Raw genomic sequence first — 288,358 nt, 5'->3', positions numbered from 1 at the left:
TGCTGAGTTTTTCCAGGTAATTCTGTTTTTGTTTTGGATTTCCAGCATCCATAGTTTTTTTGGTCTAACTCAGCAGCATCTGATCTGATTGGCTCAGCTGCCTTCTCAAGAATGCTTTCAGTAAATGAAGGATTGAGCTCATTCGGAAGTGAAACACTTTTAAAAGTTGCCGCTGTGCCCTGGAGGGCCAAAGAATCCATCACCTACCTAGAAATATGTATGTGGAAAAATGGCTGCTAGATTATTTTATATTATTATTGTTTCAAACCATTTCAGAGTGGAATCTGCACCAATTGTATCAGACAATCAAAGTCTGATGATGTGATGGACTGTTTTGACCAGATTTGGATCTAACCACAGGCCTTGTGAATGTAACTAGTTTGTGAAGCACTTTTTGATGAAGAGAGCGTTTTGTATATTTTCCATTATAATCTGTGCTGTCCAGCAATAATACACCCCTTCCCCAATCATTATTGTCAATAGGCATCCCTCAGCTACAGAAGCTGCATCACCATTTCAACATCCCCATATCTCATTTACAAATTTCTCACTGACATATCCAACCAGAACATAACTAATTCCTCCAGCCCTCCATATCAGAGGCACTAAACTGCTTCAGCCTTCACTTCCTCTACATTTCTCCTCCTCCCAAACTATCCTGCAGGCTATTTTTTTCATTCATTCACAGGATGTGGGCTTCGCTGGCTGGGCCAGCATTTATTGCCCATCCCTAATTGCCCTTGAGGAGGTGGTGGTGAGCTGCCTTCTTGAACCGCTGCAGTCCATGTGGTGTAGGTACACCCACACAGCTGTTACGGAGGGAGTTCCAGGATTTTGACCCAGCGACAATGAAGGAACAGCGATATATTTCCAAATCAGGATGGTGAGTGACTTGGAGGGGAACTTCCAGGTGGCGGTGTTCCCATGTGTTTGCCCTTCCCCCACCTCCAGTTTTCTGGAAAAGCTTTCAGTTTTTGACTCTTACTTTGGGTTTGATCTCATCTCAGTTTATTACCTCTCCAACATCTTTCAAAAGCCTCCTCTTTGACCATGAATCTGATCTCTCCTCTCGCACCTCTGCTCATGACCTGTCCATTTTTTTAAAGAACCTCACCTTGTTTTGCCTCAATGTGGGGACTGTCCTGTTGGACACAAGCACAATAAGACACGGGCTTTCAGAATCTTTATTAACAAGATACCTGCCAACCATTCCTTATCTAATGATAAACAAACAGCAAAGTGTGGACAGCTGTATTCATGGACCTAGTGACACAATGGACTCGGCCCCACAGCTCCTCTCAAAGTGAAACAAAATGGTTGAAACCACATTCAAAATACAGAGTATTTCAAAAATCACCCGGAACTTTCCTTCCTAAACATTTTCAGCCTATTCATAAGGAATTGATTAACTTCAAGTAAATCTTAAATTAGGAATACCTCTGGGATATGTGTTCCTGTCCCAAACTTAAATTGTTATGGGCAGTAAGTCACATTCTAACACTCATGTTCTCCCTGGGGCAGTAGATGTTTTGCTGTATTTGATGCCATTTTATCCTCTAACTGACCATATTCACAGGCAGAAAGCTGGTGTGTCTGGATCGGAGCTGGAGCTTTGAGGGAGCAAGGAGACTGCTCGCAGTAAACAGCTGTACAGAATTGTAGTCTTTTCCTTCTGTATTAACATCCCGATCTTAAATAGATAATGTGTGTGTGTGTGTGTGTGTGGGTGGGTGTCTGTGTTTATGTCCACCTGTGTGCTTATGTCTACTTGTGTCTATGGCTATGTGCGTGTGCCTGTCTGTGTTTATGTCCGGATGTGTCTCTGTGTCTATGTCGGGGTGTGTGTCTGGGTGTGTCTCTGCCAGTCTGTCTGGGTGTGTCTGTCCGTGTCTATGTCTGAGTGTGTGTCTGTCTGGGTGTGTCTCTCTACCTGACTGCCTGTGTCCATGTCCGGGTGTCTGTCTGTTTATATCTATGTGTTTTTCAGTGTTTGCATTTATCTTCCACACCCTTTCAATCCATTGGTGCCAAACTGATGGATAAATCTTTCAAAAACTGGAATTGCAGTTTAAGAACTCAAGATTTATTGCTAAATAATTCTCAGAACTCCATCGCTCTGCTGTGGAATGATTGTGTATTCAGTGCCGCTGTTGAATGCTCAGTATCGAAGTCATTTCCCGATCCTCCTAGACCTCAAATTAAGGGCTGACAGTTTTCGGCGTTTAACATAAAATATATTTCAAAATATTCTTTATTTCCGGCCAGACTGATCGACTGACCGCAACCAGCAATGTGTTCATTCAACGGGCAGTTTAATTCCAATTCACCTCCCACCCACCCCAAAGCCCGGGTTTATATTGTTCTATTTTATTTTTGTAAACATAATGAGGATTGTTTGTAAAAACATTAACTTGTTGTTCACCTTCAGCTGGGGTTTAGTCAATGAGTTTGTGTAAAAATTCTGATTAACATTTCTTTCAATGAATTGCAACATGCAAATGCAAAAATGCGGGAATCTCTGTTGTGGATTCGGGGAGAAATCGGTTTGTTTATCCGGGATGAACCGGTGAAATTGAGCAGCGGGGGGTTTAACCCCTTCCTTACCCGTGCTGCCCGAGAGGAGTAGGGGTCTTCGAAAAGTGCCCAGATTGTGGGTCGCCACTTCTTCCAGCAGTTGCCAGGAGCCGAGCGGCTGGAGTTCCCCTCCCCAAGACCCAGAATCCGGCTCGGCTCCGGCTCCAGCTCCGGATCCTCGTCCCTGTCGGCGCCGTTGTAGTTGCCATCGGGCGGCTCAAAGATGTCCAGCGCCTCCTCGGCCTCCCGGTGCTGCCGGTAGGACATCCAGCAACAAGGCTCCACGTCGGTCTCGTCCAGCCCCCAGAAAGCCAACTCTTCCTCGAACAGGGGTCCGCACACGTCAGCCGGGCAATGCAGCTTGCCCGTCCGGTAATAATTCAGGACATAGGCGAAAATCCCGGGGTGACGGTCGAAGAAGAACTGCCTGGACTTGGCATCGAAGTCCAAGTTCGCCTGGGCTCCGGGGTCTGTGAGCCATGCCAGCCGGGTCCCCGGCAGAGTCTGCAAGGTGCTCCTGTATGTCTCATGCCTGGTCCCACCGACGTTAATGGTGATTCTCTCGCTGTCCTCCCCCTTGCCCATCTCTTCTCTCAGACATGGTTTAGAAGGAGCTTTATTCCCTGACTTGCGTCCGCGGTAAGATGAGACACACACGGAGCTTATCATACGGCACCCTGGCTTCACTCACCCTGCAAATTTCCCCCACGGACGATGGGCTTTTCTCTTGTTCCTCTCTCTCTCTCTCTCTCTCTGTCTCTCCTGTTGTTGTACAAACCCGGATCAAGTTACCGGAGAAGGGACAGAGCAAGCAGGTGAAGTCAGAGCGAAGAAGTGTCTGCTCGGCTCAAACTGGCAGCGGTAAAGACCATCTAAACATCAAAACTCTTGCCCTGAGAGAGCCGCCAGACTGAAGGAGCATCGACTCTCAGAGCCTCCCCCTCCTTCCGTGACCACTTCCAACAACCTGTTCATTCCATCAAATCAGCCCCTGGACCGTCAGCAGCTGGAAAATGGCAGCTACGTACGGGAAAACCGATGCCTCTCGGTGCCCCCCCCACCCCCCGAAGGTTTGTTCTCAGACACAACAGCAATCCGTCCCAGAGATACGGATTTATCCGGCCCACAGGCGCTCTGATTCCAGTAACTATTTGCCACTTGAGCTGCAGGTTGCGGGAGGCGTTCTCAGTATTCGGAATATGAACCTGTTTCTGTTGTGTGGAAATCCGCTGGATGCACAAAGTGAGGATTTGAGGCCGAATCTTGGGCGAATTGGTTCCTGTGCTTGTTGGCTGACTCGCTCCAGCTACAGGTTTCAGGTGGACACAGTCCGGCCCTCGCCTCTCTCTCCCTCTCTCTCTCTGGCTCTTGGGTTTTTAATGGTCCGAGGTTACTGTCACCTGGGGAGGGGCTGAGTCTGGGAGTGGCTCTTGGAGGAGCAGACTCGGGTGGGTCAGTGCCTGTGGAGATGGGGTCTCTCTGCCGGCGGAAGGGAGACCTCGGCTGTCCACCCCGCCAAGGTCACGCTTAAAGAAAATCAAAATGCTTGAAATCTGAAATAAAAAAACAGAAAGTGCTGGAAAAGCCCAGCAGGTCCGGCAGCAGCAGCCTGTGGAGAGAGAAGCAGAGTTAATGTTTCAGGCCACTGACCTTTCATTTTAAATATTTTCCCCACAGGTCACGTTTCGCCAGGGGTGTGAGGCAATCGATAATCCTCAAACCAACATTAATCGATACATCGCCCATTGGCAGCTAATTTTTAACGATCAGGAACGAATATTATTTCACCTCCTGGACCAAGAGTAACTGTGAAGAAGCTCAAATAATTTCTCATCATTTTTCTTCGTGAGGTTTAATCTCTTTGGTTTAAAATAAATATTCTTGGATTGTCCAAGATGCAATTTTTAAAAATCTATTTTTTTAAATAAATTTCTCCTTTCTGCTGCCAGTGGCATCAACTGACTGGAATCCCAGCGAATGTAAACTAAATCCACAGCAGCTAATGTTATCCAGCATCAGTCAAAAACCCACAGGAGCCAACATGATCTCTTCTGTATAGTAATTCCCTCTCAATCACAACACCTCAGGCAATCTAGGATATTTTCCAGAGCCAGTCCCACCCATTTCAAACACATTGCATATAAGGACTGAAACCCTTGGATTTAACTCTATCTGAAAAATGTAGAATCAAAGCAAACATATTTATTGAAATGTTCCATAAACAGATTAATGGGAGGTCAAGAATTCAGGTTGCTTGTGTTCTGGAAAGGTGAATGCAGAGCTGAGTGAGTGTGCATCCTGATAATCTCAGTTTGAGTCCAGACAGTCTGAGTGTGAGTTTGGATGGTCTCAGTGTGATTCCAGACAGTCTGAGTCTGAATCCGGACAGTCAGATTGTGAAGAGGAGATAAGGAGGTCACGGTATATTAATGACTTGGATGAGGGAGGTGAATGTACTATCGCCAAGTTTGCGAATGACACAAAAATAGGTGGGAAGGCAAGTGGTGAGGATGACACAGAGTCTACAGAGGGATATAGACAGGTTAAGTGAGTGGGCAAAAATGTGAGAGATGGAATATAATGTGGGAAAGTGTGAGATTATTGGCAGGAAGAATAGAGGAGCTGAATATTAGTTAAATGGTGAAAGACTGAAGAAAGCTGCAGCACAGACTGATTTGGGAACTTTCATACTTGAATCCCAAAAAGCTATAGCGTACAAGTTCAGCAGGTAATAGGGAAATCAAATGGAATGTTGGCCTTTATTTCAAAAGGAATGGAGTATAAAAATAGGGAAGTCTTGCTAAAACTGTACAAGGCTGTAGTTAGACCATACCTAGAATATTGTGAACAGTTTTGGTCCCCTTATCTAAGGGAAGATATACTGACATTGGAGGCAGTCCAGAGGAGGTTCACTAGATTGATCCCGGGGATAGCAGGATTTTCTTATGAGGAGAAGTTGAGTAGGTTGGGCCTGTACTCATTGGAGTTTAGAAGAATGAGAGGCGACCTTATTGAAACATATAAGATTCTTAGGGGGCTTGACAGGGTTGATGCTGAAAGGTTGTTTCTCCTTGTGGGGGAGGCTAGGACCAGAGGGCATAATCTTAGAGTGAGAGGTTGCCCACTTAAAACAGAGATGGGGAGGAATTTCCTCTCAGTGGGTAGTTAATCTGTGGAATTCTTTACTACAGAGGGCTGTAGAGGCTGGGTCATTAAGTCTATTCAAGGACAGATTTTTTAATCAGTAAGGGAATTAAGAGTTATGGGGAAAAGGCAGGAAAGTGGAGTTGAGGATTATCAGATCAGCTGTGATCTTATTGAATGGTGGAGCAGACACGATGGGCCAAATGGCCTACTTCTGCTCCAATGTCTTATTGTCTTATTATAGATAGGTTGAGCGATTGGGCCAAAATCTGGCAGATGGAGTATAATGTGGGAAAATGTGAAGTTGTTCACTTTGGCAGAAAGAATAAAAAAGCTGAGTATTACTTAAATGAAGAACGACTGCAGAATTCTAAGCTGCAGAGGGACCAAGGTATTCTCATGCATGAGTCACAAAAAGTTAGTATGCAGGTACAGCAAATAATTAAGGAGGCTAATGGAATGTTATCCTTTATTACAAGAGGAATTGAACATGATATGCTTCAGTTATACAGGGCATTGGTGAGATCACATCTCGAATACTGTGTGCAGTTTTAGTCTCCTTATTTAAGGAAGGATGTTAATGCATTGGAGGCGGTTTAGAGGCGATTTATTAGATTGATATCTTGAATGAATGGGTTGTCTTATGAGAAAAGATTGGACAGACTGGGCTTATTTCCACTGGAGTTTACAAGAGTGAGGTGTGACTTAACTGAAATTTACAAGACCCTGAACAGCCTTGACAAGGTGGACGTAGAAAGGATGTTTCCTCTTGTGAGTGAGTCCAGAACTAGGCATTGCCTTTTTAGGACAGAGATAAGGAGAATTTTTTTCTCCCACAGGGTTGTGCGACTTTGGAATTCTCTGTCATAGAAGGTGGTGGAGGTGGGGCCACTGAATATTTTTAAGGCAGAGGTAAATAGTTTCTTATTAGGCAAGGGATCAAAAGTTATCGGGGGTAGATGGGAATGTGGAAATCGAAACACAAACAGATCAACCATGATCTTATTGAATGGCAGAGCAGGCTCGAGGGGCCAAGTGGCCTACTTCTGCTCTTATTTCTTATGTTCGTCTGTTCGAGCCTGGACAGTCTGAGTGTGATTCGGGACATTCTGATTGTGGTTCAGACGGTCTGCATGTGAGTCCGGACTGCCTGGGTGTGATTCCGGACAGTCTGATTGTGAATCTGAACAGCCTGAATGTGAGCTGAGACAGTTCAATGGCACCACCATCAGTGAATCCCCCACTATCAGCATCCTGGGGGTAACCATTGACCAGAGACTGAACTGGACTAGCCATATAAATACTATGGCTACAAGAGCAGGTCAGAGGACAGGAATCCTGTGATGTGTAACTCACCTCCTGACTCCCCAAAGCTGTCCACAATCTACAAAGAACAAGTCATGAGTGTGATGGAAAACTCTCCACTTGTCTGGATGAGCGCAGCTCCCACGACATCATCCTGGACAAAGCAACCCTGCTTGATTGACACCACATCCAAAAACATTCACTCCCTCCACTACTGATGCACAGTAGCAGCAGTGTGTACCATCTACAAGATGCACTGAGCAACTCACCAAGCCTCCTTCGACAGCACCTTCAAAACTCACGACCACTACCATCTAGAAGGACAAGTGCAGCAGATACATGGGAACACCACCACCTGGAAGTTCCCCTCCAAGTCACTCACCATCCTGAATTGGAAATTTATCACCGTTCCCTCACTGTCGCTGGGTCAAAACCCTGGAACTCCCTCCCTAACAGCACTGTGGGTGTACCTACACCACATGGACTGCAGCGGTTCAAGAAGGCAGCTCACCACCACCTTCTCAAGGGCAATTAGGGATGGGCAATAAATGCTGACCCAGCCAGCGCAGCCCACATCCCGTGAATGAATTTTAAAAAATCACTGAGCCCACTTTAATCAGGGTGGATTGTACCAATCAGCCTGCTTTACTCAGCGACACTATATTGTTCACAGCAGTGACACATCTGCTAGGAATTCTGGCAAAGATCACCCCACTGGCCCCTTCTCTCTCTCTCTCTCTCTCTCTCTCCCTCCCTCTCTCCCTGATGATATTGGGAAAGGTGCTGGATTGTAGCCTCTTCCCTTCCCCAAGGTCCCAAGGAAATTCTGGCACAGCCAAAGTCCAGCCAAGACCTGACATAAGCACCTGCTGCTCCTAAGCCAGTGTTTGAAGCATTGGTAAAGCTCTGTGATTATCCCCTGTTACCGTGGAAAGCTAACGATAGTCACAATGAAGGATCAAACATTGTAGACCTCTTGGATCCTGCTACTGGCTGCATCAACATTGGCAACAGGCCGTTAACATATAAAATCATGTTCCTTTCACACAACTCATTTTTAATACAGAGGGGAGGCTGGTCACAATTTATCAATTGCAATTTGCAAACCCAGTTGCATGATGAACTTCATCTGTCAAAGCCAATAATGGTTTATTTGATGAGGACAGAATGTGTGGGACAGTCTGTCAGCCTCGGTTACATGTGCAAGACCTTGAGCTTGTAAGTTCATGATATTGTCAGTTTCACTTTTCCTGAAAGTGATTAGAAGTCTGAAGTTCATAGCAGAGTCATAAGCAAGCTGGAATATGAAATGGCTGGCAGACAGGAAACCTGATCTTCAAACAATGAACAACTCACATTCTTATTAGTTCAACTTCACCCGTTAAACCTGAGAGAAGGTGCAAGGTAAATGTTGGGAACATTCTGAAAGTCTGGCAGAATCCGTGGCAAGAAAGCAGTTAATATATTAGGTCTGTGACACTTCATCAGAGTCACAGAATTGTTACAGCACAGAATGAGGCCATTTGGCCCATTATGTCTGCACTGGCTCTTCGCATTCTCCCACCTTCCCCCCATAACCCCTACATTCTCCTTTTTCAGATAACAGTCTAATTCTGTTTTGAATGGCTCGATTGAACCTGGCCTTGCCACGTTCTCAGGCAGTGCATTCCAGACCCCAACCACTCACTGCATGAATCTCAGAGTTGTTACGGTGTAGAAGGAGGCCATTCAGCCCATCATGTCTGCACCAGCTCTCTGAGCATTTTAACTTAGTGCCAACTTCCTGTCTTTTCCCCGTAATCCTGCACATTGTTTCTATTTAAATAATCATCCAATGCCCTCTTGAATGCCTCAATTGAACCTGCCTCCTCTACACTTCCAGGCAGTGCATTCCAATCTCTAACTACTCACTGTGTGCAAAAGCTTTTACTCACCTTGCATTTGATTCTTCTGCAGAACACTTTAAAACTGTGCCCACTGGGTCTCAATTCATTTACGAGCGAGAAAAGTTTCCCCCATCTACTCTGTCCAGACCATGATTTTGAAAAGTTCTATCAAGCCTCCTCTTAGCCTTCTCCTCTCCAAGGAAAACAGTCCCAACTTCTCCAGTCTCTCCTCATAACTGAAGTGTCTCATCTCTGGAACCATTCTTGTAAACCTCTTAAACCCTCCAATTTGTTCACATCCTTCCTATAGTGTGGCACTCAGAACTGTGCACAATACTCCAGCTGAGGTCTAACTAATGTCTAATATAAGTTCATCATAACCTCCCTGGTCTTGTATCCTATGACCCTATTAATGAAGCCTGGAATACTGTATGCTTTAGGAACAGCTCTCGGTACTTGTCCTGCCACCTTTAATGACTTATGTACCTATACACCCAGTTTCTCTGCTCCTGCACACCCTCTAGAACAGTATCCTTTATTTTATACTGTCTCTCCATATTTTTTGGACCAAAGTGTATTACCTCACTCTTCTCCTCATTGAACTTCATCTGCCACCTATCTGCCCACTCCGCCAATGTGTTGATAACCTTTTGAAGTTCTACACCGTCCTCCGCACAGCTTACAACTCTCCCAAGTTTTGTGTCATCCGCAAACTTTGAAATTGTTCCCTGCACACCAAAGATCTAGATTATTTCTATACATCAGGAAAAGCAAGGGTCTCAATACCAACCCCTGGGGAACTCCACTACAAACCATCTTCCAGCCTGAAAAATACCCATTAACCATTACTCTCTGTTTCCTATCCCTCAGCCAATTTTCTATCCACATTGTTGCTGTCCCTTTTATCCCTTGACCTATAACTTTCCTCATAATTCTGTTGTGTGGCGCTGTATCGAACGCCTTTTGGAAATCCATACCCACCATATCAATGACCTTGCCCTCATCAACCATTTCTGTTACCTCTTCAAAAACTCCAGCAAGTTAGTTAGACATGATTTTCCTTTAACAAATCAATGCAGACTCTTCTGAATCAATCCACATTTTTTCATATGACTATTAATTCTATTCCGAATAATAGTTTCAAGAAGTTTCCCCACCACTGAAGTTAAACTGACTGGTCTGTAATTGCAGGGTAGATCTTCACAACCTTTTTTGAACAAAGGTGTAATGTTTGCAATTCTCCAGTCCTCTGGCACCTCCCCTGAATCCAGGGAACATTGAAAGATTATTGCCAGTGCCTCTGCAATTTCCACTCCCACTTCCTTCAATATTCTATCTCATTCGGTCTTATCAACTTTAAGTACCGACAGCTTATCCAATACCTCCTCCTTATTAATTTTAAACCCTTCTAGTGACTGAGTTTTCTCCTCTGTCACCAAGGCCTGGGCAGCATTTGCCTCGTAGGTAAAGACAGATGCAAAGTATTCATTTAACACTTCAGCCATGCCTCTTGACTCTTATGTGTAAATACCCTTTTTGGTCTCTAATCGGCCCTACTCCTCCTTTTACCACTCTTTTACTATTGATGTGCTTATAGTATACTTATACTTTGGGATTTCCTTTTACGTTAGCTGCCAGTCTTTTTTCATAATCCCTCTTTGTTTCTTGTATTTGCTTTTTCACTTCCCTCCTGAACCTTGTATTCAGCTTGGTTCTCAATTGTATTTGCTACCTGACACCTGTCGTAAGCACACTTTTTCTTCTTTAACTTAATTTCTATCTCCTTTGTCATCCAGAGATCCCTGGATTTGTTTGTCCTATCCTTCCATTTTGAGGGAACATACCTTGACTGTACCCAAACCATCTCCTCTTTGAAGGTAGCCCATTGTTCAGCTACTGTTTTCCCATCAACCTTTGGTTCCAGTCTATCCGGTCCAGCTCTGTTCTTGCCCCATTGAAGTCTACTCTGTGCCAGTTGATTATTCTTACTCTGGACTGACCAATGTCATTTTCCACCATTATCCCAAGCCTGATGATACAATGATCACTGTCCCCTATATGTTCCCCCAATGACGCTTGTTCTACTTGGCCCATCTCATTCCCAGGAACCAGGTGTTGGACTGGACACATACTGCTGTAGGAAATTCTCCTGAACACAATCTAGCAACGCCTGTTCCTCACTGCCCCTTACACAACACTACCTCAGCCTATATACGGATAATTAAAGTCCCCCATTATAACTACACTATGATGTTTACACCTCTCTGTAATTTCCTTGCAGAGTTGTTCCTCTATATCCTTCCCACCAGCTGGAGGTCTATATACTACACCAAGCAATGTAATTGCACCCTTCTTATTTCTTAGCTCTAGCTAAACCGATTCTGTCCTTGAATCCTCTGACACATCCTCTTTCTCCAGTACTACAATACTCTCCCTAACTAAAAACACCACCTCTCCTCCTTTTTCCCTTTTCTATCTTTTTTGAACACCTTGTAACCAGGGATATTTAACACCCAGATCTGCCCTTCCTTAAGCTAAGTCTCCATTATCACCACATCATAATCCCACAAGGCAATCTGTGCCTGTAACTCTCCAATTATATTAACTATACTCTGTGCATTCACATACATGCAGCGTAACCCTGAATTAGACTTCGTTACTTGCTCCCTTACTCCAACCCCATCTATTAACTTACTATTCTCTTTTTTAGTGCTAGCTGCCTCTCTCAACATTCCATGCACCCTGGTATTATTTTCTAATAATCTCCCCTGGTTCCCACACCCCTGCTGAATTAGTTTAAACCCTCCCCAATAGCACTGGCAAAACGACCCGCAAGGAACTCAGTCCCAGCTCTGTTCAGATGCAACCCGTCCGGCTTGTACGGGTACCATCTCCCCAAGAACCAGTCCCAGTGTCCCAGGAATCTAAAGCCGTCCCTCCTGCACCATCTTTCCAGACATACATTCATCTGCCTTATTCTCTGATTTCTGTACTCACTTGCACATGGAACTGGGAGTAATCCAGAGATTACAACTTTAGAGGTCCTGCTTGCTAATTTTCTACCTAGCTCCCTAAATTGTGATTGCAGGACCACATCCCCCTTCCTACCTATGACATTAGTACCAATGTGGACCATGACCTGTGGTCTGTTCGCCCTCCTCCACAAGAATGTCCTGCAGCTATTCTGTGACAGCCTTGACCCTGGCACCAGGGAGGCAACAAACCACCCTGGAGTCACCTTGACGGCTACAGGAATGCCTGTCTGCTCCCCTAACTAAATAATCCCCTATCAGAACTGTCCTTCCGCTCTTCTTCCTCCCCTCCTGTACAGCTGGGCCACACATCATGCCATGTTTGTATCTTGCTGAACTCCAAGGTTCCATCGCCCTCACTGATATCCAGAATGGAAAACCGGTTAGTGAGTGTGGCCTCTGGGGACTCCTGCACTTCCTGCCAGTTTCTCTTGGACTGCCTGGCGGTCACCCATTCCCTATCTGCCTGCTTGCCCCTCACTTGCGGTGTGACCACCACACTGAACGTGCTATCCACCTCGTTCTCTGCCTCATGGATGCACCTCAGTGACTCCAGCCACTGCTCAAGCTCTGAAATGGGGAGCTCAAGCTTGTGCAGCCAGTGACACTTCCTGCACAAGGGCTCCTCTGGGTCAGGAGAAGTACGCACGGACATTCCTATGACTTTCCTGTGATGTCACTCACTTTTTTTTTCAAATCCGCCAAGCAACTCAGGAAGAGTCCGACTCCCCATCACCCCCAAGACGTGCCCCCACGCAGGTCCGATTCCCCTCGCCGCCAGCACCCCCCCACGCCCCCCCAAGAATGTGCTCCCACTCTCCTCGCACCCCGGAACGTGCTCCCATGCAGGTCCGACTCCCCTTGTCCCCCGAAATGTGCTTCCATGCAGGTCCGACTCCCCTATCCCCCCCCCCGGAATGTGCTTTCGGGCAGGTCCAACTCGCCAATGCGAGGGGTATGAGGTTGGGTGTCATTCCCTCAAAGACACGTGCCCCATGGAACCTAACGAAGATATTTGAGAGAGCTGGGCCAAGAGGGGATTCCATGGCAACATTTGGGCATACATGGTGTCATTAAAACTGAACTCAACTGCACAAGTTGCCTCTTGTACTGATTGACACAATGGCCGCAGGTCTAGATCTGAGAGTACATGGTTAGAGAGATTTGCTATGTGTTTAGTGGTGTCATTAATTGTGCTACCAAACCGTTTCCGCTTAAGTCAGTTTATGGTGTGGACATATTTCAAATGGGAACTGTTTATGGTGTGGTCATCTATTGAAGCAACACCATCAGAAACAGATCAAATGGAAAGAAAGCTGCAACATGCTTCTTTTTTCAGCAATAATGGTTATAATGATCAGCTGCCAATATCTCCTGTCCATTTTATTTAGGGACTCCCAAAGGGGAATTAGGCTAAATACCTCTCTTGTGCACCTAATACCAATTAAGTACCTCATTTGAAAGGGGCACCATTACCCCATTTAACAAAAGCAAGAAAAATACTTCAAAGGAAAGTTAATAACCACATGCTCCTTCTCTACCAAGCAGACGTAGCCATGTAAGAGAGGCAGTCAGCCACCCGCTGCCTGAACCTGTAAATGGCCATCTCAGCCAGGACCAAGAGAAGACCAACAAAGAGGTCCTCTGATCTGCGCCCGCCTCGCCACACCATGTGGCTAATGATCAGGAGCGCAGGGCTGAAGTGGAACCAGAAATTGAGGAGTAGCCCCTTCGGATAGGAATTTGGCTAAACAGATATAAGGGTCACTGAGAGGCTAATTGCAATTGGTGTTTGGAAGTTTCCCACAATGGGTAACCTCTGCTAGTAACAGAAAAAATAACAGCAGGAAATGACTGGTTTTCCTTGTCGTATGCTTGAAAAAAAGTTCTGTTGTGATTTGTTGGTGTTTTTGTACCTTACGTGACACCTGGGGCAGAATTTTGCCCGTGTCGGGTGGGCACGGCAGGAGGGCTCTGGAGCTGCCCACTGTTGGGGGCCCTATTGCAATTTCAAGCTGGCAGGCCAATTAAGGCCCACCCAGCGTGAAATGCACTGCAGCGCTCAGCGCTGCCTGTGTCAAGGTGGAGGGGGTGATGGGGGAGGGCAAGTGTGGAAGTGCACACAGGATAAGCTCCCTGAGGTACAGAGCTGCCTCAGGGAGATGAAGATTTTTGAAAATAAAAAAATCTTAAAAATATTAATAACATGTCATGTGACACATGAGCAGGGACCTGTTAGAAATTAGTTTGAAAATGTTTAATTATTTTTAAATGACTGATCGAAACCTCATTCCACTGTGGGTGAGGATTGGCAAAAAATCCAAAGGCCGCTGGGCCTTTTCGCCTGCCCACTAACCGCATGGTTGGAAGGGCAGAGAAAAATTTCATTTAATTAGACCTTTAATGCCCTTAATAGGCCTGTTAATTGTCAGCAGACACACTACCGACTCCTGCACGCGTCCACTGACCAAAATATCGTGCGAGTGCGTGATGATGTCAGGACGCTTGCCCAACATCATTGCACGCCATTTTACGCTTGTTCGGGTCGGGTGCACGTCTGCCCAGCAAGCGCAATATTCTGCCCCGGAGTCTGACATCTGGAGTGAGACACACGGGGCAGGAATTTTTGCTCGGCAAGTGGGCGCGCACCCGACATGCCTGAGCATAAAATAACGCACGGTGATGTCGGACGAGCGTCCTGACGTCATTGTGCACTGGCACTATTTTGGCCGGCAAGCACACGTGAGAGTCGGCGGAGCATCCACCGACAATTAGGAGGCCTGTTAAGGCCATTAATGTAGTAATTAACATGCACTCTTTTCCTGCCTGCCCAACGTTACAGTTGGCGGGTGGATGAATCGGTCAGGCAGCTTTTGGATTTTTGAAGAAACCTCATCCAAGGCCAAGATGAGGTTTCCGATATTAATTTAAAAAAAAAATGTTTTGGCAGAATTATTATAACCTATATGTTTAGATGAGTGAGTCTGATATGTGGACATTTTCTTTTACATTTTAAAATCTAGCCTCTAAGATTTGTGTCTGGTTGTCACAAATTACCCAAAAAGGGATGTCAAGCTTGTAAGTGATTTTGAAGTAGATTATTAAGAAGCAACAGTTTAAAAATGATGCATCAGCTAAATTGGCAAGAAAAACACACCATGCGAGGTTGGTTTACTGGTCCCAGAGGATGATCGGATGATGGGGCAGAATGATTGTTGATCTCTGTAGCTGGTGTTGGCAGCATTCTGCTCTGAGGTGTTAGGATGTTTTTTTTTAATTCATTCACAGGATTTGCTGGCTAAACCAGAATTTTAATTCCTAATTGCCCATGAGAAGGTGGTGGTGAGCTGCCTTCTTGAACTACCGCTGTCAATGGGGTGTAGGTACACCCACAGTGCTATTAGGAAAGGAGTTCCAGGATTTTGACCCAGCGACAGTGAAGGAACGGTGATATATTTCCAATTCAGGAAGCTAAGTGCCTTGGAGGGGAACTTCCAGGTGGTGGTGTTTCCATCTATCTGCTGCCGTTGTCCTTCTAGATGGTAGTGGTCATGGGTTTGCAAGGTGCTGTCTAAGGAGGCTCTCTCCCAGTCTTCCTCCAGTTGAAGACTCCCCTTCCATGCATCTGTTTTTTTACCTTATTTCTAGGAGCTGGTGGCTTACCCCATGTCAATCAGTTATCAATCCCAGATGACCAATGTCTGACGGACAGGTAGCCAAAATACAACCTTTTCCCCGTCCATCAGTTTGCCTCGAGGTCTCCTTTTGGCTTATTTCATGCTGGGTGCCATCTGTTAACTCACACTAGATACTTGCCTCGATAAGAAGGTACAAAACTCCATCTTCCCGACTCAGAAATGTCAACATGGAAGCCTTTATCAGGAAACCTCAACATGAGACCACTGAGAGCCATTCTCCTTGGTTATTGTCCTAGTTTACATCTTGATTACATGCTCTAGATAACATAATAAAGCAACTAGAATTAAGTGATCACCATCAACTTGATTGGCACTCCCCAGGTCATTTAATAATGTTCTTTATCCTTTTGCAGGAATACTGTTAATTCTAAGCTACTGAAATGTAAGTATATACAATTAAAGATCATGCATGGACTTAAAAGATTCTCAACTCTCCCTTCACGTCTATCTCTGGCTGCTAAGCAATGTTTTGTTTTGAGGGGGAAAGGCAACTAAACTTCAGCTTAAATTTCACAATTCTATGCCTGCTAATTCTATGCCTGCTAATTCTATAATATTCTAAAACTACCACTTCCCACACCCAACGTAGAATTAAGTCTAACGTCAGGATCACAAACCGCCTGAGAAAATTCAGTCCCTGGGGCCTGACCCCTGGGGTTTGAGGGACAATAGAAATATTTATATGAATATAATTATTACTATGATCCTTGGAGGGACCGATAACTTTTAAAAAGAGTTGCATTTCCCAAATGATCAATGGAAAGGACAAAATTTCATGTTGTAAGACTTTTATTGTAACAAAAAAAAAGATCAAACATTAATTAACAGGCAATTGATAGTGAAATAAGGAAAAGGTACTTTTATATTAATCCAATAGAGATACATGTTATTACCCCTTATGCAGTGCACTGCACTTCTGGTAGATGCGTTACATACGAACATATAAATTAGAAGCAGCAGTAGGCCACTCAGCCCCTCGAGCCTGCTCTGCCATTCAATATCATGGCTGATCTGAATGTAGCCTCAACCCCACATTCCTGTCTGGTCCAGATAACTTTTCACCCCCTTGTTAATCAAGAATCTACCTGTCTCTGCTTTAAAAATATTCAAAAACTCCACTGCCTTTTGAGGACAAGACTTCCAAATATTCACAACCCATAGAAAACATTTCTGCCCATCTTTGTTTTAAACAGTGACACCTAGTTCTAGATTCTCCCACAAGAGGAAACATCCTCTCCCCACCAACCCTGCCAAGACCCCTCAGAATCTTAAAGGTTTCAATTAAGTCACATCTTACCCTTAAGTTCCAGTGGATACGAGCATAACCTGTCCAGCCTTTCCTCATAAGACAACCCGCCCATTCCTGGTATTAGTCTAGTAAACATTCCCTGAACTGCTTCTAATGCATTTACATCTTTCTTTAAATAAAGAGACCAGGACTGTACACAATACTCCAGATGTGGTCTCACCAATGCCCTGTACAACTGAAACATAGCCTCCCTACTTTTGTATTCAATTTCCTTCACAATAAACAATAACATTCTATTAGCTTTCCTAATTACCTGCTGTACCTACATACTAACCTTTTGTGATTCATGCACTAGAACACTCAGATCCCTCTGAATCTCAGAGCTCTGCAATCTGTCATCATTTAGATAATAAGCTTCTTTTTTATTCTTCTGGCCAAGATGGACAATTTCACATTTTCCCACATTATACTCTATTTGCCAAATCTTTGCCCTCTCACTTAACCCATCTATGTCACTTTGTAGCCTCCTTACGTCCTCTTCACAATTTACTTTCCTACCTACCTTTGTCATCAGCAAATTTAACAACCATTCCTTTAGTCCCTGCATCCAAGTCACTTATATAAATTGTAAACATTTGAGGCCCCAGCATTGATCCCCGTGGCACACCACTCATCACATTCTGCCAACCAGAAAAAGGCCCATTTATGCCAACTCTCTGCTTCCTGTTAGCAAGCCAATCTCTTACCCATACCAATATGTTATCCTGACACCATGAGCTTTTATTTTCCACAGTAACCTTTCTGGCATCTTTTTAATGCCTACTGGAAATCTAAGTACAGCACATCTACCGGCTCCCCTTTATCCACAGCACATGTGACTCCTTCAAAGAACTCCAATAAATTGGTGAAATATGATTTTCCTTTCACAAAACCATATTAACTCTGCCTGATTGCATTGAATTTTTCTAAGTTCTTGCTGTAATATCTTTAATAATAGCTTCTAACATTTTCCCTATGACAGATGTTAAGCTACCTGGCCTATAGTTTCCTGCTTTGTCCCCCTCCCTTTTTGAATAAAGGAGTTACATTTGCTATTTCCCCATTCTAAATGGAACCTTCCACAAACTAGGGAATTTTGGAAAATTAAAACTAATCCATCAACTATCTCACTAGCTACTTCTTTCAAAGCCTTAGGATGAAGTCCATCCGGACATGGAGATTTGTCAGCCCGCAGCCCCAACAATTTGTTTAATGCCACTTCTCTGGTGATTGTAATTTCCACCCCCCCCCCACCCCCCACCACTGAGTTCCTCCCTCCCATTTCCCGATTTACAGCTATTTCCGGGATGTTACTTGTATCCCCTATAGTGAAGACAGAAGCAAAATACCTGATTAATTCATCTGCCATCTCTTTACTTTCCACTATCAATTCCCCAGATGGACTTTCTATAGGATCAACATTCACTGTTTTCTTTTTTCTTATTTAAATATTTATAGAAAGTCTATCCATCTTTATATTGCTAGCTAGCTTCCTCTCAATCTAATTTTCCCTCTTAATTAATCTTTTTGACGTTCTTTGCTGGTCCTTATATGCTTTCCAATCTGCTGACCTGCCACCTGCCTTTGCATAGTTATATGCTTTTTCTTTAAGTTTGCTACTGTCTTTAACTTTTTAAATTAACCATGGATGGTGGGCCCTCCCCTTGGAATTTTTCCTTTCTCATTAGAATGTATACATTCTGTGTATTCCGAAATATAAACTGGGCAAACCAAATTGGCAATAAAACTGTGGCGGATGAATTCCTGGGGCAGAATTTTCCTCTCGTCAGGCAGGTGTGCACCCGGCCCAAGCGAGTGTAAAATACTACGCGATGATGTAGGGCGAGCGTCCCGACGCCATCACGCACACTCGCGATATTTCGCTCGGAAGGTGCGTGTGAAAGGCGGCAGTGTGTCCGCCGACAATTGAGGCCTTTTAAGGCCCTTAATCAAATAATTAAATCTGATTTTGAGCTGCCCATCCAACCATTCAGTTGGGCAGGTGAAAAGGCCAAGCCGCCTTTGGATTTTTTTTTAAATGAAATCTTATCCACAGGCGGGATGATGTTTCCAACAGGAATTTAAAATAAAATAAAAATGTTGAAATCTCATTTGTAACATGTCTCTGCTCGAGTGAGAGTCACAGGAGGGGACGTAAAAAAATATTTGTAAAAGTCTTCAGCTCCCTGAGGCAGCTCTGTGCCTTCAGGGACCTTTCAGTGCACGCACCCACACAAAAGTCCATGCTTGCCCTCCTCCTACCCCACCCAGGCGATGCTCAGCATTACAGTGCGTGATTCACACTGGCTGGCTGTTAATTGGCCAGACAGCCTGAAATCGCGGTCAGAACCTGACCCTGGGTGGCAGTTGGTTCCACAGCCTTTCCTGGGCCTGCCCAGCAAGGTAAAAATGCTGCCCCTGGAGAGTGTATGAGATGGTTTTTTTAGACCAGTACATCGAGCAACCAACTAGGGAACAGGCTATCCTGGATTTGATTTTGTGCAATGAGAAGGGGTTAATTAATGTGTGGGGTCCTTTAGGGAATAGTGACCATATCATGATAGAATTCTTCCTTAGGTTGGAAAGTGAAGCAGTCCATTCCAAAACTAGAGTCCTAAATCTAAACAAAGGAAACTACAAAGTTACGAGGCTTGAGTGGGTTAAGATAGGGATGGCAGCTAGGGACGGGCAATAAATGCTGGCCCAGCCAGCGAAGCCCACATCCCGTGAATGAATATAAAAAAGAAATAGATTGGGGAACTTCATTCGATGGCATGACAGTGGATAAGCAATGGCTAATATTTAAGGAACAAATGTATGCTTTGCGACAGTTATATATTCCTTTCTGGCACAAAAATACAACAGGAAAAGTGGCCCAACCATGGCTAACAAAAGAAATTAAGGACAGTATTAGATCCAAATAGGAGCCATATAAAGTTGCTAGAAAAGTAGCAAGCCTGAGAATTGGGAACAGTTTAGAATTCAGCAAAGGAGGACTAAGATTGATTGAGGGGAAAAATAGGGTATGAGAGCAAACTTGCAAGGAACATAAAAGTGGACAGTAAAAGCTTCTGTTAGTAAGAAGAAAAAGATTTGTGAAGACAAATGTAGGTCCCATACAGTCTGAAACAGAAGAATTTATAATAGAAAACAAGGAAATGGCAGAGCAATGAAATACCTATTTTAGTTCTACCTTCACGGAGGAAGGCACAAATAACTTCCCAGAAATACTAGGGAACCAAGGGTCTTGTGAGGCAGAAGAATTGAAGGAAATTAGTAATACCAAAATAAAATGTGTTGGAGAAATTACTGGGACTGAAAGCTGATTAATCCCCAGGGTCTGATAATCTACATCCCAGGGTACTAAAGGAAATGGCCATAGAAATAGTGGATGCGTTGGTTGTCATCTTCCACAATTCTGTAGATTCTGGAACAGTCCTGGTAGATTTGAGGGTGGCAAATATAACCCCTCTATTTAAAAAAGGAGGGAGGGAGAAAACAGCAAATTACAGACCGGTTCACCTAACATCAGTAGTAGGGAAAATACTAGAGTTTGTTATAAAGGATGTGACAACAGGACTTAGAAAATATCAATGGGATTTGACAAAGTCAACGTGGATTTATGAAAGGGAAATCATGCTTGACAAACCTACTGTTTTTTTGAGGACATAACTAGCAGAATAGTTAAGGGAGAACCAGTGGATGTGATGTATTTGGATTTTCAGAAAGTTTTTGATAAAGCCCCATATAAGAGGTTAGTGTGTAAAATTAAAGCACAGGGGTTTGGGGTAATCTATTGGCATGGATTGAGAACTTGCAAGCAGACAGGAAACAGTAGGAATTATTGGGTCTTTTTCAGAATGGCAGGCATGACTACTGGGGTACTACAGGGATCAGTGCTTTGGGCCCCAGCTATTCACAATATATATCAATGATTTGGACAAGGGAACTGAATGTAATATTTCCAAATTTGCTGATGGCACAAAACTAGGCAGGAATGTCAACGGTGAGGAGGAAGTTAAGAGGCTTCAAGGCAATTTAGACAGGTTGAGTGAGTGGGCAAATACATGGCAGATGCAATATAACATGGATAAGTTTGAAATTATCCACTTTGGTAGGAAAACCAGAATGGCAGAGTATTATTTAAATGGTGATAGATTGAGAAATGTCGATGTACAAAGGGACCCAGGTGTCTTTGTACACCAGTCACTGAAAGCAAGCAGTTAAGAAGGCAAATAGTACGTTGGCCTTCATTGCGAGAGGACATGAGTACAGGAGCAAGGATGTCTCACTGCAGCTATACAGGGCTTGGTGAGACCACACCTGGAGTATTATGTGCAGTTTAGGTCCCCTTACCTAAGAAAGGATATCCTTGTCATAGAGGAAGTGCAACAAAGGTTCACCAGACTGATTCCTGGGATGGCAGGATTGTCTTATGAGGACGGATTGGGTTGACTAGGCTTGTGTTCGCTGGAGTTATGAGAGGGGATCTCACTGAAATGTATAAATTCTGACTGGGCTGGACAGACTGGATGCAGGGATGATGTTTCCTCTTGCTGGGGGTCTAGAACAAGAGGTCACAGTCTCAGGATATGGGGTAGGCCATTTAGGACTGAGATGAGGAGAAACTTCTTCACTCAGAGGATGGTGAAACTGTGGAATTCTCTACCACAGAAGGCTGTGGAGGCCAAGTAACTGAATATATTTAAAGAAGGAAATAGGTAGATTTCTAGACTCTAAAGGCATCAAGGGGCATGGAGAGAGAGCGGTAGCTCGGCAGTGAGATAGAGGGTCAGCCATGATTCTATTGAATGGTGGAACAGGCTCGAAGGGCCAAATGACCTGCTCCTGCTACTATTTTCTATGGACAGAATTTTACACCTCATGAGCAGGCGGGTGCCCAAACCGAACAGACGTGAAATAGTGTGAGATGACATCAGGCAGGTGTCTCAGTCCGCAGGCCATCGAGTGCATGTGGGTGTCAGAGCTGCAGCTGCCGATTAGGAGGCCACTTAAGGCCATTAAAAAAGGCAATTGTTCACGATTTTACATTACCCGTGCAATTTTGCGCTCATCGGGCAGGCAGCCCACTTTTTAAACGAAACCTCATCCAAGGACAGAATAAAAAGGGTCAGCAGCATTGCCAGTGAGAGTAGTGAGGAATTTAGGAGATAGTTTGCTGCTGGTTGCTTATTTGAACTTGGCACTTCATCTCTGTTCTGAGCTTCATTCGTAGCATTTCCAGGCTTCATTTCAGGGCCCATTCCAGGCACCAGACAGCCTTCTGTAACCCTGGTAATAGGGATTTTGCCCTCTGCTGGTAGCACTTCCTCTGGGGAGAAAGAGAGGGGTAGAAGGCCAGGAGTCCCAATACAGCTTCCGGGGAGGGTCCTGTGGGAGAAGAGGTGCAGGGCCAGCAGGAAGTCCAAGGTGGAAGAGGCCGCAGAACATGCCACTATCCTGCTGCCCACGTTTACAGGCAGTGATGCAGCTACCTTAATATGTCCGAGGTGCAATGCCGAAGGAGGCTCCGCCTCTCCAGGGAGAGAGTGACTTCCATATGTCAGATGAAACCTCTGACTGTGGATGGGCACCCCATTCCAGTGGCTCTGAGGTCAGTGACCCTCAACTTCTATGTCTCCGGCTCTTTCCAGGGCTCAGTGGGGGATCTTTGTGGAGTTTCCCCTCAATCAGCTGTCCACAATTGCGCCAAGCCGGTGACAGAAGCTCTGTGCAGGCGGATATTGACTTTCATTCATTTCCATACGGATGAGGACTGCCAGGCTGAACGAGCCAGAGGCTTTGCAGTGATTGCTGGGTACCCCCATATCCAGGGTGCAATCGACTGCACACATGTGGCCATCAAGGCACCAGCCAGGTGCCTTCGCGAACAGGAAGGGATTCCACTCCATGAACATGTAGATAGCTTGTGACCACATTCTGCAAGTCTGTGCAGGTACTCTGGCAGATCCCATGATGCTTACACCCTTGGACACTCCTGGGGGCCGAGGCTCTTCAGTACTCCAGCCCGGCTGGATGGATGACTGCTGGGTGACAAGGGCTCTGTTAAAAAGTTCGCTTATGATGCTTCTCCTTAGGAAGGGAGGGGGTTCCAGGATTTTGACCCAGCGACAGTGAAGGAGCAGCGATATATTTCCAAGCCAGGATGGTGAGTGACTTGGAGGGGAACTTCCAGGTGGTGGTGTTCCCATCTATCAGCTTCCCTTGTCCTTCTAGATGGTAGTGGTCGTGGGTTTAGATGGTACTGTCTAAGGAGCCTTGTTAAATTCCTGCAGTGCATCTTGTAGATGGTACACACTGCTGCAACTGTGCATCAGTGGTGGAGTGAGTGAATGTTTGAGGATATGGTGCCAATCAAACGAGCTTTGTCCTGGATGGTGTCAAGCCTCTTGAGTGTTGTGGGAACTGCAGTCATCCAGACAAGTAGGAGTATTCCATCACACTCCTGACTTGTGCCTTGTAGATGGTGGACAGGCTTTGGGGAGACAGGAGGTTAGTTACTCATCGCAGGATTCCTAGCCTCTGCCCAGCTCTTGTAGCCACAGTATTTATATGGCTAGTCCAGTTCAGTTTGTGGTCAATGGTAACCCCCAGGATGTTGATAGTGGAGGATTCACTGATGGTAATGCCATTGAACACCGAGGGGCGATGGTTAGATTCTATCTTGTTGGAGATGGTCATTGCCTGACACTTGTGTGGCATGAATGTTACATGTCACTTGTCAGCAGCAATATATTGTCCAGGTATTGCTGCATTTGGGCATGGACTGCTTCAGTATCTGAGGAGTCATGAATGGTGCTGAACATTATGCAATCAACGAACATCCTCACTTCTGACTTTATGATGGAAGGAAAGTCATCGATGAAGCAACTGAAAATGGTCGGGCCGAGAACACTACCCTGAGGAACTCGTGCAGTGATGTCCCAGAGCTGAGATGACTGACCTCCAACAACCACAACCACCTTCCTTTGTGCTTGGTATGACTCCAACCAGAGAATTTTCCCCGATGCCCATTGACTCCAGTTTTGCTAGGGCTCCTTGATGCCACACTCCGTCAAATGCTGCCTTGATGTCAAGGGCAGTCACACCCACCTCACTTCAGGAGTTCAGCTCTTTTGTCCCTGTTTGAACCAAGTCTGTAATGGGGTCAGGAGCTAAGGGGCCCTGGTGGAACTCAAAATGGGTGTCAGAGAGTAGGTTATTGCTAAGCAAGTGCCACTTGATAGCACTGTTGATGACCCCTCCCATTAGTTTACTGATGATTGAGAGCTGTATGATGGGGCTGTCATTGGCTAGGTTGGATTTGTCCTGCTTTGTGTGTTCAGGACATGGCTGGGCTATTGTCCACATAGCTGGGTAGATGCCAGATGTAACTGTACTGGAATAGCTTGGCTAGGGGCACAACAATTCTGGAGCTCAAGTCTTCAGATCTATTGCCAGAATATTGTCATGGCCCATAGCCTTTGCAGTATCCAGCCCCTTCAGCTGTTTCTTGCTATCATGTGGAGTGAATCAAATTGGCTGGAGATTGTGGTGCTGGGGACGTCCAGAGGAGGCCGAGATGGATCATCCACTCGGCACTTCTGGCTGAAGATTGTAGCAAATGCTTCAGCCTTATCTTTTGCACTGATGTGCTGGGCTCCCCCATCAATGAGGATGGGGATATTTGTGGAGCCTCCTCATCCAGTGAGTTGTTTAATTGTCCACCTCCATTCAAGACTGGATGTGGCAGGACTGCAGATCTGATCGGTTGGTTTATGGGTCGTTTAGTTCTGTCTATCACTTGCTGCTTATGCTGTTTGGCACACAAGTAGTCCTGTGTTTATAGCTTCATCAGATTGACACCTCATTTTTAGATATGCCAGGTATTGCTCCTGATATGCCCTCCTGCACTCTTCTTTTGCAACCATAGTCCACTCAGTGCCTGTACAATAAATTTGAGACACTCGTGTCCAACATTACATACTGATGTGCCCTGCACCAAAAAAATTAAAGCATGCTCGAGCCATTAAGACAAAAACAAAATTTATATAATTTTGATACTCACATCAAATGAACAGAACTATAGCTGGTGTTAATGGTCACACCAGTAAACATATTAACAGAACATGGCAGAACAGAAAAACCACCCATGAACATCTCTCATGCTCATGATGCCTGAAACTTACATTTGAGTGCTACGTCTTGGTTACCCCTCCACCCCACCCCGCTCACTGGCAGCGGCATTGGAGACAGCCTGCTGACTGTGCTGTCTAGTTGACCTTGATGACCTTGCCAGTCGTCCTCTGGACAGTGGAACCTGTACTGGCCCCACCTGGGAGTGGCCAGTGCCACAGCTGGCATCTGCCCAGTCACTGCAGATACCACGGTCACTGGCAGAGGGGTGGAAGAGCTGGGAGTGATTTGACCCTGTCTAAACTGCAGGAAAGAACTTAGCCTGTTTACACAGTACTTTTCAGTTACTGCCAATTACAGACTAGATTAGATTTTAGGAGGAAAATTTAAGAACAAAATTAACATTTAAAACTCCCCTCTCACCAAACTCCAAGTCTTCGCTCCAGTTAGCTCAGCTGCACTCCATTTGCCCTATAAGTTGCGGTATAAGAACAAATTAATTTTACTTTCACTCTCCAGTGGGCTCACATCTCCCTGCCGCACCAGAACACAATTTCCAGTGTCCTTTGAAAGTTCCTTCATTCAGCCTGAGTCTTCCAGGTTTGACTTCCACTAACAAGCCCACCTCAGTGATTCTTTGTTCCTTAAAACTCCAAACATCCATCTATTTTGTCCCTTCCTTTGGAACAGAAAACAAACTTTTAGCATCTTGCTTCCCCAGAGCAGTAGCTGCTTTGTTCCCCCAAATAGCAATGGTTGCTTTCTCTGTCTCACAAAGCACCTGAACTGCTGCAGAAAGATATGGAAACTATCACTTGATTTCAAAACGTTTCTGTTTGAGTTTCACACCCATGACAACCAGATCACGTTGACATATCTATGGGTTGTGCTGCCAGAATTCCCAATTTTACCTTATGTTTTAAAATGTCTCTTTTACCCTTAATTGTTTTGTAAAGTCCAGTGTTCATAACCTGATGAAAGAAGTCAGTTCCTTATTTCAGATCGATGTGTGATTTGATTTATGTGGTTTTGAGCAGATCTCCCTCCTTGGATTAACAAAATGAACTCCTATATTTGGTAACAAGAACATTGCATCCTGAAATACAATCTCAGTAGCTGACATTTTCTACATTACAACAGAGACTACACTTCAAAAGTATCCCATTGACTGTAATATGTTTTGAGGCTGATGATTGTGAAAGGTGTTTTATAAATCCAAGTCTTTCTTCATTTCCCCTTTTGAGATCTCTGCATTACTCCAATTTCAGCCTCTTGAGCAATCTCAATATTAATTGCCTTCAGCAACCCAAGGTCCAAAGTTCTGTAATTCCCTCTGTAAACATCTCTGCTTCTCCATCCCTCCCTCCTCCTTCAAGATGCTGATGTGTTGCAAATATTAGACCATTTTACGAAAGGAGATTATTATGGGCAGGATTTTTCAGATGGTGGTTTTCCCACCCTGCCACCTGAAGAGTTAGTGGGGAACACATCCCTGCCGACATTGGCTGCCCTACAGGGTATTAATTTGGATAAGGGGCAATCAGATTGGCCGTGGCTCTTGTGGTCCAGCAGTGCCTGGTTAGAGGGTGGCCACTGCTGGGGCTACAGCCAGTCTCCAAAAAGATGAGCTAATGGAGGCCGGACCGAATGTGAACCTGGTGTATTGAAGGGGCCTGGCTGTCAGTCCCCTGCGAGGGGAATGAGGGGGTTGGAGGGTTGGGTTTAAGGGGCTGGGGGGGTTATGACCTTAAGAGGGGTGCCTCTGATTGGCACAGGGGACCCCATAGGAAGAAATCGCCCCCCGCCTTGTCTGACACCAGCCTGTACAGCCAAAGCTCTTGGGCCACCTGCTTGATGTAGGCCTCTCTCTGTGGGTAAAATAGTGGCGAGGGTGCATTAAGGCACTTAAGTGGTCACTAATGGCCTCCGGCTCCCCCATAAAATGGACACAGGTCAGGGGTAGGCTTGCTGGCAGTGGGCAGGCCAAGAGCTATTTTTACCTTCAAGCCTGCTCGCGAGAGAGCATTGGATTCCACCCCATGTGTACCTAATGGATATTCTATTCCACGTGGTGCCCACTGGTCGCAGAATTCCTGAGGCCACCAGGGGGTTCCGCACGCACACTCTTTAGGGTCACCTGGATGCAGAGAAACCACGGAAAAGAGACAGGAAAACAGTGAACACTTGCCCCTGGACCTCAAATACTCCTAAGAACCCACTGTTGCTGACATTGTCAAACTTTCTGGAAGATTTTGAGTAATCTGAGTGGACACCTAGGGGAGTGCCTCCAGTCCAGGGGAGTTTCTAGGTCCCCCTCTGGATGAAGTCCTTCTGTGCCCCAATTCCTCCATTTATGACAGGGCTGAAAGCATCAAACCAGATTTAGAAATGTTCAGAGGTTCAGGCCACATCCTAGGTAAACCTCACATGGTTAACTAACTGTTACACCTGTGAGAACTGGGAACTGAAGCCCAATCCTTCCTAACTATGCTGTACAGATACACCAACAGGTCCACCATGGGGAAATCGATAAATCATAGAATAATAAGGCACAAAAAGTGACCATTCGGTGCATTGCGTCAGTGCCGGTCTAGCAAATGGCCCCACTCCCCTGTTCTTTCTCATAGCCTTGAAGTTGTTCCTTTTCAAGATTTATCCAATTCACTTTAAGTTCTTATTGAATCTGCTTCCACCAGGCAGCACATTCCAGATCATAACAATTTGCTGCATCATTTTTTTCATGTCACCTCTCCTGGTTCGTTTGTCAATCGTTTTCAACCTGTGTCTCCCTGGTTACCAACCCTCTTGTCACTGGAAATAGTTTTCCCTTATTTATTCTATCAAAACCTCTTAAAATTTGAACGCTTCAATTAAACCTCCTCCTAAAATTTTCTCTGCTCTAATGAGAACAATTCCAGCTCCTCCAGTCTATCCATATCACTGAAGTCCCTCATCTCTGGAACTATTCTGGTAAATCTCCTCTGCACAGTTTCCAAGACCTTAACATCCATCCTCAAGGGAGGTGCCAAGAATTGGATGCAATACTCCAGCTGAGAACCAACTAATGATTTATAAAGGTTTACAATAACTTTCTTACTTTTGTTCTCAATGTCTCTATTAATAAAGTCATTGTTCCTGCAACTTTCTCAACATGTACTGATATCTTTAAAGATTTTTGTGCTTAAACTCGCAGGTTTCTCAGTTCCTGAACCTTCTTTACATTTGTACCATTTAGTTTATTCTTCACACCAAAATGTATCACTGCATCCTTCTCTGCATTTAATTTCATCTGCCATGTAACTACACATTTCACCAGCCTGTTTATGTCCTCTTGAAGTATATTACTATTCCCATCATTGTTTCCTGTATTTCTGAGTTTCAAATAATCTGCAAACTTTGAAACTATGCCCTGTATACCCAAGTCCAGGTTATTAATATACATCAGGAAGAGCTGAATACCGATCTCTGAGAAACCACACTCTACACTTTGCTCCAGTCTGAAAAACAACTGTTCACTTACTGTTTCCTGTCCTTAATTAGTTTCATATCCACACAGACTCTGCTCCTTTAATTCCATGGCCTTTAATTTTGCCAACAGGTCTATTATGTGGCATTTTTTCAAACACCTTTTGAAATTCCATAAACACAACAACCACATTAGCTTCATCAACCCTCCCTCTTACTTCAAAGAATTCAATCATGTTAATCAAGTATGATTTACCTTTAACAAACCTGTACTTGCTTTCATTCATCAGCCCATATTTTTCCTAGTGCTAATTAATTTTGTCCCAGATTAACATTTCTGAAAGCTCCTCCACAGCAGGTGACTGGCCTATCATTGCTAGGTTTATCCCTCTTGTCCTTGTTATTCTGATGATTGAAGCAATTCTCCATTTTCCTCAGTTTGGAGATATGATTTAGCCATTTGATTAAAGTTGCATTTACACAACATCTCGTTTAACCCACTGAGAACTGAGGTTCGGAAGATTTCTCAATGTGGTGCATCAGTAATCGTTATTTCCATTCCACTGATGGAACTTCAAGCACAGAGTCTGCTTTAGATGGGCTGGGATCCTGTTCTCAGCTCCAGTTCCATGCTCACTAGCTCTTGCATAGTGTTAGCTGGAGGAAAGGACTGCTATTGGCAGCAAGGTTGCTTCATCACAGGCTTCTGATGTGATAAGGAGGAATACTGGAGGCACTAGAATCTAAACACTGCCTTTCATTTGAGTTCAAAATCACTCAGCGGCTAGGATGATTAATTGAGATGAATTAACTACATCCTTTGTCCTTCAGCTGCCTTGACCCTATCCTAGAGCTCCTAGTCTAAACACTAACATCTGTTGGCCCACCTAAACCTCCCAAAAATCAAACTTTGAAACTTTGTATTCCATCATCCTTCCCAGTCTTGACTTTCTTCCTCAGTGTCCTTTTCCTCACACCATCTTATACCAACACACCTTAGAACATCAAGAGTTGCCTAAAAATTAAATTGCTGTTCTTCATAAACCAAGCCGAATGACAGAAGTGGACACAGCATAGTTATGTTACTGTGCTAATAACCCAGAGAATGCAAGTTAAAATCCCACTGTGGGAGTCTGAGAATTTGAAATCAGTTTTTAAAATCTGGAAATAGAAACATGCTCCGGTAAAAATGACTTTGAAGTTGTTGGATTGCCAGAAAAACACAACTGTTTAACTGCAGTCAGTAAGGGAAGGAAACTAAAGTTAAAAACAAAACTGCGGATGCTAGAAATCCAAAACAAAAACAGAATTACCTGGAAAAACTCAGCAGGTCTGGCAGCATCGGCGGAGAAGAAAAGAGTTGACGTTTCGAGTCCTCATGAGGTCATGAGGACTCGAAATGTCAACTCTTTTCTTCTCCGCCGATGCTGCCAGACCTGCTGAGTTTTTCCAGGGAAGGAAACTGATCGTCCTTCTAGACCTGCTCTAGGTGTGACTCCAACCCTATATCAATGTTGTTGACTCTTATCTGTCTGCTGAAGGGAAACACAGTTAGGGGCAACAAAGGATGGGTAGGTAATAAAAAGAGTTGCATTTCTATATCCCCAACCCTTCACAGCCAACACACTTTTGAGGAGTAGTCACTGTTGCAAGGTGGCAAACATGGCAGTGAATTAGCACACAGCAAACTCCAAAAAATAGCAATGACATAATGGCCAGATAATTGTAGAGGGAATAATATTGGCCAGGACACCAGTGAAAACTCCCTTGCTCTTATTCAAAATAGTGTTATGAGATATTTTACATCCACCTGAGGGGAAAAATTGGGTTCAAAGCAAAATACTGCGGATGCTGGAAATCTAGATCAAAAACAAAAATACCTTGGAAAAACTCAGCAGGTCTGACAGCATCTGCGGAGAGGGATACAGTTGACTTTGAGTCCGTATGACCCTTCATCAGAACTAAAAAATATAGAAATGAGATGAAATATAAGCTGGTAGAGGGGGTGGGACAAATGGAGCTGGATAGGGGGCCAGTGATAGGTGGAGGCTAGGAAGAGACTGCCAAAGATGTCATAGACAAAAGGACAAAGGAGTGTTGACGGTGGTGATATTATCTAAAGGATGTGCTAATGGGGACATTAAGGGTAGCAAGCAGGACAAGCTTGCTATCGCTGGCCCCCTATCGAGCTCTACCTGTCCCACCCCCCTCTATCAGCTTATATTTCATCTCAGTTCTATATTTTTTTAGTTCTGATGAAGGGTTATACGGACTTGAAATATGCAGATGCCTCAGACCTGCTGAGTTTTTCCAGGACAAATTAGGTGTTGGTTTAATGTTTCATTTGAAACATGACACCTCTGGCAATGCAGTATTGTCAACCTGGATCATGTGCTCAAGTCTCTGGTGTAGAACCTGAGCCATGATTTTCTGATGCAAAAGCAAGAATGATACCCATTAAACCAAACTGACAATTAAAGGATGTAACACAAAAACCAGAATAGAGATCTGCAAGCAGGGGCTGAATGTAAGTTAAATTTTCAATGCAATAAGGTCTTTAGTGAGGACAGGGAAATAGAGAAAGGCAGAGGAGCAACATTACTAAGGGACAACATTAAGCAGGTGTAAGAAATGCTAAGAATAGAGATGAGGGAGTAATAGAAATGTCAATAGGATTCAAGCTGGTTGGTGAAGCCAAAGCCAAGACAGAACTTTTCCTTATAGAGAAAAGTTATCAGCTTGTTCAGTGGTACCATTCTCCTCTCAACCCAGTGCCCCAGCTGTCCCCTATTTATATGTGCTCAAAGTACTTAATTAAATAATGCCCATCACCTGTGTATTCTAAGAATATAATTAACAAACCATTAACAAGAAACACCCCAGGGTGAAATTGGACATGGGTGAGATGTAAATACATGAGCCTGATTTTGGGTTCTACTGAGTTCAGTGGGATTGAAAGTCAAGGGTGGGGTTGCTGGGAGGTGTGTTTGGAGGAGAATGTATAATGATTGATCGACTGACAATGTTCTACCCCTTTTGGGCAGAATTAAGAAACGGCACAGAATGAAAGATTCTGGTGCTAGTATCACCTGTTGCTGTTCAGGAATGTGCCATCCACTTTCAGATTATTATTTTATAGATTCAAAATAGTGGGCAAGAAATCAGTGGAATCAGGTGCAATAGGAACAAAATTTCCAATGCTGAACCATTGGGTCATATAGTATATTGTTGGAGCTGGAAGGCAGTGAAATGTAATGTGGCATTGTCAGTGAATGATGCTTTTGATGATGGATCAGAACCATCAATTCCAGGCTCCCTGTTGCTCTCCAGGATCATTACATGAATGTCTACTGCCATCTTATGGAGAGACTGGGACTTTCTGCAACACCAGTTTATGAGATTCCAATTCATGTTCCTATTAAATAAGACCATGGAGAGAGTGCTGAAATTTGACAGATGATCCTGGGGATCAGAGGCTTTAGTTATGAAGAGAGACTTGAGAAACTGGGGTAAGTGCCGTTAGAGAGAAGTAGATTGAGTGGAGATGTGGCAGAGATGGTATAAGGTCCATAGGAATAAATAGCCCTGATATTCCTGGGGAGGGTCGAAGGGGAAATAGGGAAGAGTTTTGGATGGAGAACACAAAAGTGAGAGAGACTGGGACATCCTGTTGGATTAATAACAGGAAATTGCTCAAAATTTTCAGCAGGATTCCTGCCAAACAGGCTGATTGCCTGTTAGCCAGCTTGTCAGACGGGGGGGGGGGGGGGGGGACTGAATTTGTTAGCTTAGCAATCAGCCTGATTGACAGCATGATTGATAAGCTGGCTGACAGGCCAGAAACCCTAGTGCATAAGACCACAGCTAAGAAGTAGAGCAGATAAGGAGGGTGAGGGAGGTTTGTAATTGTGGGCGGATTGGGTAGTTAAGTGGGGACCAGGTGATTTGTACTACTAAGATTAATATTAAAATGCTTCACTGATCTTAAACCAAGCGCTGTAGCTTTAAGGGTTCCTTTACTAGGCATGATGGGATTGTTGTGACACAGCAGATGATGTGTCCCGGGGATCAAATCCACGAGGGAAACTTGATCACGCGGTCACAAAGGTTTTGCAACTTGTATTTATTTCAAGATGCATCACCAAAATCCACCGAGGCATAGAAATGAAAAAAAGTAAAATATTTATTAACAAAAGAAAAGATTTCAAACACATACATGGGACTACAAATTACTACTACTATAAGGATTGTGGTCTGTTCAAACAATTGTTTCTGGCAAATTGCTTGCAACATGAACCTCAAAATACTGCAATGCTAACACCAGACCCAGAGTATCCTTTTCAATCATTGTATATTTCCTGTTGTACATTCAACCTTCATGAAAAGTACCCAATTGGTTTCTCAATTGCAGTTTCATCTTCTTGCAACAGGATGGCCCCAATGCCTATATCACCTGCAGCAATGGCCAACTCAAATTGCTTGGCATAATTGGGTACTGCCAAAACTGGTGTCATAGTTAATACAGTTTTCAAATTGTCAAATGCCTTCTGTCACTCCAGTGTCCATTAAAACTTCTTGTTCTTTAATATTTCAGTCAATGGAGCAACCACACTGCTAGAATTTGGTACAAATTTCAGGTAAAACTCACTCATGCCTAAAAATCTCAAAACTTCATTTTGTTGCAGGCACAGGGAAATCCACAATACTTTCATATCACTCAGGGCCACCTTACCATGTCCAATTGTATGGCCTAGCTATGTAATTTGTGCTTTTGCAAATTCACTTTTAGCGAAGTTCATCACCAAATTAGCTCCTTGTAGTTGATTAAATAATTCTTCCAGATATTGTAAATGCTCCGCCCATGTTTGATTGAAAACTATCAAGTTGTCAATATATACAGCACAATTGCTCACTCCTGCATTTACTTTGTCAGTCTTTGAAATGTTACGGATGCATTCTTCATACCAAATGGCATGACTTTAAACTGATATAGTCAATTTGGCATCACAATAAGCAGTATCTCCTTTGCATAATGGTACTTGCCAATATCCTCTCAGTAAGTCAATCTTTGTGATGAACTTTGATTGTCCCACTTTCTCAATGCAATCTTCCAACTATGGTATAGGATATGTCTCTATTTTTATTACTGCATTCACCTTTTGGTAGTCCACACAGTCTGTGTGTTCTTGTAACACCTCTGTTGAAAACACCTCTACAGGCTACTCAAATACCATAGACACATCTGTGGCCCAGCTATATCATTACCTAAAGTAAATTGAACATCTACAATGGCAATTTTCCCACTACTCCAACAATCACCTCATCTGTTTTCCACTTACTCTTTAAATTTACCTTCTACAATGGAATATATTTAACACCTCCATGAATCCCACTTATCACCTGTTCCTACAATACACACTCTGATCAACAAAAATCACTATCCCATAACATTAAGGATTGACTAGCCCCTGTATCTCAAAATTTTAATATCTTAACCTGCTTCACCCTGTGCACATGGAAAGACTTCCCCTTCACATAAAAAATCTTTAATCTTTTCTGCAACCCGCTCCTCAGAATTCCCTTGGGTAAATTATGAACACATTCCCAGTTCTTTACTGATACTTCCTGTTTTACCTATACACAAACCACTTTTTTCCTGTGCCTGAACCCACAGTACTTTCACTTTGAGCTTTTCTGCATCCCATTAATTGTAACAGATTTTCCCTGTAATTTTCAACACATTGACTTTGTGTGCCCAACTTTATTACAATGAAAACACTTCAGTTGCTGAGTGTCATTTCTACCTTCAGCACCTTCCTTTTTAGTCTGTGAAAAAACTTCCAGGGAATTTCTGCCTACTCCTTCTCTTCCCTGGCCTTCCTTTCACCTTCCCACTTTCTATCCCTCTCCGATTTAAAAGGATGATGAAAAAAGGTTTAGACCTATGAACTACCTCAATCATCAGCTATCTCTACTGCTTTTATTACCATTTTAATTCTGTTCCTCCACATGAGTTCTCCCTACCAAAGGAATTGAATCTTTAAATTCTTCCAAAAGAATTATTTCCCCAAGAGCTGCATATGTTGTCTCGACCTTTAATTCCCATATCCACTGGTAAAAATTATTTTGTTTTACTCTCTCAAACTCCATATAAGTTTCCCAGGCAGTTTCCTTATATCCCTAAATTTCTGCCTGTATGCATCAGGAACCATCTGCACTCAAAATAGCCTTTACCGCATCATAATCAACCAACACTTCTGACTGAAGCATAACCCTCCCCTACCCACTAATCTAGACTGCAAAAGCAATGTCCAATTTTCTTCTGGCCATTTCATCCATTTAGCTATCTTCTCAAATGAAATAAAGAACACCTCCACATCTCTTCCTTCAAATTTCAGAAAAGCCTGCACAAATTAAACAACTCCTCTGAGTTTTAGATTGAAGGTTTTTTTCATTATCAGAACCTTCCTCAGCACCTGATGAATCTTTTTTTTTTTTTTTAAAAGTCCAGCCTTTTAAGTTGGTACTCTGTCTCTTTCCTTCTCCCTCTCCTCCATTGATAACTGTTCCCCCTAGAGGTCAAGCTTTCACATTTCCATTTCTCTTTGAAATTCCCTCTTTCTCTTCGTCCTTTTCTCTGCTGCCTCTTGTTCAAGCATTTTCATTTCCATTGCCTGTTCAAATTCAAGATCCTTCATTTGTAACTGAAGTCTCACTATCTCCAGCTGTGACTCACGAGTGTCAGGTATCTCTTCCAACTTCAAATACTGTGCTATCACTTCAACTATTGGGTGGGTGGGGGGGGGGGGGGGGGGCTCTGCTTTCTTTGCCCCTACAGATAACCTTAACTTCACCTTATCAGCCAACTCTATTAATTTACTCTTAGATACTTTTTGTAACCCAGAGTTATATCATTCACTTCCAAAAATGTTTTAGCTATGGATTCAGCCATTGTTGCAGTCTCACCGCTTTAAAAATCCCTCACACCAACTCCTGAATTCAAAGTGCTTCTTATACTCGTAAGCTTAAGATTCACCAACTCCAAACCAATCAAGGAATTTCAAATATCCCACAAAGAGTCCCCAATTGGTTATGATGGGGCAGATGTGTGCCAGGCAGATCAAATCCACAAGGGGAACTTAATTGTGCTATCACAATGGTTTTGCAATTTGTACTTGTTTTAAGATGCGTGCACTGAATTCAGAAGTAATAAGTCCACCAAGACATTGAGATTGAAAAAAATTAAATATTTATTAACAAAAGAAAAGATTTCAAGCACATATATTGGACAACAAATTACTACTATAATATCTCCTACAATCCCTAATTAACCTGACTCCTAGTTACACCCCCTTTAAAAAAGGTCCACAAATAGATTTGAGATTTTAAACAGATCCAACAAATTAACACAATTCCCTGGACAGTGGAATTCCAAGTGGCTTTCTCCTCCAGCTTCAGCAGACAGCAAGCTTATGCACAAATACTGGAGGCTTCATTAAGGCTATTTCACACACTTGTTAGATCTCACAATACCTTCTCTGACACATAACCTCATTCTCCTTTATACACATTTCCCTCTTAATTTGCAAATTCTATTGTTTTATAAGCCTTTGAAACTGTATCTCCCTTATAACATAAAAACTTTCATGCTGTCACTGTATAATCAGTAACCCTTGGGAAAAATAAACATCCCTTAGCCAGACAAGCAAAGCTATCTGTAAACAACTTAAAATCCCTTTGAAATACCAATCCCCCTCATCTAAAAATGCAAATTTCCTTCACACCTTACAAGCTAAGCCAGTGTCCATGTTTAGTCATTAGCACACCAAGCTTCTCTTGATGAGTCAAAGCCTGCAGTTTGATTGGTTTAACTCAAAAGATTTCAAAGCCTGCAGTTTACCTAACTTCAAAAGTAATTGAATCACACAAAGTCCTAACTATACTCATCCCCATAAACCTACCTTACAATAAACCAGGAAAATATTAAGAAAATTATTATACCCTCATGACAGGGATACCTGACCAAAGGTGGCTCTGGGAATGTTGGCTCAGCAGCCAGCATTAACAGCCTTACAGTCTGTATAAACATACTATTCATTGCTAGACAGAGGAAAGAGATAAGGGGAACCAAGGGCCAGACAAGGAGGTTGAGTGACCATGGAAACTAGCAGACCCAAGGTTGAAAGTTAAGGATTAATGACTGTCCCAAAACATTGCCATGAAAGCAGGAAGGGCAGAACTACATAAATATGTACTGTAAACTCTGTCATTGTCAGTCTTTTTGGGTGACTGAGATTCTCTCTCCCCTGCAAATGCTCAAATAAAATCTTTGCTTGCTTGAAACCCTCAGAGTTGAGCGTGGTAATTTTTACCACATTTGCCATAGTCAGCAGGATCTTTGTGGCTCAGTCACCTGCACCAGATCAAACATTGATATCAGTGGACAGATGAGTAGTTTACATTACCACCCATTAGTTAGGGAGGTCAGCATTCTGGACAGAAATTTGGCAGACCAATTCAAGGATCCAAGCCAGAGAATGAGTCTGTGGGTGAACTAATTAGAGGTGGTGGGTTCTAGATCACAGTCCCTTGGAGGAACTACTGTTCTCAGGGTAAACCAGGTGAATTACTGAACAGCCATAAGGTATAATGGGAGAGAGCTGTTTCCCATAGGAGAGTAACTGCTACTCACAATAAGCAAATGTGGAAGGATTAATCCAGGCTGGTCTTTTACCTCAAGCTGGTTTACTTTCAGGACAGTTCCTAGTAACTTCCACACAAAGTGTTCCAGCTGTTCCTTTTTATTCTGTTTAGATGGGCCAATCAATACTCATCACTTGTTTAACTAGCAATTGTCTTTAAATAAGGTGATTTCCATGCAGTGTGATTACTTATAGATTGACAAATTCCCCTCTTCTATTAAATTAAAGCTTTGAAAAAATTAAAGAACATACTTTTTGAAACCAACAGAAGGAAAAATATCATATATTTCCACATCTAGAGATCCCACATTTCCTTCACCAAACAATTATAAAATTAAAGGAAAAATATAGGTTTTTTCACTTGATCGTTATAACAGAAGACACCCCTCTTCCAATGCAGGACATAGAAAGTAATGAGGCACCATGCACTTATACACACACACACTCTCTCTCAGCACAGTTAGGAGGAGCAGACGACAGCAGATACAAAGTGTCAGAGACCCCTTTTATCACTTTTTGGTTTAAAGTTGTAAGTTTCCTTTAAACATTGTTCTTGGTTTTACAGCTGACCTGAATTAGGGGCTGTGCCTGATTTACCCCAATTTTGTTAATTTGGTTTTATTGGTTTTAACGCGAAAGAGTTACAAAGTGTCAGAGAACAACTGTTTCCCCAGAAATTTTTTCAGGGCTGCAACCACTTGATCTCGGAGAGATTTCTCCCCCGGGAATTGAACCCCTGTGAGTACTGAAAGATGATCAACGTGGGAAATGCGAGCACAGTCCAGTAATTTAAATGCCAATACCGATTCCAGAATTTCAAGTTCAAATCTCTGTACTCTCCTGTACCATTTATCAAAATCCATGATATATTTTTCCATAGGACTGATCATCTGATTTTCGAAATGTGTCAAAAATTGCCTAAGCTTCATATGCTTCCAATAACTCATCCCTTTGTAAAACATCTCCAAAAACTAAAACAGAATGTCCTCTTCATGATCCAAATCATCCATTTTCAGCTCTGAAAATACGTTATTCCTTGGGCAGGATTTTCTGCCTGTTGGATGTGCAGAGTGGGAGCGGGCATAGGCGGGCACAGACCCAATCACGGGTGGCGATTGGGTCCATGCCGCCATTTTACGTGGGCGGGCCAATTAAGACCCGCTCAGCTCCAGAGGACAGCGGGAGTGGGTGGGCGGCAGTGGCCTGTTTTAAAAAGTTGCTGCAGCCTTTCAAAGGCTGTGAATCATGGGCAGCGGTGCTGGTGAGCAGGCCAGGCAGGAGGGTAGGGCAGGGGGTGCGAACTGTGCCCCTCATTTTTCTGATGATTTCTTTGCCGCTCTCCTCGAGGAGGTGGCAGCACAGCAGGAGGTCCTCATACCCCAGGATGGGAGGAGGAAGCCCCTCCACATGACCAAACGTGCCTGGGAGGAGGTGGCGGAGGTGGTGAGCTCCAGTGACGTGGTGCGGAGCACCTGGATCCAGTGTCACAAGGGCTTCAACAACCTGTTGCGCTCAAGAATGGAGTGTACCCTGTTGGCATTGGTCACTTAACTCAGCAAGTAGGCTTTCCCCCCTGGTGCCCCCCCACACCCCCAACCCCCCCCACCCCACCAACCAAGTCTGAGTGTAGTGACTGCATTGAATCATTGATGGCATGTGTCATTCGCTGGGTGGACCGGCAGATATTGTCCATGCCGAGGTCACCCTGAGAGGGTGGTGAAGAGATGGGCTTTATCCCCACAGCACGTGGTACACTGAGACCAACATTACTGTTCGGCAGGCAACCTGGAGGAGCTGCACCCAGGCGCAGTGCTGGAAATCCAGGACATGCCAAGTCAGGGTGATGACATGCAGGGGAGGGGAATTTCAAGGTGGCGGGACACTGATCGATCTGCTGCCCTCTGCGCTCCACGTGCTTGCACCTCCTTGCTGTGGAAGGTTAGACCATGTAGTGCCGAATGTGATGTCGGCAGCATTTGGCCAAAGGGGTCGGGGGAGGTGGTGGTGACAGGCCTAGCATCTTTGTGTGAGTGTTCGGCGGCAGTGGGGTGAGGAGACACTGGAGACCTGCAATGTCCCACTCTGGTTGGGGTGGGCCGTCCACGAAGAGAGTCCAGGTATAAGTAGCACTAAGCAATGCTCTTCTCTCATTCTCAAGAGCAGAATGCACATACTGCAGCCGAGCGGGTGAGGACTGGCTGTGGCCCAGCACAATTGGTGATTCCCAGCCGCTTCGAGCAGGAGGCCTAGATTTGGAGAGGCACCAAGCACCCAGGTCCACCGGTGTCAGTGAGGCTGGGGTGCCACGGGCAGATATGTGTGCCCAGCAGTGAGGTCACCATTGTTCACCCAAAAGCCATGGCAGTGCGGAATGTTCAGTGATTGAAGTTTGCAACATGGCTTGACCATTGCTTATGGAAGGATGAGTGCATAATGATGTGGGAAACAGGGGTGCACATTGACATTGTCTTCACATTAACTGATCCGATGTCCTTGTTCTTCCTTTCAGCATCCGTGGAGCAGGGCTGGGAGGAGGAGCAGCAGAGGCCCCCTCTCACACTTAAGGATCCTCAAGTCTCGGACTCACCAGCATCACATCACCTCTGCTGGGCAGGCACCAGCGTAGATACTAGCACCTCGGTGGGAATTAGAACATTGGCTAGTGTCCCGGGGCACCGTGGTGAGGGCACATTACAGTTGCTGGAGGAGCTGGCAGAGACAGAGAGTGCCCATGGCACCAGCACTCGGAGGACTGCAGGGGACCAGGCACATGCTCAGTCAGTACCTGATGATGTGCCTCTGGAGTCATCCATGACGCAGCAAATGCGGCCGGGTGTGCGGGAGCATCTGGTGGAGATACACGAGGCTATGCTTGGCTTGGTTTCCGTGGTGGAGGAGTCTATGTGGACTATCACCAAAGCAATGAGCCTCATGGGCGAGCGCCATGTGTCTTCCATGGAGAGAGTGGCGACTCTCATGGAAATGCTCCGCCAGGAGTCCAATCAGGGCTTCCTGGGGATGCACTCTGACCAGCAAGCTCTCACATTGGCATTGACCTCAGCTAATCATTGCCAATGTGGAGATAGTCTGGGCACCATTTCCCAGCTCGGTGCCCATCCAACCCCGGTAAGCAGGGAGGTCCGAAGCGAACTCACGTCAGCGCAGTAGCTGCCTGTCATCACTGTGGGCTCCTCTCAGGGCACTCCGATGAGGGCAGCTGCTCCTCTGCCCCTCTGCCAGTGACCATGGCATCCAGTGAGTCTGCGACGACTAGGGAGATGCCGGCTGTGGAACTGGAAGCTCCCTCTCAGGCGGGGCCAGCACAGGCTCCACAGGGTAAAGGACAACCGCCAAGGTAATCGAGGCCAACAGGACAGCAGAGTGAGCAGGCTGGCTCAGATCTCACTTCCAGCAAGGTGTCAGCACCAAGATGTAGCACCCTAAAACATAAACATAGGACATCTTAGGCACACCTCTGGTTTATCTCTGGCCCGTAATGATGTCTTTATGAGTTGGTATGATTTTTAACACCTTTGTCATTTTGTTTTCTTAAGTTCCTTTGGTTGTAACGTTAAATTCAGACATGTTACCATGGCTGAGGGTGCCTCTTTTCATCTGCAGGTGGGTGGTTTCCAAAAATGTTATGAGTGTTTTGTGGGACATTCAGCTTTATTACAAGGCCCTTAGTTAATTTTCCTAACCAAGCAGATCTTGCACTTAGATATCAAGTATGGAGCCTGCAGGCCAGGCTTGTCCTGGAGGTCCATATGCAGTGTGCTACCTGAAGGTTCATTGGATTAAAGCCTCCCGGGTGTCACTGCCTCCCTAGAGTATGCCCGAGTCAGTGTCTACCCCCTCAGCATTTCCCTGCGCACACTCATCCTCGAACTCACTGCTGGAATCATCATGTGCAGCTGCAGACACTGTGTCAACGTCTTCATCATCCACTGTGTCCCCCCTTTTCCAACGCAAGATTGTACAGAGTGCAGCATGCAATGACTATCACTGAAACATGATCTGGGGGGTTCTGGAGTGCACCCTTGAGCAGTTCAGGCTTCAGAAGAGCATCTTAAGAAGACCAGTGGCTCTCTCCACCACAGCCCTTGTGGTGCCCTGGCTCCTATTGTAGCGCTCCTCAGCTTCTGTTCTTGAATGGCGGAGAGGCGTCATGAGTCACCTTCTGAGGGGATAGCCCTTGTCACCCAGCAGCCATCCATCCAGCTGGACTGGAGCACTGAAGAGCCTCGGCACCTGGGAGTGTCTGAGGATGTAGGCATCGTGGGAGCTGCCTGGGTACCTTGCACAGACTTGTAGAATCTGCATCCTGTGATCACACACTATCTGCACGTTCATGGAGTGGAAGCCCTTCCTGTTGACGAAGGCTCCAGGCTCACCTGCTGGCACCTTGATGGCCACATGTGTGCAGTCTATAGCACCCTGGACGCGGGGGAAGCCAGCAATGGCCACGAAGCCTCTAGCTCTCTATGTCTGGCTTGCCTGGTCCCAGTGGAAGTGGATGAAGGTCAATGCATGCCCGAACAGAGCATCTGTAATCTGCTTGACACAAGTGTGGAAAGCTGATTGGAAGACACTGCAATGATCACTCACTGACCCCTGGAAGGAGCCAGAGGCATAGAAGTTGAGGCAGCTGTGACCTTTAGAGCCACTGGCATAGGGTGTCCACCCACACAGTTAGCGGAGATCTCAGACCCAATTATCTGACAGATATAGTTGACTGTCTCCCTTGAGAGACGGAGCCTCTTCGGCACTGCACCTCAGACATATTGAGGTAGCTTCTTCGCTGCCTGTATACCCTGGCAGCAGGATAGTGGCATCTTCTGCGGCCCCTTCCGCCTTGGTCCACCCCATGGCCCTGCGCCCCTTGTGCCTGCACCTGTCCTCCCAAAAGTGGCTCCCCTGGAGGCTGAATGTGCATTCCTGGCCTCCTCCCTCTTCTAGCCCTCCCTTCCTCCTCAGAGGAGAGTTCAGCTCCCATTCCCAAGCTAAGGGAAGGCTTCCATGAAACCTGCAGGCCCAGAAAAGATTCCTCACTGCAGAGTGCTGACCTGAAGGTTGTGAGTCCAGACCAAGCAGCGGGTATGCGTTTTGAAGTATTACAGAGTACTCAGGCAAGTATCAGTGACTTTGAAACATCAATATTTGACAGGCCACACCCGCAACCCCACTGAGCCCTCTGATCCCGCCCGTGGATGAAGTTTATACAAATGTGTCCTGCCCGCCTGCCCATTGTGCCCGTGCACTGACCCGAAGATTGTACATGCACTGAAAACTCATCGTTGATTGGCGCCTCAAGGGCCTTAAGTGGCCCATTAATTAATGGCAGGCATGCCTCAGAGAACATCGCCCGCCCACCTAAATAGCGTGATGGCGCACGGTGATGTTGGGACATTCACCTGAAGTCACTGCGCCTCATTTTATGCGTGGTTGTGCGGGGCCCGCCCCTGTACGCCAACCAGAAAATTCTGGCCCTTATCTTATATTTTGCTGGTAATGATTATACCAAAGCCATATCTTGCTTCTTTCAGGGTGTGGAAGTAACCTGGGTCCACATCTCAGCTGCAGCCTTCCATTGCTCACATGGTCCAGACTCAGACAAAAAATTGGTGGATAGTCGAAGCTTGTGATTTTTCACCGTCCTTCTGCCATTTTGTAACTTTAATGATCAGCAACAGAGGATAGAGACAAAAGCTTCAAAAACAGTAACCAATCGCAAAAGTGTAAAGTTCATCCTCTGCTACCATATTACTCACAAAAAGAGGTTGTGGTAAAAGAATTGGTTCAAGCTGGCTTATTTTCCAGCTCCTCAGTGCTACTGACTTCCAAGTGGCTTCCACACAAGTTTTCCAGCTGTATCTTTTTATTCTGTTTGGATGGGATAGTCAATGCCCATCACCTGTTTTTATTTTTTTGTTTGTGGAACATGAGCATCACTGGCTAGGCCAGCATTTATTGCCCCTCTCTAATTGCCCTTGTTCAGAGGGTATTTTTAAGAGTCAACCGCATTTCTATGGGTCTGGATTCACATGTAGGCCAGACCAGGTAAGGACAGCAGGTTTCCTTCCCTAAAGGACATTAGTGAACCAGATGGGCTTTTATGACAATCAACAATAGTTTCATGGTCAACATTAGACTTTTAAGTCCAGATATTTATTGAATTGAATTCCATCACCTGCCATGGTGGATTCAAACCCGGGTCCCCAGAGCATTACCCCTGGGCCTCTGAATTACCAGTCCAGTGACAATACCACTACATCACCACCTCCCCCTTAACTAACAAGTCTCTTTAACAGGGTTATTGCCATGCAGTGTGATTACTTATGCATTGACAGTAACAATAGTCAGACTATAAACATCAGCCAAGGACTCGGAGTGGGGACTCGGAGAGTCACTGAGTTCTTGGCAAACAAAAGCAAGAAGGTTTTAAGTAAAATGACTAATGAAGGTTGGAATTTGAGTGGGCCTTGGGACAACCAAAGATATGATGGGATAAGCAGCTGAAGGAAAGAGAGAAGGTGATAATGATTTTGTATGCCTGTTACCCTGAGATTTGTCGATTAGGACAGATAGAGGTTAAGAAGGTATTGGAAAACAAAATTTCAATCAAAATTTCAAGTGTCTACAAGTCACTGCACTGAAGCTTGGTTAACCTTTTATGTTCTCGTTCTGCAGTTGGTTTAAGTGGTTGTGTGTAAGTGAAAAAGAATGGATATTTAAGTCACAGAGTGAGAGAGGGAGCGAGAGAGAGACAGAGCAAGAGAGAGCTGTGAGTCACTTTGATTGTTTCTGTAGGTGAAAACCTCAAACATCCATTTTTTCTACCCACACTGCATAACGTTTTGTTTGGAGTATGTGAAAGCTTTATTGGGAGAATTTAACTTTTTCTTTAGCATTAAACAGCAATTTTATTTGAAGAAGGAAGAATCAAGATCACTTTTCCTTCCTTTTACAAGCATGTGCTTTTTTATTGTTTTGACTTAAGTTTTGGTTTGCTAAGACAGATGTCATACGAATAGAGAATGGAAAGTGTGTAATAAAGAATTTGTGTGGATCATGTGTGTGTGTGTGTGTCTATGAGCTTTAACATGTTTTCTTCCCTAAATTGTAATTTTGCAGCAGTGTCCCAGCATTTTGAGTTAAAAACCTCACAATGAGGATTATGAATTGGAACGTATAATTAAACAAACTAATCTTTTAAGTTATAAGGTTCAAGTTGAGATTTCTGGCCAAAAATCCCAACTCGAATATGTGTTGATAAACAGGTGAGACTTTTAATCAGCATATATATTCACACACTTGAGAATGGGGTACTTTTAATTTTGGTAGTGTAAATTGAAACTTGAAACCAAACAGTTTGAGGTCTGAAACAATGTGCACTGTATGATCAAATTGTTTAAAAAGAAGAGAATTGGACAAAAGAACCTAATGGCAAAAGAGTTTGGAATTTCCTTTTGAAACATTGGCGGGTAATTCCAAATGCTGAAGGAGACACATGTTCCAAAGTCTGAGGAAGTTATAGAAAAAATATCACCTGAATTTGAAACAAAGAAAAATAAGCACTTTAAAGGAGATAGCGGTCTATCCTTTGTTTGAAAAGGACTAGTTTTTGCACTGCCCCCTTTCAGACTAGCAGGAAGTTAACTAGTTCTGCCAGCAGCATGAGCTTTTAAGGTGCTGAATTAATCCATTCTACATCGAGAAGAATGGGCCTTTCTGCTTTTATCCCCTTCTACCAGCTTATATTTCATCTCATTTCTATTTTTTTTAGTTCTGATGAAGGGTCATACGGACTCGAAACGTCAACTGCATCCCTCTCCGCAGATGCTGTCAGACCTGCTGAGTTTTTCCAGGTACTTTTGTTTTTGTTCTAGATTTCCAGCATCCGCAGTATTTTGCTTTTATTTCTGCTTTTACTTACAGGTAACAGCAAATGTAACAAGCTTTCCAGCAGCTTCAAGATTCTTAGAAGTTATTTGTAGATTTTCAATGCCACAGCATCATCATGGTCTAAAGGCTTCACTTTAGTTTTTAAAACATAACTTAACCCATTCAGGCTAACTATTACCTTCAGCTTGTTACAATCCTAGCTGAGGTTACCGCTGGTCAAGCCTAATCCCAGAGTGGAACCTGACTTGATAGATCCTAACTTTTATTAGTTTTTGTAGAAACATGGAAGGTATCTACAGTACAGAATCACAGGAGTCAGCTGATGAACTTTTAACAAAATAATAAAATATTTATTAAACAAGATAAGATGAACTATATTACAACACTCCTTCACCCACAACTAAACCTTTACAGATATATACAGATTTGTAAAGATAACACAAGTCACAAAAAACTATCTTATACTTTAATGTACACAGTAAGTACAGAGTCCATGTAAACCTATGGCACTCTGTGGTCAGACACACCACACTCTGACCTCAGATGACAGATGCAGCCTCAAACAGATATTATGGATCTCTCCTCCAGGCCCCCCGATGCTTGTCACGCCATGAGCCAACCAGTCTCACTAAATTTCATCTTTCACATGAAGGTTTCCAATCTCCGCTCTCCAGGACCTCGCCTTGGAATCTTCTCCCAAACTGATGTTTTCTCTCAGACACCTTCCACAAGGCTTCACCTCCAGAGTTTGGAACATTCTTTCTGATGTTCTTCTTCCCTGGGTCACCACATGCATTCAAGCTGTCTTCCATGCACTCTCTCTCACCAACTCAGCCTTAACAGCACACCACTGCTTCAGATGCCCATAGCAAAAAATTACAGACTTTCAGTTGTCCCTTTGAACCTTCTTGCTTCTTGCAAGCTGTTCTCACTTTAAATCTGAAGCTTGGAGCCTTTCTCTCTGCCCTCACTCTTAACTTCATTTAACAGGTCCTTTTCCCAGGCTTCTGTCCTTCCTTTGATTACAAGCTCTTCTTCTGCTCTCCTGGATTTTTGAGGATTTTCCTCACTTGGGACCTTTTGTTCTTTTTGGAAATCTGCAGTTCCCTCTCCCAGTGTCCAGTCTCTCTAAAATCCTGACTTCAACTGAACTTAAAACTGCTGTTTCTTTAGTTGTATGTCTATGGGAGGAACCTGCCTATCTGGCTCCCCTGTTGCTAGGCAACAGCACTATTCTTTGCACCCTTGTGTGTTTATGTTTTCTTTATAGAGGTCATAAGAAATCATTTCTCATTAGAAATGCAAGGAGCCTTTTAAAGTGAAACAAAAACTTCATTTGACCTTTCTTAACACACAGATACAGAAATACAAGTCAAACTAAAACTCTCAGTCGAAAACTCATTCCTAATACCCACAAATACAAATATAACATACTTAAACTATTTCTATTTCCTAACAAGCTTGAGATGAACAGGCGATCTGACCAATGAACATCAGACTTTTTAAGACCACCATTTAAAACGACCAAGTCTGGGAATAATTATTTCTGAAATTGGAACTGATAGGAGAACTGGAATTGCTATTTCAAGGATTCAAAGGGAAACTTACCTGACTTTTACAGGGATAAACAAATTCTAACTTTCAAGAGAAAAGTGAATGGAAAAACAGTCCATGTAGTTTCTCAGTACCAAAAAAAATAGTTTACTTCTTGGAAGAAATATATTGAACACTAAGGAAACATTTGTAAATTGCTCAAGGTACATACCCCATAGACAAACTGACTTTTAAAACAATTAAGAGGATAATGGACAGAGGGTGTAAAAATTAAAGTAAAAGTACAAGAAATTTTGGGCTGAGACAATTGAACGGTAAGGAGAAATAATACTTAATAACAATTATCCACAAGATGGGTACAGGTAAAGGGAAAGCAGGGAAAGGATGGGTAGATATATTACTGACCATATTAATGTACCTGCAAGCTATGCCCAGTAGGAAGACTGGATTAACACCATATGAACTGATGACAGGCAGAGCGATGTGGCTCCCAGAGAGAACCACCATTGCAAGTCTAGATACTGAACCATTGAAAGATAGGGTAAGAAGGTACTTTATCGAGTTGTGCAGATAACTCTGCAGTAACAAGTAATTGAGGCCTGAGGTGAGACAGCAGCAAGAAGTAGCGAACCAGGAAAAAAGTGAGGGGGAGCAGCTCCCTAGGACGTGCCAGAAGTAAGGGATAAGGTAACGGTTAAGGGAGCGCCAGAATGCCCCAGGATTTTCCCTGCGATGGCAAAGACATTACCGGGTAATAATGACTAGTGACACATGTACATGTTTGGACATGGTTAGTCACAGGTGAAACCTTACAGCTCACAGTCTGTTTCTGTCAGCAGGAAAGCAACCAGCAGCTCGCTTAATTATCTTGTTTCAGAGAAATCCTCAGAGCAATGACATTCTGGAAGACAGCAGCAGCAGTAATCACCCTTTTAACAATAGCAGCAGCATAGGAGGCATCCAGCATGAACATCAATAAAGCCACCTGTCTGCATCTAGGACAGTACGTGCAGCAACTAAAAGAGAACAGATAAGGAAACTGAGCATTTGGATTTCTCATAGAATCACTACTGGTAGTCATTGTGTCATTCATGTTATATTATCAACAGGGGATAGTCTGATTCAAGTAGCACTGCCCAGAGCTGGCACCATGTTCCGCCTATCAAATCCATAGTCCTCTTGCAACAGCGCAGCGGCATCTTGAGTATTGAAACCCATGGGGTGTTTCAGCGTTTCTTGCCAGTGGCACATTGAATATAATTGAACCTACACCATCAGTACAGGTAATGTGATTGATGTGCAAAATTAGCTTACGGCCCGACTTCCAGGCTGGGTGTATATTACCTAGCATGCAAAGAAGCTTGGAATGATGATATTAATATCTTACTGGTTAAGGCAACTATGAACAACATGGCCGAAAGGACTCATCTGTCTCCGTTTGTCTGGGAGCCACGATTGGAGGGACAATATTGTCAGGAACAGTGTATAGATGCTGTTAATCGGCTTGGTTGGAGCGATACGAGATGCTTTAATTTGATAACTTGAGGGTATCAGAAACTTACTAAGTGCCCAGCTACCACGTCACCCCCAGTGGATGGGGTAATTAGAATTGGGAAACCTAAAATAATACTGCATGATGTTACTATGGTTACTCTAGAGGTAACTTACAATTTGACCCACCTCATCCTCACCTTTAGTAGCTGATTGTGATGGTCATGTTGTGTCCGCCAACTGAACCAAACAGAAGTTACGCTGCCTGACCCAGTATTATCAGACTGACATAGCCCCTAAGGTCCAGGGTATCCAGAAGGGAAGGAAGAAGTGGAACGTCTGAGGAGAGGTGGGGCTCTGTTCAGAAGCACTAATTCAACCCTGAATACACTGTAAATATCTGATATAAGTGATTATACCTCCTGGGTAGCCAAAGAGACTGGAGGAGGGCTGCGATTCACAGCCTAATAAACTGAATATGTACTTACGGCTATAAAGGCCAGGGGGGGATGGATTAATGGAAGGGTTAAAACTAATATTCCAGGCCATCATTAATATGACTGACTCACAGTCTAAGGGGAGGGCATGTGACATGTTGGTTCGGGACCTGATAGATAATGTAAGGTCAGATATTGAAGATATTAGATCTGGTACTGCGATTCAGCAGATACATCAGGCTGTGAAAAGACTGGACCTTATTAAAAAAGAAAGACAGGAACTGGTCCGTACATGACCTATAATGGAGGGAGTGGAATACACGATTAAGTTCCTGAGATTGTGACACAAGAACACGCCAACGGAACTTATTCAGGGGGATAACAATATGTAGCCCTCAGAGTGGAAAAGGATGTGTTGGTGCATCAGGTAACATCCTGGGATATATCGCTCCAGCTTCAAATGGTAGCTAACTGATGACAATGTGAGGTTGTTGTACTGAGTCACAGCATTACATCATTTTTTTTATTCATTCACACGATGTGGTCTTCACTGACTAGGCCAGCATTTATTGCCCATCCCTAATTACCCTTGAGAAGGTGGTGGTGAGCTGCCTTCTTGAACCGCTGCAGCCCATGTGGTGTAGGTACACCCACAGTGCTGTTAGGGAGGGAGTTCCAGGATTTTGACCCAGCGACAGTGAAGGAATGGTGATATATTTCCAAGTCAGGATGGTGAGTAACTTGGAAGAGAAAAATATATTTCACAAGAGTTGTTGAATAAATTCTGGGGCTGATTTTAACTCTGGAAGGGGATAGGAAGGGTATGGTTAGGATATTAAAAGAGACACCAGCACTGCAGCCTCCCAGCTTCACTTACAGTCCTGACTCTGTCTCCCACGGGCAATGGCTTGAGTGCCAGTCGGTGGGAGGTAAAACAAGTGGGAGTCAAATCACAATTGGAGATGCAGAGAAATAGTCCATGGAAGTTAAGAGTGATTGGGGGAGCAGGGGAGGTGGGCCAATGATTGGGGTCAGGGAATTTGGGGTAGGGTGAGAAGCTGCGAAATGGGCAGAAATCCACATTTCCCTTTAGGCCAGTCTGAAAACATTCATTCACATTCTGTGTGACAGCCTCTTATACTGTAAAAACACTGAACAGTGCATTTTAATGAGGCTCAGTCTGCAAATCCAAAGTTCTCACAAGGAATATGCTGCTCATATAAAGTGAGCCTTGAAGGTCAGGATGTCTCTGGGTTTTGAGGAAATTAACTGTTGGTGGTGAATTGCTGAATGCTTGCTATCTGGAGACAAAAACTGGAATATAGACATTTCTCTCTGTTTATTTTACAGTTGAAAGAAATGAATGAAAAGAGAGCATTCATCATCATCGTGGTCATATTTAAAAGATTTAAAAGATTATCATCGTGGTCATCAGCTGTCCTTTGATTTGAGGGTGACAAAGTCACAAGCTGCTGCCATGGGTCTTCATATAACTGAACAGGCTGATTCTCGACCCACAGAACTTTATGCACATGTGGCAGGATGTCCCAGGAGGTAGTGGGATCCAGAGTGCAGGATTTACTTATTTTCATTCATTCTCTTCCTCATTACTAAGACATTGTGACTCCTAGTGTGATGCAGCTTGATAGACATGTTGGCAGCATCTTGGACCAACTGGTAGCAAACTCCTCCCAGTCATTAATGTCAACTATTACAACACAGCCAATGGTAAAGGCTGAGTTGCTCAAATGCCAGAGGGAAACTTGAAACAACTGTCATAACCCATTTTTGCGATTTGTCTGTTTTGAGGTGTAGGCTTTGAATTCAGTGGTAATAAGACCACCGAGTCTCAAGAGGTTTTTTTTATAAAACTAAATTAAACATTTATTAATACAAGAAAGATTGTAAGCACATATATATGTCTACACAATTACTACTATAATAACTACAAAAATCCTCCAATTAATCTGACTCTCAGTTACATCCCTGTTAAGGTAACAGTAAAACACTTAGATTTAAAGAAACACCTGGCAGAGCACACCCTGGATTGTCGCATTCAAAATGCGTTTCTTTTAGCTCTGGGTCCTTGAAGACAGGCTTGAGGCTTAACAGGCTGGAGGATTCTCACACTTGATGGATCTTAAAATGCCTCTTCCTTACACACAATCTACTTTTTCCTTAAGACATATCTTTCTCTTTAAACGTAAATTTTCCATTGTATTATTAGGTTTTTAATTTTACCTCTTCTAACAATAGCATCCTTTGATCCCACCAATTTTATTAGTAATCTGAAAAAAAATAAACACATTGCTTGGCGTCTTCTAGCTAAGTGCAAGATTTCACCCACTCTTTTGAATGCTCTATTTAAAAATGCAAATTTCCCCCTTGATACCTATGTTTCTAAATTTCCCCATGTTTATCTAATTACCATTTCAAGCCTAATTCTTTCTATACATCAAAGCACCCAGACTAGCTGGCTTAAATCCAATTAAGACACACACACAGATACACAGACCACTAAACTCTATTTAAAAAAATAATTTACAATAACATTATAGACATTAATCTCTTCATGACAAAATACTACTGCGCTTCATGGAGAGCTTCAGAATGTCTTAGAAGCTTTTTCTTTATCCTGGAACTTTGGCTGTTTGAGATTTGAGAAAACAGGACCTGGCAGGGAGACACAGCATCCAGTCCATCGTAGTTGATTTTTCAGGAGGTTTGCTTGCGGAGTTGTCTTCAAGGACATTAGCATTTGTTCAATGGTCCTCCCATTGAATCCAGAGGATGCAGCAGAGGCATTGCTGATGGAAATTCTCTAGTGCACTTACATGTCACTGTTACACAGTCCAGGTCTCGCTGCAGTACGGGAAAGTGGTGACAATAACTGCTTTGTATGCTAGGACTAGTATGCTATCTAAGGGCCAGACCAACACAAAATTGGGGGATTTGGTGGAAAAGATTCTTAAGATCCATGATAGCTTCAGGATTAGATAAAAGACAGGAGCTGAACAAGTGAATACTTTACTTTATTCAGTAGGTCCGATAGCCAATGATATTATTGTGAGGCAAGGAATAAACAAATCCTCAGATAAATTTGATGAAATTCCAAAATCATTCAATACATATTTTAATCTAAGAAGAAACAAAATTTTATTGAGAGCAAAATTCAACAAATTCAACAAACATGTCCAACAGAATGGAGAAACGGTTAACTGTTTTATAAACAAATTATACAGATTGGCTAAAGATTGTGACCCCAGTGACCTTAAGTCAGAATTCATAAGGGACAGAATTGTTGTTGGAGTGGCTGATGATGCCCTTTCAGACTTTCTACAGGCCAAGGAAGATCTGACTCTAGAAAAGGCCATTCAAATAATCAAACTGTCTGAAATCCACCAACAGCATCAATCCATTGTACATAGTGAAAGTAAGCCATGGTACAGCCATGGTACAAATGTCCAATCATAAAGCAACAAAGGGATAGAGAGACTCCAGGCCAAGGAAGGCAATACCAAAACTGACCACAAGAGGGTAGGCGACCATGTCAGCGCTGTGGAGCCAAATGACCTCATAGGTGAGAGTAATGTCCAGCAATCTCAGTTTCAACTTCAAACACCTGGGACTCTTTGGAAAACTGTGCAAAGCTAAGACACCCAGATGGGCAAAGGATCCGAAGACAATCCATGAGATTGAGGTACCACACCAGGAAGAGACCCAACTGTTCTTCTTGGGTAAGATCAAAGATCCTGGATTCTTTTTCTGGAATGCAGACATCTCAGTAAACGGGCGCCTCACTAACTTCAAATTGGATACGGGAGCCAGTGTTACAGTCTTCTCAGACAAGGAACCATGGCTGATGAAACAACACCTACAACACAGCTGTAAAGAGCAGGCAACATCAAGCCCCCAGTTAAAGGTACATTGTAGGCCACGCTCCAATGACAAAAACAAATAAATACAGGAAACATTATTTGTACTCCACAATCAAGAATTTTACCTCTTAAGCAGAAAATTGATGAGGTTAACCACCATGGCACCAATGGTGTGGCACCAATTTTAAAAAAAGAAAGTTTTCCAAACTCTCCACTGGATTGGGGCGACTGAAGATGATATACAGAATTACATTAAGGGAGGATGCCAAGCCAATGTGCCTGCTCACACCACGGAAAATACTGCACCCGCTCATGAAGCAGGTGTACCAACAACTGAACAAGATGACTAAAAAGGGGACATCACTTAAATCGTTGACCTGAACAAAGACATAATCCAGAAGGTGGCAGTGCTTTGATCTAGGATGCCTCTATGTGATTTTGTATTTATCCTTCTGGTGGAAGATGGAAGAGGGTGCTTGCTATAATGTGGCTATGCTCAGCACACTTTCAGCAGGAGGACACCATTTACACTGGCTTTTTCCACTATGCTTTTTGCAATGGTTTCTCTCCAACAGAGTCACGGTCAACACTGCCTTAAAGTCTCTCAGATGGATGATCTTTTCTTTTTTTTTGTGGGTGACAGTGAGGACTACTTCAAGGTCAGAATAGAACTTTTCTTTAACACCTTCATTAGCCTCAAAGGTTGGTGCATGATGATTGTGGCATATTGGTTATAGCTGAGCTGTCGGAGAAGTGCAATTGAGGAGTCCTGAGAGTGCATCCAAGATCCTATTCCAGATGGCAAAACCAACTCCGTTGGCAGGAGGGTCGCTGTCAGCCTTTCCTTTCCAGTAGAAAGTGTATCTCCCACTTGTTCCTCCAGCTGCCTCTCCCCAGGAAGGCAGGTCTCACTGAGGGCGGTGACGTCAATCTTGATAGTTTACATGATATATTTGTAGTTCTTCTTTCTGGATGGTCGCTCTTGAGATTATCCATGAGCACTCTAACATTTAACCTGCAAAACTTAATGTTTCTTTCTTTGACCACAAAGATGGTGATCTCACAGGATGTGGTTCCCCAGCCAGGAGAAAGTAGGACAGGCTATTTTTAAGGCACCTTTTCCAGCCCCCTCCCCATTGGGTTGAGCAGAGTGTGTCCTGAAGAGGACTGCTCAGTCACAAAAGCCAAAGACACCTCAGTCCCAGTACAGGTGTCCAACGACCTTCATGTATCTGTAGCCTGTGTGCAGGTTCTTGACTAGGGACTCCCAGGTTCACAGACCTGCACACCCCATCACTAATTCTCCATCATCACAAGACTTGCCAAATGATTCTTGTAGAAGCTTATGTGCGACTTTGTTTAATGTGGGGATCTTGGGGTGCCATCATTATCCACACAATTTTGATGAGATGGGGGTCAGATTTTGGCGATGTGTTGAACCACAATGACCAGGCCTACCTTATTGCTTCGGCTACCTTCTGCCTTCACAGCAAGTGTGACATACAATCTTCCTTCAGCTGTTCTGCTGTTGAGTACTGCAATGACAGCCAACTTACCTTCTTGTCGAGAGCAAAGGTCGAGAGCTCCAAGGGCAGAATTTTACATCCCACGGGCAGGTGCATGCCCGACCCAATCAGGCACAAGATGCCGGGCAAGTGTCCTGACGTCTCTGCGCATTCGCGCGATATTTCGGTTAGCAGGCATGTGCGAGAGTCGGCAGCGTGCACACTGACAATTAAGAGGCTTATTAAGGCCTTTAAAGTGTTAATTAAAAGAGATTTCTCGCTGCCCGTCCAACGTTATGGTTGGCGAGTGGGCAAATTTACTTTTTTGAGGAAACCTCATCCACGGGCAGGATGAGATTTCCGACATTAATTTTTTAAAAATATTTTGACATAATTTTTATTATGTGTATGTTATGTGAGTGAGTCCTAGGTGGGGACATTTTTTTTTCAGATTTTCCAAATCTTTATTTTTGACTATAAAATTCTTCAGCTTGCTGAGGCAGCTCTCTGCCTTCAGGGAGATTTCAGTACACATGGCTCCCCCATGCCTGCGCAGACTGCAGCGCTCACCCTCTTCCTGCCCTCGCCCTGGCAGTGCTGAGCCTTCCAGCACGCGTTTCACACTGGCTGGTCGCTCATTAGCCAGCCAGTGTGCAATCGCGGTTGGCGGTGGACTGTATCCCAGACGCACCCGGGCCTGCCTGTCTGATGACCTGAAAATCCTGCCCCAACTCCCAACAGACCTCAGCGTTTCCGTGTATGTGCGGAGCAGGAGTGGGCTGTACATAGACAGTTCAGCACTTTTAAGTTCTTTGGGCCAGGCATCAGCCCGGCACGCCTGCGTTAAAGGGAAAACAGTGCGAAAACTTGGGTCATGTGACTGGGAGCAGAGCGCCATATTGAGGCAAATGCCTCTGACGGGACAGGGAGCAATCCCAAAGGAAAAGAGGACAGGGAGAGATCCCAAAGGAAAAGAGGACATGGGGAGGTCCCAAAAGACCCCCAGGCGGGGGACAGGGGCAGGAAAAGGTCCCAGTTAAGTTGAAAAGAGAAGAGCAGAGAAAGAGGCTCCAAGCAGGAAAAGGTTGCAGTTAACCCTTTATTTTTAAACAGGCTTTAAGTGAAGAGGGCTCAGGAGCAGTCCAGGTGATCAAAGAGTCTATGAAGATCCAAAATGGCAGCCAAAGGCTGGTGGGCCTCTGCAATGAAGGTCTCTCTTTCGAGCAGTAGTGTTCTGTTCAGCGCGGCTGAAGAGTTGAAGATGTGCTTGTGAGTCGATGTTTGAGTGCGGATTCAGGAGTCCAGCGAAATGGCATCTTGGGAGATGAGATTGAAACCCCGCAAGCTATACCGTTGTTGAGGCCATCTGAGTTGGAGCAACTTGTGGAGAGAATTCCAAGTCAAGGTCTTTGAAGTTGACGACTGGAATCCCTCATGAGAGAGACAGAGTTTCAATGAGATTGGCTGGCTGAGAGTGTTTACTGATGTCTGGATGAGTTGTTGAGAAATCCATGGGCTCTGTCTTGGTCACATCTGTCATTTATTGTGCAGTGTGGTGTGTTCGACCATAGTTTTCCTGTTAATTCACATATTAATACTGAATGTTTGAGTATAAGATAGATATTGCAAATTGTTTTATGTTTCTGACCCTGTATAGTAACATTTATTTTTGTTTGTTGTGGCATTATTCTCTTAGTGTCTTGAATCTCAAACTTTGTCCACTTTAAACAAAACATTATTGGTCCCTAACTAGATCTAACCACAAACCTGGGGGTCTCGCGTAGGATTACAACAGGACTTTGTGGACTGCACTTTGTCTGGCACCCACCATGCCCAAACCCCACGACCCCCTGCCCAGGAGGTGCCAAAAGGAAAAAGATAAGACACCAGTGTCAAACTGGCCTGACTGATCCAGCTAAGTGTTGACTCAGACCTTCTACCTAGGGAGCTCTGAGGACAATTTAGTCCCTTTGTAAGCTCCACTTTGACCAACAAGGAGTCAAGGGTTATGGGGCAGATGGAACAGGAATTGAGGCCACAGTCAAATCTTATCAAATGGCATATGACAAGGAGTAGGAGTAGGCCATTCAGCCCCTCGAGCCTGCTCCTCCATTTAATAAGATCATGGATGATCTGATAGTAACCTCAAATCTGCATCCCACCTACCCCCGATAACCTATCACCCCCTTGCTTATCAAGAATCTATCCACCTCTGCCTTAAAAATATTCAAAGCCTCTGCTTCCACCACGTTTTCAGGGATAGAGTTCCAAAAACTCACGGCCTTCAGAGTGAAAACATTTCATCTCATCTCTGTTTTAAATGGACGACCCCTTATTTTAAACAGTGACCCCTAGTTCCAGATTCTCCCACAGAGGAAACGTCCTCTCCACATCCACCCAGTCAAGACCTTTCAGGATCTTATATGTTTCAATGAGGTCGCCTCTTATTCTTCTAAACTCCAGTGGATACAAGCCTAGTCTGTCCAAGCTTTCCTCATAAGACAACCCACCCAGTCTGGTAAATCTCTGAATTGCTTCCAATGCATTTACATCCTTCCTTAAATAATGTGACCAATACTGTACACAATACTACAAATGTGGTCTCACCAATGCCCTGTACAACTGAAACATAACCTCCCTACTTTTGTATTCAATTCTCCTTGCAATAAATGATTACATTCTATTAGCTTTCCTAATTACTTGCTGTACTCACATACTAGCCTTTTGTGATTCATGCACTAGGCCACCCAGAACCCTCTGCACCTTAGAGCTCTCCAATCTCTCACCATTTAGATAATATGTTGCTCTTTTATTCTTCCTCTCAAAATGGACAATTTCACATTTTCCCACATTAAACTCCAGCTGCCAGATCTTTGCCCACTTGCTTAACATAACCTGTCTCACTGGCTTAAGGGGTTGAATGGCCTCCTCCTACTCCTGCTCCTAGTTCTTGTATTCATTTCATCAGGGATTCAGGGATTGGCCTGTGCCAACAGATGCAATCTGGCCTGCAAACCAACTCCACCACAGAATTGGCCTGCCCGTCACTCTGAGGGTGACCACAGCCCTAAACATTTGCCTCATTCCAAGCCACTTCATGGTGCATCAGCAATGCCAGTTAGTCATAGTGCACAGATGGTATGAAGCAGCTCACTGACGCATTGTTTGCAGATACTTTTCCATTATTTTGCCTTTAACAAACTGACAGCAGATCAAGGTGAACAAGGAAACTCCACATCAAAGGATAGTCACGGCCTGTTGGTATTAGTCCCCTGTGCACAATCCCATGAGCTTCATGAAGAACCATTGGTGGCTGTACCTTCAGCTCCCTGGGCTCTCAGCTCTGGAATTCCGTCCTTAAATCTTTCCACCTCTTTCTCGTCCTTTAAGATGTTCCTTAAAACCAACCTCTTTGACCGAGCTTTTGATCCCCTGCCTTAAAATGCTTGTATGCAGCTCAAACTATTTGTTCAGTAACATTCCTGTGAAGCACTTTGAGACATTTTACTAAATTAAAGTTGCTATGAAAATGCAAGTTGTTGTTGTTGGATAGTGACTAACTTCATGAGTATGCCATTGGCTTTGAAGCAACTTATGATGTCCTCAGGACGTGAAAGGTGCTGCAGAAATACACTTTCTTCTTCTGTTTCATCGGTAATATTTTCTCTCCAGTGTCTGAGCTAGGCGCTGGCACACCCTCCCCATTGCACCAAATCAATGACCGTGAGCACTTGTACTTTAATTTGTTGACACCTTATTCTGCACCATCACAAAGAAACTCGGTATGAAGTAAAAATAATGTGGTGGACATCACACCCAGATCCCACTAGGAAGCATGTGGGATGAGAATCTTCCAATATATATCCTAACGTCTATTTAGGTGCCGCTCCAGAAAGGGCGAGGAGGCTGTCAAGTGCTATTGGTGCCTCTTGGGGTCCTACACTCTTTGTACTGAAGCAAATACAGCCCAATCCATCCTGTGTCAATCACGAATCATGCACACATTCCATGCTGTTATCTTGCAGTACATTGATTTATTATGTGAAACCCTTCAAAAACCATGGAATAGCGAACTACTGGATTTTAAAAAATAAGGTCCATTGAGTTTACCTTCTATCACCCTGCTAGATGCATGATACAATGACAATGGAGTTGTTGATTAAACATACATTATATATCAAATTACTTTATCATAAATCCCAAAATATTAATTTATGAAAGAAGTCTGTCTAACACAATATTCATAAATGTGAAAAATAATGAGGATAGTAACAGAGGTGAAATGAGCAGACACATGGCAGATAAAATTTAATCAGGAAAGTTTGAAGTGATGCATTTTGTAAGGAAGAATAAAAATATGCAATATAAATTTTAAAGGAGATGCAGGATCAGAGAGATCTGAGACTGCACGAACAAAAATTAAGAAAATCACTTAAAAAGCATATGGGATCATCAATCTTATTAATAGGGGTCTAGAGTGCAAAAGCAAAGAGATTATGCTAAAATTTTGTAAAACATTGGCTAGGCCTCAGCTGGTGTATCGTGTCCAATTCTGAAGTGTCCACACTTCAAGAAGGATGCCAGAGCCTTTGAGAAGGTGGTGAGAAAATTTACTGCAACGGTACCAGGGATGAGGGACTTCGGTTAGTGAAGAGACTGGAGAAGCTGGGATGGTTCTTTTTAGAAAAGAGAAGCTTAAGGGGGGATTTGTTGAAATGCTTTGGTGGAGTAAATAGGGAAAAACTATTCCATTGGCAGAATGATCATAACCAGAGGACACAGGCTTAAATTGATTTGCAATAGAATCACAGGCAAGATTACAAAACCTGCCTCCCAGCATGCTATTATGGTGTGAAAGGCACTGCCTGAAAGGGTTGTGGAAGCAGGTCATTAGTAACAAGGTGAGATTAGAGAAATGAATGTGTGTCTCAAAGACTGTTCGTGGGGCACTGGCACCAATATTGGGGAAATCTGAACTGTTGGGATGGTCTACACCTGAACCCTGCTGGGGCAGGTATCCCCGCAGCCACCTAACAAGGGAAGTAGAGAGAGTTTTAAACTGAATAGTTGGTCAAGGGATCAAATTTGAGAAGATGTGGTAAACCAAAGAATAGAAACAGGAGAGAAATGTATTAATATAGGAAATGATAAACAGACTGTGACAGGAAGGGACAGAGAGTACAAATCTAAAAGTAAATCAGCAGTTAAGGTTAGATGCTACAAAAATAATAAAAGGACAAAACTAAAGGCACTGTATCAAAACACATATGGTGTTCAAAACAAAACAGATGAACTTATGGTGCAAATAGAAATAAATAAATACGATCTGACAGCTATTACAGAGACATGGCTACAGGATGGCATAGATTGGGACCTGACTATTGAAGGGTATGTGGCATTTAGGAAGGATAGGAATTTAGGAAAAGGTGGAGGGGTGGCTCTGTTAATTAATGATGGTATTAGCCCATTAAAGAGGGGCGACCTAAGTTCAGGAAAGCAGGATGTAGAAGTAGTTTGTGTTGAGATGAGGAATGATAAAGGCAAGAAGTCGCTTGTGGGAGCGGTGTACAGCCCCCCAATTGTAACTACACGGTAGAACAGAGTATAAAAGAAGTGATAATGGGAGCTTGCCAGAAAGGTACAGCAATAGTCATGGGGAATTTTAATCTACATATTGACTGTAAAAATCAGACGGGCAAAGGGAGCATAGGTAAGGAGTTCATAGAATGTTTTTGGGATAGTTTCTTAGAACGGCATGATCTGGAGCCAACCAGACAGCAGGCTATACTAGACCTGGTATTGAGCAGGATTAATTGGATTAATTGATAACTTCTGAGTGAAGGCACTCCTAGGTAGCAGCGATCATAATATGAGTGAATTTTATATTCATTTTGAGGGAGAAATGAATGCATCCAAAACTAGTATTTTAAACTTAAATAAGGGCGATTATGAGGGCATGAAAGCAGAGCTAGCTATAATGAACTGGCAAATGATGTTAAGGGATAGGTCAATAGAAGTTCAGTGGTAGACATTTAAAGGGGTACTTCAGAATACACAGAATATATACGTTCCAATGAGAAATAAAGCTTTCAAGGGGAGGGCCCACCATCCATGGTGAATTAAAAAAGGTAAAGACAGTACCAGTAAAGAGAAATTACGCAAAGGGTAGCAGGTCAGAAGTTTAGAAAGAATATAAAGAACAGCAAAGAATGACAAAAAGGTTAATAAGGCGGGAAAAATTAGAGTATGGGAGAAAGCCAGCTAGTAATATAAAGATAGATTGTAAGATAGATTGATTGATTGAGATAGATTGTATTTAAGATAGATTGTATTTAAATAAGAAAAGTTAACTAAGTGAGCATTGGTCCCATTGAGAGTGCATCTGGAGAATTGATAATGGAAAGTAGGTAGATGGCGGATGAATTAAACAGGTATTTTGCTTCAGACTTCACTTTGGAGGACATAAGTATCATCCTGGAAATAGCAGTAAATCAGGAAATGGGAGGGAGCGAGGAACCCGGTAAACCTACAGGGAAGTGGAGCAAATCGTTGGGGTTGAAGGTTAACAAATCGCCAGGGCTGGATGGACTTCATCCTAAGTTCTTGAAAGAAGTGGCTAGTGAGATAGTTTATGCACTGGTTTTAATTTTCCAAAATTCCCTAGTTTCAGGGAATGTTCCATTAGATTTGAAAATAGTAAATATAACTCCTTTATTCAAAAATGGAGGGAGACAGAAAGCAGGAACCTATAGGCCATTTAGCCTAACATCTGTCATAGGGAAAATGTTAGAAGCTATTATTAAATATGTTATCGCAGGGCACTTAGAAAAATTCAAGGCAATCAGGCAGAGTCAACATGGTTTTGTGAAAGGAAAATCATGTTTCACCAATTTATTGGAGTTCTTTGAAGGAGTCATATGCGCTGTGGATAAAGGGGAACCGGTGGATATACTGTAATTAGATTTCCAGTAGGCCTTTGATAAAGGCCATTGCAGAAAATAAAAGCTCATGGTGTAGGAGTAACATATTGGCATGGATAGAAGATTGCCTATCTAACAGGAAAAATAGAGTTGGCATAAATGAGTCTTTTTCCAGTTGGGAGGATGTAACGAGTGGTGTGCCACAGGGATCTGCTGGGGTCTCAGCTCTTTACAATTTATATAAATGACTTGGATGAAGAGACCGAAGGAATGGTAGCTAAGTTTGCTGATGGCACAAAGATAGCTAGGAATGTAAATTGTGAAGAGGACATAAGGAGGCTACAAAGTGACATAGATAGGTTAAGTGAGTGGGCAAAGATCTGGCAAACGAAGTATAATGTGGCTAAATATGAAATTGTTCATTTTGGCCGGAAGAAAAAGAAGCATATTATCGAAATGGTGAGAGATTGCAGAGCTCTGAGATTCAGAGGGATCTGAGTTTCCTGGTGCATGAATCACAAAAGGTTAGAATGCAGGTACAGCAGGTAATTAGTAAAGTTAATAGAATGTTATCATTTATTGCGAGGGGAACTGAATACAAAAGTAGGGAAGTTATGCTTCAGTTGTACAGGGCATTGGTGAGACCACATCTGGAGTATTGTGTACAGTCCTGGTCCCCTTATTTAATGAAAAATGTAAATGCGTTAGAAGCAGTTCAGAGAAAGTTTACTAGATTAATTCCAGGAATGGGCAGGTTATCTTATGAGGAAGGCTGGACAGACTAGGCTTGTATCCACTGGCATTTCAAAGAGTAAAAGGCAGCTTAATTGAAACCTTTAAGATCCTGAGGGTTCTTGACAGGGTGGATGTGGAGAGGATGTTTCCTCTTGTGGGATAATCTAGAACTGGGGTCACTGTTTAAAAATAAAGAGTCACTCATTTAAGACAGAGATGAGGAGAAATTATTTTCTCTCAGAGGGTCGTGAGTCTTTGGAACTGTCTTCCTCAAAAGATGGTGGAAGCAGAAATTTTGAATATTTTTAAGGCAGAAGTTAGATAGATTTTTGATTAAAAAAAGGGTGAAAAGTTATCAGAGATAGGCAGGAATGTGGGGTTGAGCTTACATTGAGATCAGCCATGATCTTATTGAAAGGTGGAGCAAGCTCGAGGGGCCGAGTGGCCTACTCCTGCTCCTAATTCATATGTTCATACAAACAAATGCACATACGTACAAACACACTTATAGAACCGTCCCCGAATCTAGTGAATTTTGGAAAATTAAAACCAATGCATCAAACAATTTCGCTAGCCAATTCTTTTAAGGTCCTGGGCAATGCTCTGGGGACCAGTGTTCGAATCCCACTACAGCAGGTGGTGGAACTTGAATTCAATGAAAATCTGGAAGTAAAAGTCTAATGATGATGTCAATTGTTGTAAAAACCCACCTGGTTCACTAATGCCTTTTATGGAAGGAAATCTGCAATCCTTACCTGGTCTGGCCTACTTGTGACTCCAGACTCACAGCAATGTACTTGACTTTTAAATGCCCTCTGAAATGGCCGAGTGAGCCACTCAGTTGTACCAAACCGCTACAAAGTCACAAAAAAGGAATGAAACTGGACGGACCGCCCGGCATCAGCCTAGGCACTGGAAACGACCCTGCAAAGTCCTCCTTACTAATATCTGGGGCCATGTGCCAAAATTGGAAGAGCTGTCCTACAGTCTAGTCAAGCAACAGCCTGACATAGTCATTCTCACGGAATCATGCCTGACAGATAATGTCCCAGACACCACCATGTCCCAGACACTAGAGCTATACCTTCAGTGCCCTACCATCCATTCTTAATTAGCACATTCGTTTAGATAATATCACCAACTTTAATTTTAACACCTATGTGTTCTATTGTACTATTGTCGTTGACATCTTTTGATGATCTGCTTCTATCACTGCTTGTTTGTCCCTACAACCACTCCCCCCCACCCCCCCCCTCCACCTCTTTGTCTCTCTATCTCTCCGCCCCCCACACACACACCTTAAACCAGCTTATATTTCAACTCTTTCTTGGACTCGAACGCAAGTTCTGTTGAAGGGTCATGAGGACTCGAAATGTCAACTCTTTTCTTCTCCGCCGATGCTGCCAGACCTGCTGAGTTTTTCCAGGTAATTCTGTTTTTGTTTTGGATTTCCAGCATCCGCAGGTTTTTTGTTTTTATCTCTGTGTTTAATTGACTGCCACTGCTCTTCAAGAAATGCCTACCTCCTTGAAGAAGTTCTGTTCCTCTCTGCGACAAGATTTCCGTATCTCTCTGTTGTCTTGCTCACCTTCTTTGCTTTCCATTTCCCTCCTAGTGTTTGACAAGGTGTTTACTAAAACCCGCTTTCACAGCCATATCTCCTTTCTCAGTGACTGTCTCCGTCTCCGACTTACCCCACGTGGATTTCAACTGAAATTCCACCCCTCATGTTTCGAACCCACCCAGGATTACAGGTATCTCCGGGACATAAAACGTTTCTCGGACTGCTGTTCCCGTCACATTCTGAAATCCACACTCAGTGCCATGCGCCGCCATATGAACACACTCGACCTCTCCCTCCAGCAGCACCGCCGTACCCTTTTTCAAAGCTGCGCGTGCCCCCAGTTTCACTTTATCCTTCGGCTCATCCGACGCCTCAACAAGAAACTTTTTCTCTTTCTCTCAAGTGCTAAGGAACGCAAGCTACAACAACTCATCGACACCAACACCCATCTAGGACCCCCCACCCCTGCCTGTTCCTCCGTCCCCACCCTTTCTTCCAATCCCAACCCCAGCCGTGTATTCACTATACCCCCTGACCTTCCCCTCTCCGATGCTGAACGTTCAGTGCTCAGCAAAGGACTTAGTTTCATACCCTTACGCCCTCACCTCAATGAATTTCGGGCTCGGCATGATACTGAACTCTTCTTCCGCCGTCTTCGTCTCCGGGCTCACTTCTTTGGGCAGGAGTCCTCTCCCAGTTCAACGGATCCTTTTACCCATCTCCAATATTCTCCCTCCACCTGGACCCCTCCCTCTGGATTCTTACCTTCTCTCGATCTTTTCATTGAGAACTGTTGGCGCGACATTAGTCGTCTCAATTTCTCTGCTCCTCTCACCCATTCTAACCTGTCTCTCTCTGAACTTACTGCACTCCATTCTCTCAGGTCCAACCCTGACATTGTCATCAAACCCGCTGACAAGGGTGGTGCTGTTGTTGTCTGGCGCACTGACCTCTACCTCGCGGAGGCTGAGCATCAACTCGCAGACACTTCCTCCTACCTCTCCCTGGACCATGACCCCACCACTGAACATCAAGCCATTGTTTCCAGGACTGTCAGTGACCTCATCTCCTCTGGGGATCTCCCTCCCACAGCTTCCAACCTGATAGTGGCCCAACCTCGGACAGCCCGCTTCTATCTCCTACCCAAAATCCACAAACAGAACTGCCCCGGTAGACCGATCGTCTCAGCTTGCTCCTGCCCCACAGAACTCATTTCTCGTTATCCTGACTCCCTTCCCTCTCCCCTTGTCCAGTCCCTTCCCACCTACATCCGTGATTCCTCTGACACCTTACGTCACATTAACAATTTCCAGTTCCCTGGCCCCAACCGCTTACTCTTCACCATGGACGTCCAATCCCTCTACACCTCCATCCCCCACCAGGATGGTCTGAGGGCCCTTAGCTTCTTCCTCGAACAGAGGCCCGAACAATCCCCATCCACCACTACTCTCCTCTGTCTGGCTGAACTTGTTCTCACGCTGAACAATTTCTCCTTCAACTCCTCTCACTTCCTCCAAATAAAAGGTGTGGCTATGGGTACCCGCATGGGCCCCAGATATGCCTGTCTCTTTATGGGGTATGTGGAACATTCCTTGTTGCAGTCCTACTCCGGCCCCCTTCCACAACTCTTTCTCCGGTACATCGATGATTACTTCGGTACCGCTTCATGCTCTCGTCAGGACTTGGAAAAATTTATTAATTTTGCTTCCAATCTCCACCCCTCCATCATTTTCACGTGGTCCATCTCTGACACTTCCCTTCCCTTCCTTGACCTCTCTGTCTCAATCTCTGGTGATAGACTGTCCACCAATATCCATTACAAACCCACCGACTCCCACAGCTATCTCAACTACAGCTCCTCACACCCTGCTTCCTGTAAGGACTCCATCCCATTCTCTCAGTTCCTTCGCCGCCGTCGCATCTGTTCCGATGATGCTACATTCAAAAACAGTTCCTCTGACATGTCCTCCTTCTTCCTTAACCGAGGTTTTCCACCCACAGTCGTTGACAGGGCCCTCAACCGTGTCCGGCCCATCTCCCGCGCATCCGCCCTCACGCCCTCTCCTCCCTCCCAGAAACATGATAGGGTCCCCCTTGTCCTCACTTATCACCCCACCAGCCTCCGCATTCAAAGGATCATCCTCCGCCATTTCCGCCAACTCCAGCATGATGCCACCACCAAACACATCTTCCCTTCACCCCCCTTATCGGCATTCCGTAGGGATCGCTCCCTCCGAGACACCCTGGTCCACTCCTCCATCACTCCCTACTCCTCAACCCCCTCCTATGGCACCACCCCATGCCCACGCAAAAAATGCAATACCTGCCCCTTCACTTCCTCTCTCCTCACCGTCCAAGGACCCAAACACTCCTTTCAAGTGAAGCAGCATTTCACTTGCATTTCCCCCAACTTAGTCTACTGCATCCGTTGCTCCCAATGTGGTCTCCTCTACATTGGAGAGACCAAACGTAAACTGGGCGACCGCTTTGCAGAACACCTGCGGTCTGTCCGCAAGAATGACCCAAACCTCCCTGTCGCTTGCCATTTCAACACTCCACCCTGCTCTCTTGCCCACATGTCTGTCCTTGGATTGCTGCATTGTTCCAGTGAAGCCCAACGCAAACTGGAGGAACAACACTTCATCTTCCGACTAGGGACTTTACAGCCTTCTGGACTGAATATTGAATTCAACAACTTTAGGTTGTAAGCTCCCTCCCCCATCCCCACCCCCTTTCTGTTTCCCCCTTCCCCTTTTTTTTTCCAATAAATTATAAAGATTTTCCTTTTCCCACCTATTTCCATTATATAAAAAAAAACCCCACTGGAGCTATACCTTCAGTGCCCTACCATCCATTCTTAATTAGCACATTCGTTTAGATAATATCACCAACTTTAATTTTAACACCTATGTGTTCTATTGTACTATTGTCGTTGACATCTTTTGATGATCTGCTTCTATCACTGCTTGTTTGTCCCTACAACCACACCCCCCCACCACCCCCCCCACCTCTTTGTCTCTCTATCTCTCTGCCCCCCACACACACACCTTAAACCAGCTTATATTTCAACTCTTTCTTGGACTCGAACGCAAGTTCTGTCGAAGGGTCATGAGGACTCGAAACGTCAACTCTTTTCTTCTCCGCCGATGCTGCCAGATCTGCTGAGTTTTTCCAGGTAATTCTGTTTTTGTTTTTACCACCATCATCATCCCTGGGTATGTCCTGTCCCACAGGCAGGACAGAGACAGCAGAGGTGACAGCACAGTGGTATACAGTCTGGAGGGAATTGCCCTGGGAGTCCTCAACATTGACTCCAGCGTCATGAAGTCTCATGGCATCAGGTCAAACATGGGCAAGGAAACCTCCTGCTGATTACCACGTACCACCCTCCCTCAGCTGATGAATCAGTGGTCCTCCATGTTGAACATGACTTGGAGGAAGCACTGAGGGTGGCAAGGGCACAGAATGTACTCTAGATAGGGGGACTTCAATGTCCATCAGCAAGAGTGGCTCGGTAGCACCACTACTGACCGAGCTCTAAATGACATAGCTGCTGGACTGGGTCTGCGGCAGGTGGTGAGAGAACCAACAAGAGGGAAAAACATACTTGACCTCATCCTCAGCAACCTGCCTGCCACAGATGCATCTGTCCCTGACAGTATCGGTAGGAGTGACCACCGCACAGACATTGTAGAGACTGAGTCACATTGAGGATACCCTCCATCGTGATTTGTTGCATTACTACCGTGCTAAATGCGATAGGTTTTTGAACAGATCAGGCAACCCAAGACTGGGCATTCATGAGGCACTGAGGGCCATCAGCAGCAGCAGAATTGTACTCAAACACAATCTCGGCCTCCTCCAGAGGTCCCCAGCATCAGAGCTGCCAGTCTCCAGCCAATTCGATTCACTCCATGGGATATCAAGAAACGGCTGAAGGCATGAGATACTGCAAAGGCTATGGGCCCTGACAATATTCCGGCAATAGACTGAAGACTTGTGCTCCAGAATTTGATGCGCCCTTAGTCAAGCTGTTCCAGTACAGCTACAACACTGGCATCTACCCAGCTATGTGGAAAATTGCCCAGGTATGTCGTGTAAACAAAAAGCAGGACAAATCCAACCTAATCAATTACCGCCCCATCAGTCTACTCTCAATCATCATTTGTAATGGAAGGGGTCATCAACAGTGCTATAAAGCAGCAATTGCTTAGCGATAACCTGCTCTCTGATGCCCAGTTTGGGTTCCACCAGGATCACTCAGCTCCTGACCTCGTTACGGCCTTGGTTCAAACATGGACAAAAGAGCTGAACTCCCAAGGTGAGGTAAGAGTGACTGCCCTTGACATCAAGGCAGCATTTGACCAAGTGTGGCATCAAGGAGCCCTAGCAAAGCTGGAGCCAATGGGAATCAGGGGGAAAATGCACTCCTGGTTGGAGCCATACCTAACACAAAGGAATATGGTTGTGGCTGTTGGAAGTCAGTCACCTCAGCTCCAGGACATCACTGCAGGAGTTCCTCAGGGTAGTGTCCTAGACCCAACTATCATCAACTGCTACATCAATGACCTTCCTTCCATCATAAGGTCAGAAGTGGGGATGTTTGCTGATGACTGCACAATGTTCAGCACCATTCACAACTCCTCAGATACTGCAGCAGTCCATATCCACATGCAGCACAACCTGGACAATATCCAGGCTTGAGCTGACAAGTGGCAAGTAACATTTGCACCACATAAGTGTCAGGCAATGACCATCTCCAGCAAGAGAGAATCTAACCATCGCCCCTTAATGTTTAATGGCATTGCCATCACTGACTCCCTCACTATCAATATCCTGGGGGTTACCATTGACCAGAAACTGAACTGGACTAGCCATATAAATACTGTAGCTACAAGAGCAGGCCAGAGGCTAGGAATCGCGAGATGAGTAACTCAACCCCTGACTCCCCAAAGCTTGTCCACCATCTATAAGGCACAAGTCAGGAGTATGATGGAATACTCCCCACTTGCCTGGATGAGTGCAGCTCTCACAACGCTGAAGAAACTGGACACTATCCAGGACAGAGCAGCCTGCTTGATTGGCACCACATCCACAAACATTCACTCCCTCCACCACTGATGCACATTAGCAGCAGTGTGTACCATCTACAAGATGCACTGCAGGAATTCACCAAGGCTCCTTAGACAGCATCTTCCAAACACATGACCACCACCACCTAGAAGGACAAGGGCAGCAGATAAATGGGAACATCACCACCTGGAGGTTCCCCTCCAAGTAACTCATCATCATGGCTTAGAAAGATATTGCTGTTCCTTCATTGTCGCTGGGTCAAAATCCTGGAACTCTCTTCCTAACAGCACTGCGGGTATACCTACACCACATGGACTGCAGCGGTTCAAAAAGGCAACTCACCACCATCTCCTCCAGGGCAACTATGGATGGGCAATAAACGCTGGCCAGCGAAGCCCACATCCTGTGATTGAATATAAAAGAAAAGTTCCATCAATTTGCCAAGAACCATTTCCCTGTTGATCCTAATTTTCTTGAGTCCTCTCCTCCCTTCCATTTCCTGATTTACAGCGATTTCTAGGATGCTACTCATATCCTCTATTGTGAAGACTGATGGCAAATACCTATTCAATTCGTATGCCATCCCCTTATTTTCTATTATTTATTTCCCAGACTAACTTTCTATAGGACCAATACTCACTCTGTTGACCATTTTCTTTTTTAAATATCTGTGGAGACTCTTACAATCTGTCTTGATATTTCTAGCTAGCTTTCTCTCGCACTGTAGTTTTTCCCCCCTCATTAATCTTTTTCTAATTTTTTGCTGTTCTTTACATTCTGTCGAAACTTCTGACCTGCTTCCCACCTTTGCGGAATTCTTTGCTTTTTCTTTAAATCTGATACTATCTTTCATATTTTGTTATCATTTTCATTTAACCACGGATAGTGGGTCTTCCCCTTAAAATTTTTCTGCTCTGTATATTCTGAAATATCCCCTTAAATGTGTGCCATTGCATTTCTATTGAGCTATCCCTTAACCTGAATTGCCAATTCCATTTTGCTAGCTTTCCTTTCTCATGCCCTCATTATTTCCCTTATTTAAATTTAAAACATTAGTGCTAGACCCATTTTTCTCTCCCTCAAACTGAATGTAAAATTCCATCATACCACAATTTGATTGAATTTTACAACCTGTATGAAAGTGAGAGGAGTGAGTCTAAGACTAGTATTTTAAATTTTAATAAGGGCAATTATGTGGGCCTGAAAGCTGAGCTAGCTGAAGTTAACTGGGATACTCAGCTAAGGGATAGATCAATAGAGAAGCAGTGGCAAATGTTTAAGGGGATTTTTCAGGAAGAGAGTGTATTCCTACTACAAAGAAAAATTCTAAAAGGAGGACCCACCATCTGTGGCTAACTAAAGAAGTTAAGGAAAGCATCATACTTAAGGATGAAACATATAACTGTGCAAAGATGAGTGGTAGGTCAGATGATTGGTCAGAATATGAAGAATGGTAGGGAATGACTAAAATGTTAATCGGGAGAAAGAAATTAGAGTATGAGACGAAGCTAGCTAAAAATGTAAAAATAGATAGCAAGAGTTTCTACAGGTGTTTAAACAGGGAAAGATTGGGTAAAGTGAGTGTTGGTCCTCTAGGCAGTGAGAATGGAGAGTTAATAGTAGATAATAAGGAAATGGCAGATTCAAAGCACAATATATTTTGCTTCTGTCTTTACTACAAAAAATATAAAAACATTCCAGTAATAACTGTAAATCAACAGCTGGAGGGGAGAGAGGCACTTGGTGAAATTACAATCACTAGGGAAGCAGCACTGAGCAAACTGATGGAGCCACGGGCTGACAAGTCTCCAGGTCCTGATGGGCATCAGCCTAGGGTCTTAAAAGAGGTGGCTAATGAGGTAGTAGATGTGTTGGTGTTAATTTTCCAAAATTTCCTAGATTCTGGAAAGGTTCCATTCAGAGTGGAAGGAGCAAATCTAACCCCTCTATTCAAGAAGGGAAAGAAGCGGAAAAAAGGAAATTATAGGTCAGTTTGTGTGATATCTGTTTTGGGGAAGGTGTTAGAGTCGATCATTAAAAAGGTTATAGTTGGGCACTTAGAAAACTCAAAAAGTAATTGGGAAGAGTCCGCATGGTTTTTTGAAAGGGAAATCATGTTTAACCAATTTATTGAAGTTCTTTGAAGGATTAATATGCGCTGCGGATAAAGGGGACCCTGTAGTGGTACTGTGCATATACTTCCAGAAATCATTTGATAAGGTGCCACATCAAAGGTTATTGCGGAAAATAAAAGCTCATTGTGTCGGGTGTGACATATCTGCCTGGATAGAGCATTGGCTGGCTGGCAGAAAAAAGAGTGCATAAATGGGTCATTGGCAGGATGTGACCAGTGGGGTCCTGCAGGGTCTGTTTTGGGGCCTCAACTTTTTACAATTTACACCAATGACTTAGATGAGGGGATTGAAGACATGGTAGCTTAATTTGCAGATTACACAAAGATAAGTAGGAAAGTATATTGTGAAGAAGACATAGGTGTTTGCAAACGGATATAGATAAATTGAGTGACTGGGCCAAAATCTGGCAGATGGTGTATAATGTGGGAAATGTGAAGTTGTTCACTTTGGTAGGAAGAATAAAAATGCAGAGTACTACTTAAATGGAGAATAACTGCAGAATTCAGAGGTGCAGAGGGATGTAGGTTATCTTGTGCATGAGTCACAAAAAGTTAGCATGCAGGCACAGCAAGTAATTAAGAAGACTAATGGAAAGCTATGATAAAAGCAAAATACTGCGGATGCTGGAAATCTAGATGAAAACAAAAATACCTGGAAAAACTCAGCAGGTCTGACACCATCTGCGGAGAAGAATACAGTTAACGTTTCGAGTCCGTATGACTCTTCATCAGAACTAAGGAGTATTCCTCTCCGCAGATGGTGTCAGACCTGCTGAGTTTTTCCAGGTATTTTTGTTTTTGTAATGGAATGCTATCCTTGATTACAAAAGGAATTGAACATAAAAGTAGGGATGTTATGCTTCAGTTATACAGGGCATTGGTGAGACCACATCTCGAATACTGTGAGCAGTTTGGTCTCCTTATTAAAGGAAGGACGTAAATGTGTTAGAGACAGTTCAGAGGAGGTTTACTAGATTGATACCTAGAATGAGCGGGTTGTCTTATGAGGAAAGGTTGGACAGTTTGAGCTTGTTTCCACTGGAGTTTAGAAGAGTGAGGAGTGACTTGATTGAAATATACAAGACCCTGAATGATTTTCATAAGGTGGACGTGGAAAGGATGTTTCCTCTTGTGAATGAGTCCAGAACTAGTGGGCACTGTTTTAAAATTAGGGGTCATTCTTTTAGGGCAGAGATGAGGAGAAATGTTTTCTCTCAAAGGGTTGTGTACCTTTGGAACTCTGCCTCAGAAAGTGGTGGAAGCGGAGTCACTGAATATTTTTAAGGCAGAGGTAGATGGATTCTAGTTAAGGTTATCGGGGGTAGATAGGAATGTAGAACTCAAAATACAAACAGATCAGCCATTATTAAATGATGAAAGAGGTTCGAGGGGCCGAATGGCCTACTTCTGCTCTTATGTTCGTATGTTCATATGTATGTATGATCACTGCTACCTTCACAAGGGGGCGCCTTCACAATGAGGTCATTAATTAATCCTTGAACACCAGGTCCAGTATAGCCTGCTCTCTGATGGTGCCAGAATGTACTGTTCTAAGAAACTATCCCAAAAACATTGTATGAATTGCTTATCTAGGCTACCTTTGTTCATCATTGTTGGAATTCCTCAGGGTAGTGCCCTTGGCCCAATCATCTTCAGCTGTTTCATCAATGACAATGACCTGCCCACCATCATAAGCTCAGAAGTTGAGATATTTGCAGACAATTGTACAATGTTCAGCACCATTAACAACTCATCAGATGCTTAAGCAGTCCATGTCCACATGCAGCAAGACCTGAACAATATCCAGGCTTGGGCTGACAAGTGACAAGTAACATTTGTGTCACACAAGTGTCAGGCAATGACCATCTGTAACAAGAGAGAATCTAACTATTGCCCCTTGATGTTCAATGGCATTGCCATCACTGAATCCCTCACCATCAACATCCTGGGGTTTACCATTGACCAGGAACTGAACCGGGATAGCCATATAAATACTGTGGCTACATGAGCAGGCCAGAGGCTGGAAATTCTGCGAAGCCTGCTTGATTCGCACCACATCCATCACCTTAAACAGTTGCTCCCTCCACTACCAATGCATAGTAGTAGCAGTGTGCACCATCCACAAGATGCACTACAGCAACTCACCAAGGCTCCTTTAACAGCACCTTACAAACCTGTGACCTCTACCGCCTAGAAGGACAAGGGCAGCAGACACATGGGACACCACCACCTGGAGGATCCCCTCCAAGTCACGCACCATCCTAACTTGGAAATATGTCACCGTTCCTTCACTGTCGCTGGGTCAAAATCCTGGCGCTCCCTTCCAACAGCCCGGTGGGTGTACCTACAGCCAGTGGCAGATTTACCCTGAAACATGCAGGAAAAATTTGACAAATGTCTGAACTTAATAAATGTTGTGAGTTGTGAAGCATTCCAGGCTTTCTGTATTCTCTGAACTTATCCTGTGTACTGTGCTCTAAATAAAGTTTTTTGAAGTTGTCTAGCAAAGAATTTTGCTTTGCCATTTTTTCGCTGTCTTTGCAATAACAACAGCAACTAAGGGAAATCGTCATTTGCCGATCAAAGTCTGTCTGTTTGACCAATTATCCAGTTGAACAAAAGCACTCTCCTCGCACTTTGCAACATTGCCTGTGATTTGGCACTAGAACACAATGCTTCAAAATCTCGTTTTTACAGAGCCTGATAAAAAGGCGCGATTAACTGCATTAAATTGGGTGGTCCATGGCCTACCCAGGCCCACCCATGGCTATGCTCCTGCTCTTTCAGACATTTTTAATCTGCCTAAAATCAAGATCAGCTTTTAGCAATAGTGAAGCTACAATACGAGTTTGGCAGTCAAAAACACAAGAATAGGAAGGTGAGGCAAGAAGACGAGGCTAAGCAAAAGGACATCTTGTCATCTTATTTTAAAACGCTTCAAGTATTGAATAGTGGATGCTCATCAAAAAGTATGGGTGAGAAAAGATCTGAATTTTCCGATCACGAATTGTGGGGATACCACAACGGCTGCAAAAATGGAACAAGTGGACTCTAAGTGACAATAGAACTACGGAGGTCTTAAATAGTTCCATTCTCTGAGGATGAAGGAAAATGAGAATTTGGTTGATCTTTTCGGAACCCACTAAGGCAGTCTGCTGTTATGTTTGCATATTATTCCCTGATCATAGTAAAGGAAAACAAACATCTGTCGAAAGGCAAAACGTTGCAAGAGATATCGATGGAACTTCCAAAGCTCATATTAATGCTATATGTAAGTTTGTTCAAACTTCTCAATTATCTGGAAGAATTGATTCTGTGTTACTGGCTCAGTTTGAAAAGGAGTGTTCTTATTGGAGGAAAATGCTGAGACATGTTGTTGCCACGGTCAAACTGTCTTCTTTGGGACTACCGCTAAGAGAACATGATGACTCATCATTGTTAAATCAAAAAGGTAATATTTAACCAGCCTTGAATATCTTAATGAATTTGACGATTTTCTCGAAGAGCACTTGAAAAGTTATCAGTATTGTGGCTCAAGGAAGACCAGCTTTTTACTGCACCAAACATGCGATGAATTTATCACTATAGTGGCTCAGAAACCAATTCACTGAAGTAAAGGATGCCAAATACTATTGCATAATTGTCAATTATCATTAATTTTCAGATAAATGACTGGCAGTGGTGAAGTTGTAGAGCAATTTCTTTGTTTTGTCCCACTAAAATCCCACACTCCTGAATGTCTAGAGACAACTGCTTTGGAAATCATTGCAAATTTAGGTTTGGACATCAAAAATTGTTGTGGGCAGACCTTTGACAATGCCACAAATCTGGCAGGAAAATATTCAGGTCTACAGGCAAGACTGAACAATGCAAACCCCTCTGCTTCATTAATATCATGTTCCAGTTGTTCCTTAAGTTGGGCGGGGGGGTGGTGGTGGTGGTGTGTGTGCAAAAATGAAGCTGTGCACAGGATCCCACTAACTCTAAATCTGCCACTGTCTACACCACATGGACTGCAGCAGTTCATAAAGGCAGCTCGCTGCTGCCTTCTTAAAGCAATTAGGGACGGGCACTAAATGCTCACCTAGCCAGCGATGCCCACGTCCCATGAAAGAATAAAGGAATAAAAAGGAACATTCAAAAGGTATTTGGATTAATAAGAACAGAAAGTGCTGGAAATTAAACTGAGCAGGTCTGGTAGCATCTGTGGAGAGAGAAACAGAGTTAGAATTTCGAGCCCAACATGACTCTTCCTTGCAACTTCTTCTTTGGATAAATAAGTATTTGATGAGGAAAGGTTTGCAGCTTTACGGAGGAGAGAGCAAGGGAATGGGAATAGTGTGGAATACTGTAATTCTTTCAGGGGGCCAGCAGAGCCAAAATGGGCTGAATGGCTTGACCTGCTGATGACATCATGAAGGGCGGGCCTTCTTTTTTGTTTGACGTGGGCAGCAGCCAATGGGAGGACAGCTTGTTGTGGACCAGCCAATGGGACGGGGAAAAGGGGCGGGGCGGGATGTCCGGATATTTGAATACTAACAGAGTTTCTGGCCTGGGATGCGGTGCTTTTTGGATGTAATTTTTGATTTCGACTTTTTTCCTTCAAAAATCAGTGCATTTCCCGACATTTCAATTAGTAAAAAAAAAATGCTTCGCTAAAACTCCACCAGGCGATTGGCCAAGAGCTGCCTCGCTGGGCCCAATCACAGCAAAGAGCTGCTTAAAAGAACCTAAAATTCTGTCATATTTCTTTATAAAACACTAAGGGCCGGTTTTAATTTCATAAATTAATGGATTTCCAGCCGATAATCCAAATTATTGGAAGGATTGGTGTGGAGTGTCACCCAAGTGTCAGTTGGGTGACAGCACCAACAGCCAATCGGAACGCGTAACCTGGAAAGCCCGACCAATCAACGTGAACCCCAAGGGCGGGGCTTGATACAAAATGGCGGCGACGAACCGAGAGGGTTTTCGGCGTCAGTAAAAATCTCCGGGAAAGAAACGGGGAAAAATCGATTAAAACCCGTCAAAGAAACAAATTAATCGGCAAATCGACGAAATCGATTAGGTAAAGTATCGATTAAAAAGCGCCGATTGTTTCGATTCTTTCCGCAAGGGGAAGGGAAATGAAGGAGCGTCAGTGAAGGAGTAGCGGCGACGAATCCGCGCAATCCACCCGGGTTTTATATGCACATATCATTTTAAAAGAAGCTTCATTCTTATTTTTCTATACAACCTGGATTAACTATTGCAACGGCGAAGGAATATGAAGGAGAAGGACGTGTCGCCCAAAGCTGGCGGAAAACGCGGGGAGGAAAGGCGAGGCGGCCATCACCAACAGCCCAGGAAAATGGGGAATAACCACAACAGCATCAACAGAAACAACAAAAACCATGGCAATGCCAAAAGGGCTCGCAATCTCAGTGGCAAAAGGACCAACAACAGAGATTATGATGTTTACCCTCCCAACCGGACTGCTAATAATTTGAGTCTTTCTTCTGCTTCCTCAAGGACAAGTAGGACTGAGAGACAGCCTGCTGAATACAAAACCCTGAAGATCAGCAATTTAGGTTCCCAGTTGAGTGACGGTGCCATTGAGGATGGGCTGTTCCACGAGTTTAAGAAGTTTGGGGATGTTAGCGTGAAAATTTCCAGGGATGGGGATGAAAGAGTGGCTTTAGTGAATTTCAGGCATTCTGAGGATGCCAAGGCTGCCAGGCATGCCAAGGGCAGGCTGGTACTGCATGATCGCCCTCTGAAAATTGAAACGGTTTATCCTCCTCCAAAAGGAAGAAGTTACTCCCCCGAGCTGGATGGGTATTCCGCACCAAGTGTTCAAGGCAACCGTCATAGGCAGAGATCTCTGTCTCCTGCAGGACTTGGTTACAGAGAGCACAGAACTCAGCAGCGCAGTTCTTTGGGGCGTCAGTTACCGCCACCACCACCACCACCTCCACCTCCCCAGAGAGATTTGGAAAGAGAGCGGGATTATGCCTTTTATGAAGGCCGAGCGCGAGCTGCTTATACACTCGACAGAACCACATTCAGAGAGGATGAAATCTTGCCAGAAGATGATAAAAGAGCTAATAGGACGTTGTTTATTGGTAACTTGGACCCTTCAGTTTCACAAAATGACCTTTTGCTTGCATTTGAAAGGTTTGGAGTAATCTTAGAGGTGGATATCAAAAGGCCACCTCGTGGGCAAGGAAATTCATATGGCTTCCTAAAATTTGAAAACTTGGACATGGCCCATCGAGCAAAGATTGCGATGTCAGGAAAAGTGATTGGAAGAAATCCTATCAAGATTGGATATGGGAAAGCAACCCCCACCACTCGATTGTGGGTTGGGGGATTGGGTGCTTGGGTTCCTGTAGCTGGTCTTGCAAGGGAATTTGATCGCTTTGGGACCATAAGGTCTATTGACTACAGAAAGGGTGACAATTGGGCTTATATTCAGTATGAAAGCTTGGATGCTGCACAAGCTGCGTGTACTCAGATGCGTGGCTTTCCCTTAGGTGGACCAGATCGGCGGCTAAGAGTTGATTTTGCTGATACAGAACATCGATATCCTCAACAATTTCTACAAGCCTTGCCTCTGCCTCATTTTGATTTGATTGGCGATGGCCTTCTTCCCCGTGGTGCAGAGTGTCTGAGGGGTAGGGAAAGGAATTCTCCTCCAATGCATTACAGAGAAAGGGACCTTTTTCCAGGCAATGACTGGCATGTCCTTTCTGTCCGGGAACGAAACCGGAATAGCCATGAACCATTTGATCAACTTGATCGTGAAGTCCGGGATAGCTGGTCTCTTGAACGTGGGCGTGACCATATTTTGCAAAATTGGGACCAAAGAAGAAAAAGGAGAGGCCCTCCAGACACACGGCCCACTGATTGTTCACCCAGTAACGACCGCTCCAGAAAACGGCGTTGTATTTCGCCAGATCGCAGCCCGGGTAATAGCAGCCGCGATGGTGGACGCCACAGTGACTCGGACCGTGATGCAAAGAATGAACGGTATTCACCTGGTAGGGATCGATGTAACAGCACAGAAAAAATTCCCTGTGGTAAACATGAGATCAAAACTATAAACTTAAATGAAAAGGATAAAGACCGCAAGCATAGAACTACAGAATGCGCAAGTCCCATGAGGAGCAAATCTAAATCTGACTCAAGCAATGCCAAAGCATCTGATAGCTTCCGGGAATATGAACGCAAGTTGAATGTAGCCTGGCATGGTATGCTGGTTCTGAAGAATAGTTCTTTCTCCACGAACATGCACTTCCTCGAGGGTGATCTCAGCGTTGCAACCAACTTATTAGTGGATGTCTCAACTGGTGGAAAAGTCGCACAGTTAAAAATCACTCAGCGCTTACGACTGGATCAGCCTAAATTGGATGAGGTAACAAGACGCATCAAGGCATCAGGCACTAATGGCTATTGTGTCCTGTTGGCAGTACCAGCATTGAACAGCATGGAAAATGCGGAAGGGATGTCCTCTTCTGTAGAGCAAGCCACTTCACCACAGAGACCACTGAGGAACTTGGTGTCCTATCTAAAACAAAAGCAGGCTGCTGGTGTCATCAGCCTGCCTGTTGGAGGAAGCAAAGAGAAGGACCACACTGGTGTGCTTCATGCTTTTCCTCCATGTGATTTTTCCCAACAGTATCTGCAAACCTCTGCTCGAGCCCTGGCCAAATCTGAAGAAGACTGTCTAGTTATAATAATTGTACGTGGTACAGCTTAGAATTGAAATTGAAATTGTACTGTATGTTGTGCTACCGGTGTGTATTGTGATGTGTACGGGATGCAAAGAGGGCAAAGTTCACCAAACTGTCAGATGCTTTAATCACATCATGTTCTGGGGGCCCTACCTTTCTATTTACACAAACACCAACAAAACGAAGCTGGCAGCCTTGCCTCCAGTAAAAGTAGATCTACCAATTGATAGTAAAGTATCATTGTTGTCTTATGAAATCTCCAACCTTCTCTCTTCCCCCAACCCCAGCTAGTGCCCTGCCTAACACCCATTTCAATCACAATAATACTAAACTGGGCATGTAGTTGTTAACACCTTTGGGCTAGGTAGGCCGCATATTTTATTTTTTTTTCCTTTTTTGTTATCCTTGTCTCCATGTCCTCAGTTTAAAAGATACTTTGAAACCACCACGTGTTATGAATACTTTTTCCTTTACTATTTTTCAAAAGAAAGTTCCGTACTACATTTCAATACACAAGCACTGTCACTTGATCATAAACCATGAACTGTACAGAGCTTGAATGCTTCATGCATTGTTTAAGGTAGTGCCTACCTGTTGGTGCTAGAAGCCAGTAGTTGATTATTTCTTCAAGTAGGATTCGTTACTGGAAACAGAGTCCTAAGGGTGATACTCCTTTTAATGTTATTGTCGAAGGGCAAAACAGCTGTTGAAAAATCCAGTTGTTTTCTAGTTATGTAAATAAGGTAACTGATACAGGTGAACAGACACCTTGAAAACTGTTTTATATAATGTGCTGTAAAGAGTTGTAGGCAGTTTTGTTTTGCACTTATTATCTTTTGGGCACCAGTAACACTCAAGCTAAGTTAAAACTGAGTAAGGTAATACTTTGTCTTTCCTGCCTGATGGTCCTGAAAACCTTTTTAATTGCTTGGATTTCAGTCCAAAATCTACAAAGTTGATTGATTAATCTTTGGCACACCCAAAGAGAATGGCTTAAGCTTTTAGAACCAGTGATCGGGGCAGTAAAGTCAATTTTTATGCCGTGCAAAAAAGCAACAAATTAATTATATATGTCAAGAATCTGGGGTTGAAAAGGACTCGTGAATGTTTTAAAAGGTGCCTGTGTACTTGTTCATTAGAGGGCTAACTTGTTAGTTGTGAGGAGGAGAGAAGAAACCAAAGGACAACAATGATTTGGGAAAATTCCCTGGTCATACCCAGGCTTCCTGCCCAATCCTAAAAAGTGTAGAGTCAAATTCGGCTGTTTGGTCCTCTGTAGTCAGTCTGTTGACACTTGCATGATGAGGTGTAACAGGGTGACTGGCCCATTGAACCAGCCCAGCAAGTGTCAGCACATTTAGGAAGCAGGGTGGATGGTAAATGATCAAAAATAGACCATTTGTCCTGTATAATAGCACAATGTCCTTTGTAATGATAGTGGTTACAGGTGCTAGACAGCCATGTAGGATGTTTTATATATTTTTTTTCCCAGCCGAGCAGTGTGTGTTATGAAATGATCTGGCCAGATTTAATTTGGGCCAATACCTTTAATTGGATGAAGTCTTTTGGAAAGGGGGGTGAAAAGCAAACTGAAGCTAGTGCTATGAAAGCAGTGTTTACTGGAGTCTGTAAGTACTACTGTTCATCATTTGGACAGAGTTTTAAGTAAAATTTGCACGAAAGATTCAGATTTCCTGTTTTTGATACTACACTATCCAATTGTACACTTTGACATTGTTGTTCTTCCTAAATGTAACCAATAGCTCTAAATGTGTGATCCCAGTCATGCAGACAACAGTAACAATTATTCAGTATATCAGTGCAAGATGGGGAAACTACTTGATTTGGAATGATCGTGAAGGAATGGGAAGTTCTGATTGAACAAGTACACAGGCATTAAATAAGTGGCAAAAGAAAAATACTTTCAATGAAAAATATGCAAGTGCACACTGACTGTTTCTAAAATACAAACTAAAAAGCAAAATCTGAACAAAATCAGAAAAGCTTAAACTCTCAGCTGGTCAGTCATTGTGAAGAGAACAATCACTGTTTTGGTCTGCCACAAATGCTGACTGATCTGCTGTGTGTTGTCACTTTTTCTGTTTCTTTTTTTGCTTATCTGTTGAATGAAAGTACTTCTCCCATCTCCAGCTCCTCTGAATTGTATTTGGGGCACTGAGAATCAGTACTGGCTTGCACAGGTTATGCATTTTTTTCCCAACAGAGTTAAATAGTAGTCTAGTTTTTTTTTCTTTGAGGAGTTTGTAGTGCTCAAGGCCATTGGGCTGGACACTCTCACTCTTTCACTGTATTAAAGATAAAATTGGCTTGCTTACCAGCATGATTAAGGTATCTAGCTCTCCCCATTCGTATGATTGCCTATTGTAGGACAGCCTGTGGTGACTTAACTCCTTAGTCGAGACAGCAGTTGGAATGTGGCAGTTTGCCTTTGTGCCCCTGCTCTAAGGAGAGTAAAAATTAGTGACCTTTTTGAATGCTAAAATAGTCACTTCTTGTGATGTGGGTGTCACTAACAAGATTGGAATTTATTGTCAATCCCTCATTGTGTTCGAAAAGACGGTGGTGGTGGTGGGCTGCATTCTTGACCTGCAGTTATGTGTACTGTGAAGGTAGTCACAAATTGCTGTACAGATATCTAGTGGGAACATTAATGGGCTGGGCTGTGATCCCTATGTAACTTGACGCTAGCGACAGAATGAGAAAACTCGTCACTAGAGTGAGGAAAGAGGGGGTGGGGGCTTTGAGGTGTTGCTGATAGTGTCAAATGAATTGTGTGCATGTGAGCATTTAGGAAAGGGAGGAGAGTTAGGGACAGGATGCTCCAAAGTATGACCCAAAATTACTTGATGTACCCTTATGCATATATATATATATATATATATATAGACATATGCAGGTGCTTGTGGAAACATTGTTTATATAAAGAAAGGTATCTTGCATATTGGAATGTAGCGCTGTTGGCATTAGGATGTACTGATCCATCAAATCATTTTACCTGCATTCTACTATAACTAGCCTTCGCTAATGCTAGTGCATGCTAGGGCCAAGTCAACAGAGTAAACGAGTTTCGACAAATAGAGATGTTAACATAGGAGGAAGACGTTTTGACACAAGAGGTGGTGATGGCAATTTTTTTCCCCTGTGTGTGCATTTGTACAAAGCTGTACATGTGCATGCTAAAACCAAAATGAGTACTTTCACTTTTTGAAATTTTGGGCCAAATAAGAAAGATTCATAAAACAAAGGAAGGTGGTTGCAACTGACCTGTATTGGTCTAATTAAATTGGCATAAACAATTTGTAAGGATACAAATCCAGTTAAAGCAAGTCTGTGTGCACTGTTGTTCTATACAATTTTAAGTTGTGAAATGCAAGCTTAAAAAATGCGCCAATGTTTTTGGTTTAATCACAATTTTGTTTTAGATAACTGGGAGTGGAGTGTAAAATGTGTGGAGCATTGATCTGGAGCACATGTCTGAACAGTTGGCATGTTGTCCCAGAGCTGGGTGTACAAAAGCTGCAGTTATTCTATAATTTAGATTATCTTCAATATTCTGAGAATAACAGTAACCTAAATTTCTTTGGACAAAAAAGAGCGTAGATGCAAAAGGATATTTGGGTGTTGGCTTTCTCATTATGTGGCACTAAAGCAGTTGTCTTGCTCTAACCATAGAACTTCTGTTATCAGTATAAGAATTCTGTGGTTTTCGTTAGAAATTAAAGGGAGATTTCTTAGGAGCACTTACACAAGATAAAAATCAGAATCCAGATGTAGGTTTAGTTTTAAAGTTTAGGTAGCCTCCTTACTCCTTTTGGCTAGTTTAGTCTAGAACCGCTCACCTGTACTCACGAGTCTGTGGCTCTAAAGGCCAGCAGGCAGCCCATCCCCAGAAATTGGCCATTGTCACCAGTTGAATGGAGGCTGAGGAATGGTCATTGGTACCCGATATTTTTGTCTTTTGTTTTATATGTTTTTCATCTCCCCTTCCCCTTGCCGGTTGAGATTGGGAAAGCTGTAGGCACTTCCACATGGTACCACTGAACAGCGGAGCATCTGTTTATTGTTGACTCTAAGATGCTGTAATAGTAGTTTTGAAGGACAGACCTGTGATCCGTAAGAGGCATTCTTCCCATTTAATTTTCTAGTCCGTGTGCTGCTGCCCTCTTGATTTGGTAGGAATTCTTGTAGCCTATACATAAATATTTTTTGAATTACTTGTAGACCTCCCATTGCCTCACTTCACGAGGGCAGGTCCTGGACACCATTGCTAATGTAAAATGCTATAATGCTTCTAATGTTCTATGTTCTGTTCTGTTCTCTTCTCATCCTTGGCAGCCAAGGTACATAATTATTTTGGTGCAGATATCCCCATCCCAAAAGAAGAAATGGTCTTAAATTTTTCAAACTGTAAATGACCCAGAGTGTTAGGAATCTACTGTAAATGAGGATTAAGAAGAGCTGCAAAGGATCTTAACCTTCAAGCAAGTCTTTAGACTTGCATCGGATAGCCTTGCTTAGGGACTGTTTAATATAGGACTTTTATCTTGAAGAAAAATATCAGCTTTTACAGTGTCTTTGACAACTACATCAAAAAATTTGTTTTAGAAACCTAGGGTCTTGGTGCCTTAGTAAGAAGCAGTTATTCAGTAGCATGCCAACTGAATTTCCTTAGAGCTAATTTTTTTTTGAGGCTATGTGTAAAATTACTGTATTCTTGTTAGTTATGTAGAAGAAACTGGTGTTGCATGTATTTTTTGTCTAATTTGATATTTCTTTCCTGCAAAAACCAAGTGACAGAATATTTGAATGGCAAAGCTGAGGAGGAGACTTCCTACTGGAATTTAGTACGAGCCGAAGACAATGTTTGTGTGAAGTAGAATGGCCTTTTGCAGGGGGAAAAGATTTCTGTTATTTTGTTTTTAAAGAGCTGGAATGGCAGCTTGAAAAAAATATATAAAAAGTTCCTGTATCTTCTAATGTGAAGCCAGGTCCTGTGTTTTGAGGGGAAAGATGATCTGCTGCTGTGTGCTGTTTATAGCTGATTTCTGGGGGAGAAAGGAAAAGCTATTCGGGCTCAACCAGCTGAATACGGGCTTTCACAGACACACGTGCGTTGAGCTGATTATGTTGTCAACCAAAATCAATAAAATGTGTTTTCTTTTGAGGAAAAAAACTGCGTTGGAGTAAGTTTGATGAATGAAGCAAAAAAACATGATCCCTTGTGTACGTTTGAGGCTTTTTGTTTCGGAAGGCCCCGTTATTTGAGGAGGAAACTTCAGCGTCACCGTTAACTTAACAGTGGCCTGCAAGAAACGAAATGGGGGGGAACATTCCCCACTCTGAAATGTTGAGAATTGACCGCTGACTGATCATCTTGATGCTGTTCTAATCGAAGATCCAGAATTGCTTGAAAGAGTTTATATAAAAAAAAGTTTTGATTTATTTTTGACCCGACAAATCTGTGAAGTGTTTGAAGAATGTGAATCCTTGAAAATAAGTCTCGATCTTGCTACCCATGACCAAACCAAAAAAAATCAAGGCGTTCCGTGCTTCCCCAAAGTAAAAATATTCAGCTTTCCTCGAACGTTGCCTAGAATTGTAAGGCAGTTCCCCCATATCCTGGAGCTTTAAAAGCGTGCCATTAATTTCGAGAGGAAGAAAAGGTACTATACACCTGATATTTCGTCAGGGCTAGCGGTTGGTTTAAACACACTTTCTTTACTATGTTACTGGTGCCTTATTTGATGGATCCGTTGTGGCTTGTAACAGTTTCACACCCCATGGATGTGCATGCCTTTCTTAGGTACCCAAACTTACTTATACCTGTATTGCCTCTCAACTCATCACAGTGAGCTTTCGACTCCAGTGTTTTGACCTAGGAGACCTTTTATATGTTTAAAAATGAATAGAATTGCCCAGTAACTAGCTGATAAGCTTGCACTGTTAACTAACAGAAGACGTCTGACCTGAATTTCCCTCGCAGCTACTTTGTAAAGGATGGGGGAGAAAGCACTCCTGCACTACAGCGTTTGCAAGACAACTTTTATCACCATTGGATGCTATGGATTTTCTGTCTACAAAGGTGTTTACACTGATTAATAATAATGTGTTTGCACCAAGGTAAGGTTTTTAAAGGAGGATTAAAATATTCAACAGTAATCTTGTAGAGTTAGGATGCTAACTTTTTGGTTTATGTTTTTTTTTATGTCTTAAATTACGTTGACGCAAACTGTCTCTGGAAAGATGTAGACATGAAACTTTAATGGTTTTTATGTTTTGCAGACACTGTTAGCTCTCAAGTGTCTGATAAAGTGCAGGTTCTTATGGTGATGTCAATCAGAAGGGTTGTTTTTTAGTAATGTATATTTTTAAAATTTTCTTTTTAAATTGCATGTCTGTCTTGATGTCCAACATGGTCCATATACCTTTATAGAATATGGTGTTTTCTGGCTGAGGCCACTTTGAGATGTATTGCAGTTGCAAGTTGCAACTTGTGTGTAAAGTTTAAGATCACGTAAAGAAACAGCGATGGAGTTGGTAAAGGGATGTGTGGAAATTGACAGACTAAAACTATTCATTCTCAAACTCCTATTGCCCAGAATATCCAATCCTGTCACGATTTCAACCTCAGCAGGTCTGACAGCTCAGCAAGCCTGTTTGACCACTAATAAAAGCAAAATGCTGCGGATGCTGGAAATCTGAAACAAAAACAAACTGCTTGAAAAACTCAGCAGTTCTAGCAACATCTGTGGAGAGAGAAGCAGAGTTAACGTTTCGCGTTTGTATGAAAACTGACTCGAAATGTTTATTCTGTTTCTCTCTCTCTCTCTCCACAGATGCTGCTAGATATGAGTTTTTCCAGCCTTTTCAGTTTTTGAGTTTGTGTGATCCTTCTGCAGAGCTCTGAAGAAGGGTCATACAAACTCGAAATGTTGGCTCTGTTACTCTCTCCATAGATGCTGTCAGACCTGCTGTGTTTTTTCCAGCATTTTCTGTTTTTATTTCAGGTTTCCAGCATCCACAGTGTTTTGCTTTTATTTTAACCATTTGTCTCCTTAGACTGGCATGCAACATTTTTATTTGTGGCACATCCTTTAATAGATGACCATACTCTCGCTCTATATTAGTGTTTAAGGTTATGTAAAAAATGCTAACAATCTGAAGACCATGAGTACCTAATATTTTTCATTTTGATACTCAAAAGTTGAACCTTTTATAAAATAGAAACTACTGGAAAGAGAACATTTAAGTGAAGGTCTAATCAGAAACTATAATCTGTCTTTTTCTAATCAGATGATGATCAACCTGCAGCTGTGTTTTCAGCATGTTGGCATTTGTTGTTTATAAAAAAAAATTAAATGCATTTGAAAACCTGGCATCTCATTCTGGAGTGACACTTTGGGCTCATTGGAGTTGATTAGATTCCTTCCTGTTACCAGATGTTTGGGGATGGTTGTCCTAACAGATTTTGTAAAAGTGTTTAATACTCTCATCCATTTCCAATGAAAGTACTTGTATTCAGGTTTTATGAGAGCACTGTACCTACAGAGCATGTGGACAGGCGAGGCTCTTGGAGTGGCTCTTGCAGTACCTTAAGTTGTATTGCTTAAACTTTGCATTGACTATGTTATCCTGCCTTATTACCAGATTCTCTGGATAATCTATCACATTGTGATTTGTTAAAGTTGTGGCCCTAGCCTATTAGCACGCTTCATGTTCCCTCACACCTGCACCCAACCCCCCCACTCCAGTCCCAGCACTCTGCTTACTCCCCCCATCCCTGATGCTCAAATCATTTGATTCCATTTCTAATTATTTTGGTTTCTCATCTTGCAATCTTGTAGTCTGGAAGTTTTGGAAATAGCTTTTATTGATGTGTAGTTTCCTTTAGTGGATAAATCCGAAATCTATTGGCTGTTGGTATTGGTAGCTTAAGAAATATTGTTAAATCAACATGATTTAAACTCTGTATTGCAGAGGCCCCATGGTACTTATTTGTGTGATCCACAAAGACCTCCACCCTTATTAATAATAGAATCTTATCACCAGTAACTTTTTTTTACATAAACCATGTTTTAAAACAAAAGGTTGAAAAGGTTTCTATATTTTTCTATTTCTGTTGGATTTTTTTTTCCGTTAAGTCATGATTGCTGCTGATATGGAGCTGGCTTGGAGTAGGACCTGACCTGGATCATTCAGTGTACATTTTTGAAATGGTGTAACTGCAGAAGCTCCTGAATTCCAATGTTTAATGACTCCTGACTCCAAAGCAGTTCTCCACACCCTCTGTGGTAGCCATTATTTCTGATGTACATAATTTTCATGACTTTTTTATGATAAAGGCAAGCAACCCTTTTCAGGCTGGAAGCTGTGGAAAGGTCTGGAATTTGCTGGGGGGGTCAGGGCGCCACTAAATTGCCTATCTCAAACAAAAGTAGGAAACAAGTCAAGGTTGAGTTGGCGAAGTGCAGTACAATATTCTTAAGTTCAGGCTGAGGCATGTTTGTGAACTGCACCAGGTGATCACTTTGCTCTTAACTTCACTGCTGGTCAGTGGAATGGGCTTGATCCTGGATCCCGTAACCATTTTAGCTGAAATAATTGAGTGGAGAGAGGTTGATACTTGCTCTGATCATTTTAATTAAGTTGGTTAATGTTTTGTAATGATTACTCTGATTAGCCTCCCAGGAGAATCTTATTCTGACTTGGAATATTTGGCATTAGTCTGCACTTGTTGTATTGTTCAACACTGGACCGTGACCAAACCGGAACAGAGCAAGCAAATGAGGCGCTATTATTGGTTTTGGTGCCATGGGAATGCAGTGTGGGAAGGAGGGATGGGGGATGGTGGCAAATCAGCTTGGCTGATGGGATGATAATTCTTGTTTGAAAAATCTAAGTATATGGAAGTCAGATGAGGATGGTTTTGTATAAATTGAATGCTGATCTAATTAGGTCGAGAAACTGGTCTGTAGCAGATGGTAACTAAAAGGTGAATTGATATTTGCCAAGATGGTGGTGAACCTGAACAGTTTCAGTAAGCATGCCATTTCTGTTTGTGATTCACCTCCCTTCACTGTTGGGTAGAGTAACTCTTCTGTACTACTGCCAACATTAATTTACAATCTCAAGCTTTATAATTTAAACTTTTTAAATTGGCCAGAGTTGGTGTTCTAAGCACCAGGCTTAACCACCAGTCTGAGTGTTTGCACTTGTTTTCAGTGCCCCATGTTAGAGTGCCTGTGGAGTCATGTATGTAGTAGCTCTCTTACTTTAGAATATATGATGTGAATCCCAGGCAAGAGCTAGTTTGGGTTTGATGCTCCTTAAACTTGTAAACCAGAATATCATGTGACTCCCAGGATAGTCAAAAGCGAATTACATTGACCTTCGCCTGTCTTTGCCCAGATATTCAACTGAACACAGGAACAGAGGAAGAAGCCACTTGTGTCAGTGAATTTATTCTGGCAAGGGATTGAATTGAGTGCTAAAAATGCTACTGACTTGATAAAATCGTCAAACCTATAGATCAGAAGAAGACAGATTTATTTGTGCTCTGTGCCATTAGTTGCCTTCATTTAGGGTACTACAGTTGATCTTGGTAGAGAGGGAAAAGAGAAGCATGGGACTTTTGCTCCTGATTGTTCAATGACTCCTGTTGGGAAGTATGAGTGTGAATGTTGGATGAGACCAAGATTGGGATCAGCAATTAAATGGCTGGCTGCAGTTCTTATTCCTGCCTTCTACTTGAAGATGGGTCAGGTAGGGAGCTGACCCTGTAGCATTGTATCCAGGCATTAATCAGTGCAGTGACTTTCATCTCTTTAAGCATTGTTGCTTAATCTACTTTTTGCTCTGTGGCACAACTGTATACCATCATAATGTGTGAAGCCTTTGTAAAGTCAACATCAAATCAAAATTTACACAAGAATGATAATTAATATGGTTCTGTGCTAATTGCACATTAGCCCCCTTGCATTAAAAAGTTCCAGAGAAACTGATTTGTAAAAGTTGAAACTGGAGAGTGTGCTGCAATGTTTTGTTTATTGAGGTTTATTACTTTTAATAGCTGTACTTACCTGAACCATCTGGAGAATAGTCACTAATTTTACCTGGACCATCCATTATTTGTAATTTTTGCCAGTAGTGTGCGTGTTTCTTTAAAACATGTGGATGTGGCTGGCATTCATTGCCCATTCCTGTGGCAGTAAATAGTGGCAAGTCACATTAAATATATGCAATATCCAAAAAAAATCATGTATCAGTTGTTTCCTGGGAATCTTAAATTACTTGCTTTACTGTTTCTGAGCAATTCTCTCTCCAACTTCTTTCGGTGACAATGTTATGTTACCCCACTGCCCTGCAACTCCATAACCTCTGGTTCACAATCAGTGGGATGGGAGATGTAATTTGATAAAACATGCACTTTGGTGTTAGTTATGGGTACTCTGAAAGATTGTTTAGTTTTTAAAGTGTGTCTTATGTAATCACATGAGTATTTAAAGTAAAGATATTTTCTTCCTTTTTCCTGCTATGAGCTCTGGGCAGGATGATTCCCTCAGCAAGAAACTTATTAATATCTGACTAAAACTTTCAATTGCTACATGAGTAACTGCAGGATGAATAATTCCCTCGCTGATCAAGGGAAAGGTGTTAGAGTTCTAGGTCTGCATTTACTCAAGAATATTCTAAATTGCTAACAGTTGGGACTGGGAAGGAGTGGTTACTGAGTTGGATATTCCTTTACTCCTCTCTGGCTATTTTTGGGCCTTTGCCAGTGCAGCTCAGAGCCTTTTGAGCAGGCTTGGGGTGCACTAGGGTGTCAGCCGTGGCTTAGTTGGGAGCATTTCTGCCTCTGACTCAGAAGTTGTGGATTCAGATCAGGCTCCAGAGACATGAGCTCTAAAATCTAAGCTGGCAGTCGAGTGCTGCACTGTTGGAGGTGCCATCTTTAGATGATGCATTAAACTGAGGTCCCTTCTGCCCCCTAGCGTTGAAGGTCCTATGGCCTTATTTCAAACAAAAGTAGAGTTATCCCAGTTTCCTGGCCAATATTTATCCCTCAATCAACATCACAAAAACAGATTATGTGGTCATTATTTAATTATTTGAGAGAGTTTGGTGTGAAAATTGACTGTGGTGTTTCCTACATTAAAACGAGTACTTCAGAGTACTCCAGTTGAAATAAGATCAGAAAATGCTAGACATGCTCAGCAGGTCTGGCAACGACTGTGGAAAGAGCAACAGAGTTAATGTTTCAGGTCAGTAAACTCAGTTTCTGATGAAAGCTAATTGACCTGAAATATTTAACTCTGTTTCTCTCTCTCCACTGACAATCCCAGACCTGCTAAGTATTTCAAAAGTACTTCATCAGCTGTATAAAGTGCTTCGGGACAGCCTGGAATCATAAAAGGCACTATATAAATTGAACTATTTCTTTCAGTTTCTTATCTCCCTTGATTATCGAGAATTACCTATTCCCATTGTAATACAACCATAATCAATTTAATAAGATATAAAATTGGGAGCGTGCTTCCATTGTTGCTGTTACTCCATGTGTTGATGCTTCAAAACATTGTATTGCCATGCTAATATATGGTGAAAAACTATCCCAAGTTTGCAGATGATACTGTTAAAAAGGCATAATAAGTTGTATAGTTGGAGGACAAAGTTATAAAGGGACATCGACAGATTAGTTGGGTAAAAACTGGCAGATGGACTTCATTTTCAGGAAGTATGAAGTCATCAACTTTGGAGCTGAGACAAATTAGAATGAAACCAGGGTTTAAAAAGTTAAATTGTGGATAATTTGTACAAAAGTGGCAAATGTTACCATAAATTTAGGAAACTGAATGCTGATTTAATTGAGATGTTTAAAAGTTTACAAGATTTTGATATACAGATCAATTATTTCCTCTGGTGGGGGAATCGAGAATGAGAAGGCACATCTTAAAATTAGGGCTAGACCATTCAGGAGTGAAACTAAAAAGCACTTTTTCATACAAAGGGTAATGAAAATCTGAAACTTGGTCACCCAGCGTCCATAGGCTCATAGAGAGACAGCATAGAGACTCAGTATATTTTTGTTTTAGTATAGGGTATTGAGGGATAAGGAGCAAGGCAAGAAAATGGGATTGAGGTACAGATCAGTCATGATCAAATTGAATAGCAGGCCATTCTCAAGGGACTGAATAGCTTCGATTTCCCTTGTGTGTATATGCGAATGATCTAGGTCTTGGTGTGCAGAGGACAATTTCAAAGTTTGCAGATGATATAAAACTTGGAAGCACTGTAAACTGAGAAGGACAGTGTAGAACTTCAAAAGGACATAGACAAGTTGGTGGAGTGGACAAATAGGTGGCGGATGAAGTTCGATGCGAAGAAGTCGAAGGTGATATATTTTGGTAGGAAGAGCATGGAGAGACAACATGAAATAAGGGGTACAATTCTTAAGGGGCTGCAGGAGCAGAGGGACCTGGGTATGTATGTGCATAGATCATTGAAGGTGGCAGGACAGATGGAGAGAGCAGTTAATAAAGCATACAGTATCCTGGGCTTTATTAATAGGGGCATAGAGTACAAGAGCAAGGAGGCTATACTGAGCTTCTATAAGACATAGTTAGACCTCAGCTGTAGTATTGTGGGTGCCACACTATAGGAAGGATGTGAACACATTGGAGAGAGTGCTGAAAAGGTTTACAAGAATGGTTCCAGGTTTGAGGAACTTCAATTATGAAGATAGATAGATTGGAGGGGTTGGGACTGTCCTCCTTGGGGAGAAGGTGGCTGAGAGGAGATTTGATAGAGATGCTCAAAATCATGAGGGAGCTGGACAGAATGGAAGGGGAGAAGCTGTTCCCGCCTGTAAAAGGATCATGAATGAGAGGGCACAGATTTAGTGCTTTGCGAAAGTGTTGTGAGAAAAAACTTTTTCACACAGCAAGTGGCTCGAGTCTGGGATGCATTGCCCGGAAGTGTGGTGGAGGCAGGTTCAATTGAAGCATTCAGAAGGGCATTGGATGATTATTTAAATAGAAACAAGGTGCAAGGGTCTGGGGACAAGGCAGGAGAATGGCACTGGGTCATAATGCTCATTTGCAGAGCTGGTGCAAACATGATGGGCTGAGTGGCCTCCTACGCTGTAACAGTTCTGTGGTTCTGTGTCATTTTTTTAATAGAAACTATGGAGCGAAGTGTCCATGTATGCCATTAAAATCTGGTGGCACAAAAAAATAACCAAAATGGCAAATACAGTGTTGGCTTTTATCTTAATGGAGTTAAAATTCAAAAATGTGAAAATGATTTTTCTATTGTAGAGAGCCTTGCTCTGACTGCACTTGGGTTACTGTATTCTGTTTCCAGCACTGATCTTGGGAGCAATATGTTAACTTTTGGAAGGGTCACAGTGTAGATTCACCAAAGGTTTTTTTTTCATGTGATGTGAGCTGTGGGCTTCCCTGGCTAGACCAGAATTTATTGGCTGCCCCTAATTACCCTCGAGAAGGTGACCATTGCAGTCCCTGTGGTATAGGTACACCCACCTTAGGGAGATCCAGGATTTTGAATCCGTGACAATGAAGGAACGGTGATATATTTCCAAGTCAGGATGGTATGTGGCTTGGAGGGGAACTTGCACATGGTGCTCCCATGCATCTGCTGCCCTTGGCCTTCCAGGTAGTAGAGGTCACTGATTTGGAAGGTGCTGTGGAAGGAGGCTTGATGAGTTGCTGCAGTGCATCTGTAGATGGAATATACTGCTGCCACTGTGTGTCGATGGTGAGGGGAGTGAACGTTGAAGGTGGTGGATGGGATGCCAGTCAAGCACTAAGATAGTAGATCCCTCCCGAATGGTGCCGAGCTGCTTGACTATTGTTAGAGCTGCATTCATCCAGGCAAGTGGAGAGTATGACACTAAGGTTTAGAGGATTAAACTTTGAGGGCAGGTAGAATAAACTTGGTTTTTATTTCCTTGTGTTCAGAAAATTGGGGGATTGTTTAATTGACATATTTAAAAAGATAGTAGAATTCAATAGGGTAAATGCAGAGAAACTAATTCCCCTGGAGAAGTAATCCAGAGCAAAGGTGCACAAATGTCGAAATTAAATCTAGACTTTTTAGGAGTGAAATCAGGAAGCATTGCTTCTCTCACACGTTTTTGGAAATCTAGAACCCTTTCACCCAAAAAGGCTGGATCAGTTGAAATTTTCAACATTTTTTGTTAGGTGAGTATATAGAGTGATATAGAGCAAAGGTGGGCAAATGGAATTGAAGGATAGAAAATTAGCCATGATCTGATTGAAGGAATGGAACAAACATGAGGGCCTGAAAGCCTACTCCTGTCCCAATAGTAGAAGTTGGGGGGGTAGTGGTGGCAGAGATTGACACTGACTTCATTTCTTGTTTGGGGCCTTGAGGCTCTATATACCACTTCAGCAGTCCCTTGGGATTGAGGATGACTTGCTTCCACTCCGGCTCAATGGGTTCTGAGATGGCTGATAAGTCCAATGCACGACCTGTACACTCAGTGCAGAGTAGGTGCTTGGAGGATCAGGTAGGTAAGTTGTTGGGAGCTCTCTGCCTCTGCCTGTTCCTGGCAAAGTCTTTTGATCTGTTTGGTGCCTTCCTGAATGAACCTACTCCATTTTGGTTGTTCACAAGCCAGGCACTCCCATGAGTCAATGGGAATACTTGACTTCTCAGATTTTTTTTTAAATTCATTCACAGGATGTGGGCTTCGCTGGCTGGGCCAGCATTTATTGCCCATCTCTAATTGCCTTTGAGAAGGTGGTGGTGAGCTGCCTTCTTGAACCGCTGAAGTCCATGTGGTGTAGGTACACCCACGGTGCTGTTAGGGAGGAGTTCTGGGATTTTGACTCAGCGACAGTGAAGGAATGGAGATATATTTCCAAGTCAGGATGGTGATTGGCTTAGTGAGCAACTTCCTGGTGGTGGTGTTCCCATGTGTCTGCTGCTCTTGTCATTCTAGATGGTCATGGGTTTTAAAGGTGCTGTCTAAGAAGCCTTAGTGAGTTGTACTGCATCTTGTAGATGGTACACACTGTTGCTATGGTGCGTCAGTGGTGGAGGGAGTGAATGAGCTGGCTGCTTTGTCCTGGATGATGTCAAGCTTCTTGAGTGTTATTGGAGCTACAATTATCCAGGCAAGTGGAGAATATTCCATCACACTCCTGACTTGTGCCTTGTTGACTTTGGACAGGCTTTGGGGAGTCAGGTGGTGAGTTACTCGCCGCAGAATTCCCAGCCTCTTACCTGCTCTTGTAGCCACAGCAAATATATGGCAAGTCCAGTTCACAACCATCTTCCTTTGTTCTAGGTATGAAATCAACCAAGTCAACCATTGGAGAGTTTTCCCCCGATTCCCATTGACACCAGTTTTGCTAGTGGTCCTTGATGCCACACTTGATTAAATGCTGCTTTGATATCAAGGGCAGTCGCTACCACCTCACTTCTGGAGTTCATCTCTTTTGCCCATGTTTGAGCCATTGAAGTCTGGAACTGAGTGGCCCTGGCAGAACCCAAACTGAGTGTCAGTGAGCAAGTACCACTTGATAGCACTGTTAATGACTCCTTTGATCACTTGGCTGATGATCAAGAGTACACTGATGGGGCGGTAATTGGTTGTGTTGGATTTGTCCTACTTTTTGTGTACACGACATACCTGGGTGATTTCCCACATTGCCAGGTAGATGCCAATGTTGTAGCTGTACTATAATAGCTTGAATAGGGGTATGGCAAGTTCTGGAGCACAAGCCTTCAGTACTACTGCTGGAATATTGTCAGGGCCCATAACCTTTGCAGAATACCTTCGGTCTGTCTGCAAGTATTACCCAGACCTCCCTGTCGCTTGCCATTTCAACACTCCACCCTGCTCTCATGCCCACATGTCCATCCTTGGCTTGCTGCATTGTTCCAGTGAAGCTCAACGCAAACTGGAGGAACAGCACCTCATCTTCCAACTAGGCACTTTACAGCCTTCTGGACTGAATATTGAGTTCAACAATTTTAGATCATGAACTCTCTCCTCCATCCCCACCCGCTTTCTGATTTTCCCCCTCTTTGTTTTTTTCCAATAATTTATATAGATTTTTCTTTTCCCACCTACTTCCATTATTTTTAAGTGTATTTCCATCCATTGTTTTATCTCTACCTTTTAGCCTATTTTGATCCCTTCCCCCCACCCCCACTAGGGCTGTCTGTACCTTGCTCGTCCTGCTTTCTACCCTTAATTAGCACATTCCTTTTGTCTGTGACATCTTTTGGTTATCTCCACCTATCACTGGCCCTCTATCCAGCTCTTCTTGTCCCACCACCACCTCAAACCGGATTACATTTCACCTCTCTTCTATTTTTACTTAGTTCTGTTGAAGGGTCATTTGGACTCGAAACGTTAACTGTGCTCCTATCCGCAGATGCTGCCAGACCTGCTGAGTTTTTCCAGGTATTTTTGTTTTTGTTTTGGATTTCCAGCATCCACAGTTTTTTGCTTTTGCTTTTGCCTTTGCAGTATTTAGTGCCTTCAGTCATTTCTTGATGTCATGCGGAGTGAATTGAATTGCTTCGAGACTGGCATCTGTGATGCTGGGGACCTCCGGAGGAGGCCGAGATAGATCATCCACACGGCACTTCTGGCTGAAGATTGTTGTGAATGCTTCAGCCTTGTTTTATGCACTGATGTGCTGGGCTCCTCCATCTTTGAGGATGGGGATATTTGTGGAGCATTCTCCCCCAGTGAGTTATTTAATTGTCCATCACCATTCACGACTGGATGTGGCAGGACTTGCAGAGCTTAATCTGATCCATTGGCTGTTTGGATCGCTTAGTTCAGACCATCTGTCACTTGCTGCCTATGATGTTTGGCACGCAAGTAGTCCTGTGTTATAGCTACACCAGGTTGACATCTCATTTTCAGGTACGCCTGGTGCTACTCCAGGCATGCCCTCCTCCATTTTTCATTGAACCAGGGTGGTAATGGTAGAGTTGGGGTATGCTGGACCATGAGGTTGCAGATTGTGCTTGAGTACAATTCTGCTGCTGATGGCCCACAGCGCCTCATGGTTGCCCAGTCTTGAGTTGCTACCTCTATTTGAAATCTATCCCATTTAGCATGGTAGTATTGCCAAGATGGAGGGTATCCTCAATGTGTGATGGGACTTTCTCTCCACAAGGACTGTGCGGTGGTCACTATTACCAATACTGTCATAGACAGATGGATCTGTGGCAGGCTTGTGAGGCTAAGTAAGTGTTTCCCTCACCACCTGCCGCAGGCCCAGTCTAGCAGTTATGTCCTTTAGGCCTTGGTCAGCTTGGTCTCTACTGATACTCCCGAGCCACTCGTGTGATGGACGTTGAAATGCCCCACCCAGAGTACATTCTGCACCCTTGCCACCCTCAGTGCTTCCCCCAAGTGCTGTTCAACATGAGCACTGATTCATCAGCTCAGGGAGGCCATTACTTGGTAATTAGCAGGAGGTTTCCTTGCCCATTTTTGTCCTGATGCCATGGCACTGAATGGGGTCCAGAGTCGATGTTGAGGACTCCCGGGGCAACTTCCTCCCGATTGTATACCACTGTGCAGCTACCTCTGCTACGTCTGTCCTGTTGATGCAACAGGACATACCTAAGTGTGGTGACGGTGGTGTCTGGGACATTGTAAGATTTGATTCTGTGAGTTTGACTAGTCTCTGAGACAAGTCTCCCAATTTTGGCCCTTTCCCCCAGATATTTCTATGGTGGACTTTGCAGCATTGACAGGGCTGAGTTTTCTTTTGTTGTTCCGATGCCGGGTTGCCAATCAGGTTTCATTTGTTTAAGACTTCGTAGTGGTTTGATGCAACTGGGTGGCTTGCTAAGCCATTTCAGAGGACAGTTAAGAGTCAACCACATTGCTGTTGGTCTGTAATTGCTTAGGCCAGACCAGGTAAAGGGCATTAGTGAACCAGTTGGTTTTTTTTCCAGCAATCGATAATGGCTTCATGGTCATCATTAAACTTTTAATCCCAGGTTTTTATTGAATTCAAACCCGGGTCCCCAGAGCATTACCCTGGGCTCTGGATTACTAATCCAGCAATAATACCACCACCTCCCCTTGCCCTCAGAGCATCCCTCAAAAACATTTCTTTTGACCTCTTAGGTGTCTCTTGCCACAACCGAGTTTTGAGTAGAGCTATATAACTCCTGCCAGCGCATTGTACGTTAATCAAATCTTGTTTTGAATTTTTAACTTGCTCTGGTTCTTTTGCCTGTGTGTTTTTTTTTTTGATATATTGATGTTTGTGGAGGCAGGAGTGAGTTTAGAGAGGGCCAGAGAGAAATCATGAAACAAAAACAGAAAACGCTGGAAAATCTCAGGTCTAGCAGTATCTGTGGAGAGAGAAACCGTTAATGTTTCAAATCCGTATGACCCTTCTTCAGAGCTAAAGCGAAGTGGAAATGTGATGAAATTTATACTGGTTAAGAGGGTGGAGCAGGTGAAGCTGGGTAGAAGGCCAGCAATAGGTGGGGACAAAGGAGAGATTGACAAAGATGTCATGAACTAAAGAACAAAGGGAGTGTTAATGGTAGTGGTAAGGGCTAAAACTGGTGCTGATGGTGGCGTAAAGGTAAGAAACCAGAAAGTGAAAATAGCAGAACAAGGGTAGCATTGTGTGAAAGAACAACAGGGAACAAGTAACACTTGGCCCTTTTGGGGATGGGGTGGGGGGAGGTGGCGGTGGTGAGGAAAAAAAGGATAAAAAATGGGATAGAAGGGTGGATGAAAAGGGATAAAATAATGAATAAATGACTAAAAATAAAAAAAAGTAGATAAAAAATAAAAATGAATGTAGAAAAAAGGGGTGAGGATGGAGGAGAGAGCTCATGGCCTGAAGTTGTTGAACTTGGAAGGCTGTAAGGTGTCTAATCGGAAGGTGAGATGTTGTTCCTCCAGTTTGCGTTGGGCTTCACTGGAACATTGCAGTAGGCCAAGGATGGACATGTGGGTATGAGAGCAGGGTGGTGTGTTGAAATGGCAAGTGACAGGGTGGTCTGGGTTATGCTTGCGGACAGACCAAAGGTGTTCCGCAAAGTGGTCACCCAGTCTGCGTTTGGTGACCATGAACTCTCTCCTCTATCCTCATCCCTTTTTTCTACATTCTTTGTTATTTTTTATCCACCTATTTTTATTTTTATTCATTTTATTAATTGTTTTATACCCTTTTTTAACCCCCCCCATCTCATTTTCTATCCTTTTTTTCTCCCCCCACTTGTTACTTGTTCCGTGTTATTCTTTCACACAATGCTTACTCCTGTCCTGCTATGATCACATTCTGCTTTCTTACCTTTACGCCACTATCAGCACCTTTTTTTAGCCCTTACCACTACCATTAACGCTCCCTTTGTCCTTTTGTTCATGACATCTTTGTCAATCCCTCCTTTGTCCCCACTTATCACTGGCCTTCTATCCAGCTTCACCTGCTCCACACTTCCACTTCTCTTTAGCCCTAAAGAAGGGTCATGTGGACTCGAAACACTAACTCTGTTTCTGTCTCCACAGATGCTGCTAGACCTACTGAGTTTTTCTAGCATTTTCTGTTTTTGTTTTAGATTTCCAGCATCTGCAGTATTTTTGCTTTTATCAGAGAGAAATCATTTTGTTTTGGGTTTAAAAAAAATGTAATTTTAAAAAGAAAACTAGTATTAGTACCTAATGAGCAGCCACATTTTGAGCAGATTAGAGATTAAACACGTTTATTTTCCCTGCTTTGATGTTTTTGACCAGTTTGTGACTTGTACCAGGAAGATGTCTGTTAAGCAAGTACACTTATTGACCCCAAACATCATTACATCTGGATAAGTAAACTCCACTGTGATATTTACCAGCTAAATGTTCCAAGATTAACAGATAAATTACCTTTTTAAATAACCTTTTTAAAGAGAAAAGCTGGTTGTGAGAGGAAGGCTGTCTCTCCATTTGATTTTAATCTTCTTCAATGATGCAGTTAAATGACTTAAAGCGGATACCCCTGATATTGTGTAGCAGCAAGGTCTGGCTGAAATGATGGACAAAGAGCTGATGCTTCATTCAGATAACCTAGAAAGGAGGAAAAGTAGAGTTAGTATCTGATTTAAGATATAAGTTTTCCATGTTTATGTCAAATGTTCACGTACTTGAGAAAAACGTCTTCAAAGGTTACAGCACAGAAGGAGGCAATTTGAGCTGATGTCTGTGTCAGATCTTTGCTGGAACATTCTAGAATTAATCCCACAGCCCTGACCTGTCCCTTACCCTGTGGAACATAGCTTTCTGCATTTGAACTTCTAAGCAAGAGACACCACATTCACAGAAATCAGCAGCCTTCATTCTGTAGGAGGTTGATATGTACATTCTCCTGGATCTGCAGTGCACTTGGTTCTAGCTGGGCCTGGTTAATGGTAAGTGATGCATCTGACCAAGAGAGACTAGGACTCCTCTGGCTGCAATTCTGCGATGTAAAATTGCCTTTGTGGAGCAGTCGATGCAGTCTGGCCAGAACCTGCTTCCTGTCTGATGGACTTAATGTCCATTTGCCCTGCAGTGCAAATGGGAAATTTGGATGGATTTTTTTTATCTACTGGCATTGCATGCTTGTTATCTCTGCAAACTATCTACTGGTTTTAGTTTCTAATTAGCTTTGTAGCATGAAACCAATCCCTTTTTTTTTCAGTTCTTGGGAAATGAATCAAGATGCAGAAAGCACCAAGTTTTAAAAGACTGGGTGTTGTTTAACCATTAGAGTCTTTGTCATTTACAGCACAGGATACCATGCTGGCTCCCTGCAGAACAAGGCAGTCTGTTCCAATGCCACTCTCCTTGTTCCAATGCCACTCTCCTGTTGCTCTGCAGGTTTATTTCCTTCAAGTGGCCATCCAGTTTCCTTTTGAAATCACTTGATTTATTCTGCTTCCACCATCCTTGTGATTTTTTTCTTTTCGCTCCAAGTTTGGTTTCGTATATAAAAAGAAATGAAGACAGAAGCATGCTCTGTAAGGTGAGGCGTTTTATGATTTTTGAGTCAAAAGAAAGAAAAAATGAATTAGTCCAGTTAGGAGTTGGTGTCATGGGTCTTAACACCTCAGTGATAGAGGGATATGGAATAGTGTCATGGATATATAGTTTAAAAAAAAAAGAAAATTCCAAGCACTGTAGTAGTATCAATTTACAATACACATTGGACAGGATTCATTTCTCAAAGAACAATAATCAACAGCAGTGAATTGGCATGGTTATAGATGATGAAATTATGATTATTGAAGAACTTGTTCGCTGTTGCTTTGTGCTTTCCTATTCCGATAAAAGGTTTAGCTGAAAATTCCTGTCTTAGGAGTGAACATTAATTTTTCCAGGCGGTGAAGGAGCTCTGGGTAGGTGGAATAGAGGGCAAGATCTGAAAATACATTTCCTATTCCTTTTGTAAACACGGATGTGTGATGGACAATGGCTACACTGACAGCTTCCTGATTGTCTCAGCACAGCAGGGTCAGCATTCACTGGTCTATTGTTAAAACCAGTAGGTCCAGTCTAACGAAAGGCTGCTGATTTGAAGTCCTAATGAGGCTCCTGTTAAATCTGTATTTCAATTTGCAAATCGATAAAGTAAAGTTGCATTTATATTTAGCAGCTGCTTGTCACCTTTCTGTCTAGATTTCTGCATATCTTTATAGCTGGCATACTTGAGCTTTTAATCTTTGTGGGCTGCCCAGTGTATACACTGGAATCTGTGGGTCTTGGGGTGGTGTTGGAGAGCATTACATCCAAAGTTTGAATTTATGCTTCTGTTACTTAGCATGTATTTCAACTTGCTGATACAATCAGATCTTGATGTCCTGATTTAGGAATTGTCTGCCAGTTGAAAAGCAGCATTAAATATATGCCTCCAGGGCCACAAAGTTTTAACAGGACAAGTCAGCAAGTAAGAAATGTACTCTGGTCAATGGAAGTAGGAGTTTGATTTATCCAAGAATTGACAATTTCTGGTTAAAATGGGAATCTTTGGCCTCTGTGACAAGGCACTTTTAAAACAATGGAACCTGAACTTAAATTCAGTTCAAATGGATATAACAAAATCATTTATTAGTAGGAGGGCATAAAAGTTTCATTTTGTGTAGGATGGGGTGGAGGGGTCATATAACAGTAACTTACTACAAATTCAGAGATTGATCCTATCACAATTCTTAGTTACAACTTCCTTGTAACTAAGAAATTTGATCAGCTTCAAATGATTTTAAATTGCTTTTAGACAGTTTAGCAGTAGGTTCTGTTAATTCTGCCCTTGGATGTATATATGTGTGTGTGTGTGTGATGTGTGGTGCTTTATCTAATTTTGTTGTATCTTCCCTCACTACCCCCACACCCTTCTAAGTACACTGGAAGTCATCCAGGAAGAAATTTTACAAACAAACCTCTTTTGTTCATAATTTATGATGAGGTAACAGAAGGTTGATGAAGATAATGCGGTTAAGCATATGGACTTTTAAAAGACGATTAATAAAGCATCACAAAATAGACTTGGGTGTGCAAATCCACGTGCAAATTTTGAAATGTGACACAAAACTCAGAATTATTGTGAACTGTGAGGAAGATAGTGATAAGAGGACCTAGACAGGTTGGTGGAATGGGCAGACACATGACAGATGAAATTAATGCAGAGAAATGTGAAGTGATTCATTTTGGTAGGAAGAATGAGGAGAGGCAATATAAAATAAATTAAAATGTACAATTCTAAAGAGGGTTCAGGAGCAGAGTGACCTGGGACACACATGTACAAATCATGAAGGAGGTAAAGCAAGTTTTAAAAAAAGTGTTTGAATAGGCATTTGAGATCTTGAATTTAGTATTAAAAAAATGGTAAGAAACTTGTAAGTTGTAATTGGCCCTTTGAACAACCCCCTCATCCCATGATGAGAGACTGAGCAAATTTGGTCTATTTTCTCTAGAGTTTAGAAGATTGAGAGGCAAATTTCATTGAAATGTACAAGATTCTGAAGGGGTTTGATAGGGTAGACGCTGAGAGATTGCTTCTGCTGGTTGGGGAATCTAAAACGCAGGGGGGCAGTTTCAGGATATTGGGCTGATTTATTTAGGACTGAGATGAGGGGAAATTTCTTCACTCAAAGGGTTGTGTATCTTTGGAATTCTCTGTCCCAGAGGGTTGTGGGTGCTCCATCATTGAATGCATTTAAGGCTGGGATAGACAGATTTTTGGTGTCTCAGGGAATCGAGGGATGTGGGGTATGGGCAGGGAAGTGGAGTTGAAGCCCGGATCAGCTGTGATATTGAATGTGGAACAAGCTCAATGGGTTATATGGCCTACTGCTGCTTCTATTTCTTGTGTTCTTGTGAACAGTTTCTCTTTATCCACTTTGTCTAAATCCCTCATGATTTTGAACACCTCTATTACATCTTCTCTCTGGGGCGATCAAGCTTAGCTTCTCCAATTTTGCCAGAGGGGTCTAGCACAAAAGGATATAGATTTAGGTAATTGGCAAAAGAACCAAAGGTGACATGAGAACTTCATAATGCAACGATTGATTAGGTTCTGGAATCTACTGCCCATGAGGATGGTGGAGGCAGATTCAATTACAACGTTCAAAAGAGAATTGGATAAACTCCTGATAAATGATTATTAAGATAAAAACTGCAGGGTTATGGGGATAGGGTAGTGGAGTGGGACTAGCTGACTTGCTCTTGCAGAGAGCTGACACGGACGTGACCAACTGAATTACTTGCTGTGCTGTAACCATTCTACCCTAGCTATTGACAATATATATATATGAATGACTTGGATGAGGGAACCAAATGTAATATTTCGAAGTTTGCTGATGACATGAAACTTGGGGAATGTGAGTGGTGAGGAGGAGGCTAAGAGGCTTCAAGGCGATTTAGACAAGTTGAGTGAGTGGCCAAATACATGGCAGATGCAGTATAACATGGATAAGTGTGAAGTTATCCACCTTGGTAGGAGAAACAGAATGACTATTATTTAAATGGTAATTGGGAAATGTACAAAGGGACCTGGGTGTCCTTGTACACCAATCACTGAAAGCAAGCATGCAGGTGCAGCAAGCAGTTAAGAAGGCAAATGGTATGTTGGCCTTCATTGTGAGAAGACTTGAGTACAGGAGCAAGGACGTCTTAACTGCAGCTATACAGGGCCCTGGTGAGACCGCACCTGGAGTATTGTGCGCAGTTTTGGTCTCATTACCTAAGAAAGGATATGCTTGCCATAGAGGGAGTGCAGCGAAAGTTCACCAGACTGATTCCTGGGATGGCAGGATTGTCGTGTGCGGAGAGATTGCGTCGACTAGGCCTGTATTCACCGGAGTTTAGAAGAATGAGAGGGGATCTCGTTGAAACGTATAAAATTCTGACGGGTGGACAGGCTGGATACAGGGATGACGTATTCTCTGGCTGGGGGGTCTAGAACAAGGGGCTACAGTCTCACGATATGGGGTAGTCCATTTAGGACTGAGATGAGGAGAAATGTCTTCACTCAGAGGGTGGTGAACCTGTGGAGTTCTCTACCACAGAAGGCTGTGGAGGCCAAGTCACTGAATATATTTAAGAAGGAAATGGACAGATTTCTAGACTCTAAAGGCGTCAAAAGGTATGGGGAGGGTGCGGGAATACGGCATTGAGATAGAGGATCAGCCATGATCATATTGAATGGCAGAGCAGGCTCGAAGGGCTGAATGGCCTATTCCTCCTATTTTCTATGTTTCTATGACTTTATGTTTCTGTTTCCTCTGTCCATGATGTGGGTTCATCTGGGGCTCCATGGATGCTGGGGGGCAGGCTCCTTGGTGCTGGGGGGCAGGCTCCTTGGTGCTGGGGGGCAGGCTCAATGGGTGCTGGCTGGTGTATGGGGGGGGAGAGAGGAGGGCTCCCATGGGTGCTGGCTGGTGTTGCGGCGAGGAGGGCCCCCATGGGTGCTGGATGGTGGAGGAAGGCTCTCATGGGGTGTCGGAGGTGGGGGAGGAGGGCTCCTATGGGGTACTCCCAAGGGGTGCTGGCTGGTGCTGGTGTTCAGACCGCTGAGTCTGGAAGGGGAGTGTTGGTAGGGTGCCTAAGCATTGCAAGAGTGATTGGGCAGCAATTGAGGGGGCAACTGGCTGACTATTGTTCATTGGCATGGTGACTTGAATTACTAATTGCGCCAGCACATTGCCGTGTAATTAATTGATTGTAGAGATGTGGGGGTCAAGTTGCTTCTTGTTTCCTCCAATATTATAGGATCCGTGCAGCTCAGTCTGCGCATTAAATCAGGAAATTTTAAACATAAATTATGCCCAATGCTACCTGAGTTTGTTTACACTGGTTTAAGATTAAATTTTCCCAAATTGAGCCCCACCTTTAAAATTAGACCCAACTCCATGTTAAATGTGCGATTCTGCCAATTGTGTTCTTTTAGGAAGGAAATTCAAATTGCATTCTCTTAATGCAAGGCACTAGGAAGCACATTTAAACGTTGTTGCATAAAAAATTACTTACTAAAAACAGTCTGGATTATACTCATGAAATTATTAGTTATTTTTAGCTGCAGGGCTGGACACCCATATTAAAAATGTGTTTTTGGAGATTAAACCCATTTTTAGCTTTAACAAAATTGCACCAGGTTACCACTCGAGAAATACTTCTAATGGAAAGAAAAAAAATAAATTATTCTTGTATTATGCTGCCTGTTTTGTGCTGGTTCAGTGAAGATTGTATATTTGCACTTATGCAAATAAATTTTAGGTTACTACTATCAGCGCAATTTAGATGTAATTTTCTGATTGCACCCAAAGTGGAAACACTATCTGTATTTTTTTTGTGAAAGGATTTTTTTCAATTTTATTGCTTCAAAATTAAACTTAAACTGTTCAAGAACAATTTGGTTAACTGGAAGAAATATCGTTTTGATGTATTTCATTCAGAACTTGCTATTTAACCTTCTTGAGGGCAATTAGGGATGGGCAATAAATGCTGGTCTAGCCAGTGATGCCCACATGCTGTAAATGAATGAAAAAAAAGATTAGATATGGTTTTCACTTTTAATCAGGAAGAGCAAATAAGAAGCTATTCCTTTGGTCCCCTTACTTGAGGAAGGATGTAATTGCATCGGAGGCAGTTCAGAGGAGGTTCACTAGATTGATTCCAGCAATGCGGAGCTTGTTTTATGATGCGAGATTGAGCAGTTTAGGCCCAAACTCCATAGAGTTTAAAAGGATGAGAGGAGATCTAATTGAGGTATATAAGATGCTAAAAGAGATAGACAAAGTAGACGTGGAGCAGATGTTTCCCCTTGTGGGGCATCCTGGAACAAGAGGCCATAGTTTTAGGCTAAGGGGTGTTAGATTTAAATCAGAGATGAGGGGGAATTACTTTTCTCAAAGGTTTGTGAATCTGTGCAATTCACTACCTCAGAGTGCAGTGGTTGCCAGGATGCTGAATAAATTTAAGGAGGAGATAGACAGATTTTTAATTAGTAACGAGTTGAAAGGTTATGGGGAGAGGGCAGAAAATTGGAGTTGAGGCGGAAATGAGATCAGCCATGATCGTATTGAATAGCGGGGCAGGCTCGAGGGGCTGAATTGCCTATTCCTGCTCCTAGTTCTTATGTTCTGCAAAAAGCTGCTCCTGTTTGGCTCCATGCCCCCATTGACTACACACTTGCCTTTACCTTTGCATTTATGATCAGTTGTTTCAATTAGTTAGGGTGATAGTCTGTTACTTTTGGAGCAGAGAGAGATGGGCTTGTATTAAACTTGTGAATTTGTACACCCTAAAATGAGGCAGCCCTCTCCTTAGGATCAAACATCATACCGAGGTCTTACCTAATGTTCTTTGGTGGATCAAAGAAACCTGATGCTCGTAGAAAGTATTTTTAAATTTGCAGGTGACTTTTGGCCGAGAACAAGTAGAGGAGATTGATTCCATGCTATCATCCTACCCTCCCTTTCTCAGTCTTGTCTACCCTTCTGAGACTGCTGCTGCTGCCTAGATCTGGAATTCTACCCCTAAAGCTCTCCATCTCTTCACTTCTCTCTCTTCCTTCAGGGACACTCCTTGAAATCTACTTCCTTTTTGTCACCTCTCCTAATAACCCCTTAGATGACTTGATGGCAAATTTTAATCACAGTGCTGGTTGATCATCCTTCTGTCTCCTCCTGACAGTCATCCATTCCTCTTCCAATCCCACTGTGTTTAAGCCTCTTGCCACCTCATCTTTCTATCTGGTTGTAAACCTGCCTCTTCTCTTTCTTGCTGGCAGATCCATCTCTATCACTGACCTCACCACATTTCCTCTCTCCATAACAGATGACCATACCATCTCTTCTTGGCTACTTTCTTGGATGCTTCCACAATTTTCACAGACCCCCTGATGTGTTGGTTCCTGATTTTGTCCTTACTCAGCATCTGCATCTTACTAGCTTGTTGTTGTTCTCATCTTGATGTTGCCCAAGCTTCTGCACCACATACTGAGGCTGGTGTCACAACTGTCTTGTAGCTGCTTCCTTTCAGTTTCAACGATACTTTAATTTTTCTATCACAAAACACTTCACTGAACTTTTTCCAGTTATTCCAAACGGAGCTAATCTGTTGCTTAATTTTAGTTTCTATGCTTCATCTTCCGCCACCGCTGACCCAGGCAATTGAAACTACAGTAAAATCTTTGTTATACATCATGCTTGGGGAATGGGTGGTGCTGGTTAATCAAAAATGCCAGTTAATGGGCCGTTCACTGTGAATGCAAGACAAGGTGTAGTACGTTTTTGTTCAGGCACAATAACCAAAGCAGACCAATAAGTTAATAAGTTCAATATAAAACCCAAGAACAACTTTGCAGATTAATAATAATAGCAATGGATTGTAAGTTTTTAAAGAATACATTGTCTAACACTGAAAATGATTGGTTTTTTAAAAAAAAATCGAGCTGTCAGAAATCCTGGTTATAGAGAATTCCAGTTGGTAGAGTGCCGGATAACAACCTTTACTGTACTTGCTTTCTCCAAGTCTCCACCCATAAATTTAACTCCTTCACTCTGAGCCTGTTCCCAAGGCTCAAACTAAGTGCATAATTTGGATCTTTGCTCTACTGATCTTCATACCGTAAAAAGGGCTACTATCACATTAAAATGTCTCAAAAGATGAACATTGTGTTTCTGACATGGGGATTGACGATTGTGATAACAGTACTGTTTGAGTTTGAAGGCAAGGTAACTCTTTTTAAAGAAGGGTTTGATAGCCATTTATACATGACTAGGATAGAACGAGCTTTGTGGGCTAATTGGACTTTGCTTTTATGTTTGCTAAAGAAAAGCCTTCTGATGTTTCTCTTTCCCTACTGCCCCAGCCCCACATGTGCTCCACATTTATTTTCTTTTATCATGTGTGTAGGCCTCTTGTGCTCAGTTTGTCTAACTTTTTTTTATCCCTGTATGACACTTGGAGTCTTGTCCTTTGAGTCTCTCTCCAATAGTTTGGAAAATGTGAATTTTTAGGAATAGGTTATTTGGATGGATTAGCTGTGTATTTTTGAAGTAAACAATTCTATTTTCTTATAATACCCTCAGTCCTTTCCTGCTCCAGGAACTCAAAATTTTCTCTTTAACCAATTTATACTGTTCACTTCAAGGTCCTCCTGGGTAATGTTTTCAATAATTTTATTTGTTGCATCAAATTATCACCATAGGCAAATGGAGCCTGTTCTGTATCACAAATGGCTGTATGTCACTGTTTCTGTAATTACCCTGTAAAAAGTGATGATTTCAGCTCTTGGAAACAGACCAAACAGTAATTCCTACATGATCAAAAGTTGGTTTACAACTAAACAAGTGGTGCAGAATTAAGCTTATTTTGCCAAATGTAATATTAAGTGAAGTAATGATTTTGTTTCCAGGAGCATAGTGGCAATAAATTGCTCTATTGTAGATAAAATGAATGAGAGCGGTTTCCACATTTCCTTTAACAAATTCTTCAGCTTTATTACTGCAGTAATAAATGCTCAGTGGAAATTGCTTTGTTGTAACAGAGCATTATAAATCGGAATAAAAACAATGCTGGAAGTACTCAGCTTGTCTGGCAGCATCTGTGGAGAGAGAAACTGAGTTAACGTTTCAGACCAAGGGCATTCAGAACTGAAGGAAGATGGAAATGTTATAGGTTTTGTGCAAGTGAAAGTGGGGGAAGGGAGATCAAAAGGGAAAGTCTATGATAGAGTGGAGGGCAGGTGAGGTTAAATGACACAAGATTTCAAGGTACAAATGGCAAAGGGTGTGGTAATAGTGTAGTAAAGAAAGAAACGATTTGTCCAGGATGGGTGCAAATGGCAGAATATTGAACAGCTGTGTCTGAAAGCAAAAACAATCAAAATGGGGGACAGAGTTTGTGGTCTGAAATTGTTGAACTCAATATTAAGTCCAGAAGGCTGTAAAGTGCCTAACTGAAAGATGAGGTGCTGCTCCTCAAGTTTGTGTTGAGCTTCATTGGAACACTGCAGCAGGCCTAGGATGGAGATGCCAGTGCAAGAGCAAGGAGAATTAAAATGACAGGCAACTGGAGTCACATGTGCAGAATGAGCGGAGTTGTTTTGCAAAGTGGTCACCCAATCTGCATTTGGTCTTCCCAGTGTAGAGGAGATTGCATTTTGATTAGTGAATACAGTTTACTACATTGGAATGTAGGGGGAAATGGTAGCATAGTGGTACTGTCACTATAGTGGTATTGTTACTGGACTGGTATTCCATAGACCCAGGGGAATGCTCTGGAGACCTGGGTTTGAATCCCACCATGGCAGATGGTGAAATTTGAATTCAATAAAAAAAATGGAATTAAAAGTCTGATGATGACCATGAAACCATTGTTGATTTAAAACCCAACTGGTTCACTTCCTTAGGGAAGGAAATCTGCTGTCTGGCCTACATGTGACTCCAGACCCACAGCAATGTGGTTGACTCTTAAAGCCCTCTGAACAAGGGCAATTAGGGATGCGAAATAAATGCTGACCTAGCCAGTGACGCTCAAATCCCACGAACTAATTTTTTAAAAAATTGCTCACTATTTAATTTAAGAAAGGCTTTCGTGATATTTTGATGCTTGTTTTACAATGACTCTTGAAGGAAGCCTTGTATAGCAATGAAAGATCCAAACAAGAAGGCAAACATTTCTTTTATCTGTGGTTATAATGATTTCACTTCCCCAATTAAAGGTGCAGTTCAGCAAGCGATTGACAAGACCTTCTGATAGCTTATTATCTTTCATGTGCAAATCTTTACTGTGAATTACTGACGGCTATTTGATGAGCCTGGCATTGCCAAAATGGATTCTCTGCTCATAGATATTCCAATTAACTAGTTTTAGGGCATCTTTTCTAGACCCTGGGTGAGCAGAGCTCAGACACAGCTACAAACAACAAACCAGCCTTCTGCCTTGATTAGAGTGAAGGGGTTAATTAGGAACCACCTTTTGTGTCAGGTTGTGATGAGAAGTTGCCAGATATCACAATCCTGTCCCGTCTCCACTAGCTTATAGCCAAAGAGGTTGAGAAAATTTGTCACCTTGGAGGGGACTGTGTTTGGTGTTTTGTTTTTGAGTGGGAGGAGTGTTGTACAGTAGGCCTCTTACTGTCTTGACGGGGCATTGCCTGGTTTCAATGACCAGGTGAGCCTGTGTAATTGACGACAATATCCTACTGCAACCTTTTGTCTGCCTTCACAGCTGATCCACTGTTGAAGGATTTTGTTGGTGATAGGACTTATTGACTGGCTGTCCTTGTTTGTCATGTTACATGGTGCTGTAATGAAGGTTTATGGGGATTTTGAATGATATAGAGGCACCACTCTCTACCTTACCTTGCCCTAAACACCTTGCTGCTGCGGTCCACAACTGCTCATTAATGAGGAGCGCTCTCGCTTATTTTGCAGCTAGCCTCCTATTCTGGAGGATGATCGGGCTCTTTGCCACCCACTGACATGGCTGGTGGCTGCAGCTTGCCCCAATAGACCTGATTTTTACATAATGCTGGAATGTTGCAGAATGGTGCTGGGAAGCTTCGGCTGTTTCCAAGTGTTAGTGTCTCTTATTATTTGCCTATCATTCCCACAGATAACCATCTTTGAGCCCCAGGGCTAACACAATGTCACCTTTGACCTTGGCCATTGTAGCATCTAATTTACTCATCAAACTTCCTGCTCCTCGTACCTCATTGGATCTCTTAATCCCATGCAAGATGACTTGGAGTAATCGTTATTTTTTAAATTCTCAGCGCAACATGCATCAAGATTGAGCAGTAGTTGACAATTTAGTACAAAGAAGTTGATTGGTGAGTAACAGGTAAGTTATTCTACTTATTCTAATTATAACAAATAGCTTTTAAAGTTACAGTATGGCAGGTCAGCTCAGCTTAGTGGAATGCACATCCTGTAGAATGTGGGAAGTTATGGACGCACCATGTGTTCGAGACGAACACCTCTGCATGCAGTGTTACTGGCTGTAGAAGCTTGAGGTCTGGGTTTCGAAACTTGAGTAGTGGCTGGAGTCACTGTGGTGCATCCACAAAGCTGAGGAATACATGGATAGCATGTTTAAGGTGGCAGTCACACCATAGATTAGGAGAAGCAGGCAGAGAGGGAATTGGTGACTGCCAGACAGCCTAAGGGAACCAGGCAGTTAGTGCAGGAGTTCCCAAATCGATCTAGCTAATCAGTTTTCAATTTTAGATACTGGTGAGGGCGATGAAGAGTGCAGCCAGATGCAAGTCTATAATACCATGGGTGGCTCAGGGTGGTGTTGCCGCCGCGCGCACCCCCCCTCCCCCCTGGTGCCAGGGTCAAGGATGTCACCGAGCAGCTGCAGGATATCCTTCTTGGGGAGGGTGAACAACCAGAGGTAGTGGTCCACATTGGTACCTTTGACTTAAGAAAAGGGATGAGGCCCTGAAAGCAGATTTTAGGGAGTTGGGTAGGAAATTTAAAAAGCAGGACCTCAAAAGCAGTAATCTCTGGATTACTCCCAGTGCCATGTGCTAGTGAACATATGAACAGGAGGATTGATCGATTGAACACGTGCCTGGAGAGTTGGTATAGGGGGGAGGGCCACAGATTTCTGTGGCATTGGAACTGGTTCTGGGGCAGGAGGAACCTGTACGAGATGGACTGGTTACGCCTTAACAGTTCGGGACTAATATCCTTGCAGAGCTAAGAAACAGCAAGGGGCAGCAAACATTGGTTGCAGTTGTTTATAGGCCACCAAACACTAGTAGTACCATGGGGCATGCTATTAATTGGGAGATTAGAGGAGCATGTAACATGGGTAATACAGTGATCATAGGTGACTTCAATCTGCATATAGACTGGGTAAACCTAATGAGCACTAATGCTGTGGAGAATGAGTTTCTGGAGTGTGTTAGGGATGGTTTTCCAAAGGGCTAATTAATATTCTTGTGTGTAAAAGAACCTTTTATGAGTGACCATACTTTAATAGAATTTTGCATTACGTGTGAAAGTGAGATAGTTCAAGCTGAAACCAGCATGTTAAATTTGAATGAAGGAAATTATGAAAGTATGAGGGGCAATTTGGCTTAGGTGGATTAGGAAAATATTTTAAAAGGTTTGACAGTACACAGGCAATTATACATTCCTCCAAGGCACAAAGCCCCCCCCACAAAAAAGTCAGTCAACTGTGGCAAACAAAGGAAGTTGAGAATTGTATAAGATTAAAAGAAAAGGCCTATAAAGTTGCCAGAAATAGTAGTAAACCTGAGGATTGGGAGAATTTTAATACAGCAAAGGAGGACCAAGAAACTGATGAAGGGAGAATAGAATATGAATGTAAAATAGCAAAAAACATAAAAACGGACTGTGAAAGCTTCTATAGGTACGTAAAACAGAAATGTTTGGTTAAGATAAATGTGGGTTCATTCAAGGCAGAGTCAGGAGAATGTATAATGGGGAATAGAAAAATGGCAGAGAAGCTCAATGATGACTCTGTCAGCCTTCACTGAGGAAGAAATAAAAAATCTCCCAGAATTAGAGACATGAGGGACTGGGGAGAATGTGGAATTGAAGGAAATTTGTATTAGTATGAAGGTTGTATTGGAGAAATTAATGGGACTGAAGGTTGATAAGTCCCTGGGACCTGATGACCTACATCCCAGAGTGTTGAAAGAGGTAGTTATGAAGATAGTGGATGCATTGATGATCATCTTCCAAAATTCTATAGATTCTGGAATGGTTCTTGCAGATTGGAAGGTAGCAAATGTCACCCCACTATTTAAGAAGGGAGGGCAAGAGAAAACTGTGAACTACAGACCTGTTAGTCTTACATCAGTAGAAGGGAAAATGCTGGAATCTATTCTCAAGGATGTGATAAATGGACACTTGGGTAATAATGATCTGATTTTGCATAATCAACATGGATTTATGAATGGGAAATTATGTTCGATGAACCTGTTGAAGTTTTTTGAGAATGTTACAAACAGAACTGATAATGGGGAGCTGGTGCATACTTGGATTTTTGGAAGGCATTTGATAAAGTACCCTACCTACAGGAGATTAATTAGCAAAACTAAAGCACTTGTGATAGGTAATATGCTGGCATGGGTTAAGGATTGGTTAACAGGCAGAAAACAGAGAGTAGGAATAAGTGGGTAATTCTTACGTTGGCAGGCCGTGACTAATGGGGTACTGCAAGGATCAGTACTTGGGCCCCGGCTTTTCACAATATATGTCAATGATTTGGATGTGGGGACTAAATGTGATATTTCTGAGCTTGCAGAGGACACGAAGCTGGGTGGGAATATGTGTTATGATGAAAATGCAAAGCGGCTTCAAGGGAATTTGGACAGACTTAGTGAACGTATGAATTAGGAACAGGAGTAGGCCATCAGCCCCTTGAGCCTGCTCACCATTCAGTAAAATGATGGCTTATCTGGTTATGCTGTCTACCCCTGATAAACTTTCACCCCCTTGTTTATCAAGAATCTATCTACTTCAGCTTTAAAAATATTCAAAGACTCTGCTTCCACTGCCTTTTGAGGAAGGGAATTCCAAGGACTCTCGACCTCTGAGAGAAAGAAATTCTCCTCAGCTGTCTAAAATGGGCAACCCCGTTATCTTTAAACAGTGACCCCCTAATTCTAGATTCTCCCACAAGAGGAAGCATGTAAATAAGTATGATCTGCTTCCTTCAAACTCATAGATGTTTACAGTACAGAAGGAGGCCATTCGGCCCATCATGTCCACACTGGTCAACAAAGATCTGACTACACTAATCCTATTTTGCAATGCTTGGCCCATAGCCCTAGAGGCTATGGCAACGCAAGAGAATATCTAACTACTTCTTAAACGTTACGAGAGTTTCTGACTCAACCACCCTTTCAGGCAGTAAGTTCCAGACTCCCTCCACTGGCTGAAAAAAATGTCTCCTCAATTCCCTGCTTAGTCTTCTGTCTCTTACCTTAAATCTATGCCTATTGGTTATTGATCCCTGTACTAATGGAAAAAATGCCTTCCTATCCACCATATCTATGCCCCACATAATCTTATATGCCACAATTAGGTCCCCTCTGCTCCAAGGAAAACACCCCAGTCTATCCAATCTTTACTCATAGCTCAGACCCTCCAGCCCAGGCAGCATCCTGGTAAATGTGCTCTGCACCCTCTCCATTGCAATCACATCCTCCTTATAATGTGGCGACCAGAACTGCATGCAATGCTCCAGTAGTGGCCTAACCAGTGTTTTATACAATTCCTGCTCCCTGCTCTTGTATTCTATGCCTTGGCTAATAAAGGCAAGTATCCCATATGCCTTCTTTAGCCACCTTATCTACCTGCCCTGCTACCTTCAGGGATCTGTGGACATGCACACCAACGTCCCTTTGATCTTCAGTACTTCCCAGGGTCCTACCATTCATAGTGTAATTCCTTGCCTTGTTAGCCTTCCCCAAATGCATGACCTCACACTTCTCTGGGTTGAATTCCATTTGCCACTGCTCTGCCCACCTGACCAGTCCATTGATATTCTCCTGCAGTTTATGGTATCCTCCTCACTATTTACCACCCTACCAATTTTCGTGTTATCTGCAAACTTCTTGAACATACCCCCTACATTTAAGTCCAGGTGATTTACGTACACCACAAACAGCAATGGCCCCAGCACCGAGCCCTTTGGAACCCCACTGGAAACAGACTTCCAGTCACAGAAACATCCCTCTACCATCACCATCCGCTTCCTGCCTTTCAGCCAATTTTGGATCTAGCATGCCATTTTGCCTCAGATCCCATGGGCTCTTACTTTCTTGACCAGTCTGCCATGAGGGACCTTATCAAAAGCCTTGCTAAAATCCATGCAGACCACATCAAATGCATTACCCTCATCAACACTCCTGGTTAACTCCTGAAAAAATTTGATCAAATTTGTCAAACACGACATTCCTGTAACAAATCCATGCTGACTATTCCTGATTAATCTGTGTCTCTCCAAGTGCAGATATAGTCTGTCCCCCAGAATTCTTTCTGGTAACTTCCCCGCCATTGAAGTTAGACTGACTGGCCTGTAATTTCCTGGTTTACCCCTTCCTTTTTTTAATAATGGGACAATGTTAGCAGTCCTCTGGCACCTCACCTGTGGCCAGAGAGGATTTGAAAATCACTGCCAGGACCCCTGATATCTCTTCCCTTGCATCCCTCAACAGCCTAGGATACATCTCATCCAGGCCTGTGGATTTATCCAGTTTTAAGGCTGTTAAACCTGCTAGTACCACCTCTCTCTCGCTCTATGTTAAATTTCTCTAATATTTCACAGTGCTCCAACCTGTCTATATCTGCATCATCCTTTTCCATTATGAAGACTGACACAAAGTATTCATTGAGAACTGCACCCACATTTTCCATGCCCACACACACATAACCTCTATGGTCCCTAATTGGCCCTACTCTTTCCCTAGTTATTCTCTTGCTTTTTACATATTTAAAAAAAACCCTTTGGGTTTTCCTTTATTCTACCCACCAATGCTTTCTCATGCACTCTCTTTGCATTCCTAATTTCCTTTTTTAAGATTCCCCCCCAGCACTTTTTATACTCCTCTAGGGACTCGGCCGTATTGATCCCTCAGTATCTGCCATAAGTTTCTTTTTTCCTCTTAATCCTAACCTTTATGTCTCTTGACATCCAGGGTTCTCCAGAGTTGGTCCTGCCCTTTGACTTTACGGGAACATATTTGCCCTGTACACTCTCTCTTTCCTCCTTGAATGCCTCCCACTGCTCTGACGCAGTTTTATCTGCAAGCAGCTGCTGCCAGTCCGCTTGGGCCAAATCATATCTCATCTTAGTAAAATCAGCCTTTCCCCAGTTTAGAACTTTTATTCCCAGTCCAACCTTAACCTTTTCCATAACTGCCTTAAATCTAACTGAACTATGGTCACTAACTTAAAAATACTCCCCTACTGATATGCTTTCCACCTGCCCGGGCTCGTTTCCGAATGTTAGGTCCAGAATTGCCCACTCCCTTGTTGGGCTTTCTACGTACTGGCTAAAAATTTTCTCCTGGATGCAACTTAAGAATTTGGCTCCCTCCCTACCTTGCACACTAAGACTGTCTGTTAATATTTGGGTAGTTAAAATCCCCTACTATTGCTTTCTTATTATTCTCACACTTTGCTGAAATTTGATTACATATTTGAACCTCTATCTCTCCCTGATTGTTTGGGGGCCTATAGTACACACTGAGCAGCATGTTTACTCGTTTTTTGCCTACCCGTATGGCCTGACTTGATGATCCTTCTAAGATATCACCCCTCCTCACTGCAATAATTGATTCCTTGATCAATATTGCGACCCCCACCCCCCTCTTCTGTCCCTCTCTCTATCTCGTTGGAATACCCTATAACCAGGAATGTTGGGCTGCCAATCCTTGCCTTTTAGCCAAGTCTCGGTCATAGCTATAGCATACTCCCACGTGACTATCTGTGCCCTCAGCTCCTCTGTCTTTTCCTCAGGCTCCTTGCATTAAAACATTCCATTTAGCCTTGCTAAATTCACTTCTTTCTTATCTAGCCAATGTTCCCTCTGCCTTCCAGACTCACCAGCGTTTTAACTTCTAATTCCATCTCAGTTTCTCTTCCCTCTGAACTACTTTTCAGGATCCCATCCCCCTGCCAATTTAGTTTAAATCCGCCCCGATAGCATTAGCAAACCTGTTGGTCCCGTTCGTGTTCAGATTCAACCTGTCTAACTTGTACAGGTCCCACCTACCCCAGGAATCTAAAGCCCTCCCTCCTGCACCATCTCTTCAGCCACGCATTACCAGCTCTTATCATTTTTTCCCTACACTCACTACTGCATGGCACCAGGAGTAATCCTGCGATTACTACCTTTTGAAATCCTGCTTTTCAATTTCCTACCTAACTCCCTAAAATCTGCTTGCAGGATCTCATTTCTCTTTCTTCCTATGTCATTGGTCCCAACATGGATCATGATCTCTGGCTGTTCACCCTCCCCCTACAGAAAGCTCTGTAGCCGTTCTGTGACTTCCTTGACCCTGGCAGCCGGGAGGCAACGTACCACCCTGGAGTCACGTCTATGGCTGCAGAAGCGCCTGTCTCCTCCCCTCACTAACAAATCCCCTATCACCATTGCCCTTTCACACACACCCCCCCGCCCGCCACCCCAGCAGCTGGACCACTCACAGTGTCATGGCCCTGGCTCTGGTTGGCTTCCACAGAGGAACCTTCACTCTCACCAGTTTCCAAGGCAGAAGAGTGGCTTGCGAGCGAGATGCACTCGGGGGGATTCCCTCACTACCTGCCTGGTCCCCTTCTGTCTGGCAGTCACCCATTCCCTCTCTGTTGCACTTCCTTAAGCTGCGGGGTGACCACACCCTGAAACGTGCTATCCACGAACCTCTCAGCCTCATGAATGCACCGCAGGGCCCTCACCTGCTGTTCAAGCTCCAAACCCCGGAGCTCGAGTTGCTCCAGTCAGAGGCACCTCCTGCACACATGGTCATCCAGACCGCCAGGAGAGTCTAGGGTTTCATGCATAGCGCAGGATGTGCAAATCACGGGACTGAGCTCCCCAGACATATCTTAACTAAATAGAATTTGAATCCTTGCTTTTATTTTACTCTTACTCTTACTTAAGTATAGACTAGATGCTCTAGATAGACTAGATCCTCAAGGTGTTGCTGACTGCCTGTCCCAGGGTCCTCCTCTTGCACTCTCCTTTCAATTACCCGTCATTACAGAGACATGTAAAATTCAATCATATTATGATCGCTGACATCTAGGACTGCCTTCACTATGAGATCATTAATTCATCCTGTATCATTGCACAATACCCAGGTCTGGCATAGCCTGTTCCCTGGTTGACTCAAAATGTTCTGTTCTAAGAAACTATCCCATAACACTATGAACTTCTCATCTAGGCAACTTCTTCCAATCTGATTTATCCATTCTGTATGTAGATTAAAATCCCCATGATTATTGCCATATCTTTTTGTGAAGCTTGTGTTATTTTTTCGTTCATACTCTGCTTACTATGTGGTTAGTGTTAGGAGGCCTGTACACCACTCCTACAAAGGACTTGCTTGCCTTTACAATTTCTCAATTTGTGCGCTTCCTTGTGCATGCCCCCCCACCCCCCCAACCCCTCCTCCCCACCAGTAACTCACCAAGGCTCCCTTCACATTATCTTCAAAAGCCTGATCTCTACCACCTTGAAAGATAAGGGCAGCAGATGCATGGGAACACCACCACCTGCAAGTTCTCCCCCACAAACCTAACACCATTCTAACTTGGAACTGTATTGCTGTTCCTTCACTGTCACTAGGTCAAAGTCCTGGAACTCCCTCCCTAGCAACACTGTGGGTGTACCTGCACCACGTGGACTTCAGTGGTTCAAGAAGGTGGCTCGCCACCAACTTCTCGAGGGCAATTAGGGGTTGGCAATAAAAATGTTGGTCTAGCCAAGGACACCCACATCCTGTGAAAGAATAAATAAAATTCCATTCCCTTGCAATAAATGACAATATTCCATTTGCCTTCCTAATCACTTGCATTACCTGCATATTAACTTTTGTGGTTCATGTAGCAGGGCACTCAGATCCCTCTGTATTGAAGAGTTCTGCAATCTCTCTCCATTAAAATAACATGTTGCTTATTCTTTCTGCCAAAGTGAACAAGTTTACATTTTCCCACATTATACCCCATCTCTCTCACACCCTCTCTTACTCTCGGCCTCTTTTTCTCTTGGCCCCCCTGTCTCCTCACCCCACTTCCCCTCTCTCTTGTTTTCTCGCCTTCTTGATCTCTTGTTTGCACCCTGGCCTCCCCACTCGCCCACCCTCTCCTCCCACCTCGTGTGTCTGCTAGATGGTACACACTGCTGCCACTATGGCCTGCTGGTGTAGAGAGTGTATGTTTGACCTAGTGGGTGGGGTGCCGACCGAGGGAGTTGGTTTGACCTGGATGATGTCGAGTTTCTTGTGTTTTTGGAACTGCACTCATCCAGGCAAGTGGGGAGTATTCCATCATGCTTTGACTTGTGCCCTGTAGATGGCGGACAGGCTATGGGGAGTTATGAGATGAATAACTTGCCACAGAATTCCCAGCCTCTGACCTGTTCTTGTATTTTAAAGGCAGGTCCAGTTCAGTTTCTGGTCAATGGTAAGCCCCAGGATGTTAACAGTGGGGGTTTCAGCAATGATAATGCTGTTGAATATGAAGGGGAGATGATTGGATTCTCTCTTGTTGTAGATGGCACCTGGAACTTGTGTGGTGCAGATGTTACTTGCTACTTATCAGTGCAAACCAGAATGTTGTCCAGGTCTTGTTGCATGTGAATGGTACCATTCACAACTCCTCAGATACTGGAGTAGTCCACTAACGTTGAATATAGAACTATTAGCCATTTGTTTGGCATAGGCAGATCAACTGTTTGTAAGTGTGTAAGGGAAGTATGTCATGCTATTGTTTCTCTCTTAAAGCCTCTGTATCTTAGGATGCCTTCTAACCAAGAATTTGAAATGATAGCTCAGATGTTCGGTTGAAAGTGGGATTTTCCCCAATGTGTTGGTGTCATTGATAGTTGCACATACCCATCAATGCCCCTCCACAATATCACAAAGATTACTACTCCAGTATCTGAGGAGTTGTGAATGGTACCAAACACACTGCAATCACCAGCAAACATCTCAACTTCTGAATTTATGAAGGCAGCTCATTGATGAAGCAGCTGAAGATGGTCAGGCCTACCCTGAAGAATGCCTGTTATGATGTCCTGAGGCTGAAATGATTGGCCGCCTCCAAATACAAACATCTTCCTTGTGATAGGTATGATTCCAGCCTTTGGAGAGTTTTCCCCCAATTCCCATTGTCTTTAATTTCACCAGGGCTCTTCGATGCCACACTTGTTTGAATGCTACCTTGACTTCAAGAGCAGTCACTTCCCTCACCTCACCTCACCTCAGGTATGCAACAGACTTCTGTCAACTGTCCTTGTGTTATTGGTGATGCTCCATTCCAGTAGCTGTGTCATCCAAGAGGATCTGGCTTGCTGTGTTTGCAGTGAAGGAAGGTTGAAGTTTGTGATAGAGATGGGTTACTAGGCATAAATCATCGGCTGTTACTGTAAACCTTGCTCCTTAACCTAATAATGTCTGTGTAACTCTCAATGGCCTAAGGAGAGGAGGAATCCACAGTTCTGTCAATCAGTAGCATGCAGTGACAAGCTATCGGTTTCCTCCAGGAGATAATTTTGTGACCTCAGCTTTGCTGCTTTGGGAAGATAAGGCCAAAGCTGGACAGTTACAAGCAGAAGGGAAGGTGAGTCATCCCTGAGTGCTTGGGTGCAAAGCAGAAGCCTCACATTGGCGCAGTAGGAGGTGCTGTCCTGATTTGTGGTCAAGATGTATTGTTGGAGCTATGGAAAATGGGATCCTTTCTACATCTAGGGTGTGCAGTATTTAATGCGTTAGTGTTTGTTATTGATGCTGCAAGTGAATGGAGGAGATTTTCATTTTTTGACCATCACCTCATTCATTTTTAATGAGCACAAAATAACCTTCCAAAAAGCAGGCAAGTTTTAGAGTCATAGAGGTCTACAGCACAGAAAAAGGCCCTTCGGCCCATCATGGTCTGCGCCGGTCAAACATGTACCTAACTATTCTAATCCCATTTTCCAGCACTAGGCCCATAGCCTTGTATGCCATGGCATTGCAAGTGCACATCCAAATATTTCTTAATTGTTATGAGGGTTTCTGCCTCTACCACTTTTTCAGGCAGTGAGTTCCAGATTCCCACCTCTGGGTGAAAAAATTCTTCCTCACATCCCCTCTAAATCCCCTGCCCCTTACCTTAAATCTATGCCCCCTGGTTATTGATCCTTCCACCAAGGGGAAAAGTTCCTTCTTGTCTACCCTATCTATGCCACTTATAATTTTATACACCCCAATCATGTCCCCTCTCAATCTCCTCTGCTCCAGGGAAAATAACCCCAATCTACCAATCTCTCCTCATAACTAAAACTCTCCAGCCCAGGCAACATCCTGGTAAATCTCCCTTGCACACTCTCTAGTGCAATCACATCCTTCCTATAATGTGGATTCCAGAACTGCACACAATTCTCTAGCTGTGGTCTAACCAGCATTTTATACAATTCCAGTATAACCTCCCAGCTGTTATATTCTATGCCTCGGCTAATAAAGGCAAGTATCCCATCTGCCTTCTTTACCACCTTATCTACCTGTCCTGCTACCTTATGGGATCGGTGGATATGCACACCAAGGTCCCTCTGATACTTGGTACTTGCCAGGATCCTACCATTCATCGTGTATTCCAAAGCCTTATTTGTCCTGTCCAAGTGCATCACCTCACACTTATCCAGATTAAATTCCATTTGCCACTGATCAGCCCATTTATATCCATCTAAGGCTATCCTCCTCACTATTTACCCCACCAACTTTCATGTCACCCTTGAACTTACTGATCAACCTTCCTACGTTCAAGTCTAAATCGTTTATATATACCACCAACAGCAAGGGACCCAACACCAATCCCTGTGGAGCCCCACTGGACACAGGCATCCAGTCACAAAAACACCCTACGACTATTACCCTCTGCTTCCTGCCACTCGGCCAATTCTGGATCCAATTTGCCAAATTGCCTTGGATCCCATGGGCTCTTACCTTTGTTATCAGTCCCCCATGTAGGACCTTAGCAAAAGCTCTGCTGAAGTCCAAGAAGTCTACATCAAATGCATTGCCCTCATCTACACACCTGGTCACCTCTTCAAAAAATTCAATCAAATTAGTCAGACATGCCCTCCCCTTAACAAAACCATGCTGACTGTCCTTGATTAATCCCTGCCTCTCCAAGTGTAGATTAATTCTGTCCCTCAGAATTGCTTCCAATAGTTTCCCCACCACTGATGTTAGACTGACTGGCCTGTAGTTCCCTGGTTTATGTCTTCCTCCCTTCTTGCATAACAGTACCATATTGCCTGTCCTCCGGTCCTCTGGCACCTCTCCTGTGGCCAGAGAGGTATTGAAAATTATTGCCAGCGCCCCTGCTATCTCCTCCCTTGCCTCATTCAACAGCTTGGGATACATTTCATCTAGGCCTGGAGATTTATCTACTCTTAAGCTGGCCAGACCACTTAGAACATCCTCCCTTTCTATGCTAATTTCTTTAATTATATCTCAGTCCTTCTGCCTGATTTCCATACCCATGTCCTCCCTCTCACTTGTGGACATCGACACAAAGTATTTGTTTGGAACCCTACCACAATTTCCGGCTCCACACACAAATTACCACTACGGTCCTTAATGGGCCCTACGCTTTTCCTAGTCATCCTCTTACTCTTAACGTACTTGTAAAATAACTTTGGATTTTCCTTTTATCCTACCTGTCGATGTTTTTTCATGCCCCCTTTTTGCTCTCTTAATTTCCTTTTTATGTTTTCCCCCCTACACATTCTATACTCCTCTAGGGCTACAGCTGTTTTGAGCCCTTGGTATCTGCCATAAGCCCCTCTTTTTCTCTTATTCAATCCTGTATATCCCTCGACATCCAGAGTTCCCTGGATTTGTAGGTCCCATCCTTTGTCTTTACTTTGGCCCTGTGTGTGCTATATTTTCCTTCTTGAATCTGTCCCATTGCTCTGACGCAGATTTACCTAAAGATAGTTGCTCCCTGTCCACTCTGGCCAAATCATATCTGATCTGATTAAAATTGGCCCTTCCCCCAATTTAGAACTCTGATTTCTGGCCCATCCTTGTCCTTTTCCATAACAGCCTTGAATTTAATGGAGTTATGATCACTATCTGCAGAATGCTCCCCCATTGAAACCTCTACCACTTGCCTGGCTTCATTTCCTAAAATTAAGTCCAGGACCGCCCCCACTCTTGTAGGACCTTTTACATACTGGTTTAAAAAGCTCCCCCGGATGCATTTTAAGAATTCCGCTCCCTCTAAACCTATCACACTATGACTAACCCAGTTAATGTTGGGGAAGTTGAAATCCCCACTATTACTACCCTATTATTTTTACACTCCTCTGAAATTTGCCTACACATCTGCTCTTCTATTTCTCTCTGACTGTTTGGGGGCCTGTAGTACACTCCCAGCAATGTGATTGCTCCTTTTTTGTTTATCAGTTGTACCCACATGGCTTCATTTGAGGAGCCTTCTAAGATGTCATCCCTCCTTACTGCTATAATTGATTCCTTGATCAATATTGTGATACCCCTTCCTCTTTTACCTCCTTCCCTGTCTCGTCTGAAGACCCTATATCCTGGAATATTGAGCTGCCAGTCCTGCGCCTCTTTCAACCATGTCTCTGTGACAACAATGACATCATACTTCCATGTGTTAATTTATGCCCTTAACTCACCTGCCTTATTTGTCAGACTCCTTGCATTAAAATAAATACCATCCAACCTTGCCAAGCTCCCTTGTTTATCATTTATAAGGCCTATAATTTCTATGCCTTCCAGACTCACTTGCTCTCTTCTAATTTTGGCTGTGCATCTTCCCCTGCTGAGCCTTCTCTCAGGATCCCACCCCCCTGCAAAATTAGTTTAAACTCTCCCCAACAGCACTAGCAAACCTCCCACAAGGATGTTGGTCCCATTCCTAAACACATCATCAGAATTCTGTGCTAATATGATTTCAGGATTGTTTATCAGAAACAAAGCTGCACATACATTTGTATATTCTTCTGTTCTTGTTCTTACAGATGCTTTCATTGATGTGTGGAAGGTGGAGGGCGTTACATTGTCGATGGGTTTCTATCTGTTAGATGATCCCACCCATTGCATGAACTAAACTTTTGAGGAATCAGCTGGAGTTATTGGTATGTGTTGATTTTTGTGTAGCCTTCAAACCCTTGGCTATAATGACATGATTGCCTGTACTCTTATTTGTTAACCACGCTTCTGCTGGTAAGTGATATTTGCATCCACCATGATTATTTTCAACTCCTTTTAAATTTACTTTAACCCTGCATGACCATCATCAAAATAAGTCATTGCAGCATTCACTCACATTCTCCTCCTTTCTCTCGCTCACGTTTTATCTCTCTCGTCCATATGCTCTAGCTCGCCATCTCCTCACAACCCTCCAATTTTTTTAAACCAGCTGCAACAACTTGCATCATTTAGCTCCTTTAGTGTAACAGATTGCGAAGGTGCTGCACAGGCAAATTAAAAAAAGCATGTAGAATTTAGGGAGATGGAAGGGTGACAAAAAGGTGTTTTTTTTTTTAAAGAGGATTTTAAAGGAGTTGGAATGGTTTAGGGAGGAAATTCCATAGCATGAGAGCTAGGTGGTTGAATACGCAGCCACCAGTGATTGGGTGAAGGAGTGAAGCAGATATGAACCTTGAGTCCAAGGACACAGTTCAGAGGAGAGGAAGAATTGAAGGGCTGGAAATAGTGTTAGAAATGGGAAAGTGGGGGTGGGGGTTGGGGGGGTGTGGGTGGGGTGGGGTGTGTGGGGGGGGTGGGGTGGGGGGGGGGTGTTGTGGGGGGTGGGTTGAGGCCTCAGAACGGTTGTACAAAATGAGAATTTGAGGTATTACGGGACTGAAACTCTCTGTCTGCCTGGAAGGCACAGTTTCAAAATTTGTGGATAATGCAAACGTGGAAGTATTATGAACAGAGTCGATAGTGATAATCTTCATGTGGACATAGGCTGGACAGATGTGGCAGATGAAATTTAATGCAGAGAAGTGTGAGGTGATTCATTTTGGGGGGAGGAATGGAGAAAGGCAATATTTTTTAAAAAGGTACAATTCTAAAGGGGGTGCAGGAGCTGAGAGACCTGGGAGTATATATGCACAAATCATTGTAGTTGGAAGGACAGGTTGAGAAAATGGTTAATAAAACATAATGGGTCATGGGCTTTATTAATAGGGGCATAGAATACAAAAGCAAGGAAGTTCTGTTAAACGTTTATTAAACACTGGTTCAGCATAAATGCTGGTGTGGACTCGTTAGGCTGCATGGCCTATTTCTGTGCTGCATATCCTACGTAATCCTATGTAAGCTGCCTTCTTGGCTTTGAGTCAGGGCATTGAGAGTCCAATTTCTGCTCGTTAATGTGTTGGTTTTCTATCTTCACAAAGACTAGTGAGAGTGGGAAGACCATTTGAGAACATAATTGTCAAGGCCATCTAGGCATGCTTTAGGTTAGAAAGGACTTGTATTTCTAGGGTGTCCCACACTAGGGTGGTCTGAGGACTCCGCTTCCTTCTTGAACAGAGGCCTGAACAATCCCCATCCACCACCACTCTCCTCTGCCTGGCTGAACTTGTTCTTTCACAGAACAATTTCTCCTTTAACTTGTCTCACTTCCTCCAAAGGAGAAGTGGGCCCCAGTTATGCCTGCCCTTTTGTGGGGTATGTGGAACATTCCTTGTTCCAGTCCCCCTCCCACAACTCTTCTTGCGGTACATTGATGATTCGGTGCCGCTTTATGCTCTCATCTGGACCTAGAAAAATTTATCAATTTTGCTTCCAATCACCTTCACATGGGCCATCTCTGACACTTCCCTTCCCTTCCTTGACCTCTCTGTCTCCATTTCTGGTGATATATGGTGTCCACCAATATTCATTACAAGCTCACCGACTCCCACAGCTACTTCGACTACAGCTCCTCACACCTAGCTTCCTGTAAGGACTCCATCCCATTCTCTCAGTCCCTCCGCCTCCATTGCATCTCTTCCAGTGATGTCACTTTCCAAAACGGCGCTTCTGACATGTCTTCCTTTTTCCTTAACTGAGGTTTCCCCCCGCCTGCTGTAGTTGACAGGGCCCTCAACCATGTCTGACCCATCTCCCACATCTCTGCCCTCACCCCTTCCCCTCCCTCCCAGAACCATGATAAGATCCCCCTTGTCCTCACTTTTCACCCCACCAGCCTCTGCATTCAAAGGATCACCCTCTGCCATTTTCGCCAACCATGATGCTGCCATCAAACACATCTACTCCTCACCCCCACTGTCAGCATTCCATAGGGACCGTTCCCTCTGTGACACCCTAGTCCACTCCTCCATCACCCCCAACTCCTCATCCCTTTCCCACGGCACCTACTCATCAATCGCAGAAGGAGCAACACCTGCCCATTTACCACCACCCTCCTCACCGTTTAAGGCCCCAAACACCCCTTTCAGATGAAGCAGCGCTTCACTAGCACCTCCTTCAATTTGGTCTACTGCATTCACTGCTCCCAATGCGGTCTCCTCTACATTGGGGAGGCTAAATGCAAACGCTTTGCGGACACCTTTGCTCAGTCTGCAAGCATGACCTAGACCATCCTATTGCTTGCCATTTCAACACACCATCCTGCTCTTATGCCCACATGTCTGCCCTTGGCCTGCTGCAATGGTCCAGTGAAGCTCAGCACAAACTGGAGGAACAGCATCTCACCTTCCGACTAGGCACTTTACAGCCTTCCGGACTTAACACTGAGTCAACAACTTCAGATCATGAACTCTCTTCTCTCTTGACTCCTTTTTTTAATCCAATTTTTCTTTCTTTATTTTTTCTATTTCTTTTATGTTTAATGATTTGTTCATTTCCTTTTATCCTTTTCCCCAAACTGCCCCTCCCCCCACAGTGCCATCTGTCACTTGTTTTTATGTTTTGCTTTCAGAGTGCTGACCCTTGTTCTGCTATTAACACATTCTGCTATCTTACCTATATGCCACTCCCAGCACCTTCATTACTCTTCGCCAGTACCATTAACACGCCCTTCGTCTTGTGTTCATGACACATATGTCAATCTCTCCTTAGAAGGTCACGGATAGGTGACAGCTGTCTTGTTCCACCTGCTCCACCCCCTCTTAAACAGTATAAAATCCATCATATTTCTACTTCTGTTCAGCTCTGAAGAAGTCACATGGACTCGAAACATTAATTCTGTTTCTCTGTCCACAGATGCTGCCAGACCTGCTGAGTTTTTCCAGCATTTTATGTTTTTATTTCACATTTCCAGTATCTGCAGTATTTTTCTTTTTATTGTATTGTATTCTAGGGTGCCTGGTCACACCTCTGGCCTGTCTAAAAGTGCCTCGTGCGGTAAATTTCTTTGGTATCATCAAACCAGGCAGCCATTTTGCACATGACAAATTCCCCAAGAGGCAATGAGATGAATGACCAATTAATCTTTGAAGAATGTACATCTGACAGTGAACCGTTCTCATTACTGCTGTGAGTTTGATTTGAATGCACAGTTCTGACTTGGAGTGCAACAAACTGAGCTAAACTAACAATTGTAGGTGGGGCTTGAGTGAGCAGTGTTTCAGAGGAAGAAATATCTACATTTGGAGATGGAGGACACTTGGGCCTGACAGCTCTTGCCTAGAATTAGACCAACGTTGACGTTATACTCATTATATTTAATCTTAATGGAAATCCTTGGACACTGATGGAGTTGGGTCCAAAACTATTTATGTACCGGCAGGAATTTTAAAAAATGGTTTTGGTTTTGCAGATACATTATTGAGTTGGAAGAAATTTTGACTCTTCCAGGATTTGAGTAGCAGAGTGAAGGAGAGAGTGTGATGGAACTCTGAGAACACAGGAACCTCCATACAGGTATGAGAGAAAAAAAAACATTTGAAGGGATGTGCTGAGTACATTACGGCAGATCAGAGTGCAGCCAAAGCTATTCAGTAGCTGTTGGCTCGCATAGCCCACATGTTCCATAGTCATTGGTCAGATGAAGGTAACTTGGTGGATTTAGTTGGACCATTGGCAGAATCTCACTTTTTTTTTCCATTTCTGCACTTACTGTCAGTCTAAAAGTGTTTCTTAAAAGTTTAGCAGCATCAGGGTAGTTATGCTCTATGTATGCAAACTATAAGATCATTAGACCTTAAGACATGGGAGCAGAAGTAGGCCATTCGGCCCATTGAACCTGCTCTGCCATTCAGAGAGATCATGGCTGATCTGATAATCCTCAACTCCACTTTCCTGCCTTTTCCCCATAACCCTTGATTCCCTTACTGATTTAAGAATCTGTCTATCTCAGCTTTGAATATACTTAACGACCCAGCCTCTACAGCCCTCTGCAGTAAAGAATTCCACAGATTCACTATCCTTTGGGAGAAGACTTGATGAGGCCCCTCAGTCCCATGTATATTTTATGCATTATGACACTAGTTGATTATGTCATCGCAATTACAATGCATGTGCAGTGACCTCTGTACATCTTTTCCTTCAATACAGGTATGCAGAGATTTGTCACACAGGTTAAAGGTAAATTTCCAGTACCCGCGGTTCCTGATCGCTCTGTTGGCACAACCAATATTATAAATACAACCATGTTGAAGGGGAACAAGCCTCAGTCCCTTCCTGAACTCTAGGGGTCATGCTGTAGACTATTTACTAGAGCATCAGAAATGAATCTGAACAGGCTTGAATAAGAAATGGGGAGCATTGAGCACGTTTTTGCGTAACCACAATATGTTCATGGACATTATTGGTGACAAATGACAAGGAAATAGAAAAGTCGAAAGGGTATTTTTTTTGAGGAGTCTGATAGCTGGCTTTGGAAAGGGTGCGGACAATGTTGGATGACTGTGATGGCAAGCATACATGTTACCAAGAGGGAAAGCTAAATTGTCTGGGTCTGATTTAAAAAAGGGCTGGGGAGCAGCTGGTGGGTGGAATGGGAAGGAAATAATAGTGTGATTAGGCTTGGTGTGAAGGGAGTCAAGTGGTAGAGTGGATAACCTCAGTATTTGAAAATTCAGTCTGATTTCTTCACATTTAGAAACGTCAAAAGTAAGGATGGAGGAGTGGAAAGAAAATGGATGAAGCGACGGTGGTTTAGAGGAGGAGTTTGTTGATTCTCCATCCCTTGCATGATCCTGGAATTATAGGCTTTGGCTGCAGGAAGAGGGACCATGCTGGGAGCTGGTTAGGCCAAATCTGACAGCCAAGCCAGTGTACAGCATGCACACACCACAGTCCATGCAAGTGGCTGTCCTTTGTAACAAAAGGAGATGGGAGATTGCTGGAGATATGATGGACATGAGAGAATTAGTTACAGACTAAGTTGACCAAGGAATAAAAACAGAAAATGCTGGAAATACTCAGCATATCTGATAGCATCTGTGAAGAGAGGAACAGAGTTAATGTTTCAGGTCAATGACCTTTTATCAGAACTGGGCCCAGTATGCTGATCTGTGCTGAGTATTTCCAGCATTTTCTCTTCTTGTTTTTAGATTTCCAGCACTGCAGTATTTTGCTTTTGCATCAGGTTGACCAAGGCATCTCTGTGAAATGAAAAGGTCAATAGTGAAAGAGTTGCAGGATTTTTCTAGAGGTAGGAGAAGAGGACTAGGTTGTGATAGGGGTTGCTTGAGGAACACAACAATTTGTACTTATGTAATGCCTTTAATGTAACACAACATCCCAAGGTACTGCACAGGGGCATTATAAAACAAAGTATGACAGTAAGCCATATAAGATACGAGGGTAGAAGATTAAGAGCTTGGTCAAAGCAGTAGGTTTTAAGGAGCATCTTTGAGGAAGAGAGAGAGGTTTAGGTAAAGGAATTCAAGCTTAGGGCCCAGGAAATTGAAGACATGGCTGCCAGTAGTAGAGTGATTAAAATTGGGATTCACAAGAAGCGAGAATTAGAGGAGCGCAGAGATCGGAGTTGTGGGGCTGGAGGAGATTACATCTATAGGGAGAGGTGAGGTTAAAGAAGGATTTGAAAACAAGATGAGAATTTTAAACTTGAGGCATTGCTTGACTTGCAAGCACAAGGGTGATAGGTGAACAAGACATGGTGTGGAAAGGACACAGGCAGCAGAGTTTTGAATGATGCCATATTTATGGAGAGTGAAAGATGGAGGAATGCATCAAAATAGTGTTGTGATATGGCAGGTGGTAATTGTTGAACTGACCAAATTTCAGAGGGAAAATTGGCCGACTTATCATAACTATTTGCAATTTGTATTTTTATTACGAGAAGGTTTGCGTATTGAAGTCAGAAGTAAAGATTGCACTACCACTTTTGGAGATTTTAAATATTAAATTAAAACATTTATTAAGAAAAGAAAGCTTAGACACACAAGACTACAGTTAAACAGTTAAATTTAATCTTACAGCATTTCTCCAAAAAATACTACTTAACTAGTCTCCCAAATAAACACTCGTACCCAAGCAACAGTCCAAATAGATCCTTTATTTATAAAATATCCAGTAATATTACCACAAGGCCCTCACTAGTGCTATAAGGGAGGTTTCACAGCTTCTCTCTTCCTCTCACTTGATAATGGAAACCAAGGCTTTTAACAAAACCTTGTCTCCTGGAACCAATAAGCACTTCTCTGGGGTGGCTAGAGGCTACTTTTCACAAGTCTGTCTTTGCACAGTCCACTTTTCAAGATTTCACATGGCCACTGCCCATACAGCTTTCAATCTTTCCTTAACTATATTTTCTCCCCTTTTAATCTTTAAATCCATTGTTCTAAACTTTCTTTGGAAGTTACCTTTCCCAGAATATAAAAATCTTTCATGTTGTCATTACGGCCAGCCCTTTTGGGAAAAATAAACTGAATAACTTTGCCTTATTTATTAATGATTTTTGCCAGTTGTAAACCTCCTGGTCATGTCTCTTTGAAATTCAAACCTCTCAACCTATCTACAAATACAAATGTTAACTCATCCATTTCCATTTTAAAATGCCTGCTTTTACACCTAGTCCCTTTGATTTAAACTTTGCAGTCTGACTGTCTTCAGTTTAATTAAATTAGACACACACACAGCCTCCATAAGCCTACTTCAGTATACCACAGTAATATTAAGAAAAATTGAAATTTCCTTTACAGTAGTCAAGTCTGGAGGTAACAGAAATAGGTGAGGGTTTCAGCAGCAGATGAGTCGAAGCAGGACAAAATGGGGTAATGATATGGAAGTGGAAGGTCAATAAATGAGAAATAGCTATATTCTGGAAGATGTAAACTTGTACCTGCCCTCAGAGAATGACTCCACACTTTTTATTACTGATTTTTAGCTGAGTGCAATTTGTAATAAAAGAGCCACAATCTTTGTATCAAAAGTCATTGCAACTAAAGCACCTGAAGCTGATGGAACCGGGCAAAAAATCTTTTTTGTGCAGTGGAAGATAGGACTTTTATTAAAAAAAACATGTGACCAGGAGACAGAATCATGGAGAAGCATAAAATTAGCCATGACCTTCTGCTTTTGTCAGTGATGTAACCTTTTGGCAACATTTACACAGGTTAAAAAACAATTTAACCGCTCTATAAATGAGCTGACCAAGAAAGTTACATTATTGGCATTGTGTGAATCTACCCCCTGTGAGTTACAGAGTCCGTATAGTACTGAGCTGGTCACCAGCTGTGTGTGTTTCAAACTCATTCTAGTCATAAAAATTCCCGGTTGCATGGTTGAATTCTTCTAGTTACATACGAACATTCGAATTAGGAGAAATTGGCCACTTGGCCCCTTGTGCCTGCTCCACCATTCACTAAGATCATGGCTGATCTGATTATAATCTGAACCCCACATTCCTGCCTACTCCAGATAGCCTTTCAGCCCCTTGTTAATCAAGAATCTATCCAGCTCTGCCTTAAAAAACACTGCTTCCACTGCCTGTTGAAGAAGAGTTCCAAAGACTCTCAACCTTCTGAAACATTTCTCCTCATCTCTGTCTTAAATGAGCAGCCCCTTATTTTTAAACAGTGACCACCCCCCCCCAGCTCTAGATTCCACCACAAGAGGAAACATCCTCTCCACATCCACCCTGTCAAACCCCTCGGGATCTTAAAGGTTTCAATTAAGTCATCTCTTACAGTTCAAAATTCCAGTGGGTACAAGCCTAACCTGTCTAGCCTTTTCTCATAAGACAACCTGCCTATTCCTGGTATTAGTCTAGTAAACCTTCTCTCAGCTGCTTCTAACGCATTTACATCTTTCTTTAAATAAGGAAACCAATACTGTACACAGTAGTCCAGATGTGTTCTCACCAATGCCCTGTACAACTGAAGCATAGCCTCTCTACTTTTGTAATCAATTCCCCTCACAATAAATGATAACATTCTATTAGCTCTCCTAATTACTTGCTGTACCTGCATACTAATCCTTTGTGAATTATGCACTAGGACACCCAGATCCATCTGAATCTGAGCTCTGCAATCTCCCACCATTTAGATAATTTTTTTTATTCTTCCCGCTAAAATTAACAATTTCACATTTTCCCACATGATACTCCTATTGCCAGATCTTTGCCCGCTCACTTAACCTACCTATGTCACTTTGTAGCCTCCGTACGTCCTCTTCACAATTTACTTTCCTACCTATCTTTGTGTTGTCAGCAAATTTAGCCACCATTCCTTTGGTCCCTTCATCCAAGTCATTATATAAATTGTAAACAGTTGACACCCCAGCCCTGACCCCTTAAGGTATTGTTGCAAACTTTTCATTATCAAAGATGATAGAACTAAAGTGGTAGAACCCAGATTTGGGCAAGCTGTGCTTAATAATTTTCTTTTAGGCACCAGTGTTACCTCTGAATTCTTTCCACTGTGGTCAGCAACACTGGCTAGGAGACCAGGGATACCTTAAACATGTGAAAGGCACAGAAATTGGCAGCACTTGTGGCACAAGTCTTTCACCACTTAGCTGTGCTCATTCGCTTGAAAAGCGTTTTAATTAGCTTGGCAATAAATTTTTTTATTCTTTCACGAGATGTGGGCGTCGCTAGCTATGCCAACATTCATAGGCTATCCCTAATTGCCTCTGAGAAGGCAGTGGTGAGTCACATTTTTGAATGACTTCAGCTCATGTGGTGTAGGTACACCCACAGTGCTACTAGGAGGAGTGTTCCAGGAATTTGACCCAGTGACAGTGAAGGAACAGCAATATAGTTCCAAGTCAGAATGGTGTGTGGCTTGGAGGGAAACTTGCAGGTGTTGGTGTTCCCATGCATCTGCAGTCCTTATCCTTCTAAATGGTAGAGGTTGCAGGTTTGGAAGGTGCTGTCGAATGAACCTTGGTGAGTTGCTGCCGTGCATCTTGTAGATGGTACACACTGCTGCCACTCAGCATCAGTGGTGGATGGGGTGCCAATCAAGCAGGCTGCTTTGTCCTGGATGGTGTTGAGCTGCACTTACCAAGCAAGTGGGGAGTATTTCATCACACTCCTGACTTGTGCATTGTAGATGGTGGACAGGCTTTGGGGAGTCAGGAGGTGAGTTAATCTCCACAGAATTCCCAATCTCTGACCTGCTCTTATAGCTGCAGTAATTATATAGCTAGTCCAGTTCAGTTTCTGGTCAATGGTAACCCCTAGGATGTTGATAGTGGGCGATTCAGTAATATCATTGAATGTCAAGGGGGGATGGTTAGATTCCCTCTTGTTGGAGATGGTCATTGCTTGGCATTTTTGTGGTGCGAATGTTACTTGCCACTTATCAGCCCAAGCTTGAATGTTGTCCGGGTCTTGCTGCATATGGACATGGACTATTTCAGTATCTCAGGAATTGCAAATGACACTAAACATTGTGCAATTAGCAGCGAAAATCCTTACTTCTTACCTTATGCTGGAGGGAAGGACGTTGATGAAGCAGCTGAAGATGGTTGGGCCTCAGACTGCATCCTAAGGAATTACTGCAGTGATGTCCTGGGACTGAGATGATTGACCTCCAACAGCCACAACCATCTTCCTTTGTGCCAGATATGACTCCAGCCAACTAAATGGAGAGTTTTCCCGCCTGATTCCCATTGAGGGGTTCGGTTTTGCTAGGGCTCCTTGATGCCACACTTGGTCAAATGCTGGCTTGATGTCAAGGGCAGTCACTCTCACCTCACCTCAGACCCTTGAAATGTATTTTGAATAGCTAGGGCTCAAGCACTGACCTTTGGTACCCCACTAGTCACTGCCTGCCATTCCGAAAAAGGCCCATTTATTCTCACACTCTCTGTTTCCTGTCTGCTAACCAATTCTCAATCCATGCCAGTATATTACCCTAAACCCCACGTGCTTTAATTTTGCACACTAACTCTTATGTAGGACTTTATCAAAAGCTTTCTGAAAATCTGAATACACCACATCCACTGGTTCTCTTTTATCTATTCTGCTAGTTACATCTGCAAATTCCTGTAGGTTTATCAAACATGATTTCCCTTGAATTTAATTTCATAACTTACCCTGATGAGGTTTGAATACCTTCCTGTGTTTGCCTGTACACTACTAGGTTGCCTGCGTCCATTTGGCTGCCATAGCTGCTGAGGGAATGGGCGGTGCAGTAAGCTTGCTGTTCATTTGGGTGGGACCATCTGCCTTTTCAGGTGTTTAAAGATAAGCCCCTTGGTGAGTATCATTGTTGGTGACTGAAATCCTGCCTGGGCCAATGTAGAGATCCTGAAGAGTTTCTGAATTCTTCTCTTCCTTTTTTACCTTCCATGAACAGAGACTTGTGACCCAGCTAAACCAAAGTGAAGTTAGAATTCCAAAGATATTTGCAAAGAATACCACCAAAGAGTAACTACTGACAAAATGACAGTTATGAAATCTTGGAAATAGCCAAGGAATCATTGCTGATGCCACAAAATACCTCCAAGTGTGCAGCTGTTGCAATCTATTCACTTGCTGTATTGAGTGCAATTTAATATCTTATTACAGGCTGGCTTTCAGCTGCTGTAAATATTTCAAATTTGTTTCTGTTTATTTGACATTTTAAAAATAATCCCCATGGGAAGTATTTTACATTATATATTGTAAAGCTTTTCTCGGAGATGGTAGGGCCCACCAGATTCTAAATATGACAAAAATCTAGTTGCAAAGATCTATCTAGTTTGTGTTGCACAGGAATGTTTGCTCAAACTTTTTTTTAGAAGTTTGATGAAGAAAATCCTGACCAAGTAGAATATTGAAAAGGATTAAAGAGGAGCCAATTCAGATAAATAGACCTAACCATGTCAATGTGAGTGATAACTCAGTATGAGAACATACCTTCAATCTATCCTGGGGCCTCCTTTTTGCGGAGGGCACCGTTCATGAAGTATTTGAACATATACTCCATTGTCCTCAGGCTTTATTTTGCAATCAGCTTTATTGAATGAATCAGAACCATAACATTTTGCCAATAACCCAGAACTGACACACTTCTCGTGAAAAGATGAATTTTATTAAATTTGTTTTATATACAATAAAATCTATAATGAACTTTTGCCATGGTTTTTAAAAGTATGGATCCATTGGGCAGAGAAGTACATATGGTTGATGGCTATTATTTTGGGGTAGATTTAATTGAAAATAAATGTTCTGCTTTTGAAACTGCCTCCAAGAAAGGGAGGAATTAGGTGTCATCGTCAATAATCTCAGTAATTGTTTGTAATGGATTTGTAGTTTGATATGTATGTTTATTCCAAAAATTATATTTTGTGGAGTTGGCTGTCATTGTATTAGAAAGGTCACCTATCAAATCTGGGACCCGAGTTTAAACCCAATCTTGGGATTGAAAGCCCTCTCATTCTGCTGGCTCTAAAGAATCAATGGGGAATGAGATTAGATTATTTCAATCTTTTGGTGATGGCATGACGTTGTCCCAAGCTGGTTTCTGTACCAGCGAAAGGACGGTTGCATCAGGAAATCCACACTGACTCAGTAGGGATGCTCATTTGAGTTCAGAGTGTAACTTATTGATGCTTTTTCTAGACTTCATTCCAAAGTTCTAATGCTGATCACACCCTATAGAAATTGCACATTGCTGAAAATTCTGTCATCCTTAACCTGTGCCACATGCCCCCTTGATCATGTCTACCTCCACTAGTTCCTAACCTCCCGTACGATGAACTCGATCTTTATCCTGATTGTCTACTTCCTCAATCCTAATCCAAGCAATAGGTCTTCCAATTTTGGCCTCCTTTGCATCCTTCACTGGTGACAGTTTTGACCAACTGAATTGTATTCCCTAAATCTCTCATGTGATGTTTTCTCCCTTTAAAAAAAGACGAACTGCCTTCCACCTGCTTGGTAACTGGAAGTACTGAAATATCTGTTATGGAAGATGTATACATGCAACTTTTCCAACTCTGCATCTAACTGTGTGGTAATTGACCTTGGAGCAATCAGTGCCACCTTTAGGTGCTTGAAATGTGGAGAAAAACTACTTTGAAGACATTGTAACAGCAGTGGCTAGCTGCAGTAGTTGGATCACAAGCAGACATGGTGAGTACAGTATGACTTGATTATAGATTCTGTGTCGGATGCAGTAAATGAATAAAAAAGGTACTTCCAAGAAAAAATTCATTCAAGGCAACTGTTTGGCATAGTGGATCCTCTGACAGTATCCCAGCCTTGATGCCTGACCTGGAAAACATTTTGCCAAAATTCAGCAGAGGGAGATGTTTTTAGTGCTGTGAACTGTGGTGTGAATATTTAAATTCTGGAGTAGTTAGCCAAAAAAAGCCCTCCTTCCCTAAGCAATGTTCCCTGGGACCATTTCTGTTGAAGATTCCTAATAATGGGCACCAGCTATAAAATGATTTTGTTTGTGGTGAGAAAACTGAGAGTCTGGCTCCCTGAAGTGAGGGGGGATGAGAGGGTGTCAATGCATTTTCCACTTGGCATAGTCTTGAACCTATTATACCTGATGTGGGGCTGAAGCACCTTTCAAATCAGGTAAACAGAGGGTTGTTGGGGTGGGGTGCATATTGGGAAATAGAAGTCCTTGCCTCTGGTTAGGAGGGCTGTTTGAAATGGGTTTATGGCTCAAATAAGCACCTCCTGAACACAGCACAAAACCAAAAGCAACTATGTTTTGACCCAAATTGGCAGCCTTACTTGGAGAAAGTATGACAGATGCGGGACATGAAATAATTGTATTGGTGCTGTTTGTTCTGAGACAGGTTGAAGGACAGTGTGAGTGTTGGAGATTCCCTGTTTGTAATCCAGGCACTTCCTGAACTTCATATCAACAATAAATGCAAAATGTTTAAATTTGTTCCAGTCTTAATATTGATCTTCCTACTTCTCTGCCCAAAAATATTCACAAATATAATTTTAAGTGGATTGCATTGAAATAAAAAAGTTCAATCTTTAAATCTCGACTCGTGCATATCTATAAAATAAGGTGACTCCTTCCCAGTGTATTAGCGATTACAAATCCATGTTGGGCAAATGACAGTCTCCTTTATACAGAGCTGATGTGCTCCAACTTCTCAGTCCTAACATCGGATGGGATAATAAGTTGCCCGTTCTGACACTCGGTTTTACAAGCCACGTTTGTTATTGTTTCCATCTTCACTGTCAGAGTCTCTGCTTGCTTTCTCGCCTTGTATCTACGTGCAGTGGGCTCCAGAAATAGAGAAACAGAAGACAGCAGGTAGCACACACCAGCCAGGTAGAAAGAACAGTCATACGTCTGTGTGTAGTCATATAGCCAACCTGCAAAATTTGCAAGAGATGTTCAGTTTAACAGGTTTATTTCACATTGCGTTATTTCAATGCTGTCATCACCAGTTTCCCATCTGCACTTAACAGAAACCGTCAACTAGTCCAAATCCCATTATGGAAAGGGCATTAAAGCTATGGAGTGCTACAGTGTAAATTCAATGGAATAGGAAACTGTATGAGGAGATGCTTTAGAAACTAAGTCAATTGCTACAAAGCCTGAAAAGTTTTACAAGTATAAAGAGCTTTGATGGACTTAATAGAAAAAAAAAACTTTCTTCTGCTTTGGATCAGTGGTAAGGTGGTCATCTATTTAAAATTGTCAGTTAGGATAGAGGAAGGAGAAAATTATTTATGCTGATTGATCTCAAAGAATAATGATTTGGAACAGGGTATGGTTAAGGCAAAGTGCAATACATCATTGTGGAGAAATTGAATTAGTCCTGTATTGATACAGGATTATGGAGAGCAAGCAAGGTGGCGGGATTAGTTTGGGAGTGATACAGGGCAATGGGAAAAGCATAGGGTAGTGGAATTTGAATTTGGATTGGAACAGGGCTATGGGAGGAGAGAGTGCAGAAGTAGGATTCATTTGGGATTGGGCCATGAGGAGACTGGAGAAACAGAATGAGTTTGTGATTGATACAGGGGCTGTGGGAGGCAGGTAGAACAACACTGAAGAAGCTGGACACTGTCCAGGACAAAGCCCACTTGATTAGCACATCCACAAACATTCACTCTCTCCACCACTGATGCACAGTAGCAGCAGTGTGTACCATCTACAAGATGCAATGCAGGAATTCACCAAGGCTCCTTAGACAGCACCTTCCAAACCCAATACCACCTAGAAGGACAAGGGCAGCAGATAGATGGGAACATCACCAGCTGGAAGTTCCCCTCCAAGTCACTCACCATCCTGACTTGGAAATATATCGCTGTTCCTTCATTGTCGCTGGGTCAAAATCCTGGAACTCCCTTCCTAACAGGTGGGTGTACCCATACCACATGGATTACAGCGGTTCAAGAAGGCAGCTTACCACCACCTTCTCAAGGGCAACTAGGGATGGACAATAAATGCTGGCCCAGCCAGTGAAGCCCACATCCCGTAAATGAATTTTAAAAAAAAGGTAGTGGCATTAGCTTTGGAGTGATACCACACACTGTGATGGTGCACTGTGACACAGGCAGTGCTGCCACCCACCCAGTTTGGTCATGTATTCAAATGAGCTGTTGCAGTAGGCACCAGAGGGCAGATGTTATGAATGAGCAAAGCTGAGCGAGACTTGGCCATTTAGATTTTTATTGGAAAATACCTGTTCCACAATGCTGCACCCTGAAAGCATACCATAAGACATAAAAGCAGAAATTAGGCCATTTGGCCCATCGAGTCTGCTCCACCATTCAATCATGGCTGATGAGTTTCTCAACCCCATTCTCCCGCCTTCTCCCCGTAACCTTTGATCCCCTTACCAATCAAGAACCTATCTATCTCGATCTTAAATACACTCAATGACTTGGCCTCCACAGCCTTTTGTGCCAATGAATTCCATAGATTCACCATTCTCTGGCTAAAGAAGTTTCTCCTCATCTCTGTTCTAAAAGGTCTTCCCTTTACTCTGAGGCTGTACCCTTGGGTCCTAGTCTCTCCTACTAATGGAAACATCTTCCCACGTCCACTCTATCCAGGCCTCTCAGTATTCTGTAAGTTTCAATTAGATCCCCCCTCATCCTTCTAAACTTCATCGAGTATAGACCCAGAGTCCTCAAATGTTCCTCATTTCATTCCTGGGATCATTCTCATGAACCTCCTCTGGACCCTCTCCAGGGCCAGCACATCCTTCCTGAGATACGGGGCCCAAAATTGCTCACAATATTCTAAATGTGGTCTGACTAGAGCCTTATAAAGCCTCAGCAGCACATCCCTGCTTTTATATTCTAGTCCTCGAAATAAATGCCAACATTGCATTTGCCTTCCTGACTACCAACTCAACCTGCAAATTAACCTTAAGAGAATCCTGGACTAGGACTCCAAAGTCCCTTTGCACTCCAGACTTCTGAATTCTCTCCCCACTTAGAAAATAGTCTGTGCCTCTTCTTCCTGCCAAAGTGCATGACCTCACACTTTCCCACGTATTCCATCTGCCACTTCTTTGCCCATTCTCCTAACCTGTTCAAATCCTTCGGCAGCCTCCCTGCCTCCTCAAAACTACCTGTCCCTCCACCTATCTTTGTATCATCTGCAAACTTAGCCAGGATGCCCTCAGTTCCTTCATCTAGATCATTAATGTATAAACTGAAAAGTTGTGGTCCCAACACTGAACCCTGCGGAACTCCACTAGTTACCGACTACCATCCTGAGAAGGACCCCCTTATCTCCACTCTCTGCCTCCTGCCAGACAGCCAATCTTCTATCCATGCTAGTACCTTGCCTCTAACACCATGGGCTCTTATCTTACTGAGCAGCCTCCTGTGCGGCACGTTGTCAGAGGCCTTCTGGAATTCCAAGTAGATAACATCCATTGGCTCTTCTTTGTCTAACCTACTCATTACCTCCTCAAAGAATTCTAACAGATTTGTCAGGCATGACCTCCTCTTGATGAAACCATGCTGACTTTGCCTGATTTTACCATGCACTTCTAAGTATTCTGAAATCTCATCCTTAGTAGTGGACCCTAAAATCTTACCAACAACTGAGGTCAGGCTAAGCGGCCTGTAATTTCCTGTCTTTTGCCTCACTCCTTTCTTAAACGGGGGGGTTACATTAGCAATTTTCCAGTCCTGACTCCAGTGATTCCTGAAAGATCGCCACTAACGCCTCCCCTATCTCTTCAGCTATCTTCTTTAGAACTCTGGGTTGTAATCCATCTGGTCCAGGTGATTTATCCACCTGCAGACATTTCAGTTTTCCTAGCACCTTCTCCTTGGTAATGGCCACCATACTCACCTCTGCCCCCCCGACTCTCTAGAACTTTGGGGATGTCACTCGTGTCTTCCACTGTGAAGACTGACGCAAATTACCTATTCAGTTCCTCCGCCATTTCTTTGTTTCCCACTACTACTTCTCCAGCGTCATTTTCAAGTGGCCCAATGTCCATTTTTGCCTCTCTCTTACCCTTTATATATCTAAAAAAAACTCTTGCAATCTTCTTTTATATTACTAGCCAGTAATATAAATATTACTCATATTTAATCTACTCCCTCCTTATTTCGTTTTTTAGTTGTCCTCTGTTGGTCTTTGTAGGCTTCCCAATCCCCTGGTTTCCCACTGCTCTTCGCCACATTGTATGCTTTGTCTTTAGCTTTTATGCTGTCCCTGACTTCCCTTGTCAGCCATGGTTGCCTCGTCCTCCCTTTAGTATGCTTCTTCTTCCTAGGCATGAATTTTTGCTGTGTCTCCCAAATTACTCCCAGAAACTCCTGCCATTGCTGTTCCACTGTCTTTCCTGCTAGGCTCATCTCCCAGTCAATTCTGGCCAGCTCCTCCCTCATGCCTCTGTAGTTGCCTTTATTCAACTGTAATACCGTTACACCTGATTCCAGCTTTTTCCTCTCAAATTTCAGGGTAAATTCTATCATATTATGGTCACTTCCTCCTAAGGGTTCCTTTACCTTAAGCTCCCTTATCAAATCTGCCTCATTACACATCACTAAATCTAGAATTGCCTGTTCCCTAGTAGGCTCCACCACAAGCTGCTCCAAAAAGCCATCTCGTAGACATACTTACTATAAAAGCAATCCTCAGACCATTCTCATTCATTCTCAGACTAAAACCCATTTTTGTTTTATTTACTATAGTGCTGTTGGGTGTAAAAGCATATTTATCATTCCATGCTTCAAAAATTTTAATCAGCAGCAGAAGAAAGGTTACAGTTCATGCTGTGATCCCATTTTCTGCCCAACCCCTGCACACACAACCCACCTCCTGTCTGATTTTAGACAAGACACTTAGAAACAAGAAATACTCCCCACACCATAGTTCTTATTGACACAGGACCTCAAAAAGCCCATGCACTTATCTGAAATCCTACAAACCCTACAGAAACACACACCACACCCTACAAACTGATGACAGCCTCCCATATCTCCTGGTTGACTGCAAACATCACCAGCTGCAAGCTGGTTAAAAAAAAAACTGAGTGTTGAAGCCCCAGGTTTCAATGGTCCATGGAAAATGTGGACAACCCTCAAAATGCATGAGAATGGTCCAAGGAAGATATTTCTACTTGCTCCCTAAGTGGAACATCGAGGAAAAGCTCAAATTGTGACTGTAGCAATTGGAGTATGACCATTACCTGTGTATTGAACTTCTTTCCTGAGAAATCCATTCCTGATGGCATCACAACCATTCAAACTGTGTTAGCTGAAGATCTTAAATGGATTGCTGACCTCAACGTCGAACTATAACTGCTTCCCAGCCATATGAATAAAATGTTCACGGGCTGATTAAAATAACCAGCACCAATTCTAAAGGGCAAATTACGTCAGGCAAATTTAATAATCCGATGAAATAATGATTCACTAATAAAGGAAATTCCATGGATTGCGCGTATGGATTTTTAAAAGGTTTTTGAGAAGGTACCATATTGGAGACTTGTTTGTATAAAATTAAGGCGTAATATTAAAAGTGGAGCAGCATAGTTAGGAAGTTGTTGAAGGATAGAAATCAGAGCTAATGGGTGTTTTTCAGATTGGAGGGATGAGCTGCAAAATTATTTTCAGAAGAACTACATTGGGAAAAGAGCCACAACGTCAACGTTTTCAGAAGACCCAAAAATAGAAAACGTAGTTCATTGGAGATACTGTTGGTGACAGAGACAGGTTAGGAGATCAGGCAGATGTATGTCAATTATCTGCATTAAATTTTATCTGACATCTTTGGGTGATATATGTGGGGAGGAAGAATAAGGAGAAGAAATGTTCCTTAAATGGAATAGCTGTAAAAGGAGGAGAGGAGCAGAACTACACAAATCTTTAAAAGTGGGAGGGAAGTTGTTAAAGCTGTAAAAAGCATAAAGGATCTCTGGTTTTATCAATACGTGTATAAAGTACAAGAGTAGAGAAGTAATGCTAAACCTGAACAAATGATTAGGGAGAGGTTGGAACTCTGTGTCCAATTTAGACAGTTTTATCTTTGTCTGTTAAATCGAAGTACCTGCCCAACTCCCTTTTTAAAATTATTGATGGAATCATCTTCCACCAGCTTTTCAAGATGGAGCCTTCTAGATTCTGACAACTTTTAAATACAGTTTAAAGTGAAATGTTGACACTAATAACAAGAAATAAAGATCCATACTTGCACCACTGGTGTGCCTTGTAGTAAGATTTATGTTGAATTTTAATCAAAAGCAAAATAAAAGTCTGAGCTCAAATCCTGATCCTATCCTCTGTCCATTTCTGGATTTACTGTAAGAAAAGAGTATCATCTGTGTTCAGAGACATACAGAAATTTCTTGAATTAGTGCCCATTCTGGGTAGATTTTCAAGCCCGGGTTTCATAGCATCAGATTTCTGTATTTGTGGACGGGTTATTTCTGTTGCTATAAATGTATTTTGCAATAGCAGCACGGTGTAACTTTCCATTCCCACTCATTCACATGTTAAGGCTGTGTGCTCCCAGGAATGCCAGACTCCCAACTAGAAATATCTTTAAATCACTGATTTAATGTATTTGACATAACTATCTCTCCTCCCTTGTGTTGCCTCTGGCCTTAATGATTAGAGGTTTGGATATAAAACCAGATCCTTTCAATAAAACTCTCAGACCAGTAGAGGGAGACAGAATGTCTCTCAACCCACACCAACCACAATTAGTATACATCTAATTTCTCTCTCTCTCTCACACACACACACACACACACACACATACACTCTCTTTCTACCCCCCTTCCTCCCCCAGGAAGAGTAAAATGATCACTCCCTGCCCCCAACTGACCTTTCATGTCTCCATTTCATCGTTACACCAAGGCTATAAGATATTATGCAATAGGCAGGAAATGTTGGCACTTTGGAAAATTTCGAACATAGGTTTAAAGCTGGGGCAAAAGTACGGTGGGATTACTGGGGCTTATATTTATGATCCGCAAACATCAAAACCAGGATATGATTTTTTTCATAAGATAAACAAATGAGGCTGTTCACCCCATCCAATGTCATCTCAATTCATCCAAGCTCATCCTAACTCCTCCAGACCCACCACCTCAGCCCCCCTAGCTGTTTCTCTTAGGGTTTATGTCTCCATTCCCACACCTGGGGAACAAACCAAGTGTTGAAATACTGCCCACAACATCAATTTATAATGCTGTGATTTTTAACACAAGCCATTTGACAGGACCAGGCTGTGTTGAGGAAGTGGGTTTGTGTTCAGTATCTGGATCAGGTTGAATTTAAGTTGGGATGGGGTTGGGTTTGGATCGGGTAAGGTTTGTGTATGGGATTGGGGAGAAAGCTTCCTATTGCACCCCCACTAGGCAGAGTGAAATCGTAGTAACTGTGAGCATGTGAAGGCAATGGGCCATTAGCCCCAAACATCTCTAGGACAACAGGTGATAAGATTCTAGAGAGAACTGACCACAATTTCACTAGAACTTGTTTCCCTGTGTAAAGAGTATTATTTAAAATGCTCTCATCAATCCACTAAGGACCTCTGAGTACTGATTCTGACCCATTTCTCTCTGATGTAGCACCTTCCTGATTATTTAAATTCCTATCGCTGGGATTTGGGATGTCCTGTGGAATGTTGAAATGCTCATTCACACACACACACTTCAGGCACTGCGGCTGAGATCCTGATTTGGGATGAGCGGTTACAGATTAGTTTTTGTGTTGTCTTTTTGTTAAATATGTTCAATTAGAGCAAGGGATAAAAAGATCACTCATTCTATCAAAGTCCGTCTCATTCAGATGCTAACTGTCCTATTTTATACTTGCTGCACTTCCTGTTCTAGTGTCCACTTGCCTGCCCAGTAGCCCTTTCCAAAGAATTCACATTCTTTGAGTACAGAAATTTCCTTTAAAATCCTTCTATCTTTTACTAGTTTAACTTTATAGCTTTCAGTATTTTATATTCCTCTGAGGGCTCCTTAACCATCTTTCTGCAGATTTTGAGTTTCCATACTCTTTACTCATAGCTTCATCCTAGGCTCAATTTAATTGTCCCCTCTGCATTCTGCTTTGTGTTTGCTGTGATGGGACCAGAGCTGAACACATTATCCAAAGTGTGTACAGGTTCAAGCAGTAGAGGTTTCTGACCCCTTCAATGTTGTGGATACACTGGGTGAGCAGGTCACCTATTCCTGAGGTCAATGCCTGCAACCCATTTCCAGCTTTTTTAATTTGATGATTAAAAGTTGGGAGGGACTGGGAATCTAATCGCGAAACCTGGTGACTTAGCAATTCTGTACTCGAGAGGAAAGCTAAGTGTAAAAGGAACCCCAATAACCAGAGACCGCTGAACCTTTTCTAAGTATAGTTGACCGCACAAGAGATCGTCGTGGTCACCAGACTACAAAAGGCATAAGGCTGAGAACGGCTAAATCATAAAAGTTACCTCTATAGACTGGTGTTTTATAATTACCTCATTATACTATATCAATAAACTGCAAGTTCACTGTCACTCCCAGGCCTCTTTATCCAAGGCCTCTGATCATTCAACTTCACTCATTGTAGTTTCCTAACACTGTGGTATGCTGTACAGTCAATTTAATTTGCAATTAGTAGGCCCAGTTTGGTTTCAATATCCAAGTCATTGGGTTTCCAAACCTCTTAATTTAAATAAAAATCTTTCATATGTAATTTTGGCCAAAGCTTTCTGAAAGAACAGATAAGCTATATCACCGGAAGTCCCACAATCCATTTTATTTGTAACATGCTATAATTTACTGGTGTAGAAGAAATACACCAGTTATTTTCCAGTTACAGGGCATACTTTGGCTGGGCTAGAATATGGTCTGCAAGCTGTAGGAGAACAAGGTCTCCTGTAACCGAAACCCAGCAGAAGTTGGCACCTTTAGAAAGGACAGAATTGACAATAATACAAGTCTCTGTGGGATGAAGACTAAACCGCAGCCTGTATTTACTTGGAACCACACCTCCCATTACCTTGAATCGGGGTGAGACTGGATTTGTCTCATGATGAATCATGGCTGTCAGCCAAACAGCCTTTACTGCATCTCCAATTACTTTATAACTAATGAACAAAGATGTTCAAAGAACATGAAAACTTCTAAGCAGAAATGTCCTGGACAGTGATCTTTAATTTCTGGAAAAGGGGTGAGTGGTGGGGGCGGGAGGGTGAGTGGGAGGTTGGGATAGAGTGGGACCCTATTAGTACACATTATTTTCATTTCCAAGAGATGGGCTGAATTACATCAGCACCAGTATGAAGGTCTAATTTTCTGTCTTTCAATTTCTCTAAAATGAGAGATGCACATTAATATTCGAGTCCCTGTCAGTATATAGGTCTCCAGCTCATTTATATTACATATTCTGTTTGTACAGAATGAGTGCTAGTCTGTTATCTTCTCTCATTGGCTCTGAGTCCAGTAACATTTGATGAGTTGTGTTCTATGCAGATCTGTTTATGGAAAAGTGTGGCTGACATCATGCTTACAGTTAGGCAATTATTTCACACACACGCACGTGTACCAACTGGGTTTTAGATCCCCAAGTAACTCATTCATGTAAACTCTTTTGAGAAATATTTGAAGATAATCGTTAACCTATTTCACATTAATTGCTGCTCTCCCAAGAGCATTAGCCCACACAGCATATCCCTCTGACTCAATGCGTTAGGTTATCGGGTTATCAACAAAAGGGAATGGTGAAGAAGGAGGTTCGTGGTCAGAAGAAAGATAGATTGGCAACTGATTTAAACACATGGAGTTGGATTAAGAATGAGGTGAAAGAAAATAGGTGACTATTAAAAGCAAAGTGAAAGAGTCTCACTCCAAATAAGTGAAAGTTGTTAGACTTGCTCTGCTTAGAGTCCCCTTCAATGTAATGTGTATCATGATTTATATGTCTCTCTCTGTCCCTGCTACAGTCTGATAGAGCTCAATAACTGTGAGACTAAGAGTCATTGTGTATGATACACGAGTAAGATTCCCAATGATTTGAGTTGCTGTGTGTAAGGAAATGAGTGACAGGGTAACCAGCTCTCTAACTCTATGCATTGACATAGTGACATTGTCACTGGACTGGTAATACAGAGACTCAGGCTAATGACCTGGGGACTTGGGTTTGAATCCCACCATGGCAGATAGTGAAATTTGAATTAAATAAAAATCTGAAATTAAAAGTCTGATGATGACCACAAAACCATTGCAGGTTGTTGTAAAAACCCACCTGGTTCACTAATATTCTTTAGGGAAGGAAATCCGCTGTCCTTACTTGGTCTGGCCTCTGTGACTTAAGACCCACAGCAATATGGTTGACTCTTAAACGCCCTCCAAACAAGGGCAATTAGAGATGGGCAGTAAATGCTGTCCTTGCCATTGATGCCCACAACACATGAATGAATTAAAAAAAAAACATAGATGCTTGATCAGTATTTAGAGAGAATGCCTTCTGGGTAAGCTGGTTTCCTACCACTATCTAATTTGAATAGGAGGATCTTCTCGTACCTGATGATGATCAGGTATAATATCAATGCAGACAGTTCCACTCTTAAAATAGCTTAAGTCCCTGAATGCTGAATGTTACTTTCAGTTAAGGAGACTGTGTTAGGGAACATTATATGTTGAGGAACGTTGATTATTGGGGAGCAACGCGCATGACCTTACCTGCTGCTGGAGGTCCTGTCAGGCAGCCAATCCCAGCAAAAAACATTGAAAACCCCATTGAACTTCGTACTTTTGTCACACCCACTAGGTCAACCTGTAGAACACAAAAATTTCTAAGAAAGCAAATTGGTACAAGCAGATCCAATTGCATATAATTGTCTACATGTGGCTTCAGACACTCAGTTGTAACAAACTGCTACAAAGCCACAAAAAAGGAATGAAACTGGACGGACCACCCAGGCATCGACCTAGGCAACGGAAACGACAACGGCAAACTCAGCCCAGTCGGCCCTGCAAAGTCCTCCTTACTAACATTTGGGAGCTAGTGCCAAAATTGGGAGAGCTGTCTCACAGACGAGTCAAGCAACAGCCTGACATATTATCTGTAAGGTATGATTCTGTGAGGATTAATGTCCCAGACACCATCCCTGGGTATGTTCTATCCCAACGGCAGGACAGACCCAGCAGAGGCGGTGGCACAGTAATATACAGTCGGGAGGGAGTTGCTCTGGAAGTCCTCAAAATCGACTCTGGACCCCATGAAGCCTCATGGCATCAGGAAAAACATGGGCAAAGAAACCTCCTGATTATCCACGTACTGCCCTCCCTCAGCTGATGAATCAGTGCTCCTCCATGTTAAACACCACTTGGAGGAATCACTCAGGGTGACTTCAATGTCCACCACCAAGAGTAGCTCAGTAGCACCACTATTGACCGAGCTGGCCGAGTCCTAAAGGACAAAGCTGCTAGACTGGGTCTGCAGCAGGTGGTGAGGGAACCAACAAGAGGGAAAAACACACTTGACCTCATCCTCACTAACCTACCTGCCACAGATGCATCGGTACATGACAGTATTGGTAGGAGTGACCACTGAACAGTAATTGTAGAGACGAAGTCCTGGCTTCACATTGAGGATACCCTCCATCGTGTTGTGTGGCACTACCATCGTGCTAAATGGGATAAATTTAGATCAGATCTAGCAACTCAAGACTGGGCATCCATGAGGCACTGTGGGCCATCAGCAGCAGCAGAATTGTACTTGAACACAATCTGTAATCTCATGGTCCAGCATATCTGGCATTATTTCATTACCATCAAGCCAGGGGATCAACCCTGGTTCAACGAAGAGTGCGGGAGGGCATGCCAGGAGCAGCAGCAGGCATATGTAAAAATGAGGTGTCAACCTGGTGAAGCTATAACACCCAGGACTAGCATACCAAACAGCATAAGCAGTAAGTGATGGACAGTGCTAAGCAATCCCACAACCAATGGATCAGATCTAAGCTCTGCAGTCCTGCCACATCCAGTCGTGAATGGAGGTGGGACAATTAAACAACTCACTGGAAGAGGAGGCTCCACAAATGTCCCCATACTCAATGATGCAGGAGCCCAGCACATCAGTGCAAAAGGTAAGACTGAAGCATTTGCTACAATCTTCAGCCAGAAGTGCTGAGTGGATGATCCATTTCGGTCTCCTCTGGAGGTCCCCAGCATCACTGATGCCAGTCTTCAGCCAATTTGATTCGCTCCACGTGATATCAAGAAACGGCTGAAGGCACTGGATACTGCAAAGGCTATGGGCCCTGACAATATTCCGGCAATAGTACTGAAGACTTGTGCTCCAGAACTTGCCGCGCCCCTAGCCAAGCTGTTCCATTGCAGCTACAACACTGGCGTCTACCCGGCTATGTGGAAAATTGCCCAGGTATGTCCTGTACACAAAATGCAGGACAAATCCAACCCAACCAATTACTGCCCCAACAGTCTGCTCTCCATCATCAGTAAAGTAATGGAAGGGGTCATCAACAGTGCTATCAAGCAGCACTTGCTTAGCAATAACCTGCTCAATGACACCCAGTTTAGGTTCTGCCAGGGCCATTCGGCTCCTCACTTCATTATGCATTGGTTCAAGCATGGACAAAAGAGCTGAACTCCCGAGGTGAGATGAGAGTGACTGCCCTTGACATCAAGGCAGCATTTGACAGAGTGTGGCATCAAGGAGCCCTAGCAAAATTGGAGTCAATGGGAATCAGGGAGAAAACTCTCCACTGGTTGGAGTCATACCTAGCACAAAGGAAGATGGTTGTGGTTGTTGGAGGTCAGTCATCTCAGCTCCAGGACATCACTGCAGGAGTTCCTCAGGCCAGTGTCCTCGGCCCAATCATCTTCAGCTGCTTCATCAATGACCTTCCTTCCATCATAAGGTCAGATGTGGGGGTGTTCGCTGATGATTGCACAATGTTCAGAACCATTTGTGACTCCTCAGATACTGAAGCAGTCTATGTCCAAATGCAGCAAGACCTGGACAATATCTGGTCTTGGACTGACAAGTGGCAAGTAACATTTGTGCCACACAAGTGTCAGGCAATGATCATCTCCAACAAGAGAGAATCTAACCATCACCCCTTGATGTTCATTGGCATTACCATTACTGAATCCCCCACTATCAACATCCTGGGAGGTTACCATTGACCAGAAACTGAACTGGACTCGCCATATAAAAAATATGGCTACAAGAGCAGGTCAGAGGCTAGAAATAGTGTGATGAGTAACACACCTCCTGACTCCCCCAAAGTCCACCATCTACAAGGCACAAGTCAGGAGTGTGATGGAATACTCCCAACTTGCCTGGATGAGCGCAGCTCCCACAACAGTCTGCTTGATTTGAACCACATCCACAAACATTCACTCTCTCCACCACTGAGGCACAGTAGCAGCAGTGTGTACCATCTACAGGATGTACTGTAGGAATTCATCAAGGATCCTTTGACAGCACCTTCCTAGTACCACCTAGAAGGACAAGGGCAGCAGATAGATAGGAATACCACCACCTAGAAGTTCCCCTCCAAGTCACTCACCATCCTGACTTGGAAATATATCGCCGTTCCTTCACTGTTGCTGGATCAAAATCCTGGAACTCTATTCCTAGTAGCACTGTGGGTGTACCTACACCACATGGACTTAAGTAGTTCAAGAAGGCAGCGCCTCACCACCTTCTTAAGGGCAACTATCGATGGGCAATAAATGCTGGCCTAGCCAGTGAAGCCCACATCCCATGAATAATTTTTTTAAAAAATCATTATTATCTGTCAATAATATGACTTCAGATTATTGAGTGAGCTAGCCTCATGAAGAGAGTTTCAGACAGAGGCTCCAACAGCTTCTGTGTAACTGATGTCACTGGAATGGGTCTGGAGGGAAGAGAATTTGAAATGGTGGATTTCCTCCCTGTGTAAAAGTCCTAATTCCTTCAACTCAGGGATACTTCTACTTCTAAGATTGCAGCATACAGATTGCACTATTACTGAAAAAATTGCTTCACATAAATAGGCTCACAGCAGGCCCACATGCCAACTTCTTAAACATTTGTTCGCAGATTCCGCAAAGCATCACTTCTAGGTGACATTTTATTTCAACAGATATTTAAGGGAACTGCCTTGAATGGAGAAATTGAACAGACACTGTGCAAGTATGAAGAAGAAAAGCTGGTGATTTACCAAGACAGGGAGCAGCAGAGCCATGTATCCACCACAGAACACAGCAAAGAATATGGCATATGTCATCAGCTGAGCATAGGTGGTTGCCAGTGGAGCCAACAGGTTGGAGAGGCCGCACAGAAGAAGATAAGCTTTGTGGTAGTGGTACTTGCTTGCATAGTTTTGGTCAGCTATCCATCCTGAAGCAAGTTGGGCCACAGTCTCGGTTATTCCTGAAAACACAGAGCACAGGAGCACTCTTACAACAACAACTTGCAATTACACTGTACTTTTATACAATAAAAATTTTGAAGCACTTCACATGAGGGTAGTAAGACACTGAACCAAAAAAGAGATAAGGAGGCTAAAAGCTAGGTCAAAGAGGTAGGTTTTAAGGATCATCTTAAAGGAGGAAAGTGGTGGAGTGCTTTATGAAGAGATAAACATTGGCCTTTTAGCAACTTTCGTATCATTGAATTTTGACTCAGTTTGTTTCCTGTCTGATTTTCTACCTCTGCTGAAGTTGCTGGTTTTCGCTGGGGTATGGGTTCCATGGGCACCACATTGTACCTCATCTCTGCCATCCAAAGCTCAACTGGTCGCACTTGCTTCTGAGACAGAACATTGTGGGTTCCAGTCCTGTTCAAGAGACTTGAGCACAAAATCCAGGCTGGCACTCCTTGTAAGGACAGCACTGAGAGGGTGCTGCACTGTTGCAAAAGCAGTACAAAGGAATGAGATGTTAAGCCAAAGCTACATCTGACCTCTTGGACAGATGTAAAGAAATTCTATGGCACTATTTCAAAGAAGAGAAAGGGAAGTGTCCTGGCCAACATTTATCCCTCAATCAACGTAATTATTTGTTGAAGCTTGCTGTGAGCAAATTGACTGTGACTACACTTCAAAACGACTTCATTGGGTGTAAAGCACTTTGGGATGCCCTGAGGTTGTGAAAAGCACTATCTAAATGCAAGCCATTTTTTTTCTTCTTTTTATCCAAATGACTGTTCTTCATTGTAAGCCCCAATGAGTCTTAAGAAACTATTCAACAATAACTTGTATTTATAAAGCACCTTGGAACTTAGCAAACCACTCAGAGAGCTTGACAAAGCAGTCACTCATTCACCAAGCTGTAATAAAGAGATGGTTACAAAGGGTGAGCTAAGGGGAGGTAAAATATATAATAGAGGAGGCTTTTGAAAGAGGAGAACTGTGTCAAGAGACAAGCTAAAAGAAGCAAATTCACACGTGTGCACTTTGACAACTGAAATTTCTTCCATAGGAACTGGAGGAGGGCATCTGCCCCTTCAGCCTGCTCCACCATTCATTAGATCCTGGTTAATGTGTACCTCCATCCCATTTATCCCCCTTTGCTTCATATCCCTCAATACCTGCACTCAATAAATATGATAGAAGGAAGTTTGAAGAGAGGGAATTGGGAGCAGGGAGATGGGAGAGAGGGAAAGGATGGAATGTGAAATTAGATTCTACTGCTGATTTCTTGGTGTAAATAAGGCTGTTTGCTTGGATTTAGCACTGAGCGTTTGAGCAGGTTAGAGCCTGTAAATTCTGGCGGTGGACCAAAGGTTAGTGAGTTCTTCTGGCTAGAGCGAGAGGACGGAAATGCATGAGTGCCAGATACAAAAGTATTCCAGCAATGAACCAAATTGTAAACAGCAGGGCACAAGTGAAGTCAAACTGGAGAGCAGAATGTAGTGAGGGAATTCATTACCTTTGAAAAGTACAAAGAGGAGAGGACAAGAATTATTCTGTGGGTGAGTGAGTGGATGCCTCAGCAGCCTGGCCCTGACCCTGCCCACATCAGGAAGGATCCAGGGTCTGTAGACTCAAGGCTTCCCAGTGAGGTGTGGAAATCTGGGTGAGGAAATAGAAAAAACAGACTTTTCCCCGTGACAGTTCTTCAATCTAAATAAATGTTGATCGCTGAGCACACCGCCTTCAAACCTTCTCTTTTCATCTTCTAAAGTACACATCAGCCACATAATGACAATCAGCAATGACAACTTATATTTACACATTGCCTTTAATATGTTAAAAAGTCCCAAAAGTCCAAAGGCGCTTCTTAAGAGAGTAATGAGATAAAGAATTGACACTGAGCCAAAGAGAGAGACACTAGGACATCTTGGCCGAGAGGAAGGTTTTAAAGAGTACCTTAAAAGAGGAGATAGAGGTCAAGAGACACAGGGTTTTAGGGAATTCCACAGCTTAGGGCCCATGCAGCTGAAGATAACAATGCCATGTCTCATCTTTTCCTAACAAAGGCTGATAAAAACAATCTTTTCCTAACAAAGGCTGATAAAAACAATCTTCTGATATCAGCTAAATGATCCCAGCTCTCACAGGTCTGCATGGCTCAGTACAGTCTACTAATATTTACTAACAGAGTCCATACCTGGCTTAAAACTAGGCAGCAACTAAAGCGATAAAACAACCTAAGAATTATATTGAAAAAACTCAGCAGGTCTGGCAGCATCGGCGGAGAAGAAAAGAGTTGACGTTTCGAGTCCTCATGACCCTTCGACAGAACTGTTCTGTCGAAGGGTCATGAGGACTCGAAACGTCAACTCTTTTCTTCTCCGCCGATGCTGCCAGACCTGCTGAGTTTTTCCAGGTAATTCTGTTTTTGTTTTGGATTTCCAGCATCCGCAGTTTTTTTGTTTTTATCTAAGAATTATATTGTCTTTTTTCCATTTGGGTCTTGTTTTATTGATTCATGGGATGTGAACATCGCTGAAAAGTCCAGCATTTATTGCCCACGCCTAATTGCATTTTAGAAGGTGATGGTCTTGATGGAGAGCCATTGCCTGGCACTTGTGACACGAATATTATTTGCCATTTATCAACTCAAACCTGAATCTTGTCCAGGTTTTGCTGCAATCTGATTGGAGTGCTTAAGTATCTGAGGAGTTGAGAACAGAACTGAACACAGTGCTATAAAGGCCAATAAGTCCCCTGGACCTGATGAGTTGCATCCTTGGATATTAAAGGAAGTAGCTGCAGAGACAGTGGATGCATTGTTGGTAATCTTCCAAGAATCCTTAGATTCCAGAAAAGTTCCAGAGGATTGGAAAACTGTCAATATAACACCTTTATTCAAAAAGGGAGGGAGACAGAAAACAGGTAACTATAGGCCAATTAGCTTAACATCCATCATTGTGCATAATATAATCAAGCAGAGTCAGCATGGCTTCATGAAGGGGAAATCATGCCTGACAAATTTATTACAATTCTTTGAGGAGGTAACTAGTAGGATAGATAAAGGGGAACCAGTAGATGTAATATATTTGGATTTCCAAAAGGCGTTCGATAAGGCACCGAATATAAGGCTACTTAATAAGATAAGAGCCCATGGTGTTGGGAGTAGTATATTAGCATGGACAGAGGATTGGCTAACTAATAAAAGACAGAGAGTTGGGATAAGGGGGGCATTTTCAGAATGGCATTTTCAGGATGGCAAGCTGTAACTAGTGGAGTGCGACAGGGATCAGTGCTGGGGCCACAATTATTTACGATATATATTAATGACTTGGATAAGGGGAGTGAATGTACTATTGCCAAGTTTGCAGATGACACAAAAATAGATGGGAAGGCAAGTGGTGAGGATAACACACACAGTCTATAAAGCGTTATAGACAGGTTAAGTGAGTGGGCAAAATCTGGGCAGATGGAATATAATATAGGAAAATGAGAGGTTATGCACTTTGGCAGGAAGAATAGGGAGCTGATTATTATTTAAATGGAGAAAGACTGCAGAAAGCTGCAGCACAGAGGGATTTGGGGGTCCTCATGCATGAATCACCAAAACCTAGCATACAAGTTCAGTGGGTAATAGGGAAGGCAAATGGAATGTTGGCCTTTATTTCAAAGGCAATGGAGTATAAAAATAAGGAAGTCTTGCTAAAGCTATACAAGGCACTTGTTAGGCCATACCTAGAATACTGTGAACAGTTTTGGTCCCTTATCTAAGGAGAGGTATACTGACATTGGAGGCAGCCCAGAGAAAGTTCTCTAAGTTGATCCTGGGTATGGAGGGATTTCCTATGAGGAGAGGTTGAGCCTGCACTCATTGGAGAGGCAACTTTATTGAAACATATAAGATTCTTAGGCGGCTTGATAGGGTAGATGCTGAGAGGTTGTTTCCCCTTATGGGAGAGTCCAGGACCAGAGGGCATAATCTCAGAGTAAGGGAACACCCATTTAAGGCAGAGATGAGAGTAGTGAATCTGTGGAATTTTTTATTGCTGAGGGTAGAGGCTGGGTCGTTAAGTATATTCAAGGCTGAGATAGACAGATTTTTAATCAGTAAGGGAATCAAGGGTTATGGGGAAAAGGCAGGAAAGTGGAGTTGAGGATTATCAGATCGGCCATGATGATCTCATTGAATGGCGGAGCAGACTCGGTGAATCAAATGGCCTACTTCTGCTCCTTCGTCTTATGGCCTTATGGTCACTCATTAGGGAACATTCCCACTTCTGACCTTATGATAGAGACAAGGTCATTGATGAAGCAGTTGGAGATGTTTGAGCCTAGGAGACCACCCTATGGAACTTCTGCATAGATGCCCTGGGCTGAGATAATTGACCTTCAACAACCACAATCATCATCCTTTGTGCTAAATATGACTCCAACCAGTTCGGAGTTTTCCCCCGATTCTCACTGACTTCAATTTTACTAGGGTTCCTTATTGCAACATAGATAGGGAGAAACTGTTCTCATTGGTGGAAGGTTCGCGAACCAGAGGGCACTGATTTAGGGAGGTTGACAAAAGAAGCAATGGTGTCAAGAGGAAAAACATTTTTACACAGTGAGTGGTTAAGATCTGTAATACACTGCCCGAGAGTGCGGTGGAAGAAGATTCAGTCATAGTTTTCAAAAGGCAATTGGCTCATTATCTGAAGAGAAAACACTGCAGGGCCTCGGGGGGTGGTGGGAGGGGGGGCGGGTGGTGGTGGGTGGGAAAGCATAAGAGTGGCACTAGGTGAATTGCTTTTGCAGAGGGCCAGCACAGACACAATGGCCTAAATAGCCTCCTTCAGTGCTGTAACCATTCTATTTTCAGTCTAATGCTATCTTGGTGCCAAGGATAGTCATTCTAACCTCATTTTTGGAATTCAGCTCTTGTCTATGTTTGGACCGAGGTTATGATGAGGTCTTAAGCCAAGTGACCCCAGGCAAAACCCAAACAGCATTGGTGATCAGATTATTTGTGAGTAAGTTCTGTTCCACCTGCTGAGTTTACAGCTGACCATTAAATACTTGTCAAAAGCCGTGCTGGAGCCTCAAACTCATCCTGGGGAACATGAAACAAATACACCATTTCCCCTTAATAAAAACAAAAAAACTGCGGATGCTGGAAATCCAAAACAAAAACAGAATTACCTGGAAAAACTCAGCAGGTCTAGCAGCATCTGTTGAAGGGTCATGAGGACTCGAAACATCAACTCTTTTCTTCTCCGCCGATGCTGCCAGACCTGCTGAGTTTTTCCAGGTAATTCTGTTTTTGTTTTACACCATTTCCCCTAGTTGTTACAGAAGAACATAAGAAGTAGGAGTAGGAGATGGTGATACAGCCCCTTGTGCCTGCTTCGCCATTTAATACGATCACTTCTAATCCTTGACCTCAACTCCACTTTCCCACCCAATCCCCATATCAATTGAATTCGCTTAGAGTCCAAAAATCTAGCAATCTCAGTCTTGAATATACTCAGTAACTGACCATAAACAGCTTTTGGTATAGAGAATCCAAAGATTCACAACCCTCTTAATGAAGAAATTTCTCCTCCTTCCAATCCTAAATCACAGTTTCCTTATCTTCAGACTGTACTCCTAGTTATAGACTCTCTAGCCAGCAGAAACAGCCTCTCTGCATCTACTCTGCCCCCTCAGATTCTTATTTGTTTCAATAAGATCACCGCTTATTCTTCTGAACGCCAGATAGTATAGTCCCATTTGACTCAATCCCTCCTCTTAGAACAACCTTTTCATCCCAGGAATGAATCTCATCAATTTTCTTTTTTTAAATAGAGAGGAACAATCAGTTTTTCTATTCTACCTAGCTCATGGGCAAACCTGTTAGGTCGGTGGGCAGGTGCGCACCTGACCAACTCGAGCGTGAAATAATGCACATTCACATCAGGCGAGCGTCCTGATGTCAATGCGCAGTTGTGCAATACTTCGGCCGGTGGGCGTGCGCCAGTCAGCAGTGGACCCGGTGACTATTAAAAGGCCTGTTGAGGCCATTAAAGAATCAGTTAAGTAAAATTTTTCGCTGCCCGTTCAACCTTATGGACAGTGGGCAGGTGAAAAGGCCAAGCGACCTTTGCAGTTTTTTGGAAACCTCATCTATGGGCAAGATGAGGTTTCCAAAAGCAAATAAAAATAAAATAAGTTTTAAAATTTAATTAATAACCTTTTTCCAGCTCATGTGACAGAGTCACACGAGGGGACATGCTGTATTATATTTTTCAAATTTTTTTTTTCAAAATCTTTTCACCTCCCTGAGGCAGCCCTGTGCCTCAGGGAGATTCTGAAGCGCACACTCGTGTGCATGCATGAAGTTTGCGCTTGGCCCGCTCACCCTTTCCACCCCCCCCACCCACCCACCCACCCTCCCCCCCACTGTGCCCCCCCCATCCCCCGTTTCACGCTGGGCCTGCCAGCGTAAAATCGCCTTCCAGCCTCGATTGCGGGCAGTGGTCAGCTTCCTAACTGCCCCCGTCCAGCCCCGCTTGACATGGGCTAAATTCTGCCCCATGCTTCCCCACATTATATTCAATCTGTCATTTTCTTGCCCACTCACTTAATGTATCTACATCTCATTGCAGTCTCTGGGCCCAATTTTGCCTCGGTGAATAATTTTGAGTGGGTTAAAACTTAGTCCTTTGCACCCTCCTCATGCTTACTTTCCTACCTAGCTTTGTATCATCAACAAACTTGGACAGATTACACCCAGTCCCTCATTGAAATCTTCATTATAGATTGTAAATAATTAATTAATGGCACGGACACGATTGGCCAAATGGTCTCCTGTGTTGTATTTTCCAACATGAATAGCCTCTTGTGTTGCACCTCCTGTAGTACAAGAAATCTTACAACTACATTACCACATTTAACCAAAATTAATCTGTGCCTCGATTTAGCCACATATTCTTACTGGATTTGGGTCAGCATTACTGACAGAGTGCTGCACTGTCATAAGGGTTTTACCAGGGGAGTGCTGCACTGTTGGTGTGGGCTGTGCCAAGGGAGTGCTGCACTGTCAGAGGTGCAGTCTTAAAAATAAAATGATAAACATAGGACCTGTCTGCTCTCAGAGTTGGGTGTTAAAGATCCCATGGCACAAGTTTGAAGATGACCAGGGGAGGTTTCCCTGCTCTCCTGGGCAGTATGCCTTACTGAAACAATGCTGCCAAAAACAGGTTACTTGGTCAATGATCTGCTGGTGGACCATTTTATTGAGTCTCTGTGGTAAAATGATTTGTGCAAAGCCCTTCCTGAGTACATGTAGCAAATGTTTCCTTACGTGAGAAACATGGTGATTTACATTTTTAAAAGAGTGCTTCATGACCTCAAAATGCCTCCCATCACACAGTGGCTTTGTGTCTTTGTCTGTGAGGTGGCTAGTAAGACATTGGCAGATTTGCTAGTCAAAGGTTGGAAAAAATTGGACCTAAACCCTTGGTCCTCTCATGCTGCAGCTCGCAGGACTGGAGTTGTTTGCTGTGCCATCCTGGCACAGAACAAGGCAGAGTTTTACAACAGGCAGTGTCTGTGGGGCACAGTCTGCCAGTTTGTGGCATAGAGATAGAGTCAGCTGTTATACCAGTACTAGCCTGGCTCTATGTGGGTAGAAATTCAAAAACTAACATGACACAAAGTTGAAAAGTCACAGTCACGATTTTACTTTCTTGCCAACAAATCTTTGTGCATGTACCGCAGGGGGGAGAGGGGGAGGGATCAGTAAAAGCTGCACTGCCAGCTTGAACGATCCCCAAGGAGTAAAGGTGTAGCTCGTAGTATCTGTGGCTTTGGTGCTGGTGAGACTGGGCAACTAAAGCTAGATTCTGCACAATTGCAAAGGGCTATTGTTATCAAAATATAAATCCTATAGCATGGCCTCACCTGGGTCAGTCTCAGCCTAGCCTGGGTCAGTCCTAACAAGGCTGTCAGTCTCAGTAAACTCTTGGCCTGGGTGATACAGTGTTAGAACCTGACTGGAATTGTGTGAGAAAAACAAAACTTGAAGATTTTAAGGGGAGGCAAGAAAATGAGTTGGAGAGTTATCCAACTTGAATTTGATCCAGTTAGAGAATCTTGGAGCAACAAAGTGACTGAGGGATAGAGAGTGAGAGAAGGTAATACAAAATCAGCTGGAGAAGCTTTCATTTTGCTAAGCAACCATATGAGAAGTAGAGCTGAGGCCAAGCCAGAAAAATGAATGGCTTCTTTTTACAAAGAACAGATTTTAAACTGCAGCATTTGAGCCTAAACAGATTTCACATAGGGAGAAATTCAGGCGTAAACACGCAGGAGAACAGAAGAGTCATTGTGAAAGCAGGATTGGGCCAGTTCCCTGGGCTGGTATTTTACGTCAGAGTATAACATGGAATGATCCAGCTTAACTCTAACCCCCTGTAGCAACTCAATCGCTTAGCCACAGACTCTGTTGAAACGCTGACCTGTGTTGTGTTGCCATGTGACTGCCATTCTTCTCAAGTGGGTGGACGGACAGTTAACTGCAGCACTCAGCGCAAACTGACTGTTATTATGCTAGGCACGTACACCATCAACAGGATAAAAGAAGAAGCAATCATAATGCAACTCACACCAAGCGCACATCCTGCCACCAGTCTGCCCAGAATGCCAGTTTGCCAGTTCACTTAATGATGCTAAACTCAGAATCTAAGCCCTGGCCATAATCTAGAACTCAACTAACAGACTCAAGCCCTCCCACTTGGTGCCTAGTGTAGGGATGAGTTAATGCAGGGGGCATGGAGCCTTTGCAAATATGGGGCTTGCAATAATACTCTGCAAACCAGAAAAAAAGCATATAGTTAGGTCAAAACATTCCATCATTTAAAAATAACATCAGTCAGGGTGAGGGTGAGTGAACAGATCATTACAATATAAATATTGACATGGTTCACATGTGTCTTAATGGATTGGGGCAGGGCGGGGTGAATGAGTGGTGTTCAGTGGCTATTAAGGGCCCTGAATGCTCGGTGTCCATTCCAGTGAGAATCAAACATAATAGTCACTCTTTTGGCATGGATGGCACACAGGTTGGTGTCCTCAAACAGGCCAAACAGATCAGTTCCAGCATAGATTGGGGTTGATTAAACCTTTCTCCACTCTGCTTCAGCCATGTACCTTATCACAACCACAACCTTAGAAGAGAATTTCACTAGTTCCCATAACCAGTATACCTGTGGCCTCTCGCTCTCGGATTGTACTTCAATCTCTTTACAAAGGCAATCCTATTCCACACACCCCTGGCACTGGGGAACCAGTTTGAAAATGAGGTTTGAATTGGCTACAACCATTGATTTAAAAAAAATAAAACATTTTGTCATGGAATGTGGGCATTGCTGGCAAGGCCAGCATTTGTTGCCCATCCGTAATTGCCTTTCAACTGAGTGACTTGCTAAGCCATTTCAGAGGCAATCACATTGCTGTGGTTCTGGAGTCACGTGGGCCACACTCAGTAAGGATGGCAGATTTCCTTCCCTACAGGGCATGTGTAAATCAGGTAGGTTTTTACAACAATCAGCGACAGTTGTCATGGTTACGGTTACCTAGACCAGTTTTATTACTGAATTCAAATTTCACCTGCTGCCGTAGTGGGATTTGAACCCATGTCCCCAGAGATTAGCCTGGATCTCTGGATTACTAATCCAGTGACAGTACTGTCAATGTATAAATAATCACACTGCATGGCAATCACCTTGTTAAAGACAATTGCTAGTTAAACAGGTGATGGGCATTGATTATCCCATCTAAACAGAGTAAAAAGATACAACTGGAACATTTTCTGTGGAAGCTACTTGGAAGTCTTGAAAATAAATCAGCTTGAACCACAAGACTGGCCTGGATTAATTCTTCCACCACAACCTCTTATTGTGAATAACATGGCAGCAGAGGATGAACTTTAAGCTTTGCTGATTGATTGCTGTATGTGAAGGTTTTTGTCTCAATCCTCTGAGGGAAAAGAAGTGTACTGTTGCTAACAATTTAAGTTACAGAATGGCGGAAGGACAGTGCAAAATCGCAAGCTTCGACTATCTACCAATTTTTTTCTGACTCTGAACCTTATCAGCAATGGAAGGCTGAAGTTGAAATGTGGACCGGGGTTACTTCCATACCCTGGAAGAAGCAAGGTATGGCTTTGGCGTTATCATTACCAGCCAAAAGTAAGATAAGGAGTAAAGTATTCTCGGAGTGGAAAGTGAATGATTTGGATCGTGAAGAGAAAAGGAACCTTCTGTTACAATTTTTGGATAAGTTTTACAATAAGGATGATTTATTGGAAGCGTATGAAGCTTGGACAATCTTTGAAACTGTTTAGGAAATCAGATGATCAGTTTATGGGAGAATATATCATGGATTTTGATAAATGGTACAGGAGACAACAGAAATTTGAACTTAAAATTCCGGAATCAGTATTGGCATTTAAATTACTGGACTGTGCTCACATTTCCCAAGTTGATCATCTTTCAGTACTAACGGGTTCAATTTCAGGGGAGAAATCTCTCCGAGATCAAATGGCTGCTGACCTGAAAACATTTCTAGGGAAACAGTTGTTCCCTGCCACTTATTTTTTTGGCAAATCTGTACAACTATGTTGTAAAACAAAGGGTAGAGGATTCAATGGTGGCTGAATTTGACAAAATATTAGATGAAGATTCCTACAAAGATGGGGTTAATGACAAGAGGTGTGAAAATTGTTGTAACCCTAGCCAATTTGAGAGTCAGGACAAAAAGTGTGTCTGGGACGGTGACCGTAGGCATTTAAACCCAAAAAATGCACGGGACGGGGAATAGTTAATCGGTGTTTTTGGTGTGATTCCCAATATCATTATGTGATGAACTGCCCACAGCGAAGGAATCATGCTTTTGAAGTGACCCATGAGACGGATTCTGAAACTGAAAATTATGGCGACTGCCATGATGGAATTGTATTGATCACTGAGAGTTTGAATCCAGTGATGAGTATTTTGATGGTAGATTCCTTCAACTGTACAGTTCTGGACAGTGATTGCACTTCTACGTTGTGTGACATGGACTGGCTTGACTGCTATCTGGAGTCTCTCGATGAGGCAGATCGGCGGAAGGTCAAGGAGTATGAAAGCTCTACCTGCTTCAGGTTCAGCAATACATTAACATCCTCCAAACAGGTGGTCCTCCCTTGTAAGATAGCAGGGATCAATCTGTTTATCAGTACTGATGTAGTTTCTAGCGAGATACCGCTATTGTTGAGTCGATCTGCAATGAAGAAGGCTCAGATGACGCTAGATATGAAGAATGATAGAGCAGTTGTCTTTGGAAAAAATGTGGATCTACATTTTACTCAGTCAGGCCATTACTGCTTGCCACTAAGGAAGCCAGAGATTTCTCGTCAAAAAGTTCGTGAAGTTTTGTTAACTGCTGAGAATAAGAATTTGGTGGACAAAAAGAAGATAATTTGGAAATTACATAGACAATTTGCAAATCTGGCACGACAGAAACTGAAGGCTCTACTTCGAGATGCGAGAGTGGTCGATAAAGGGTATGATGACCTTATTGAACAAATCATTGCTCAGTGTGAAATTTGCCTTAAATATCGTAAGACAACACTGCATTCAGTTGTGAACTTACTACTAGCCAGCGAGTTTAATTATGCAGTGGCAATGGACTTGAAAGTTTGGGACAAGGATAGGGTTTTTTTTTTTTACTACCCATCATAGATATGGCAACCAGATTTAGCCTATCCACTGTGATACATAGTAAAGACAAAAGGACCATTGTCATTAAGGTCATGGAGAAATGGGTAGGAACAGGATTAAGAACACTAACAAAGTTCCTCACAGATAATGGTGGGGAATTCACCAATGATGAATTTCGAGATATGTGCAAAAATTTAAACATCATAGTTATGCACACTGAGAGCCTGTTTAGTAATGGTCTTTGTGAAAGGTAATAGACAACATGTTACATAAAATATTGGCTAATCAACCAGATTGTAAATTGCAAACAGCACAAGCATGGGAGGTGCATGCAAAGAACTCTCTGCAAATGGTTAGAGGATACAATCCGTACCAGTTGGTGTACAGAAGAAACTGAAGTTGCCGTTGGTGTTACTGGATGCTCCCCCTGCTCTAGAAGGGCCTAGCTTTAGCTCCACCTTTTCTCATCTGAATGCTTTGCATGTGGGCAAAAAAGCTTTCATTAAAGCTGAGGTTTCGGATAAAATTCAGTGAGCCCTGCGGCATCACAAGACCATCAGGAATGTAGTTTAGACAAGGAGACAAGGAGACGTGGTATATTATAACAGGGAAGGCCGGCAAGAGTGGAAAGGACCTGGCAAGGTAATAGGGAGTGATGGGAAAGTAGTAATTGTACAACACAGCAATCAGACTGTTAGGGTACATTCTTCAAGGTTAATTGATACTAACTATACCTTTACAGGTTCTGAACAGAACGCGAGGAGGCACCATACACACTGGGTAATTATGAGGAGCAGATGATGGCAGATACAGTGTTGACTGACTATGAACAAAGTAATACTGAGGTATAGGACAATGCTATTCATCCAAAAGGGCAACTACACAAAGTAGGAACAAAGGTAACATACATGCCAGAAGGGGCCAGTGTGTGAAGGGGTGCCACTATCATTGGGAGAGCAGGAAAGGCCACTGGTAAATACAAACATTGGCTAAATGTGCAGGATTAAGGATAGGAGACAAGACCTATCAATTGGTAAACCAAGGTAAAGATGTGGAAACCCAGAAAGTGCAGTATCTGACGGTGGACCAGAAAGTGGTCGTGACCCTAGAGAAGCATCACAGACACGCAAATGGGGTTTTGCTCGCATGGGAGAACAATCATATAGTAGCATTCCAGAAAGGGAGAGGAATGTGAGTAGAGGCCATAGCTTAACAAGGAGGTCTAGAGAGCAAGCTGGCAATCTCAATCGAAGTAGAAGTCCTTAAGACCAAGAGATTCTAGTAGCTGCTAATAAATTGGAAAATAAGCTGATAAAGGAAGCCAAATGGAAATAGTTAGAAAGTTGGAAGGAATTTGGGGTATATTCTAAATACCTGACAGAGGTCAGCCAGCTTTATCTCACAAATGGATCTGTACAGAAAAGGTACTCCCAGATGGCACATATAAGGCCAAAGCGAGATTAGTAGCCCGAGGCTTTAAAGAGAGACTAAGAGATCAGGATGAGAGAGCGGACTCATCTTCTGCAGGGAAAGTGAGCTTGAAGATTTTTTTTTTTTAGCTATTTTGACATCCTATTCTTTGGAGTGCAAAAGGATTGATATAAAGGCTGCGTTTTTACAGGGGGAGAAGTTCCAAAGGGAATTTTTTTGAAACTACCCAAAGAAGCCGGGGATGTAGAAGGAATGCTATGGAAACTGAACAAGTGTTTTTATAGGTTGAATCATGCATCAAGAGTATGGTATTTTTACATGAGGTATGTCCTGTTGAAAACAGGTTGCATTTAGTTAAAGGCAGACCCCACGATGTTCTACTGGTACCACAGGGAGAAACTAGCTGGAATCATGCCTGGTGATTCTGTAGAATTTGAACAGTAGGTAATCAAAGATAAAGAAGGAGTTCCAGGTTGGAAGTCAGGTTTCAGGGGCTTTTAAATACATAGGTTTAGACATTAAGCAGAGCAAGTTAGAAATGACATTGAATCAACAATCTTGTCCAGAAAATGTTAATCATATTCCAATAACTCGGGTTAGATTCTCACAAAAAGAGGGTCCTGCTACCGAGGAAGAAACGGAACTATTGAGAAGTTTGATTGGGCAGTTGAACTGGTGCACTCAGACTAGGCCTGACGCTAGTTATGATGTATTGGAGGTGAGTCCCATGATGAAACATGCGACAGTTGAGCAAGTTCTGAGAGCAAATAAAACACTTAAAAAAAAAAATTAAATTCTGAGAGATGTGTGCTCAAGCTTCCAGCAATGGGTGATCCAGAAGATATGAGTTTGGTCATTTTTAGCAATGCTTCACATGCCAGTCTTCCAGACGGGTACTCTAGCACAGCAGGATTTATCATATTCTTGGTGGGGAAGAATGATAAATGGTGCCCGCTGGCCTGGGAGGCCAAGAAAATAAAAAGGGTGGTGAAAAGCACCTTAGCTGCTGAAACACTGGCCTTGGTAGAAGCATTAAATATGGGGGTTTACTTATCCAGTATACTGACAGAAATATTTTATAAGGGATAATGTGAGAAAAGTTTGCCCATAGAATGTTATGTTGATAATCAATCTCTTTTGGATAATGTTCATTCCACGAAAAGTGTTACTGAAAAAAGGCTAAAGATAGACCTAGCCAGCATAAAAGAAATGTTAGCGAGAAGAGAGATCCCTAAGATATAATGGTTTGACACAAGTCACCAGCTGTCAGTGTGTTTTACAAAAAGAAGTGCCTGCTCTAAGAAATTTTTAAATGTATTGGAAGAGGGGTGTCTTATGTTATAATGATGCAATGAAAAAAACTTTTGTTTTATAATTGTTTATACATATACGGGAACTACATAGATATGTAATTTAAAAAGAAAAGAGGGCAATCTGTCAGTGTATAAATGATCACACTGCCTGGCAATCACCTTGTTAAAGACAATTGCTAGTTAAACAGGTGATGGGCATTGATTATCCCATGTAAACAGAGTAAAAAGAAACAGCTGGAACACTGTGGAAGCTACTGAAAGTCAGTAGCACTGAGGAGTTGTCGTGAAAATAAGCCAGTTTGAAACAAAAGACCAGCCTGGATTAATTCTTCCACCACAACCTCTTAGGTGAACAACAATTATCACCATACTATCATCTTCCCCCTATGCATTTTAACAAGATACAGCCACTCTATGTTAACACACAGCATTCTCAACATTGAAAGTGTTTATTCTCAAGAGAATGTAAAAACTCATCTGGCTGAGACTTATTTCAGCACTGGAGGAAGACTTCCACATGAAGTTACGGACAAGTTTCGATGTTTAGCTCTCAAAGGCCAGTTTGCTAATCATCCTCCCGGAGATGAAAGATAAGTGTGCTAACCCCAGTCATTGGAATTTTGTTTTATTTGTAGAGTTAATTTTGACAATCTATTTTGCACTATTGGCTGTGAAGAGTGATTCAAGTCAATTCGTGGGATATCACCCATGTACAGGACTCTGTTAAGCAATTTCTGCTAGCTCAGAATGAAATCCAAGGAAACATGACTGAGGTCCCCAGTGAGCAAAGTGCCTTCATTATTGCATTCGAACTAGGAGTAGGACAATTGGCCCATCGAGCCTTCTCCCGCCATTCAGTAAGATCATGGCTAATCTGACTGTAGCCTCAACGCCACTTTCCTGCCTACCTCCTATACGCTTTGACTCCCTTATTGGTCAAGAATCTGTCTACCTCTGCCTTACAAACATTCAATGACCCTGCCTCTATTGCTCTTTGGGGGAGAGAGTTCCACAGACGCACAACCCTCTAACAGAAAAAAAAATTCTTCTCATCTCCATCTTAAATGGGAGATCTCTTATTTTTAAACTGTGTCCCCCAGCTCTGTTTTCAAGGAGAAAATTCCTCTTAGCATCCACCCTGTCAAGTCCCCTCAGGATCTTATGTTTCAATAGGTTCACCTCTCATTCTACTAAACTCCAATGGATACAGGCCCAGCCTGTGTAGCCTTTCCTCATAAGATAACACCCTCATCCAAGGAATCAGTAAATTGAACATAGTCTGAACTGCTAATGCAATTATGTCCTTCCTTAAACAAGGAAACCAAAACCGTACACAATACTCTAGATGTGGTCCCACCAATGCCCTGCACAATGTAACAAAACATCTGTACTTATATATTCCATTCCCCTTGCAAGAAACAACAACATTCTATTTGCCTTTCTAATCACTTGCTGTACCTGCATAATAACTTTTTGTGATTCATGTACCGGGGCACTCAGATCCCACTCTGTACTGCAGAGTTCTGCAATCTTTCTCTATTTAAATAACACGCTGCTTTTCTATTCTTCCTGGCAAGTGGACAAGTTCACATTTTCCCACATTATACTCCATCTGCCAAATTTTTGCCTACTCACTTAACCTATCTATATCTCTTTGCAGACTCATGTTCTCTTCAAAATACATTTGGTCCCTTAATCCAAGTCATTGATACAGATTGTAAATAGTTGAGGCTGCAATACTGATCCCTGTGAGGTGAGAGTGACTGCCCTTGACATCAAGGCTGCACTTGATTGACTGTGGCATGAAGGAGCCCTAGCTAAACTGGAGTCACTGGGAATCAGGAGAAAATTCACTACTGGTTGAAGTCCTACCTCGCACAAAGGAAGATGGTTGTGGTTGTTGGAGGTCAATCATCTCAATACCAGGACATCACTCCACAAGTTCCTCAGGGTAGTGTCCTAGGCCCAACCACCTTCAGCTGCTTCATCAATGACTTTCCTTCCATCATAAGATCAGAAGTGGGGAAAGTGGGGATGTTCGCTGATGACTGCACAAAGTTCGGCACTATTCACAACTCCTCAGATACTGAAGCAGTCCGTGTCCAAATGCAGCAAGACGTGTGGGAGAATGAGAGTTTGATGGGAGCGGACGCGCAGCTGATCGCCGCCTGCAATCGGCTGTGTGCCGCCATTTTATGTGGGCGGATCAATTAAGTCCCACCCAGTGTAACGTGCGCCCAGAAGCACTGTGTGCTCCCTGTGTGGACAGTGGGAGTAGGCTGAGTCAGGTCCTGCACTCTTTCACGCATGAAATCCCCCTGAGGTAAAGAGCTGCGTCAGGGAGATTAGTTTGATCTTTAAAAATTTTAATAAAGACAGAAAAAATGTAAGAAATGTCCCTTCATGTGACAGTGTCATATGAGTTGGGACATGTCAATGAACTTTATTGAAAAATTTTATTAAACTTTAAAAGTCTTCATGAAACCTCATCCCACCCATTGGATGAGGCTTCATGATAAATGCAAAGGCCGCCTGGGCTCTTCACCTGCCTGCCAAGCTTAAGGTTGGACAAGCAGCTCAGTTAAGTATTTTAATTGAAATTTAAATGGCCTTAATAGGCCTTTGGCAGGTGCGCAGCTGACTCTGATGCGCGGCCGCCAAACTGAATATCTGAATGACGCCCCGTGACGTTGGTACACACGCCCGACATCACCGCGTATCATTTTATGCGTTGGCAAGCAGGGCCCACCCCTGCTCACCAACCCGAAGCTTCTGCCCTTGGACAATACCCAGGCTTGGGCTGGTAAGTGGCAAGTAACATTTTTGCCATACAAGTGCCAGGCAATGACCATTTCCAACAAGAGCGAATCTAACCATCACCCCTTTACATTCAATGGCATCATCATCGCTAAATCCTCCACTATCAACATTCTGAGGGCTATCATTGACTAGAAACTGAACTGGACTGGCCAGATAAATACAGTGGCTACAAGGACAGGCCAAGGCTGGGAATCCTGCAGTGAGTAACTCACCTCCTGACTCCCCAAAGCCTGTCCACCATCTACAAAGACAAGTCAGGAGTGTAACGGAATTCTCTCCACTTGCCTGGATGAGCACAGCTCCAACAACACTCAAGAAGCTCGACACCATCCAGGACAAAGCAGCTTGATTGGTACCCCTTCCACAAACATTCACTCCCTCCACCACCAATGAATAATGGCAGCAGTATATACCATCTACAAGATGCATTGCAGATATTCACCAAGGCTCCTTAGGCAGCACCTTCGAAAACCACGACTGCGACCATCTAGAAGGACACAGACAACAGATACTTGGGATAACCGCCTCCTGAAAGTTCCCCTCCAATCCACTCACCATCCTGACTTGGAAATGTATCGCTGTCCCTTCACTGTCACTGGGTCAAAATCCTGCAACTGCCTTCCTAACAGCACTGTGGGTGTACCTACACCACATGGACTGCAGCGATTCAAGAAGGCAGCTCACCACCGCCTTCTCAAGGGCAATTAGGGCTGGACAATAAATGCTGGCCCAGCCATAAATGAATGAATAAAAAAATCAACTTATTACAACCTGCCAACCGGAAAATGACCCAGTTATGCCTACTGTTTCGTGTTAGCTAATCAATCCACTACACATGCTAATATGTTACCTGCTACACCATGAACTCTTATTTTGTGTAGTAACCTTTGATGTGGCCCCTTGTCGAGTGCCTTCCAGAAATCTAAGTGCACACTTCTACATGCTCGTTGCATGTTGCTAGTTACTTCCTTAAAGAACTCTAATAAATTAGCCAAATAATTTTCCTTTCGCAAAATCATGTTGACTCTGCAAGATTGTAGGATGTTCTAGATGCCCCGCCACAACCTCCTTAATAATAGACTCCAGCATTTTCCCTATGACAGATGATAAGCTAACTGGCTTGGAGTTTCCTGCTTTCTGTTTTCCTCCTTTCTCAAATAGAAGTTACATTCACTATTTTTCAATCTGATGGGGCCTTTCCAGAATCTAGGAATTTTTAGGAAAATTAAAACCAAGGCATCTATTATCTAAGCAGCCACCTCTTTTAAGACCCTGGGATGAAATCCGTTAGGACCTGGGATTTGTCAGCTTTTCGTTCTGATAATTTTCTCAGTACCCTTTCCTTGGTGATTGTAATTGTTTTTAAGTTCATCCCTCCCTTTTACCTCTTGATTCACAAATATTTCTGGAATGTTTTTATCTTCTACACTGAAGCCAAATGAATAATATCTGTTCAATTCATCTGCCATCTCCTTATTTTCCATTATTATTTCTACAGACTCATTTTCTAAAGGACCAATGTTCACCTTGATTACTCTTTCCTTTTTAAATATCTGTACAAACTCTTGCTATCTGTTCCAGCTAGCTTTCTCTCATACTCTAATTTCTCCCTCTTTATTCTTTTAGTCATTCCAATCATCTGACCTGCACTCATCTTTGCAAAATTATATGCTTTTTCTTTCAATTCATCACTATCTTTTAACTTCCTTCATTAGCCATGGACGGTGCATCCTTCCCTTAGGATCTTTCTTTCTCATTGTATCTTTACTGATTGTTATGAAATATCTTCTTAAATGTCTGCCACTGCATCTCTACTGACCCATCCCTAAACATTTTCCCTAGTTCACTAATTGAGGCCTATGGAATAGGAAGGTCAGTGTGCAATTGGATAAAAATAATTGGCTTGAAGACAGAAAGCAAAAGCCTTGGTGGCTGGTTGGTTTTCAGACTGGTAGACAGTGGTGTTTCTGATAGTCAGTGTTGGACCACATTTTTTTTTTCCTAGATTAAGTGAGTTAGATCTTGGAATACAGGGTAAAATTTCAAAATTTGTTGATGAAGCCAAACTTAGAGGAGTGGCAAACAGTGAAGATGATATAAATTGCTTGCAACAGGACATTGATAGGTTAGCAGAATGGGCAAATAAGTGGCAGAAGGAATTTAATACAGAGAAGTGATGGGTGATGTGTTTTGGCAGATGGAATGGGGAGAGGCAATATAAACAACGGGCATAATCACCCCAGAATTGCACTAAGTGCGGTAGTGGGCGCAATGGTGGGTTTTTATGCTGTACTGTCCCCTTCCCGCCTCATTATTTATGTAGTCAAGGGAAGCATGCCATTTTGTTGGAGGGCTACCTCTGATTTCCCCGTCACACTGTCACCTCACCGCTTCCTCACGCCAGGTGCCATATTTGAACTGCAACTGTGTGCACAGCACTCAATACTTGTAGCTCATGACTGCTCCAGTGAAGACATGGCTCTGAAAGGCAAGAAGAGTGCAGCCCACTGTTTTTCTGACATGTCCCTGGAACACTTTTTGGTCACTGTGGAGGGCCTCTACTCCCACTCTGGCTGGCTTGGGAGGCAGTGGTAGTGGTGGTCAGTGCCAACGCTGCACAATAAAAGTTCCTCATCCAGTGCAGAAAGAGGATGAATGATCTCATCTGTAATGCCAGGGTAAGTCAACCATTTCATCACTCTAAACTCACACACTCACAAGCCCATCACACATTCACTGGCATCTCACTCACATCCAGCTCAAGGGACATCACCACTCACTCTCTCACACCTCCATCTGGCCTCATCTCCTCTGGGACTGTCTCCTTAGCCCTCACCCTCTTGAGGTCAACTGCACAGATCAACTTGTGCCCCCTCACACACCCTGGGATACCCATTTCTATAGTACAGCCCTCGCCTTTCAGCCTCTTCCCTTGCCTGAGATCACTTCTCCTCCTCCTCCAAGCAAGCCCTACCTCTGCAGCCATTGAAAAACCACCTCAGCTTAGGCCTGGTCTGGCAAGTAGAGACCCGCCCATGAGCCCCCCTAAAAGTGGTGTGTTGCTGCCTGTGAAGCCTGGCACTGATGACTGTGAGTGCTGTCCGAGGCAAGGTAGGCAAACAAACCTCGAAGTCCCGAGCGAAGTGCAGTTCATCAGGTGCACGTTGCTCATGTTCCATTGTGAAACATGTCAGCGTGTACCCAAATGATCCAGCGTGGGGGAATGTGTCTGACAGGCAGGCACGATGATGAGGTGTAAATGCATTAAAATTATGTTCCCGACATTGGACGGCAGGAAATGTAGCCCAGGGCACAGTAAACGATTGCAAACTTGTTTCACGATCACATGAAACCTATTTTTGGCCTTCCTGCCATGTTGATAGCTCATGCCGCCAAGCACGCCCACTGCCAATGAGAGCCGGCGATTCCGTCCTATGGTACAATTATAAAGAATGTGTAAGAACAGAAGGACCTGGGAGTGTACGTTCATTGATCTTTGAAGGTGAGATCTTTGAAGACTTGAGAGAGTGGTTAGCAAAGCGTATAGTATCTTGGGTTTCAGAAATAAAGGCAAAAGAGTCCAAGTTGTTTTGGCAACATACACTTTTAGATGCATGTTGTAATTTGGAGCTATGGCTATTGATGGCAGATGTGACAGGTGCTCCAATTTCTTTCCATCAGATGGCTGACCAGGAATCTCTCCTGCTCTTACCATCTGCTCTGGTATATGTTGGAAGAATGTACAAATTGACATGTAAGCTGTTTGGGTCCTATCATGAATGCACCTTCCTCGGCCATCAAGTCTTGGAGTCAGACTTGAACCTGAAGCCTCAGGCTCAGAGGCAGGGACACTACCCACTGTGCCACAAGACCTCCCATGTACAGGGGCTATTTAGGATATTTAAGATTTTGGGTAAGAGATGCAGGGGGAATGTGAGGAAGAAATTTTTACACTGAGTGGTAATGACCTGGGATTCGTTGCTGATGAGTAGTGGATGCAGAAACAATCAATGGTTTCAAAAGGAAATGGGATGGGCTCTTGAAGGAAATAAACTTGCAGGGGGACAGGGACCAAGTCGCAGAGTGGGACTGATTGGATTGCTCCACAGGGAGCCAGGAGGGCTCGATGAGCTGAATGGACTTTCTGTGCCGTAAACAACTATGGCTCTAACGCATTCAGCACAGGCCACTATAGCCATTGGTACAGCAGTGTATTGGCAAATGGAAGTATTATACATTATTAAATGGAGAAAACATTTCCTCAATTCATAGCAGAATGTACTCTTCATTTCTTTCAAAAGTTTGAATGATGAAATATTGGTTGGATTAAGATGCCCATCCATCATAAGGAACTCCTTGGTGTCTTTAACATTACAATGCCCATGGAAGTGATCTGGGAGTATAATGAGTTGAGACTAGATTACACCAGGAATTTCTTTCCTGTTCAGGTTACAAGTCTGCAGCTACTATAGTCCATTCAGGATCATCCAAGGGCATACTCTGCCCTATCCTCACCAATTTATGACTTGGAATGGCATCTGGGAAGGGAAAACTGGCTGATTGGACGATTCTCTCACTCAGGGAGACTGTGTCTATTTCTAACTCCCCCGGAGATCAAGTGACAGAATGAAGCAAGAGCAAAACCTACTCCATTCAGCAGCCCAACATGGAGGAGTAAAATATAAAAAGAGAGCCAATTCTATACCCCCTTGCATAGGGATTGTGTTGTATTAAATCATACATGAAATTTCCTGCAAAGTAGACTCAGCTCCCTGTTAGAATTAAGGGATTATGGAATTGATCCCGAGAAGACATCATCAATTGAGATATAGTGTTCAGGTGGATTGAAACTTGGAGGTTGCAGCCTTCACTACTGACTTACCCACTATTGGTGGGAGATATGAAAATATTGTTTAAATTATGAGCAATGCCACACCTAGATTTCAGGTCAGCACTGAATAATCTTCTGAATATCACTCTGGTGGAATGTTTGTTGCACTTAGAGAGGTGACTCCTGCTGGAAAAAGTGTGCGGACACCCACAATTGATAGGATCAGGCTCAGGTGTGATGGTTACTCCTTCTCCCATCACAGTTGAAGCTGCTGATGCCCAAGTCCAGCTTTTACAAACTAGGTTACTGCTGCAATAAAGTATCGCCAATCTAAAATCTTGGCTTTAGTTTCTAGACACACACCATGAAAACAATGTTCAGATTGTTAAAGGTGACATTCCATTGGTCTTCATAACAAGAGAAGGTCTGTTAGGACAGCAAATCTAAAACAAAATGCAAACACTGGGATAAGATCCTTCAACCTGAGCTCACCTGCAACAGAAATGATGAAGGATGCATCCATGGCATCAATATCCAATGTCCTGGCCCTTGCTGATAGATGAAAGTAGGGAATGAAGTATGCTAACTGACTGAACACCACTGAGGATGTGTAAATACAAAAGAAAGGATCTCGTAACAGTGAGAAGTCGAGAAGCTTCTCCTTAGGAGGAAGGCTTTGCACTCCCTTGTTCCTGCTTGAAACCCCAACAGTCTCTTTATGAGTTGCTCTGAAAGTTATTTTGTCTAGAAAGGCTTTGCTATTGTGTGAGATTCTGGATTCTGTGTCCACTCGAGAGGCGTTGACGCTCAGATTCTCATCTCTCAGGATGCAGCTGTCATGATTCTTGGAAACGTCAAGGTGACCAATTGCTGCGTGAGTCACGGTGGGATTGGCAGTGATTAAACAGCCTTCCGAATGGTTCTCCATGATACCTTGTTTCATTGTTCCATTCTGAAATAGACTGCCAAGTGGGGTTTTGAGTGTTTTCATATTACAGGTTGATTGGGAGTATGTGGATTGGTGTTCACGGAGATAAATTGGCCTCAGGAGCATACTAGTAGCGATAAGATTCAACATAATGCCTCCCAAAATAAGCAAAGCACCTGTAGAGAAATAAAAAACACTTGTGTTAACAAACCATTCAGTCTTATTAGATCTCTGCATGGTTTCTTTGGAAAACATCCCAAAGTGCTTCACAGGAACATTATCAAACATAATTTTACATTGAGCCACATAAGGAAATATTAATTGACTGAAAGCTTGGTCAAAGAGGTGGCTTACAAAGTAGGAGAGAGAGGCAGAGAAGTTCAGGGAGGAAATTCCGGAGTTTAGGGCCCAGGTAGCTGAAGGCACAGTCACCAATGGTGGAGCGATTAAAATCAGGGATGCACAAAAGATCAGAATTAGTTAAGCACAGATACCTTAGAGGTTTGTGGCATTGGAGATTACAGAGGTAGGAGTGGGTCATAGTCATATATTTGAAAACAAGGATGAGAATTTTAAAATCAAGTTGTTGCTTAACCAGGAGACAATGTAAGTCAGCAATTACAAGAGTGATGGGTGATTGGGACTCAGTCCAAGCTAGCACATGAGCAAAGTTTTGGACGACCCCATTTTTACAAAGGGTACAACGTGGAAGACCGGCCAGGAGTGCATTAGAATAGTCAAGTCTGCAAGTAACAAAGACATGGATGAGGGTTTCAGCAGCAGATCAGCTGAGGCGGGGCAGAGTCAGACAATGTTGCAGAAATGGAAATAGGTGTTCTTGATGATGGAGTTCAGACTCAAATCGAAAATTGGGTGGCACAGCTCCGAAGAAGTCATATTCAACTCTAAATGTTAACTCCGTTTCGCTCTCCACAGATGCTGCCAGACCTGCTGAGTTTTTCCAGCCCTTTCTTTTTATTTGAGAATTGGGTGGCACAGTTCTGCTCTCCATATTATAAAAAGAACATGGAAACACTGGAGAAAGTGCAAAAAGGATTGACATAGATAGTACCAGAAGTGAGAGATTACAACTATCAGGAAAGATTGAAAAGCTTGGGCCTGTTCTCAAAAGGAAACTTAATGAGTAAATGAGACAAAAGGGAAAAGAAAGATATGCTGAAAGACTGAGATGAGGTAGATGGAATGGGAGGAAACTTGTGTGGAGTATAAGCACCAGCTATAGTTGGGCTGTTTCTGTTCTGTAAAATTCTGTGCTATCCTATATTATCTTTATCCAGAGTCTTATCTTTGAACCCCACCCTACCTTGCAATATCTTCCACATTGTAACCTTTAACATGGTAAAATGCTCCTTGAGACAGAGTGGGAGTTGGGTGAAGTACCCGAAACTGGTTACGGAAGTAAATTTTGAAAGTGGAAAGGTGAGCATCTGGGACGGGACTCTGGCATGCTTTTGTAGCTACAGTATTTATAAGGCTGGTCCAGTTGAATGTCTGGTCAATGTTAACCGCCACTCACCCCCCCACCGGATGTTGATGTTGGGGGATTTTGACGCAGCAGAGCAGTAACAATGGTATAGTTCCAAGTCAGGATGGTGGGTGGCTGGGAGGGGAACTTGCAGGTGGTGCTGTTCCCATGCACCTACAGCCCTGGTCCTTCTTCGTGAGAGAGGTGATGGGTTTGGGAGGTGCTGTCAAAGGAGCCTTAGTGAGGTGCTGCAGTACATGTTGTAGATTGTTCACACTACTGCCACTCACTGTACATTGGCAGTGGAGGGAGTGAATGTTGAAGGTGGTGGATGGGGTGGCAATCAAGTGAGCTGCTTTGTCCTGGATGGTGTCGAGCTTCTTGAGTGTTGCTGGAGCTGCACTCATTCAGGCAAGTGGAGAGTATTCCATCACACTCCTGACTTGTGTCTTGTAGATGGTGGCAGACTTTGCTTTTGTACCCTTTGTCCCTATTAATAAAGCCCTGAATACTGTATGTTTTATTAACTGCGCTCTCAATCTGTCCTGTCAACTTCATTGACATATACACTAGGTCTCTCAGCTCAGAGTTGTATCCTTTCTTTTATATTGTCTTTACATGTTCTTCCTACTAAAATGAATAACTTCACATTTCTTTGCATTGAACTTCATCTGCCACCCGTCCACCAATTCTTCTAAGGTCCTTTATAAGTTCTACACTATCCTCCCCACAGTTCACAATGTTTCCAAGTTTAATAGCATCTGCAAATTTTGAATTTGTGCCCTGTACACCAAGGTCTAGATCATTAATATATATCAGGAAGAGCAAGGGTCTAGGCACTGACCCCTGGGGAATTCCACTACACACATTACTCCTGCCTGAAAAATTAATCACTACTCTGTTTCCTGTCACTTGGCCAATTCCGTATCCATGTTGCTACTTTCCTCCTTGTTCTATGAGCTATAGCTTTGCTCACAAGTCTGTTGTGTGGCACTGTATCAAATGCCTTTTGGATGTCTACGTACACCACATCAAAGCATTGCCCTCATCAAACCTTTCTGTTACCTCTTCAAAAAACTCCAAGTTAGTTAAACATGTTATTCCCTTAACAATTCATGCTGGCTTTCCTGAATTAACCTGCATTTGTTCGTGTGACTATTAATTTTGTCCCAGAAGGTTTCCCACCACAGCAGTTAAACTGACTGGCCTGCAGTTGCTGGGCTTTCCTTTACAGTCTTTTTTAAATAATGGTGTTGCATTTGAAATTCTCCAGTCTTCTAGAACCACACCTGAGTCTAAGGAAGACTGGAAAATTATGGCCAGTGCCTCTGCAACTTCCACGCTCATTTCCCTCAGTATCCTTCATGCATCTCATCTGGTCCTGACAGGTTATCAAGTTGTAAGTATAGACAGCCTATCAAATTTGTCCTCCTTATTAATTTTAAATCCTTCTGGTGTATTAATTATCTCCTTTTTCACTGTGACTTATGCAGCATCTTCTTCCTTGGTAAAGACAGAGGCAAAGTATCCATTTAATACCTCAGCTATGCCCTCTGCCTCCATCTGTAAATCCTCTTTTTTGTCCCTAATCAGCTATATTCCTCCTTTTATCTTTTTACTATTTGTATGCCTATAGAAGAGTTTGAGATTCCCTTTTATGTTAGCTGCCAGTCTCATTTCATACTCCCACTTTGCTTCTCTTATTCATTTTATACTTCGCCTCTGAACCTTCTGTGTTCAATCTGGTTCTCCATTGCATTATCCACCTAACATCATAAGCACACTTTTTCCTCTTCACCTTAATTTCCATCTCTGTCATCCAGGGAGTTCTGGATTTGCTTACCTTACCTTTCCCTTTTGAGGGAATATACCTACTCTCTGCTTGAAATAGAAGGTAGCCCGTTGTTCAGCTACCGTTTTTCTTGTCAACCTTTGATTCCAATTTACTTGACCCAGATCCATGCTAACCCCTTTGAAGTTAGTCCCCTCCCTCTCTCACCGCCACCCCCCCTCCACCCCCCCACCCCTCCCCCCCAACCCCCCAAACCGGGTCACACAACCAACTGCATGATATTCCAGGATGGTCCCAGTCCCAAAACTGAATGGGTCCATCCGTATTTGCGTCAACCTGACACAGCCCAATAACGCCGTAGCCAGAGAGGTACACCCAATGTCCTCAGTGGATAAAAGCCTGACTAAACTCTCAAAGAGCAGAGTATTTTCAAAACTGGACACCAACAGCGGCTTTAGGCAATTTCCCTTAGACGAAGAGTCCAGGTTGCTGACCCCATTCGTTTTTCCCTTTGACAGATTCTGCTTCAATTGCCCGCCCTCTGGAATCATCTTTGCATGGAAATATTTCATCGTATAATATCAGCCATTTTGAAAGGCTTACAGGGTGTGTGATCTGCCATGTGGATGATGTTTTGGTTCTTGGCATAACAGTGGAGGAAGACTCACATGGTCTTATTTTGGCAGGGTGTGAGTATAATGGTGAATTGAGGGAATCTTAAATCCAAAGGCCTAAACAGGGAGATAGAAGCTATCGGTTCATCTGTTTTGTTTTGACTGATTCGTTCATTTAGGTATAAAGCCGTTAATTTTGATTTTTATTATTTTTGTAGTGTCTGACCTTATCTGCTGATTTACTCTTGGATTTGTACTCTCTGTGCCTTCCTGTGACATTCTGATTTTCACTTCCCATATTAGTTCCTTTCTCTGTTACCTTGTCTCTACTCTTTTGTTTACCACATCTTCCCAAATTTGATCCCTTGGCTCCCAAGATTTAGTTTAAAGCCCTCTCACATGTCTAGTTATGCAGCTCATTAGAACATCAGTCCCAGCAAGAGTCAGGCAGAGAATGTCCCAGTGGTACAGCCCCCACTTTCCCCAGTACAGGTGCCAGTGCCCCACAAACTGGAACCCACTTCTCCTACACCAATCTTTTAGCCACGTATTTATTCCTCTAATCTTATTTGCCTTTTCCAATTTGCACATGGTTTAGATAATAATCCAGAGATTATTACCTTTGAGGTCCTCCTTCTTAATTTGGTGCCTAGCTCCTCATACTGTCTAAGCAGAGCTCCTTCCTTGTCCTGCCTATGTCATTGGTATCTACATGGACCACAATAACTGGATCCTCCCACTCTCCAAGTTCCTCTTCAGTCCTGAGCAAATGTCCTGAGACCTGGCAGACAACATAGCCATCTCGACTCTCGCTCTTTTCTGCAGAGAACAGTGTCAACCCCCCTCACTATACTATCCCCTACTACCACCACACTCCTTTTGCTCCCTCCACTTGAATGGCTTCCTATACCATAGTGCAATGGTCAGTCAGTTTATTCACCTTGCAGACTCCATTCCCATCCAAACAAGTTGAGAAAACATCAATAACATGGCCCTCAACCATGTCCGGCCCATCCCCCACGTCTCTGCCCTCACACCTTCCTCTCCCTCCCAGAACCATGATAAGGTCTCCCTTGTCCTCACTTTTCACCCCACCAGCCTCCGCACTCAAAGGATCATCCTCCACCATTTCCACCAAATCCAGCATGATGCCACCACCACATCTTCCCTTCACCACTGTCAGCATTCCATAGGGACCATTTCCTCTGGGACACCTGGTCCACACCTCAACCCCCTCCCACGGCACCTTCTCATGCAATCGCAGAAGGTGCAACACCTACCCCTTTATTCCCCCGACTCCTCACTGCCCAAGGGCCCAAACACTCCTTTCAAGTGAAGCAGCGCTTCACTTGCACTTCCCTCAATTTGGTCTACTACATTCGCTGCTCCCAATGCAGTCTTTTCGACATGGGAGAGACCAAACGCAGACTGGGTGACCACTTTGTGGAACATCTTCAGTCTGTCCACAAGCATGACCCAGACCTTCCTGTCACTTGCCATTCCAACACACCACCCTGCTCTCATGCCCACGTGTCCATCCTTGGCCTGCTGCAATGTTCCAGTTAAGCTTAACGCAAACTGGAGGAACAGCACCTCATCTTCCGATTAGGCACTACACAGCCTTCTGGCCTTAACATTGAGTTCAACAATTTCAGATCATGAACTCTCTCCTCCATCCTCACCCCTTTTAGATCCCCTTTTTTCAAATATTTATTTTTTAAATTTTTATATATTTTTTTCCCACCTATTTCTATTATTATTTTTAAAATTTATTTCCATTCATTGTTTTATCCCCACCTTTCAGTCTTTTTTGATCTTTTCTCCCACACGTTTCCCTCCCCCCACCCCCACTAGGACCATCTGTCACTTGCTCATCCTGCTTTCTACTCTTAATGTCACCATTAGCCAGTATCACCACCAACAACATCACGTGGGCATGCGAGAAATTTCAGACTACATCATTGGCCTAAAGGTCACAACTGAAACAGACCATAAGCCACTGGTCTCATTGCTAGATGAGAAGGAGCTGGCAAAGATGCCCCCCAGAATGCAAAGATTCCGCCTATGCCTGATGAGGTTTGCCTACGAGATGGTATATGCCCAGGGAAACAAAACAAACAGCAGGCACACTTTTCAGGGCCACAGCGGAGCTTCCGTCAAAACAGGATGTCAATCTGATTGAGGACCTTGAAGCATGCTTGCAATTGACAAGGAGACACCTGCCAGTGATCGCAAATAAACTCCAATAGATTCGCCAAGAATAAATGTAAGATGAGAAGTGCGCCTGCATCCACGGTTACACAACAGAGACCAAGTGGTGGTGTCAGGAAAGCTTGGCTCAAACAACAAGAACACTTCACTGACATTGATGATTTCTTGGCTTACAATGAGTGGCTGTCATTTCAGTTTTCCTTTGGCCAGAGAACCTCCAAAAAATCCACCTGGACATCACCAAGTGCAGGGCATGGGCCCAATCCATGGTCTGGAGGCCAGGCATTTCCAGGGCAATTGAGGTCACGATATTGAACTGTCGGGCTTGTGCACTGCACCTGCAGGGCCAATTGGGAGCTCCTTATAGATTCAAATGTTTACAGCACAGAAGGAGGCCATTCGGCCCATCATTTTCACACCACTCAATAAGGGTCTGACTACACTAATCCCATTTTCCAGCGCTTGGCCCATAGTCCTGGAGGCTATGGCAACGCAAATGAATATCTAAATACTTCTTAAATGTTACAAGAATTTCTGACTCAACCGCCTTTTCAGGCAGTGAGTGCCAGACTCCCACCACCCTCTGGGTGAAAAGATTTCTCCTCAACTCCCCTCTGAGATTTAAGGTAAGAGGTAAAAGACTATGTCCCCTGGTTATTGACCTCTATACTAATGGAAAATATGCCTTCCTATCCACCCTATCTATGCCCCTCATAAGCTTATACACCTTTATCAGGTCCTCCCTCAACCTTCACTGCTCCAAGGAAAACAACCCCAGCCTATCAAATCTTTCCTCATAGCTCAGACCCTCCAGCCCAGGCAACATCCTGGTAAATCTCCTCTGCGCCCTCTCCAATGCAGTCACATCCTTCCTATAATGTGGTGACCAGAACTGCACACAGTACCCCAGCTGTGGCCTAACCAGCACAACCTCCTTGCTCTTGTATTCTTTGGCTCAGCTAATAAAGGCAAGTATCCCAAATGCCTTCTTAGCCACCTTATCTACCTGCGCTGCTACATTCAAGGATCTGTGGATATGCACACCAAGGTCCCTCTGATCTTAAGTACTTTCTAGGGCCCTATCATTCATAGTGTAATTCCTTGCCTTGTTAGCCCTCCCCAAGTGCATTACCTCACACTTTTCTGGGTTGAATTCCATTTGCCACTGCTCTGCCCACCTGACTAGTCCATTGATATCCTCCTGCAGTTTATGGTATCCTCCTCACTATTTACCATCGTACCAATTTTCGTGTCATCTGAGAACTTCTTGAGCATACCGCCTACATTTAAGTCTAAACCATTTATGTATACCACAAACAACAATGGCCATAGCACTGAGCCCTGTGGAACCACGCTGGAAACAGACTTCCAGTCACAGAAACATCCCTCTACCATCACCCTCTGCTTCCTACCTCTCAGCCAATTTTGGATCTAACGTGCCACTTTGCTTCAGGTCCCATGGGGTCTTACTTTCTTGACCAGTCTGCCACGAGGGACCTCACCAAAAGCCTTGCTAAAGTCCATGTAGACCATACCAAATGCATTACCCTCATCAATACTTCTGGTTACCTCCTGAAAAAATTCGATCAAATTTGTCAAACACAACCTTCCCTTAACAAATCCATGCTGACCATCCCTGATTAATCTGTGTCTCTCCAAGTGCAGATATATTCTGTCCCTCAGGATTCTTGCTAGTAACTTCCCCACCACCAAGGTTAGACTAACTGGTCTGTAATGTTCTGGTCTATCCCTTTTTTAACAATGGGACAACATTAGCAGTCCTCCAGTCCCCTGGCACCTCACCCGTGGCTAGAGAGGGTTTGAAAATTACTGCGAGGGCCCCTTATATCTCTTCCCTTGCCTCCCTCAACAGCCTAGGATACATCTCATCCAGACCTGCATATTTATCCACTTTTAAGGCCGCTAAACCCACTCGTACCTTTTCTCTTACGTTAATTTTCTCTAATATTTCACAGTCCTCCACCCTGATGTCCAAACCCGCGTTGTCCTTTTCCAATGTGAAGACTGATGCAAAGTATTCATGGAGGATTGTACCAATGTCTTCTGGGTCCACACACAGATTACCTCTGTGGTCCCTAATTGCCCCTAATCTTTCCCTAGTTATTCTTTTGCTCTTTATATATTTTTAAAAAAACCCTTAGGACTTTTCTTTATTCTACCCACAAATACTTTCTCATGCACTCTCTAAGCTTACCTAATTCCCTTTTTAAGTTCCCCCTGCACTTTTATACTCCTCTAGGGAGTCTGCTGTATTGAGCCCTTGGTATCTGCCATAAGCTTCTCTTTTTTTCTTAATCTTAAACTTTACGTCCCTTGACATCCAGGATTCTCTGGACTTGGTCCCCCACTTTGTCTTTATGGGAACATATTTGCTCTGTACACTTGCTATCTCCTCCTTGAATGCCTCCCACTGCTCTGACACAGTTTTATCTGCAAGTAGATGCTCCCAGTCCACTTGGGCCAAATCGTATCTCATCTTAGTAAAATTAGCCTTTCCCCAGTTAAGAACTTTTATTCCCAGCCCAACCTTATCCTTTTCCATAACTATCCTAAATCTAACTAAGTTATGGTCAATTTCTCCAAAATGCTCCCTTACTGAAATGCCTTCCACCTGCCCAGGCTCATTTCCAAATATTAGGTCCAAAGATGCCCCCTCCCTTCTACATCCTGGCTTAAAAAGCTTTCTGGGATGCAACTTATGAATTTTGCTCCGTCCCCACCTTGCACACTAAAACTATCCCAGTTATTCATACACAGTTCCCTACCAGGCTATGGGAGAGGCTGGGCATCAATTTATTTTCCTTCAACAGCAAATCATTTTTGATGGTGGTGGATTACTGTTCCAAATGGGTTGAAGTGAAGCAACTGTACACGACAACCATAGAGGCAGAATTTAAAGGACTGCAAGATGTTCGCAAGCCACAGAGTCCCGGATGAGATTGTGTCCAATAACAGCTCACAATTTTCAAATGAATACTTCACCCAATTTGCCATCACATTCAGCTTCCACCATTGTATGAGCTCTCCAAGATATCCACAGTCAAACTCGGAGGCAAATTAGGGCCCATGCTATTAAAGCCCTCAAAAAAATATGAAGACTTCCAAACATCACTGTTAACCCACAGATCCACCCTGTTACAATGTGACCTAGCCTCATCTGAACTCCTGATTGGGAGAAAATTCCGCACACAACTTCTGATCCTGCTAATGGGTTGGTAGTCAAGGATTCAGGACATCTAAGACAGAAAGCACTCCTACAGGCCGAAGCAGACCTCTGTCTACAACAAAAGGTACCAGACCAGAAACTTGCCACAACTATAAAAGGATGACAAGGTTTGAATTACAGACCTGTAGAGAGAGGGCATTATCATCCAGAAAGGCAATGACCAAGCCCAGTCAGACCTGTTTGGCACCCCCAGAGGGGACGGGCAGGAGAGGCAGGAGGAGCCTCCTCCACATCCCTCGAAGGGTCCTTACCGCTGTACAGTGGAGAGGAATTGAGGATAACACCCAGAAGCCAAAACAACCTCCGGTTCAACAAAGTATATCTGCATCAACAGAGCCTGCCATTCCCATGACAGCAATGCAAAGAAGATATGGAAGAGTTATAAGGCCTCCAGACCGCCTGACCCTATTAACTCAGAGAATTGAGGGGGTGGGGTCATAGTAATGATGTGATACATTGGGTGAACTGGGATAACTTGTAAATATTTGGATAAAGACACGGGTGGAGGTGTAGTATGAGTGTCCGGCACATAAAGACTCAACATGGGATTGAGTATAGTACCGCCCACACAGTGACATGTGAGAACACATGACCCACACCTAAGTGCCAGTGTAGAGTTGTACAAAGCCATGTGTAGCAGCAAGCATGGAGACAGCTCCTATCTTGGACCTTTACTGTACTTACACATATCATTTCTAGTAGTTAATAATTACTTACTGTTGAACTACCTAAGATTACAAATACCTTAATAAGATGCAGTAAACTACATCGTACACCTTACAACAAAGAAGAGCAAGAGAGACAGTGGGCCCCAAGGATATTGGATGTCACACTGGAGGAGATGGAAATGAGGAGAGATGTCCTATGCTCTTGGGGAAGGAGGTCTTCCAGGTACACTCAGAAGGCAGTGGGAATAGATGGCTATGGTGTTCATCCTCCTCCTGAGATTCCCACTGTCACAGAAGTCTATCTACAGTCAATTCGACTTATGACACGTGGCATCAAGAAATGGCTGAAGCGCACTGGATACAATAAAGGCTATGGGTTTCGACAATATCCCAGCTGTGGTGCTGAAGACCAGTGTTTCAAGCCCCACCTCTAGCCAAGCTATCCCAGCACAGCTACAGTAACACTGGCAACTACTCAATGTTACATAGCTAGATTGGAGAAGCTGCAGCTCATCTTGAAGAGAAGGTTGAGAGGAAATTTGATAGAGGTATTCAAAATCGTGAGGAGTCCGGACAGAATAGAAAGGGAGAAACTGTTCCCGTTGGTGGAAGAATCAAGAACCAAAGGACACAGATTTAAGGTGATTGGCAAAAGAAGCAGTGGCAACATGAGGAAAATCTTTTTTTACACAGCAAGTGATTAGGATCTGGAATCCACTGCCCGAGAGCGTGCTGAAGGCAGATTCAATTGAGGCCTTTAAAAAGGAGTTGGATAACTATCTGAAGAGGAAAGAATTGCAGAACTATGGGGATAAAACAGAGAAGCTGCTCTTTTGGAGAGCTGGTGCAGACATGATGGTTCAAGTGACCTCCTTCCGTGCTGTAATAATTCTCTGATCCTGATTCTGTCAAGGCCATGTGTCAAGCGCCTGAGGACCTGGATGCAGTGCTGCAAGAAGTTCAAATGACCTCACTTGAGTGGTCAAGGTCAGTGAATGCATCTTCAAATGCCATATTAGCAACTGCAACACTAGCCTAACATACTGGTCCATGCACAGACTCCTACTATTCATCTACCAACCATCTCTATTAATTGGGACTCATACATCGCATTCATTGCTTCACCTCACCTTCATACACTTGGTGCTGCCGCAAGCCTCAGAGCCATATCTCACAGCTTGCACACACTGCCAGCTATTCAACCATGACAGCCACAAGTCCCAAACATATTGTACTACACTCACTTAAGTGCTGTCTGAGGGCAGTGATGGGGCTGAATCAATTATATCAATTGTATCTCCATACCTAATCCTCCTTCACACTTCCCCACTTATCTCACACGGTCTTCTGATTTTTAAGCTGCAGTTGGTATAAGCTTGCACCTCTTACTTCACCCACTCCTCATCTAACCAGAACCTCTCTCCTTTCAGGTATCCTAGAACTGTAACCTGACCAAGGAGTGGAGGAACAGCAAGAAGACAGTGATGATGAAGAGGTATCATCACTCATTTCATTCTTACAGTCACCAGCTCAGACATTGACACTGTGCATTACTTATGAGTTCCCCAGAAGGCACACAAATTCTGCATCTATCAGACTTAGAAGAGTGCTTAAATAGGGCAGGCAACATGGCTGATGGATATGTAAATAAAAATGCTTGGTACATTGACAGGCCTGCTAGAAACCCTGCGGTCAATGTCAAGAAACATGGTGGAGTCTGGCACCAGTTTGGCACAGGGTTTGCAGAGAGTTTGGAGCCTATCATTTCCACCATGGAAGCGGTAGCCAACTCAGTTAGCACACTTGTAGACCAAACCATGTTGAGGCTAATGGGCAGACCAGGCATTAAAATATGAAAAATGAAAGTGCTGGAAAAAGCTCTGCAGATCTGGAAGCATCTGTGAAGAGAAACAAAATCAACATCCCTTGGAAACTAAGTCATATTGGACCTGAAACGTTAACTCTGTTTCTCTCTCCACAGATGCTGCCAGACCTGCTGAGTTTTTCCAGCACTTTCTGTTTTCATTTCAGATCTCCAGCATCCACAGAATTTTGCTATTATGTTAAAATAAAGTACTTGTTAATAAGGTAAACTATTGGGAAAAAACCAAGGTCATTCATGTTAAGATGAATGGAGTATGCCAGCTGGAAATTGTCAGTTGTTGGATGATATGAGGTTTCCATGATGATGGAAATACCTTCTCAGGGTAAGCTCCTTGAAAGGTTAATGAAGTGATAAATTCTGTCAGTCCACTGCATACGTGTACAACAGGGTGCTCCCAACATGTTTTTACCCAAATGTTCTCCTGAAGGTGCTGCCTCTTCTCTTCCATACACATCAGTCAATAAATTGCGACACCACGTAACTCAGCTGTGTACCATGGTGAGTAAAATTTCCACCAGTTTCCAATCTCCTGCCATAATCTCAGTAGAAACACCAGGGAAACGCTATAAATCATCATTAATGACATTTTTCTCTCCAATTTACCCGCAGGTTTTCTTTGCTAAAAACCTAATTTTCAAAGGTATAATAGAGTTTAATTTTTAGACATGAAGAGAATTATAACAAACATTGCTCACCTTGCCAGTCATATTCTACCAGCAGTAACTGTGTGAAAGGGGCGAGGGCAAACGTCAAGCCCATTCCTGATCGTGCAATGGCGTAGGCAGTCGCTAGTCTTTTTTTGAAGTACTTTGCATGCATCACAGTTGCTGCTTGATAGAGAAAAGCAAAGCCAATTCCTGCAAAAAATGTTCAAAGCTCAGTATTTGTGTTAACTTGTTTTCTCTGATCTCCCCAGTCACAGCTGAGAGAGAATATGAATGGCTTGTGTCAGGTGTCCAATAGCTGCTCTGAAACAGGCCACAGGGAATTGAGCAACAGTGGCTGTGGATTGAATCCTGTGCTCCGTCTGGTTTATTCACCCTATGGGGCCATCTCCTACAGAATAATGAGTCAGATCAGCAAACTTGTAAGTCAGGCATGTGTAAGCCTCCTAAATACGGGAATCCAACATATTCTCTCACATTTGCAGCTGAGCGGTTTTTGGAAATTTGGAAGAATTATTCTTCAATCATTGAACTTGTGTATCAAAATAGGAAAGTTCATTCATCACAATGAATAAAATCTCTACTGTGGTCATTGTTTCTGTAAATATTTCCACTTCTATTTCTCCCCCAGCTCTACTGATTCAGGCCTTTTAATCTTTAAATCACTTGTACATCCCAATAAAGTAAAACATTGTTTAATTTTAAAGATACTAATGCTTATATTATGAAGTTTCAACATCAGTTTTTTTTTAAAAATACATTCACGGGATGTGGGGATTATTGACAAGGCCAGCCTTGATTGCCCATATCTAGCTGTCCTCAACAAGGTGATGGTGAATCGCCTTCTTGAATACAACTGTGAGTATTGCTGAAAAGAGACATTTTTTAAAAATTCATTCAGGGGATGTGGGCATTGCTGTCTAGGCCAGCATTTATTGCCCATCCCTAATTGTCCCTGAAGAGGTGGTGGTGAGTGGCCTTTTCAAACTGCTGCAGTTTGCTGTTAGGGAGGGATTTTGACCCAATGACAGTGAAGGAATGGCGATATATTTACAAGTCAGGACGGTGAGTGGTTTGGAGGGGAACTTCCAGGTGGTAGTGTTCCCATTTATCTGCTGCCCTTGTCCTTCTGGATGGTAGTGGTTGTGGGTCTGGAAGGTGCTATCGAAGGAGTCTTGGTGAGTTTTTGCAGTGCATCTTGTAGATGGTACATACTGCTGCCACTGTTCGTTGGTGGTGGAGGGAATGAGTGTTTGTGGAAGGGGCGCCAATCAAGTGGGCTGCTTTGTCCTGGATGTTTTTGAGCTTCTTGAGTATTGATGGAGTTGCACTCATCCAGGCAAGTGGAGAGTTCCCCATCACACTCCTAACTTGTGCCTTGTGGTGGACAGGTTTTGGGGAGTCAGGAGGTGAGTTATTCACTGCAGGATTCCTAGCCTCTGACCTGCTCTTGTAGCCATAGTATTTATATGGCTGGCTCAGTTCAGTTTCTGGTCAATGGTAACCCCCAGGACGTTGACAATGGGGGATTCAGCGATTGTAATGCCATTGAATGTTTAGAGGCGATGGTTAGATCCTCTCTTGTTGGTGATGGTCACTGCCTCGCACTTGTGTGTCACAACTGCTACTTGCCACTTGTCAGCCTAAACCTGGGTATTGTCTAGGTCTCGCTGCATTTGGACATGGACTGCTTCAGTACCTGAGGAGTTGTGAATGGTGCTGAATATTGTGCGATTATCAATGAACATCTCCACGTGACCTTATGATGGAAGGAAGATCATTGATGAAGCAGCTGAAGATGGTTGGGCCTAGGACACTACCCTAAGGAACTCCTGCAGTGATATGCTGGAATGGAGATGATTGACCGCCAACAACCACAACCATCTTCCTTTGTGCTCAGTATGACTCCAACCAACGGAGAGTTTTCACCTTGATTCCCATTGACTCCAGTTTTGCTAGGGCTTCTTGATGCCATACTGAGCTTGATGTCAAGGGCAGTCACTCTCGCCTCACCTCTAGAGTTCAGCTCTTTTGTTCATGTTTGAACCAAGGCTGTAATGAGGTCAAGAGCTGAGTGACCCTGCCGGAACCCAAACTGAGAATTTGAAAAACCTTTTACTAGGGTCATGATTGATTGTGTAGGACCTCTCTCTGAGACTAAGAGTGGAAATCAGTACTTGCTGACAATAATGATGTGTCTACCAGGTTGTCTGAAACATTACAACAAAGAAAATTGTGAAGAGTTAACTAAAGTTCTTTTTACAAGATATGGGCCAGAATATTGGCGTTGACATGTGGGGGCAGGCCTGACACGTAAAATGACGCGAGACGACATCATGCGTGTGTCCCGACATCATTGCGCGTCATTTCGATATTGCATTCAGCGGGTGCACGGCGGAGGTGGTTGCGCACCCGCCGAACTCTCACAGGCCTATTAAGGCCATTAAGAAAGTAATTTACCTCCTTAACAACAGTGCCGGTCCAACCTTAAGGTTGGCAGGTAGGCGAAGAGCCCAAGTGGCCTTCGCGTTTTCCAGGAAACCTAATCCACAGGTGGGATGAGGTTTCCTGAAGGTTTTATAAAATTAATAATTTGGCAAACTTGACAAACATGTCCCAGCTCATGTGCCACTGTCACCATGAGGGGACAAGTTTAAATAATTTTAACTTAAATTTTTAAAAACTTTTAACATCTATTCAATCACCGTGAGGCAGGCCCTGGCTTCCCCTCCTCCCCCCGCCTGTACAGGTAGCGCTGAGCGCTATGGAACACATGGGCTGGCCTTAATTGGCCTGCCCGCGTAAAATGGCGCGCAGCCAATCGCGGGTGGTGATCAGCTCTGCACCCGCCTCCACCCGCTCCTACCCAGCCCACCTGACATAGGGAAACCATGGGATGATTCTTACCTAAGCAAAAATAATCAGATCAGGGTTCAAATTTTATGTCACAGCTGTTTAAGGAAGTAATGAACAATTTGGGGATAAAACAATTTAAGTCAACGGCTTATCATCTGAGCTACAAGGGGCTTTGGGAAGATGGCATCAAACTCTAAAAACTATGATGAGAATATACAGTCAGGATTATCCACAGGATTGGGATAAAGGAACTCCATTCTTGTTATTTGCTATTAGGGACGATCATAATGCATCGCCTGGTTTTAGTCCTTTCGAACTAGTTTATGGTCTTGAGGTAAGAAGACCACTGAAATTGATTTATTAGAAATTGGTGGGTCAAAACTCAGAAACTACTCTCCTGGATTACGTATCAAAATTCAGATAGAGATTGGACAGAGCGTGTGAGTTGGCTAGAGAACATTTAAAGATATCACAGCAAATGATGAAAGTGAAAGCAGACAGGAAAGCTACAGCTCGTAGTTTTGTTTCTGGAGAGGAAGTGCTATTTCTGTTACCAGTATTGGGTGATTCATTAAAGACAAGGTTTAGTGGGCTTTACAGGATTGAAAAGAAACTGAGTGAAGTAAATTATTTAAGAAATACTCCAGATAGAGAAAAAGCAGAGGTGTGGCTTGTAAGTATGCTTAAAAAGTACTTTGACAGGGAAGAAGACCAAAAGCAGGTGTTAGTGGTGATAGATAATGAGAAAGAAGTAGAAATACAGGATTCTGAAATTGATTTTCCTCTAAACAGATTGGATGATAGGGGGTACTTAAAAATTTAAATGTAATATTGAGTTACATTCCAGGCAAGTGTCAGAGTGATTTAGAAAAGCTATTGCGGTCACACAAAGATATTTGTGGAAATAAGCTGGGAAGGACAAATTTAGCTATACATGATGTGTCTGTAGAAGCTTCATCTTGCTAAGGCAACATACTTACAGATTAAATCCAGCAAAGTTATTACAAATACAGAAAAAAATTTGAATTCATGCTTCAAAATGATGTCATTGAGTCTAGTTGAAGTAACTGGACATTGCCAATTGTACTGCTACTGAAAGCAAATGGAACACAAAGCCAGTGTGTGGACTACAGGTGGGTGAATGTGGTGACACAAACGCATTCATATCCTATACCACAGTTGTAAGATGGTATTGAGAAAGTGGGACAATCAAGATTTATCACAAAGATTGACTTGCTACAAGGATATTGATGGCATCATTATCGGAGAGAGCAAAGGAGATATCAGCTTTTGTGATACCAGATGGGCTATATCAATTTAAAGTCATGCCATTTGGTATGAAGAATGCACCTGCAACATTTGAAAGACTGACGATCAAAGTAACCGAAGGTCTGAGCAATTGTGCCATTTATATTGACGATTTGAGAGTTTTCAGTCCTACACGGGAGGAGCATTTACAACATCTGGAAGAATTACTTACTCAATTACAAGGAGCTAATTTGATGATGAACTTTGGCTAAAAGTGAATTTGCAAAAGTGCAAGTTACATATCAAGGCCATGCCATCAGACATGGTAAGGTGGCTCCGAGAGATGTGAAAGTCAAGGCTATCATGAATTTGCCTACAACAAAACAAGAAGTTCTGAGATTTCTGAGCATGAGTGGGATTTATTGGAAATTTGTACCAAATTTTAGTAGTGTGGTTGCTCCACTGACTGAACTATTAAAAAAGAACAAGAAGCTTCAATGGACACAGGAGTGTCAGAAGTCATTTGACAGTTCGAAAACTATGTTAACTATGATACCAGTTTTGGCAGTACCCAATCACGCAAATCAATTTAAGTTGGCTGTTGACGCCAGTGTTATAGGCATTGGGGCTATACGTTTATAAGACAATGACACTGGAATTGAAAAACTGATAGGGTAATTTTCACAGAAGTTAAATGTACCACAGAGAAGATATTCAAAAATCGAAAAGGAGACTTTGGGTTTGGTGTTAGTGTTGCAGCATTTTGAAATTTATATGGCAAATAATTTGCCAGAAATGATTGTTTATACAGATCACAATCCTTTAAAGTTTCTGGACAAATGGCAATAATCTTTCAATGTTCCCTGGATTTGGGGGAGTTACCAGAGAATTGCAAACATTACGCCCTTGTTCAAAAAAGGTTGTAAAGATCTACCCTGCAATTACAGACCAGTCAGTTTAACACCGGTAGTGGGGAAACTTCTAGAAACAATTATTTGGGATAGAATTAATAGTCACATGGAAAAATTTGGATTGACAGGGAAGAGTCAACATGGATTTGTTAAAGGAAAATCATGTCTAACCAATTTGCTAGAGTTTTTTGAAGAGGCAACAGAGATGGTTGATGAGGGCAAGGCTATTGAAGTGGTGTATATGGACTTCCAAAAGGCATTTGATAGAGTACCACACAACAGAGTTGTGAGGATAGTTATAGATCATGGAATAAAAGGGACAGTAGCAACGTGGATACAAAATTGGCTGAAGGATGGGAAACAGGGTATTGGTTAATGGGTATTTTTCAGGCTGGAAGAAGGCTTGTAGTGGAGTTCCCTAGGGGTCAGTATTGGGACCTTTGCTGTTCCTGATGTATATAATTGATCTAGTTCTTGGTGTGCAGGGGACAATTTCAGAGTTCGTGGATGACATAAAACTTGGGAGAATTGTAAACTGTGAGGAGGACAGTGTAGAACTTCAAAAGGACATTGACACATTTGTGGAATGGGCAGATAGATGGCAGATGAAGTTCAACGTGGAGAAGTGTGAGGTGATACACTTTGTTACAAAGAACATGGAGAGACAGCATAAAATAAAGGATACTATCCTAAAGGGTGTGCAGGAGCAGAGAAACGTGGGTGTATATGTACGTAAATCATTGAAGGTGGCAGGACAGGTAGAGAGCTGTTTCCAAAGCATACAGTATTCTAGGTTTCATTACTAGGGGCATAGAGTAGAAGAGCAGGGAGGTTATGATGAACTTATATAAGAGACTGGTTAGACCTCGGCTGAGTATTGTGTACAGTTCTAGGAAGGATGTGAACACATTGGAGAGAGTGCAGATGAGCTTTATGAGAATAGTTCCAGGGATGAGACACTTCAGTTATGAGGAAAGATTGGAGAAGTTGGGACTGTTTTCCTTGGAGAGGAGAAGACTAGGAGAAGCCTTGATAGAAGTTTTCAAAATAATGAGGGGCCTGGACAGAGTAGATAGGGGGTAACTGTTCCCATTCGTAAACGAATCGAGAACCAGAGGGCACAGTTTTAAAGTGTTTTCCAAAAGGAGAAAATGCGAGGTGAGAAAAAAACTTTTTCACACAGCGAGTGATTAGGGTTTGGAATGCACTGCCTGGAAGCATGGCGGATGTAGGTTCAATTGAGGCATTCAAGAGGGCATTGGATGATTATCTAAATAGAAACAATGTACAAGGTTACGGGGAAAAGACAGGAGATCGATACTGAGTTAAAATGCTCACAGAGAGCCGGTGCAGACACGATGGGCTGAATGACCTCCTTCCACATCATAACAATTCTGTGATTCTGTAAAACTGAGACAGAAGTGCAAGGCTATTCAGATGGAGTTTATTACTGCAACCATTTAATCTACCGATTATACGTGTTGCTGGATGAGAAAATCTGATTATCAAGGGCTTAAAGCTTAAAGGGAAAATTGGACATTTAAAAACCTGGACTCTGAACTGGAATGATTTCTGTTGATGTGAAGAATTTGTATATATATTATGTTATTGCATGAGTCTGGTAATTTAATAGTGTAGGCATATAGACAAGTATAGAAGATAGTATAAGATGGGTTAATAGAAATGAAACCATCTTTTTAAATTATGGTGGTTCATTTTTTTAATAAGGAGGGGGCTGTCAGGGAGATATAATAATTCTCATAATGTTCTTGGAATTTATTGTAAAATAGAGTAATAGTGGGATAAGTGTGTGTCTGTGTGTGTGAGACTTAATTGGATTAAAGGCAGCTGGTCTGAAGGCTTTGATGTAAACATGGTAAACATGGGGGAAGTTTAGAATGAAAGGTGTAAAAGTACATTTGGGTTTTTAAATAAACCAGACTAGATTGTTTTCAAAAGAGGGGTGAAATGTGTCACCTAGCCAGGTGAAGTTTAGAAACGGTGGGCAGAATTTTGCCCTTGTTGGGTGGGCTCTGCAGGGGTGGTCAGGAAGCCAAACCTGCGATCGGGGCCGGATCGCAATTTTATGCTGGTGGGCCAACTAAGGCCCGCCCAGCATGAAACGTGAGAAGCAGAACTCATCACTGCCTGTGCAGGCGGGAGAGGAGGGCGAGCACGAACTTCACGCATGCGCGTGAGTGTGTGCTTGAAAATCTCCCCGAGGCACAGGGAGATGAACAATTTTCAAAAAAAAAATTTTAAAAACGTGATAAAACATGTTCCCTCATATAACTCTGACACATAAGCAGGGACATTTTATAAATGAATTGAAAAATGTTTTATTTTCTGTTGGAAACCTCTACCAACCTGTGGTTGAAGTTTCCTAAAAAGTGCAAAAGGTGCTTGGCATTTTCTCCTGCCTGTCAACCATAAGGACGGGCAGCGAAAAATTTAAGTTAATTATCTCTTTAATGGCCTTATTGGGCCTTCTAATTGTCGGTGGGTGCGTCCGCCGACCTAAACATCAAGCGACTATGCGTTGATGTCAGGAAGCTTTCCCGATGTCAATGCGCGTCATTTAACGCTCGAGGGGTTCGGGCACATGCCTGTCCAAGGTAAAACTTTTGCCAATGTGTTTACTTTTTCTAAAGATTACTGGTAAAAATCCGTGCTATGAGATGTTTTATCATCAGGAAGATAAAGTCCAAAAACATAGTGAAACAATGGGAATTTGCATTCAAAGGGGAAAATATGTATAAAGGAGTGAAGGCTGTGTGTAAGGGAAGGCATTTTAAGATCTGACAAGCATCTATGCCTCAAGCTGCTGTCTTCACAACTGCACGCAGAACTATAGCTGTGGCCTAGGCAGCGTTATTCGCACTTGGAACATTACCTCCCTGCTCCTATATTCTATTCCTTGGCTAATAAAGGCAAGTATGGCTTTTAATTTACTTAATTAATTGAATTTAAATTCCTCAGCTGCAATCGGGGAATTTTAACTCATTCTTCTGGACTACTAGTCTAGTTACACAACCAGTTCACTACCTTGGTTTGGAGCAATTGTGACCCAGAATAGCTGTGGAAACAAACACAGAACCAACCTTTTATGACAACAAAATGGCAAACTATACAAGATAGCTGGTGTGGAAAATTGAAACCTAGGAATGTTTGATGGGGACAACATAGAGGGAGCTTTACTCTGTATCCAAACGGTGTTGCATCTGCCCTCGAGTATTTGATGGTTACACCTGACATAAACATCCCTACTTGATGAACACAACATTTACAATAATAAGGAAAGGATTTGTGGTGATGACTGAGTATCACAGAATCACAGAATCTCAACAGCACAGAAGGAGGCCATTTGGCTCATTATGTCTGCACTGGCTCTCCAAATGAGCTTTATGACATAGTGCCATTGCCCTGCCTTTTCCTCGTATCCCTGTACCATGTTTCTATTCAAATATTCATCTAATGTCCTCTTGAGTGCCTCGATTGAACCTGCCTCCACCACACTTCCAGTGCATTCCAGACCCAAACTACTCATTGTGAAAAAGTTTTTTCTCATATCACATTTGCTTCTTTTGCAAATCATTTCAAATCTGTGCCCTCTCGTTTTTCATCCTTTTAATGAATGGGAATAGTTTCTCCCTATCTACTCTGTCCAGCCCCCTTATGACTTTGAACATCCCTATCAAATCTCCTCTCAACTGCCTTCCCTCCAGGGAGAACAGTCCCAGCCTTTCCAATCTATCCTCATAGCTGAAGTTTCTCATCCCTGGGACCATTCTTGTAAACCTCTTTTGCACTCTTTCCAATGTGTTCACATCCTCCCTATAATATGGTGCCCAGACCTGTACACAATATTCCAGCTGAGATCTGATGAGCGCCTTATATAAATTCAGCATAACCTCCTTGCTCTTTTACTGTATGCCCCTATTAATAAAACCCAGGATACTGTATGCTTTATTAACTGCTTTTTCCACCCGTCCTGCTACCGTCAATGATCTATGCACACATATAGCCAAGTTTTTCTGCTCCTGAACCCCCTTCAAAATTTCACCCCTTATTTGATATTGTCTGTCCATGTTCTTCCTACCAAAATGCATCACCTCACACCTCTCCGCATTGAACTTCATCTGCCACCTATCTGCCCACTCCACCAACTTGTCTATGTCCTCTTCAAGTTTCACATCATCCTCCTCGCAGTTCACAACACTCCCAAGTGTCATATCATCTGCAAACTTTGAAACCGTCCCCTGCACACCAAGATCTAGATCATTTATATATATCAGGAACAGCAAGGATCCCAATACCGACCCCTCGGGAACTCCACTACAAACCTTCCTCCAGCCAGAAAAATATCCTTTGACCATTACTCTCTGCTTCCTATTTTTCAGCTAATTTTGTATCTGCATTGCTACTGTCCTTTTTATTCCATGATCAATGATTTTTCTCACAAGTCAGTTGTGTGGTATTGTGTCCAATGCCTTTTCAAAGTCCACGCCCACCACATCAACAGCATTAATTTCATCAACCTTTTCTGTTACCTTTTCAAAAAACTCCAGCAATTTAGTTAAACACAATTTTCCCTTTAGAAATCCATGCTGGCTCTTCCTTATTAACCCATGTTTTTTCCATGTGACTACTAATTCAATCCCAAATAATTGTTTCTAGAATCTTGTCCGAAGTTAAACTGACTGGTCTGTAGTCGCTGGGCTTATTCTTAAAACCTTTTTTGAACAAGGGCTTAATGTTTGCAATTCTCCAGTCCTCTGGCACCACCCCTGAGTCTAGGGAAGATTATGGCCAGTGCTCCTGCAATTTCTACGCTCACTTCCTTCAGTATCCTTGAATGCATCTCATCCGGTCCCGGTGCCTTGTCAACTTTAAGTGCCAACAGCCTATTTAACACTTCCTGCTTATCAATTTTGAACCCTCCTAATGACAGAGTTTCCTTGTCTGGTCCCATGGCCTGGGTAGCATCTACCTCCTTGGTAAAGACTGATGCAAAATATTCATTTAATACCTCAGCCGTGGTCCCGTCGTCCATGTGTAAATTTTCCCCTTAATATTGTGAAAAAAAGACTTTTTTGTGGAAATTTTCATCTTGCACTCGTCAGGCCAACTCACAAGAAAATGCCAATGTCAGGGGAAACAAATTTATACTGTATGAGAAGAGAGGGTGCTGATTGGTTTGCCAATGGACTCTGATTGGTAGAGGCAATGCCATGGGGAATATACCAGGTGATAGTGACTGACAGTTAACTGCAAGCATTGTTTGAAATTTAAACCAGGCAACTTGACTCTGATTGATCAAGTCATTGTCCTGGGGAATGAACCAGTGAATGGCTGTCACTTATTTTGCTTAGCTGAAACAGACACAGTGTGTGTATATATTTTCTTCTGTCTGCAAAGAACAGGGCCCTGTAATATATGTAGCTTCCAGTACACACAAATGCACCATACTGTGAGCCTGACTGAATCTTAAATTGGTTGTCAGCATAATTCTTAGCACATTGAGCATTACTTAGAAAATGTCCAAACATGGAATCACATCTAATGTTGGACACTGTGTTTTGAGTTTTGCACGCACGGGCTGGTTAGGAAGGTCTGTATCTTACCCATTGTGAACAGCAGCTGGGACACGCTGATTGATATGACCCACCAGTCTTTGGGACAGTAGGCCTACATGCCTAGCGTCACACTGGCATTGAAACTCATATACCATCTTGTACATTTGTGTGATAAGCAGAATATCTTTTTGGCTTGACAGCAGCATCCTGTTAATGGCAAGTACCACTCATGTTGCTACTGCATGGTAACAGCATGAAACAGCTAGCTTCACCTATTCCTCAAATTTTTGAGATACTTTGCCCTTCCAGGGTAATCTGAGGTAGGCTGGGCACTTTTCAGGGCCAGAGGTGACAGCCTTAGTTCATGAGTTTGTGCAATATACAGCACAAAATGATCTGATCAGGGTAGCTAGGATGACTTCACTGGTCAATACACATGTTGGGATTCGTAGTTCCACTTGCTATAAGATTGGTTTTATTGGCAACATCATAAATAGGGCCTAAGCCATTTGCTCACCATGCAAGCTTGATGCTGAAATAGGCAGATCAAAGCCATCCTGTGAGATAATGGCTGCCCTGATCAGATCATTTTGCGTTGCATATCACACAAACTCATGAACAGGTCCAAGGCTGTCACTTTCAGCCCTGAATAGTACCCAATCGATCTCAGATTACCCTGGAAGGCCAAGGTATCTCAAAAATTTGAGCAACAGGTGAAGTTAGCTGTTTCACGCTGCTACTATGCAGTAGCAACACAAGTGGTATTCACCACTAACAGGATGCTGCCATCAAGCCAAAAAGATGTTCTGCCTATCACACAAATGAGTAATTTGGTATATGAATTTCAGTGCCAGTGTGATGCATATATGTAGTGTGATGCTAGGTATGTAGTCCGTATGTCCCAAAGACTGGCAGATTGATTCAAACAGCATGTCCCTTCCACTGTTCGCAACAGGCAAGGAAAAGACTGTACCCAACCAGCCCATGCTTGCCAAACTCAAAACACAGTGTCCAACATTAGATGCAATTCCATAGATAAAAACAAAAAAACTGCGGATGCTGGAAATTCAAAACAAAAACGGAATTACCTGGAAAAACTCAGCAGGTCTGGCAGCATCGGCGGAGAAGAAAAGAGTTGACGTTTCGAGTCCTCATGACCCTTCGAAAGAACTCAGTTCTGTCGAAGGGTCATGAGGACTCGAAACGTCAACTCTTTTCTTCTCCGCCGATGCTGCCAGACCTGCTGAGTTTTTCCAGGTAATTCTGTTTTTGTTTTAGATGCAGTTCCATGTTGGACAACATTTGCTAACTAATGCTCTGTGCTAAGGATTACGTTGACAACCAGTTTAAGATTGTCAGTTGGGCTCACAATGTGGTGCATTAGCGAGTACTTGAAGTTACATACATTAATACACAGGGCCCTGTTCTTTGCAGACAGAAAGAACATATATATATATTTCACCTGTTTGAGCCAAACAAAAAAAGTGACAGCCATTCACTGGCTCATTCCCCAGGGCAATGTCTTGACCAGAGTCAAGCTGCCTGATTTGAATTTCAAACAATACTTGGAAGTTAACTGCCAGTCACCATCAACTGGTGCATCCCCCAAGGCAACACCTCGAACTGAGGCCAACTGCCAACCAATCAGCATTCTCTTCTTATACAGGATAAATTTGTTGCTTCCCCTGATATTGGCATTTTCTTGTGAATTGTCCTGATGAATGCAAGACAAAAGCTTTGACAAAAATGTATTTTTTTTTTTCAACAATACTCAAGTTCTGTACTACCAAACGATTATCCCCTTAATAGCTTAAAAAATATCAAATCACCACATAACCTTCTAACTTTCAGGGATTACAACCCCCAGTTTGTGTCTTATCTCCTCCTATGTTAACCCTTGGAGACCAGGTATCATTCTGGTATATCTATACTACACTCCCTCCAAGGCCAATAAGGTATGGTGTCCAGAACTGCTCACAGTATTCCATCGTGGTTCAACCAGGGCTTTGTATAGCTGCAACTTAACTTTTACACTCTTATATACCAGCCCTCTAGGTAAAAGACCCAGGATTCATTTAACCTTTTGATTGCTTTCTATATTTGTTTATGATATTTTAATGATCTATGTAACAGGACCTCCAAGTCTCTTTGGATTTCCACTGTTTACAGTTTTTCACCGTTTATAAATTATTCTGATCTATCTTCTGTGGGTCCAAAGTGAATGACTACACTCTTGTCTACATTGAAATCCATTTGCCACAATTTTGTCATTCCACTTTATGAATATCTTTTTGAAATTATATGCTTCGATCTACTCTGCTTATAGTGCCACCTATTTTTGTGTTACCGACAAACTTAGATATGTGCCTTTCTATCCCATCATTTAAATCATTTATACATGCAGTGAATATCTGAGGCCCTAACACAAATCCCTGTGGGCATCACTCTTCATAGTTGGCCATTAAAGTACCTTACCCATTGTCCCTACTCTGTCTCCTGTCACTCCACCAATTCCTGAACCAAGTTAATGATTTGCCTTTAATTCCATGAGCTTCAACTTTAGCTAACAGTATCTTATGAGGAACTTTATCAAATGGCTCTGCAAGTCCATGTAAATATACATACTTATAAGACATTCCCCTGGCCACTACTTTAGTCAACACTTCAAAAATTAAATCAGGCTCGTCATCCTTAAAAATCCATCCTGGCTGTCTCTCATCAGCTGAAAATTTTCAGGTTTTTCAGTCACTTTATCCTTAATTAAGGACTCTAGTACTTTCCAGAAGACAGATGTTAGGCTAACTGGTTTATAAATCTCTGTTTTTGTTCACTTTTTAATGTCATTATTTTCTTCATTATTGTTATTGTGGTTAGGTTAATTTTGGTGAGTCCCTGTGTCTTATTCAGTCCGTTTTGTTTCCTTGGGATGTCAGGCATGCTATCCTTTTTCTCTACTAAATACTGTAGGATTGGAATCATTCAACATTTCCTCACTTTCATTTACAATATCACTATTATCAGTTTTCAAGGGGTTCACATTGCTCCTGACCACCCTCTTATTCCTCATAGTTTGATTTTGAAATCCCTTGCAAGTTTTACATACAAACTAGGAGCAGAAGTTGGTCACTCAGCCCTTCAAGCCTGCTCTGCCATTCAATAAGATCATGGCTGATCTGACTGTAACCTCCTGCTTACCCTGATAATCCTTCATCCCTTTGATCTTCATGAATCTATCTACCTCTGCCTTGAAAAAACTCAAAGACTCTGCTTCCACTGCCTTTTGAAGAAGGGAGTTCCAAAGATTCAGAGAAAATTTCTTCTCACCTCTCTTAAATGGGTGACCCCTTATTTTTAAACAGTGGCCACTAGTTCTAGATTCTCCCACAAGAAGAAACATTCTCTCCACATCCACCCTTTCAAGACCTCTCAGGTTCTTATATGTTTCAGTGAAGTTGCCTCTTAGTCTTCTAAACTTCAGCAGATGCAATACTGTACACAGTACTCCAGATCTGGTCTCACCAGTGTCCTGTACAACTGAATCATAACCTCACTACTTGTGTACTCTACTTCCTCTTTGTAGCCCTTACTTTCTGTTTTGTCATCTTTTGTTGCTCTTTGTATCTTTCTCTGAACCAGGATTTGTGCTATTTTTTGCAGTTTTGTATGCTTTTTCATTTAGTTTTATGTTGTCTCTTAGCACTTTAGTCATACGTGGCTGTTTTATTGGTAAGTAGAACTCTTGCTCCTTATGGGTATAAACTGGCTTTCTATTACATTAAATTATTTTTGGACACCTCCCACTGGCTTTTGTTGTTTTAATAAATTTGCCTAGTTTACTATGGACAGTCTCTGTCTTATCAGATTGAAGTCAACCTTACATCAAATCCCACTGTGGCCTTGCTCCTCCCTACCTCTAATCTCTTCTAGTCCACACCTTCTGCGGTCTCTGCGTACTCTAATTCTGGATTCTTGAGCATTCCCGATTTTAATTGCTCCAACATTGGTGGCCTTGTCTTCAGCTGCCTGGACCTTAAGGTCCAGAATTCCCTCCCTACACCTCTCTGCCTTTCTACCTCTCTTTCCTCTTTTAAGATGCTCCTTAAAACCTACTTCTTTGATTAAGCTTTTGGCCATCTGTCCTAATATTGCTTTGTGTGGTTCGGTGCCAAATTTTGCTTTATAACCCTCCTGTGAAGTGCCTTGGGACATTACTTTAAAGGTGCTATACAAGTACAAGTTGTTGTTTACGGTTTATCCAGGGCATTTTCTGGAAAGAGACTTCTTCTCATGGATTCAATAAGGTTGAGGTGTAAATGAAAACATTTATTTCTACAAATGGGTTTATTAATTTAAATTCCATAACAATATTGAGATTATTACTTGATTGTTTTGAATATTCAGCTACTGAAGAATCCCTGAAATTATGGAGTAGTCATTCTAAAACTTAATTAAGGTCATTGTATGTAGAGCACCTTTCAAAAGCAGAACTAACATTTCTTACCAACTACAGCACCAAGGGACACATAAAGGAAGAGGATACTGGTAGCCAGGATGCTAATAAGAAATCCACCGCTCACAAGGGCAGCCCCGAGAATTGAAGTCCATCGATCCCCTAGCTTTCCGCAGGTGATTGAAGCAATCGGACCTGAAGAAGGTAAATCTGATTAAACATTCAATATTTCTTTATTGTTTTAAAAATAAATATTTTTTTCTTCCATTTGGAAGAATTGGTCTAAAATGTAACCGAAAATGTGAAGTCCTGTGGTATACCTCATGTACTAACAGATTCTTCATGCTGTCAGTAAATGGAGGGAGAGAATGGATAGAAGGAAAGTTGAAAATTGGAAGTGGAGTTGAGAGAAAACTGAAACTTCAGTTAAAAGTAAAAACTTTTGGGAGGCTTTGAAAACCGGTAGGACAATGGCAGGGCATAGGGATTTGGGGAGGGAGTTTAGGGGGAATGGTGGATGATAACTGAAAGATTGGCTACTCAGATGAAGCAAAGCATGGTGAGAACAAGTAAATTAGTGTCAAGAGAAGACAGAATGCAAGTAGGGATATATGGTTACAGATCACTAAGGAATGTGGAGAGGGCATAAACGGTATTGAGGGTAAAGATCTAAAATCAAATTGCTACACTATCAGAGGTTAGGGTAACGGGTTCAGGCCTTTGTCAGGGTTGGGATGTGAGTTGTAGGACTTGAAATACAACTAGGAAAAATAAGAAAGTGGGGGAAGTTGATGAAGCTCAGGATGGAGGCATAGAATCATAGAATGGTTACAGCACAGAAGGAGGCCATTCCACCCGTCATATCTGTGATGGCTTTCTGCAAGAGCAACTCACTTAGTCCCACTCCTCTGGTTTTAGTAACAGAACCAACATGAGGAAGGAAATTCAGCTTAGAGGTCAAACAGCTCGCTCAGCTTCTAGATCTCTAGGCTTCATTTAAGGTGTCATTCAAGGACATTTTGCTGCATTCAGGACCTGGGATGGCAAAAGACAATCACACTATCTTTGAATTTTCCAAGATGGAGTTGGAAGAAATTTGGGCTCATCCTTGTCTGAATAATTGATAGGCAGTCAATGAATGTGGCAATAACCCTGGGATTGATAGAAAGTTAAAACTGGGATGTCATTCAACATGTGTGTGTAAACAAGAATCTTACTTCCTGGTGCTATCATCAATTTAAATCACAGAATCACAGAATTTTAATGACACAGGAGGCCATTCAGCCCATTGTGTCTGCACCAGCTCTCCAAATGACCGAGTGCCATTACCCTGCCTTTTCCCCGAACCCTCACACATTATTTGAATAGAAACAATCATCTAATTGAACCTGTCTCCACCACACATCCAGGCAGTGCATTCCATGGAGAAGAAGAATGAGGCACAATGGTGTGGGCAAAGAAGAGAACGTATTGGATAGATGTACAAGTAAATTCAGGGCTCTGTGTGCCAGGTGGAGTGTCATTCAACAGGAGCTTTGATCAGGGATAGTCCTACAACTTCAGAGAACCATTTCTCCAACATGGGTTGTCATTGTGAAAGGCTTCTCACTAGCAGTGCAAGATCACTGAATAAACCCTGTAATCTTTTTGGTGCAACAGTTAAGTTGGAACCAGGAGACCAAAGTTCATTATGAGAGATTGCCAAGGTTAGACTTTGTGGGATGAGTGGCTGATACTGTATTTAGGCATTGGAGAAGTTAAGAAGGATGAGAAGAGGGAATCATGAAATGGACCTGTGCAGGCTCTGTCTTCCTAGGCAATCCTTCCGGATAGGAGGATGACTTGCTTCCACTATGATTTAATGGATTCTGGGATGGCTGATAAGTCCAGTGAGTGATCTGCAGACTCTGCCACATACGGGGCAGATGATGCTTGGAGGGTTGGATAGAGGAGTTGTTTGGAGGTTTGTGCACTCTCTCCAACACCTCAACTTCACCTCTGCATGTCCTCAATGAAGTCTCTCAATGCTTTTGGTGCCTTCCCAAATGAACCTTCAGCCTTTTGGTTGGTCACAAGCCATGGACTCCTGTGAATTGGTTTTACCTCTTCAGGAATGCTTTTGGGAACATCCCTAAAGTGTTTGCACTGTCCTCCTGGGAGTCTCCTTGTGTGACCAAGTTCTGAGGAGAGCAGTTGTTTTAGGAATCTAGTTTCAGGCATATGGACAACATGCTGTGCCCACTGAAGCTAATTTTGAGGGATTAATGCCTGAACACTGGGCATCTTGGCTTGGGTGAGGAAGATGCTACTGAACCACCTTTCTTGCCACTGGACCAGACATAATCTTTACTGTCCGGCAAATTGAATAAATATGCAAGGAACCGCACCAACCACTGTACATGGCCACCTTTGACCTCACAAAAGCCTTTGATTCTGTCAAGCGCGAAGGCTTATAGAGTATTTCCCTCCAATTTGCTGCCATCAGAAACTTGTCCCCATCCTCTGCCTACTCCACAAAGCTGTGATCCTCATTAATGGAACCACCTAACTCAGTGAAGACTGTGTCATCGCACCAATCCTTTTTTCCATCATCCTTGCTGCAACAATGCTCACCTCCAGCAAATTACCCATTGGCGCAGAGGTAATTTATAGAACAGATGGGAAGCTATTCAACCTATGCTATTTTCAATCCAAAAAACAGCATTTAGAAATGCATCATATAATCAAGCAGGGTCAGCATGGCTTCATGAAGGGGAAATCATGCCTGACAAATTTATTAGAATTCTTCGAGGAGGTAACAAGCAGGATAGATAAAGAGAAACCAGTAGATGTAATATATTTGGATTTCCAAAAGGCATTCAATAAGGTACTACATATAAGGCTACTTAATAAGATGAGAGCCCATGATGTTGGTGGTAGTATATTAACATGGATAGAGGATTAGCTAGCTAATGGAAGACAGAGTGTTGGGATAAGGGGGGCATTTTCAGAATGGTAACCTGTAACTAGTGGAGTGCCACAGGGATCAGCGCTGGGGCCACAATGATTTACAATATATGTTAATGACTTGGTTGAGGGAAGTGAATGTACCATCGCCAAGTTTGTGGATGACACAGAAATAGGTGGGAAGGCAAGTGGTGAGGATGACACAAAAAGTTGACAGAGGGATATAGACAGGTTAAGTGAGTGGGCAAAAACTTGGAAGATGGAATATAATGTGGGAAAATGTGAGGTTATGCACTTTGCCAGAGAGAATAGAGGAGCTGAATATTATTTAAATTAAGAAAGACTTCAGAAAGCTGCAGCACAGAGGGATTTTGGAATCCTCATGAATGAATCACCAAAAGCTAGCATACAAGTTCAGCAGGCAATAGGGAAGGCAAATGAAATGTTGGCCTTTATTTCAAAGGGAATGGAATATAAAAATAGGGAAGTCTTGCTAAAACTATACAAGGCACTGGTTAGACCACACCTAGAGTACTGTGAATAGTTTTGGTCCCCTTATCTAAGGAAAGACATAATGGCACTGGAGGCAGTCCAGAGAAGGTTCACTTGGTTGATTCCGGGTATGGAGGAATTTTCTTATGAGGCAGGGTTGAGTAGGTTGGGCCTATACTCATTGAAGTTCAGAAGAATGAGAGGCGACCTTATTGAAACATATAAGATCTTTAGGGGGCTTAACAGATGCTGAGAGGTTGTTTCCCTTTGTGGGAAAGTCTAGGACCAGAGGGCATAATCTCAGAGTGAGGGGTCGCCCACTTAAGGCAGAGATGAGGAGGAATTTCTCCTCTCAGGTATGAATCTGTGGAATTCTTTATCATAGATGGCTATGGAGGCTGGGTCATTAAGTATATTCAAGGCGGAGATAGACAGATTTTTTAATCAGTAAGAGAATCAAGGGTTATAGGGAAAAGGCAGGAAGGTGGAGTTGAGGATTATCAGATCAGCCATGATCTCATTGAATGGCAGAGCAGACTCGATGGGCCAAGTGGCCTACTTCTGCTCCTACATCTTTTGGACTTATGGTCACTCCAACTTTAGTCATTGAGCTTCAGTCTGCAGATGATGCTTGTGTGCACTCACTCAGAAACTGAGCTCCAGGTCATTGTCAACTCCTCCGATGCAGGCTTTGTGTTGAGGGTGGGGCAACAGTTAATCACGAAGAGGATGGAATATGATTATTAGTCAATGATATTTTCCAATACTTTTGAAAGAAAGTGAAAGTCGGAAATCGGCTGATAAATGGAGAGGATGGAATTTAATAACAAAGTAGAGATAGCACTAAAGAATAGTAATGTTGGTGAGATGGGACTCAGGTGAAAGGCCATTGACCTGAAACATTAACTCTTTCCACAGATGCTGCCAGACTGGCTGAGTTTTTCCAGCTTTTTCTATTTTTATTATCCAAGATGAAGAAGTTGGGGAATCAGTGATGGGGTGGAAGGGATAAAAGCAGCAGGTGGTGAACTTCATAGACAAGATGGGTTTAGTGAGTTGTGGGAGAAAGTATGGGGAGAAAGTGTAGATTATGATCGAGTGGGATTTTGAGATGGTGTAGTGTGCTAGGTGGGGGGGCTGATGGAAGATTAGAGGGAACGACTTGAAGTTGAAGGGGCCAGGCAGGGTTTGAGAAAGTAGAGGCAGTTATACAGATGACTTTGATTCTTTGAACTCAAGAACAGAATAAATTTCTTCCATTCAACATTCAAAGTGACAAACGAGAATGTAGTGGAGGGGTATTAGAGGAAACAGTTGGTAAAGGAAAGCATGGAGTTGTTCCTGCTCACTGAGAATATCAGGTAAATTTAGATGAGGAAATGATCTGATGGTGAACAGCCAGCTATGTTACTTGCTCTGTGTTTGAGTTGAGCCAAGGAGAGGAAAGGTGAAGATGGTGAAGATCTTTTGCAAGATTCAGGTTCAGCGAGTTTCTCATCAAAGGATAAGAAGTCCTTCAGTTTTGACCTCATGGTTGCCAAGGAGCAGAAAAACTGACCTTCTCCTATTTTCTGCCAAACCAACTGAAAAATACTGGGATAAAAGCAAAATACTGTGGATGCTGGAAATCTGAAACAAAAACAGAAAATTCTGGAAAAATGCAGCAGGTCTAACAGCATCTGTGGAGAGAAAAAAAACAGTTAACATTTCGAGTCCGTATCAGTCTTCTTCAGAGCAGTCTCCGCCAAAAACTCCATGCCGACTCCATCTCTTTTCCCAGTAATTGTCCGAAATTAAATCAGATCATTCATGTCATATTTGACCTCATTTCTGCGCCAACATTAAAATTGTCTATTTCCACCCTCCATAACATTGCCTGACCACACCCCTGCCTCACCACATCTGCTGCTGAAAACCTCATTCATGCCTTTTTTCCTTCTAGACTTGAATATTCCAACACATTGATGGTCATCCTTCCAAATTCTACCATCAATAAACTCGAGTTAATTCAAATGCTGCTGCTGCTGTATCCTAACTTGCACCAAGGTCCATTCACCCACCATCTCTACGTTCACTTTAGTATTTTTGCTCCTGGTTAAGCAACATCTCAACTTTTAAGTTTTCATCCTTATTTTCAAATTTCTCTCTGCAGCTTCACCCACCTCTACAATCCTTCAAGGTCTTTGCACTCTTCCAATTTCTGGCCTTTTGTGCATCCCTAATTTTCATCACTCCACCATTGGGGGCCATGTCTTCAGCTGCATTGGCTCTGGAATTTTCTCTCTAAACATTTCCAACTCTCTTTCTTCCTTTAAGACACTCCTTAAAATCTACTTCCTTGACTGAGCTTTTGGCTGCCTGTCGTAATGTTGCCTTATGTGGCTCGGTGTCAAATTTTGTTTGGTAACACTTCTGTGAAGTGTCTTGGGACATTTTACTGCAATAAAGATACAAATTAATGTTGTTGGTGGTCAGGATGACTATTGCATGACCTACTGGTTGAACTAGTCAAACAATTCTTGGCCTTTAGTCAGTACCTTCCTAACAGGAGAACGACTGATGCCAAAACACAGAGTGGAGGAACGAACAATCTCAGTTACCACTGAGGGCAGTTTTAATTTAGAAACATGGAGCAAAGTCATATAGAATGTCTGCATTAACAAATAAACCTTACATCTTTTTTCATCCTAGTTAGAGATCCCAGTGTTAGTGTCAACATCAACATCCAGTAATTCTAGGTCAAAGCATAAGACAAGCAGATGTGGAGTGCAGCTTCCAGCTCAGGGGCACCATCTACTGTACCAGTCTGGCATTTTCTCATCACCTGCACCAGTAAGCTTCTTGGCCTGTTTCAGTAACTGTGCCAATGTGGTGCTGTAGACATAGAGATGGGATTCAGATGGCCCAAACTCATTTCATGAGCCACTCTTACAGACAGCAACAGAGGAGACCTCCATCCCAGCAACGTTATAGATTGCAACCCAGGTCAGTATCTAAACCCCGGTTTATAAAGGGTTGTGGTGACTGAGCTTTGCTGTTTTGAACTATGTAGTCTTCAAACCTCCTTGGTTTTGAGACCACCTTGTCATTTGTCAAAATGCACAGGAGCTCATAATGCTCTGTCCCAATGAAATTTTACAACATTGGTTAGTGGATAACCAAACAGTCAAAAGATAGTTTGGATAGGAAGACAAAATGGGTTGGTGGGTAAGTTTCATCTTGGGAGTAGCTAAAACTCAAAGGTTCAAATTTCAATCCAAATTCTATGGGGAAGGGGATGATCCCAGTCAGGCAGCAAAGGCTGAGAAAAGTCCCCCAGGAATTTCAATCCGATTGTTATTTAATGATGTCCACGGAAAGTGCATAAGGGCACATTGCTCCACAGCTTCAGCCCTCCTCAGTGACAGCTACGCTCAGCCAGAGCTCCCCTTCATCCTAGGGCTCACCCCTCAGCCCATGTGCCCCCCTTAGCCTAGCATTGCACGCCCCCGCCCTTCACACACATACTCTCTCTCTGCCTGGGCAACCCCTCTCACCCCAAGCTTGGGTCCCTTCTCAGTCTGAGTGCCTCACAGCCTGAATTCACCTCAGCTCATGCTCTTCTCAGCTTGCCCTTTTCCCCACTCAGTCTGAGTTCCCTTCAGCCGGAGCTCCATATTCAGACCCCTGGTATCAGTGAGCGATGGAGGGTAGCTCATCAAACTGAGTAGCTGAAAGTACAGCAACATCACAAGTGAATTGAGCCATGTGCTAACAGTTAAAAGGAGTGTGGGGTTAGGGATGGCAGGTGCCCAGTTTGTATTTGGCGTAGTCCTGTAGTCCCTTTCAGATCCTCGGATTATTCTGTTGATTGCCTGGTACAAGTGGCCAGAATGTGCCCAATGTAGGCCTTAACCATTGGTTCAACAGTCAACAAAGGGTCCCTGACTTTTGCATTTGCTCAGCCTCCTGCTTTACAGGCAAGTTTCCTCATTTACCATTTACACACCTGCCTGGACATGACACTAGCTGGGTCTTTGGATACCTTCACTTCATGGCCAGTTTCAACACTAGAGCCTCAAACAGGTAGGGGTTTAAAAATTGCCCCCCAGGTGAGAACTGGATTACTGTGAGGTTCGTCATAGTTGACTAGTTAGTTGTCAAACCCCATCCAACTTCAAGAGTAGCCAATTCAGTTTAGTGCCAAAGGGCTTGGACTTGTATCCCAGCATTAGTCAGCACCTTCAGGAAGTCAAGGGAAAACTGGGAGGACATAAAAGACAATAAAGGGGTGTCACTGTCAAAAACCCACACCCTTGACCACAGAATGCATTGGTTTGAGATTCATATCTCTCAGCCATCCTCCGAGCATGCCTAGTTACCTGCAGAGAGGCGGAGGCTGGACATTATGGACCCGACCCAGCTGATCTGCTCCGAAGACCCCCCAAACACGTCCTGGAAAGTGACGAAGAAAATCCCAAAGGTCTTCAGTGTTCCCATAACCAACACGTTCACCTGCAAATCAAGATCGAGGAATTACAGAACAGAAATCACCCAATTTGAAGGATGCAGTGATCCATCCCCAAGTGTCATGGAGAAACTCTGTAGCTTGGGTCTGCACAAGACCAGCCAAAGCCATGTCAGCTTCCTCCTGGGCTCCAGTTATTTCTGCTCAATCCTGAAAAGGCTCAAGATTTAAGACAGCCTCTTTCTGAGACAGTTCAACACTTTACAGATTGTATTTTACTTTCACCACCATCAAGACAGTTTCATAGATGATTTGGAAAACAGAATCAGTGGAATGAATTTGGAGAAATCCTTCAGGTTAAGCAAGCAATTTGTAGGGGGTGATTTTTGAATGTGAATCAGAGTGTGAGGAATGGTGATCCCAGAATCAAAGAATTGTTACAGCATAAAAAGAAACCATTCGGCCCAGCGTGTCTGCACCAGCTCTCTGTAGGGTAGTCTAGAGGAATTAGCTTAGAACCCAATTGAGTTCTAATCCTGTGCACCAATTGGTCTCGAATCTGGAGGCAAATGTCAAAGGTCCCTGGCAACACCTTAAAGGGCAGGGGTACTCGCATTGGCAGTGAAAACCAGCAGGTAACACAAGCAGAATCCACAGCCATCTGTAAGGCTGACATGAAAATGTCTCTCTAACCTTTAGAAAAGTAAAATACCTCAGATGCTGGAAATCTGAAACAAAAACAGAAGATGTTGGAAATTCTGAGCAGCATCTGTGGAGAGAGAAATAGAGTTAACGGGCCGAATTTTAATGATCAGATTTGCTTGCAGTGTGTCGGGAAGCTGGAAGTTCTAGCATCATGTTTCTATTTTTAACTCAGTCACATCGTTTGCACCTGACTTTCCGACTGATTAGACGGAGCGGGTGTGTTGACCACCCACATGAATCTGATTCCGTTCCAATACTTAAAGGGAACCTGTGAGGGTCAGGATTGAAGCATTATCAAAGTTTCATAACAGAGCCAGTGACTCGACACAGAGTGTGAATGTAGAAAGGCAACACCATGGTTCTCAGATTCATCCCTTGACATAATGCTGCAACTGTAAGGACCCAAGGGGGATTCTGTTCCCCAAGAGAGGAAGAAAATGCGAACAAGCAGGCATGAATGGAGGTGGCGAGGAGGTCAGCAGCAGGAGTGAGGTGCCCTGGTCCTGGATCCAGTGCCACATGAGATTCAATGACTTGATCAGAGCAGGAAAGGAGAGTAGCATTCCACAGTCAAGTACAGACCCCATGACTCTGCCTTCCCCAGCCTTATCCTGGACATCACTCCTCAGATCGGCAAACCTCGGTGTACCCATCCCTTTCTGTCGAGGCACATCTTCACATCCTCATCTGATCAGCAACTACTCATTCTCATCATAATGCCATGTATTACCCATTCCTCAAAGTGAGACACCACCAATATTGTCCCTCCATCCTCTCAAAGCATTCCATTTGTCACATTTACACATCACTTATTTCCCTCTTTGCAGGAGAAGAGAGCACAGAGCAGCAGGGAGAAGCAGAGAATTGGAGGTGGTCCAGACAATGACACAGGAAGTGGTGCTGGAGATAAACTGGCTCTCTACATGCCTGACATTGGCGATGGAGAGATGGGAGATCTCCCAGCTTCCTGGTGAAAGAATTAAATAGAGTCCACTTGCCAATCAATCAGCACTCTCTTCACACACAGTATAAATGGTTCTTTTCACCTATATTGGTATTCTTGTGAGGTAGCCTGATGAGTGCAAGACGAAAAGTTTCAACATGTCTTTTTTCAGCAATATTCAAATACAAACAGTCGCATGGCAGACAGCACTCACTGACATTGGCTTGATGTCAGCAGCCACTAAAATATAATGATCAACAGAATGATGACTTAAAACCCTCTAATCTCGCCAGTTCTAATTCATGTCTTTCATCAGTCCAACAGGCATCCCTCAGGAGGTGGTGCCAGAGGAGGTTACTCATTCTGAGGATGCGCCATCACATGATTCAGGATATCTCAGGCCTTTGTGCTGATGTCCACCTCTATGGAAAGATTGGCCAGCTGCATGGAGCATCAGATGCAGCAGGGAACAGAGTGCATGCTCGCCCTGGCCAGCAGCCTGCACAGTCTGCCAGCTTAAACAGGATGGAGAAAAAGCCTCGCCCTGGTCATTCAGAACCTCAATAAAGAGCAGCAACATTCTCTCCAGTTCCTGGCCAGCAGGGAAATGTGGGTGGGCCATGAGAGGGAAGATGGAGAATGTGCACCTGGTGCGGATTCTGCTCAAAGTGCTTCCACTCCTGACCCCTTCCACCCACTCACCCCTCAGTCAGAGCCTCACATGCCATCTCCTGCCCCGACAGCCAGGTCTGCCCGTAGCACAGGAATAGGTGGGGCAGTTTTTGCTGGGGCCCTCACAAACTCCAAAATCCAAAGGAAGTAGCCAAAAGCACCTGAGCAGTTGGAGTAGAATGTGCAACCTGCCTCTAGCTCAACTGAAGCCACAGGGGTTACACTCGTACTAGAAAAAAGATTTGTAGCTGCAGAAGGATATTCACTTGGGTGTTTAACACTGTGTAATGTTCTCACATTTCTGCTTATATGTGTATAACCCATAAACTTTATTTCAAAGGCCATTTGTCCAGCCTCCTCATTGTTCCCTGTTGACTGCCAAGAGGCCCCATTCCTCCTGAAGACTAGTAGAACAAGGGTTAAAGGTGAGCAATGAGTGTCAGTGAGAGGGATGGATTATTACTTGTGGAACTGCTTGGTGTTGTGTGGCCAGAGTGGATTCAAAATTGGTGGTGAGCTGCCTTCTTGAACTGCTGCAGTCCATGTGGTGTAGGTACACCCACAGTGCTGTTAGGAAAGGAGTTCCAGGATTTTGACCCAGTGACAATGAAGGAACGGCGATATATTTCCAAGTCAGGATGGTGAGTGACTTGAAGGAGAACTTCCAGGTGGTGGTGTTCCCATCTATCTGCTGCCCTTGTCCTTCTAAATGATAGTGGTCATGGCTTTGGAAGGTGCTAAGGAGCCTTGGTGAATTCCTGCAGTGCTTCTTGTAGATGGTACACACTGCTGCTACTGTGCATCGGTGGTGGAGGGAGTGAATGTTTTTGGATGTGGTGCCAATCAAGTGGCCTGCTTTGTCCTGCATGGTGTCAAGCTTCTTGAATGTTGTTGGAGCTGCATTCACTCAGGTAAGGGGAGAGTATTCCATCACACTCCTGACTTTTGCCTTGTAGATGGTGGACAAGGCTTTGGGGAGTCAGGAGGTGAGTTACTCACTGCAGGATTCCTAGCCTCTGACCTGCTCTTGTAGCCACATTATTTATATGACTGATCCAGTTCAATCTGTGGTCAATGGTAACCCCCAGGATGTTGATAATGGTGAGTTCAGCAATGATAGTGCCATTGAATGCCATGGGCCGATGGTTAGATTCTCTCTTGTTGGAGATGGTCATTGTCTGGCGCTCGTGTGGCTTGAATGTTACTTGCCATTTGTCAGTCCAAGCCTGGATATTGTCCAGGTCTTGCTGCATTTGGACATAAACTGCTTCAGTGTCTGAGGAATGGTGCTGGACATTGTGCAAGCATCAGCAAAGATCCCCACTTCTAACCTTATGATGGAAGGAAGATCATTGATGAAGTAGCTGAAGGTGGTTGGGTCTCGGACACTACCCTGAGGAACTCCTGCAATGATGTCCTGGAACTCGGATGATTGACCTCCAACAACCTCAACCATCTTCCTTTGTGCTAAGTATGACTCCAGCCAGCAGCGAGTTTCCCCCTGATTCCCATGGACTCCAGTTTTCCTAGGGCTCCTTGATGTTGCACTTGGTCAAATGTTGCCTTTATGTCAAGGGCGGTCACTCTTGTCTCACCTCTGGAGTTCAACTCTTTTGTCCATGTTGGAACCAAGCCTGTAATGAGGTCAGGAGCTGAGTGGTCCTGGCAGAACACAAACCAAGCATCAGTGAGTGCCATTTGATACCACTGCTGATGACCACTTCCATTACGTTACTGATGATCGAGAGTAGACTGATGGGGCAGTATTTGGCTGGGTTGGATTTGTCCTGCTTTTTGTGTACAGGACATGCCTGGGCAATTTTCCACATAGCCGGGCAGATGCCAATGTTGTAGCTGTACTGGAACAGCTTGGCTAGGGGTGCGGCAAGTTCTGGAGCACAAGTCTTCATTAATATTTTGCCAGAATATTGTCAGGGCCCATAGCCTTTGCAGTATTCTCATCAGCTCTTGTTTTTCGTTAACGCTCATTTTTCTTGCACGAAAGCTGATTCTCTACACTAATCAGATTTTCCCTCAGTTGCTCATTATCGGCATTAAGCTGTTCATATTTGGCCACTGTAATTTTCAGGAATTTAGCAACATCAGGATGATCCAGTGCCTGCTGCAACACAATCATTGCCATGTTACCATTTATGCTGGCCAAATCATTACTCAATATAAAATCAACCCCTTCATTAGGTAAACTAGAAACAATTGCCACAGTAACAGTTCCGCTTACTAAGTTACTTTGTAAATTGTCTTTACATAAGGGAACATGTTCATAAATCTCATTAATACCCCCTATTAATACTTTTTTCTTCAGCAAACCATCTGGAATACAAATTGTATCATCTGCTACCATCAATGACTAATCTGCGCCAGTGTCTTACTTGTTTTGTTGGAAGAGGAAAGGAATACTCCTCCCTTAGAGGCAAAACCTCTAGTAACCTGACTCACTTTAGCAGAAGTCAAGGTGAATTCCCTTGACTATCCTGAGCCATATCCCCCTTTCAGGTAGTCCTGAGGGAACAAATTTCACTTGTACTATTGCTATGGTTTAGACATCCATTTCCTGCTCTGATAGCCTTTTCTAAAGACTTATTAAGCATCCCTATTATTGCCACCGGTTTACTGTTCAGTTTCCAGCAATGGGCTTTGAGATGCCCTGTCTTATGGTAATAAAAGCATACTGGTTTCTTTCTAACACTTTTATCCTCTACACTATCGGTTCTCTTGTCTGGAACAACTTCTACCTTCTCCATGAAGATAGACTCTTTTCTATTCCTCCAACTTCCCTCTTGGTTTACAAATAGAGATCTACTGCCCACTGGCTGCCAATGTGACATATCATACCCATCTGCCACATTCACTGCTTTCCATACCTTAGAAATCTTACAATCTTCCCAAGTGTGACCTAACAGCTACTGGGATGCTATCTCAAAATTCTTGCACTATCATTCACTCCCTCACACTTTCAAAATTCTGCTCTAACTCAGTGATCGAAACCACCGTCCACAACGTTTCTTTCTCCCTAGCAAATTCTACAAATGTTTATCTAAGTATTTTCTATGAAATTTCAACTGATATGCTTCAGGGACAAGTTTGTAAGCATTAAGTACTGCAGTTTTAACTATCTCATAACCTGAAGATTGTTCCAAAAGACTAGAATACACATCCATATCCTTCATGACCAAGTCACTTTGAAAAATGAGAGTCCATGTGTCCTTTGGCCCCTCCAGCTTTGTAGCCACCTTTTCAAATGAGAAAATCTCTCGCAGCACTGTCTTCAGTGGATTTAGGCAATAGACGAAGACTCTTTTGTTATATCAAAGCTCGAATGGGACTAGATTTTTCATCTTTTGCCCTGTAACCCTAAGCTGTTCTCTAGCCAGTTCATGGTGTCCGACTTCTTCCTCTCTTTGAAACTCAAGGTTTTGTATTTCCATTTCTTTTGCTCTTTCTTTTTTTCCCAATTGGAGCTTTTTCATTTTTTCCATATCAAGCCACTTCATTTGCAACTCAGCTGAATTGATATCTGGATTAACCTTTCCTTCATCCAGTCCAAGATGCTGTGCTATTACCTCAAAGCCTGCTTCCTTAGCCCTTGCTTTTAATGCTAACTCTTCTGCTAATGATATTAACCTAGCCTTGGTTAATTGTTGCAAATCACTCTAGGATAAATCTTCCCTCTCCGGAAAGTCATAGGAATTGACAATTCCATTCTGCTTTTCAGTCAGTATAGTAAAATATGCCATTGAAATCTTATCACCCCTAACCTCAGCAAATACCAGCACTCGTATTTGTCTGTGGATTAGAAATCCCGCAAGAGCCCCCAATTTATGTTATGATGTTTGTCTGGCAACAAGTTGTTGATAATATCAGTTAGGGTTCAACAGTGTTTTGTTTAAAGCAGACAAAAGTTTGAGATTTAAGACACTTATTCAGTGAATAAAACTGCAAGATTCCACGGTTTTTAAACAATCAAAAGTAAACTTTACAAGATCAGAAAGATAAAATAATTTATAATGTCTATCTTATACTCTAACATTCATGATTAATATCAGGTACATGTGAATTAATAGGCAAACTGTGGTGAAACACACCATTCTGCACAATAAGTGACAGATACAACCAAAACTGAGTCAACCAATCTCATTGAAACCCCATCTCTCTCACGAGGGATTCTAACCTTCACCTTCAAAAATCGAACCTCGGAATTTTCTCCAAAAGTCACTCCAAATTGGATGGCATCAACAACCACCCTCCTCACAGGGTTTCAATCTCGCAACCTGAGATTCTGTTCCCTTGGATTCCCTGAGTATACACTGGGGCACTAACTCACAAGCACAACTTCAGACCTTCAGCAGCACACCAATGCTCCAAAGGGATACCTTCACCCCAACTGCTCGCAGCACGAGTCACCAACTTTTGCTGCCTTCTTGGATATCTAGGGCTTCTTCAGGGCCCTCTTCAATTACCAGGGCTTCCCTCAAGCCTTCTTCAATTAAAGTCTGCTACGCACAGCCCTTTCCCTATTTGGAGCCATTTTTTCTCTGCTCCTCTCTTTTTAATTGAACTGGGACATCTTCCTGTCTTTGTCCCCTCTCTGCAATTCTTCTTTAGAGACCTCTCCCTGTCCTCTCTTCCTTATCCCCTGTCTGGAACACTTCCTCTCAATGGCACTCTGTTCCTTGTCACCTGACCCAGCTTTTTCATGCCATTTCCTTATGCACAAGCATAATGGACCTAAAAAAAAAATAAAAATGCCACTCTGCACATGCGCAAAAACACCAAGGCCTGCTTGGAGTTGAAGTTCCCAACCTCTGCACTCTCCAATGGGGTAAGTTTGGGTTTCATAACAGTTATCAACAAACACTTAGGCCAGAACTTTCTGCTCATCCGCGACCTGAATGAGCATAAAATGATGTGCTATGGCGTTGGACGAGCGTCCTGACATCATCGCGCAATCGCGTGATATTTCGGTCGGCAGGCACGCAAGTTGGCAGTGTGTCCGCCAAATTAAAAGGCCTTTTAAGCCTATTAACAACCTAGTTGAATTAGATTTTTTGCTCAGGTGAAAAGGCCAAGTGGCCTTTGCATTTTTTGCGAAACCTCATCCATGGGCAGGATGAGGTTTCGATCCATCATTAAAAAAAAACATCTTCATACTAATTTCTAACATGTCAGCTTCCCGACCGCTCCTGTCCTCCCCCCGCCGAGGGCAAAATTCTGCCCTTAATGTTCAACCATCCTAGACTCAGAACCTCTTCGTGAGACCTACTTGACATACTACATATTTAAAGCCTTTCTTGCCTGTCAATTGCTCTCTGATAAACCCCACCCAGCACCACCCCCCCCACCCCACTGTCCCCTCACCTTGTTTTACTGAGTAATTTCAGGAAGCCTGGGAAACGTGTACTCAAGAGTTACAGTCAGAACTCTGGGTTAAAAATGTTGTTAATGATGATTTGACATATTTAAGTGGCAACCCTGTTTGTCCCACAGTGGTTTCCCATGCACTGAGAAATATGTTCAGCTTTAGAAGTTGGAAGTCTGCAGAATCCGGTCTGCTTCCTGACATGCCAGCAGTTTAGCTGTTCTAACCTGCCACTCAAAAAGAAACCCTCCCACCTTGGCAGGTTAGAATTCCCCACAACATTTCAGGTGGATGACCACTCATCAGAACTTTCTATCAGGACAGATGCTGCCTGAGCTGCTGAGTACTTCCATCAATTTATATGGTTATCCATCCAACAATCCTTTCTGCAGCTAAGGGTCCCATTAATTATTTGTCTACAAGGAAACCAGAGCTGTGCCATTCAGGAAGCTGGGAAAAGGTGTTGGAGTAACTCAGTTAAATAAAGAGGGCTTAGTACTGTAAGTACTTTAGTGACCTTAGTTCTAAAAATCAAGACATGGAATCAGTTTGGGTGGAACTAAGAAACAGCAAGGGGCAGAAACATTGGTGGGAGTTTGCACCAAACAGCAGTGATAATGTCAATCACAGAACAATTAGATGTGCATGTAACAAGGATAATACAGTAATCATGGGGGATTTCAATCTACATATGGACTGGGTAAACCTAATTAGTACTAATGTTGTGGGGATAAATTCTTGGCATGTAGGCAAGATGGTTTTCTAGAGCAGTACATCAAGGAACAAACTGGGAATGGGCTATTTTAGATCAGTATTGTGCCACGAAAAAGGGCTACTGTTTATGGTGCAGTCTTCCATTGAAGCACTATAGTAGCATAAACGGATCAAATTGAAAAATGAAACAAATTTGTGCACCTCAGACCAAGCACAATGTAGGGCATGATGTAAATTAGTAACCCTATTATCAATCTGTTCGATCTCCATCTCGCATAAATGCTCGCTCGAACATGGGAGTGTGTCTCACTTTAGCATTATCGATACGTTTGGAATTGAAAACTGACATAACCATGGGTTTAATCAAAAGAGGGCTAATTAATAATCTTGTTGTAAAGCTGCCTTAGGGAAGAGTTACCATAATTTGATAGGATTTTACATTAAGTTTGAAAGTGATGTAGTTCAATCAGAAACTAGGGTCTTAAATCTGAACATAGGAAACTATGAAGGTATATGGAGCAAATGGGCTATGGTGGATTAGGAAACTGCATTAAAAAGTATAATGGTTAACATTTAAATAACTAATACATAGTTTACAGCAAAAATACATTCCTTTAATGCACAAAGACTTAGCAAAGAAATGGTTCCAACCATGGCTTATGAAAGAAATCAAGGGTTGTATTAGATCAAAGGAAGAGGTGCCTGAAGTTGCCAAAAACAAATGGTAAGCCTGAGGATTGGGAGCATTTTAGAATTCTGCAAAGGGGAGCCAAGAAATAAGATTAAGAAAGAGAAAATAGAACATGAGTGTAAACTAGCAAGAAACATAAAAATGGACTGCAACACTTCTGTAGGTATGTAAAAGGGAAAAGATTAGCAAAAACATATGTGGGTCCACTACAAGCAGAGCCAGGAGAATTTACAACAGGGAACAAGGAAATGGCAAACTAAAGAAAACTTCCTGTCTGTCTTCACTGAGGAAAATACTAAAAACCTCCCAGAAATAATGGAGAATCAAGGGACCAGTGTAAACTGCAAGGAACTGCAAGAGATTAATATTAGTAAAAAAATGTACTGGAGAAATTAATGTGATTTGAAGTAGATAAATATCCCCTGGACCTGATGGACATCCCAGAGTGTTGAAAGAGGTGGCTGTAGGGATAGTAGATGCATAATTCTATGGACTCTGGAATGATTCCTGCAGATTGAAAGGTGGCAAATGTAACCCCACTATTTAAGAAAGGAGAGAGAGAGAAAACAGGGAACTAGAGACCTGTTAGCCTGACATCAGTCATAGGAAAAATGCTAGAATCTATAACAAAGGATGTGATAAAGGACATTTTGAAAATGATGGTAGGATTGGGCAAAGTCCAACTGTACCATTGTATCGCTGTTGTGTTTAACAAACCTATATGCAGAAAGCATGTTTAACAATCCTATTGAATCTTTTTGAGGATGTGGCTAGCAGGATAGATAAGGGGGAACCAGTGCATGTGGTATATTTAGATTTTCAGAAAGCTTTTGATAAGGTCCTACATGAGGTTAGTAAACAAAATTGGAGCACATGGGATTGGCGTAATATATTGGCATGGATTGATAACTGGTTAACGGACAGAAAACAGAGTAGGAATAAATGGGCCATTTTCAGGTTGGCAGGCTATGACTAGTGGGATACTGCAAGGATCAGTGCTTGGGCCTCAGCTATTCACAAATTATATTAATGATTTGGATGTGGGGATTAAATGTAATATTCCCAATTTGCAGATGACAGAAAACTAGGTGGAAGCAAGAGTTGTGAGGGGGATGCAAAGAGCTTTCAAGGGGGATTTGAAAAGCTAATGTAGGTGGAAGAAAACTAGCAGAATATAATGTGGAGAGTTGAGAGGTTATCTGCTTTTATAGGAAAAACAGAAATGCAGAGTGTTTATTAAATAGTGAGAGGCTTTGAAGTGTTGAACTTCAAAGGGACGTGGGTGTCCTTGTTCATGAGTAACTGAAAGCTAGCAGCAAGCAATTAAGAAGGTAATGGTTGGTCTTTATTACAAAAGAATTTGACTATAGGAGTAAAGATGTCTTACTGCAATTATAGAGTCTTGGTGAGAGCACACTTGGAGTATTGTGTACAGTTTTGGTCTCCTTACCTAAGGAAATATATACTTGCCTTGGAGAAAGTGCAATGAAGGTTCACCAAACTAATTCCTGGGATGGAGGGATTGTCCTATGTGGAAAGATTAAATAGACTGGGCCATTATTCTCTGGAGTTTAGAAGAATGAGAGGGGGTCTCATTCAAACATACAAAATACTTACAGGGCTCAACAGGGTAGATGCAGGAAGGATAGACAGATCCCCCTGGCTGGGGAGGGGGGGTGGTCTGGGGGGTGGTCTAGAACCAGGGGACACAGTCTCAGAATAAGGGCAGACCATTTAGGACCAAGATGAGGAGGAATTTCTTCACTCAGAGGAATTCTGTGCCCCAGAGGGCTCAGTTATTGATTATGTTCAAGACTGAGATTAACAGCTTTCTGCATATTAAAAACATCAAGGGTTACAGGGATAGTGCAGGAAAATGGTGTTGAAGTGGAAGATCAGCCATGAGCTCATTGAATGGCAGAGCAGGCTCGAAGACTTAAATGGCCTGCCCCTGCTCCCATTTCTTCTGTTTTTAGGTTAAAGTGAATAGGAGAAAATAGACACAACAGCGATACAATGGTACAAGCTATGAGGAGCTTAGGTAGAAAGGGGAAGGCAAAAAGAAGCACAGTGAGGGCAATCAAAGCAGTTAATAACATACGAGACACATTTGGGGACAATTTTAGTCCAATTGCCCCTCAGGAATCTGACGTGATCAGGTTCACCACTGACGGGGTTTACCCCCACCTGGTTTTACACTCAGTTAAAGTCAATGTAGAGTAATCCTAGCCCATGTGTAAAACCAATTTCCGCCCAATCCCCTGGAATTCCCACCTAGCAAGTTAGGTTGAAATTATTTGGACAGTATGATTGGCTAAAAGGGAATCAGCAGAAAGGGGTGCATTAAAACCAGAAGCCCTACACATGAATATTAAAATACATAGAGATTCACTCCTGATTAGTTATGAGTAAACCTCACTTGTTGTGTCACCCAATCCTGCCTCCCACCTACATTCTTTCTACAAGCTGTTCAAAGCTGGTCACCTGCCCTGTTTTTATAAACCTTCTCAAAACATTCCTCTGATTTCTCATCATGGCCTCTCCAATCTGTACCTCCTCTGCCCGTACTCTGTCTCCCTGTATTATTTTCCTCTTCCTCAAAGTGACACACATTGTGCAGACATAGATGAGTATTGAAATGCAGAATCATGAAGTGCAGGACAATTCAAACAAATAGCAAAAGATGATGAGTTGGATCACAAAATATTGATTGGATAACACCAAGAAAGGTTGTATTAATAAGAAATTTCTCATACCTGTTTGAATTTTAACAGGAATAATGATGAGATTCTCTCTTTTAAAAGGAATGCTGTTGATGAAACTCCATTCTTAAAAGGTGGTCATGAGTGAAATTTCCCTTATTGTAAGCAGTACCAAGGGGGAGATTCCTGTTTAAATAGGGTCCTGGGTTACTCTTCAAACTACAGTCCGCAACCTTGTTTGTATAAATGGCCCAGCACACACACTCAAGTGGACATTGCTTATGTACAATCCACAACAGTGATTGTCATCAAGCTATTCAACCATTTGAGCCCTCACAGTTGAGCTCAATTCCATCACTACCTGTAATCAAGCCTATAGGATTGGTTCCTGGCATCAGTCAGCACCTTCAGGACGGAATGGACAAAATAGTGGGGCAAATAGGGTCCCAGCAGCAAAAATGCTTTCTGAAGGCCTTAGACTTTGCAGCGCAGATCTATTTTCACCTGGATAGGAATCTGGGGAGTGGACCTCAGACCCCCCTTTTTACCCGTCTGATTTCAATTGTATTGAAGTGAAAATCGGTTGAACACTCATCTGCACTTGATCACTGCCTAATTCGTTATGGTGAAAACCTAGCCTCACGGATTTTATTGTCCACAGTGACTGCTGCAAGCTTGCAAACAGAACATCCACAGCTGGAACACACATGGAAATATCTGTTGCACATAAAAGGCAGATGCAGTTGTCAATGCCTCGGGCCTGGCTGTCAAACTGCTGGAAATAATTTGTAACATATTTCTTTTTCCAGACTGGGACTTTTTAAGAGTGGGCCAAATTCAGGAACACAAGACAAAGTCAACAGGAGTTCCCTGAACTAAACCACGGTGTTGCCAAAGCCCTGGCCAGTTTCCAGCTTCCCACAATATTTGGCATCCCTGTCCTATCCCACCTCCTTTGGCATCTACCTGTGCCTTAGTGACTTACTGTGGAAAAGGTTGATCACCCACCTGCCATCAGTTTGACAAGAGCCATGAATCTTAATTCAAACTTTTTAAATATGAAAAATGTAAAGGAGATCACCAAACAGCTTAAAAACTAAATAGAAGAGTAAGAAAAGTGAACTCGTGATTCGGAGACAGCAGGTTTGGGATTTTAATATGCTGCAGGTGAAAGGAATTCCACAGTTTAAAAGGTTTGGGAGGTAGAATTAGGATTAGGATAGTAAAATGCGTTCCAATTTCAATATTTAAAATTAAACGCTATATCTGTTAGGATTTTTCAATAGTTTGTTCATTTTAATTTAATCACTTTTTTAAAAAATAATGCATAAATAAATTACTGGTGCTGTGGACTGTATGCATCACTTTGAAAGTAGGTTTCTGATGTTGTTGATGATTTTTGGAAACACAGAAAAGGAAGGAATTGGAGCCTGTCTTAATTTTAAAACCCTGTGTATTAGAGGCAACAAAAGATTGTCCTTGAGTCACAGGAGCCATTTTAAGAAGGTACAAATTGCACTGAAGGACTTAAAAATACACCTCCTCACAGATTCAGAGGGTGACAGATAACAAATGTTGCAATGATGTAGATGCCAAAAGTAAAAACAAGTGTCCAGATTCGTTCAATATCTGTTTGGTGCATATCGAGTAAAGGTCCCGCTACACTGTCCCCGTCAAACACTCCCAGGACAGGTACAGCATGGGGTTAGATACAGAGAAAGGCTCTCTTATGTCCCCATGATCGATAGAGGGTATAACCGAGCACCCTGCCATTGCAACAATAACAACAACTTGTAATTAAATAGTCAGGTGTTCTAAGGTATTTCACAGGAGCACTATCAGACCAGTAATTGGCAACGAGCCAAAGGAGAAATTAGGACAGGTCAAAGAGATAGATTTTAATTAGCATCTCATGGGAGCAGAGAGAATTAGAGAGATGGAAAGGTTTAGTGAAGTAATTACAGAATTTTGGGTCCAAATAGATGAACGCACAGCCACCAATGGTGAGGTGAAGGAAGCTGGGAATGTTTAAGAAACTAAAATTGGAGAAGCACCGTAGCCATGGAGGATTGTAGGGCTGGAGAGGGTTTTAGAGATAGGGCAGGGTGAGGCCATTACGCAGTTTGAAAACCAGGATGTGAACTTTGAAATCAAGACATTGCCAGTCCAGGAGTCAATGCAGGTCAGTGAGTTGCAGGTGATGGATAGATGGGACTTGCTGCGAGTTAGGATATGGGCAGCAAAGTTTGGTTGAGCTGAAGTTTATGTAGGGTGGAAGATGGGAGGCCGGCCAGGACAGCAACAGAGTTAATGAATGAGGATTTCAGCAGATGATGGGCTGAGGCAATGATTTGAGGATATTAGCAATATGCAATACCAGGATTACAGCTCAGCCCTCATTTGCATTCTTGATCTGGTGCCAAAGTTTGGAAATCAAATCATCATCTTCTACTAGACCCCCTTTATGACCTTTGTCTATCTTTTTTCCTGTGGTTAACCTGCCACCTGACTGCATCTGGTCACATTTGGATCCATCACATTAGATGGGAAATTCCAGATATTTCAGTGAACTGTAGAGAGTTTGTGGAATGGTTTTAGTCTCCTGAGGAAGTAATGCCCTTGTATCTCTGTGAAAAAAACTCAACAAATATGTTTATCTTTTGTTTGCACAGCACAGGACACAGCTTCACAAATTCTGCTGAAACACATCACGATAACAGCACATCAGAAACAATACACAGTGGCTTCCACCAAGCAATTTTGGACTTGGCAAGTACGTTTCCATGGAGACTGTGTTCTTTTAATCAAAACCTGATGGTCTTTGGTGCCAATGATGCTCATTAATTTACGTTGCTGCTCTCTTACCACTGTGTAAAATTTCTCCCCACTGGAAACACAATCAACTTTCCTGCTGAGATGGTCAACAACAACTTATATTTATGTAGTGCTTTTAATGTAACAAAACATCCTAAACAGCTTCACAGAAGTGTTATAAAACAAAGTATGACACCAGGCCACATTAGGAGATAAAGGACAAAAGTTTGGTCAAAAAGGTAGGTTTTAGGGAATGTGTTAAAGGAGGAGAGAGAGGTGGAGAGGAAACTCCAGGGTTTAAGGCCCAGGCAGCTGAAGGCACAGCCACCAATGGTGGAGTGATTAAAATTGGGGATGCTGATCAGATGGTTTTAATCTTTGTGACGAAGAAGTTCATGAACTCCTCGCATTTATCATCAAGTCATTATTGCAGAGTAGGTGACCATTTGGCCCATTGTGTCCATGCCAACTCTCTGTAGAGCAATCCAGTCAGTCCCATTCCCTTCGGCCTATCCCATTAGACCTGCAAGTTTATTTCCCTCAAATGTCCATCCAGTTTCCTTTTGATCATTGATCATCTTCACTTCCACCACCCTAGTAGACAGTGAGTTCCAGGTCATTACCACTCGCTGTGTAAAAAAGTTCTTCCTCATATCACTCCTGTAGTTCTTGCCCAAACCCTTAAACCTGATCCTTGTACCATCACTAATGGGGACAATTTTTCCTTGGTTACCTTTATAAATCTGTAAAAATCTTGTACACTTCTTAAATCTCCCCTCAATTTCCTTTGCTCCAAGGAGAACAACCCCAGCTTTTCCAACCTAACCTTGTGGCTAAAATCCCCCATGCCTGGAACCATTCTGGGTAAACATCCTCTGCACCCACTCAAGGACCCTCACATCCTTTCTAAAGTGTGGTGACCAGAACTAGATGCAATACCCTAGCTGTGGCCTAGCCAGAGCATTTTCAAGTTAAACATAACTTCCCTGCTTTTGTACTCTATACCTCTATTTATGAAGGCCAAGATCCCACGTGCTTTACTAACGCTCTGCCAACATGTCCTGCCACCTTCAAAGAACGATGCATATGAACCCCAAGGTCCTTCAATCCTTGCATATTCTTTAGAATTGTGCCATTAAGTCTATATTGCCTCTCCATATCCCTTCTGCCAAAACACATCACCTCACACTTCTCTGTATTAAATTGTGTCTGCCTCTTCTGCTAGCCTATCTATGTACTGCTGCAGGCAATTGGTATCATTCTCACTGTTTGCTGCAAGTCCAAATTTGGCATTAAGAAATTTTAAAATTTTACTCCGAATTCCAATAACCAACTCATCTATGTATGTCAGAAAAAGCAGTGGTCCTAGCACTGACCCTTGGGAACACCACTGTCTACCATCCTCCAGTCTGAAAAACAACCATTTACTGTCACTTGCTGTTTTCTGTCCTTAGGCCAATTTTATCCAAACTGACTCTCATCATGTATTCCGTGAGCTTCAATTTTGTTAAGCAGCCTTTGTAAGTGGTACTTTGTCAAATGCTTTCTAAATCCATATAGAGAACATCCGCTGCATCCCCTTAATCAACCTTTGGCCAAACTGCAGACACTGCAATGCATCAGGGAGGGGGAAAATTACCTGGACATTTTATTCCAGGAGGCAGTCCCAACCCTTAGGCTAGGCAGAGCCTTAGAGTTGGTCAATGGTCAGGGACAGGAGGGTGTGACTGTTGGTCAAGTAGGTATGGGGAACCAGCATGAAGTGATGGTGGAGCCGTTTACTTAATGCAACAGGTGTGAGCTATTTGCTACTTGTGTGGAGGAGGACTGCAAAGTGAATGAGTGTACTGACCGTGGCACAATGGGAAAGGATGCCATTCATGTGGGTGGAGCAAAGACGAATGTGGTAGTGATAGGAGACAGTATAGTGAAGGGGATAGATACTGTTCTCTGCAACTGCGACTAGGAGTTCCGAAGGTTGTGTTTGTGACTAATGCCAGAGTTAAGGACATCTCCTCACAGCTAGAGGGGAACTTGGAGGGGAAGAATCCAGTTGGAATGGTCCATGTGGGAACCAACAATGTAGGTAGAACCAGGAATGGTGTTCTGCTAAGAGAATTTGAGAAGTTAGAGTCCAAATTAAAATACAGAACATCAAAGGCAATCATCTCTGAATTGTTACCAGAGCCATGTACCAATTGACGTAGGGTCAGATTAGAGAATTAAACACATGCCTCAAAGCGTGGTGTGGAAAGAAGACGTATCAATTCATGGGGCACTCAGGGAAGAGGGAGCTATTCCGTTGGGTTGGGCTCCACTTGAACTGGACTGGAGATTTAGAAATCCAGAGAGAAGGGTCAAGGTATTAGAACAGTCTACCAATGTGGGTAAAGGCAAGTAGAATGGCTCAGGAAGGGTTTAACTAAAAATGTACATTAGTGAATAAGGTCATTAAAGGAAATAGAAGTTAAAAAAATGAAATTAAAGATTCTTTATCTGAATGTACAAAGCATCTGCAATAAGGTAGAAGAATTAGTGGCACAAATAGAGGTAAATGATTTTTATTTAATCACCATTACAGAGACATGGTCCAGAAGCTCCACCATGGAGGGTTGCCCTGCGGTGGATACGGCAAGCCTTTCAAATGTCATTGACTTCAGCGGGACAAGAAAATCCCGCCAGTGGGAGTAGCCGGAAAATTCTGGACATGGTTACAAAGTGACCAAAGTTGGGAAATAAATATTCCAGGGTACACATTACTTCAGAAAGACAGACAGAATGGCAAAGGAAGTGGGGTAGCCCTGATAGTAAAGGATGACATAAAAACCATTAGTGAGAAAGGACCTGGTCTCTGAAGAACCTGAAGTGGAATCAGTATGGGTAGAAATTAGGAATAGCAAGAGTCAGAAAACACTGATGGGTGTAGTTTATTGTTCAACAGTAGTTGGGCAGAGCATTAACAAGAAATTATTGGAACTTGTAGCAAAGAAAATGTAATAATTGTCAGAGACTTTGATCTTCATATATACTGGGGTGATCAAATTGACAAGAATGGTCTAGAAAAATGAGTTTGTAGAATGTTTTTGTGACAGTTTCCTGAAGCAGTACATCGTAGAACCGAACAGGGATAATGCTAGTTTAGATCTAGTATTGTGAAATGAAGCAGGTTAAATTAGTTATGTCATAGTAATTGATCCACTGGGAAATTGTGATCATGATGCCATTGAATTTCATGTAATGTTTGAAAGTGACATATGCCAAATTACATAATTATGGAGGGGAAAATGGATAAGGTAAATAGGCTAAAAGGTATGGAGGTAAATGAACAGTGGGAAAGGTTTAAAGAAACAATTCAGAATGTTCAAAAAAAAATACATTCCATTGAAAATCAGAAACTCAGCAAGAAAGATCCATTCGTGTCTCACTCAGCAGGTTAAGGATAGTATTAGGTTAAAAGAAGAGGCTTACAATGTTGCAAAAAACAGTAGCAAGGAAAATAGAATGAGTAAACAAGCCATAAATATAAATACAGATTAGAGCTTTTATAAGTGTATAAAAAAGAGAGTAACTAAAGTAAATGTTGGTCCCTTCGAAGCAGTGACAAGGGAAATTATCATGGGGAACGAGGAAATAACAGAGGCGTTGAACAAATATTTTGTGTCTGTATTCCCAGTAGAAGACACAGGTTCCACACCAGAAACAGATGGTAACATAGGGATTAAAAAGAGTGAGGAAATTAATATCAGCAGAGATAAAGTATTGGAGAAACTTAAAGGACTAAAATCCAACAAATCACCGGGACCTGACAGCCTATACCCTAGGGCTCTAAAAGAGATAGCTGCAGAGATAGTGGATGTGCTAGCTATAATTTTCCAAATTCCTTAGATTCGGGAACAGTCCCATTAGATTGGAAGTTGGCAAATGTTACACCACTTTTTAAGAAAAGGAGGAGAGAAAACAATGAACTACAGGCCAGTTAGTCTAACATCAGTTATTGAGAAAATGCTGGAATCTATTAAGGGAAGTCTTAACAATGCACTTAAAGCAAGTCTAAGTGGTTTAACAAAAGGGAAATCCTGCTGACAAATTTAAAGTTTTTTGACAGATGTAACTAGTAGGGTAGATAAAGGGGACCAGTAGATGTGGTCTACCTGGATTTCTAAAAGGCATTCAATAAGTTGCCACAAAGGCAAGATAAGGGCTCATGGAATTCGGGTAATATATTAGCATGGTTAGAGGATTGTTTAATGGATAGAAAGCAAGGAGTGGACATAAACAGGGCTTTATCAAATTGGCAGGCAGTGAATAGTGATTTTTTTAAAAAAAAATAATTCATGAGCTTCCTTCTTGACCATGTTGTGTTGGTACACCTACAGTGCTTTCAGGGAGGGAGTTCCAGGATTTTGACCCAGCAACAGTGAAGGAATTGCGATATGTTTCCAAGTCAGGACGGTGAGTAACTTGAAGGGGAACCTCCAGGCTGGGGTGTTCCCATATGTCTACTGTCCTAGTCCTAGATGGTGGTGGTCATGGGTTTGGATGGCACTGTTGAAGGATCCTTGGTGAATTTCTGCAGTGCATCTTGTAAATGGTACATATTGCTGCTATAGTGCGTCTGTGGTGGAGGGGTTGAATATTTGTGGATGTCGTGTTGCGAGAATCAGTGCTGGGGTCTCGGTTATTTATAATCTATATTAATGACCTAGATGAAGAGACAGAGAGTAATGTATCTAAGTTTGCAGATGATACAAATTTAGGTGGAAAAACGCTGTGGGGATAAGACGGAGGTGCTGCTAAGAGATATAGACAGGTTAAGCGAGTGGACAGCAAGGTGAGAGATGAAGTATAACATAGGGGTGTGATGTTATTTACCTCGGCCATAAAATAAAAAAGCAGAGAAAAGGTGAGAAACTTGTAAGTGGTGTTCAAAGGGACTTGGGTGTGCTTCTACAAGGAACACAGAAAGTTAGCATGCAGATACAGCAAGCAATTAGGAAGGAAGATGGCATGTTGGCCTTTATTGCAAAGGATTGGAGTACAGGAATAAAGAAGTATTGCCACAGTTAAGAAAGAATATACTTGCATTGGATGAAAGAGTACTGCAAAGGTTCACTAAATTGGTTCACTTAACCTGTCTATATCTCTTAGCAGCACCTCTGTCTTACCCCCACAGCTTTTTTCCACCTAGATTTGTATCGTCTGGTCCTTGGGATGAGGGTGTTAACCTCTAATGAGAGGCTGAGTAAATTACATATGAATCAGGAATAGGAGTTGGCCACACAGCCCCTGCACCATTCAATACGATCATGGCTGATCAGATTGTAATCTCAACTCCACATTCCCACCTCCCCCTGATAACCCCTTGCTTATCAAGAATCTATCTACCTCTGCCTTAAAAATATTCAAAGACTCTGCTTCCACCACCTTTTGAGAAAGTGTTCCAAGAACTCACAACCCTCAGAAAAAAATTCTCCCCATCTCTGTCTTAAATGAGCGATCCCATATTTTTAAACAGTGACCCCCCTAGTTCTAGATTCTCCCACAAGAGGAAACATCCTTTCCTCATCCATCCTATCAACACCCCACAGAATCTTATATGTTTCAATCAAGTTGCCTCATACTTTTATGAATTCTAGCGGATACAAGACTAGCCTGTCCAACCTTTCCACATAAGAGGACCCTCCTGTTTCAAGTATTAGTCTAGTAAACCTTCTCTGATGTGCTTACAATGCATTTATATCCTTCCTTAAATAAGGAGACCAATACTGGACACAGTACTCCAATGCCCTGTATACCTGAAGCATAACCTCTCTGCTTTTGTATTTGATTCCACTCCTAATAAATGATAATATTCTATTGGCTTTCCTAATTACTTGCTGTACCTGCACATTAAACCTTTGCGATTCATGCACTAGGACGCCCAGACCCCTCTGCATGGCAGAGCTCTGCAATCTCTCACCATGTACATAATATGCTTCTTTTTTATTCTTTCTGCCAAAATGGACAATTTCACATTATCCCACATTATACTCCATTTGGCAGATCTTTGCCACTACCTTAACTTATTATATCCCTTTGTAGCCTCCTTATGCCCTCTTCACAACTTAAAATTGGGCTTTTTTTTTCAAGAAGATATAATAATGTTATTAGCAATTATTTTAAAATAGAAGTTTAGTGGGGTCTGTGTCTATGTATGTCTTAATTGGATTAAAGCCAACTAGACTGGGTGCTTTGATGTATAGTAGTTTTGAGGTGTTAATTAGGTAAACGTAAGGAGGGTAGAAGGTAAAGTGTAAATTTGCATTTGTTAAAAGAAACCATTCAAAACTGTGGATGAAATCTTACAGCTAGCTAGAAGATGTCAAGCAATGCTTTTTTTTCAGCTTACTAATAAAATTGGTAGTTTGAAAGGATGTTATTGTTTGAAGAGGTAAAGTTAAAAGCCTAGTGATACAATGGAAAATTTACGTTCAAAGAGAAAGATATATATAAAGGAGAAAGGAGGTTGGATGCAAGGTAGCGGCATTTTAAGATCCAACAAGTGTGAGAAACCTCCAGCCTGTAAGCCTCAAGTCTGTCTGCAAGGACCAGAGCTGAAAGAAACTCATTTTGAACGTGACTGCCCAGGTTGTGCTTTGCCAGGTGCCTGTTTAAATCTATGAGATTTACTGTTGCCTTAATGGGGGTGTAACTGAGAGTCAGATTAATTAGGGGATTTTTGTAGTTATTATAGTAGTAATTTTGTAGACATATGGATTTGTTTACAATTTCTCTTGTGTTAATAAATGTTTAATTTAGGTTTATAAAACCTCTTGAGACTTGGTGGTTTTATTATTACTGAATCCAAAGGCTATATCTTGAAACATACAAATTTCAAAATAAATGAGTTTTGACCATTGTTTCAAGTTTCCCCTCTGGGATTTGAACAATTCAGCCTTTAACATTGGCTGTGTCATAATAATATTCTCTGAAGTTTTGGAAGAATGAGAGGGTGCCTCATTGAAACCTACAAAATTCTGAAGGGGCTTGATAAGGTGGATGCCTGAACAGCCAGAACGCCATGGGCGCACAGTCTCAGGATAAGGGGCCAATTACTTCACTCAAAGGGTTAAGAATCTTTGGAATTCTTTACCCCAGAGGGTTGTGAATGCTGCACCGCTGAATACATTTAAGGCTGGGATAGACGGATTTTTGGTCTCTCAAGGAATTAAGGGATATAGGAGCAGGCAGAAAAATGGAGTTGAAGCCCAAGATCAGCCATGATCATATTAAATGACAGAGTAAGCTCAACGGGCCATGTGGTCTACTCCTGCTCCTATTTCTTGTGTTACTTCATCAAAAAATCCAATGACGTTAGTCAAACATGATCTGCCTTATACAAATCTATGCTGATTTTCCTTAATTAACTCAAACCTCTCCATGCACCTGTTAATTTTTTCCATGATTATTGTTCCTAAACCTTTACCCACCACTGATGTTAATCTGGAATGTCCTTGCACACTTTCTTGGACAGTGGTGTCATATTTGCCACTTTCCAATCCTCTGTTACCTCTTCAGTATCCAAGGAAGATTGGAAACTCTTCCAATATTTCAGAACCACTTTACTTATAGCCTGGGGTGTAAGCCATCCAGACCAGGTGACTTTTCCACTCTGCCTTTCCAGTACATCCTGTCTATCAATTTTCAACTCATCTATTTCCTCCAACATTTCCGCTTCTACCGATATTTTATCAGCATTCTAGAACACTAGCTATACCTTGTGTCTGTACATCAGCATATATCACCTTCTTTGCCCTAATAGGCCTCACCCTGCCTCTTTTTACCTTTTAAAAAATTCATTCACAGGATGTGGGCTTCGCTGGCTGAGCCAGGATTTATTGCCAATTCCTAGTTGCCTTGAGAAGGTGGTGGTGAGCTACCTTCTTGACCCGCTGCAGTCCATGTGGTGTAGGTACACCCACAGTGCTGTTAGGAAGGGAGTTCCAGGATTTTGACCCAGCAACAGTGAGGGAACGGCAATATATCTCCAAGCCAGGATGGTGAGTGACTTGGAGCGGAATTTCCAGGTGGTGGTGATCCTATGTATCTGCTGCACTTGTCCTTCTAGGTGGTAGTAGTTGTGGGTTTGGAAGATGCTGTCTAAGGAGCCTTGGTGAATTCCTGCAGTGCATCTTGTAGATGGTACACACTGCTGCTACAGTGCAATGGTAGTGGAGGGAGTGAATATTTGGGGATTTGGTGCCAACTGAGCAGACTGCTTTGTCGTGGATGGTGTCCAGCTTCTTCTGCATTGTAGGAGTTGTACTCATCCAGGCAAGTGAAGAGTATTCCATCACATTCCTGACTTGTGCCTTGTAAATGGTGGACAGGCTTTGGGGAGTCAGGAGGCGAGTTACTCGTCGCACAATTCCTAGCCTCTGACCTGCTCTTGTAGCCACAGTAATTATATAGCTAGTCCGGTTCAGTTTCTGGTCAATGGTAACCCCCCAGGATGTTGATAGTGGGGGATTCAATGATGGTAATGCCTTTGAACTTCAAGGGGTGATGGTTAGATTCTCTCTTGTTAGAGATGGTCATTGCCTGACACTTGTATGGCGCAAATGTTACTTGCCACTTGTCAGCCCAAGCCAATATATTGTCCAGGTCTTGCTGTATTTGGACATTGACTGCTTCAGTATCTGAGGAGTTGCAAATGGTGCTGAACATTGTGCAATCATCAGTGAATATCCCCACTTCTGACCTTATGATTCAAGGAAGGCCATTGATGAAGCAGCTGAAGATGGTTGTGCCGAGGACACTACCCTGAGGAACTCCTGCAGTGATGTCCTGAATCCGAGATGGCTGACCTCCAACAATCACAACCATATTCCTTTGTGTTAGGTATGACTCCAACCAGAGGAGAGTTGTCCCCCGACTCCCATGGACTCCAGTTTTGCTAGGGCTCTTTGATGCCACACTCGGTCAAGTGCTGCCTTGATGTCAAGGGCAGTCACTCTCACCTCACCTCAGGAGTTCAGCTCTTTTGGCCATGTTTGAATCAAGGTTGGAACAAGATCAGGAGCTGAGTGGCCCTGGCGGAACCCAAACTGGTTATTGCCAAACAAGTGCCGCTCGATAGCACCATTGATGATCTCTTCCATTACTTTACCAATGATCGAGAGTAGACCGACGAGGCGGTAATTGGCTGGGTTGGATTTGTCCTGCTTTTTGTGTACAGGACATACCTGGGCAATTTTCCCAGGTAGATGCCAGTGTTGTACCCGTACTGGAACAGCTTGGCTAGGCGTGCGGCCAGTCCTGGAGCACAAGTCTTCAGTACTATTGCTGGAATGTTGTCAGGGCCCATACCTTTTGCAGTATCTAGTGCCTTCAGCCATTTCTTGATATCATGTGGAGTGAATCAAATTGGCTGAAGACTGACATCTGTGATACTCGGGACCTCCGGAGGAGGTCAAGATGGATCGGCCATTTGGCACTTCTGGCTGAAGATTGTAGCAAATGCTCCAGCCTTATATTTTGCACTGATGTGCTGGGCTCCTCCATCATTGAGAATGGGAATATTTGTGGAGCCCCCTCCTCCAGTGAGTTGTTTAACTGTCCACCACTATTCACGACAGGATGTGGCAGGACTGCAGAGCTTAGATTTGATCTGTTGGTTGTGGGATCGTTTAGTTCTGTCTATCACTTGCTGCTTATGCTGTTTGACACACAAGTAGTCCTATTTTATAGCTTCACCAGGTTGACACCTCATTTTTAGGTATTCCTGGTGCTGCTCCTGGCATGCCCTCTTGCACTCTTCATTGAACCAGGGTTGATCCCCTGGCTTGATGGTAATGAAAGAGTGGGGGATATGCTGGGCCATGAGGTTACAGAATGCATTTGAATACAATTCTGCTGCTGCTGATGGCCCACAGTGCCTCATAGATGCCCAGTCTTGAGTTGCTTGATTTGTTCAAAATCTATTCAATTTTGCACGGTGGTAGTGCCACCCGACACAACGGAGAGTAACCTCAATGTGAAGGCGGGACTTCGTCTCCACAATGACTGTGCGGTGGTCTCTCCTACTGATACTGTCATGGACAGATCCATCTGCAGCAGGCAGGTTGGCGAAGATGAGGTCAAGTATGTTTTTCCCTCTTGTTGGTTCCCAGTCTAGCAGCTATGTCATTTAGGGCTCGGTCAGTCGTGGTGCTACCAAGCCACTCTTGGTGATGGACATTGAAGTCCCCTACCCAGAGAACATTCTGTGCCACCCTCAGTGCTTCCTCCAAGTGGTGTTCAACATGGAGGAGCACTGATTCATCAGCAGAGGGAGGGTGATACGTGGCAATCAGCAGGAGGTTTCCTTGCCTGTGTTTGACTTGATGCCAAGAGGCTTCATGGGGTCCGGAGTCGATGTTGAGGACTCCAAGGACAACTCCCTCCCGACTGTATACCACTGTGCTACCATCTCTGCTGGGTCTGTCCAGGACCGGACATACCCAGGGATGATGATGGTGGTGTCTGGGACATTATCTGTAAGGTATGATTCCGTGAGGATGACTATGTCAGGCTGTTGCTTGACTAGTCTGTGAGAAAGCTCTCCCAATTTTGGCAGTAGCCCCCAGATGTTAGTAAGGAGGGCTTTGCATGGTCGACAGGGCTGAGATTTCCACTGTTGTTTCCGGTGCCTAGGTCGATGCCGGGTCGTCCATTCAGTTTTGTTGCTTTTTTGTGTCTTTGTAGCAGTTTGTTACAACTGAGTGGCTTGCTCGGCCATTTCAGAGGGCATTTAAGAGTCAACCACATTGCTGTGGGTCTGGAGTCATATGTAGGCCAGACCAGATAAGGACAACAGATTTCCTTCCCTAAAGGACATTATTGAATCAGATGGGTTTTACAACAATCGACAATGGTTTCATGGTCGTCGTTAGACTTTTGATTCCAGATTTTATTGAATTCAAATTCACCCATCTGCCGTGGCTGGATTCGAATCTGGGTCCTCAGAGCATTATCCTGGGTCTCTAGATTACTAGACCACCAAAGTATTAGTAAAAATTACTATTCACTAAAATGTTGGGGTTCCCTTTTACGTTAACTGCCATTCTATTTTCATATTGTCTCTTTGTCAATCTTACTTTCCTCTCCACTTCCCTTCTCAACTTATTGTATTTGAACTGTTTCTCACTTGAAGAATTCACCTGACATGCATTTTCCCCATCTCCCTCATTATCCAAGGATTCCTGGCTTTGGTTCCCCTACCTTTCCCTCTTATTGGAATGTATCTAGACTGTACCTGAAGCATCTCTTAAAAATCACCCATTGTTTCACGACAGTTTTTCCTGTCAGTCTTTGATTCCATTTTACTCTAGCTAGATCCCTCTCATCCCATTGAAGTTAACCTTTTTCCAATTTGAAAGTTCTGCTTTAGATTGCTCCTTGCTGTTCTTCATTACTAATCTAAACCTGATATGATGATCACTCTTACTCAAGTTTTCTCCCACAGACACTGGGTCAACTTGGCTCACCTCATTCCAGCACTTGTTCCTAGTTGGACCGGAAATACTCTGTTAAAGTAAGTGCTCCCGAACACATTTCACAAATTCCACCCCTTTCTTTCATAGAAGCATAGAAAATAGGTGGAGTAAGTCATTCAGCCCTTCAAGCCTGCTCCGCCATTCAATATGATCATGGTTGACCATCTAACTCAACGCCATACTCCCTCTCTCTCCCCATACCCCTTGGTATCTTTAGAGTCTAGAAATCTATTTCCTTATTAAATATTTTCAGTGACTTGGCCTCCACAGCCTTCTGTGGTAGAGAATTCCACAGGTTGACCACCCTCAGTGAAGAGGTTTCTCCTCACCTCATTCCTAAATGGTCTACCCCGTATACTGAGGCTGTGACCCCTTGTTCTAGACCTCCCACCAGCCAGGGGAAACATCATCCCTGCATCCAATCTGTCTATCCCTGTCAGAATTGTATATGTTTCCATGAGATCCTCTCTCATTCTTCTAAACTCTAGTGAATACAGGCCTAGTCGACCCAATCGGTCCTCATACAACAATCTCCCTGGAACTAGTTTAATGAACTTTAATGAACTTTTGCTGCACTCCCTCTAAGGTAAGTATATCCTTTCTTAGGTAAGGAGACCAAAACTGCACACAACTCTCCAGGTGTGGTCTCACCAAGATCCTGTACAGTAAAACATCCTTGCTCCTGTACTCATGTCCTCTTGCAATGAAGGTCAACATACCATTTGCCTTCTTAACTGCTTGCTGCACCTGCATTCTTGCTTTCAGTGATTGGTGTACAAGGACACCCAGGTCCCTTTGTACATCAACATTTCCCAATCTATCACTATTTAAATAATACTCTGGCATTCTGCTTTTCCTACCAAAGTGGATACCTTCACATTTATCCATGTTATACTGCATCTGCCATATATTTGCCCACCCACTCAACTCCTTGCTATGGGATCTAAGAACTTGTGTTTCCTAAAGTGACGGACGCAGAATCTGTCCAAGGTGACCGTTGGGGGGTGGTTGGGAGCAGGCGTACTACCTTTGTGTGACTGATCAGCAGTAGTGGGGAGAGGAGGCACTGGAGGCCACTGTGGTTGGGGTGCGGCGTGTGCATGCAGAGTCCATGTGTGATTAGCCACAATGAATGGTCTTCTCCATTTTTCGGGAGGAGAATGCTCACAATACCTGTGAGTGTTTGCGGACTGGAGGCAGCCAGGCCCAGCTCCTCATGTTGAGCCTTTTCGAGCAGGAGACCCTGGAGCTTGAGAGGCGCCATGCACCCAGGTCCACTGGTGTCGGTGAGGCTGGGGTGGAATGGCCAGATATTTGAGGCCAACAGTGAGATGTGCTCTGTCCTCCCAACATCCATAGCACTGATAGAAAAGAGGTGAAATATAAGCTGGTTTAAGCGGGGGGTGGGACAGGTAGAGCTGTCCCACCGCACCCCCCCCCACCCCTAAACCAGCTAATATATCACCTCTTTTCTATTTTTACTTAGTTCTGTTGAAGAGTCATACAGACTTGAAACATTAACTGTGTTCCTTTCCACAGATGCTATTAGACCTACTGAGTTTTTCCAGGTATTTTTATTTTTGTTTTGGATTTCCAGCATCTGCAGTTTTTTGCTTTTATCCATAGCACTGATGATTGTTTGAATTGTTATTGTTGCAACATTGCTCATTCACAGACTGATGGTGTCAGAAGTGTGGGTCATAGACAAAGGTCCCTCGGCTCTTCGAAGATGCGCGTGTCCAGCACCTTCCAAAGTTGCCTTATCCCATTTCCGACCGCTATCTCCATGGCTTTGTATGCCATGGCATCGCAACTGCACATCCAAATACTTATTACATGTTAGGAGGGTTTCTGCATCCACCACCCTTTCAGCCAGTGCGTTCCACATTATTGTGTGCAAAAGTTCCTCATCACCTCGCCTGTCAACCTCATGCCCCTTACCTTAAATCTATGCCACCAGGTTACTCATCCCTCCGCCAAGGGGAAAAGTTCCTTTCTGTTGATCCTATCTATGTCCCTCAATGTTACAAAGCTCAATAATGTCACCTCTCAATCTCCTCTGATCCAGGGGAAATATCCCCAGTCTATTCTATGCCTCATCATAACTCAAACTTTCCAGCCCAGCCAGCATCCTGGTCAATGACCTCTGCACTCTCTCCATTCCAATCACATACCTCCCATGAAATGCATATCACAACTGCACGCAGAACTACAGCTGTGTCCTAGGCAGCGTTTTCTGCACTTGCAACATGACCTCCCTGCTCCTATATTCTATTCCTCGGCTAATAAAGGCAAGTATGGCATTTACCTTCTTAAACGCCTTATGTACATGTCCCACTACCTTAACGGGCTTGTCGACATGCCCAGCAAGGTCCCTCTGATCCTCCTTACTTTCCACGGTCCTACCATTCCTTGTGTATTACCGTACCTTGTTTCTCCTGCCCAAGTGCATAACCTCACACTTATCCACATAACATTGCATTTGGTATTTCTTAGGCCATCTGACCAGCCTGTCTATATCCACTAGTAATGTAAGGCTATCCTCCTCACTATTTGCCACCCCACCAATATTCATGTCCATAGCTTCTGGAAGATTGAGCGCATAATGAGCCAGGAGGAAGGGGATGAAGTGTGTCACTGTGTGCATGTTAACTGTGTCCTTGTTGTTAATTTCATCAGGATCGATTGCAGATGCCCCCTCTCAAAACTGAGGGCCCTCAATTGTCACCTGTGTCACACCATTTCTGCGAGGCAGGCACCAGCGCAGATGCTAGCACATTAGTGGACATTGCAACATCGGCTAGTGTCCCAGGGCACAGTGGAGAGGGCACTTCACAATCGCTGGAGGAGCTGGCAGAGACAGAGAGTGCCCATGGTGCCAGCAATTGGAAGGCTGCAGGGGACCAGGCACATGCTGAGTCGGTGCGTGATGTTGTACCTCTGGAGTCATTTGCGATGCAGCAGCTGCAGGAAATGTGGCCGTGTGTGTGGGAGCATCTAGGAGTGTTGCATGAGACTATGCTTCGCTTGGTGTCTATGGTGGAGGAGTCCACGCGGAGCATCAGTGATGCAATGAGCCTCATGGCAGAGCATCATGCTTCCTCCATGGAGAGCGGCGACTCTCATGGAGAGGGGTTTCCAGGAGAACAAGCATGTCCTCCTGGGGATACGCTCGGAACTGCAAGCCCTCTCAGTGCCAGTGGCCACAGCTGGTCATTGCCAATGTGGGAGATGGTGTGGGCTTCAAGCTTCCCAGCTCATTGCCCATCCATCGACGGTGAGCAGGGAGCTCCAGGGTGACTTCACATCGGCGGAGCAGCTGCCTGTTGTATCTGTGGGCTCCTCTCATGGCGCTCCACATGAGGGCAACAGCTGCTCCGCCCCTCTCGCTTCATCGGGTGAGGCTGCGACGACTGGGGAAATGCCAACTGTGGACCTGACAGATCCCTCCCAGGCAGGCCCAGCACAGGTTCCATGGACCAGAGGACGTCCGCCAAGGTCATCGAGGCCAACAGAGCAGCAGAGTCAGCAGGCTGGCTCAGGTGCCACTCCGAGCGATGGGGCAGCACTAAGACGAAAGCATAAGGCACCTTAGTCACACTATGAGGTTCTCACTGGTGCCTTTGTGTTGGCCCAAGATTAGGGAATTATTATTTGTTTATGTTTGAAAAACGTTTTGGTTTGATTTTTTGTGACCTTATGATGGTGAAAATTAAAGCTAGATGTGTTACCATGGCTGAAGGTGGCTCCTTTGTTCTGCATTTGTATGTTTTAATACATGTCATGAGTGTTTAAGTGGACATTAAGATTTATGTCCAAAGCCCTTAGTTGCAACTGATGACATGGCAGATTTAGCAATTAGGTGCCGAAAGTGGAAGCGCCAGGCAAGGCTGGTCCTCCTGATCCATTTGTGTGGAGCTAGCTGAAGGTTCACTGGATTAAAGTCTCCCGGGTGTCCCTGCCTCCTTGGTGTAGTCCCGGGTCAGGGTTTAGCCCCTCATCATTCCCCTGTGCTTCCTCATCCTCAGAATCAGTGCTGGACTCATCGTGTGCAGCCGTATCCACTGCCTCAATGTCTTCATCGTCCACTGCGTCCCCTCCTTTCCAGCGTAAGATTGTGCAGAGCGCAGCCATGCAACCACTATCACTGAGACGCGATCTGGGGGGTACTGGAGTGCGCCCCCTGAGCGGTCCAGGCATCGGAAGCGCATCTTGAGAAGACCGATGGCTCTCTCCACCGCAGTCCTTGTGGTGCCCTGGCTCCTATTGTAGCGCTGCTCAGCTTCTGTTCTTGGATGGCAGAGAGGCGTCATGAGCCACCTTCTGAGGGGAAAGCCCTTGTCACCCAGCAGCCATCCATCCAGCCGGGCTGGAGCACTGAACAGCCCTGGCACCTGAGAGTGCCTGAGGATGTAGGCTCGTGGGAGCTGCCTGGGGATCTTGCACAGACTTGTAGAATCAGCATCCTGTGGTCACACACTATCTGCATGTTCATGGAGTGGAAGCCCTTCCTGTTGACGAAGGCACCGGGCTCACCTGCTAGCCACATGTGTGCAGTCTATAGCTCCCTGGACGCGGGGGAAGCCAGCAATGGCCACGAAGTCTCTGGCTCGCTGTATCTGGCTTGCCTAGTCCTAGTGGTAGTGGATGAAGGTCAGTGCACATCTGAACAGAGTGTCTGTAACCTGCTTGACACAAGCGTGGACAGCTGATTGGGAGACACCACAAAGATCACCCACCGAGCCCTGGATGGAGCCAGAGGCATAGAGGTTGAGGGCAACTGTGACCTTCTGAGCTGCTGGCATGGGGTGTCCACCCACACAGTTAGGAGATATCTCAGGGCCAATCACCTGACAGATATAGTTGACTGTCTCCCTTGACAGCTGGAGCCTCCTTCGGCACTGCACCTCAGTCATATTGAGGTAGCTGCTTCGCCGCCTGTATACCCTGGCAGTAGGATAGTGGCGTCTTCTGCGGCCCCTTCCACCTTGGACAACCTCTTGGCCCTGCCCCCCTTGTGCCTGCGCCTGGCTTCCCAAAGGTGGCTCCCCTGGAGGCTGATTGTCCAGTCCTGGCCTCCTCCTTATTCTATCCCTCCCTTCCTCCTCAGAGCAGCTGCCTCCAGTGGAGATGTCAGAACCCATACCCAGGCTAAAGGGAGGCCTCCGGAAAGATGCAGACCCAATAAAGATTACTGACTGCAGATTCAAAGTACACAGAAAGCTCCTGGAATTTGTTCTGAACTGCGACAGATCACATAGGCAAGTTTAAAAAACTTTCTGCAATAAATAGTCACAGACCAGATTGACAATCCCACTGAGCCCTCTTATCCCGCCTGTGGATGAATTTTATTAAAAAGTCTCTTATCCGCCTGCCCGTTGTGCCCGTGTGCTGACCTGAAGATCGCATGGGCACCTGAAAATCGGCGTCAATTGCCAATTTCAGGGCCTTAACTAGCCCGTTAACTAATGACGGGCGGGTGTCAAACTTCACCGCGCACCCACGCAGCGAAACATCACGATGACGCACGGTGAATTCGAGACATTCGCTCGACATCACCGCGTGTCATTTTACATGCTGACATGCGGGGCCCACCCACACCGCACATCAAGCAGAAAATTCTGCCCTAGCATTTTCCCCATTAAATTCCCTGTTTTCTCCCTGCTTTTTTAAATAGTGGGGTTACATTTGCCACCCTCCAATCTGCCTTTACTCTAACATTATCCCAATAGATATTTGGGTAATTGAAGTTTCTCAATGTCACTACTCTGCAGTTCTTGCACATCCCTGATTTCCCGGTGGAATTGCTCCTCTTTCTCTTTCTATCCGGAGGCCTGTAGAATACCCCTAGTAATGTGATTATACCCTTTTTGCTTCTCAACTCTAACCAAATATATTCTGTCCTAGCCCCCCTCAAGGATATCTTCTCTTTCCAACACTGCAATGTCTTCTTTAATCAGTGCTGTCACCCCACCTCCCTTTTCCCCTTCCCCATCTTTTCTGAAGACTTTGAATCTTTGAATATTAAGCACCTAGTCCTCCCCATTTTTAAGCCATGTTTCCGTTATTGCCCCTACATCATATTTTCACATTTGTGCATTAGTCCGTCACTGCATTCTAAGTTCACTCCTGTCTAATATGGTACTACTTCCTTCTCTAGTACTAACCAAAAGTCTTACTTAATGCACCTTATTCCTCTTTTCTCCTTCTATATGCTGGTGCCCATCCCTCTGCCAATTTGTTTAAACCCTCCCCAGTCATGAGTGAACCTCTGTAAAAGGACACTGGCCCCAGCCTTGTTGAGGTGCAACTGACGACGTCCCAATCTCAGCAGTAAGAGCTCCAATAAAATTTTTGGGATTTTAAAAATTACAAATAAAGGTTTTATTAACAAGAATAAAAGAAAGCCTAAGCACACAAGATTACAGTTACATAATTAAGGTTATTCTTACAAAACATTCCCCCCAAAAGACTCTTTACTTGGTCAGATCCACAAGTTAACACCGCCAAGCAACACTTCCTTATAGATGTTAACTATGTAAGAAATCCAGTAATATTACACAAGGCAAACTGCTATAGCTTCAACTAAAGCATACCACATGACCTCTACCCTCATCCACTCTGCAGTGGAATCCACTTTAGAATAAAACTGCTTGCTTCAGCCCAAGTTTTTCTAGCTTGACTAGATGGTTGATTTAAACTACACTTCCTCCCAGCCCAGAGCTAATTGCTCCCAGCTCAGCTCCAGCTATCTCTTGCTAAGCTCTCTACAGTGACTCTAAAATGCCTTTTCCCCCTTTTCATTTCAGGTTCCATTGTTCCCACACCTCTTTGAAGTTTAAATTATTCCAAATATAAAATCTTTGTGTCTCTGTCTTGTCTTTGCTTTCGGGTCAATAAAATATAATATCCCTACTACTATTTACCTATGGAACTCCTGAAAGATGCAGACATGATTCTCGCTACCTCTGACTCTCCTTTGATATTCAAACAAACTCTCAACTTATTTAAAACTGCAAATGTTAGGTCTAACCTATTCACTTGTACCTCAAACCTAACACCTCTATCCTTTTCATGTTTCAAACCCCTCAGACAACCTGACTCCTATCAACCTCTGCCCAGCTTAATTAAGGCACACACAGAGACACCTAGCCTTCTATACAGAATAACACAATATTCCCAAAAATATAAAAAATAAATCCATTCTCACACTAGATAAAACAATGAATGGCCGAACCAGTTGTTTACTATATTCTTTCGAGTCTGTGGAGCAGAAATGAGGGCAGTACTGGGAACTGGCCAAGGTGAGAGAGAGAGAGAGTAATGGTTTTATTGAAGTCTATTTCATATCAAAATTGGAAATGAGGGTGTGATTGAGCAGATTGGTAGCTGTAAAAATGTCATAGTGAATGGACTGCCAAAGGCTAGAGATTTGGCATTTAAAATTAGTTTTAAGTGAACTGGAAGAGAGTTTTTTTCCATGGATGGTCAAAGAAAGAAGTAGAGATGGGAGGAGGAAGAGGAATGTGGGTGAAGTGACATGAGGAAATGATTAGGAGATGGTCTTATCTGCAATTGACACAATGTACGTAGTGAGGTCACGTGAGATGGGAAAGTCAAAAGCCTGACCATGATTATCTGTTGCACTCGTGCGCTGGGCTCCCCCATCATTGAGGATGGGGATATTTTGGAGCCTCCTCCAGTGAGTTTTTAAATTGTCCACCACCATTCACAATTGGATGTGGCAGGACCGCAGGGCTTAGATCTGATCCGTTGGTTGTGGGATCACCTAGCTCTGCCTATCACATGCTAGTTTCACTGTTTGGCATGCAAGTAATCCAGTGTTGTAGCTTCACCAGGTCAACACCTCATTTTTAGGTATTCTTGGTGCTGTTCCTGACAGGCCTTCCTGCACTCTTCTTGAGCCAGGGTTCATCCCCTGGCTTGATGGTAATAGCAGAGTGGGGGATATGCCAGGCCATGAGGTTACAGATTGTGGTTGAATACAATTCTGCTGCTGCTGATGGCCCACAGTGCCTCCTGGATGCCCAGTTTTGAGTCACTAGATCTGTTCAAAATCAATCCCATTTAGCATGGTAGTGATTATTTCATTACACCCTGCTCACACCTGAATGTACACCCCATCAAGGTTACTCCCTATGCCCTGCTCACATACATCTGTACTCCCTATTCCCTGCTGAAACCTGTCTGTACACATCCTACCCCCTGTTCTCAGATGTCTATACACCCTACGCCCTGCTCACACCTGTCTGTACACTCCCTATGCCCTGCTCACACCTGTCTGTACACTCCCTAAGTCCTGCTCACGCCTGTCTGTACACTCCCTATGCCCTGCTCACGCCTGTCTGTACACTCCCTATGCCCTGCTCACGCCTGTCTGTACACTCCCTATGCCCTGCTCACGCCTGTCTGTACACTCCCTACCACCTGCTCATGCCTGTCTGTACACTCCCTACGCCCTGCTCACACCTGTCTGTACACTCCCTACCACCTGCTCATACCTGTCTGTACACTCCCTATGCCCTGCTCACACCTGTCTGTACACTCCCTAAGTCCTGCTCACGCCTGTCTGTACACTCCCTACACCCTGCTCACGCCTGTCTGTACACTCCCTATGCCCTGCTCACGCCTGTCTGTACACTCCCTACCACCTGCTCATGCCTGTTTGTACACTCCCTACGCCCTGCTCACACCTGTCTGTACACTCCCTACCACCTGCTCATACCTGTCTGTACACTCCCTATGCCCTGCTCACACCTGACTATACGCTCCCTCACTCTTACTCCCTACACCTGTTCACACCTGCCTGTGCACCCCCTCACTCTTACTCTATAGCCCTTGCTAACGCCTGGTTGTACACTCTTAATACCCTGAGCACACCTGTCAGTACATTCCCTACATGTCGCTCACACCTGCCTGTGCACTCAATACACCCTGCTCACACCTGTCTAACACTCTCTATGCCCCCTTCAAGCCTGTCTGTACACTTCCTCTGCCCTCTTCACACCTGTCTGTACACTCTCTCACTTGTTTCCCTGTGTGCAAAGTTTCTGTTTGATGTTTATGCTTTTTTTTGTAAAAACACATTTTAGTTAAAAGGAATTGTTATATAAAACCTGCCAGTAGGGTGTGCTAGGTCCCGGATGTATTGCTGTGTGTGTCTTCTTAATTGTTAAGAAGTAGCAAAACGCTTCAAATGGCGACAAGGATGGGATCATCATTATTAGGGGCTTTAGAGGCTTTTGATCCAGCTACTATGGACTTTGTAGTTTATATCAAGCAAATGGAACAGTTTTTCATTGCAAATGAGATCGAAGAGGAAGAGTAGGTCTCAATGTTTCTTACACTCATTGGAATGAAAAATTTCACTTTACTGAGAAATCTCATTGCTCCTGACAAGCGAGCAAATAAAAGCTTTAAAGAGCTTGTGGACATTTTGAAAAAGCACATCGATCCCAGTCCGGCAGTTATTGCTGAGAGATTCAAGTTTCACTGGAGAGAACAGCATGAGAGTGAGTAAGTTTCCCAGTTCCTGGCTCAGTTGAGAGAATTAGCGGAACATTGTGACTTTAAAGATTACCTGGAAGAAGCGTTGGATGATCACTTGGTTTGGGGATTAAAAAATGAAAGAACTCGACGTAGATTGTTACCGGAGCAAGAGTTGACACTGAAGAGAGCATTCGGGATTGCGCAAAGCATAGAAATGGCAGAGAAACAAGCTGGAGATTTGAAAGCGTATTCTAACAATGCCAAAGTTAAAATAGTAAAGTCAGGGTATACTCGCTTCCAAACACGTTACCGCTGTAGTGGAATAGGGCATAATGCAGAAGCCTGTAAGTGGAAAACTGCTGATTGTTGCTGTGGGGGAAAAGAAGGATACACACAGGATGCAGGTAGATCAAAGGCTGATCACAGAAAAGCAGTACCTCCAAGAAAATTCATCCACAGGATGTGGGCTTTGCTGGCTGGGCCAGTATTTGTTGCCCATCCCTAGTTGCTCTTGAGAAGGTGGTGGTGAGCTGCCTTCTTGAACTGCTGCAGTCCATGTGGTGCAGGTACACCCACAGTGCTGTTAGGAAGGAGTTCCAGGATTTTGATCCAGTGACAGTGAACGAACGGCGATATATTTCCAAGTCAGGATGGTGAGTGACTTGGAGGGGAACTTCCAGGTGGCGGTGTTCCCATCTATCCACTGCCCATGTCCTTTTAGATGGTAGTGGTTGTGGGTTTGGAAGGTGCTGTATAAGGAGCCTTGGTAAATTCTCACAATGCATCTTGTAGATGGTACACACTGCTGCTACTGTGCCTTGGTGGTGGAGGGAGTGAATGTTTGTGGATGTGGTGTCAATCAAGTGGTCTGCTTTGTCCTGGACAGTATCAAGCTTGTGATTGTTGTGGGAGCTGCACACATCCAGGCAATTGGAGAGTATTCCAACACACTCCTGACTTGTGCCCTGTAGATGGTGGACAGGTTTTGGGGAGTCAGGAGGTGGGTTACCCGTCGCACGATTCATAGCCTCTGACCTGCTCTTGTAGCCACAGTATTTATATGGCTAGTCCAGTTCAGTTTCTGGTCAATGGTAATGCCCAGGATGTTGATAGAGGGGGATTCAGTGATGGTAATGCCATTGAACATCAAGGGGTGATGGTTGGATTCTCTCTTGTTGGAGATGGTCATTGCCTGGCACTTGTGTGGCACAAAGGTTACATGCCACTTATCAGACCAGGCCAGGATATTGTCCAGGTCTTGCTGCATTTGGACATGGACTGCTTCAGTATCTGAGGAGTTGCAAATGGTGCTGAATATTGTGCAATCATCAGCGAACATCTCCACTTCTGACCTTATGATGGAAGGAAGGTCACTGATGAAGCAGCTGAAGATGGTTGTGCCGAGGACACTACCCTGAGGAACTCCTGCAGTGATGTCCTGGATCCGAGATGACTGACCTCCAACAACCACAATCATCTTCTTTTGTGCTAGGTATGACTTCAACCAGAGGAGAGTTTTACCCCTGATTCCCATTGTCTCCAGTTTTGCTAGGGCTCCTTGATGCCACACTCTGTCAAATGCGGCCTTGATGTCAAGGGTAGTCACTCTCACCTCACCTCAGGAGTTCAGTTCTTTTGTCCACGTTTGAACCAAGGCTGTAATGAGATCAGGAGCTGAGTAGTCCTGTTGGAACGCAAACTGGGCGTCAGTGAGCAGGTTATTGATAAGTAAGTGCTGCTTGATAGCATTGTTGATGACCCCTTCCATTACTTTACTTATGATCGAGAGTAGACTGATGGGACAGTAATTGGGTGGGTTGGATTTGTCCTGCTTGTTGTGTACAGGACATACCTGGGCAATTTTTCACATAGCCGGGTAGATGCCAGTCTGGTAGCTGTACTGGAACAACTTTGCTAGGGATGCGACAAGTTCTGGAGCACAAGTACTATTGCTGGAATGTTGTCAGGGCCCATAGCCTTTGCAGTATCCAGTGCCTTCAGCCGTTTCTTGATATCACGTGGCGTGAATCAAGTTGGCTGAAGACTGGCATCTGTGGTGCCGGGGACCTCCAGAGGCGACCGAGATGGATCATCCATTCGGCACAACTGGCTGAAGGTTGTAGCAAATGCTTCAGCCTTATCTTTTGCACTGATGTGCTGGGCTCCTCCATCATTGAAGATGGAGGATATTTGTGGAGACTCCTCCTCCAGTGAGTGTTTAATTGTCCACCACCAATTACGACTGGATGTGGCAGGACTGCAGAGCTTAGAATTGATCCGTTGGTTTTGGGATCACAAAGCTCTCTCTATCACTTGCTGCTTATGCTGTTTGTTACAAAAGTAGTCCTGTGTTCACAAAGCATCACAAGGAGCACACAGACAAGTTGTGCTTGAAAATAAACAGGCAATTTAAAAAGATGCATTACTTGGAAACAAAATACAAAAGTAATGCGAGTTCAGATGAGACAGAAAGTGAAACTAACAACGGTAATGTAGAGAAGCAATTGTATTGCATTCAGTCTGATCTGAAACTAGATGATGGACTAAAAAGTGGCATTGCCTTAAATGGTAAAATGGAGGTTGACACTGGAGCATCTGTTCCTATTGCTTCAGAGAACACTTGGGAGAAAATTTTCAAGAAATGCCCATTGGAGAAAACCCTCCTCCAGCTTAATACCTACACTGGTGAGCCTGTGAATATACTTGGAAAAATGTCCATTCCAGCTAAATATGGAGATCAAATAGCAAAGTTGCCAGTTATCATTGTGAAGGGGGATCGTTCATCACTTTTGGGCAGGAACTGGCTAAAAGAAATTCGGCTGGATTGGAATAAAATAAACAAAGTGCATTGCAGCCCCATGTTGCAGTCCTTGTTAGACAAACATACTGATGTCTTCAAAGAAGGTCTTGGAATTATTAAAGACATTGAAACCAATCTTGCTGTGAAGGCCGAAGCTTCTCCAAGGTTCTTCAAACTATCTTCAGTTGCCTACTCACTGTGACAGAAAATCGAGCAGGAACTAGAATGACTTTAAAACTTTAGCTAGTTGAAAAAGTTGATTATGTAGAGTGGGCAGCTCCAATAGTCCCAGTAGTGAAGGATGACAGGTCTATCAGAATACGCGGTGACTATAAAATCACCTTTCCTGGAAGTGCATCAGTACCCGCTACTGAAAATTGAGGATCTGTTCGCTGCTCTGAATGGTAGTGAATCATTCACAAAGCTTGACCTATCACAGGCATTTTTGCAAATGCAGCTGAGTGAAAATTCCAGGAAGTATACAACCATCAGCACACACACATCTATATCAATACAAACTAATACCATTTGGAATACTGCAGGGCCTCCCTGGTGTAATCTACTTCCAAGGGGACATGCTCATCACTGGGAAAAACCTTCCAACTCATTTAGAGAACCTAGGCAGGGTCCTGTGTAGACTGGAAAAATACAGCATCCACTGTAAGAAATCCAAATGCTCATTCCTGAAGCCCTCAGTGGAGTACCTGGGACATATGATCAATGAAACTGGCCTCTCAGCTTCACCCAGAAAGGTGGAGGCAGTGGTACCACAGCCCAAAAATGTTAAAGAGCTTCGTTCATCTTTGGGACTTGTAAATTACTATGGTAAGTTAATTTCCAGTTTGGCTACCAAGGCAGCACCACTCAATAGTCTGCTGAAGAAGAGTGCAAAATGGGATTGGTCACAAGCCTGTCAGGAAAGTTTCAAGGAACTCAAGCAAGAGCTCACTTCTGCTAAAGTCCTGGCACATTTTGATGAAAAGTTTCCCGTCAGCCTGGCTTGTGATGCATCTGGATATGCTGTTGGAGCTGTCATCTCCCACACATGTCCTGATGGCAGTGAAAGGTCCATTGCATACATCTCACACACATTTTCCAAGGCAGAACAAAATTATGCCCAAATTGAGAAGGAAGCTCTTGGACTAATCTATGGAGTGAAGTTCCACCAATATTTGTATGGGCATAAATTCACATTAATTATAGACCACAAACTTTTGATCTGGTTGCTTAGCCCAAAGTCACAAATCCCAACACTTGCCACTGCATGCCTACAAAGGTGGACATTGGTCTTATCTGCTTACCAGTACGAAATTACATTGCGCTCTACTGAGAATTGTGGAAATGCGGATGCGCTTTCCAGACTTCCGTTACACCGCAGCTCCACAACCTGAAGTGAAGTCACTGTTTTCAATGTGAACCAGATAGACATATTACCTGTTAAAGTGGATCAAATTCGACTTGAGACACAGCGGGATGTTGTGCTCTGTAAAGTTTATTTGCATACACAGAAGGGTTGGTGTGTACCTCAAGAAGTGACTACTGAGCTTAAACCTTACTACATGCGTAGATTTGAGCTGACTCTGCAGCACGGTTGCTTGTTATGTGGAATCCGAGTTGTTATTCCGCCAAAATTCCAAACACGAGTGTTAGAAGAACTTCACCTCAGTCACATGGGAATCGTCAAAATGAAAGCATTGGCTCGTCTACATATATGGTGGCCACACCTGGATAAAGACATTGAAGGCATGGTCAGTGATTGCCTTACATGTCAAGAATGAAGTCTTCTCCTTCATCCGCCCCATTACATCTGTGGGCTTGGCTTGACCACATAGGGCAGAAGCTTCATGTGGAGTTTGCCAGACCACTTCTCAGACACACGTTCCTGATTGTGGTGGATGCCCGCATAAAGTAGCCTCAGATTATTCCCATGAAATCGACTACTTCAACAAAGACCACTGATGCTCTCCGGAAGGTGTTCACTACTTTTGGATTGCTGGAGCAGATTGTGTCTGACAATGGCACACAGTTCACATCATGTAAATTTCAAACATTCCTGAAAATCAATGGGATCAAGCAGATTCTCATCTTGCCTTACCACTCATCCTCAAATGGTGAAGCAGAGCACTTTGTCCAGACATTCAAAAAGGCCATATTGAAGGGGAGGGCGCAAACAGACTGGAAGCTGAAGAACTTTCTTATGATGTATCATAACCCTCCACATTGAACAACAGGCGTATCTCCTGCTGAGTGGATGTTTGGAATATGGCAGCATACCAGAATGGATTTGCTGTGTCTCTGGATTTGAAAGGAAAGATTGGTTCAAGACAACTGGATTAGAAAAGGTCACATGACACAAGTAAACCAGCTCATGAGTTTAATCTGGATCAGTCTGTTTAGGTCCGAAATTACTGTCGGACACCAAAGTGGCTCCTGGGAAGAATCATTAAGCGTTGAGGATTACTGACCTATGATGTTGAATCTCCCTGTGGGATCCGGAAGAGACACACTGACCAGATTAGAGAAGCCTAATCCAAAGAACCAAATTTCCAGGATCTCCAGTCACAGTGGAAGATTTCTGGGGAACATCTGCTCCAGTTGGTGAAACCTGACTTGATTCAACTGACAAACCTGTAGCACCTACAGCTACAACTGTTGAACCTGAACAGAAACAAGTGGAACAGCAGAACCTTCCATTTCTAAGCAAACAAACTGAGGTACCTAAGCCAACTCCAGACCTCTCTAGACCAAAGCAATTCTGCAAACCGCCTACCCTAATAGGTTGCCTAACCTTTTTGTTCCTGGCCAAATGGGGAGGAGAGATGATGTTTGTGTTTAATATAAATGCTTTTTTTTTGGAAAAAGGACATTTTAGTTGAAAAAAATCGTTACATGAAACCTGACAGTAGAGTATGCTAAGTTTTGGATGTATTGCCCTCTGATGGAGAATAAGGAATAAAAGAACCTTCTGTTTTTCATACAGGAAGTTCAGAAGCAGATAGCTGTGTGTATATTCTTAATTGTTAAGAAGTGACCAAAACACTGTACCCTGCTCTCAACTGCCTCTACACTCCCTCACACCTCTGTACACTCCCTACACCCCACTCACACCTGTCTGTACACTCCCTATGCCCCGTTCACACCTGTCTGTACATTCCCTATGCCCCGCTCACACCGGTCTGTTCACTTCCTACGCCCTACTCACACCTGTCTGTACACTCCCTATGCCCTGCTCACACCTGTCTGTACACTCCCTACGCCCTGCTCACACTTGTCTACAGACTCCCTCACTCTTACACCCTATGCCCTGAAATAGTTGACCTAATGGTGATCCTGTGAAAGGTTAGAGCAGCAAGACCCAGCCAATATTATACTGGCAATAGCAAGGGGGGTGTTTGGAATTCAAGATTGTTCCTAGACCGTCATTTCCCGAGGGACCTCCTTACTGGTCATCACTCTCATTAGCCATCCACTGCCAATCCTTTGGCCGTATATTTTTAAGTAACTTTGATCAAGTTAATAACCTTTCCTGCAGCATTGCTGTTTCCTGCTGAATGTGCCCAGCCACTGGTTCTACTGCTTTTTTACAATAGCTAAGTCTGGTCCCTGGCTGGAGCTTCACCCCACCTGGGTCCATGAGTTTTTTGCCTCAGAGGTGAGAATGTTACCCAGTGAAGGACGCTGACACCGAACTACCTTTTCTTCCTGCTCATGGATCTTGCAGCTGATTTCCAACTTCACCATCACTACCTCCGCACTCGGCTCTGCGTACATCCTCGATCTTCATTCCAACAGATACACCTTTATCAATGCGTCTTCCAATATTCTAACCTTCAAGTAGCTCCTCACCTAAACTTGCCTGGAACACCTGTCTCCGAACTTGGAAACAGTTCATCCATGTTCAATTCTACCTTTCCTCTCACTTTAATTCTGGAGTCTCTTCTATTGTCTCCTCTCTATCCTATATGGATCCTAATAATTGCTACATAAACAGGCCTCCTTAACTTCACTTTCCCTTTGTTCATTCACACGTGTTTAGGCTGCTGCTGTGGACTTGAGGCATCACTTATCCTGGAAATCATAGACCTTAAGGGATCTGTCACTTCTCAGTATCCTACCATCTTTCAAGTCTAAATCACTGAGACCATGAAAAGCAAGACACCAGTACTGAGTCCACTTCTGTTTAAATTCATTTCTCTTTTTTACTTCTTTTCTCTTTACCCCTCCAGGCCCCTCTCTCTTATTTATTTCACAGGATGTGGGCATTGCTGGCTAGACCAGCATTGTTATTGCCCATTGCTAATTGCCCTTAATGTGGTGGTGAGCTGCTTTCTTGAACCATTGCAGTCCATGTTGTTCTGCCTCCTTTCATTTCTCCCCTCTCAGGAATCTAGCACCCCCAAATTCCTATCCTTCAGTAATAATTGACATTCTTACTTTTACCACCATCCCAGGCTTGACTTCCTCATAAATAAACCTGTAGTTTCCCTCTTTGCCTCCCTTGACATCTTCCGAAAGGCCCAATGAGGCACTCAGCACTGGCTCATTTCGAGCAGCAATGCCAACTCCCTCATCCTCCTCTCTCCCCGGCATCATTAGGTACCCAAAACAACAAAGGCAAATCCTGCCCAATCCACCCTGCAAAGTCCTCCTTACCTACAGCTGGGGGCTTGTGCCAATATGGGGAGAGCTGTCTCACAGACTAGTCAAGCAACAACCTGGCAGTCATACTCTCAGAATCATATCTTACAGACAATGTCACAGACACTATCATCACCATTCCTGGGTATGTTCTGTCTGACTGGCAGTTCAGACTCACCAGAGCTGGTATACAGTGGGGAGGGAGTATCCTTGGGACTCCTCAACATTGATTCTGAGCTCCAAGAAGTTTCATAGTGTCAGGTCAAACATGTGTGAAGATTGATGTTTTTTTTTTCATATTTTTGGGAATATAGCGGTATTCTGTAAAGGTGTGTGTGTGTGTGCATGAGCATGTGCGTGTGTCCATGATTAATTAAACGGCGCTGGGGGGTGGGGAGAGATTAGTAAAACATTGTGTCTGTGGGAACTGAGAGATGAAAGGTAAAAATTCTAGATGCATGCATTTGTAATGAGAGGCTATGGTGAAGTTGAACACACGAATAAATGCGTTCAGTTTCAAAATTTACATTTGGTGTAGGTAGTGACTTGACTTTTCAGCTGTTAAATTTCAAAGGGGATTTCAGAAGTGACAAGGGACATTTACAATACAAAGGTTTCATAAGTAAACAATGGAAGGTTATTAAATTTTATTTGACCCAAAAATGGAGGCAACAGGAAAACACAAAAGATTTTTATATTTTAGAAAAGCTGAGTTCAAAGACGTGCTTAGAACAATGGACTTTAAGATGAAAGGAGAAAAGGGTAATTAAGGAAAGATGTTTAGCTGAGTTGTGTCGGCTGTGTGGGGGAGATGTTCTGAGACCAGCTCTGTGCTGAGAAATGTTGTGAATTTGAAGCTGCCACCCAGTTTCAAGCCAGAAAAGTCTATGCTTTGGGAAACAGTCTATTTCTGAACCTTTTTTTTTTAGATTTCCACAGCAGAGTGGAAGAGAGTGAGAAGCCGTGTGGTATACTTTTACTAAAGTGACAGCAATTTTTGGCTTGGGTAATATTACCGGATTTTTATGGTTAAAAATCTGTAAGGGAGCTGTTGCCAACTTGTGTGTTCGGACCAAGTGAGTTCCTTTGGTGGAATGTTTTGTAAGACTGTTTTAACTGTAATTTTAATCTTATGTGCTTAGGTTTTTGTTTTCTTCTTGTTGTGTTCCTGGGATTCTGGGATCAGTACGAACATACGAACAAGGAGCAGGAGTAGGCCATTCAGTCCCTCGAGCCTGCTCCGCCATTTAATAAGATCATGGCTGATCTGATAGTAACCTCAAATCTGCATCCCACCTACCCCCTGATAACCTATCACCCCCTTGCTTACCAAGAACCTATCCACCTCTGCCTTAAAAATATTCAAAGACTCTGCTTCCACCACCTATTCAGGAAGAGAGTTCCAAAGACTCACCACCCTCAGAGAAAAAATTTCACCTCACCTCTATTTTAAATGCGCGACCCCTCATTTTTAAACAGTGACCCCTGGTTCTAGATTCTCCCACAAGAGGAAACAACCTCTCCACATCCACTCTGTCAAGACCCCTCAAGATCTTATATGCTTCAATCAAGTTACCTCTTACTCTTCTAAACTCCAGCGGATACAAGCCTATTCTATCCAACCTTGCCTCATAAGACAGCCCACCCATTCCAGGTATTAGTCTGGTAAACCTTCTCTGAACTGCTTCCAACGCATTTACATCCTTTCTTAAATAAGGTGACCAATAGGAAATGTGGTTTTACCCTCGTCTTCAAAATACAAAAGAAAGGTTATGAAAAGTAAGGCAAGTTTCCCTCTGGGATCCGGCTTGCTCAGCGAATAACATCAACTGTGGCTGTAACACACGGGCAAGGAAACCTCCTGCTAGTTAACACCTACCAATTATTTCATTTAATGAATCAGTACTCCATGTCGAACACCACTTGACAGAAGCAATGCATGTAACAAGGGCTCAGAATGTATTCTGAGTGGGAGACTTCAATTTGCATCACCAAGAATGGCTCAATAGCACCAGCGCTGACCTAGTTGGCCGAGTACTGAAGACCATACATGCCAGACTGGTCCTGCATCAGAATCACAGAATCACACAGTGCAGAACAGGCCCTTTGGCCCATCGAATCTGCACCGACAGATGAGAAACACCTGACCTACCGACCTAATCCCACTTACCAGCACTTGGCCCATAGCCTTGGATGTTATGACGTGCCAAGTGCTCATCCAAGTACTTCTTAAAGGATATGAGCCTACCCGCCTCCACCACCCTCCCAGGCAGTGCATTCCAGATGGTCACCACCCTCTGGGTAAAAAAGTTTTTCCTCACATCCCCCCTAAACCTCCTGCCCCTCACCTTGAACTTATGTCCCCTCGTGACTGACCCTTCAACTAAGGGGAACAGCTGCTCCCTATCCACCCTGTCCATGCCCCTCATAATCTTGTACACCTCGATCAGGTCGCCCCTCAGTCTTCTCTGCTCCAACAAAAACAATCCAAGTCTATCCAACCTCTCTTCATAACTTAAATGTTTCATCCCAGGCAACATCCTAGTGAATCTCCTCTGCACTCCTTCCAGTGCAATCACAACCTTCCTATAATGTCGAACAGTGATCGTATTCTCGGAGACCAGTCATCTTAAGAATGGCAGTCCGGGTTCCCAAAGATAAGATGGCAACCAGAACTGCACACAATACTCCAGCTGTGGCCTCACCAAGGTTCTATACAACTCCAACATGACCTCCCTACTTTGTAATCTATGCGTCGATGATAAAGGCAAGTGACCCATATGCCTTTTTCACCACCTCACTAACACGCACCTCCGCCTTCAAAGATCTATGGAAGCACACGCCAAGGTCCCTTTGTTCCTCAGAACTTCCTAGTGTCATGCTGTTCATTGAATACTTCCTTGTTAAAGCACTCCTTTCAAAGTGTATCACCTCACACTTTTCAGGGTTAAATTCCATCTGCCACATATCTGCCCATTTGGTCATCCCATCTATACCTTCCTGTTGCCCAAGGCACTCAACCTCACTGTTAACCACCTGGCCAATCTTTGTGTCATCCGCAAATTTACTAATCCTATCCTCCACATAGTCATCTATGTCGTTTATATAAATGACAAATAATAGGGGACCCAGCACAGATCCCTGTGGTACGCTACTGGACACTGGTTTCCAGTTCCTAAAGCATCCTTCTGTCATCACCCTCTGTCTCCTACAACTAAGCCAATTTTGAATCCACTTTATCAAATTACCCTGTATCCCATGCGCATTTGCCTTCTTTATAAGTCTCCCATGTGGAACCTTGTCAAAGGCTTTACTGAAATCCATATAAGCTACATCAATTGCAGGTGGTGAGGGAATCAACAAGTGAGAAAAACCTTCTTGATCTCGTCCTCACCAATCTATCTACCTCTGCCTTAAAAATCTTCAATGACCCTGCTACTGTCACCATGCTAAATGGGAGAGATTCAGAACAGACCTAGCAGCTTAAAACTGGGAAACCATGAGGTGCTGTGGACCATTAGCAGTGGGAGAATTGTATTCAACCACAATCTGTAATGTTATGACCTGTCATATCCCTCACTCTGCAATTACCATCAAGCCAACCCTGATGCAATAAGGAGTGTAAGAGAACATGCCAGGAGCAGCACCAGGCATGCTTAAGAATGAGGTGCCAATCTGGTGAAACTACAACAGAGATCTGTGTGCATTCTAAACAGTGGAAGTAGCATGCTACAGACAGAGCTAAGCAATCCCACCATCAGTGGATTAGATCAAAGCTCTACCACATCCAGTCGTGAATAGTGGTGGACAAGTAAAAAATAAACTGCAGGAGGAGGATCCACAAATATCCCCATCATTGTGTCCATGCAAAAGACAAGGCATTTGCAACATCTTCGGTCGTTGGCAAAGTGATGGAAGGGGTCGTTGACAGTGCTATCAGCCTGCTCACTGCTGTGCAGTTTGGGTTCCACCAGGGCCACTCAGCTCTCGACCACATCACAGCCTTGGTCCAAATATGGAAAAAGAACTGAACTCCAGAGGTGAGTTGAGAGTAATAGCCCTTGACATCAAGGCAGCCTTTGACCCATTAAGGAGCCCCAATAAAACTGGAGTCAATGGGAATCAGTGGAAAACTCCCCACTGGTTTGAGTCATACCTAGCATAAAGGAAGATGGTTGTGGTTGTTGGGAGTTCAATCATATTAGTTGCAGAACATCACTGCAGGAGTTTTTCAGGGTAGTGTCCTAGCCCAACCTAGAAGGACAAGGGCAGCAGATAGATGGGAACATCACCACCTGGAAGTTACACACCAATCCACACACCATCCTGACTTGGAAATACATCGCTGTTCCTTCAATGTGGCTGGGTCAAATTCCTGGAACTCCCTCCCTAACAGCACTGTGGGTGTACCTACATGGACTGCAGTGGTTCAAGCAGGTAGTGGTGCCAAGTGCAATTAGGCATGGACAATAAATGCTGGCCTAGCAAGCGATGACCACATCCCATGAAAGAATAAAATAACTACCAGTGTTACCAACTCACTTATTAAAAGATACACAAAACTCTCAGCATGAAAGCCGTGTGTCATACAATTCATGCAGTTACACAGTGCTCACTCTCTCACTTCCAAAGTCTCTGTAATCATCTAAAACTACCATCCTCCCTATAATTCACTCACCCACCTCCCCCAACTTCACTGCCACAACTCCCTTTTGCCCTGGAGTTTGCCTATGTCTTTTGAACATCTGACGTACACCCACATTCTGCCCAACCCAACACTACCCCCTCCAACACTCCAATCCCACCCCCCACCACAACCCACAAGCCTCCTCCTCCCTCTCCTCCCCACCCCCCCACCCCCCCAACCAATCCGGCCTGCTATCTTGACTCTACATTCTGAAACATTCTTCTAACCATTGCTTGGTGTCCAATTATTTTTGCCTCTGTGAATCTTTTTAGGATATTTATTGTATTTAAAGGGTTTCTTAAAAAGCGGAATTAGTTATGTAGTTGGCACATCACAAAGTAGTTTGCAGCATGAATTAGATTTGGAATGCAGTGACAGTTTAGGCAGTATTGGTGTTCTGTAAAGAGCAAGTAGATAAATCAGCAGCCAGTCTGTTCTTCGTGTTGTTGGATGAAGGAGGTTTATTGTCCAGGCCTCCCGGAATATGTCTAGATCTTCCTCAAATCTTGCCAAAGGAATCTTTAACATCCATGGCAAACCCTCAGCATTGCAGTGGAATGTTAATCTGTCAATTTCAGTCTCCATCCAGCAACCAAAACTTAAGCACTCAGAGAGGTGTGTACACTATCAACTGAGGAGCAATGATACATTAAAGAATTAAGTCCACAGTATCTTCAGATGTTGATCTTAAAATTTGACACTTGTGATAGCTTCTTCTTCTGTTAAATGGGTAAACACGCAGTGGCAGAATTGAAGCTGGGTTTAAAGGCTGAGCTCTTACCTTTGTTCTGCTGCTAATGAAAATTAATCAAAAACTTGAACTTTAATAACCCGGACCTTTCAATTCATAAAAACAAGAGGAAAATAGAAAACGAGAATGTAGAATTAGGCCAGTCTGCAGAATCTGCATTTGCTTTGTTGTGAAAATGGGAAATGATGGCTCTTTCACTAAAACACTTAAATTTTATTCCTTTGTATCCCCAATATGATGTGACATGTCCATTCCAGGAACTGCCTGACCTGCTATTTCCAGCATTTGCAGCTTTTTCTTAGAGTCAACAACTTGCATTTATATAGCACCTACAATGTAGTAAAATGTCCCAAGCATTTCACAGGAGCAGTTATCAAACAAAACTTGACACTGAGCCATATAAGACGATATTAGGGCAGATGTCCAAAAGTTTGATCAGGTGTTTTAAGGAGCATTTTAAAGGAAGAAAACAGTAGAGGGGTTTAGGGGGGGGGGGGATTCCAGGCCCCCTTGCAAGCACTTGAAGGCAAGGTAAGGCCACCAAGGACGGAGCAATTAACATTGAGGTGACAGAATTAAAGGAGTGCAAACATCTCAGAGGGTTGTGAGGCTGGAGGAGATTTTATAGATGGGGAGGCAAGACCATGAGGGACGGGATTTGAAAACAAGGATGAGAATTTTTCAATTGAAGTGTTGTTAGACTGGAAGCCGGTGTAGGTCAGTGACGGTAGGCGCAAGGCTGAATGGAATTTGTCAGGAGATCAGGAGCAGAGGGTTGGATGCTCACAACTCTAAATGGTAGAAAGGGGGCTGGACAGAAGGGCATTGGAATAGCCAAGCCTAACAGTAACAAAGGCATGAACGGAGTTCCAGTAGCAGGTGAGACAGGGGCTGAGTCGGCCAATGCTACAGAGTGGAAATAAGCAGCCTTGGTTGGAGAGGATATGTAGTTTTAAACTCATCTCAAGGTCACCAAGGTTGTAAACAGTCCGGTTCAGAAACAGAATTATAGAATCATACAACCCAAAATGAGGCCATTCAGCTCTTTGGTACATCTATCTAATTAGTCCCATTCCCCTGCTCTTTACACTCACAAAAACTCAAGGATACAGATGAGTGGCTGAAATTTGCTTTCTTACCAGAAAGAAATGGAGAACTATCATCCAGCCCCAGCCTCCATCGGGTGGGTCAACGTATCGCTTCACTTTCTGACTCCAGCACTTCACCTTCTTTACCTCTTCCATGTTCCTTCAGCAGATGCTCAGAAACAACTCCACCTTTTCCGTATTCCTGTAATATATTCACAGAGGTCTTTCTTCTATTTCTACACAAAATAAAACAAAACACCATGTATAAAGTCACGGCCAGTCTCAATTTGGGATTTTCCCTTCGATTCAGACACACTAAATTTCAGTTCAGCAAACACTTCATTCACTAATTTAATATCAGTTCTGTTCCCTGAGCAGGGGATTGTTTTAAAAATCATTGTTGATCAGAATATTGGGATCAGAGTATGCATGAAATTCTGATTTCAGCTTCAGTCCCAGTGTCACATTCAGATCCACCATTGAAACCCTGCACCAGTTCTGCCAATTCCAAATCAAATCCAATTTGTGTGATGACTGGGCATGGATTTGAAGTCAAATGGAACCTTTTCTCCAAAAGGCTAATCAGATTGCGGACTACATTACCAGGGAAGGAAATTGAATTGGGCATTAACCCTAATCTGTCCACCTTTTCATCATATCTCAGAGAAAGGGGAGAGGGTAGAGAGGATGGGATTGAGCAGGAGAGAGTGTAGTAATGCAGACTGCAAGCAGAGTGAGCTGATATGAGTTTGGTGAATGGGGAGTTATAAGTATCAATATCTTTCTAAAAATCTGGTCTACAGTTAGCATTGAACTAATACTTACATAAAGTTAATAAACTAAAGTAAGTTTCTTCCAGCCATAAGCAGGGGTAAACAAGTTCTACAGGAGACCAGCTGATTCATTAACTGGCTAACTAGTCCAATCTAGTTGTTGTAGTCTCAGCTCCAAAGACCAAAAATATAGAGGTCTGGGTGGAGCTTTGCACATGGAGTGCAGATTGCAAGCAGAGTGAGCAGAAATGAGTTTGGTGAATGGGGAATTTGGTAAGGGGGGAGGAGTTGCTCTTTTATGCTGCTTTTTTCTTACTTCAGTGCAACGGTAGGAGCTGATTGGTGAGTAACTGGTAGGCCAATTAGGAATTAAGAAACACAACTCTCAGTTGATGATGAAAGTGACTGCCGTTAACATCAAGGCAGTATTTGACTGAGTGTGGCAGCAAGGAGCCCTAGCAAAACTGGAGTCAATGGGAATCGGGGGAAAACTCTCCATTGGTTGGAGTCATACCTAGCACAAAGGAAGATGGTTGTGGTTGTTGGAGGTCAGTCATCTCAGCTCCAGGACATCACTGCAGGAGTTCCTCAGGGTAGTGTCCTCAGCCCAACCATCTTCAGCTGCTTCATCAATGACCTTTCTTCCATCATAAGGTCAGAAGTGGGGATGTTCGCTGATGTTTGCACAATGTTCAGCACCATTCACGACTCCTCAGATACTGAAACAGTCCATGTCTAAGTGCAACAAGACCTGGACAATATCCAGGCTTGGGCTGACAAGTGGCAAGTAACATTCGCACCACACAAGTGCCAGGTAATGACCATTTCCAATAAGAGAGAATCTAACCATGACCCCTTGACATTCAATGGCATTACGATCCCTGAATCCCCCACTATCAACATCCTGGAGGTTACCATTGACCAGAAATTGAACTGGACTAGTCATATAAATACTGTGGCTACAAGAGCAGGTCAGAGGCTAGGAATCCTGGAGTGAATAACTCACCTCCTGATTCCTCAAAACCTGTCCATCATCTACAAGGCACAAGTCAGGAGCGTGATGGAATACTCCCCGCTTGCCTGGATGAGTGCAGCTCCAACAACATTCAAGAAACTTGACACCATCCAGGACAAAGCAGCCAGCGTTAATTGGCACCCCTTCCCCAAACATTCACTCCCTCCATCACCAGTGTATGCCACCTACAAGGTGCACTGGAAAAACTCACCAAGGTTCCTTAGACAGCACCTTCAAAACCCATGCCTGCTACCATCTAGAAGGGCAAGGGCAGCATACACATGGGAACACCACCACCTGAAAGTTCCCCTCCAAGCCACTCCCCATCCTGACTTGGAAATATATTGCTGTTCCTTCACTGTCGCCGGGTCCAAATCCTGGAACTCCCTCCCTAACAGCACTGTGGGTGTACCTATGTCATAGGGACTGTGCTGTTCAATACTTTAGCTCACCACCACCTTCTCAAGGGCAACCAGGGATGAACAATAAATGCTGGCCTAGACAGCAATGCCCGTAAATGAATAGAAAAAGTACAGTAAATTATAATATACATAGGAATTATTCTAGCTTAATTAATAAAGTAATTAAATAACATAAGTAACAATGGCAGGGCAGGTATTGTGTTGCAGCTGTGGAATGTGGTGTTCCTGGATGCCAACTCGATCCAGGACAAATGCGTCTGCAGAAAATGTAAGCAGCTCGAGGAATTCCAAATCAGGATTATTGCTCTGGAAGCCACTGTGCAACATCAGAGAGGGAGAGAAATACTTGGACACTTTGTACCAGAAGACAGTCACACCTCTTAGAATATGGTCATCTGTTTTGGTTAGCAGTGAGGGACAGGAGGGTGTGACATGAGTGAGGCAGGTAAACGGATCAAGCAGACAATAGTGGAGGAATGTCAGACTTTGCAATTGTCAAACAAGTTCGAGGTGCTTTCATCCTGTGTGGAAGAAAGTGAGGTCAACAAGGTGGATGAGCAGTTTGGCCATGGTACCATGCTACAGGAAACCATTCAAGCAGGGGAAGCAAAAAATAATGTAGTGGTAGGGGGCCGCATGGTGAGGGGGATTGACACTGTTCTCTGCAGCAAAGGGTGAGAGTCCAGAAGGCCATGTTGGCTGCCTGGTGTCAAGGTTCGGGACATCTGCTCAGGATTGGAAAGGAAGTTGCAGTGGGAGGGGGAGGATCCAGTTATCGTAGTCCATGTAGGTACCAAGGGCACAGGTAGAACTAGGAAAGAGGTTCTGCATAGAGAGAGTATGAGGAGCTAGGTACTAAATTAAAAAGCAGAACGTCAAATGAAATTGTCTGTGGATTATTACCTGAGCCACATGCAACTCAGCATATGGTAAATAAAATTGGGAGAGATGAATGCGTGGTTCAAGGACTGGTGTAGGATAAATAGGTTCCAGTTTGTGAGGCACTGGCACCAGTACTGGAGAAGGTGGGATCTGTACCAATGGGTCAGTCTACACTAAATTATGCTGGGACCAGTGTTTTAGCGAGCCATGTAACGAGGGAACTAGAGATGATTTAAAACTAAATAGTGGGGGCGAGGGGTCAAATATGGGAATATGTAGTAAATCAAAGATTAGATACTATGCAAAAGAGATAGGTATTAATAAGGGAAATAAACAGACCATGACAGGAAGGAACAGGGAGTACAACTCAGAGTAAATCAGCTGATAAGGCTAGAGGTACAAAAATAAAAAGAGGGCAAAACTTAAGGCTGTGTATCTGAAAGCATGTAGCATTCTAAACAAAAGACATTAACTGATAGCGCAAATAGAAATAAATAAGTATGATCTGCTAGCCATTACAGAGACATGGCTGCAGGAGGACATAAATTGGGACCTGAATATTGAATGGTAAATGACATTTAGGAAGGACAGGAAGCTAGGAAAAGGTGCAGGGGTGACTCTGTTAATTAATGATGGCATTAGTGCTATAGAGAGGGATAACCCAAGTTCAGGAAACCAGGATGTAAAAGTGGTTTTGGTAGACATGAGAAATGATAAAGGCAAGAAGTCACTTGTGGGAGTGGTGTACAGGCCCCCTAACAGCAGCCACATGATAGGATAGGGTACAAAGGAAGAAATAATGGGAGCTTGTCAGAAAGGTACGGAGATAATCATGGGGGATTTTAATCTCCATATAGACTGGAAAAATCAGATGGGCAAAGGTAGCTTTGATAGAATGTTTTCAGGATAGTTTCTTAGAACAGCACATTCTGGCACCAACCAGAGAGCAGGCTATACTAGATTCTGGTATTGTGCAATGAGATAGGATTAATTAATGACTTCATAGTGTAGGTGCCCCTAGGTAGCAGCGATTATAATATGATTGAATTTTACATTCAGTTTGAGGGAGAGAAGAGTGGGTCTAAGACTAGTATTTTAAACTTAAATAAGGACAATTATGATGGCATGAAAGCAGAGCCAGCTAAAGTGAACTGGCAAATTAGGTTAGGGGAGAGGTCAACAGAGATGTGGTGGCAGACATTCAAGGGAATATTTCAGAATACACAGATTAGATACATCCCAACAAGAAAGAAAAATCTCAAGGGCAGGACCCAATATCTGTGGTTAACTAAAAAAAGTTAAAGGTAGTATCAAACTTCAAGAAAATGCATATAATTTTTTTGCTATTCATTCACAGGATGTGGGCTTTGCTGGAATGAGTGGCAGGACAAATATAAAGACAGATAGTAACAGTTTCTAAAGATATTTTAAAAAGAAGAGAGTTAACAATGTGAGCATTGGTCCTATAGAAATTAAATCTAGGGAGTTAATAATGGAAAATAAGGAGATGGCAGATGAATTGAGCAAGTATTTTGCATCAGTATTGGACACAAGTAACATCCCAGAAAATGGAAGAGAGGGAGGGAGGAACTCAAGAAAATTAGTATTACCAGGGAAGTGGTACTTAGCAAATTGTTGGAGCTGCGAGCTGACAAATCCCCTGGTCCTGATGGGCTTCATCCTAGGATCTTAAAAGAAGTGGCTCGCGTGATAGTTGATGTATTTGTTTTAATTTTTCAAAATTCCCTAGGTTCGGGGAAGGTTCCATTAGATTGGAAAACAATGAATGTAATGCCTTTATTCCAAAAGGGAGACAGAAAGCAGGAAACTGCAGGCCAGTTAGCTTAGCATTTGCCATAGGGAAAATGTAAGAAGCTATTATTAAAGATGTTATAGCAGGGAGCTTAAATTGAAGGCAATCAGGCAGAGTCAACATGGATTTGTGAGAGGGAGGTCATGTTTAACCAATTTATTGGAATTCTTTGAAAAAGTAACGTGCTGTGGATAAAGGGGAACCAGTGGATATACTATACTTAGATTTCCAGAAGGCATTTGATAAAGTGTCACATCAAAGGTTACTGCAAAAGTTAAAAGCTCATGGTGTAGGGGATAACATCGTCAAGGGTTGAAGATTGGCTTGCTAACAGAAACAAAGGGCAGCATTTTCCTCCCATCGGGGATGTTGTGCGGGAGCAGGCGGGTCCCCGATCGGCACCCCCAGTCGGGGGTGCGCCGCCATTTTACGTGGGTGGGCCAGTTAAGGCCCACCCAGCATGATGTCCGCTCAGAAGTGCTGTGCGCTCCCTGTGTGGGCGAGGGGGAGGATTCCCTGAGCTAGGAGTGCACTCTTTCACACATGTGCGCAAAAGAGCACACAGGTCTCCCTGAGGCAAAGTGCTGCCTCAGAGAGATCAGCTCAAGGTTCAAAATTTCATCAAAGGCAGAAAAAAAATTCCTGACATGTCCCCTCATGTGACACTGTCACATGGGCTGGGACATGTCAATTTCCTTTATTTAGACATTTCATACAAATTTTATAACCCTCATGAAACCTCATCCCACCTGTGGATGAGGTTTCATGTTTTTTCAGAAAGCCACCTGGGCTCTTTGCCTGATGGGCAGGTCCATTAACCAGTTTAATTATTTTTTAATGGCCTTAATAGGCCTTTGACAGTTCAGCAGGTGTGCAGCCAATTTGGCTGCGTGCCCGCCAAACTGATAATCTAAATGACGCGGGGTGACTTCGGGATGCCCGGCCGATGTCACCCCGCATCTTTTTTGTGTCGGCGAGCAGGCTCTGCCCCCACCCGGAAGGTGCAGCCCAGAGAGTGGGCATAAATGGGTCTATTTCTAGCTGGCAAGATGTAATGCATGGTGTGCCACAGGGATCAGTGCTGGGGCCTCAACTTTTAAAAATTTACTTAAAATACTTGGATGAAGGGACCAAAGGTATGGTTGCTAAATTTTCCAATGACACAAAGATGGATAGGATAGTACGATGTGAATAGGACATATGGAAGCTACAAATGGATATAGATAGGTTAGGTGAGAAGGCAAAGATCTGGCAAATGGGGTATAATGTGGGAAAATGTGACATTGTCCATTTTGACAGGAAGAATAAAAAAAGATGCATATTATCTAAATGCTGAGAGATTGCAGAGCTCTCAGATGCAGAAGGATCTGGCTGTCCTCATGCATGAATCGCAAAAGATTAGTATGCAATTGCAGCAACTAATTAGGAAAGCTAATAGAATGCTATTATTTATTACAAGGGGAACTGAATGCAAAAGTAGGAAGGTTATGTTCCAGTTATACAGGGCATTGGTGAGACCACATTTGGAGTACTGTAAACAGTGTAGGTCATCTTATTTAAGGAAGATATTAATGCATTGGAAGCAGGTCAGAGAAGGTTTACTAAACTTATGCCTGGAATGGGTGGGTTGCTTTAAGAGGAAAGGTTGGACAGGTTACGCTTAGAAGGGAAAGAGGTGACTTGAGAGGTCTTAATAGGATGGAGGTGGAAAGGATGTTTCCTCTTGTGGGAGAATCTAGAACGAGGGATCACTGTTTAAAAATAAGGGGTCACCCTTTTAAGACACAGATGAGGAGAATATTTTTCACTCAGAGGGTCGTGAGTCTTTGGGACTCTCTTCTTCAAAAGGTGGTGGAAATAGAATTTTGAATATTTTTAAGTCAGAGGTAGACAGATTCTTGATAAGCAAGGGGGATGAAAGATTATCGGGAGTGTACAGGAACGCAGAGTTGAGGTTACAATCAGATCAGTCATGATATTTTTGAATGGCGGAGCAGGCTGGAGGGGCCAATTGGCCTACTCCTGCTCCTAATTGATATGTTCTTATGTTCATAGGTGAATTGTGAGACTTAAAAAGAAGAGGGTTTTGAAGAGGTTTTGAAAGAAGGGCTTGGGCTACAATGTAGCAGGTACAGTAATATGACTGAAGATTTACATTCTTCAAAATCCAACATTTTAAATAATAAATTTTTGCACCATCGTGGAGCCCAATCATCGATTTGCTGTCTGTTAAATGGTGTTCCCTTTACTGGGATCAGTTCACCAAGGCAGTGTTTTAAATATTGCTAGAAAGCAGCACAGCCTGTGTTACTTTTATTTAAACACAGGTCAATGAAGGGAGAAACCTCAGCGACAGCAAAACTTTGTGAAGCTGAAATGAGAACAGAAACTGCTGGAAAAAACATAGCAAGTGTGTCAGTGCCTGGGCGAGAGAATCCAATTAGTGTTTTGGGAGGATCACGGTCTGTAACTTTTCTGCTTCTCTTTCAGTCATTTCCAGCCCTTGTGTGTTTAATTCAACGTCAGAATTCATCTGACTAAAAAGAAGTATCTCTTCATCAGGATGTCCTGTCAAACCCTTGCCTGAAGTCTTGTGATTTACTGAGATTAAGCATCTAATCTCTGTGCATTGAGATTTCCTTTAGTTCTTTTAAGTGTTCACTGCAACCAACTCACCTGCTGCAGTCCTGTCAAGACTTGATATTTTTCGATTTCAATCAAAATTGCTCGATAGCTTGCTCTGCTACTCATTATTTTTCATTGTCCAGATGAGACAAACTGTGTCAACCTTCGAGATAGCGTATGTCGCATTCCCAGGCCCCTTGCACCTGCAGCAGAGGGAATATAAAGCACTTTAATACTTTGTAAATGAAAGGGTGGCCTGGGTGCAGATTATTTGTTGTGACCTCACACAATTAGGTACTATTTTAACCGCCCCGTGGAATTGGGAGTTTGGGGAGTGGATTGGAAAACTTTTGCATGAGCTAATACAAGAGTGAACTACTGCAGATGCTGGAAAAACAACATGTTGTAAATACTCAGCAGTCCCAGCAGCATCTGTGGAGAAAAGAACAGACTTAATGTTTCAGGTCAAAGACCTTTATTTGGAACTGGGAAAAGTTAGTAATATAGCAGATTTTAAACAATTACAAAATCAGGGAAAGCAGGGACGGGGAGGAAAGAACTAAAGGAAAGGTCTCTGAAGGGTGGAAGACAGGAGAGATTAAATGACAAGGATGATGGTGCAAAGTCAAAGAAGATGGTAAAGAAACAGAAGTTAGTTCAAGAGAAGGTGTAAATAGGAATAACAGAAACATCACTATCAGCTGCCCTCTGGGGGAAAACAAAGCAGCAAAGGTAATGATCTGAAATTGTTGAACTCAATTCTCTGTCCAGTATTGTAATATGCCTTTAAGGGATGGCAGCATGACATCATTAGAAAGGAAGTGTGTCATGTGGTCCAGTTTTAGTTCCACTTGTGCTTTTAAACTGAGTGCACACAGCCAGCTCTGATGTTTTCAAGCTTTATAGCCAGGTATATCTGTTCTCATGTGCTTATTCTTAATAGATCAACCGACAATGTGTTTATCCAATCCCTTATGAGTGATTGGTGCCTTTATATCATTATAAAAACACAACATCTAGAAGGATATAAATGTCTAATCGAAAGATGAGGTGCTGTTTATTGGAACAGTGCAGGAGGCTGAGGAGAATGGGAGCAAGATGGAGCATTAAAATGACCAATGAACAGAAGTTCAGGGTTACACTTGCAAACTGAACAGAGGTGTTTCACACAGCACTCACCCCATCTGCATTTGGCCTTCCCAATGTGGAGCAGACTGCAATGTGAGCAGTGAATATAGTATGCTAAACTGGACAAAATTACATCCTCAAAAAAAATCCAACAGATAGAAAATCATATAATTGAGCAGATTGCTAGATACTAAGTGCTGGGTTATCATGTCCTTCCCATTACTGATCTTAGGCTAACTGACCTATAATTCCCTGTTTTCTTTCTTCCTAATTTCTTAAATAGCAGGGTTATGGTTGCTACCTTCGAATGTTTAGGAACCGTTCCAGAATTGAAGGATTTCTGGAAGAACAAACCAATGCATTCATTGGGCTTGATTCTACCAGCACTCTAGGGATGGGCTGGAAGGTGGACACGTGCTTTACAATTGTAAGGGAAGGTGGGAAATTGCTGGACAACTGTTGATTGTAAAATGCCATGGCGGTAGGAAGGCAATGGAGGGAAAGGAGAGGATAACTCTCCTACCCAGAGGTCAACTGAGCCACTAAGGTGGCCAATTACGGGCCTACCCCTGCCACTGCTGGCATTTTACCAGAAGTGAGTGGGGACTTGGCTTTATGCAGAGACCACCAGGTGAACCCTGACAGCCCCGTGTGGGCTTGGAGTGGAGGTATCCACGGAGGGGCCTCTCGGTTGTAATGACTCCCCTGCAACAACATCCCCTCTCATACTCACCAGCCATCTCCTTACCCTCACTGGGGCCTGCCTGATTGCCCCTGGTGACTCCTGACTCCCTCACCTCGAGCAGTTCTTGGGCGGCAGAGTCTTAGGAATATAGGAGCAGGAGTAGGCCATTCAGCCCCTCAAGCCTATTCTGCCATTCATCTAGATCATGGCTGATCATCTACCTCAATGTCATTTTCCTAAACTATCCCCAAATGCCGTGATGTCATTACTATATAGAAATCTATCAATCTCTATCTTGAACATACTCAATGGTTGAGTCTCCACAGCCCTCTGGGGTAAAGAATTCCAAAAATTCCTCACCCTATGACTGAAGAGATTCTTCCTAATCTCAGTCCTTAATGGCCTGCCCCTTATTCTGAGACTGTGACCCCTGGTTCTAGACCCCCCAACCAGGGGAATCATGCTTCTTGCATCTACCCTGTCTAGCCCCTTAAGAATTTTGTAAGTTTCAATGAGATCACCTCTCATTCTTCTAAACTCTGAATACAGGCCCAGTTGTCTCAATGGCCGGAATTTTCCAGACCCTCATGCCGGTGGGATCTTCTGGTTCTGCTGATCTGAATGGAGATTTCACTGGCTCGCTTGCCCCACCAGGGGGCAAACCACCAAGGGGGCGCTGGAAAATCCAGCCTATCTCTCCTCATAGGACAGTTCCGTCATCCCAGGGATCAGTCTGGTTAACCTCCACTGCACTCCCTCTATGGGAAGTCTATCCTTTCTTAGGTAAGGGGACCAAAACTATACACAATACCACAGGTGCCATCTAATCAAGATTCTATACAATTGAAGCAAGAACTCTTTATTGCTGTACTCAAATTCTCTTGCAATAAAGGGCAACATACCATTTCCCCGCCGAATCAGTTGCTGCACCTGTACGTTAACTTTCGGTGACTCATGAATAAGGACCCCAAGTCCCTTTGGACATCAACACTTCCCAATCTCTCGTCATTTAAGAAATACTCTGCACCTCTGTTCCTCCTACACAAATGGATAGCCCCACACTTATCCACATTGTATTCCATCAGTCACATTCTTGCCCACTCATTAAACCTGTCCAAATCCCCCTGAAGCTGCTTGACCCCTAAATAGGTGGGAGCTCTACCAGCAACTAATTAGTTGCCAGAAGGGCTGAAAATGTGACTGGGCCAGGCCATGGCAAATGCTTCCCCAGCTTTTAGGCCCTGACCACATTTAGCCCACTATCTCTGCAGCCAATTCTTTTAAAACTCTACAATACAGCTTATCAGATCCAGAGGATTTGTCACCATTTACATTAATTTGTCCATTATTTCGTTACTTACACTGATTTCTTCAAGACTCTCATTATTGCTCCCCCCTTGATTCCCCATTATTTCTGGAATGTTTTTTGCATCTTCTGTGAAGACAGATGCAAGATATTTGTTTAACTGAGAAATAGACCAGGGCATCACGAAGGGAATGGTCCCTACAGAAGGTAAAAGGGGAGGAAAGGTGTATTTGGTGGTGGCATCATGCTGGAGGTGGCAGAAATGGTGGTGGATAATCCATTGAACATGGAAATTGATGGGAAGGAAGGTGAAGGGGAACCAATCATGGTTCTAGGAGGGAACAGAAGAAGTGAGAGCAGAAGGATTTAGGAGTTACTATGAGCTACTAGGAATCAATTATTTTTATGCATGGACTTTTTTTAATATGTGCTTTGGTAGTTGATTATAAAACTGTTTAACTGAAAGTAAGGAATCTTATTCAGCCCTTAATATTATGTGATGCAAATAGTAAAATACAAGGCTTAGAATCATAAAATGATGCATCATGGAGGGAGACCATTTGGCCCATCATACTGTGCTGACTTGGATAGCTGTTTCCAATTAGTTTCACTCTCTCATTCCTTCTCAATACCCTGCATATATTTCCTTGCAAGTATATTTTTTACTATTTCAGCAGAGGCATTACCTATTAAAATGGTGGACAAAGGTATTGTAGATAATGCTGACATGCTTACTCTCTCATTCAAGTCAAGCTTTCTCAAACTGCTGTTGAATAACAGATTCAATTAATTATCCTGCCAGGCAAACAATCCTAACGTGATGATATGGAATCTGCGCCTCCAGAAAGACATTTCCAGGACGTAAATTCACTGTAAAAAGATAATCCCAAATGGAGAACAGATGGCCCCCTTTAACAAAAGGTTGTGTTTGTAGGAAGCATTGATAGAGAGCCATTGCTGAGTGTGTTCCCCAATATGAAGGAGCAAGGGAGGCAGACACCAGGTCTCCCCCCAAAATAACATGAATTGTTACAAAGAAGGGCACTGCCAGTGGATCAGCATGGGACTGTGTACTCCCATAGTGGAGACACAGGAAACATGGGACTGCTTTCACTAGCCTCCCCACTAGAGATACAATGGAAAGGGGACAAGGATGACCAGACATTAGCGGATCTCCTATTGAGCAATGGTCTCCCAGACCCTCATCATACTTGTGCAAGCAAGTTGTGAGAAAGGGTGAATATCAGCAGATTCAAGATTTCCCTCCAAATGCCATGGCTATGTGTGAGAATCCCACCACCACATCAGCGACAGCAAGAATTGTATCCATGAGTAAAACTGCCCAACGAAATAAATGGCAGATTGAGCAGGAAAAGTGAAGAGAGCATCACTCTGAGTCTCGCATCAACATGAGAGGTATCCTTCATAACGATCCTTAAAACCTATCTCTTTACCAAGCTTTTGGTCACCTATCCTAATATCTCCTTTAAAAAAAATGAAAAACTTCCATTTCTATAGAACTTTCCATGGCATATAAAGGGTTAGTGTGGGACCACCCACAGTGATTTAAGAGAACACATTAACTACACCTAGGGGTCAGCGTAGTGTTGGACAAAGACATGTGTAGTTTGCTTGCTTGCATGGAGACATCTCCTAGCTTGGAACTTTACTGTACTTATCTACATAGCTTCCAGTAGTTAATAAATACTTACTGTTGAACTACCTAAGATTATGTATACCTTAATAAGACCTCCTGAGCTACACCCAACATCTTACAACAGCCATAGGATGTCCCAAAGTACTTCACAGCCAATGAAGAACTTTTCAAGTAGTCACTGTTGTAATGTATGAAACGTTATGTGGCTCGTTGTCAAAGTTTATTTGATAATCATTCCTGTGAAGCTCCTTGGCACTTTTTACTATGTTAAAGATGCTATATGAATACAAGTTATTGTTGCTGAAGCAACATGTGTGTAATTGGGAATCCAGATATGGCTAATTGTATTTTTGATTGGTAAGCAAATTGCATAGTAGACACTGTCATTGGTCATGTGATTCAATAGTCATTCACACAGTCTGTGGGTGTGAATTTTAACCTTTTTTGCGCAATGGTAAGATTAAAGGCAGAGTGTGTGAATGTTTTTTGGTCATTGTGAAAGTTTTACTCCCTCCTTAATGAATGGTGGAGATGTTTGTTTTGTTCATATGGATGTGTTCTATACATTTACCATGTGCGCATGTGTGTGTGTGTGCATGTGCACGCCCGCAGGTATAAGGTGTTTCCTACCAAAATAATGCAAGTGGCTAAACCAGTGTCACTATAACCTGGGGATAGTCAGTGATTTCTATTGATGAACACCAGGTGAAGATTCTATGGTATAATTTAAAAGAATCAAGACAATCTCCCAGTATTCTCTGCAATGTTCAATCAGCATTACCAAAATAGGCAGATCAACTGGTTATTCATTCACATTCATGTTTTGAGGGATCCTGCTGAGACCAAAATGGTTACTGTGTTTCTCCATGAGTGAGAACGCATTAGGGGGTTTATCTGAGACATGAGCAGATGCTAAATAAATGTAAACTCTTCCTTCATTTATTTTCTTCTTTAGTCAGTCCTGATAATAAAGGATGACAAAAAGACAATAGTGAGAAAGGATCTTGACTCAGAAGGTGAGGAAATATGGGTGGAGATTAGGAATAGCTAGGTTCAGAAAACACTGGTGGGAATGGTTAATAGACATACTAGCAGTAGTCATACTGTTGGACAGAGAGTGAAGCAAGAAATTATTGGAGCTTGCAACAAAGGCAATGCAAAAACTATGGGGGACTTTCTTCTTCATATAGACTGGACCAATGAAATTGGCAAATGGAGTCCAGAAGATAAGTTTGTAAAATGTTTTTGTGACAATTTCCTGGAGCAATATCTTGTGAAACCATCTAGGAATAAAGCTATTTTAGATCTAATATTATGGAATGAGTCAGGGTTAACTAATATCATAGTAAAAGATTCCCTGGGAAAAAGATTGATCAGAGTGCAATTGAATTCCACATTGTTTGAAACGACGTATTCCTAACACAAACAAGAATATTAAACTTAAACAAAGCCAAGTACATAGCTATGAGGAGAAAGCTGGTGATGGTTGATTGGGTAAGTAGACTTAAAGGTAAGTCAGTAAACATTGGGAAACATTTAAAGAAACTTCAAAATGTTCATCACAAATAAGCCCATTGAAAAGCAAAAATTCAACAAAAACATCCATCTGTGGTTTACTAAGGAGTTGAGGGATAGTATTAGATTAAAAGAAGAGGCTTATAATATTGAAAAGAACAGTAAGTCTAAGGATTGAATGTGTTTCAGAAACTGGCAAAGGGCCAACAAAAAGTTGACAAAAATGGAAAAATTGAATGAGAGTAAACAAGCCAAGAATATAAAAATAGATTGTAAGAGCTTTTACAAGTATGTAGAAGGGAAGAGAGTAGCTAAAGTAAGCACTGGTTCCTCAGAAGCAGAGGCAGGGGCCAGGATTTTCTGGTCATGGAACCAGAAATTCCCACCCAAAGTCAATGGACTTTGGCTGGTCCGTCAAATTTTCCATCCCGCCCATGACGATTCCTGCCTCAGGCGGCACAGGAAATTCCCGGCCAGGAAAAATTATGATGGGGAATGAGGAAATGGCAGAGACATTGCACAAGTATTATGTGTCTGTCTTCCCAGTAGAAGACACGCGTTTCATAACAGGAATAGAGGGCAATCTATAATAACACTGGGGAAATTCAGGTGTTTAATCTCAGCAGGGAAAAAACACTAGAGAAACTCAAGGGACTAAAATCTGACAAATCGCCAGGACCTGATGGCCTACATCCTAGAGTTCTAAAAGGGATGGCTTTTTTAAAAAAAAAATCATTCATAGGATGTGGGCATCGCTGGCTAGGCCAGCACTTATTGCCCATCCATTAGTGCCCTTGTTCACTGGGCATTTAAGAGTCAACCACATTGCTGTGGGTCTGGAGTCTCATGTAGGCCAAGCCAGGTAAAGACAGCAGATTTCCTTCCCTAAAGGACATTAGTGAACCAGGTGCAGAGATAGTGGATACATTGGCTATTGTTTTCCAAAATTCCCGAGATTCTGGGACAACCCACCCATTCCAGGTACGAGTCTGGTAAACCTTCTCTGAACTGCTTCCAATGCATTTACATCCTTCCTTAATAAGGTGTCAAATACTGTACACAGTACTCCAAATGTGGTCTCACTAGTGCCCTGTACGACTGAAGCATAACCTGCCTACTTTTGTATTCAATTCCTCTCGCTATAAATGATAACATTCTATTAGCTTTCCTAATTACTTGCTGTATTTATATACTAGCCTTTTATGATTCAAGGACTAGGGCACCCAGATCCCTCTACACATCAGAGCTCTACAGTCTTTCACCATTTACATAATATGCTTCGCTTTTATTCTTCCTGCCAAAATGGGCAATTTCACATTTACCCACATTATAGACCATCTGCCAGATCTTTGCCCACTCACTTAATCTATCTATATCTGTTTGCAGCCTCCTTATGTCCTCTTCACAACTTACTTTCAAACCTATCTTTGTGTCATCAGCAAATTTGGCAACCATCCTTTCATCCAAGTCATTTATATAAATTGTATAAAGTTGAGGCCTCAACACTGATCTCTGTGGCATGCCACTCGTTACATCTTGCCAACCTGAAAAAGATCCATTAAGCCTACTCTCTGCTTCCTGTTAGCCAGCCAACATCTTTCCATGCCAAAATTTTATCTCCTATACCATGAGCTTTTATTTTCTGCAATAGAATTTGAAGTGGCACTTTATCAAATGCCGTCTGGAAATCTAAGTACAGCACATCCACCTGTTCCTCTTTATCCACAGCACACGTTACTTCCTCAAAGAACTCCAATAAGTATTTTTTAAATTCATTCACGTGATGTGGGCTTCACTGGCTGGGCCAGCATTTATTTCCCATCCCTAGTTGCTCTTGAGAAGGTGGTGGTGAGCTGCCTTCTCGAACTGCTGCAGTCCATGTGGTGTAGGTTAAACATGATTTCCCTTTCACAAAATCATGTTAACTCTGCCTGATGATCTTGAGCTTATCAAAGTGTCCTGTTATAACTTCTTTAATAACAACTTCTAACATTCTCCCTACGACAGATGTTAAGCTAACTGGCCTGTAGTTTCCTGCCTTCTGTCTCCCTCCCTTTTTGAATAAAGGAGTTACATTTGCTATCTTCCAATCTAATGGGACCTTCCCCGAATCTAGGGAGTTTTGGAAAATGAAAACCAATTCATTAAATATCTCACTAGACACTTCTTTTAAGACCCTAGGATGAAATCCATCAGGACCCGGGCACTTGTCAGCCCACAGCTCCAACAATTTACTGAGTACCACTTCTCTGATGGTTGTAATTTTCCTGACTTCTTCCCCCACTTCAATTTCCTAGTTTACAGCTGCTTCTGGGATGCCACTTGTATCCTCTGTAGTGAAAACTGATGCAAAATACCTGATCAGTTCATCTGCCATCTCTTTGTTTTCCATTATCAATACTCCAGACTCACATTCTATAGGGCCAACATTCACTTTGCTAACTCTTCTTTTTTAAAAATATTTATAAAAGCTCTTACTATCTGTCTTTCTATTTCTGGATAGCTTTCTCTCATACTATAATTTTCTCCTTCTTATTAATCTTTTAGTCATTCTTTGCTCTTCCTTATATTCTGTCCAATCTTCTGGCCTTCCACATACCTTTGCACAATTATATGCTTTTTCTTTAAGTTTGATACTATCTTTAACCTTTCTAGTTGATCACAAATGGTGTGTCCATCCCCAAAACATTGGCTGCTGCTGGTACAACACCATCCGAGGCCTAGGATCATCACTGGATCCCAGGCCAGAGGTGAGTGATGGTGGGGTGGGTGTTGTGGGATGGGGATCGCAGAGGAGGGGAGTCAGCAGCAAGAGCAGGAATAGGAATCCCTTCCTGATGCTGGATCCCTTGATCAAACACTGAGTGCCTTTGAATGAGGGACCCCAGCCTCCCACTCGTCCCCATTCCAGAAGCCAGCAAGAAATCCCACACAGGTTTGTTTGTTTCACACCTACATAGCAAATTTAATTACCTATTTAAGGGGTTCCATTGGTGGCAGGGCAGGAAGGCTGTCCATGGGCATTTCCACCGCGGAGCTAATTGGAATCCCTACCCGCCACTGGTCTGATTAAATGCCCCTCCCGCCCCTTCCACCGAACTCACCATGGAGGAGGGCACAAGATTCTGTCCTCTATTGTTCACCATGCAGGATGAAGGTGGGAGCCCACACTCAGACTGAAGAAACCCAGCTTGTGAAGGTTTAAGTAAAACTGGAAGTTTTGCCAAGCTTTGGCTTGAGAGAGGTATCTCCAAATCATCCCTCACCATGAAAATCAGTTCAGGGAGTAGTACTTATCCAACTGAAAAAGGAAAAATGAGCTTTTTTTTGATCTTGTTCCTGGAGAATTAAGTATCCAATTGCAGCAATATTCGAAATTTTAGATGCTGCGTGGGGAAGGGATTGACTGATGGTGTCAGGTCTGCACTTTCTGACTGCCTCCCACAATTGTTAACAGTGCGAGCAGCTGAATAACGCCTAAATTGTTCATCAACTGTTCGCAAAGAGTTAAGCACTAAACTCCACAAAATAACTGGAATGCCTAATAGCATGCAACGCTTTTCTGGTAGTTAGACAGGTTTGTGCACAATGTTTTGCTCAATACATTAATAAAAATAGAATAACATCACAAATACACATCAGGCTTGTCAACATTTTTAAAGACAAGATATAGCGTTCTGTGACAGTACTGTTCAGACTGGCTCATTGAATTATCGAATCTTAGAGCACAGGAGGTTGTTATGTAGTCCATCATTGTTGCGCAGTCTCTTTGGCAAAATTATCTGCTTCCCTGTCCCTCCCTATTGACCTACAATTTTCTTGCCTTCAAGTATTTGTCCAAGTCCCATTTGAAAGTTACCACGGAATCTTCTTTCACACAAGGCTTTCCAGATCACAACAACATGTTGCACTAAAAAGATTGCAAAATAACCAGAGGACAATGACCATAAATCTATGTCACCTAGTTGCTGAGACCCGGCTGCCATTAAAAACAGATTCTTCTCATTAATTCTGTCAAAACTTTTCATCTATATTAAATTAAATCTCTATTAAGCCTTTTCTGCTCCAGAGGAACAACCCCATCTTATCTAGTCTCTCCATGTAAACTGAAGTCCCTCCCCCTGAGTATGATTCTGGTAAATCTCCTCTGCAACCTCTCCAAAGCCTTGACACTCTTCCCAAAGTGTGACACCAAGAATTGGACACAAAGGGCTGAATTTTTGCAGAGTCCAAAGGACCAGAGCCATTTAAAAATGACAGCAGGAACAAATTGCGGGATTCCTGCCTCCATTCCCGGTGCTCCCCACCCATCCAACCCCCATATTTTTACTGACATGGAATAAAGGTGCAGGTAGTGAACTGTCACCCTGCATTCCTGACCTGATGCTTTAATCCCCTCATTTATTAACTGAATAGTGGAGATGTTGGTTTACTAAATATCCACATGCATTGTGTATAAAGCATTTTCTAAGAGAATTAGTGCATGCAGCTAAAGCAGCATCACCATAACCTGTGGCTACTTAATGATTTCTTTATGTTTTACTGCCATAAAATTACTACATGAATGAAATCTGACCTACAAGCCAAGGAATTTTTGCATCAATTCTGCTTGAATTTGCTGGGTAAGTGGTGTAGAAGGGCTTTTCCACAATTGATGGATGAATCCAATAGATATCAAGATTTGATCATATTAATTTTATACTTGAGGTATAGGAAAATTAATGGAAATTATGAATTTAAACAATTGGTCTGTGATTTAATCTTTATACCAATCAACAAGGCTCCATTGCATGCATCGGCTTCTCCGAAGACAATGAGGCAGAGAAACTGTAATACCTAGCGTCTGTAATATTTAATGCTACTTTTGAATATGAAACAACACATTGAGACTCTCAGCTGTTGCAAATCTACATGGGTTCAGGTGAGGCTGCCTCCTTAAACTGAACAACTCTGCCACAATCAGACATTGTTGGTCTTTGCGAAGGGGCAGTCAACAGCTGACCTTCGGACGCTAGACTATACTTCATAATGTAATAAGATATATTGTTATCTGACTTACTCCTCCGACATTGAATGCACTAACAAAAACATTCAAATCAACAGGTATGAAGTTTAGAGGATTGGAAACATAGATATTTCAATTGGATTAACTCATGAACCAGGATGTAAATCACAATTGGGAAGAAATTGATGATTTCTTCTCCTTCCAAGTTTAAGGGTTCTATGTGAAATGAAGATGATGCAGCCTCAGTCTCAATGGACAATAGCCTCCAACAGCAAACTGCTCATAATTAAACACTGATTGATAATCTTATCAGGTGAGGGAAATTCATTATGTCACATGGTACAGAGTACGGGGACAGTTCCACATCTAACTCCATGCTCTACGTGCCCTGGGAGTGTTATGATGGGGACAATGTAGAGGGAGCTTTACTCTGTATCTAACACCATGCTGTACCTGTCCTGGGAGTGTTTGATGGGGACAGTGTAGAGGGAGCTTTACTCTGTATCTAATCCTGTGCTGTACATTCCCCAAGAGTGTTTGATGGGATACTTTTTCCAAAAATTGTAAATTGTTACATTATCCAACACTCAACTTGAGGTCGACAAAACATCAAAAAATATATGCACATAGCTAAAAATCCTAGAGTGGTGGAGATGAACAATTTTGAATAGAATGTCACAACTATAGCAGAGTCAATGCTTATAACTTTAGCTAAAAATACTCATTAGTTTATATTGAAAACATCAGAAAATGATATAGTGAGGTACACGATATATACTGCTCAGTGTATGATACACAGACTTGAGCTATCCCAGGGCCTAATCATCATTATGGCTTGGGATTCTCACCCCCACCTTCGCTGACACAGACATGGACCATATCAAACTTGTGGCCCTGACCTGTTGCTCATGGACATGATACTATTGTATTCCTTATCTCCTGGACTGCAGTGTTTTATTGTATCAGAAACCTGGTTGTGTCAATGTTCATCAAGCCTCTCATCTTCCAGTTTGATGCAGTAAACAAGTTCTGCCAGTGTTTAATTATCCAGCTCTTTGTCTGTTTTTAACATAAAAGGGTTAATTTTGACAGTGGGGGTTGGGCTGGATGCATATGGCTCAATCAATCCCTTCAACAGGAGCCTGGTCTGTTTTAATGGCAGGGGCTTTAGTAACATGCCACTGTGGAGGTGTACCCCTCCCCACACCAGCTCCAAACTGAAGCAATATCAGGTGGCCCATAGTGACCCAGCCAATGGGAGGATAGGTCTGGGCCAGTAGCTGGGGAAGAGAAGTCAGGAATATAGAGAGGTTGAGGAGTCGAGAGAGGAAAGAGTGAGCTATGTGGAGGAAGAGGCGAAGGCAAAGTATGGGGGCAGTGATGGGGGGAGGGGGGGGGGGGGGTGGTCAGTGTACGTAAAGGGTCCCGCAGCTAGTCTCTTGTTGGGCTGTGCCCCATGTGGTTATCATGGGCCAAAGGAGGCTCTCCTGCTCCTCTCGGCCTCACTGCAGTAGTGAGACTGGACTGCTTTGGTGCCTGTTCCCCTGACCCAGCAACGTTACTGCACGGAGTTCCCACAACGAAGGTTCAGCCCAGCTGCTCCCGGAGATTCCAGAGGGTCAGATGTCTGACGTCAGACCCTGATTTACAGTGATTAATGGTGCTCTGAATGCTGGTCTGCAATGTATGGCCCAGGTTAAAATGGTAGGTCAAAAGCCTCAACTTTAAATCCACTGGCAATCTGTTTCCACAGGTGGAAGAAGTTCAAAATCCCACAAATAGAAATGTAAGGTAAGATTTGCCTTTAGAATCACCCCTGCTCCGCATCACCACCGTTCTGAGTAGAGGGAGCTTTACTCTGTATCTAACTCTGTGCTGTACCTGTCCTGGGAGTGTTTGATGGGGACAGCATAGAGGGAGCTTTACTCTGTATCTAACCCTGTGCTGTACCTGTCCTGGGAGAATTTGATGGGGACAGTGTAGAGGGAGCTTATTCGGAATAAAGGAATTCACCATTTGGGAAAAGAAATATCTGTATCTGAAATATCTAACTGGTGTAAAATACTGTTCTTTATGATGGCGAAGGAAACAGGAATCCTGCCCGAGTGTATAGGTGTGTTACCCAACCGGCTGACCCCTTGTTGATTAGTTTGGTCCCGCTGCCGGGCTGAAGAGATCCGGGATTTTACTGTGTCCAGCAAAAAATGTGGTCACGAATTGTTACCATGAAGCGGTCTTAGGTGCTTCTCCTTTCGCCTACACTATCGCACCAAAGTCATAAGTTACAGATAGATAACCAGTTTAAAAATCAGAAGTTTGGTTTAGAAGCGAAATCAAATCAAAGTTATTTTTAAAATTCAATCCCACGTTACCTTTTCAATCCTTCACGCCTGCTGTGTTCAGAGGTTTATTAAATGATGTTGCATTTCTTCCACGTATGAAGCAGACACAGTCTTTACACTCAGACTGCTCCAAGCTCACAGCCGATTCATTCGCAAACATCGGAAGTTCACCACGACCTCCCACAATAATGAAGCTTTTTCACATATAATAAATAATCATTCAGCCTAATAGTCATTTCCATTCAATATTAAGGTTCATTGAGCGACGGGACAATATTAAAATACTTACTACCGTGTTCTCTGCACCGTCCCTTGTGCCAGGAGAGCGGCTCAGGTTTAATCCTCCTCAGGCGCTGGGCACCACAAGAGCCGCTTTGTCTGGATACATGGTCCCAAAGAGCATGTGACTAGTGTTTTAAACAATATCAAACCTTAATCTGCCGTCCCAACAATCTTGGTTATCGCTTTCTAATGCTGCAGGTCCCAGTGTCAACGCCTCCTCTGACTCATGTCAATATCACAGCTCCTGAAACTGACACGATGCCCACATTTCCCGCGATGTTTCACCCACACGAATCTCCACAGGGACCCCAGCGGCGCCCACACTCGCTGCGGCCAACAGTAAAAATCACTTTGCAACTTCCACAGTGTCAACTCACTCACATTGGAGACATCACGGCCCCGCCCCTAATCCCACAGCTCCGCCCCTAATCCCACAGCCCCACCCCAAATACAACAGCCCCGCCCCTAATCCCACAGCCCCTCCCCATTCCCACAGTCCCCCCAATCACACAGTCCGCCCATAATATCACAGCCCCGCCCACAGCCTCATAGCCCCTCCCCTAATCTCACAGCCCCCCAATCACACAGTCCGCCCATAATATCACAGTCCCTCCCCTAATCTCACAGCCCCACCCCTATTCCCACAGCCCCGTCACGAATCTGTTTCGTCTTCAACCAATAAACCCCCGCACCGATCTCAGTCCAGCTCGTCAGTTCACAGCCCCGCCCCTAATTTCTAAACCCCACCCCAATATCAGCCCCACCGCTAAACTCTAAATCCTGCCCCTAGTCTTACAGTCCCGCTGATAAAATCTAAACTCTGGCTCTGAACACAAAGCTCCATCCCTAGTCTTTAAGCCCTGCCCCAACCTTACAGCCCCAGCCATAATTACAAACTCTGCCCCTAATCTCACAGCCCTGCCTTAGCTTTTAAACCCCGAACCTGAACTCAAAGCCTCACCCTTAGACCCAAAACCTGCCCTAAAGTCACAGCCTTCTCCTCACTCTAGCCCCTCCTCTAATCTCACAGCCCCACCCTAGACTTTAAACCCTGCCCCAATCTCGCTGCCCTGCCACTAATGTAACTGCCCCACCCTTAATCTCTGAACCACACCCGTAACCTTCAAACCCCATCCCTAATCCCTAAACCCCACCCCAATCCTTAAACCCCATCCCTAAACCCCACCCCAATCCCTAAACCCCATCCCTAATCTCTAAACCCCACCCCTAATCCCTAAACCCCACCCCAATCCCTAAACCCCATCCCTAAACCCCACCCCAATCCCTAAACCCCATCCCTAATCTCTAAACCCCACCCCTAATCCCTAAACCCCACCCCAATCTTTAAACCCTATCCCTAATCTCTAAATCCCACCCCTAATCCCTAAACCCCCACCCAAACTTTAAACCCCATCCCTAATCCCTAATCCCCATCCCTAATCCCTAAACGCCATCCCTAATCCCTAAACCCCACCCCAATCTTTAAACCCCATCCCTAATCCCTAAACCCCATCCCTAATCCCTAAACCCCCACCCAATCTTTAAACCCCATCCCTAATCCCTAAACCCCATCCCTAATCTCTAAACCCCACCCCAATCCCTAAACCCCATCCCTAATCCCTGAACCCCACCCCAATTCCTAAACCCCATCCCTAATCTCTAAACCCCTTCCCTAATCTCTAAACCCCATCCCTAATCTCTAAACCCCATCCCTAATCTCTTAACCCCGCCCCTAATCTCCAAACCCTGCCTCATTCACTAAACCCTGCCCCTAATTCTCTAACCCCCATCCCTAATCTCTAATCCCAACCCCTAACCTCTAAACCCCACCCCTAACCTCTAAACCCCACCCCTAATTTCTAAACTCTGCCCCTAATCTCTTAATTTCACCCCTAATCCCTAAACCCCACCCCTAATCTCTAAACCACGCCCTGGGCGATCAGGTGCAGACCGGAATGTTACAGGGGGCGGGCCAACTAAGGCCCGCTCAGTGTAATGCGTGTCTTCCTAGGTCAGTGGGAAGGGGCGGGCCGGGGTGGGAGGCCAATGTCCGCTGGGTCCAATGGCGACACGGTGGCCTATTCAAAAACAGCCCAGGCAGCTGTCCTAAGGCTGCCATTGACTCCACATATCAGCAATGGAGAACATCGGTGGCAAACAGGGCAGGTGGGAGGGCAGGTGGTCTGGGGCAGTCGGCCCCAAAGGTTTTCCTACGAGTGCCTCGCTGTCCTCCATGAGGAGGTGGCAGCAGCACACCAGGATATCCTCGTCCCAAGGGATGGGAGGAGGAGGGCACCCCCCCGCCCCCCACCGCACCCCCCCCAAACACGCCACCACCCCCCCCCCACATCTCACCAAACATGCCTGGAGGGAGGCAGCATCACGGGTCAGCTCCCATGATATGGTGAGACACACATGGGTGCAGTGCCGCACGCAGTTTAATGGCCTCCTACGATCGGGAAGGGTGAGTACTGTGTTGGCGTGGGTCAATTAGCACAGCAGTTAGCTGGACCCCCACCCCCTCCCCTGGCACCTCAGAGTTCTTAAAGCGTGAGTGATAAATGCATTGGAGGCAGCAACTGGGCAAGGGGGTGAGCCCTGGCTGCTTGGACTGAGAGTTTTATGGCTCCAGGGTCACAAATCAGCTGAGCCCTGCGAGGTGTTCCTCAGGTGGGGTTGGCCAGGCTGCAATGGCGCTTCAGGTACAGGGTGAGCAAATCAACACTCCTCTGTCCTTTTAGGAGAAGACAGCCCACAATAATGCAGAGAGGCTGAGGACTGGTGGAGGGCAGCCCCACCTTCTGATCCTTACCATATTATACAAGCAGGAGGCACTGGAGCTGGACAGATGCTATGCACCTAGATCAACCAGCCGTGGTGAGGTTGGGATGCCACAGGGAAGTAAGAGTGCAGCGCACTGAGGTCAGAATGTCTGTAATAGCAACCATTCCACTGTAGTCTCTATATTGATGTGAGCCTCGAATATGGACTTCCCATTGATAATGGAAGGATGAGGCTACTCTGATCTGGGAGCCAGGCATGCTCAGTAACAGTGAAATGACTTCAACCAATGACATGTCCTTGTTCTTCCTTTCAGGCTCACCAGAGCACCCTCAGCCTCAGGAGCCTGAAGGACTGCCACTCACCCCTGAGGGTACGGATGATATGAATGCACCAGCGTCACACCCTCTCAACCAGGCAGGCACCAGTGCAGATACTAGCACCTTGGTGGGCATTAGATTGGCGGCTAGTACCTTGGTGCACGGTGGTGAGGGCACTTCGCACTTGCTTGAGGTGCAGGCAGAGACAGAGAGTGCCCAGGGCGCCGGCAGTCGGAGGACTGCTGGGGATCAGGAACATGCTCAGTCAGTGGCTGATGGTGAGCCTCTAGAGTCGCCCCTGAGGCAGCAGATGTTGGAAGTCCAGCAGGGTGTGCGGGAGGACCTGGTGGAGATTTTTGAAGGTATGCATGCCATGGTCTCCCTGATGGAGGAGTCCATGCAGAGCATAAGCACTGCGTTGATCTTCATGGCCAAGCACATTGCCTCCTCCATGGAGAGAGTGGCGACTCTCTTGGAGAAGCTCCTCCAGGAGAACAGTCAGGGGTTTCTGGGGATGTGCTCGGATGTGCAAACCCTCACATCGGCATTGACCTCAGCTGGTCAGATGGATTGGGCATTCAGTATTCCAGCTAGTGCCCCTCCATCATTGGTGAGCAGGGAGGTCCAAAGTGACCTGATGTTGGCGCACGAGCTGCCTGTCGTCTCTGTGGGCTCCTCTCAGGGCACTCCCGATGATGCAGCAGCTCCTCTGCCTCACTGCCAGTGACCATAGCATCTGATGAGGCTGTGATGACTGGGGAGTTGCCAGCCGTATCACTGGCTGCTCCCTCCCAGGCAGGGCCAGCACAGGCTCCATGGGCCATAGTACGCCTGTCAAGGTAATCAAGGCCAACAGGGCAGCAGAGAGAGCAGGCTGTCTCCAATGCTGGTGCCAATGAGGGGGGAAGAAGTAGCACCCACAAGTGTAATCATAAAGCACCTTAGGCACAACACAGGCTTATCACTAGTGGTTTTCTTTTGCCCCACTTTTAAGTTACTGATAAAAGGGTGTGATGTTGAACACCTTTTCATTTAGTTTGATTTCTGAAAGCCAGGCTGCAAAGCAGTAAATGTGTTTGTTCTCAACAAGACTCTGGGTGCTTCATTAGTTCTGCAGGTGCAGGGTAACCCATGATGCTATGAGTGACTTGTTTGTCATTGAGATTTATTGAAATGGTACATAGTTCATGTAGCTGACCAAGCAAATGTTGCTCTCAGGTATCGAGTATGAAGCCTGCAGCCTTGGCTTGTGTTGTTGGTTCATCTTTGGTTGGCTAGCTGAAGGAGCATTGGATCAAAGCCTCCCAGGTGTCCCTGCCTCCATGGAGATTGCCCAGGTCAGTGTTTATCCCCTCTGTGTTCTCCTGTGCGTGCTCATCCTCGGACTCACTACTGAGCTCATCATCTGCATCCAGAGCAACTGCGTCAACCTCTTCTTCATCCACTGCACCCCCCCTTTCCAGTGCCAGATTGTGGAGAGCACCACGTGCAACCACTATCAGCGACACACGACCTGGGGGTATTGGAGTGCGCCCCCTGAACAGTCCAGGCATCGGAAGTGCATCTTGAGAAGGCCAATGGTTCTCTCCACCACAGCCCTTGTGGAGATGTGGCTCCTACTGTACCGCTGCTCAGCCTCTGTTCTTGGATGGTGAAGAGCTGTCATGAGCCACCTTCTGAGGGGATAGCCCTTGTCACCCAGCAGCCAGCCATCCAGCCGGGCTGGAGCACTGGAAAACCTCGGCACCTGGGAGTGTCTGAAGATGTAGGCATCATGGGAATTGCCTGGGTACCTTGCACAGACTTGCAGAATCTGCATCCTGTGATCACACACTATCTGCACGTTCATGGAGTAGAAGCCCTTCCTGTTGATGAAGGCACCGGGCTCACCTGCTGGCGTCTTGATGGCCACATGTGTACAGTCTATAGCACCCTGGACACGGGGGAAGCCAGCAATGGCCGCGAAGCCTCTGGCTTGCTCTGCCTGGCTGGCCTTGTCCATGCAGTAATGGATGAAGGTCAATGCACGCCTGAATAGAGCGTCTGTAACCTGCTTGACGCAACTATGGACAGCTGATTGGAAGACTCCACACAGATTTCCCCCACTGACCCCTGGAAAGAGCCAGAGGCATAGAACTTGAGAGCCACTGTGACCTTCAGAGCCACTGGCATGGGGTGTCCACCCACACAGTCAGAGCTGATCTCGAACCCGATCATCTGACAAATGGAGGTCACTGTCTCCCTTGAAAGGTGGAGCGTCCTTTGGCATTGCACCTCAGACATATTGAGGTAGCATCGCTGCCTGTAAACCCTGGAAGCAGGATAGTGGTGTCTTCTGTGGCCCCTCCTGCCTTGGACTCCCTGTTGGCCCTGTGCCCCTTGTGCCTGCACCTCTCCTCCCACAGGTCACTCCCCTGGAGGCTGAATAGAGACATCTGGCCTCCTTCACCTTCTGGCTCTCTTCCTCCTCAGAGGATGTGCCTCCAGTGGAGACCACAATCCCCATTCCCAGGGTAAGGGAAGGCTGCCTGATACCTGGAAGGCCCCAAGTGTTAAGCATTCTCTGGAGTCCTGAACTGAAGCCTGTTATTTCTGTCAAAGCAGCTGTGAAGCGAAATGCAGTTGTCCTGTACACACAAGCAAGTAGCAGTAAGTTATAATCTAAAGTTCTAACAACTCGCATTATCAAGCCCACTTACCCCTCTTATCCTGCCCGTGTTTGAGGTTTTTGAAAACGTGCCCTATCTGCCTGCCCATTGTGCCCATGCGATGCCCTGAAAATCGCACAGGCTGCGCAAAATCGATTTCAGTTGCTGCCTCAAGGGCCTTAACTGGCCCTTTAATTAATAGTGGATGTGCCCCTGAACTCATTGCGCGACCGCTTCCGAAATATCGTGATGGTGAGCAGTGCCATCGGGACGCGCACACGACATCATGGCTTGTCATCTCCCCCCTCACATCAACTGTAAGATCCTGCCCTTAATCACTAAACCCTGTCCCTAATCTCTAAACCCCATCCCTAATCTCTAAATCCGGCCCTTAATCTTTAAACCCCATTCCTAATCTCTAAACCCCATTCCTAATCTCTAAACCCCATCCCTAATCTCGAAACCCTGCCCCTAATCTCTAAACCCCATCCCTAATCTCTAAATCCCATCCCTAATCTCTAAACCCCATCCTTAATCTCTAAATCCTGCCACTAATCTCTAAACCCCATCCCTAATCAGTAAATCCCGTCCCTAATCACTAAATCCTGCCCCTAATCTCTAAACCCCATCCCTAATCTTTAATTCCTATCCCTAATCTCTAAACCTCATCCCTAATCTCTAAACCCTGTCCCTAAACTCTAAACCCTGCCCCATTCTCTAAACCCCATCCCTAATCTCTAAACCCCATCCCTAATATCTAAACCCCATTGCTAATCTCTAAATCCTGCCCCTAATCTCTAACCCCCATCCCTAATCAGTAAATCCCATCCCTAATCTCTAAACCCCATCCTTAATCTCTAAACCCCATCCCTAATCTCTAAACCCCATCCCTAACCTCTAAACACTGCCCCTAATTTCAAAACCACATCCGTAATCTCTAAACTCCATCCCTAATCTCTAAACTCCCCCCCAAATCTCTAAACCCTGTCCCTAATCCCTAAACCATGCCCCTAATCAATGAACCCTGCCCTAATCTATAAACCACGCTCCTAATCTCTAAACCCCACCATAATCTCTGAACCCCATCCGTAATCCCTAAACCCCACCCCTAACCTATTAACCCCGCCCCTAATATCTTAACCACACCCCTAATCTCTAATCCCCATCCCTAATCTCTAATCCCCACCCCCCATCCCTAACATCTAAACCCCATCTCTAATCACTAAATTCCATCCCTATTCTCTATACCCTGCCCCAATCTCTAAACCCCATCCGTAATCCCTAAACCCCACCCCTAATCTATTAACTACGCCCCCTAATCTATTAACCCCAACCCTAATATCTTAACCACACACCTAATCTCTAAACCCCATCCCTAATCCCTAAACCTTGCTACTAATCTCTAAAACCCAGCCCAAATCTTTAAACCCCGTCCCAAATCACTAAACCCCGCCCCTAAACTCATAAACCCCACCTCTAATCTCTAAACTCCACCCCTAATCTCATAAACCCCTCCTCTAATCTCTAAACACAACTCCTAACCTCTAATAATGCTCCAATCTCTTAACCCCGCCCCTAATCTCTTAACCCCGTCCCAATCTCTAAACTCCATCCCTAATCTCTAACCTTACTCCAATCTCTTAACCCTGCTCCTAATCTCTTAACCCCGTCCCAATCTCTAAACTCCATCCCTAATCTCTAACCTTACTCCAATCTCTTAACCCCGCTTCTAATCTGTTAACGCCACTCCTAATCTCTAATCCCCCACTAAACTTTAAACGCTGGCCCTAATCTCTAATCCCTGGCCCTAATCCCATAAACCCCACCCCTAATCTCTTAAACCCTTTCCCTAATATCTAAACCCAACCCCTAATCTCTTAACCCCATTCCTAATCTCTAAACCCTGCCCCTAATCTCTTAAACCCTGTCCCTAATCTCTAAACCCCACCCTCAATCCCTGTTAGGGGAAAATTAAAAATGCTAAAAGAGAACACTGTAAGGATTTACTGAAGAACACTTCAAATCTCCAAGCAGCCATGGATGTTAAACCTATTGACAGTTGAGGATAAGCAGATGGACATCGCACACAAGGGAGCTTTGAGTTTGTGTAATTTACACCGTTTCAAGAGATGAGTTAATGTCCAGTCCCAGGTAGAATTATTCAAGTGGTGCAACGTTGTGGTGAAGCCTTGAGAGCTGGACTGGAGATAAACATAACATAAAATTAGTTTAGGTATACTCCTCTCTCAGATAGGGACAGGGCAGATGGTTTAGCTTCGATATGGGAGGACATACAAAGACAAGAGAGGTCTTTTGATGAAACACAAGCAGTCTTGAGTTGTGAGAGCCAAGGTCTTTGTGTACATGTTTTAATTTTGATTGGATAATATAATTATGTATACACACCTTAGAATAATTATCAAATTCACATGTTTATGTACTCAATAGGATAGTTTTAACATGGTACCTTTGTGTCGGTTACCGATTGGATATATTCAAATGTACTCAAATATATTGTGATAAAAAAAAGTACAAAAGTAATGAAATGTAATCAATCAGGGAGCTGGGTCTTCATTCTTAAGAATGATTGCGGCTCCCTTGCATATGCGTGAATAAAACTTGTAAAGGAAGCCTGAGTCTCTCTGGCCGCTATGTGGTCGGGGATTGTAGTTTCTCTTCTCCAACTGGCCTATGTGGTAGTTGCAGGATTGGAGGGAATACCCTCTTCAATCCCTAAACTCCAAGCCTAATCTCTAAACCCCATTCCTAAACTCTAAACCCCACCCCAATCTCTAAATCCTGCTCCTAATCTCTAAACCCCATTCCTAATCTCTAAACCCTGCCCTGAATCTCTAAACCCCGCCCTTAATCTCTTAACCCCATCCCTAATTTCTAAACTCCACCCCAAATCTCTAAACTCCCCCTCTAATCAGTAAACCCCACCCATAATCCCTAAACCTCATCCCTAATCCATAAATCTTACATCTAATCTCAAAACCCCACCCCTAATCTTTAAACCCCATCCCTGATCTCTAAACCTTGCCCCAATCTCTAACCCCTGCCCCTAATCTCTTAAACCCCATCCCTAATCTCTAAACCCTGCCCCCAATCTTTTAAACCCCACCCCTAATCTCTTAAACCCCGCCCTTAATCTCTAAACCCCATCCCTAATCCCTAAACCCCATCTCTAACCTCTAAACCCCATCTCTAACCTCTAAACCCCATCCCTAATCCCTAAACCCCATCCCTAATCTCTAAACCCCTCCCAAAATCTCTAAACCACAGCCTTAAACTCTAAACCCCATCTCTAATCTCTAAACCCCATCCCTAATCCCTAAACCCCATCCCTCATCTCTAAACCTCATCCCTAATCTCTAAATCTCAATCTGCTGTCTGGCTGCAAACTCTTTCTAACGGCCTCAGTGGG

At 43.4% G+C, this 288,358-nt stretch overlaps 3 protein-coding genes across 3 annotated transcripts in view; 1 reads left to right on the top strand and 2 right to left on the bottom strand.

Annotated features, from left to right (window-relative positions):
- The window catches only part of kcnc4 (potassium voltage-gated channel, Shaw-related subfamily, member 4), a 141,447-nt gene extending 138,085 nt beyond the window's left edge, over nt 1-3,362 (bottom strand). The window contains exon 1 of the mRNA XM_041195731.1: nt 2,605-3,362. Within this exon, the coding sequence (XP_041051665.1) occupies nt 2,605-3,243 (639 nt within the window). The 5' untranslated portion in view covers nt 3,244-3,362. The remainder of the gene's footprint in view (nt 1-2,604) is intronic.
- Nucleotides 3,363-75,363: 72,001 nt separating this feature from the next.
- Nucleotides 75,364-83,604, top strand: rbm15 (RNA binding motif protein 15). Its single transcript, XM_041195515.1, has one exon. The coding sequence runs from the start codon at nt 75,693-75,695 to the stop codon at nt 78,165-78,167; it is 2,475 nt and encodes an 824-aa protein (XP_041051449.1). The 5' UTR covers nt 75,364-75,692; the 3' UTR covers nt 78,168-83,604.
- Nucleotides 83,605-135,850: 52,246 nt separating this feature from the next.
- Nucleotides 135,851-265,376, bottom strand: slc16a4 (solute carrier family 16 member 4). The gene is made up of 9 exons (XM_041196100.1): nt 265,314-265,376; nt 257,784-257,968; nt 208,039-208,171; nt 200,291-200,434; nt 185,229-185,390; nt 172,195-172,806; nt 149,387-149,598; nt 145,890-145,983; nt 135,851-136,104 (listed from the first exon to the last, which is right to left on the bottom strand). Exons 2-9 carry the CDS (start codon nt 257,886-257,888, stop codon nt 135,851-135,853), a joined length of 1,716 nt encoding a protein of 571 aa, XP_041052034.1. The 5' UTR covers nt 257,889-257,968; nt 265,314-265,376.
- Between the last annotated feature and the right edge of the window lie 22,982 nt (nt 265,377-288,358).

Source organism: Carcharodon carcharias, chromosome 9, assembly GCF_017639515.1.
Source record: "Carcharodon carcharias isolate sCarCar2 chromosome 9, sCarCar2.pri, whole genome shotgun sequence".
Classification (NCBI taxonomy): domain Eukaryota; kingdom Metazoa; phylum Chordata; class Chondrichthyes; order Lamniformes; family Lamnidae; genus Carcharodon; species Carcharodon carcharias.
This window is presented reverse-complemented; position numbering and strand designations above follow the sequence as displayed.

What these genes read in the sequence shown, in the direction of transcription:
- rbm15 (XM_041195515.1), top strand. Translation starts at nt 75,693, where the DNA reads ATGAAGGAGAAGGACGTGTCGCCCAAAGCTGGCGGAAAACGCGGGGAG.
- slc16a4 (XM_041196100.1), bottom strand. Translation starts at nt 257,888, where the DNA reads ATGGAAGAGGTAAAGAAGGTGAAGTGCTGGAGTCAGAAAGTGAAGCGA. An exon ending in CTCTGCTGCTCCCTGTCTTG is followed by an intron (nt 145,984 to 149,386) that starts GTAAATCACCAG and finishes TGTGTTCTACAG; the next exon opens with GTTGACCTAGTGGGTGTGAC. An exon ending in GACAGGACCTCCAGCAGCAG is followed by an intron (nt 136,105 to 145,889) that starts GTAAGGTCATGC and finishes CAAATTTTGCAG; the next exon opens with GTTGGCTATATGACTACACA.